This window comes from Zootoca vivipara, chromosome 5, assembly GCF_963506605.1.
Source record: "Zootoca vivipara chromosome 5, rZooViv1.1, whole genome shotgun sequence".
NCBI lineage: Eukaryota > Metazoa > Chordata > Lepidosauria > Squamata > Lacertidae > Zootoca > Zootoca vivipara.
In genome coordinates, this window is record NC_083280.1 from 50,543,222 (window position 1) to 50,788,306 (window position 245,085).

At 42.7% G+C, this 245,085-nt stretch overlaps 4 protein-coding genes across 12 annotated transcripts; 2 read left to right on the plus strand and 2 right to left on the minus strand.

The window, feature by feature from the left end:
- Positions 1-42,325: 42,325 nt before the first annotated feature.
- Positions 42,326-86,540, minus strand: CCDC186 (coiled-coil domain containing 186). Of its 5 annotated transcripts, XM_035132455.2 has the most exons (17): positions 86,354-86,540; positions 85,940-86,033; positions 73,554-74,227; positions 66,684-66,810; positions 65,843-65,971; positions 64,536-64,748; positions 62,883-63,002; positions 61,911-62,015; positions 60,677-60,775; positions 60,415-60,501; positions 56,239-56,381; positions 52,378-52,633; positions 51,065-51,254; positions 50,899-50,979; positions 49,256-49,466; positions 47,626-47,845; positions 42,326-47,292 (listed from the first exon to the last, which is right to left on the minus strand). In XM_035132455.2, the coding sequence occupies exons 3-17, from the start codon at positions 74,210-74,212 to the stop codon at positions 47,209-47,211; spliced, it is 2,724 nt and encodes a 907-aa protein (XP_034988346.1). In that variant the 5' UTR covers positions 74,213-74,227; positions 85,940-86,033; positions 86,354-86,540; the 3' UTR covers positions 42,326-47,208. The 5 variants fall into 5 exon arrangements, with proteins under 5 accessions (XP_034988346.1, XP_034988344.1, XP_060130738.1 ...); XM_035132453.2 differs by lacking the exon at positions 85,940-86,033 and having other exon boundaries at positions 86,354-86,539; XM_060274755.1 differs by lacking the exons at positions 85,940-86,033; positions 86,354-86,540 and adding an exon at positions 85,166-85,924.
- A 5,086-nt stretch (positions 86,541-91,626) lies between these two features.
- TDRD1 (tudor domain containing 1) lies at positions 91,627-121,884 on the plus strand. Its single transcript, XM_035132521.2, has 23 exons — positions 91,627-91,686; positions 91,909-92,029; positions 92,659-92,764; positions 95,217-95,268; positions 96,629-96,730; positions 97,372-97,548; positions 99,366-99,509; positions 99,801-99,972; positions 104,741-104,827; positions 105,870-106,046; positions 106,385-106,492; positions 109,588-109,758; positions 110,954-111,208; positions 111,515-111,637; positions 112,460-112,570; positions 113,504-113,674; positions 114,286-114,528; positions 115,947-116,057; positions 117,048-117,161; positions 118,129-118,296; positions 119,006-119,215; positions 119,755-119,801; positions 120,986-121,884. Exons 1-23 carry the CDS (start codon positions 91,636-91,638, stop codon positions 121,088-121,090), a joined length of 3,126 nt encoding a protein of 1,041 aa, XP_034988412.2. The 5' UTR covers positions 91,627-91,635; the 3' UTR covers positions 121,091-121,884.
- Positions 121,885-123,182: 1,298 nt separating this feature from the next.
- On the plus strand, positions 123,183-163,015 carry VWA2 (von Willebrand factor A domain containing 2). Of its 3 annotated transcripts, none has more exons than XR_004693638.2 (16): positions 123,183-123,696; positions 124,671-124,801; positions 133,941-134,002; positions 136,088-136,162; positions 142,481-142,614; positions 142,868-142,977; positions 147,982-148,176; positions 148,989-149,122; positions 150,543-150,675; positions 152,863-152,918; positions 153,634-153,741; positions 155,442-156,020; positions 157,393-157,944; positions 159,279-159,401; positions 160,536-160,774; positions 162,094-163,015. XR_004693638.2 is itself a non-coding variant. In XM_035132526.2 (15 exons), exons 3-15 carry the CDS (start codon positions 133,951-133,953, stop codon positions 160,661-160,663), a joined length of 2,379 nt encoding a protein of 792 aa, XP_034988417.2. In that variant the 5' UTR covers positions 123,183-123,696; positions 124,671-124,801; positions 133,941-133,950; the 3' UTR covers positions 160,664-160,793. The 3 variants fall into 3 exon arrangements, 1 of the variants encoding a protein (XP_034988417.2); XR_009557600.1 differs by having other exon boundaries at positions 123,183-123,512; XM_035132526.2 differs by lacking the exon at positions 162,094-163,015 and having other exon boundaries at positions 160,536-160,793.
- A 356-nt stretch (positions 163,016-163,371) lies between these two features.
- AFAP1L2 (actin filament associated protein 1 like 2) lies at positions 163,372-243,172 on the minus strand. Of its 3 annotated transcripts, XM_035132525.2 has the most exons (20): positions 242,936-243,172; positions 189,859-189,987; positions 188,609-188,686; positions 186,667-186,761; positions 182,849-182,939; positions 180,938-181,021; positions 177,965-178,170; positions 175,841-176,020; positions 174,439-174,528; positions 173,221-173,305; positions 172,574-172,678; positions 172,238-172,449; positions 170,571-170,716; positions 169,721-169,835; positions 169,225-169,467; positions 168,634-168,802; positions 168,303-168,467; positions 167,896-168,089; positions 166,816-166,938; positions 163,372-166,659 (listed from the first exon to the last, which is right to left on the minus strand). In XM_035132525.2, exons 1-20 carry the CDS (start codon positions 242,949-242,951, stop codon positions 166,633-166,635), a joined length of 2,553 nt encoding a protein of 850 aa, XP_034988416.2. In that variant the 5' UTR covers positions 242,952-243,172; the 3' UTR covers positions 163,372-166,632. The 3 variants fall into 3 exon arrangements, with proteins under 3 accessions (XP_034988416.2, XP_034988415.2, XP_034988414.2); XM_035132524.2 differs by lacking the exon at positions 180,938-181,021 and having other exon boundaries at positions 168,303-168,464; positions 242,936-243,170; XM_035132523.2 differs by lacking the exon at positions 180,938-181,021 and having other exon boundaries at positions 242,936-243,170.
- Between the last annotated feature and the right edge of the window lie 1,913 nt (positions 243,173-245,085).

Genomic DNA, 245,085 nt, shown 5'->3' on the forward strand with positions numbered 1-245,085 from the left:
AATATTTTGCAATTCTAGTAACCATTATTTCCAGGGCCACTCTAGGACTCGTGGCAGTGAGGCCTCGTGTGGCCTTCTGGGGGCCGCTCTTGGCCTTGTGTTGGTTCCGGAGGCCATGCCAGGGGTTTGTGAATTCTGGCAGCCGCCCGGCTTGGTGCAGCCTTGTGAAGCTGCTCTAGGCCTTGTGTTGTTTCTGGTGACTGTCAGACCTGGCACAACCTTCCTTGTCCCGCTCTAGGCTTTGTGTTATTTCCGGCGGCCACCAGGCCTGGCATGGCCTTTCTGGGACTGGTCAGCCTCACATTGTCTGGAAACACAGCGTCTTGTGAGCAGGAGGCCAAAGACAGCAAAGGTAAGAGAGGGGCGGGGAGGAAAGCTGGCGGGCAAGGAAGGGCTCAGCGCCAGGGAAGGGGCAAGCGATGGAAGCCCCGAATTTTCCTCACAAAATGTTAGAGGGTATATCATTTTCATTTATAATTACCATTATTAAATATTTCAATATACCTCCATACACACTATTACTGTGATTTTTCTTCCTCCCCACCTCTCCCTGGCCCACCTACAAATGTGTCTTCGAAATATGGCAACGCAACATTCAAAGCACCGACTTTCCCCAAAGGATCCCAAGAACTGTAGTTTGTTAAGAGTGCAGGAAATTGTAGGCTGGTGGTGCGGAACTAGCTCCCAGGATTCTTTGCCGTTTCTTAAGTATTTATTATTTTATATGAAAACTGCCTTCAAAATACCTATTTGGAGCACTGTATATATATATCTATATATAAAAGAAAATCAATAAATAACATTCTGAGCAGAGAGGAAAAATGATTTAGCCATGCCAGATTCAACCAGTGGCACTTGTCCTCAAATAAAGAATCCTCCAAAGGATTCTGTTAAAATATAAACAGAAGAAGCTAAGGAAGACCAGATGTGAACAAAGCTAGCACATTGTAGGTACTATACCTTTAAATCACATTATTTCCCTCAAAGAATTCTGGGTACTGTGGTTTGTTAAGAGTTGCTGGGATCTGTAGATCTGTGAGGGGTAAACTAGAAAAAAGAAAAACGGTATAGCTATATTATAAATGGACTGCTTCTGTCTGCATTATTTTGAGATACAAATGCCTGGATGGAATCAAATTAATAAATATTGGCAGACATGACAAAAATATGTTCTGCTCTAGTAAAATCAAATTCTGCAAATGTTTTGAAATATTCACATGCAGTTCCTCCGTTTTTGCTTTTGCTCAAACCTTGTCATGCATACATTGCTGTTTGGAGTAATGTTACATTCCCAAACTGAAATTAGATTCTATAGCTATTACAATATTCTACGCAGATCTAACCGCAGAAGCATACAAGATGCAGGAAAGATTAGAAAAAATGAAGTACACAGACCAAACAGAAATGCTTTTATTCCAAAAATTTGCTGAAGTCTAACTAGTTAAATAGTCTACCCATAATCTCCAGAATAACTTTATAAGTCATTCCCAACTTGGATACCTAAGAAAACAATACCAAATTTACTTTATTTTTGCTACAAATGCTTATACTGACTGAATCTATATGTAAACTGAAGCTTGTAAATCTGCTTTTAGCTACAGTAGATTTAAAGAGGTAAATAATTATACTGTAAGCAGCTCTCACTTTTTTTGCTTTACAGCGAGCCAGGAGAAGGGACCACCCCTCCTCCCAGCTCGCTGTAAAGCAAGCGGAGTGAGAGCCGGAAGCCATGGCTCTGGCGGCAGAGGCATCCCTCCGCTTGTGACTGCAGCGGCAGCCGAGGGACCCCGCTACCGTCCAGTGCCTTCGCTCCATAAGACGCACAGACATTTGCCCTTCCTTTTTAGGAGGGGGGAAAGTGTGTTTTATGGAGCAAAAAATATGGCAATTTATAACCATTGTATTTTTACTGCCAGTGAGAGGGGGAAACGCTGGGGAATTTTCTGCCAAAATAGCTTATCCAATATGATATGCCTTGGCTTGGGAAGGGGGAGGGGAGCTGTGTGTTGCTCCACCTTAGACAGCAAAATGTCCTGATTCCCATTTTGCAACAGGAAAAAATTGCCAAAGACTATAGAATAATCCCATTACAAACATAGGATTTGCACAGAGAGGCCTTCTTAAGCCAATCCTGATTTTTTACCAACTTGTTGTTGGCACCTGTCTGTCTCGAGAGACAATGGAAGAGGCGTAAAGTTGGAGAGTAACAGCGCCTGCTTACACTGGAAGTGGCAGACTTGCGTGAAGTGCTTCTTGTATTGTTTCACAATCCAGATTATTTACTAGAGAAATTAGGCACAGAATGATTATACGGCTGCTAATTCTCCCTAATTGCTAGGGACAATCAGGAAGTAGCAGGGAGGCAGGGTATAGAAGTGAAGCTTCCTGGACAGGGCTAATTTGTTTTCACATGATTGCAAAATTGGCAGCCTAGAATGGGAGGGCAGAAGGAAAGGGCATTGTCTAGGAGAGCTCGTTCTCTTCCCTTCAGGCTTCTTGTGCACTAGCTGATAAAGCATTTCCTAGAAACCTTCCCAATACTGAGGCAGCAGAATTGGCTTTTCCAGAGGTCAACAACCTTAATTGACAGCCTGGTCTTTAAATTGTCCCAACAGCACATGCTCTGTTCATGACTGTGGGGGCATTCACCAGATATATGGGTTGTCACCCACTATCCTGTTGCCCGAAACACGGATTTGGGGCTTGTCCACACCAGAGTTTACCATGTGTTTGTAGCTGTTTGCATTTTCATCTAATTTGTGTAGTCCACATGACAATACCCTCAAGCAACAACAATATCGATGCTTTGCCCCTGTTAGTTAGTTAGATATAGGATAATCCAACAAGGTAGAAGAAACTGGCCTCCAAATTGCTCCACTTGGAGTTGCAGACAATTTGTTTATGTGTTTTTGGGTGGGTAGACCAGTTGTCATTTCCTGCTACTCCTCTTTCCATGTCCAATGCTTTCATTTCTGACAGTGATGATGATATTCTTTTTGATCCCTCCTTGCTCTTCTGCAACCTGGCCGACCATGTCATCTGGATGCCTCAAAACCAGAAAGCTGCTGAAGCATGCCACATTAAAAAATGTCTACACCAAATACTGCAAAGCAATCTGTAAAGTGTATGCTGAAAATTTACATTTTCATTTTCATTTCATTTTCATTTCTTTTCCAGCTGGTGTGCTCCTGAAAGGCGGAACATAGCCGTATATATTTATATAATTATATATTTTGATTCTTCATATTTGCACAAAACCAGGAAATTGCAAAAGTGTGTGCTGAGTTTTCACAACTGTCTTTGTGCTTTGGGAACTTACTGGGTGGTGAAATAAATAAATACATAACAAGGTGTGCACGCAGGCTATCTGTGCACATGTCCCATCAGTATTTAATCAGCATCCTATATAATAATGTCCAAGCTGTCCCTGCGTCCAAGCTGTCCCGTGTGTCCCTGGGGTACTGCGCATGTGCCCCAGGGATACAGGGATTGGACAGCAGAGACTGCGCGCGCGCACTCTCCCCCCCCCTCTGCCTCCTCCAACCGCCGCTCCCGCCGGACACTGCCTCACTGCAGGGCACGTCAGGGAAGCGAGGGTGGAGGCCGGCGAAGGCCTCCTCACAACCCTCCCTGGCCCGTGAGAGGAGCGGCGGTTGGAGGTGGGGGGGGGAGAGAGTGCACGCGTCCTTCCTGTCGGCGGCTGGGGGAGAGGAAGGAAGGAGGAGAAAGCGCTCCTCCGTTCCTGTCCCCCTGCCGCCGACAGCAAGGACAGGTCCCAGGGTTCGGAGAAGCGCTGCGCAAGCGCTTCTCCGAACCCTGGGAGGTCTCCTTGCTGTCGGCGGCTGCGGGAGAGGAACGGAGGAGGAGAAAGCAGCGCTTTCTCCTCCTCCGTTCCTGTCCCCCTGCCGCCGACAGCAAGGACAGGTCCCAGGGTTCGGAGAAGCGCTGCGCAAGCGCTTCTCCGAACCCTGGGAGGTCTCCTTGCTGTCGGCGGCTGCGGGAGAGGAACGGAGGAGGAGAAAGCAGCGCTTTCTCCTCCTCCGTTCCTGTCCCCCTGCCGCCGACAGCAATGACAGGTCCCAGGGTTCGGAGAAGCGCTGCGCAAGCGCTTCTCCGAACCCTGGGAGGTCTCCTTGCTGTCGGCGGCTGCGGGAGAGGAACGGAGGAGGAGAAAGCAGCGCTTTCTCCTCCTCCGTTCCTGTCCCCCTGCCGCCAACAGCAATGACAGGTCCCAGGGTTCGGAGAAGCGCTGCGCAAGCGCTTCTCCGAACCCCAGAATTTTCTAGAGCCCGTTATTGAACGGGCTGAAATACACTAGTAATAGAATAAACAAATAAGAAAGTGGGGACAAACACAGAAAGTAATACCTATTGATATGCATGGGAAAGACTGCAGCTGCTCTTAATATATAAATATAAATATGAGCATGGGGAAAGTAGATTAACAGATTTATTATCAATAATATAATACAATTATTATTACCATGAGGAGGGAACAGATAAAAAATAAATATAAAACATTAAAATTTCATACAGCATATGAACATAAAAAGGCCTCCCCCATAACTAAGTAGAACTACCTGTATAAAATTACATGTGAGCCAGTCTCAACTACCCCAGCCAAATTTCTGGATTTTGGTTGCTGCTGCTTCTGTTGTTCTGCAGCCCTGAACAGAGACAAAACTGCCCGCCAATAGCCATCTATTCTAGAATGTCAATAATGCTAAAGGGCTGGAGTTACTTCAAAAAAATCAGGGGTCCTCCAATTTACATCTCCATTCTGCAACATTTCAATAGAGTATATAGAGAATAACATACTGATGGGAGTCATCATATAGGCCAAGTTAAGTCATTTATTGAGCTGGTTAGATTGGAAACAATTAAATAAAGGGACATCTTATGGATTCTCTCCCTGTTCTTTTTATCTAACTTTATAAAGTGAGTTTCAGAATCTGATTTGATTTTGAACTCTCATGGGAACTTCCTTCCCTCTTTCTTTGAGGATGTGGCAATTTGCTTCTAGAATTCTTCTCTACCTGCAGGGGATGGTGTGTCCTGTAATGACCACATGAGAACTCCCAATTGGAATGTTATTCGGGGAAAGTCAGTGGGCAATATCTCTTCTCCCTACCTCATGGGATTTTTGCTGGAAAATTCTAATATCCTCATCAAATTTCACAGCAGACCTTTGCTCTAAAATTAGTAATAGGTAACAGGTGTTTGGACCCAGGTGGCGCTGTGGTTAAACCACTGAGCCTAGGGCTTGCTGATCAGAAGGTCGGCAGTTCGAATCCCTGTGACGGGGTGAGCTCCCGTTGCTTGGTCCCAGCTCCTGCCAACCTAGCAGTTTGAAAGCACGTCAAAATGCAAGTAGATAAATAGGAACCGCTACAGCGGGAAGGTAAACGGCGTTTCCATGTGCTGCTCTGGTTTGCCAGAAGCGGCTTTGTCATGCTGGCCACATGACCTGGAAGCTATACGCCGGCTCCCTCGGCCAATAATGCGAGATGAGCGCGCAACCCCAGAGTCGGTCACGACTGGACCTAATGGTCAGGGGTCCCTTTACCTTTACCTTTACCTAACAGGTGTTTGGATTGAACACGCCCCCATTTCCAGCAACCGTTTGTGGCACTGAGAGTACTACAATTTGTTCCAGACTTCCATGCATGTATTAGAATTTCTGAAGTCCAATTCAAGTAGTATATATTAAGTATTTGTTATATTAAGTAGCTCAAAACAATGCTCAAATGCGGACCCCAAAGTTTTGAAACCCTGAATCTAAGTGCAAGTAGCTTCATATAAGAAAAGCAAAGGATTTCAGAGGCTGACTTAAGATTCTGAGAAGTTGGAGTCATTTTTCTTTCTTTTTGCAAAGCAAACATAAACACACCTGTGTTTTTCAAGTGTATTTTGTAACTCTGATGAAATTTAATCCTGCATTGGGAGGAACACTCTCCTTCATGTGGCTCAGAACTACTTGTGTTAAGAGTTTTCAGCCATGTGACCTGAGAGTATTTGTGGCGATGTTAATGCTGTCATATACATAGCAATGAGTCCGTTCACTGCTGGGCTTTTTGTTTCTAGCTCAGTTCATGTCAGGGCAAACTATATAAACAGAGTGGGCATTCAAGCCACGCACAGCCCTACTCACAGCAAAGACCAGCAATTGGACAGGTTCACATTATCATTCCAGAGCACCATCACCACTTCTCAGAGTTTAATGGTCACATAAAGTAAGCCGGCAACTTGTGCACATTTAACTTGTGCACATTCAGCTTTATGGACACGGCAAAACTTTTTAAAAGGGGGCAGGTTTCTGGGGGAAATGACCGACAATCCCAGCTGCCATTGAACCCAATACTGTATGTTTTGACCACACACAATTTTGGCTTTAGGCACAATCCCTGGAACGTAACAGTAAGTTGAGGGCTTACTGTTTATGTATACTGGGGCAGCCCCAGAAGGATTACCACTGCAATAATTCATTGACTAGTGCCATTCCAGGCTAGTCAAACACTAGTCCAGGGACGGGCAACCTGTGGCCAGGTATCAAAGACACTGCTATGTATCTGGACAGTGTGAGATCAGGGTATGTGAAAGTGCACCAACAGGAGCACAGGATTGGCTCTACCAGCCCTGATTTTGCAGCTGCTCTGTCCTTGCACCATCCTAGTATGCAGCAGTAACACCAGTGTCAGGAGGGTAGCTTGGTACTGGCTGCTCCTGCCTGTGGTCCAATGGATGCTATTAGGCTCCTGCTGCCATCAGTCCCAGCCAGCATGGCTGATAGACAGGGAGGATGAGCGCTGTGGTCCAACAACAACTTGAGGGTCACAGGTTCTGCACCCTTGACCCAGTCAGGACAGCAGCCCATATCAGAGGCTGGTTTTGAAGTGAGCTGCAACCTGGTTGCAGGAAATATCTTGGCATTTCATGTCTACTTCATTCAATTCCCTTTTATCTTTTTGATCTGCAAGTCAGGTACATTTTGCAAACGATTTTCTCATGATGAAACAGAGTTTTATTTATTTATTCTTAATCGATCAATAGCTGGAATTTTACAACTGGACTCTTATAACTCTTGAGTAGACTGTTAACAAGTTTACCCTGGTGTGCTTTTGTTTAGCTATAGTCCAGCTATGAAGTTATGACAACCAGTGAAGGATGTATTGAGATGTTTCCCAAGAGTGCCCACACCCATTCCTGTAATAGGATTCCATTTGTAGTTCTTGGGCACATATTTTAAACAAACTGGTGCTAGGAAGGCAACAGGTACATATATTACACACATAAAAGTGTGTTTTGGAAAGAGAGCATATGGATTCACAGACACAGCCTGCTTTTATGTTTAAAACCAGCAGTGTGGCCCTCAAGACAAAAAAAAAATGCCCTCTGTCCTCTTGCCGATCTCATTCTTAGTTCCCTGCATTGGAACAAACTGTACTGAACTCAGCCTAATGATAGCAAGGAACCATCCCATAATTCAAATAGTTCTCATCCACAGTTTATAATTATCCAAATCATTGTAATCCTATGTTTAAAAGTCACTTTTTATTGCAAATGTTTCCGTGGTCAGGATCCAGAACTGGTGCAAGTAGATGTTTGCTTATATGCAAGGGAGGGTTTTTGCAAGCTCAACCATCCAAGCAGCAGCTTCCTCCTCTTTATCTCCACTCATAAGGTCAGACCCTTCAAGAGCAGCACCTGATGAGACATGAGCGGCTATCATAGGAAGAATTTCCCAGTGAATGGATGGACCCATTTCTCTGTTGCAGACCATTCTATAACAAAGGAAAATGCACCCTGTTTAGGTAATGAAAATTATGGAGATTGTGAACATATATACTGTTTATATCATTTTGTCTGGAGGAGATGCCTTTCCTATAAATCTACGGCAGAATACCCCCAGAGGGTTAGAAATGTCTGTGGCAGCAAAGGGAGGGGTTCAGACTAGGAGATGGTAACATCAGTCCCAGTCGCACCTCTTTGAGGAGAACATTCCAGAAAAGGTCCTTTCCTCTTTACTTATATTATCACCAGTATCAGAGGCAGCATGCCTCTGAATACCTGACAAACATGACTGTGAAGGCTGCCATTGTGCTTATGTGCTGTAGGCAATGTTGGCTGACCATAGGCATGTGATTGGCAACGCTGGACGAAATGGACCTTTGGTCTGATGATCTAGCAGGGCCTTATGTTCTTAACAATTTGAATTTAATTATTGCTGTATAGGTATTACCACACAATAAAAAATAAATAGCCGTGGGTAGAATAATAACACTATCTACTATCATATCTCAAATAGGTGGTGAGGAAACTGTCAGTATAGAATACATTTTAATATAGTTTTCTAGTGATATGAAATCACTGTCCAAGCTCAAAAATAAACACTGTAATGAATACCTTATACTTGGTGTGTTCCTTAAACTAAACTAAACTAAACTAAACTGTTTCTGTTTCCCTTTGTTAATTTCATTATGTTTCTGTGGAGTGCCAAAATGACATCCTTCTCTCAAATTCTTCTTTTATTCTTACACTGTGAAGTCCTTTTCTTAGAAGTTAACATTTTTGGGAATTGCTGTAATTTAGTTTCATCCTTATAGCAGCTTCTAACTTTTGAGGTAACTTGAATTTAATAAATATAAATGGAAATGCATCATTAGAATTCTGAAAGATAAGATTTGGTCCATTTTTTAATCTTTGCATTAAAAAAAAGTCATCCAGTTATACTTTGAAGAAGATAAAGGACAAGGAGCCAGAAGAAAATAACCTTTGATGTCACTTGTAGCCACCACCTGAAGACGAATGGGAAGAAAACAACTCTAACAATCCCCTTTCTAGTCAGAGATGTCCAGGGACTTTCTGGTTTAGTTTTAGCAGATGCAGAACCTAAACAGAAGACAAACAAATCACTCATGTTCCATAGCAACATAGACAATTTACAATTACCATTTGACTAAGAAGAAATCCTAAGACTTTGTGTGAGATATATATGCCATATTTACATATTTACATATTCCTGTGTGTGAAACTGAACTTCTAAAGCTGTGTACTTTCAGCAAATTAAGTAGTAGTACTTCATAAAAGGTAAAGGTAAAGGACCCCTGACAGTTGCGGCGCTCACTTACAGGCCGACCTTCTGACCCCCCAAAACAAGGTTTCCCTTCCTAAAAAAAAGCTCAACAACTTTGACCTGAACCCCCAGTTTTTAATTCTGTGAATAGATCACAGAGGGAGTACGGTAGGTCTCTTGGGAGTTCACCATCCCTGTTATAGAGCATACCTCTGCTCAGAAAGACCACCAGAGAAGGGCACCAACCATAGAACTTGAGACATGGGTAGTCTGATACTGTAGTGTAGAAGAAAAGATGTTCCTTAGGCTATTTGTATCCCAAGCTGTATGGGGCTTTAAATGTAATAACAGCACCAAGTATCTAATACCAGGTCCCTTGATGAACCTGCTAACTCGCAACATGGGCTGCCCTGCATCCAGCTAATATCCTCACAAAGGCAATAGCTAAGGCAGCATACATGGTCCTCCTCCACGTGTTTATCCTCACAACAGCTCTGTGAGGTAGGTTAGGTTGAGGGGCGGCGACTAGCCTAAGGTCACCCAATTAGCTTCATGTCAGAGTGGACATCTGAACCGTGATCTCCCAGGTCCTCGTCTGACACTCTTATGATCCAGGCATGTCAAACCTGCGGCCCTCCAGATGTTTTGGCCTACAACTCCCATGATCCCTAGCTAGCAGGACCAGTGGTTGGGGAAGATGGGAATTGTAGTCCAAAACATCTGGAGGGCCGCAGGTTTGACATCATAGCAAGTGAGGCCTGCCTGAATTGCAAACAGCTTTAGCTTCCGTTGTCTGCTGTATTTGGTGAGTTTCTCTCTGAGAAAAGCCTATTTATTTGGCATGCAGCGGATTGGCAAATAATGCCCCAGGAGATAACATCATTATCCCTGCTGTGAAAGAAGTGGCAGAACTTTGTCCCAACCCACCCCTATTCCACTCATAGCTGGCAACCCTCCCTTTTTTTGCGTGAAACTCCCTTATTCCAAGCCACAGCTGTCAACCTTCCCTTTTTTTTGCTAGAAATTCCCTTATTCTAGCGCCGTTTCCCGCTGCTATCCTGGATTGTTAGATATACCGTAGACTGTCCCCGGGACAGGTGAGGCTGCTGATCCCTTATTTTCAAATCCGAAAGTTGACAGCTTTGATTCCACTACACCACCGGTAGTTACAAAAGCAGGTTGAATGGAAAAGATAAATTAGCAGGCCAGTGAGGTAAACATCTTATGTTTTGGAACTTAATTAAACAATACTTCGTTGATAAAATTGGACGCAAGCAGGTTTAAAAAATGAATGTAGCTGTTGACACTGCAGACTTGGAGACCGTGAAAACACTGCCATGGTCTGTTGTATCAACCCTTTTTCACCTGCAAGAGGGTGTCATTAGGAAACAAAAGCCAACTCACAAGTGAATGGATTACATTAGATAAAACAATTTTTTCTCAATGCTTTTCTCAGTTTCCGCCTTCCAAGTGGTGATCCTACATATTTCTTCACCAGCCCTTCCTGCCATTAGAAAGCCCAGCTATTGATAAACTGAGGAGAAAACTGATTCTTAGTTTATCCAATCATTTTCTATTTATTGTAAGAAATCTAGCCAACTTGTGTTAACAAAGCAAGCAGAGGACTGTATTCAGTGTGGTTTTAGTTTATTGCAGAGGTGGGGAAACCTGTGGGCCTCCAAATATGGCTGGATTCCTACCGTATCATCCCTGGCTGGGGCTGATGGGAGATGGTTCACCATCATAGCCGCCAAGTATCCCGTTATCCCGTTATTCTCCCTTAAATCCGCTCCTGCCGGCAGCCATTTTTCTGGTGCCGCTTTGCCCTTCTATGGGCACCAGAAAATGGCGGCGGCGGTGCCGGAAGTCGCTTCTAAGCGTGTCCAGAAATGCATAGATGCAACTTTCGGTGGCGCTTTGCCCTTCTATGGGCACCAGGAAATGGTGGTGCCGGTGGCGCAAGTTGCTTTTACGCATTTCCGGTCATGCGTAGAAGCGACTTCTGGCGCCAGCGCTGCCATTTTCTGGTGCCCATAGAAGGGCAAAGCACCACCAGAAGTTGCATTTACGCAACTTCTGGTCTCGCGTGGCTGCCGATCCCGGATTTTTCCGTTCAGGCCTTGGCAGGTATGTTCACCATGCCTGCCTTATGCAAGTGCTTCAATTTGTGCAAACTGGAGCACGCAGTTGGTACAGAAATGGTGCCCAGTCTTATCTGAGCAGTAGCACTTTCTGCTAAGGCAAAGCTGCCACTGGATATAGGCCAGTGGCATAGCGTGGATTGCTGGCGCCTGGAGCGTGCAAGCCGCTGATGCCACTGGAATGCTCCCCTGGAGCCAAGTGGGGCCGTGCTGTGCCACTGCCCTCCCGTGCAGGGGGAGCCTGGCTGGCCAACGTGGCCCTTTGGGGGGAGCCTGCGGAGAAGAGTGCCAGGCCGGACAGCACTGGGGTCACCCCTTGCCTGCCTCCCTCTGCCTGCCACCAATCACCTTAGGCCTGGGCTGCTCTGCTGCCTTCGCTGGGGCAGGGCAGGGATCCCTGCATGGAGGCGCGCCTTTAGAATTTTGCATCTGGGGTCATGGCCCCCCCTGGGCCCCCCACACTCTGCCACTGCAACAGACTATTGGTCCTTCTGGCCTGCGATGTCTATTCTGACTGACAGCGACTCAAAGGCCACAGGAATGGAGAGCTTACTTACCCAGCAGTAGCACTGAACTCATATGTGTTTCACACACTTTGAAGTATCTATCCACAGGCCCCAGGCATAGCTAGAGGGGGAGGTAATGGTTAATACCAGTCTCCTGTGTTCCCCAGGGATCCCAGACGATGGTTAATACCAACCACCTGTGTTCCCATGTGACCTAGCCTGCCTGGGCCTATAATGCTTGTGTGTATCCTTACTTGGGTGTGGAGAAGTCATCTCCTTCCTGTGGGCTGCTATGAGCAGGAGCAAGGAGAGCTGTTGGACCTCTGCTGTAAGTTTATACTCTTCTTTAATAGGCCTCCCAGGCTATCATTCACTGATATTGTAATATAACGCAAGAGACTAACAAAGTCAAGTCTCGTGAAGAACAATTGCATTCTGAACCTGTGGGGACCCCTTGCATTGGAAAAGTGAGGGTAAGCATATAATTCTGTATTAATAATAAATACGATGGTGCTGTTTATGGATCTATTTATACTGCTATTTACCTAAGGTTTTACTTGGAAAGTGCTCCTACGTTTATTTTAACTGCCTATATCCTGCAGTAAACTTTCCCACTGAGAGTTCTGAATTATTACAGGCATCTCCTGCGGTTGTTTAAAGTAGTCCTAGTCTTTTTTGTTGTGGAACATATTTTGTAGTACGTCTTCTGCCTTTGTCTGTTCTGGCCACCTGGAAAAGGCAGCCTGTTGCCTCATTCCTGAGGTCATTTGTCAGTTGGAACTGAGATTTCTCCAATGCATTGGCCATCCACCACTTGTTCAATGAGAAGGCTGGGGAAGTGAATGTGAGGAGAGAGAGAACCTAACCCTGCCTATGGTGTTTTCCGTCCATGGGAGACTAGAAGAAAGTAAAGTGGAGCAATGCCTAGTGGCAATTGCCTAGCGCCAATGACACAGCTAAGGCTGGGTGTCCAAGGCTTCATGACTTCCAGGTGCCATGCTATGACAACCCAGGAAACAAAATTAAACAGAATTAAACTCATTTTTTCATGGGGCCATGGTACTGCTATGATTTAAGTGAGTTTTAAATGTGAAACTGCACATGTTCAAAGTAGTTCTTTTAATCAGGGATGGTAAACTGGTTGGTTGTTTTTGTTTTTTGTTTTGCTCTAATGTATTGAAATAGCAGTTGCAAAAGCATTTGATGGAGGAGGGAGTGGAAAGAAAAGACGGCGATTATGCGCTTCACAGCTGAAGCCGCCTCTTTGGTGACCACTCGTAGCCGTGTAAAATTGTCTTCCATGAACAGAGTCTTTAATAGTGAGTCCGTAAGTGACTGTGGAGGCAAATTCTGGATCCACACGCCCTTCCACAGTGGGAGTTGATCACGGTGAGGGTTTGCCAAACATGCCTTCTTAGTTTGTTTATCCTTTTCACCCTGAGTGAGTGCATCCTTTTTCAAAGTCCATGACACCTTTGGTAAAGGCTGGTGTTCTCCATTTGGAGCGCTCGCAGGCCAGTGTTTCCCAGTTAACGGTGCTTATACTACATTTTTAAAGATTTGCCTCGAGAGCGTCTTTAAACCTCTTTTGTTGTCCAGTAGTATTTCACTTTTCATTCTTAAGTTGGGAATACTGTAGAGTAGTTGCTTTGGAAGATAATATGGCCATCAAAAGCCTCCCCCCGCACCTCTATTAAGTTCAGGGAGTAATAGGGAAGGGCCATAGCAAGATGGACCAATGTTCTGACTCAGTATAAGAGAACTTCCTCTGTTCCTAAAGTTACCAGGCTGCACCACTGCAGTTTAGAGATGGAGATTTAGACTATGATTTAGAGATTTAGACTATTCTGTCGATAGAAGGACAGAACCTGAGTTGCAGGCCAGAATTTGCTGTAATCTCACACTGCTCAGAGACTGGGGTGCTGCACAACATTATTATAAACAAGTTATACAGAGAACTGCAGAAAGGCAGAGGGCAGAAATACTTGAACATGGAGGGGTAAATGTTGTAACATCAATATTTCTTTAACACTTAATATTGAAAAATATTTGTGCATTCTTGACAACATACTGATTGTGATCTATAACAGAATAAAAAGCACCAATAATGATTTGATCCATAATAACACCTCTTTACATAAACAAAAACGAAGGACCAAAAGTTCTGCCAGGATTAAGCACTCCAAAATGTGTTTCTTTATGAACTGTTTGCAATAAGATGAAAGAGCACATGCAAATCATAAGCATAACCCTTAACACAACATAAAACATTATCAAACTAATCCCTTTTAAAAGATGCTGTTCTACCCTAGAGCTAATTTTGAAAGATGCACTGTAATAGAGAGACCAGACACAGTTTAAGTAATCAGCAAATCATTTAAACTATGCTTCACTGGGCAGTTCCACACTGTACATTTAAAGACACAACTTCCTGCAAAGAATCCTGGGAACTGTAGTTTCTGAAGGGTGCTGAGAAGTGTACCTTTGTCAGGGAGAAACTACAGTTCCCAGGATTCTTTAGAGGATGTAATATGCATTGAATGCGCTTTAATAGTATGGTGTAGAACTATCCATATATTTCAATCCATTTAATAATATGGAGCCTAATAATAATCATACATACATACATCAGTTCAAACTATTATTTTAACCATATCTGTCAACAAATCTCCATAAACTAAATGTTGCAAATTAAAGTCTGCAGAGTTTACTTATGTTTCCATTTTGGTTGGCTGTGTGTCCAACTTTACACAGGACAATCCTCAGCTTGAAGGCAGTCTTCTGTTTAAAGATGTCTTGTGTTAGAAGGGCTGTCTGGTCCAAGTCCAATGTTAAGATAAAAAGTGATAAGACAGGACACATGGGGCTTTGAAGTTGCCCATTATCAGTGAGCATCTGGGCAGACAGACAGACTTCCTGGACACAATCATCACTATGGCAATATATATTTCTATTTAAATTATAGTAATAGTTATTAAATTTGCAGATACAGTATTAAGAAGCCCATGCAAATTTTATAAAAGCTGCATCTTCTTTTGTCTTCTATTCTGGTGATGCATTTACTTGTTTGTGAGTGGTCACCCAATTTCCTTTTGCATCTCTTTACAGAGAGACCAGGGACATGGGCAGTATCCAGCAAACACATTCCACCCACACAAATGCATGTTTGCACAACAGAACTTGCCCCCACCTCCTCTCCCCACACCCTCCCCAAATCTTCTCCAGAGGGTTAGGGCAACCCTCAGAACAGATTCAGAGAGTGCATGGAGGGAGTTCAAGTTACTCTTGTGTGTAAATCTTTGCATCGATGAAACGAGTTACTTAGCACTATTTTGGATACATCTCCAGGGGGTCTTTTTTCGCTTACTTTGCCACTTCAAATTTACTACTTATTAAGACATTAAATTAGATCAAGTGACTCTGTTCACACAAAACAAATTGTATACATGCAGGGATCAGGATCACATCCACTGGCCGTGCCCCTGACCTCTGCACATGTATATAACCCTCTGTGCAGACATATATACTGTGCCAAGAATGTCATCTAAGCAGCTGTAATGGAGAATGGCCCAGTTCTCTCTAGTAAAGTGTAAACTTATATTGCCTGAAATGGACAGAGGCTGCAAAGCAAATCATGTATATGGCCAATGATGGTATTCTGGAAAAACATTTTTAATGTGCAAACATTGCATTTTAAAACTTCGTGCAATTATTTTTTTTAAAGTGCAAGGAAAAGCAAATCCATCAATAAAGCCTGGTTCCTATTAAAATTCTATTGGCTTGAGAAATGTTCTTTCCCATAAACAAGGTTATTTCTTTAGCTTCTGGCATGCAAACGATAGGCATCCTATCCAAAACTCAGAAACTTGTACAAGTCTTTTTTTGTTTCTTTATTCCTTCAGCTTTAAAAGATGACAGAACAAGTTGGTTTGTTTTTGTTGTTGAGATTCATTTTGAAGCCGATCCCTTGTAGTGCCAAGTTTTGACCCAGAGCAAATATTTATGGCGGAACGATAAATCCAGAAAGACAACAGCTTGACTTGAAATCCTAGCCAGCTCTCCCTGCTGCCTTAGAATCACTTCGCGCATTATGTGGCAAGTGTGTTCAGCCACCTGTGATGTTCAAAGGGGATAGGTTGGTTCATTAACTTGTAACGTGACTCTAATTTTTGTTGAAGGATTTGGCAATGGAGGGGAGGGGCAAAGAAGCACCTGTGCATCTGTATAATCAATCAATCAATCAATCTTTATTACGGTCCAGAAACCCAACAAACCATTACAAAGCAATACACAATTCAGAAAGCCTACCTCCAGGTTAAACAAGCATTTTGTTCAGACTTAAAGATAGGGATCATTGGTTCTTGCAACCACCGATAAAAACTTCGCCACTGTCAATGTTCTAGTGTTTGACCAGTCTTCCAATAGAAACCTGACATAGTGAGGCTCTGATTTTCCCGGGAAAGGTACCAGCAAGGATAGTACCAGTTCAACCCTGTCTTGCTCGTATTTCACACAGTACAGCAAAATGTTTTATAGAATCGATGTCTTGGGCACATGAGCAAAGCCTGTCCTGGTAGGGGACTCCTCTCAACCTGCCATCCAACACTGCAGAAGGAAAAACGTTTAGTCTGGCTTTGGTGAATAACCTTCGATAATTTGGTACTGTCAGGTTTCTAATGTAAGGTGTTAACTTAAAGACATGCCCATTTGGACTCCTACTGCCAACGGACTACAGACTGTGTGTAATCGGAATCGCAAGTCACTGTGTGTATTATCCCATAATCTTTGCTTTAACGTCTTAAGAGCGCCTTCATAACCCAGGGAATGAAGTTTGGGGGCGGGGGGGGGGGATAGACCAATAGAGGTGGCTTTTCTAGCCATGGTTTCTAGCCATTTGCTGATGAACTCCTCATTGGTCAGATGTTGATACAAACCCGTCCGTAGATCAAACCCTGAAATCCTGAGCCAATGTTTTAGGGCAGCCCACCATGCTTTAGTTGAGATTGGGCATTCACCAGATTCTAACAGAAGTATGGAGTTGGAAACACAGTTAGGGACCTGTAGCAGAGATCATAGAAATTTTGCCTGAAAGCCATCTAGCTTAGGCAAGTCGCCATTGTGCCAGACATTTGCAGCGTAAAGGAGTTGAGAAACGGATTTTGTGTTGAAAACCCTTAAGGGTGCTGGAACATACTTGCTGCCCTTTGTGAAAAAGAATCTGAGTATGGCTAACTTTGTGATCTCCGCCTTTTGCAGGGAGGTTTGCCAGTGGTGATGATGGAAAGTAAGCCCTAGATAGCTGAAGTATTTAATCTGTTCAAGGTTATGGCCACCCAACACCCATTTGAACCGGGAGAAGCTAGTCATCTCCATACTGTTTCATAGCTGTCCCTGCTGACCGCATCAGACCTGCAGTTTGGTTCCATTGTACAGGGCTTTTATAAGAAAGAGGAGTCGTTTGCCCTGCAATATCAGATTTAATTTAGACCATAGTTGGGATCTGGGGATGGAATCGAATGCTGATTTCAGATCCATGAAGGCCACGAAGAGTTTACCCTGTAGAGGCCTGGTGTACTTCTTGGCTAGGAGGGACAGCATTAGACAGTGGTCTGATGTTGAATGGTTCTCGTGGAAGGCTGCCTGGGCTTCAGATAGTATATTATATTCATTTAGAAAAGTTGTCAGTTTGCTACTGAGGAATCGGGCATACAACTTCCCTACAACTGAAAGCAGGGTGATTGGCCTATAATTGGATGGTACGTTTGGGTGGCCTCTCTTAAAGATTGGGACTACTATAGCATGTTTCCAGCTATATGGTACTTTGCCTGAGTTATTTACTACCGTGAAAAGTGCCGCCAGAAGCGGAGCCCACCAGTGCTGCTTTGATGTAATCAATTCCGCTGGGATAAAGTCTTTTCCCGGAACCTTTGAATTGCTAGCATGGACCCCTCGTCACCTGCTTGCCATTGGAATTTATGGTTTCTAAGCATGCCATTTCTTTTATAATGCTGGAAAAGAGTTTGAGGGGCCAGCGGCCAACATATAAGCCTTCTCCTCAGGAACCACAATGGGATAAAACCTCAGCAAACCTGAATGCGTGTTTGATTACCTTGGATCCATAGACAGTAAACCTTTATTTTATTTATTTTTAAAAAAGTTGTAATAGTCACTATCTACAGTGCCTTGGTGGGCTCCACCTCATGCATTTAAGCCTCATCCTGTGACTTTGCTTCTAAATTTGTGCAACTTACTGCCCAAGTGAAGTCCAAGCTATTCTCAGACTGTTGATACCTCGTTGCCTCCTCAGTGGTTGCTTTGCGCCTAAGAGAGGGTGAATGGATTTTTGGGAGGGCCAGTCCCTCCCACGCAGCAGGGAGAAAACGATGACAAGGGATAGATGAAGGCAGAAATTAATATCTGAATGGTGCAGCATTGAAGTCTTGGGAGGAGGCACCATTCGGGTTCTGCTTCCAGCAGCAAAATATCTTGAACCAGAATTGACTGGGAGTAGGAGAATGGAAACTGTAGCAAAGCCAGCTGAGAACTGAGGAAGGAAATTTGGGAATGACACTTGGGCAGCTACTCTGCTACATCTTTATCCCTGTAGTGGGCAGAGTGTTGGAGTAAGGAGTGGAGAGTCCAGGCTTCAAATCCTCAATCAGACACAAACCTCACTGGGTGAGCTTTGGCCTAGACTACATCACAGGGCTGTTGTGATGATAAATTTAATTACTCCATTTATATTCCGCCCTAAGGAGGAATTGGGGAGGGGGGAGGGCTATGTGCGCCTCCTGAGGTACTTGAAGGAAATGTGGGATATAATTGTAACAACTTCAATAAAAAGCAGACAATTTAGCAGAAAGATATTGTTGACCAAAGCTGGATTAAAACCTAGCGATTGAAAGTTTGTACTGAAAGTCAGTTACTCATACCTTGGACCACCCATTTCCTAGCTAACAGATCAGTTGGCCAGGGAGAAAAAGGTCTGCAGGCATAATGGAGGCATTAGCATTCAGTAGACATTTGACATGTTTCTCAACTAGAAGAATACAGTTCATGTCCAAACTGGACGTCAGCTTGGGCTGGCTGGGAAATACTACACAGAATCCTTTTGAAATGAAAATATAAATAAAAATGAAAGTATATAGGAAAAAAATACTTCATTTTAAGAAACACTGTTGAGTGGCTAAAGTTGCTTTTGTATCTAGACTCTGCGCAACACACTAAACCCCATCAACCATATGCTGAGAAAAAACTAAAATAAGATGTCTGTCAACCGTCCAAGTTCTGCTTTATTGAACTCAGAGTTTTGGAATAAGCTAACCAGATCAAACCAGGGAAAGTAATGATGTGTGAAAATTCACTCTAATTTTTTTTTAAAATTTTTTTTTGAGGTATGGGGTGTAGGACAGTGCAAGGTACTTTACTAACACCATATGAGGGAAAGAACTATTTTTAAAAGAGAGAGACATGAGGTGAGATTTGTAACACAATTTTTACTGTTGAATTTAGAGTAGGTTTCTAAGAAATGTAACAAGTGAAAAAGCAAAGCAAGTCTTTCTTGGTTCAGAAGAATAGAACATACTGCCAAGATACAAGTTTGGGGCAAGTACTCTTTGGTGAGAGAACCTTAGCAAAGATGTAGTCACAAAATATGCAGCAAGGTAAGGCATTGAAATCTAGGCTGTAAAACCTTTAAAATATGCCTTTTAAAGTGAGTTCCAAAATGCCCCTTTAAAAATTTCTTTCTGAAGTTTCCCTCTTTCCACAGCATAGGAGAAAACCACATGTTTGGTAAGTTTAAAAATGGTTTACTTACAAACTCTTCAAAGGTCAGATTCATGTGCTTTTCTGTACATTGGCCAGAATGCACAGGTAAAAAATAATTAAATAGTTTAGCTACATTTCCTCTTTACCTGTTTAGGGAAGCTTTTAATGTTTAATAGATTATTGTATTTTAATATTCTGTTGTAAGCCGCCCAGAGTGGCTGGGGAAACCCAGCCAGATGGGCGGGGTATAAATAAATATAATAATAATAATAAATAATAATTATACCTCCTATCCCCCTTCATGGATCACTTCCTTGTCGTGGCGAAGGGGCTTAAATAACTTGGAGAAGTTATGTTTTGACCAAACGTGATCCACCTGGAGAAGGAATTGGCAAGCCACTCCAGTATCCCTGCCAAGAAAACTCCATGGACAAAGACAACAGGTATATAAAAGATATGACGCTGGAAGATGAGCCCCTCAGGTCGGAAGGCGTCCAACATGCTACTAAGGAAGAGCGGAGGACAAGTACAAGTAGATTCAGAGCTGATGAAGCGGCTGGGCCAAAGCCGAAAGGTTGCGGATATGCCTGGAAGCGAAAGGAAAGTCCGATGCTGTAAAGAAAAATATTGCATAGGAACCTGGAATGTAAGAACCATGAATAATGGTAAGCTGGATGTGGTCAAAAATGAGATGGCAAGATGGAGAAAGCTAGAGAGTTCCAGAAAAATGTCTACTTCTGCTTCATTGACTATGCAAAAGCCTTTGACTGTGTCGATCACAGCAAACTATGGCAAGTTCTTAAAGAAATGGGAGTGCCTGATCACCTCATCTGTCTCCTGAGAAATCTCTATGTGGGACAAGAAGCTACAGTTAGAACTGGATATGGAACAACTGATTGGTTCAAAATTGGGAAAAGAGTACAACAAGGTTGTATATTGTCTCCCTGCTTATTTAACTTATATGCAGAATTCATCATGCAAAAGGCTGGACTAGATGAATCCCAAGCCGGAATTAAGATTGCCGGAAGAAATATCAATAACCTCAGGTATGCAGATGACACTACCTTGATGGCAGAAAGTGAGGAGGAATTAAAGAACCTTTTAATGAGGGTGAAAGAGGAGAGCGCAAAATATGGTCTGAAGCTCAACATCAAAAAAAACAAGATCATGGCCACTGGTCCCATCACCTCCTGGCAAATACCGGTAGAAGGGGAAGAAATGGAGGCAGTGAGAGATTTTACTTTCTTGGGCTCCTTGATCACTGCAGATGGTGACAGCAGTCAAGAAATTAAAAGACGCCTGCTTCTTGGGAGAAAAGCAATGACAAACCTAGACAGCATCTTAAAAAGCAGAGACATCACCTTGCCGACAAAGGTCCGTATAGTTAAAGCTATGGTTTTCCCAGTAGTGATGTATGGAAGTGAGAGCTGGACCATAAAGAAGGCTGATCGCCGAAGAATTGATGCTTTTGAATTATGGTGCTGGAGGAGACTCTTGAGAGTCCCATGGACTGCAAGAAGATCAAACCTATCAATTCTGAAGGAAATCAGCCCTGAGTGCTCACTGGAAGGACAGATCGTGAAGCTGAGGCTCCAATACTTTGGCCACATCATGAGAAGAGAAGACTCCCTGGAAAAGACACTGATGTTGGGAAAGATTGAGGGCACAAGGAGAAGGGGACGACAGAGGACGAGATGGTTGGACAGTGTTCTCGTAGCTACCAACATGAGTTTGACCAAACTGCGGGAGGCAGTGCAAGACAGGAGGAGTGCCTGGCGTGCTATGGTCCATGGGGTCACGAAGAGTCGGACACGACTAAACGACTAAACAACAACAACAATACCTCCTATCCCCTCAGGAGTGGAGGTGGTGTCAGGCCTGCCAAGAAGTACAGAGACATGCCTGTGGGGCAGCCAGATGATTTAATTATTGGGAGGAAAGAGATGGCAAAGGTGAACCAAGTGTGCATTGGGACCCAACAAATGGCCAGGAAGGGAGAGGCATCACTTGAGAGGATATAGACCTTCATGTCTCTCCTGGGTCTTTGCTAGGATAATGATTCTGTTACAGGAAGCTGGACAACTCTAGGCCAGGAGTTGCCAAGCTGGTGCACTCCAGATGTCAAATTCCAGTTTCCATCAGCCCCTGCTGGCACGATGGGAGTTGCATTCAAACAACATTTGAAGGACACCACACTGGCTGTCCCTGCTCTAGGCTCTCAACCCGCCCCCCTGGCCACCATTGTTTGGCTTATCCCTAACCCTCCCCCACCTCCCGGTAACAATCCTGTGGGGCAAGTCTGCATTCTAGGTGGAGTGTGCTATGCACATGTGGGGTTATCTAGCCCACCTGTGTTTCATTCACGTGCTTCTGGATGTTGCCACCCTCTGTGGGCATTTTTACTGCCACTGTGAGACATAGTGAATCAGCAAAAAGCTTTCTTGTCTTGAGATAATGCATACTGGTGTCTCTGTCATCCCATTCCCTCAGGAATGTGCAAGAATCAAACATTTTAAAGAGCATCTACCCAAGGCCCCAAGCAAAGGGACATCCAGATGTGAGCATTTGCTGACTCAGATGCATTTTCCATTCTGTAGCTGAAAGATGGTGACCAGCATATCACAGAGGTTACACTTCTTTGTGATCCCCACCACTGCCAAAGATTAATAAAACAAGGATTTCATTCCATTTTAAGTTTGTCCAGCAAGGTCATTGTTGACATGTTCTCTGCCATGTTCTATTTAATGGATTAGCCCCGTGTTCATTATCCCACAACATGTCCTTTAGGAATTTGGTGACTAAAGCAAAGGAAGGGCAACCTAGGGCTCATCCACACTTTTGCTGGACCCGCATTTTTATCCTACTGTGTACCAATTAATTATCCCAAGCCCAGAGCATGTCTCATTCTTCCGTCTCTGAACCTTACGAAAATCCATTTTTACCCACTGAATTAAAGCTCATTTAGCAAAATCTCTCTTCATATTTTTTCTCACATCTAATAAGATCTGACTCAATGAGGAAGACCGGATTTTTTCCAAGGCACAGTTCCAGAACTACGAAATCAACAATATGATCAAAATTTGGGGGTGGGTGAGCCCTTACAGGAGATCAGGCGAATGCAGTAGGGGTTGTAAAAAAGATACCCCTTTAGTAGCTTTTGGGAATAATTGCCTCTCCTCGCCCCCAATGGATCATTCAACAGAATTCATTCAAAATGGTTTACCTATCTAGATGAGTGTCCCATCCTTAAAGATGATGAGTGCTAAAAATGGCATGTGGGGAAGGGAAGTTTGTCATAAAAGGCGTACATTTACTAAAGCTCTTCTACACAACTATTAAAAGGATGAGAATCCTATCCTGATTTACATTGGAGATCAGTACTGCTAAACCAAAGTCTGGTGTGTTGATAGTTGTAATGAAAATACTGGTTTCTTTTCTGCACCCCCCCCCCCGAGAGATGACAATTCTGTTCCAGTAATTTTCTTATTCCTCCTATACCCCATCCTCTTGGCTATTAACCCAAGTGAATCCTCTGGCTCCCTGTCAGCCTATGGAGCCCATGTGCTGATGGTTAAATTCTGACAGTTCTGGTACCTGAATCTTCCTCTTTCCATTACAGAATAAACCTTTAGAACTGCAGCTATCTTTAGCCTAGAGGTGCACTGACTAATAACATGAGCATCCTCCAGGGCAATTCTGAGCCATCTGGGTGTGTTTTATTAAACTTGCTCTTCCGCATCATGCACCAGCCTGTAATACTTCCTGCTATCCGTTTGTGGCACATTGCTAAGGGGATATTCATCTGTTAGTCTGTTGTGGAGGTTTTAAAGTAGACGAAACGCTCACTCACTCGGATATCGGTGAGAAGAGAGAATCATCAAGGTGAAGGTGGGACCCAGGTGCTGCCAACAAGGCAAGGTATGGCACCTCAAGTAGGCATGACTCAGACATAAGAAAGCATTAAATCTGAAAAAACAATGAAACTGTCATAGTCTTTGGTATTTGGCCAAAGTTCACCTCCTGTGACATTGTAAACAAAGTGCAAATGCTCGCATTCCTGTTTACCTGAACTTCTGGTTAATTTGTATTAAGGCTCCAGTATGACCCAGGTGGCGCTGTGGGTTAAACCACTGAGCCTAGGGCTTGCTGATCAGAAGGTCGGCGGTTCGAATCCCTGTGACGGGGTGAGCTCCCGTTGCTTGGTCCCAGCTCCTGCCAACCTAGCAGTTCGAAAGCACGTCAAAATGCAAGTAGATAAATAGGAACCGCTACAGCGGGAAGGTAAACGGCGTTTCCATGTGCTGCTCTGGTTTGCCAGAAGCGGCTTTGTCATGCTGGCCACATGACCTGGAAGCTATACGCCAGCTCCCTCAGCCAATAATGTGAGATGAGCGCGCAACGGTCACGACTGGACCTAATGGTCAGGGGTCCCTTTACCTTTACCTTTTATGATCTGTAGGGTTCTATATTCAGAGATTCTGATCAAGGTCTTGTAACCAAAAACAATCTGCCATGAAATCCATGGTTTCCACTACAATCCTAGTTATTTTCCCCACCCCCTTTGGAAATTGTGTTTGAGTAAAGCCTGCAATTTTCTTGTACCCCTTGCAATGCCACAATTTTATGGACTGGTAAGGTGTAAGTTGTGATTCTGAGGCATAGCTGAAGATGAGGTGCCATTTTCTATACATCCAAATATACATTTCTCCATAAGGACAAAGTGTGCATTCAATGCATGTATGTGTTAAAATGAGAGTGGGTAAATGATGTTTTGTAAACGATGATGATAGAAGAATCTCAGGCTCCCAGGGTAGCTTACTTCCTCCTCCACCCCACCCTGCGGCGGTGCTCCCATGTAGAAATGACTTTAATAGTTTTTAGTGGGGTTTCTTTGGTATTCTCTTACACTGATTTGATGGCCCCAGGATGTGAAGTAGTTTATACATTTGTCAAATAAAAATAACTAAGGAGCAGAACTTTAGCAGGCAAAGCTTTTCCCTGCTATTCAGATAGACACAAGAGTCCTCACTACAAGCTATTAAGAGAGCAGAAGAGTTGCTCCCATGAGTTCAAAGAGGCTGCAAGTACATCTGCACGCCTTTAAACTTGCGGAGGGGGGATTTGATGCAGTGCCAAAGGTGAGCAAAGCTCCTGCGTCCCTTTGACAGAGGACATTTCAGCAGGTACACCTTTTCTCACCCCACTTGCCAACATTCATTTTCTACAGAGCTCCCTACAGTGGTTTTGTCCTCCTTTATATCCCACCGCCCTAATTTAAGTCTGGTTTAATTACCCTGGTTCCCAACAATGTCTGCAGGAGAACTTCAAGGTGTCTTGTTTGGGGATTTCTAAATGCCATCAAGGAAATTCATTCCCAGTGCTCTTTGGAGAAGCCCATGGCCAGTAAATAAGGTTGGGCTTCTGCTGCCAGAACGTTCTCCATTTTATCTAACTACTAGTGTATTTCAGCCCGTTCAATAACGGGCTCTAGAAAATTCTGGGGTTCGGAGAAGCGCTTGCGCAGCGCTTCTCCGAACCCTGGGACCTGTCATTGCTGTTGGCGGCAGGGGGACAGGAACGGAGGAGGAGAAAGCGCTGCTTTCTCCTCCTCCGTTCCTCTCCCGCAGCCGCCGACAGCAAGGAGACCTCCCAGGGTTCGGAGAAGCGCTTGCGCAGCGCTTCTCCGAACCCTGGGACCTGTCATTGCTGTCGGCGGCAGGGGGACAGGAACGGAGGAGGAGAAAGCGCTGCTTTCTCCTCCTCCGTTCCTCTCCCGCAGCCGCCGACAGCAAGGAGACCTCCCAGGGTTCGGAGAAGCGCTTGCGCAGCGCTTCTCCGAACCCTGGGACCTGTCATTGCTGTCGGCGGCAGGGGGACAGGAACGGAGGAGGAGAAAGCGCTGCTTTCTCCTCCTCCGTTCCTCTCCCGCAGCCGCCGACAGCAAGGAGACCTCCCAGGGTTCGGAGAAGCGCTTGCGCAGCGCTTCTCCGAACCCTGGGACCTGTCATTGCTGTCGGCGGCAGGGGGACAGGAACGGAGGAGGAGAAAGCGCTGCTTTCTCCTCCTCCGTTCCTCTCCTGCAGCCGCCGACAGCAAGGAGACCTCCCAGGGTTCGGAGAAGCGCTTGCGCAGCGCTTCTCCGAACCCTGGGACCTGTCATTGCTGTCGGCGGCAGGGGGACAGGAACGGAGGAGGAGAAAGCGCTGCTTTCTCCTCCTCCGTTCCTCTCCCGCAGCCGCCGACAGCAAGGAGACCTCCCAGGGTTCGGAGAAGCGCTTGCGCAGCGCTTCTCCGAACCCTGGGACCTGTCCTTGCTGTCGGCGGCAGGGGGACAGGAACGGAGGAGCGCTTTCTCCTCCTTCCTTCCTCTCCCCCAGCCGCCGACAGGAAGGACGCGTGCACTCTCTCCCCCCCCACCTCCAACCGCCGCTCCTCTCACGGGCCAGGGAGGGTTGTGAGGAGGCCTTCGCCGGCCTCCACCCTCGCTTCCCTGACGTGCCCTGCAGTGAGGCAGTGTCCGGCGGGAGCGGCGGTTGGAGGAGGCAGAGGGGGGGGGAGAGTGCGCGCGCGCAGTCTCTGCTGTCCAATCCCTGTATCCCTGGGGCACATGCGCAGTACCCCAGGGACACACGGGACAGCTTGGACGCAGGGACAGCTTGGACATTATTATATAGGATACTAGTGTATTTCAGCCCGTTCAATAACGGGCTCTAGAAAATTCTGGGGTTCGGAGAAGCGCTTGCGCAGCGCTTCTCCGAACCCTGGGACCTGTCATTGCTGTTGGCGGCAGGGGGACAGGAACGGAGGAGGAGAAAGCGCTGCTTTCTCCTCCTCCGTTCCTCTCCCGCAGCCGCCGACAGCAAGGAGACCTCCCAGGGTTCGGAGAAGCGCTTGCGCAGCGCTTCTCCGAACCCTGGGACCTGTCATTGCTGTCGGCGGCAGGGGGACAGGAACGGAGGAGGAGAAAGCGCTGCTTTCTCCTCCTCCGTTCCTCTCCCGCAGCCGCCGACAGCAAGGAGACCTCCCAGGGTTCGGAGAAGCGCTTGCGCAGCGCTTCTCCGAACCCTGGGACCTGTCATTGCTGTCGGCGGCAGGGGGACAGGAACGGAGGAGGAGAAAGCGCTGCTTTCTCCTCCTCCGTTCCTCTCCCGCAGCCGCCGACAGCAAGGAGACCTCCCAGGGTTCGGAGAAGCGCTTGCGCAGCGCTTCTCCGAACCCTGGGACCTGTCCTTGCTGTCGGCGGCAGGGGGACAGGAACGGAGGAGCGCTTTCTCCTCCTTCCTTCCTCTCCCCCAGCCGCCGACAGGAAGGACGCGTGCACTCTCTCCCCCCCCACCTCCAACCGCCGCTCCTCTCACGGGCCAGGGAGGGTTGTGAGGAGGCCTTCGCCGGCCTCCACCCTCGCTTCCCTGACGTGCCCTGCAGTGAGGCAGTGTCCGGCGGGAGCGGCGGTTGGAGGAGGCAGAGGGGGGGGGGAGAGTGCGCGCGCGCAGTCTCTGCTGTCCAATCCCTGTATCCCTGGGGCACATGCGCAGTACCCCAGGGACACACGGGACAGCTTGGACGCAGGGACAGCTTGGACATTATTATATAGGATGGTGGCTATGCTATCCCTCTACTGCTGGAGGCAGGATGCTATACCAGTTGCTGTAAAACGCAAGTGGGGAGAGTTCTGTGGTGATCAGGTCCTGCTTATGGGCATCTCATAGGGAACTGGTTGGCCACAATATCTGGGGAAAAGTAATGGGGGGAGAAATCTAGGAGAAAAAGTAGTTAAGCAGCTTATTTCCTGCTCTGTTCTTCTGCTTAAACTTACAGCTGGTGTGTGTTTGTGTGCAGAGAGTGTTTGTGGTTAGCGCGTTAGACTAGGGCCTGGGAGACCAGTGTTTGAATCCCCACTTGGCTGTGAAACTCATTGGGTGATCTTGGGCCAGTCAATGCCTCTCAGCCTTGCCTAAATCACAAGTTTGTTGGGATTAGATGAGGGGGAGTATCATGTACATAGCCTTGAGCTGCTGAGCATGGGTGGGAGGTGGGCTATAAATGCAAGAAATAAGTTACAGAAAGGGTGCATAAGGCTGATTGTTACAGTTAGAAGGCATGGTGGTCAGGGAGGAAGCTGAGGAGCAGGCAGATTCTTGTGTCCACCTGCACATTAGGGGGGGAAGGGAGCTCTGTGGGTGCTCTCAGTGTCACTTCACAGGTGGCAGAAGGGTGTTGGAAGCTGGGCTGTGGGGCAGCCTCCACCCAATCCAAGACACATAGCCTGGGTCAAAGGGAGGGTTGGATTCCTCTGACAGTCTGGCCATCAGAGAGAGAAAAAGCTGATGGGCTTCCAGTGTAGGGAGGGAGACCATGTATTGTATATACAGTAAATGCAAAATGAGGAAAGTCCCTATGCTTACCCATAGTTGTGATGAAATATCAGCTGTTATATGCATACGTACACAGAGCTGTGCCTGCTCAATTTCCTGTTTCTAAACAACTTACCCTGTCCATGTTTACCTGCTGGTCACCTTACTTCACACGACGTCCGGGCAAGGAAGAAGACCTATAAAAGGAAGTCAACTTGTGTCCCATTGCATTTTCAGGGAAGGCCCGCCCTTAGGCAAGTCTGAATGCTGTGGTTTCTGCCTACTCTTCAGACATGTCTAGTGGGTGTGTCACATTCCAAATAAATTTGTTTTCAGTCACAAATATTTGGCATAGAAGGTAATTCAGGGGAGTTTTCATGTTTGCAGGAATTAAGGAAGAAGTGCAGTGTCCTCAATTTAGTTTTAATATATCAGCTATGTACAACACTGAACTGAAGTCTAATCCTCAAGCTGCTGAAAGGTACCGCTTATACTTTTTTGCACTGTGTTCAGATACCTGAGTGCAAAGTGCATACATCTCGGCAATCCTACAGTTCTGTAGGGACTAGAGGGCAGCTCTTACGATATTTTATATTTATCTGGGTAGAAATGCAACTTGTGTAGGATCCTGCTTCCAGTTAGTTGTTATTTTTTGAGGAAGCAGAGAGCAAATATGTGCCTTCTGCATTTAAGTCATCTTCAATCGGTATCCCAGCTGTTGTACTTTACTAGTCCTTTACCACTGAGACCTACATCAATACACGATGCAAGGCCAACAGAGGTCATTCTTACACAATCCAGATTCCCAACAGGGTAACAAGCAATACGGAAAATGAAAAGAATTCATGCAGGTAAAACCAAAGTGACATGTACTTGCTGTATATTATTAAGGAATTAAGTATTTGAGACATTATAGAAAACATGTACCCATTTTATAAATGAGGAACAATGAGGCCAATAGTATTTTGAAAGGCAGTCAGTGAATCCATGGCAAAGAACTCAAAATCCATGCAGTGAGCCAAGATACAGACAGTAAAATCAAATGAATCCATGGAAGAACTCAAAATTGATGTAAAGTAGGCAACTCAATGAAATTGTACAAGTTAGCCACTATAAAACAAATCGGTAAAGGAATTAAGGATCTTGGAAACAATGCCCATGGCAAATTCCTTGTCTTATAAACACCCCTCTTCTCTCATCTATCCACACACACACACACACACACACACACACACACACACAGTCTCCACCAAACAGGCATGCTCTCCCTGAATTATCTTCAGTTGCTGCTGCAGGAAGATTCCAGTTCTTCACTGAGCTAAGCAGGAGACGCAGAGGGTAAAAATGTGTCGTATGAAAGCACAAGATCACCTGAAAAGGATGGCTTCAAAGGTCAAAAGAGGTGATATCATAACTACTGCTGTTCAGAAATAGTAACACCTGAGCACTATCCCTAACAGTGGAATTTGTATACAATGACCTTAAAGAACAATAAACTTTTAAGGAAAGAACACCACCACATTCCTGTGCATGCATGACAGTTGCTTGTAATTTGGTTCTGCTGACATCAGCTTGAGGTTTTGCTCTTATTGTGCAAAACAGAAATGAGTTGATAGATGGTGAAATCATTGCATTCAGGGAGTTCGCTGGAGATGAGTGAGCTCAATCAGCAGCTGCCTGAGTTTTATGGGTGGGGTGTGTGTGTTAGATGTTGAAATGGTCTCCTATCTGTACTTCATGTACTTGGGCAGCTTTCACATTATGGACAATGTCCATTACACAGTGCACAAGGAGGTGAAGCAGTCCATACTGCTTTTTCTAATGTTCCACTAAGGATGGACAAATCTGCCAACTTCTCATATTCCTAATCTTAAACTCATTTTTTTTTTTAAAAAAAAGTACTCGACATTAATCAGCACTTTAGTGCACACTTCTCCAAATACATACATTTATGTGTGCAGTTTTCTCTAAGCTAATGCATTTTTGTATGTTAATTTCAGTAATAAAGCCATTGTTATGAACACTTTCAATTTGCCCAATTTATTTTTTTTCATTTATTTCACAGGGTTTGTATACCACTTGCTCACCAAAGCCCCTAAGCAGTTTACATACAGATTTACATTAAAATATACACATCGTTTGGCTCAAGAACCAAAACATTCAGAAGTGTGCAGATTTTGAAGTGGAGCTGCATTATTATTATTATTGCATTTTGTTTCAAAGAATGCTTAATTATGTAGGTTCTTAAAATGCAAACCAAACCACCACCACCCCAAGAAAATCCCTATCTTCTATCTATCCTTGACTTCTATTTAGCACTACTTATTCAAGTGGCACAAACCTTCTTGTATTGGTTTGGGCAGACACATTCTCCTGTCATTCTTCCTGACAACCATCTGGGGAGGGAGGGAGGGAGGGCCCCATAGAGAGGCCTGGAGGGCTGCATTTGGCCTCCAGGTCTGATAGCCGCCATTTCTGGATTAAAAATATATAATAATGCAGTTGATCCACTCAAAATCCCCTTCCCCCTTTTTCTTCACCTGTGATTCAACAATTAAATAAGAAGTGCTTTTTATGGGTGCTAAAGGGAACCAAATGTTCTCAACAGCCTCATTGTCTTCCTGAAGATAGGAAGGCTATTGTTTACGAGTTCTGTTCTACAGTTCCCTAGCCTCTGATAGCTTGGATTTACCTGGGACAGGGGTCCCCAAACTAAGGCCTGGGGGCCGGATGTGGCCCAATTGCCTTCTAAATCCGGCCCGCGGACGGTCTGGGAATCAGCAGATTTTTACATGAGTAGAATGTGTCCTTTTATTTAAAATGCACCTCTGGGTTATTTGTGGGGCATAGGAATTCATTCATATTTGTTTCCCCAAAATATAGTCTGGCCCCCCACAAGGTCTGAGGGACAGTGGACCGGCCCCCTGCTGAAAATGTTTGCTGACCCCTGACCTTTTCTCTAGTACCTGTTGTGTAGATGGTTATGTAATTTACTTGCAGGTATTGGCAAGCTGCCAAATTTGAGGATTCTGCCCATGCTCTAAAGATTGTGACTCTCTGATCTGTGTCCCATACTTGGCAGATCTCAATCTGTTTGGGAAACTGCCATATATTTTTAACAAACCCATTAAAACTATCACAAAGTTGCCACTTACCCAGGAAGCCAACCTGTGGGGCAAAGCCAGTGGCGCTTGTCTAGGCAGAAGGAATTTCTACTGTTTATTCCTGTTCCTATCAGTATATTATGCAGTTCTTAAAATTCGTTTAGTGTGGCAACCTCCGTTCTTTGGAACTCCCTGCCAATTGACATCAGGCACATACCACCACTATAGTTTTTAAGGCATTTGCTGAAAACTTCTGTTTCAACAGGCCTATCTAAGGCATATTATTTTGTTACACCTGTTCTTAAATTTCTTTTAGTTTTCTGATTGTTTTTGTTTCAAATGCATTTGTTTTTCATTTCATTTTATTTTTGCCACAGGAGTGTTTGCCTAAACTCATTTTGAAGGAAGAGTGGGATAAAGTAAATAAATGAATTATTAAATAAATCACATGCCTTGGCTTGAATTTCAAACATTTCAAGAGCAGATTGAGAACCTCTGATACTTTTCTGTGAACATGATACAGTAAGCAGCTGTAACTTTCGAGAAAGGTTGGAGAGGCTGGGGTGGGACGTTTGAGGACAGAGTTTGCAAAGAAATAGGGTGTAGCTACCAAGATTGTGGCTTGCAAGGTGTGGGTGGGAAGAACCCTTCTTCCCTGAACAGGAAGGTGGGAAGTCCAGCCCATCTCATAAAAATAAAAAATAAAAATCCCCGTTGGCAGTAGAGGAAGAAATCTTTTGATTAGGAATCCCAACCCTCTGATGTTTGTCGAGTTGCTTTTTTTGTTGGGGAAGTGAATACCATTGCTGCTGTTTTTATATTGTTCTTCAGGTCATCCCTTGGGACAGGTCATTTGTATCTGATTCATGCAATAAAATGGGCTGTGGTCTCATGTGCTGGCATATTTACATAGAAACCAGCACTTCCAGTAACACACACACACACACACACACAGAGAGAGAGAGAGAGAGAGAGAGAGAGAGAGAGAGAGAGAGAGAGAGAGAGAGAGAGAGAGAGAGAGAATTGATTATATCTTGGCAGCACAATACCTGCCAACCATCCCAAGGTATGATAAACTGTTAGAAAGCTGTAACATGAAGTGTTTGATGAGCAAAAGCAGATGGGTCAATTGGCAGAATATGAGTGTTTAGAATAGAATAAAAGAATTGTAGGGTTGGAAAGGGACCCAAGGGTGATCTAGTCCAACCCACTGCAATGCAGGATTGGAATCTCATTTCCTGCAATTTGAATCCATTGGTTTGGGTCCTACCCTCTGAATCCAGGAGAATAGCCATCCTGGTCTTGGTGTGGAGAATAGTATCCACAAGTGCAAGGAAAACATTATATGGTACCTTAACGATGAAGAAATAAGCTTTTGAGGACTGAAATTCATTTCATTAGATTATGTATGAAGTGTTATCCTGAGTTACAGGTGGGGGCAGGAGTACACACACACACACACACACACAATATACGGGGTGAGGAAACAGTGAAGTCAGAAGGAAAGAATATGCAGAAAAAGTACATAATGCAGCGCTGGTTTCTACCACCAAAAACTATAGAAAAGACTGACAATAATAGCGCCTTTGTACTGTTAGAGTACAGAACAGTCAGAAAAGCAAATAAGAAGGGATGTTCTTCAGGAAGTTTCCTACAGGAGGAATTTGCATTTGAGCTTTGGACTCTGCTTTGGTCATATAGTACTGTAGTTCTAAGCGTAGAATGGAAACTATAACCCTACAAACAGAATCCACAACACAATGTTGCAATGCATCTTCCTTCTTCCCCTCTTTAAAGGAGTGCCCCTGTTCAGTCATTACTGTACTGTACATCCAAATGGGGCATTCCACTTTGTTGGCATAACCCTCTGTATTTCTTTTCATACTGTCATTCTGCATTTCATGACTACTACAAAGCACACTTAATCCTATTTGGACTGTTTAGGGGTTTTAAAAAACTTTTTTTTGTACTTCTGCAAACCTTGGGATTCTCCCCAAATATCCTGATACTTCTTATTTCTCAGTGGCCCCATCTTGGCTACAATCCTGGCAACATGCACCATATGAGTTAGCTCTCAGAAGGAATGATAGTTTATTGGGAAATTTTGCTTGTCAGGTGTTTTTCAGTATTTTAGCAATGTTTGTATTGATGTAAAACATGGATTTGAAGTCATTCTGCTTAGTTCACACAAAAGAGAATTATTACTGAGTGTGTGAGATTTCTTTCTTTTTTGTCCTTTGCTGGCTGTTGCTTTGTCTCCTTAACAATGGTAAAAGCATACCTTTGGTTGATAGGAAGGCAGATAAGAATGCATGCCACATTTATAAAAGCATAGAGATTAGGTAAGGTGCTCTCCCTGTTAAAACGGATAATGAAATGACACAGAATACATACAAATCTTACCAGCGGTCTTAGCAGCCAATAAACCTCATAAGAGCTGCAGTTTGAAGGGAGGGACCGGAATCTCTAATGGAGAATTATTATGGCCCCTCACCAAACTACAATCTCCAATAACTTTGAGAGAAAGCCTTGGCAGTTAAACCAAAATCATAGGGCTGTGCAGTGCTTTCCCCCCTAAAAATATATATGTTTAGGGTTACTCATTTTCCTACTCATATTGAAATACTGCACCTCAGTGAGGCCAAACTTAGATTCACAAAATGTTTAGGGGTATGCTAAAAGGGGGGGGAAAGCACTGGGACTGCATACACACAAAGTATTTAAAGCACCCCCACCAAATTGTAGTTTACTTCACACAGCTACAATTTCCAGCACCCTTGACAAAGCACAGTTCCCAGGATCATCTGCAGGTGGGTGAGTGTGCTTTAAATCTATGATGTGCTTGCTTGCAGCCAGGTAGATCCTTATTAGGCCACTTCCTGAGAGAGCCAGAGGGCTTGCTTTGCGTACCACCATACCTGCCAGACAGGCTATGCTGGTGAATGCTATGCCAACAGCCAGCTGAGCCAACCGAGGTTTACCGGTAATTGGATCATTGGAGTGGCAGAGTCTACGAAAGTAACTGTTGTGGAAAACCCACGCCTCTTCACAGTTATTTTTCCTTCCACTTTCTCTCAAATTCTAAATCAACTATAGGAATATCTGCCACCTCGATACAGCTAGATTTCAGAGGTGTAAAGACATACTCCGTCACCCAGGACCAGATCAGAATTCTCCCCATGACGACAAACTTCAGAAACAAGTCGACGAACCGGGCTCATAACAACACGCTGAATCCAGCAGTGACGCTGCTAATTTCTCTTCCCCGAAAACAAACTGTGGTGCAAAAGATAAGGCTGCCTTTCACGGTCCTATTATCAAACCACTTTTGCTGGCCCACAAACGGTTACAGCAACTGAACAGGTTTTTGGCACGTACACACGGTGTCTCATGCGAGGATCTGAAAAGGCAAGATGGAGGAAGGGGGTACACTATATGTGTGTGTATTGTCGCTCAGTATGGCTTCTTCTGCTCAGCAACTAACTCCAAGTAATTGTTCTCCTTCTCTTAAACCATTCTACTTTTATATTGGCCTAAAGGGGAGGGGAGGAATAAGTTGCTTGATAAAATCAAAGAGACCTGCACTTCAGTCACAAGATGCTGAATTTCTAGCACCATGTGGCTTTGGGTGAAGCAGTCTTATTGTTGAAGTGCAGAAGAAGTGTGGCATGCATGGGAATGGAGCATACTTTGCTTTGAGATCAATTTGAAGGTCAGAACATGCTTGGAATTCCAGGCTGGGTGATGGCGGATGATACTAATACTATATATAAACTACTATTGCCATTGTTTTGATAAACTGGCTTTAGAAGGAACCAATATAGCAATAACTGGTTTACAGACCACTTAGCACTCTTATGGGCAGAGATAATCAGATCTGGAGGAAGTAACAACTGTAACAGAGAAATGGATCAAATAAAGGCATATTACATATTCTAATTAAACCACAGGGGGGGAAACTAAATTTCTCTCTCGAATGACCATTCGGACCAATAAAGGCTTTCCTGTCAACACGTGGCAAGAATCAGGTTCAGAACCTGTGAGCTGAGGGAGACTCACCTTATGTGCCACCACTCACTTCTGGCCAAAGTATGCCTTTTAATCACAATACAGTAGGGCAGAGCTGATAAATGGATGTTCCCTGCCAGCTTATAAAGGATTGCGGGTTAGGCTCGCTGACTGCTCTGATCAAGCAGAGGACACTGCTGATCCTGCTTTGTCTTGTCTACATAGGGTTGCCATATATCTGGGAATTCCCGGACATGTCCTCTTTTGGGGGTCCTACATGCCCATTCAGGGGGATTTTAAATTTTAAAGCAAATGTCCTGGATTTTGGGTTTGTTTGTACTGTATGTGCATGCATGCATGCGTGCAGTTCTGGTTCAGGCTTGGGCTCTGGCGCGGGCAACCTGGGCTCTTGTTCACGGGCTTGGCAGTGGCGGAGGGGCTATCAGGCGATTGCCCTAAAAAAAGCTCAAAAGATTTTTACCTCTTGAAATATGGCAACCCTACAACCCATAATTCATGGGTATTTATTTATTTCTGAAATGTTTATTTCCAAAGAGTTCAGGGTAGTGTTAGGGTTTTCTGTCCACTCAATTTTATCGTTGCAACCACCCTATAAGGTTAGGTTAGGCTAGGAAGAGAGAGAGAGAGAGAGAGCGCAACTGCTCCAAGATCTCCTGGTGAACTTTGCAGTTGAGTGAGGCCTTAAACCTGGATCTCCCTGGCCTTCATTTGGTACTGTAACCACTACTCACACTAGCTCTCTAGGAATATGCATGTGTGGCAAAGAGGGGGAACCCATGAAGCTGTGTAGGCCTTCTTTGAATATCTAGGGACCCTCCTTGTTGCAGGGTCCAAGATGTTCCTCTTCCTCTGAGACATTAGTAAATGTTCAAGCTGGAGTTGGTGTATCAGCCTCCCTGATTTTATGAATATTTCCTCTCAAAAGCTGTGGTTGTTTTTTGTGATCAGTTGTTGCCGTCTGAAGCAGAAGGTGTCCATTGTCATGCCTTGTCAACACACAGAGAAACGGGGTAGGTATGAAGCCAATAGGAACTTTCCAGTGTGGCCTCTTAAAGAGATAGAAAAGAGACCAAATCTGCCTTCACTGATGAGACCCACCATTATTTGTCACGTTTGTTTATAAGATGCAGCAGGGGTATGGAAGCTGTAGTTGTTCTGATGTTGTTGGGAATGATGGGAGTTGACCTATGGAGGGCCACACCTCTGGAGATACAGAGCTGCTTCTGGGGAACAAGCAGAACAAAAAACAGCCCTGTGAATGTTTATATTGTACTTTTGCATAGAAATCACCCCAAAAGGAAATCCATTTCAACATATAAACACATCTGCCAAGTTTAATTGTGCCCTTTCTTGGTTTTGCTCCTATCTCACAAATAAGCAGATAGAAAGACAAGAGCCCGGCTTGATCTGACCAAAGTTCATGTAACCAGCATCCTGTTCTCATGGGGACAGCATCCAACTTTCTGTTCCCTCTCTCTGTCCTTATTACTACAGGTCAGGGGTAGGCAACCTAAGGCCCGTAGGCTGGATGTGGCCCAATCTCCTCCTCAATCCGGCCCGCGGAAGGTCCAGGAATCAGCGTGTAGAATGTGTCCTTTTATTTAAAATGCATCTCTGGGTTATTTGTGGGGCCTGCCTGGTGTTTTTTACATGAGTAGAATGTGTGCTTTTATTTAAAATGCATCTCTGGCTTATTTGTGGGGCATTGAGCCAGCTTATGTGCCATTGCATTTCTCATATCTGTTGTTAAAGGAAAAAAGGAGTCGTGGAGGGATCTGGGACCCTGCCTATCTGTGTTTCCTTTTCTGTTCTCTTTAGTCCTTCCATTCACCAAACATTAAGCTTATCAAACTTCCACCTCTCACGTGCACCATGTGCTCTGTCTTATCTCTCTGCTTCCTCTCTCACGGCTCCTTAAAATATTTTGCTGGCTGCCTCTGCAAATTTTAATTTCATGTGGCATCATGACCATTCAATCTGGGGGGATTCATTCAGGCAAGTGCTGCTGCATTGCTCCAGTGCTTGAACAAGGCGGTGTTTGCTATGATCCTGCGTGCCACCTCTGCCTTTTGCTTCTTTTTCTTTGTCGTCTCAAAGCTCAGAGATATGCATAGCTGCCAAGTTCTCCCTTTTTTAAAGGGAAATTCCCTTATCCTGAATAGGCTTCCTCGCGAGAAAAGGAAAAACTTGGCAGCTATGGAGATATGCTTTGAGAATGCAGAAGGCAATCCGAGGCCCCAACAGATCTTCTTTCACCCAGAATCCTCAGTGGGAATTCTGCACATTATTTTTTTGTCATGGATACTACTCACTGGCGCCTTCCCCTGGCCAAAGGGAAGTTTTGCAAACACTGAGAATTTCCAGTTGTAAAAATAAAAAGCTTAAGTACTGTAGGCTCGAGCCCTTTTGGTGTGAGCAGTGGAAAACTCATACATGTAGGCTAAGAAATTATTAAAAACTGTTTCTCATTTGCTTTACACACTTGATGGACTAACTTCTGTTTCTTCCTATTCCTGTGATAAGTAGCTTGTGCAACTTACCCTTTCTCCAAATTATCTTTTCTTTTGTTTCATGTTTGCAGATTGTGTGCTTTCAGTAAGCAACTTGTCATTTTTCTATTCTTATACAGTGCCTGGCATCTTATTTATGAACTAGTGCCATTCAGCCCGTTTAATAAACGGGCGCTAGAATGTTCGGCCTTTTTCGGTGGCAGCGGCGCGTGGGGGGCTTTTATTCCTTGTCTAATTGATTGTTCCTCCCCCCTCCCTTTGATCCTTAAGTTATCCCTAATTTTCTCCCCCCCCCCCCGTTCCCAAACCCCAAGCCAAAGTCCCCCCTTTTTTAACCTTTACAGCCCGGGCTCAGCTTGGGGGTGCGGGGGGTATTTCTTCCTTTACCCCCTCCGAAGCTTGTGTTTGGAGTGCGGATCCCTCCCCACCCTGTTTTCGCGCGCTTTTTGCACCTGCCTTTTGGTTCCTAATTTCCCCCCGTCAATAGCGCTGCTGCTGCCAGGGCCCAGTGGCCGAATTCTGGCTCCTGGACGGCCCGGGCGGCTGCTCCAGGGTGTACGCCCAGTTTTTCGGGGGTGGGGGTGGCTCCTGCTACTTTTGTTGGCCTCCGGAAGGGAGCTTTGCCGGAAGGGAGCTTTGCCGTCCGGGGGGCTTGGGCCTACCCCGGCGCTTTCTGAGGGTCCCGCGGTTGGCGCTGAGCATTTGGTGGCCTCCCTGCGCCTTTCCTGGCCGTTCCGGCCCAACGGGGGTCTCCCGGTTGCTTGTTTGGGCCTCAATTTCGGGCCTGTTAGTGAGGAGAAGCCGGGGCCTCGATTTTTTGGTCGTCCCGGCTTCCTCCTCAGGCCCTTGGGCACGTTGAGAGAGGGCCTGCCCTGCTTAGGGGCCTTGCTGCCTGCTCCTGCCTTCCACCTGGTGGCCTCTGTTCTAACTGCTTATTGAGCCAGTGCAGGGCAGAGGGGTGGGGTGGGGAGAGTGTGTGTGTGTGTTTGTACGTGCAGTCTCTGCGTCCAATCCCTGTGTCCCTGGGGCACATGCTCAGTAGCGCGGAAAATGGGACACAGGGAATCTGGACGCAGAGACACAGGGACTTTATTATATAGGATAGAAATTGCTCCCCAGTTATTCCCCATAACAAGCACTCTTCAAAAAAAAAGGTCAATGCAATGCTCAGTCATAGCAGAGGCTTTTAATCAAAGTAGTGGTAAAATGAGATGCTACTTAGAGCCCACCCTTCCAATACCTAGCAGATTAAGCAAATAAAATATTTTTGAATAACTTAAGTACTCAAGAGAAAGGCGATGTGCTGTTGGGATGCACAGATCTGCCAGTATCAGTTTCTCTTTTTTCCAGTCTTAAGTTTACGTTGCCCCATTTCCGCATCTTTTTTAAGTTGCAATGAAGTTTTGTGCACATGCCTCCCAATATACACAGTTTTACAAGCAACTGTCCTTAAATGTGATCATGGACATTATTTCACTACTACACATTTCTCTAAAACATACATTTCTGAATACATTTTCTTGAGTTGCAGAACCAAAACACAAAATTCAGATATGCGAGGATTTCAAGGTGATATCTGCATTTCAGTTCTGGAACTACAACTTCAGTAGGTTTGGGATTGGCACGTGAACTGAATTAATTTCTCACTCATCCCTCACCGTGGTGCAGTGCTTTGAGGGCTGCCCTAGGTTTAGGGACCAATGTTTGAACATACACTTGTAGCCACCCAGGTTATGCAATGTGGTTGGCATTCATCTGTCTCTAGAAACACTGGATTGTCACTCCGGGAGTGAAGTCAAACCGCTGTGTTAGCAGCACTGAAGAGATTATAGGCTAATTAAGATACTTAATAAATCTGTTAGGAAGATGGAGGGGGGACCACATTCTCTGTATTGGGCTTTGGAGGAAGGAAAGGTTTTTTTTTTAAAAAAAATGCAAATAAAATGTTAATGCAATTTACAGAAGAACTACCAGGATAAAAAAAAACCCAGAGATTGTTTAGTGCCAGCACACACACACCCTGAAAACAGCACCTCTGTTGTTGCCTGTATAGCGAATTAAGATTTAAGCTGAGCCCCAAGCTTTTGACAATTGGCAGTTGCCTTAGGTTAATTCAACATTGACAAGGTAATTTAATATTACCTGTTTTTCTGCTTTAGGGCATTGCATACAACATTTGAAAAAGAAATATAAATGGTGTGTCCCATTCTCACCTGCCTCCGAGATCAAGCTGGTGCTGTAAAAAGTTGAGAGCCTGCAACTGTGAACTCTAGACAGGAGGCAGGAGTCAAAATAGTTATCATTTCTTTCACACAGCACATGCACCAAGGGACTTGGAAAATACCATTATGACAAATCCCCAGAAATCTCTGAGATTCCTGCCCCAGCAGGGCTGCCCAATATGCTTCAGCTAGCCAAGTTTGGCACTATATTTGTTTGTGCGCTTTCGGTCTGTCTGTGTCTCTGGCAATACAAGTGTACGATGCATCCTGTTGAAACTCCTTGTGTCCGGCTTAAGAATTTGGTTTAGGCACACCTGGTGTACTCCAGCCTGCCTTCAGAGAAATGTGTTGTGATTACTCAGACAATCCAGGACATGTTTTCACATACAGGCCAATTTGTGTTTGGGGAAAATGGGGCAATAAACAGGACACTATTAAAAAGGTATGCCGGGAAGTGTAAATTATAGTTTTCAGCTAGGATCATAGAACCCCCTTTTTTAAGGCAAGTTTTTTAGCTTTCACACTATCAAGTGGAAAGTGGAACTGTGCTACTGTTCCCAATATTGTTCACTGTTCTGCCCCCACCTCCCTCCCCTTACAGTGTCTCTGCCATCTTCATTATATAATTTCCAGTGAATGTTGAATACGTTACCCTGGGCCTTTGCTTTTTCTGCCTCCCCACTTCCAGCTACTCTCTGAAGACTGGAGAAGAGACCCTCTTAAGAATATTAGGGGGGTGGATAGGGGAAGGACTACTAGACCATGTGAAAAATGTATATAATACTTCAGAAATATTTTAATATTTCTTCATTTTCAGCTTTGTATTCTTATTTAAAAAGCATGCCTAGACATTCCGTTGTTGCACCCACAACCTAGGTTTAAGGTGTCATTTAGCTCCTAGCTTTCATGTTTCTAACACTGAACTGAAATACATATTTATAGGATCCACCTTTCTGTGATTAAAACAGCTTTGTAAACTGTTTTAATGGTTGTATGCCACGCTAGGCCTTATGGTGAAGGACAGCTTACAAATCATCATCATCCACCATGCATATCCATTAATTTAAATAGGAAGTGGGTATGCAATGATGGTTTATATATGTACAATCATTAATGCCTCCTTTGCAGGATGAAGGTGTCTAAGTTAACAAGAACCAATTGTTAAAATATCTTTTTTTTTAAATCCATAAATTGTAGGTCATGTACAGAGTGTCAAAATTAAGTATTTTCCCAGACATGTTGCTGTCAGAAGTACTAAACAGAAGCAGCCACACATTTGTTTGTGGCATTTATTATTTCAAAGTCCAATATATACACAATGTATATCCATGTATGGGGAGCATCATTTATACAGAAATATCTACAGAATATGATTTAGTCAAGCCATTATTTTCTATATATTTGTTATAATACACATACATACAAATGGAAGATTGGACATAATGAAATTATCAGCACTCCAAGTAGATAAATAATATAATCATTTCTGGAGGAAAAAAAATCTATGTTCAACACCTGTAACGAACTGAGAGATCCACACAGATATGGCATCCTTTCCCCTTTCATTTGTTTTTGCTAGAGGATATGAAGTGTGTTTTCTAGCACCACCTACTGTTGTTTCAAAATATTAAACTATCTTGCTTTAAAATGATTATGAATAAAGTAACATTCATAGGGGCTTGTTTACTCTGAAATTATATTATGAACAGAAAGAACACTCCCAGCCCTTTATTTTTCAGGAACAAGGTGCACTTTTAAAGTAGAACACGTCTGCTGTCTTAGAAAACAGGTGGTTTTGGTCCTCATTACTAAGCCTTAGTACTATTTGCAAATAATTAACTTGAAGGAAATGAGTTGCAAACAAATTAATCATCAATAAGAGCATAGTATTTTTTGTTTTTGCTAAGGATGGCAGTCAATAGTAACTGGAACTAACCTCAGTGGGAACATCAAGTGATTGCTTGCATGTATGACTGAGCTGCCACAAATGTTAATTCCAAATTAGAACCATCACCCAACATCACCTGAAATACGACACTCTTCAATGTAGTCAAGTGATGTACATACTTGGGTACATCTTCTAATTTGTGCACTCTTTTAGAATTCCATGAACATTGTCTACATGCATATACAAGTCAGTGTTCTAGGTCTGTCAGCATTCCCTCTTGCATGAGAGATGTCCTCAGATGACAGTAACCTTACCTCTTAAGTATGCATATTTTCAGTTACAAAAATATCTGTGATTTACCACTTTCATGTATGTGCAGACAGCCGCCAAGAGGAATTACTGACATTTTTTCTAAACAAAGAATAACGTAGGTTGCCCCACAGATAGATGTCAACTTGTTAACAACCAACACTGTGATTTTGACACTGGGTAAAGGTTGTTGCTCTTCAGGAAATGGAATTAAAAACTTGCTGGGGCGTACCAAGATTTTGAACCCAAATCTGTGAGTAACCTCCTCATTTAGAACAGATATCAGGACTGGCTGCCAAGCTGACCTGTGTCTGAAAACCACTTAGCACTTAAATTTAAAAGCCTAGAAAGAGAAGAATAAGATACGAAACCCAAGTCATTCTGTTAACAGAAGATGGAATCTTAAATTCTGATGGAAGGAACAGCTTTGTCCTTTCAAGAATGCTGCTGATATCTTGGTCTCCAAATGAAGAGAGCTCGTTCTTTATCTCGTAACACTTTCTGTGAATTGTGCCATGGTCATTTCAGACTCTTGCTTTTTAAGAGGCTAGAAAGATTGTACAAACGACTTAGCAGCTCAGTCCTGGTTATGGCCCATCTACACTCCCAATGTATCATGCCACTTAACAGTCATGGTTTCCCCCAAATAATTCTGTGACCTGCAGTTTGTTAAGGGTGCTGAGGGTTATGAGACTCCTATTTTTCTCCCACGGTTACAACTGCCTGAGCTCCCTGGAAGAGGGACTGATTGTTAAACTACTCTGGGAATGAGCTCTGTGAGAACAGGGATTTCTTTTGAGCACCCTTAAAAAAACTAGTGTTTCCATGAGTCTTAAGGGGGTAAACCATGATGGTTAGTGATGAAGATGCTTTAAAGGTATGGTGCAGAAGGGGGCTCTGTCTATAAAGCTCCATGGGGTTCAAGGGGAGGTTAATACCAGAAAAGTGCAAAGGTTTGCAGCCGAAGGACCAGGCTACTCTTAAATATACTTTCTTGAACGGGCTTTGAAAAGGAATGTGCAGTTTATTTGGAACATCAGAAATGCATTAGATAGTGGTAACATCACTTCATTTTTTATAATTTCTTTATTTTCATATTGAAGCAGTTTCCTATATATTCCTATATATATATATTTCCCCTGTTCATAGCATGCACTAATCCTTGTATTACCATTGTCTGATGAAAACTCCCTTATTTATTTAATTAGTTTAAATTATCAGGAATTAAAGATCAATTAAGATGTCATGTTGCTTACTGGGGACATACAATGCTGCAAAACATATGCCATTCCTAGAGCAAGTTTTCTCCAGATACTGCTTGATAATATTCCATGCATATGACGTAGACTCAGGTCCATGAAAGCTTGTATGCCATAACGAATTTGTTAGCCTTTAAGGTGCTACAAAACTCTGGTTTTTTATTATTATTACTAACCCCTTCTGTAAATGGCTGAATCACCATTTTTATCATTTAGACGGTTTGCTGCAGGTAGCCCTGAAGAGGTCTCTAATTAAGCATTCTGAATATTAAAAAAGAAGGTGGCCTAATATGCTGACCTAAATACCTCTGACGGTAAAAGAATAGCATTAAGCATGCCTGCTTCCTCTGGGTGGTCTAAGCACACACATTTGCTACTTCTACTGCACAGAAAAGTAGGGAGGCAGAAAACTATGCCCTGAGATATTTGAAGGAAGAGCAGTATAAAATTTATTATTATTATATTATTATTATTATTATTAACATTTCCTTCCCATGCTAACCCTTTGCTCCCACAGCACTGCTATTTCTCATCTGAATCTTCCCTGGCTACTATGTCAATTACAGATCTCCCCTCATCTTGTCCAGTTGCCCTCACAGCATTTGCAAATTGCATCTATGAAAGAATGGCAAAGATACAATTGCTCTCCAATAATTCCACCTTCAAAGTGATCTTAAAATGCAAAGGGCTGATTCAAAATGATTGTCTGATCACTTCCTTCAGGAAATACCTAGACATACTCTAACAATTTGGGATGTGCAGTCTCCCGGTTGTACAAAGTACAGAAGTTGTTTATGCAGCAGTTACTACTATCCTGTTTGTTGGTTTTTTGTATTGAGCAAGTGCTCTGTGCAGAATATGCTGTTTTTCATTTTGCATGCCAATGGAAACAGATGGCTTTGTGGCAAACCTCTTCAGTGTTATAGCCATCTATGTTTTACTCAGTGTAGTCCCGCTGCAATTAATGGTGCTAAGTCATCCATTAATTTCAATGGGTCTACTCTGAATATAGCTCACACTAGATACAGCACCAAAAATCCAGTTCTGCATGTGCCGTCTACCATCACACAATTGGTTTACCACAAGCTCGGAGTTGCAGTCCAGGCATATAACACACACTCAAGAGTTTATTGATATCCTCCATTCAGAAAAGAATAAGCAATCAGGCCTATTAAAAGGCTTATCAAAATAATGGCTTCCGCCACATCACCCTTCTCTGAGCTCTTTTTTCATCTTAATAGTCTAAGTCAGAAATGCAAACTCTGTCCTGGACCAATTCACACAGGTGAAAAGGTTGTTCACCCCGGGCTGGAAGTATTTTAAACAAGACTCAGTGCAATTGCAAATATACAACTTTTCAAGCATACATAGTAGATAGGCTAAATTTGTGATGCTCAGTGATGCACTATTCTGAAAATAAATACACTTCTGCCATTAAAAGAATCAAGAAATTCTGGGTTGGTTGGTTGGTTTTGGGTGCACACACACTTTAATTTCTGATCCTTAAAAACAAGTAATTGGTGACTAACAATGACCCCCTTGAAGGAAAAAATGCAGACTTGTACAATTTCAGTTATTCCAGTCCTAATTTATACACAATGAAGTAACACTAAACAGGGGAAAATGTCTAATTTTGTATGTTCAAGACTGAGGACAGTTCTTTGTCCCCAACACCATAAAGGTTCCATTTGGAAGGCAAACGTGTTTTGCTAATGTGATGTTGCTACTGTACACAAGTATGAAATGCATGGATTTTTTAAAAATACAAACTCTAGCAGTATATACATATTTGTACAAATATATTTGTTTAGGGTTCCTTTTTGTTTTTAAAGAGCAGTTCTCTCAAAGTGAGGCTCAATCCACACACGTGAGAAGAGCCAATGGAACCTTCACATGCAACTATGTAAGAAGTTCAAGTTGAGTTTTGTATTTTAAACAAACAAATGAAAAGAAACATTGCAACTTGAAATAGAGGCTGCCTTCCTCTCAAGGCTCCATCCTTGGGGTGGGGAAGGGGGGATTAAAGGAAGAAAGTTAATTAAATTTGAATGGCATATGTCAATTTCTTTTCATTACCCTTAGTCACGTGGGCGTCAAGATTTTTGATGCAGTGTAGCTTTGGAAAGCTGCTATATTCTAATAAGGCAAAACAAAGCAATGATCTAGTTGGCATAATGCATTTACCGTACACCAATGACTTCCTGAAAGGGGAAGGCAAGCATCTGCTTCATCCTCCTCCTCCTATCAGGACAAGCTCAAGCCTGAACATGCACTGCCCTCTTCTCAAAAAGGAACATGAAAAACCACATATCACTTCAAGGTTTAAAGCATAAGAAACCAGAGCCTCCCTTTTATTGCTCTGTTCCTTGGAAATGCATGCTAGCGCTCGTCAAAGCAACAGAAAGAGAAGAGCCTCAAGTTCCCACCAGCTTCTTCTCTTCCCAAAGCAGCCTCGATATCTTAATTTTACTTGTCGATCTTAAGTTTTTACTAAGTACATGCTATCCACCAGCAAAATTACTGAAATGCCCAGTTATTTCCAATGCTTTGCAATTTGTATTTTAGGAATCGCATAGCTCACATACATATTTTTGGCAGAGATGCAGCTGTTCATTATTGTCTCCTGGTGCTGCCTATCATTTCAGCAACCAGTAGTAGGTAGCTTTTTCTGTTCATTATGTGCCAGGCTTGTGCAGGGCTGGCTCTACGGCCAGGCGACCGCGCTGCGCACTGAGCCCGCCCGCTGCGCTGGAAAACGGGGCGGCGGGGGGATCCGTCGCATCACGGCGCCAAGGCGCCAAAGGTGCTTAAGACGGCCCTGGGCTTGTGACCCTCCAGATTGCAGGGCAGATCCCATTGCCGCTGACCACGCTGGCTAGGGCTGATGGAAGTTAAGCGTCCAAAAAGACATGGAGGGCTGCAAGCTGTCACTCGCCATTCTTAAGAAAGCTTGTATGTAGTCATTTCTAGACCAGGCACCCCCAAATTTCGGCCCTCCAGATGTTTTGGACTACAATTCCCATCTTCCCCAACCACAAGTCCTGTTAGCTAGGGATCATGGGAGTTGTAGGCCAAAACATCTGGAGGGTGGCAGTTTGGGGATGCCTCGTATAGACAACTTAAGTTCCCTAGTAAATACCTCTTTTCCTTCTTCACCCACGTAAAAGTATGGCCGTGCCAGTACATGGGAAGGTATGAGACAGGCAATAAAGTAGCAAGAGTATATGTTTTTGCCACAGCGCACACATGCAACTGCTATTTCCATTTAAATTACAAAGCCTTCTAAGGATTCAAATAATAAATAGCTCTGTATTTTATTAGCAATCTCTGTAGGTGCAACCCTGGTCTCAACAGCTCACATCAATTAGCTGCAGAAGTTTCTCTTTCAATTATTCTCTTTAATTAAAAAAAAATCCAATTCATATCCAAAAAGTCAGCAGGGATTTAAATAAAATTCTCTCTTCTCCAATTGATAAAATATGCAGTACCATGTCCTCAGAGAACAGTCTACTATGAAAGTCTTTTCCAATGCATGTTATAAATAAAACCAACCAATTTAAATAAATCCAAGAGAGGAAGTGCATGTGTGTGAGTTTGGTTTTCTCCAAACATATATCCTCTAGAGGGCAATAAGTTTAATATGTCCAATGGACAACCCTCCCCATCACTACCCACCCCCAAGAACTGCAAAACCCAAGAGTCTTTCCTCCCACTAAGCTTCATTAACAGGGTACTGTAGTTGCACAGTTTTTTTTTGCACCCTCTCTAAATATAAGTGCATAAAATGGTGCATGTTGATAGCTTGTTTCAGTGAAAAGCAATATGGATGCAAATAGTGTTCAGAAAAGTTCACCAAGCGTTTTCCTTCACTTCAGGCAAAGCAAGCGCTGGGACTTAGGCCTTGTAAACATCGCTCATAAACATACTCCAGTTCACTTTATTAAAGCTTCATGGGATTGGCAGAAGACACTGGCGGATATCCAGGCTATATACCAACAGGGTACGGGGCACCTGTCTTTTCTGCCTCCTTGGTCTTGCTCTCAGCTATGTTTGCTTCAGTCTCTGTTCCAGTTCATGCTGCTGCTTAATTAGCCGTTCTATTTCTGTTCCTAGTGTTTGCAGATTTTCCTTTGAAGAAAATAGAGGGGGAAATTAGTGGACTCTATCGTACCCAATTAAACAAAAAACAAAAAAACAGTGCCTTGTCTTCAAGGTTGAATGAATTCAAGTCCACTGCAATTTGAAACCTGCACACATTAGTAAGAAAAAAGGATAGATTTACTCAAAATTATTTCACTTCAGGGTACACATGACAGTCTGCCCAGATATTTTAACTTTGTTCAGAGCATGTCTAAAAGGCTTTTTTCTATAATAGCTTGCAGTCATATACCACCACTTAAAAAACAACAACCAAGGTGCGATGAAAAGTATGATGTATTCTAATTTTCTATTTCAAATTACCTTCAGGGTAATATTCTTCAATAAAGTGTCCTCCAGGACTGCTTGGAGCTTCCTGTTTATCTCCAGAGAGAGTTCCAAAGTGAGCCCGCTGTCTGCTGGGTGAGATGTGTAGAGAGAGGCCATAATCCCACCACGCCTACTTAAATGCACTTTATTGAAATCAGAGGCCTCAGATGACAATGTGCCAGCTTCTTCCCTCAAAATGTAGCTCTGGATTATTCTGTAGAAAGTAAAACAGTATAAGATAGTGACATTATGAAAGAACATAGGAAACTAATTCGTACTGTCAGAAAATTAGTCCATCTAACTCAGCATTGTCCCTACACACAGAGTGTCGCAGAGTGAACTCAGTGGGAGAAATGCTATTATTGCTCTATAAAAATGTTACATTGGGAACACTACCTTATTAAGAATAGTTTCTAGGTAGAGCAAAAATACTTCAAAGCATGCTGTTTTATATATTTAAACATAAAGGCAACTTTCCTAGCCAAACTAGCTGTGGTCTTTTTCCAAAACACAATAGCAGCTCATAATTCCCCACGGCTAGTCTCGGCACCAGCAAAAACCTCAATATATTTAAATTGACAAAACTGCCTTCAGAGGCGGCATCATGTCCCAGCAGTTTCCAACTGGGCTTATAGTCCCCAGAATCGCCATCACCGTTAAAAGGAAACAAACTTGGTCAGACTTCAAGCAGTGGCCTGAAGTGCCAAACTCTTAGCTAGTGTTCCCAAACTTTGCCCTCATTGTTAACTACTGTGTAAGAGCCATCATATGTACATTTCTTAGGGAGTTTAGCTGAAGGAGTCTCCAACTGACTAGAGTTGGCTATATTGTTCTCATTGTGAAAAAGAAAGTGAGGAACTCACAAAAATTATTTGACTTTATGACACCAAGTGTAAGAATCTGGCCTTGGATTCAAATGGGTTCCAGCTTGTGTCTATAGCAATCATGTATTCTGAAAGTAGGTGCACAGTAGATTCGCTGCAGCGATGTGTGCTACACAACTACTTAGCAGCTTCAAACTGAAGCAGCTTGTGCAAATTAACTGTGCCGTGTGTGTTTTTCTTTCGCAAAGGTGAAGAGCTTAGTGTCTAACATCTGCCAGCATAAGAATTGTGAAGGAAACTTTCGGCTTAATGCTTCCCAGTCGGTAATTTGCTAAGATTCAATTTGCATGAAAGGTGGTAATTAAAGGGAACAGCAAATTGCTATGGAAGCACTTTCAGAATTCACTTTCAAATCAATTTTTTTAATAAAAAAAACACAGCAGAGACTACTTTACATATGTCAACACACATAATTAGCTTCGAATCACTACAGTTTAATTAACATTGCTATTTTAGTTTAATTCTATGGTAAGTTCTGCTTACTATTAAGATATTTCGTTTACCGAATTAGCGCCTATATATGAGAAATGGAGGAAACTTTCATTGCAGAAGCGTGCCCTCCGCCCTCACCCTGAAAAACATGGAAATACATTGGGGCTATATTGAGATGTCTGGCACCATTTCCATTCCCAATTAAGTTATCCAGCTACCATACAGAGTACCAGTGTTAACTTTAAACACAGCATCTTGCATTGTATTTTTTCAAACTGATTACCAAATGGACCAGATGTTGTACATACTTGGTTTTTTTCCTGATTTCTTCAACCAGCTGTTTGATATGATCCTCCATGAACTCCATCTTCTCATTCTTCCGAGCATGGGCTTTCTGTAACCTTACTATTCTCTCAATCAAGATGGTCTTGTCCACTTCAGGGAAATGATCCACAGCTACTGAAGAGCCACTGTTTTCTGGCGAGCGATCTTCATTACTGCTTCGAGCATTAAGCGATCCTGTCGAAACCAATGACATCTTAATTGTAATGCCTGGCTCTCAATAAAATAAAGAAAAGTTATGGATATCTTTATAAAGGATTTAAATCTGCATTTTGACATAATATTCCACAAAAATGGTTAACATATAAAAATATAAAATGCAGTATAAAAATCTAAAATACCCATTTCATAATAGTACTAAAACCTAAACTGCCCTGAGATTGTGAATTGCCTTGAGATCTTTTGATGAGAGGTGGTACGGTATATAAATCTAATAAATTAAAATAATCAAGACTAGTACATACAAACTACAGAACTTAGGCAAACCCCAGCAAAGCAACCCAAATTTATAATAACTATTAAAAATCACAGGGGGGTGGGTTCTGCCAAGAACACATAAAGGAATGGAGGCTACCCAATTGCAGAAGCTTTTGAGGTCCACAGTTGTGGGCTCACTGTAAAGGAAGGTTCTATTACAAGTGACTACCAGCCTGATTGTTAAACAAACATATCCAAAGCTTTACCATGTAAAGTGTTGTTCCAGTTTAGAATCTGGTCAAATTCAATAGTGCCTCACCTTTTTGACTACTAAAATGGAAATATGATGGGAGGTTGAAAAAACAAAACAAAACTTGAACATTTAGATTTGTGCAGAGCCTTTGACGTCACTTACAGACCATGTAAGATGATGGCAGGCCTCTACACAGACAGATAATTCTACTCCATGTTGAAAGTACTAGAGAAGCAATGGATTTTAAAGCAGCAGACTCACTGTTGTAAAACATGGATTTTTCATTTGTGCTCTGCCAGCTTCCAAGAAAGCAATACTAAAAAGGTAACTGATTTGTATTTGCCATTGAACACATAGTCAGAAAGATATAAGGAATCAGCAAGCTATAAATGCCAGGGTCAAACTCTCCAAGAACTATTCCATTATTTCATGGTAGCCTCACACAACTGCAATTGTATTCAAGATTCAGAACTCTCAGAGCAAATTAATGATTGGAACATTAGAGCAGAAATTCAAGCAGCTAAAGTTGCCCGATGAGTTTTCTTTTTCCAGTTGCCTGATAAAGTGAATACACAAGACCTGTTCTAGATAAATTATTTCTGTAATAAAGTATGACTGTCATTAACTACTGTAATTTATTAAGCATTGCAGTTATTGTAATCCATTCCTTGTATAAGTCAACGTGCTTTTTATCACTGAAAATAAGTTACAGTTAATTACTATTTACTATAAATAATATAGAACTGGTTGGATAAGAAATCTCAACAGATGTGGGTTCAGGTATATTATAATCTGGTGGGATAACTGTCAGTAACTGGCGTGGTTGGGGGAAATCATGCTGGTTAAAATATACTTTGAGAACTAAAATATGTTTTATTGGCATGATTTTGGTAGGTTTTTTTTTAAAAAAGAAATAATTGATGAGACTAATCAACCTACCCGACGAGCTAGAACGACTCCCCATACTGCTGACATCTTTATCATAGTTGCCGTTTTCAAGCTGATCTAATTTTCTTCGTGCTAAGAGAACAAACCATAAATTATTTGATGCAGTGCTAATGTTTGTGAAAAAAGCCATACAAACCAAGGTCTGAGAAATATTAACCTTGCTGAAGTTGCTTGGTGAGGTCTTTAAGATTTGCAGCATGCTTTCGCTTCTGAGTAACCAACTCATCTTTTAATTCATCTGCTTTAGTGTTGAGGTCTGCTAATGCTTTCTGCTGAGATGCTAATTCAGCCTGCAGCGCTTGAACATTGTTTCTGTGAAGTTCCTCTTCTTTCTGCAATTTACTTGCCTGAATTTATAAAATGAAACACATATTTATACAGTATAAATTATGATGTGTTATCATTTGCTTTCCGCGTTGTCCACTGAGTCTTTCATACAATTTTAAAACACATTGCAAAGGGGGGGGGGAGACCCAATATACCAACTGCTTATATTCCAATCCACTATATTGTTCCTGGGAACTTTGAAGAATATGGTTGTCATGGAATATAAGAATCTGTTGTGAGGAACGGAAAGATCAGATTAATTGTCCCCATGTGTTATGAAGTACAAGCATTCATACTTCCACGGGCTGTATTTCTTCCCACAGTTATGGAGAATTTGGAGCTTTGCTGACCATGTTATGCTATATGTGATTTCAGTTTCCAATTTCTGAAACATAAGCTTGTATATATTCATTTCACATACTACAAAGCATTTATTTAATGCTTCAAATGGGCTAGGACATTGCATAGAAGCTAACCTGCCAGAAAATTTGCAATCTACATTAGGTGGCCAACAAGATGCACAGCTCAAGGAAGTATCAGAGGACTCACAAGGCATACAAGACTTTCAGAACTCCCAGTAACCAGGCTAGAGAAACAGTCGCCACTTCCTTAAAGTGAGATCCATACCATTATGATTTACAGCGGGAGGCACAGCCTTCAGTTGTTAAACCATTTGTGGTGCAATACTTCTTACTGATCATCCCCAGCCACTTCTTAAGTCAATATAATGAGTGTTATGCATGTGTCTGGCTGTGTTTTTTTTCCTATTCAGACTGGCCCATGTTTATACAAAAAGCACCCCCCTCCCCAAGAAGAAATCTGCCAAATTTGGCTTCAGCAGTGGCGCACGGAAGCAGGGTTTCTCCTATTCACTATAAATATAGTAAAATGCATCTACCTTTGTGCAGAGTGGCTGACTGACTCAAAGACAGTGCCTGATGACATTTTCAAGGTTTTCTTCAGGTAGGCAGGGGTTATTTCATTGTGCTTTGGCCTAACTGTAATATCTCTATTTTAATTATGTCATTTATTAAGGAACAGCAGAAGCAGCAGGAATACATCCAGGCTTATTCCAGGGCTTAGGGTTTAATTAAAAACATTAATTACATAAGCCTTAACCAATTAATTGAAATTCTGATTTACCAGTTCATCTCTTGCTTGCTTCACTAGTTCCAGCTGATTCTGAGACTCTCTCTCGCTGTAGGTGATCTTATCTACTTGCATTTGTAGGGAGTTGGTTTCTGACTGCAGTTGGGCGTTCTTGGTACTCAGCTTTTCAGTGAAGACCAATAGCTCTGATTCTCTTTTCCGGCTGCCATCAATGTCCTTCTGGAAGTCAGTAAGCAGAGAGTTGAGACTGCCCACTTCTTCCTTCAAGGAGTTAATCTCTTGTTCATCTCTGAAATCAAGAGTGGACATCATTTTGAGATGTGAGAAGAGGAGTTCAAACTAGACAGGCAACTATCAGTTTCCTAGTTTATCAAGTCCACACAATTCATATACACTTTGCAATTAAAGCTATTGTGCTCATAGCTGCGTTAGTCCTGGTGTTGTCTAGGCCTGCTTTGCTATACAAGATATATATTGTTGAACATTGACTGTTTACTTGAGCAAATCATTATTGTAAAGTGAAATAAATGCTAGAAACCAGTGCTGTAGCTCACAGTCACGATAGCATACCATATATTTAAAGCTTTTAACTTCAAAATGAAGGAATGTTTCATTTTGGGATTCACTTTGATCATTAAGATGTTACTCATGAGTTGCAAACTGCAGGCACTGATTGCACATTTCCAAGAAAAAGCCAATGTTGCCCTGTTAATTGGAAGAAATGCAAATGCTCAGTTCTACAAATCCTAAGGGAGGTTGAGAATTGTTGAAACATTGCTACATCTCAGATAATTATTGCTTACAAGTGCCCTGGGCTGTGTGGGTGGTTCTCTATTTATATGATGCTCTCCTATATTCAGTATGCAACACATTTAACACGAAGAAAGCTGAAAATATACTCAGGGCCCTAGTTCACCCACACCATATGGAAACATGATTGTGTACAGATGTTTTTGTTCCGGTCGCCCGTAAGCTAGTTTGTTCTGTAATTTCCAAGTCTGAATTCTAGAAGTAAATCCACTGTAATTAAATGGAGTCTTGCTGATGTTAAACAAGAAGCAATTACACAGTTATTTTAATTGACTGTTCTTTTAAGGAAGACAAAAAATTGTGACTGGGACCCAGGTCAAAGTAAAAGACTGCATGGTATGAAAGCAAGGCACTTTTCAAGGAGATGAAGAGGATGAAGGGATGCAGATTAATTATTTAAGAAAAGTGCAGAGAAATGGAGGTTTTATTTTTTAAAATAGGGGAAATTTTTAATACGCCTATGCAAACAGTTAATAACAAGCCAAACAGAGAGAGACTCAAAATGGAGAGAAAGAGGTGGGGAAGTTCTTGAGAAAGTGGAGTCAATGTGATGGGCCTGGAGCTACAAATTCACGGAGATCAAGTGAGGAGTAACAAGGAAAAGGATGTTTTAAACTATTAACTATAGGATAATTTATTTTAAATCAGATCTGCAGTTATCATATTTTTATTGTCATAAGTAGTCTGCAAAGATTTAGACCAAGATAATGACCTGCACACTATCTGGGTTTCTGGGTTTACCATACCCTCCTACTACTCTGGCCAGCATGCCACGATTGGGGGGGGGGGGTTGAAAAATTAATGGTGTGTTAAAATGTATTTTGTAACAGTGACTCTTTATTGCAACTAAAAATGATAATATGCATAGGGCAGGTGTGGGAAACCTTGAGCCTCATGGATGACGCTGAACTACAACTCCCATCATCCCTCACCATTGCCCATACTTTCTGGGGCTGATGAGAGTTGTAGTTCAGCCACATGGGGTGGGCCAAAGCCCCCCACCAACCTGAACAAAGGATGTTTCAAGGTTTTATCAGAGGACTGATAAACCTGGTTAACCTTTCAGGCTGCCATGAGGGTGTGGGTACAACCACCCCAAGTTGTGTAACGTTTTCACTCACATTGTGTTTATTATTTATCAAGAGTGTAACATTTGTTGCCAGCACTGTAATGTGAATCAGTTATGCGGTAGGGTTGTTGGAGCACCATATTTGTTATAATTTTATTGATGGAGTTATCCAAAAGTTTTATGCTTCTTACTGCCCCTTCCAGGGTGAGAGCCTCCTGCTCTGGTTTAGAACTGCCCACCCATCCTACTCACCCAGGTGAGAGGCAGGAAGGAGTACCTGTTAGTTCAGTGAGGGTGAACTAGGTTTATTGAAGTTGTTGAAATGTGCAGAGTTTGGGCGCGGGGTGGATGTACAAATTTAAGATTGGAGCTGTTGAGTTCAATTTAGCTGATACATTTTTCAGGAGATTGGTCGCAGAAGAAAGTGGTGAAGAGTTTGAAGAGGGTGTTGAAGATATCGTGATGGGGACACATTACGATAGATTTCAGGGGAGAGCGTACATTCTTCAACATTCCAATTGGTATTCTGCTACTGCATTGATGAGAGCGCTGAGACAGGTGCGCACTATCGATTGGACAGTGAAGGAAGCTAGACAGCAGGCTTTGGAAATTGTGAACAGCTTGGACACTACTTGCCCTTACACAGCTGAGCAACGGTTCCCTGAACGTGGGTACTATGTTTGTGAAGAGTTAGGAGACTGGCACAGGAAGTTTCAACAACTACGGGATTCTTTGTCATTTGCTGACCATTCTAAAGATGGAAAGATGTGTGACATGCCGGCGTCAGTTTTCAGCGACGCAAATGATGCTCAAAACAGTTTTCACAATGTAACAAAAGCAATTCAAGATCAGATCGTGCAGATGCATGATGTGTACGATCGGCGTATCTTTGAGGCATGTTTTCGGCTACAGTGGGTGTAAAGGATATAATACTGTAGCGCTATTGAAGCTGTGTGTCTGGCTGTTGTATATTTTATTGGAGCTTGTTAATAAAGTCTACCAACAATTTGTGAGTTAAGTTGGTTTAGTTTAATTGAATTGAGGTTCTTGAGTTTTTAGATATTTTCTTAAGGTTAAATAAAAAAATGTGCAGAGTTTGATTGTTATTGGTTGCTGGCTGTTACTTTGATTATTAATAATTGGTGTACTGGATTATTACTGGCTGTTGAGTATATGGATCGATTAAATGATGAGTACTTAAAAAAATAAACCTCATTAAGCTGTACCTCATTAAGATGTATGTGGACGTGATTGATGAAAGTGAGAGATTATGAGAGCAGTTGTGTGAACAACACATTTTTGAGATTTAGGGTTAAAAAAATTATGCAGGTATTTCTGTTTTTTGAATTTCATATTGATATGATTGTTACATACATCAATATTGTGCTTTACTGCATATCTAGACACATTTTTTTAAAATGTTGAGCTTGTGTTTATTGTATACCTATATACTGTACTATGATTTTTTAATGTAAACATTTTTGAGATCTTTTGATAGTAAGTAATAAATGACTTTAAATGAATAAAATAGTTCAGGGTTGTTGTTTTTTAAGAACATGGACTACCCAGAGTCCACATACATCACCAGATGAAGACTTTCATATTTAAACTCAGTTACTATGAATCTGGATAATGGTCCAAATAGTTTTCTCTTATGCTTAAAATCCTAGGCTTTTAACACAACATTAAAACAAACATGTAGTATTGAATAATCAAATCAAACTACTTCTTTTTAAAAACTTTCTTCCCCTGACATAGTATTTAATACCCTGAAAATGACTAAGTTGGACTGAAGTTGGTGCTAACTCTAGAAATGTCAAACAGCAACAAAATATTATTTGCCACATCCAAAGTTAAATCATTCAGTAGGGTTTATACCACACAAAACTTTGCTTGGATTGTACACATGTTGGGTGGCAGCATAAATTATTTGTTTAAAGAACAGTACTCTTTAAGTATAATATGGTATATATACTGTATTAAATACTCTGCTCTGTAAAACCAAAATGTCTTACCTCTGGTGGTGCTCCTGGAGCTGATCAATGGTTTTCACTTTATCCAGCAGATTCTGAATTTCAGCCTTCTGGCGATTAATAATTTCTCTGTATTTTGATAATTCATCTTCTGTTCTCAATCGTTCATCCTCTAGACACTTGACCTAAAAACAACAGAACTAGTTAAAGTAAATGGTACATTTAATTCTTTCTGGTAGATTTTATTAGCTTTTTGAATCACAAACACTTTACACAGTGCTTCCCCTTGTATCTGAGAATCCAATGACCAGACTACTCACAGGAGCAGATTACTGGCAACATTTTACTGCTTTGCTCAGAGATCTGTACCAGTTGCCAATTTGCTACCAGGCTTAAGGACCACCTGATTCTTTATGTGCCACATCACTCACTGAGTTCTTCTGATGGGACACTTCAGTAGTGCCCCATGCCCCTTGACAAGGGACCAAGCCATCAACATGGCAGGCCTTGTCTGGTGGTACGCCTTGCCACTAGCTGGAATCATACCTGGTGCCTTCTTTTAGGTGCAGAGGTCTTTCAAATGTGATTTCTTTTTACCAGCCAAACTTTATTGATGATATTGTAGCATTTTGTATTTATTGTGTACATCCCCTTGTTATATATATATATATATATATATATATATATATATATATATATATATATATATAAACTGTGTTGTATAAACTAAGATTTCATTTCATTTAACTTGCACAGACACAAGGTACCTGAAACTTAACCTATTCCCTGCCCCCCAAAATCTTGCTTTTGTCAGTGACTTCTTCATTTAAAGAATTCTTTCCCTACCTATCTGTTTATTTTTTTATTTTTTATAATTATATTTATTGGAATTTTTACAATAAAAAAAAACCACACAAAAATACAAAAGCTTAAAAAATAGAAAAGAAATATTAAGAAAAAACAAAAGAAAAAGCACAAAAAGAAAAAAAGAGAAAAAAGAAAAGTAATATCTCTAACAATATCTTGTCCCCGACTTCCCCGTCCCTCCCCTCCCGGGTCTATTCCGTATCAAATTTCACAACTTCTTTTTTTTTTACCCCACACAACAATTTCTATTAAATTTTAAACTACATTACTTTTAACTATTTCTAATAATTTCCTTTAGCCTATAATTTCCCCCTAAAAAGATAAACTATTTCCTGATTCAAATTCTATCCAATCTTATAGCTAAACCTCAAATCCCACCCCCTCCCTCCCCAGGTAGCAGTTTCCCCTTTTCCCCGGCCAGCGTCTTCATACTGTCCAATTTCAAGCCTTTTGATCCATCCATTCATCTGCTTTATATTCCTTCTTTACCCCACACCCACTCTTAGCCATTCTAAACCACCCCATTCCTCCTTCTTCCCCTTCTGTTGTTTTAATTCTTCCACCAGCCTCCCACCCTCATCTTTATTTCCAGTATCCCCTATTTCCAATCCTCTGTCTGGTCTGCGTCCCCTCACTCTCACTGGGGGGGCAATGGCCAGACTCTTTCCTCCCTCCTCAGTTCCTTTGTTTCTATCTGGGATCTGGTCGCCCTCTCTCACTGGGCAGACCAGGTCCCAGAGTCCATCTTGGTCCTTAGCATCCAAAATCACGTAGGTGGTCAATGCTTCCTCTCTCACAGGTTGCATTGATTTCTCAGTCCATTGCTCCTTATTTTCAGTCCGTTGTTCAATGATTTCTTCTTCTTCTTCCATTTCTAAAATTTCCGTTGGGGATATCTGTTGTTGGTCTTCTTTTAAAGTCTGGATGTTAACTTTGCCATAACGTACTTCCTCTGTCATTTCTCTAATAAAGTCTAAAATATGTTGCAGCTCAACCTCCTCCATTTGCAAGCGTTGTTTTGGCTGGCAGCCTTCTTTGTCCTTCTATGTTCCCGTGGGAATTATAACCTGGTCCGCCAGAGATGGTGCTGTAGTGTCCAAACTAATTCCTTTGTTTGTTTCCAACCATATTTGTCATTTATAATTCAAACAATCAACTTAAATGTAGTCCAAAATGTAATCCAAAAAAGAGAGATCACAGAATCGCAACAATTACTCTTTATAAATCCTTATATTATCAACTGGTCGCGGCTTTAGGCTCCTGCCCCCGGTTTCCGGGAGGGGGGTTCTTGATCACAATATCAAATTAACCAACACAGTCTAAAGTGTATATATTCCCCCCCCTTAGTTCTGCCTTCTAAGGGGGGATACAAGTTCAATTTTCAGGGGGATCTGCGCCCCTTCTCTTCAATCGGCTGCAGGCAAGTTAGTTGTGGCACAGCCTTCCGGGTAGGGGGGGGAACGACCTCCGTTTTTTATTCCCCTCCCAAGTCCAAATTTTTCTTTTAAAAACCAAATTGAATTATCTTACTCACAGTCCAGATCTTAATTTGAAGGTATCTGCCGCTCCTCTGTCTCCGGCTCGGAGCTTCCCGCTACCGGGGTAGCAATGGACCCAAGGCTCCGCCATGTACAGCCTGCTCTCGGAGGCTCCGACGGGGGCTCTCCGGGCGGTTTCCATGGCTTTTTTTTTGGAGCACTGCTGGGTATCAGCCCCCAGAACGCTCAATCTGGGGATTCTCCGGGAGGTCGCGGCGCCCGCGCGACTCTCCCCCTCCCCGGTAGCGGCGGGTGTCTCGGAGACCGAAACGAACCCCGCCGGCGGCTGATGGCGGCAGACCGGAAGTCTCCCTACCTATCTGTTTATAAGAAGGGACACAATCTGTTTGGGAAAGTGCTCTGACAAAAGTATAATTACTTGTCATTTTCAGGGTTTGGGGTTTAAAACTTAAGAGAAAAAGCCACTCAATCTCTAGGCATTGTTAGTTACAGTTAATCGGATAGGCTGTTTTAACAGAAATTGTGTGGAAAGTATGGTAAGGAAAGACAAAAGAACCATCATCTGCTTGAACTCAGCAGAATCGTAACCAGCTTTTAATATAAAGCAGTAAGTTTTTTTCCTCCCCTAAACTTTGCAGAGAGAGGGGGAAACCAGATATAGCCCTGCATCCTAAATGCTTGGGAGATATAGTGAAATGCAAATGTATTACATTTTAACATCTTGTGAATTGGTGGCTCTCTAATGGAAATTAGCAACAGACAGGTTTCCTACCTGATTTTAGGGGAGTTTGAAGGCTCTACTGACAGATGATGCCATTTATTACATTTTTCAGTAGAAGAATTAAAAACTAAAGTTTTTACATTTTATCACGACATAAATCAGCAAATAATGCACATCATATATCTGTAGGGAATTAATCAAATGAGACTCCAAATATGATATCTATCTCCACTACCATTCTGCCTCCTGGCCCTATCTGCCTGTTGCACAAAAAATAAAATTTGTGGTAGCACTGGAGCCATTTCAATGACAGTACTTGAATTCAAGGTCGAAAGAGCTGAGCACGGCCCTGAAGCAGCTCTTGTATCCATTCAGGAACTCTTTCATTTGCTTGGGGAAATTAATCTTCTCACAGCTGCCATGTCAACTCCAGAAGGAAAACATCAAGGTCAGGAAAAGGATGGTTGCACCGGAGAAATGCCTGCTGCAATAATTTTTTTGAGAGACTATGTTTGGCCCAAATCCTCTGAACTTGTTGCCAAGTTCAATACTTCTTACTTTAGAACGGCACTTGAAAGACCTCTTTTCAACCACTGTAACAAGCAATGCAATGCAGGAAACGAGATGAAGTGGTTGTACCACATTATTTTAGTTCTTGGACTTACTGCTAGTACAATGCCATTATATATCGTACAGAACCATCAGGTCCCTGGCTGTGGGTTAAACTACAGAGCCTAGGGCTTGCCGATCAGAAGGTCGGTGGTTCGAATCCCCGCGACGGGGTGAGCTCCCATTGCTCGGTCCCAGCTCCTGCCAACCTAGCAGTTCGAAAGCACGTCAAAGTGCAAGTAGATAAATAGCGGGAAGGTAAACGGTGTTTCCGTGTGCGGTTCTGGTTCGCCAGAAGCGGCTTTGTCATGCTGGCCACATGACCTGGAAGCTGTACCCCGGCTCCCTCAGTCAATAACGCGAGATGAGCGCCACAACCCCAGAGTTGGTCACGACTGGACCTAATGGTCAGGGGTCCCTTTACCTTTACCTATCTGGTCAAACTATCCAGGTTACTAATACAGCTAGTTTTCCTTCCCTTTGCTTTCATTCTTTTGGCTACAAGGAATTCTTCTCTCTCACCTTTGTCCTTAGAGTTCGTAGCTCATCCATACCCTCTTTAAAAGTTCGCTTCACATCTTCAAGTTCTTTTATTTTGGCATGATGTACCTTCGAAAGAGAAAAATAACAATTATGAATACAACTTGGAGGAAAATGGGATCCAATCCTGTCCAGTTGAATCTACATAGCAATTATGATTTGGACCAATCACTATACTCTTTCCTCCCAGTACAAGCCTTAACCCTCATTAAATGCTGCCACTGAAGCAAGTAATATATTTTACCTCTAGATGGTTAGACTTCTCTTGCAAGTGTTTTTCCAGCTCTCCCTTTGTAAGTCGGAGTTTTACATCCAACTCATTTGATTTAATTTCTTCGGACTCCTAAGGAGAGGGAATGAGCAGTATTAAATCTTCACAAACCAATCCATAAACTGAAAATACCTTTTTTGTTGTACAAGTATTTATTGTTACAGTCATCTATCCCAGACTCACAGTCCAAACACTATGAGCTTATTTTCTTCTAAGTCAAACTTGGAAACAGATCACTGCTTTTAGAACTGTGGGTAACATGCAAAAGGGAGAGACAATCACTCTGAAACAACAAACATAAGATACCAGATGTGTGTGGACTATGTGAATTTGTCACGAGGGACATGCATATGCTCCCCCGTTCAGACACTACACTGGGAAAGCATATGCATGGTCAAGATACAGAATGGCTCTCTCCTGCAATCAATATCCCCAAGGATAAATAAGGAGACAGAGGAATGACATCAGATGTTATTGCCACTCAACACTCACTTTCTTTGTGTAATGTCTGATGTCAGCCCTCAGTCTCCCAAGAATAAGCAAGGACATGCTTATTGCAGGCAGGAGAGTTATGAGATCACCTGATCAGGACCTGTATTTTTGAATTCTAAATGTGTGTGTATATTTAAACCTGCACTTTCTGGATGTGAAAGCAAAAAGGTCATACTATTTCTAGATGTTGCATATGTTCTGTCATATAGAAAGATTAGAACCAGTGTCCTCCATTAGACTGGGACTGAAGATTTCTCACCTGAGAGGAGGAAACTCAGCCCTGAGAAAAGCTGGGTGGTGGCTATGGCATGCCACTTAAGGAGTCTTGGGCATAATTTAGTTAGTATCCTTGGTCCCTAGCCTTGCCACACACAGGTGTTCACTACACCTTAGGTCAGTACCTCTGGCTTGTATGATGGCTAAAAAATAACTATAATATTATGCACACTCAGCAGAACAGAAAGACCTTCCTATTGGATGCGATAGTGCAGAAGATCAGAACACATGGCCAGAGTAAGATGAACTAGCAAGCAACGTATCTGGATTTGCCTGTGCCAGGACAATAATTTAGAAATGACATTAGATCAGATAGGTTTTGGGAAAGAATTGTGTCATTTCAGCTATAGGGCTAGAGGCAAGTGTAGGACATGCAAGAAAAGAAAACCTATACATAAGTTCAACATCTTAATTTTGCTTCATGCAACATTATACCCACTTGATATGTTTTTATGATTTCTTGGCAGTTCTTTCGTATTTGCTCAGCTTCCTCTTTTGCTTGAGTGACTTTTGCTGTTGCCTCTTTAAGCCGATCTTTGGTGTCCTGGAAAACAGATAAACAATTGTTAGCTACAATTAAATGAATATGTAGAACAACGACAGTAAGTTCAGGACTGCATGGAAATGACAAAATTCCTGCTTAATGCCAGCAGCAGAGGACAAAATTAAAAATCCAATAGAAAAAAAAGCTAAATTCTTTGGGAACAAAGGAACGTAAAGGCTTAAATTGTAATCTCATTTATACCTACCGGTATGTAGAGAGTAAACTTCAGTGACATCAGAAGGACCAATGTCTGAACAAATGTGGACAGGATGGGGTGGCAGCCTTCGCTGCTTTCCTTAAACAACCAAGGATATATCTGAACATCACAACACCACCACCCCATACCTAAGATAGGGTTGCGGAACATTATATTTATTAACTGGCAGACACTGGCTGAAGATCCCATTACTATCCAAGAGCAGTCTGTGTGAAACTCTTTGATGTGTTAAATTCTTGACTATTGAGTCACTATGAATTTGAAACTTTTTTTTAGCCCCACAATACTAACAAATGCCTATTTGTCCACGCCCACCAAGTGAAGTGTTTAGTGCAACCCAAAAATCTTTCACTGGTAACTCCTCTGATTATCATTACAGCAGAACTACACTGCTAAGTTTGTAGGTTTTCATTTCATGCCAACTCTCAACCTTTTACCCATTTTCCAACTTCCATTGCTCAGATACATGAAGACACTGAACAGGACCATTAAAAAAAAACCAACCACTCTCATTCCAGTTACGCTCCCATTGTGTTAATCAACTTGTCCTACATCCACAGCAATAGCCAATCAAACCTTGCACCACATGCTTTATGAGGAGACACAGGAGCCGCCGTGAAAATGTCCCTCTATAATATTAGCACACCTACCTTGTGTAAATCTATTTCAGCCTTCAATTTGTTTTGGGCCCATTTTACTTTGATCACATGAGAGTTCATTTCTTCTTTTAATTTCTCTATTTCTCTTGACATTCTGGTGGCTTCAGCTTCCTTGAAAAGAATAATTTTAGATTATTAGGTTTGAAATGAAGCCTTTTAAATGGATAGGCCCAGAGCGGCAGAAATACAAGTGACCTTTCTGCAAGCAGTGAGGAGTTAAGCATGTACACAATGATTTCACTGAAGTGGAACAAAATGTATTTGTAGTCTTCTTGTCTTCAGGGAATTCTGCTTGCCTGTCACTGAACAATGACAGCCACGCCGAAAAGGTCTCATCTCTGGAAAAGTCTTTGAATTTCTGTTTTGCAATCTAATGTGACTACTGTATTGATAATGCAATGCTTCATGTCATATATTATGGCATATATATATATAATAAGGTATCACACGTCTGAATTCTTGAGAGCTCTTCAAATCCCGTGTTTGCCCTGCTCCAACTTCTCACTTCATCTTTTCCTCCTCCTACCTTCCTTCTCTTTCCCCTTATCCTTCCTCCTTCTCTTCCTTAATATCATCTAGCTTTAGAGGTCATGTTTGCTCATTTGGCATTGTAAACACATGTAATGCAGAAGAACAGAGAAAGAAAAAGCAACACAATATCTGTACTGGAAAAAAGCATTCTGCCGAATGTAGGTTTTGCATTCTTCAACTGCTTTATAATAAGACAGAAGCATTTTAAACTTAATGTACATAAATGCCTTAGACATGATTACTACACAGTTTCCAGGAAATCCAGTGTCAAGGAAAATATCAATATCACCATGTGGGGGCAGCAAAATCTTCATAGTATTGAAATCATTCTCTGAAGCCTCAAAGCAGTGCAAAAAAAATTCTCTCCAAACCTTCCAGGGCTCACTTGTCCAGTCCTGAACTCTAATGGGACTATATTTCCTGGAAAATTTATCGAGTAATGGAGGCAGATCAGCAGAGAAGTGCAGTGCACGAGATTTTCCATCCCCATTGTAGCACTTGGCTACACAGAGAGGGGGTTAAACCAGCTGCTGTCAACTGCAAGCAGCAGCCAACTGAGCCAAGGGCTGTGAAAGGCTAGTAAAGAAGGACTGGTGGACCAGATCACTTTCGGGAAAGCGCAATAGTCAGTATATGCAAGTAAAAAACATTTAGGAAAATAATTATTTGTGGGGTGGGGTGGGGGAAAAACCTACCGTACATTAAAAAATTGATGCTAGAAACCCAAAAGTGCAACCTTAATTTTTACATGCAACATATAAATACACATTGAGCATCTTCATTTTAGGTAGTTAAAAGTTTTCTAGGCAAGGAGACCTTCATCTCCCCCCTCCCAACCAAAAAAAGAAGAAACAAAGATGCCACATATTTATTTGATCATGCAGCATTCAACACCCCAATTTGGGATTAAGGTCTATAGAAGTGTAGCTTTTTGCCACTGTATTCAAATCAGCCCCCTTTCTACTAGAACTCTCAACTTCATCTGACTCAATATATTCTGTTTCCCATTCACTTGAAAGAAGATGCCAAGTCATTTCAGCATTTTAATCCCATTTCTGGAATTCAAGGTAAGCCGCAGGAATACAAAAGAAACTCAACATGAAGTGGATATACCTTGGTTTCAAAGAGCTGGTGCAAACGTCCTTTCTCCTGGGAAAGCTGCTTTATTTTGTTAGTTTGCTTTTCAATTTCTTTATTTGCATCTCTCAATTTTCTTTCAAGTATTTCTTTTTCCTTTCGTAGGTCTAGGGACTCCTTCTCTCCTCTAACGTATTTCATTACCATGGATTCTTTTTCTTGGCGGGCTTCTTCACATTTCTTGTTTGCCTTAGAATATCAAACACTACAAGTTTACTTTAGGTAATGAGAGTGAATATATGCCTCCCCCTCCCCATCCGTCAAGATAATATGAATACAAAACCACTGCAACTGAAGCAACGTGGTCTAAATTCATGACTGAAGAATGCCTAGCTTCCAATGGAATGTTGAAAAGGAGGCGGAAGAAGAAAATGAAAATATGACTCAGCCTAGGACTTTAATGTTTTTTAATCTGAACCTTTCAAAGTCAGAACAGATAAAATAAATGTGTTACTGGTCAAAGCAAATTGCCATCTAAAAATAAATTAAATAAATGGAATGGAGGGGGGAAAGGGGAAAATAACGGAACAAGAATATACAGATAAATAAGTAAATTGTATTTTGTAACCCTTATCACATTTGTGCCTTGCCCTTTCTTGAACATTTCAGAGCAATGGGGTTTTGCCATTTTAATAACCTTTAGAGCAGGGATGAGCTCCCTTTTTGTTGTGGGGAACATTCCCAGGAGTAATCTGTAGAAGACCAATGGGTAGGACCATCTGCTTTCTCATTCTGCCACTCCGCACACCCCACCATTTCTATCCATGTAAAATAGGTACAATGGATTCAGATTGCGCACAGCAAGTAAGAGTCGCTACTTTTTCTCCTCAACACCATGCTGTATTGGTAACTGTGAAAAGATAGTCACTCTGTCTGTCTGGGTAACAGTAATAGAACACCAATAGTAATGGAATGCTGAATACTGTCTCACCATATTAGTTTTAACAGAAGGTGTCATATGTACTATGCACACATGGGATGGGACTATACCTCACCTTGTCTTCAAGCCCCCCCCCTTTATCCTTATAACATTTATAACCTATGGCTGCAACAACCAAAGCTTGTCTCAGAGGGTGTGTTCCGGACACATCTTCAGCAACTGCAGAATCCAGAACGGAGATGATATGAGTGACTTGACATCCATCTACAGTCATCAGCACCAGTCAAAATATGTTTAGCTTTCGACTAAATACTTGAAGATATTTAATGCATACAGTGGCCTATATCATCCTTCATGTTCCTACAGAGAGCACAACAAGAACTTTTTTTTTAAAAAAAGTCACCTGATCTGTACGAAAAGCCATCTCTTTGTGCAGTTGTTGTATGGCATTTTTCGCAGCAGCGTCTTGGGATAGCAGTTTATCTTTAGCAGCTTTGACTTCTTTTTGGAGATCCTCTATTCTGGCCTCTAACTGCAAAGAAGAACATCATGGTTCCAGGTTCTGACAATAATTTCAGCATAGCTGTGGTCTTAAGTATTCATCTGGTATCCACAGGCAGTAAGGAGCTATCTGATATCTAAGGGACAAATCACCCCATCCCTCTTCCCAGTCAGGCCAAACACAGAAATCCTACGGGCTGCTGGAGGGATGGCCCCAGAGTCTAGCAATTAAAAAACACAAAACATTTGGCAGGGTAGTAATTTTGTAGCCTTGTTGGCTGAATTTAACACACTTTCACTTCTAGTAAGCATGGGCAACTAAACAGTCATATATAATGCAACATGATGCTCTATTAAAAAGAGAATCTAAATATTGCCCCAGGCGCTTCCATGTACATCTCAGTGCAAATAAAATATGTACTATTTCCCTTGGAAAACACTCTAAAACTAGAGATTTGCTGCCAAACACAATTTCAACAATAAGAAACAGACCAAGAACTCAGGCCAATATAAGATTATTGGTGCATTTATCAACGAAAACATAATTTCAAGGCAATTCAGGCAGCAACCCTCCTATACACAGCCAAGAGTTAAGACTCATTGAACTCAGTGGGACACTTCTGAGTCAACAGGGTATATGACGAAATACGAACACTGAACCAAGTATCTGAAAGTACAAATAGAAATACAAGTTTTATGTGAAATATCTTGAACAAGGCATGAATATGCATAAAACTCCATACCTGTTTAATAATGCCAAGGTGCTGTTTTTCAGTTTCTGTTCTTTTCTTCAATTTGTCTTTTAAGTTGTCCTTTTCTGAACAAATGCCCAAAATTAGTTCCTGGTGCTTTTTGTTTTCTTTAATCAATCTGTCCAATGAAATAATTAAAAGAATATCAGATGAAGCAGAGCCCAGAGCACGACGAAAAGATAACTACATTGCCAAACCCTGGATTGCCACAGAACAGACCCAACATTTTCTCAAGGGCTTCTTAACCCCCCTGCTCTCAGGCTGAGGCAGAGTCCACCTTCATGGTCCCCAGATCCCCCCTCACTGTTACACCCCTCCAAAAATTGACTAGACTTCTACCACTTCTGCCCCATCCATTTTACAACTGTTTCCACATTTCACCAGAAAGGTTTGGTTGCTCCTCCATGCAACAATCCTAACATGCTGGGTGGCTAGCCACATGAATCACCTATCACATGACACCACTAGAGGCGACCACAGGGGATGTGGAGACACTCCACACACTTGAGATGGCCACATGGCAAGGTGCTCTGAAACGTCACAGTAGCTGATGACCAGGGGTAGTTTTAAACTCCCTCCATGTGGCTTAAAGAAAGCATAAATAAAACCCGACATTTGCTTCAGAGAGAAACATAGAATCAAAGAATTGTGCAGTTGGAAGGGAACCCAAGGGTCATATAGTCGAATCCTCTGCAATGCAGTAAGAACATAACATTAGAGGACTCCCTGCTAAACTGGCCCGCAAACCTATTTAACCCCACATCCTGTTCTCAACAGTGACCAACCAGATCTCTATTGGGAAGCTTATAAGCGGGGGGGGGGGGGGGAATGTAACAAACTTCCCACTGCTTGTCTCCATTTAGCTAACAGTTACTGATAGACAAATTTAATGAAGGATAGTTCTTTTTAAAAGTACAAAATGCTTAGGTGTGCTGCTCATATATGAGTAGAGCACTTTGCGTGCACAACTGGACACGCACACAGACGCAAAATCTCCAGTAAGCTGGAGCCACAGGAACAATCCTCAAAATACAAGAATCTCATTTGTTTAACAAAACAAACCACAAAGACTCCTATGATACTTTGGTCTGAAAGTTTGAATTAAAAGAAAGAAACTGAGTAGTATTTCAGAGCAAACTGCACATTTAAAGCATACAAAGCACTTCACTGTTGTCTAGGTAATAAAGCTACAAAGAGAAAGAATAGGCATGTGTTTAATTTGCTGGCTCCGTGCCTTCGAACACTACAGCCAAATCAAAACCTCAAAAGATTTACAACCCTGGCAGCTTTAATAATACTCTGGCCAAAAGTTGCCCAAACTTATTCAACTCTGTTCAAGGTGCCCTTTAGAAAATTTGCAAATGGCCAACAGCAACTTCCCAACAAGACCTCAAACAGTGGCAGGCCAGGGTTTTTTTTTATAGTCTCATGGATGAAACAACATAATTAAATTAAAGATGTGGTCAGAAGGTCCAAGGCTGCCTAGGGAGAAAAAAGCTGGTTTGCCTGTAGCACATCACACAAATAATACTGAACTGGCACAACAAATTCAGCACTTGTTCAACAAAGGCAAGTGAAGCCCAGAATGTTCATGTGAAACAGTTGCCAGCTCCAAACTATTGCACAATTCACAGCACAATAGTTCTGAATCACAGCCAATTTGTACCCCAGAAGCACATAAGTCAGAGGTGGGAAACCTGTGGCCTCCAGATATTTTTGGTCGGAGATTCCCATCCATCTCAGACAATGTGGCCAATTGTCAGGGATGATGGTAGTTGGAAACCAACAAGAAGTATGGTAGGTGATTTATGCACGCAGGCTGATAAGGAATGATTCTTCAAAGGATCTAGTCAGAATAGTTTCTGGCAAGGTTCCCAGTTTTGTGAAACTCCCTCCCGGCCTGAGATCATAAGCCCCTTCCCCTGGTGCACTTTAGGCTCTTGGTGAAGGGCTTTAAAAAAGAAACATATTCAGCAGGCATTTTAAATAAGCTTTACTGATTTGATGGGTAATATTAACTGATTTTATCATCTCTACCTCTTTTGTAACCTCACTGTGTATAGTGGGACCTCTAGTTACGAACTTAATTTGTTCCGGAGGTCCATTCTTAAACTGAAACAGTTCTTAACTAGAGGCACGCTTTCGCTAATGGGGCCTCTTGCTGCTGCTGCGCCACCAGCACACGATTTCCGTTCTCATCCTGGGGCAAAGTTCTCAACTCGAGGTAACTCTTCCAGGTCAACCGAGTTTGTAACATGAAGCATTTGTAATCTGAGGCATTTGTAACTCGAGCTACCACTGTACTTAGGAACTATGGTGTTAAATGGTATAGACATTGCTGAACTAAAGAAATAAATAAAGGTTTCCTTAGTGGGACAGATCTAATGGTAGTGCTTGCTTAGTCATAATTTTGGAATTATAGTGGTACCTCTGGTTACGGACGAGATCCATTCCGGAGGCCCAGCCATAGCCTGAATAGTCCGTAACCGGAGGTGCCCTTCTGCGCATGCGCGTAAGATGAAACCCAGAAGTATACACTTCTGGGTTTGCCGCGTTCACAACCCAAAGATTAATACGTATCCAGAGGGATACGTAACCTAAGATACCACTGTATGACCTCCTCTCATTCTCCACTTACCTTACTGCCTTTTACCATCATTTGTTATTGTATGGACACCAACATAAATGCTGCAATCCTAGACTCACTTAACTGGGAGTAACCCCACTGAACACAAAGGAACTCATTTCTCAAGTAGGCATGTGTAGGATTGTCCATAGCACAGTAGCCACTAAACGACTAGGTAAAAAAGGATGGGTTAAGCAGCCCAAGAAGAAACATCAGTGCATGTATTACAACAAGGAACAGGGCCGGGGTACATCAAGATTGGTGGTAGAAGGACGAAGGAGGGAGCACAAAATCCTGTGGCCTGTTTCTAGTTCTTTAGCCATAGCTTTAAAAAACAACCCAAAGACTGCTGAACTCCAGCACCAGCCTACTGAAATTAGACCACCCAAAGGCCACCCTTGTTTCTCAGTGAAATTCTGTTTCTTTTGGAAACAGAAGTTTACCTCAGTTCAAAGTGGACCAAAGTAAAATTTAGCTAAAACATACAGTAAACATGGTTTCCTGCAAGATCAGGAAGAGGACATTTCCTGTAAGTGCAAGATCCAGTGATAGCTTACGTATAAAATCAATATTTTTAACAACTTAAAAAACACAGCTGTCTGGAAGTTTTTCACACACCATCCTGTCATGGCTGGAAAGTCTCTTTGTAATCAGACATGCTCTGGGAAAGTCTTTGCTGATAAACAATTCACAACCAGAGTATAGCTTACTCACTGGGGCAGGATACTCTACCTTGCCCCAGAAGCAGCTTTAAAAGAGAGACAGAGACACACACAGAGAGAGAGATTAAAAAGAGTATTGGGTTGCTATTTCTTGCCAAGAAAAACATTGAAGCTACTCCCCTTACTATTTTCCACATACGCAGTTACTTACTTATAAATAAGGTAAAGTGTTAGGATGGTGACACCAGCATATTTTTACATGTGTAAGTGAGCAAAATATGTATTTGGACAGACTGGCACAGCCATTATTACATTACAAAATACATGTCTTCATACAACAGGGCCATACATACGTCAGTGTAACATGGAAATCTGCCCTGCCAGCTGTCAGGCCACTGCAGAGGGATGAGAGACATGGACCAGAAAAGCAGAGGAGATAATTTATTTGATTTTGGCCTCCCTTTTAAGTCTTTGTGGCATCCATTTCTTCCTTCATCAGAAGATTCTAGTGACTTTTTATGTGTTCTAGTGCACTTTATTGTGCTTCTGATTATTTCATGTTATTAGATAACCTTGTTGAGTAGCAACACATTCAATTAATTGTTAATTCTCTCTTCTTGCTCTGTGATGTAAGGCTTCAAGCCTGGAAGAAGACCCAAAGGAAGGAGGGTCCTACACAGCTTGTCAAAGGCTGTTGGACAACACCTCAGGTTTCCAAGCTCTGACAAAATAATAATAATGTTGTCCTAGGCCAAAAGTTCGGATTATCCTCCTGATCTGCATATTAGTCACCATATTTGTCTTTTCTTTGGTAACTACATTAAAACATGCACAAATACTACAGATTTCAATGATGTCTGCATGCAAGTAGTTGTGCTACATCATATGCCTAGTCAATAAGTTCTAATAATTGCTGTACTAAGAAGCAACTGGTATGTTTAACCCTACATCACTGCAGGCCTGTTTTAAACCCTCGCTAAAAGTAATTCAAATGAGGTAACAAATAAGCTACAACGAATAACTGCAGTCTTCCTCTAATATTAAAGTACCAGCGGCTGTCTTCAATAGTGGCTTTGCCAGTAGTGGAACCCACTACCATTTGGGCAAAGCAGGGGCATCCCATTTTTGCCAAAACCCCTACCTACTGGAGCCCTCTGCACAATATCCCATAGTATTCCAGAGGGCCTCCCAGCCCCACGGAGCTGCTTTTCAGGGGGCATGCGAAACTGCAGTGGGTAGAGGGGTTTGGTACCTGATGTACCCTGCCTTGTCCAAGCAGCAAAGTGATTCTTGGATACAAGCTGGGGACAGAGGTAAACTGCAATGAGATCAATTTAGTTTAACCTGAATGAAACACAGTTAAAAGAAAACCAAGGAAAGAATAAAGTTCCTGCCAGGTTGGTTTTTTTCCTGCCCATCAATGTTCTAGATTTAAATGTACTACAAACATAGTTTTAGAATCCAATTGTGGTAGTGAGAATAAGGAAACACCTCACAGGGAAAGGGTTTAGCATTCTGTGTGTGTGCCCCCCCCCCAAATCCTCACTGCAAAGTACCCCTCTGTGGAGTGTATTGCAATGGTAAGGGGCTTTTGGACTAACATACAGTAACCAATAGTTATCAGGGGCGTATCCAGGATCAAAACTAGGGGGGGGGAGCCATGGTCGTTAGGTTGTAACATTTCAGCACGGAAAAGGCGAATGAAACCAAAATTTTATTATAAATAAGGAAAAACGGGAGGGGAAACAAAAATTAAAACTCAACCACCAATGCAGCAGAAAAGAAAAATAGGAAGAAGAGGGCTGGGGATGTAGATATTTGCTTAGATGTCAAAAATAAATTAAAATGAAGCACCAGGGGGAACAGGGCCGTCTTAAGCATATCCGGCGCCGTGGTGCAAAGCTCCCTTTCCCATAGTTGTCAACCTTTTTTGGGAGGGTTCCCCAGAGTTGTTGACTTTTTTTAGGGAGCTGACACCACGCTTACACTTTATTTCTGCTTGGGAAAAGAAAACAGGAAACATAAACAAACCTCAGTCAGTAAAGCATGAGACTCTTAATCTCAGGGTTGTGATTTCAAGCCCCATGTTGGGCAAAAGATTCCTGCATTGCAGGGGGTTGGACTAGATGACCATGGTGGTTCCCTTCCAACTCTGTGAATGGTTCTGTTGTATCTGAAGGGTTGTTCACAGGGAAGATGGAACAAACTTGTTTTGTGAGAGATGCTTGTGCTGTGATTCCTGCACTGGAGGGGGTTGGTCTAGAGGACCCTCGGGGTCCCTTCCAACCATCCAGTTCTTAAGAGAGTGGCTTGCAAAAGGCACCTTTTGTTTATTTGAAACCAAAGAATGTTACAGATTTGCAAGATGCAAATTTAATCCCTGCCCCCAGGCAAATCTACTGTACTTGGGGTGCAAATTGGATTTGAGCTCACAGCTCCTTCTTTTATGTGGCTGGGCACAGGAGGTGCTGCTAAAAAGATATATTAAAAAGCAAAACTTTTGAGCCCATTTATCGTAATATTTTTCACAACTTGCCAGACGGAAGTGAACTAAAGAGTGTCACAAGAGGAAGAGGGGGTTAGGATTAAATGCTCCTGGGGATAAAAGACAGGAGAGAGAGAGAGAGAGAGAGAGAGAGAGAGAGAGAGAGAGAGAGAGAGAGAGAGAGAGAGAGAGAGAGAGAGCTTGCAGCAGATCCCTCACCTTAATGGGGCAGCAGCAAGGATCACTCATCTTTTTTACACGCAGGAGCATTGCTGGCCAGCCGCTGGGGGAGGTGGTGTGTGTGTGTGTGTGTGTGTGTGTGTGTGTGTGTGTGAGAGAGAGAGAGAGAGAGAGAGAGAGAGGGGCAGAGAAACAGAAAGCGCGTCCTTCTGCAAGTTCTTTCCAGCCTGAGGACTCCCCGCGCCCCCAGGGGCAGCTTCGGGAACTGCAGCCCCCTTCTCTGGTCTGGAGCTGGGCGAGTCAGAGCGAGAGCCGAGCCCTTTCCCTTCTGGGCGGCTGTGTCGCCGGCGGGATGCCTGCCTTCCTTGCTCGGCTGCTGCCTTAACCATTTAATTTTTTGCTTCGGGGGGGGGGGGCAGCTGCCCCTTTCTGGCTCCCCCTGGCTACGCCTATGAATAGTTTGGTCCTCAAAGGCATTAGAATTTACTTTTATCCATTAAACAGAAGACCTGCATATCAAACCCCAAACTATTTTTGAAGCTACTCAGTTTCAAACACAGTTACCATGTCTGACTCCATCAACTGAAGGAGAGAGAGAGAGAGAGAGAGAGAGAGAGAGAGAGAAATCTAAAACCCCACAGAACACTTGACACACAGTTATTTGAATTTTGGCACATGATTGCCTTACCTAACGTCAGCTTTGGAAACCATATGGTCACTTTATGGACTGATACGAATTTACCTCTCCGCCTACTGAAAATGCTCCTGCAAGTAATGTTTGCCCAAGCTAACCATTTAGCCACAAAGACATCACTATAGTTACACAGCACAAAGCTGTAACTCCACAATACGTAACGAATAACATTCATGTTTAATGATCTACGTGCAGATGTTCCCCCAGTACTCACTTCCTTATTGTGTGCTCTTGCTGCAGATATTTATCTTGCATGCATTTTTCAAGTACAGCCAACGTAGCATCACTCTTGCACACCCCATTTGGAAGTTTATGGTCTTTCAGCAAATCCGTCGATAGTAGTTCAGACTCTATTTCTTCCAACAAAGCTTCCTGAGAAGAAGCATTCTGAATAGTTGAGATAAGGTTCTTAGTACAATCTGTGTCATAAGGGCTTTCTGAGCAGACCCCATGAGGCTCTTTCATATCATCATGCAATAGGTGTACCAGGGATCGATCTGTGTCATCAGTTTTAGAAACCTGTCCTTTACAGTCTCCCATAGGTAAACAGTCCTCTTTTGTCTGCATTCTGAATGGCTTAGCACAACAATCTCCACCTCCATCTCCATTATGGTCTGGTGTAAGCTGTGCATCAACAACATCCCCATTTCCACTTGCATCAAGAGCTGTTGAACTGGGATCCAGTGTCAATTGTTTATTTTCTATGCTCAAAGGGATTTTTTCACCTCCAGTGTCTGCAATCTGTAGACTATCCTGAATTCCCAGTGTTTTCTCTGCTTCTTCAACAGCTGATGAGCTGGAAGATACGTCATGAGTCTCTGAAATGTTGACTGGATGCAGAGGACTTTGCTCTTCTTGTAATTGCTCATCCATCTTTCCACCAAGAATCTGGGAAGAAAACACAAGAGTAAAATAGTTTTGAGTCATAAAACATTTTTTTTCTGTAATAACCCTGATCGGTTTCAACAACCACCGAAGATAAACAGATAAGTATCAGCATAGATTGAGTCATCAAACCTAAAAAAAAGGGCAAGTTAGATACTTCGGGATTTAACTCTTTAACCAAATATTTCTAATGCAGTGGTTTTCAACCAGGGTGCCGTGGCACCCTGGGGTGCCTTGACCCTGGGGTCAGGGGTGCCATGGGCAACACTGGCCTCTGTCCCTCTTTCCTTCCCTCCCTCCTTTGATGGCCTCTCACATCTCTGCCTCCCGAAGTCTTGCACAGCTGTAGACTTGTAGGTGAATGGTCCCTCTGGGGCTGGCCAGGGGGTGCTGGTTGCCAGGAGCTGAGATGGCCTCGGAGTAAGCAAGCAAGCGGGCAAGGGATGGAGGCCAGCCAGTCCGTCTGCCAGTCCTTGGTGTCAGGAATGGACAGACAAGTCCCAGATTTCTGTGGGGCAGTGTGAGGAGGCACTTCTCTATGAGGGTGGGGGTGGGGGCAGCAGCAGTGGCTGCCCAGAGGACTTCCAAGGAGAGGAGAGGAGGCTGAGGGAACACTCCACAAAAAAGCGTGTTCGAAAAAGGGCAAGAGACTGCCAGCTCTGCAGGCAAGGGGTAATAACGGCTCCTGAGCCTCACAGGGTGCTGCAGAAAGAATATAGTTGGTCAAGGGCGCTGTGGGCTCAAAAAGGTTGAAAACCCATGTTCTAATGAGCTATGTCTGTACAAACACACAAGGCAGTAACACTTTGCCCTACCACTCCCAGAGGTAAGGTTTATGCTGCATGCCGCATCCATTCCCCACTCATCAGAACTGTTTCACAGTCCTATATTCATGCTGGGAAATGTAAAGTATAAGAGTATTTTGCTTCCAGTACTTGGGAAGTCAGTGGGCAGCTGGGTTCCTCAAGTGGCATATTGAAAGCCAAATGACCAAGCTGCAGCATTCAACTGATTAATCAACAAAAGGCTTAACTGCACACTGAAAACTTGGCCCGCCCTTTGCCGTGACTAGTCAGTGGGGTTTACTACAAGCAAAATGTCTTGATTTGGGACTCCTGAAAGACCTGCTACTGGGCAGGTCATATAGCTGCGCCAACTCCACCCACCCTCCTGTTACCAGATAGGATGGTGAAAAAATGTAAAAAGCTTTTCCTGTTTTCTACCCTATGAAGGGACAAAGTCCATGGCTTTTCTTCAGACAGTATGACTTCTAGGCGATAGAAGCAGATTGTACTCATTGCAATTAATTGATCTTTCACAGAACTGATGGACATTGTACTTGTTTACATTTAAAGGCTCTTCTGGTGTGTTACTAGATAACAGGGGTTACTGCATATATGTTTAAGGCATTGCCTTACATGTGATATGTGACTCTCTCCCAGAAAACCTATGTGATACTACCTCTTTCTTCTTCCTTCAAATGCCAGCTTAAAACATATTGCCTATTAAAACCTGTTATCTCTCTGCCTATCTGAAACACATTTATGATAGGTGTTGTGATTTAACATTTATCTCACAGAAACTGATTAAAATATAAACGTATCGGACACACTGATTATTTAGATCCTCTCCAATCTGGGTGCAGACCACAGTATGGGATTGAAATCAGCCTTAGTTACCTTTATGGATGACCTTTATTGAGAAAAAGACAGGAGGGATATGTCCAATGGTATCTAACCATATACCAAAACCTAGTCCTTGATCTTGGGAGCTGTCATGTAAAACTGGAATGACAGTATCTTTAGAGGCATCCAAATCAATGCAGTTTGAAACTGTCCTGCCAAATTGGGCAAAGTTACATTTTGGAAAACCATCTTGACTCAAAATGTCACCTGGCATACAATTGTGGACTTTAGACTGCCTGTTCCACCTCAGGAACCCTGGTGCCAAATTGGGGTATGTATAAATCTATATATATCTATAAAGCATTAGTAGAATTTATTTGGACTCTCCTTCATTGGAGGTTTTTAACCAATGTTGGATGGCCATCTGTCTTGAATGCTTTAGTAGATATTCCTGCATTGTAGGAGTTGGACTTGGGGTCACTGCAATTCTGATTCTATGAATTAAAATATATACAGTACATATAAAATATCACATATAATAAAAACATTACAGCCTAAGTGGCTCTAATAAAGAACATTCCAAAGGGTTGAATTTGACAAGCTGATGATTAAACAGGTTCATCCTATCTGTACTTAAAAACAGGAAGAATAAATTTACAATAAAATAATAATCATAGAAAGCTTAAAAAGAATGAATGGCATAAAATATATTCCATGGTGCAATGCAAGGTTCATATTTCTACCAACCATACCAAATGTTCATGAATGTTGCCAAAGAAACTTATTTAGTGGGAATATGCCAACTATGAGATTGTTTGGTCATATAAATCACAAACGGCTCCCAAGCAGAAGCAAAGTATTTTTTTTGAGTCAGTTTTTCAGAAATGGCAATGAATATGACTTTTTTAAACCACAGAATAACAAGATGCTGCCATATCTGCAGCAACCAACAGATATAGAATTAATTGTTGAGAAGTAAGGTTGGCATTGTCACCATCAAAAATAGATAAGAGACATAGCTTAGCATCCAAGGTGACTTGTTTGCCAACAATACTACCTATCTCAATTGGAACCTGCTTATGGAATTTGTGTACATAATTACAATTCCACCACATATGCAAATATGTTCCTCGTACCTTACAACCCCACCAGCATAACGGGGAACCAGATCTTACAGTATGAGCTAGTCAGACCAGAGTTAAAAACCAGCACTGAACCTCTCCCTAATGTTAGCAGACATGGACCTAAAGGGATAAGTGGACCAGATCTTAAGCCACTGAGAATCTTTCAGTTCACCTATAGGGTTCATCTCTCACACCGATTTCAAAGCAGTAAGTGGAAAGACCCTGCCTTTTTGGGTGCTTTCCACAGCTAGATGTTCATAAGGTTCGAGGGCTCTAGTGGCTGCACCATGTAACATAGGATCTTTCAAGATGATGCCAGTCTGATTTGATATGTAGCTGATCTACTCCTGAATCTTTCAAGTGTTCCGAGAGTTGTGATTCTGTAACTGGCATGTTGTTCTCATAACAGTCTTGCAGGTTGTTGGAAAGAATATTAGATACTGTTAATTTATATTGAGCCTGAAATTGTGGTATATAAGGAAGGGGTATGGGTATGGATGAGGGTAAGGATGGGTAAGGATGAGGGTATGGAGGCTAGTTTCTTACACCTTCTGTTCCACATATCTATAGTGTAATAAAGACTTCCATATTGACCTCTTTGGGAGCAAAAAGGGGGTCACAATTAGAGGGAGAGAAGGAGAATCTTGTACATCCAGTGCAACCCAAGATGTTGCTCAATCTGCTAAAATCATCAGAACATTTGCCATAGCTGAAAGGCATCAAAATATGTTGGTAAATGAAGGACTCCCCAGCCTCCCAGGCTGGATTTAATTTTGCAGCAATAAATAAGAAGTTGCCAAGAGCTCCTCCACACGCAGCTGCTGGGTGACCTTGGGCTATTCACACTTCTTTGAAGTCTCTCAGCCCCACTCACCTCACAGAGTGTTTGTTGTGGGGGAGGAAAGGAAAGGAGAATGTTAGCCGCTTTGAGACTCCTTAGGGCAGTGATAAAGCAGGATATCAAATCCAAACTCTTCTTATGTGAAATCGACAGGACTTGAAATAGAAACAAGATTCTGGTCTGTGCTACCATTTTTACAGCAGCCACCATCCCCAGAATAGAAAAAAATCAAAGCCTGCCCAGCCTTCAAATCCTCTACAATATGTTGCGGGGTGGAAGTAGGGTACTTTAAATGAAGCAATTTGTTTAGATTCCTAGGAATCAGAACCCCAAAACATTGCAAGGAGGTAGAACACGTTTGGTGGATCATCTAATATCAGGTTGAGTCTGGTTGAGTCTGCAAGTTCACATTCTGATTTGTCATAGTTTATAAAGAAACCCAACACCACCCAACAATAATTTATAGTTTCAATTACCTCTGGAAGAGCAGCTTTTGGGTCTTGATGATGGCAATGTCATCAGCAAATAAGCAGGTAAGGTGTTGCCAGCTACCCACTGTGAACCCCTGGATTAATGGATTGTTACGATGATAACTTGAGATGTCTCCAAACCCATAGAGGCCAGAAAGATAGACAAAGCACTTTTCAAGACATATAGTAAGAAGCTTCCTTATGTACACCTGCATATTATTTTTATTTGTTGCTAGTAGAATAGTTTTCTCATTAAATATATATAATTAAGACTTTCCTACAATCCAAATATAAAATCTCTTAAGACAGAACATTAAGCAACTGAGCATAAAACAAATAGCTCATTTCCTCTCTTTCTTAGATGTCTTAAAGTCAAAAAAGCAAAGTAAACAGGATGCTCTATAGCCAGCACTTTATTTTATAGTTGGTATCTTCTAATTCTTGGCAAACAACAAATATTGCTTTGCCGTCACAGAAAGTGATAAAGAAGTGTACAAATAAAATGTTTTTATTCCAGTTAGAAGCCCAAGATCTGTATTATTTTTAGTTTAATAGTATTTGAAGTGTCACCACACAATACTAAAAGAAATAACATTACGCTGTTTAAGTGTAACCTTTGTGTGGACTATTCCTGCTCCCAACAGATAAGTGGGAGCTGCGCCTTGTTAGAAAGGAACAAAGCTTCTATAGCTTATTGTGAAAGTAAAGTTCAAGAGACTGTGCTATAAGGCCTGTTTTAGAAATTTGTTTAAGCTGTCCCTTTAAATGCAATGTTTTCTTTCAAATCAGTTAGTAAAATCAGAAGTCCTTGTAGATATTTAAAAATACAGTATAACTACACTTCAAAAGGACAAGCACATAAACATAATAAATGAAATCAGTGTTATTTCCTTGCCTATTACAGTAGCATGTTAATAGCACTGATCACTCTCTAAACATCTGGTAAAAGATGTATGGGGAAAAACCTTAGAACAAACAGGAACAAGATCTAAAGAAGAAAAAAATTAACATATTTTATAGGGTGGTACTGACAAAATAAAATTTACTGCTAACAAAAGGGGGAGGGGAGGTGTGAAGCTGAGGCAGTACCACACCATTTTATTCAACGTTGCTTACTTTCATCAGTATCTGTTGGTCCCAATTTTGAAAAAAACGCATCAAAGCAAGATAAACAAGCCAGATCACCAATGCAACTTGATAAAGATGAACCCTGATGTACAGAATAAAAAATAGGAGTGGGAATTTTCAATGTCCTTTAGAATTTCTTGGGGCAGAAAAGCAAACACTATAAAGAATTGCCCTTCACACAAATAACTGCCCTTCACAGCACAAATACTGTATGAAAGCTCACGGGCAATCAGCAACTGACTTCTTTTCCTGGCTGAACCTTTCCATTCTCTTTTTAGAAACCTTAATAATTATGCATTCTTAATGGTTGTTTGGGATCTCAATGTCTTTCCTAAAGACTGATCAATTTTCCATAGAGATGTTAACATTTTCCCAGTACTCTAGCCACATTCAGATGTCACATGTACCAAGCTGCCCCCTCCTTACATACTGAAATTATCTCCGGGCCTATCTGGCAAACTAGCCATAACATGGCTCTTAACTGGAGTCGGAGTCATGGTTTGAAGTGGACTTGAAGCTAAACTATGCCTAGTGGTAACCAATTCAGGCATCACACACACACACACACAAAACCCTATGGTTACTACAAACTAGGAAGTGAAGGAGGAGGATGGGCAGGCAAGGAAGATGCTCCCAATATTCAAATCCTGGTCTAAACAGAGCACATGTATTAATAGGAAAATATGTTATTCCACACTGCTTGTTGAATGCCTGTGTCATCAGTAAATAAATAATTCTGGACAGACTACACTTGGCTGTATCTGCTGTCCCTTTGCTATTGCAGAACATGACCTTGCCCAAGTAAGTTCTCCAAGTTCATTCTTCCACCCGCATGCAACACAGCCCACAGACAGCAAACAAAATGCAATACTAAAAATTACCCAAGTTTTAAATTAATAGACAGCCTTTTCTTTACATTCTTATTTTGTTTCATTAAAAAAAAAGGACTAAGGTTGCAAATACTCCATTTTGGTTTTAAGATGAAATGCCTGAAACTATCTAGTGACTGATGCTAAACATCAACAGCAGCTATACACCCTCAGCTCACCTGTAGATTTCTTCGCTTCCAGTATCTCACTACTTTTTCAATATTTAATATTGCTTTCTTAATTTTATTTCCTCCATGAGTCATCCCATAAGACTTTTCCTAGAATGACCTGATCTGCATTCTGTTCTGGATTTGCTTATAGACGATTTCCAAGGTAAAGTTCACTACAGTATACTGCTTAACTACATGGGCTGTATTTTTACCAATCCAATGTTAGGTAATAGTTAACGAAATGGATTAACACCAGGAACAAGTCAACTGAGCATTATATAAAATAGCTGGGAAGGAAAATCTTTGGTAAACTAAAGTTATGCGACCACACAGATCTGTGAATATTTAAGGGTTTGCAATCAGAAATACAGTATGAAATATAACATACAAAGCTGAAAGTCACATTCTTGTTACAAACCAATAATGCATTTTTAAAAAAGTCAGTAGTGGTGTTAGAACATTGCTCATTCTCTATGAAATTTCTCTCTCTTTCCCACTTTCTCTGTCAATCTCTTTCTCTATTGACTGACATAGGGGAAGGCATGAGATCCATGAGAACAGCAAACACAATTATTAGTAGTTACTTTAGCATCCATCTCCTAAATCAATGTGATTGGAGTGCCTTGGAAAACTAATTCACTGTGGTTAGAAAACCTAGACTAGAGGGTCAAAACAATACCCCACCATCTTCACTCAGGTACAGAGCAGTCCCTTTGTCATTTAGGCTGTTGCTGGCTTTTAAACTTATTTTGGCTAGAAATACATATGATGTATCAAGAAAAGTTTTGACCAACGGTCAGCATCCAGTTCTGCTGTCAGTAGTACCTAAGAAGAGGCTGTATCCTTGTGTGTGCAGTATAATGACACCTTTCACCAATGACCTTTGAGATAACACGTTCTTTCACCTACCCAGGTCTTCTTTTCCCCATGAATTTACCCACCACAAAACAGTGAGTTTGTTATTTGCAGAGCCACTGTAGCAATCATTCTGAAATTTAGCAAGCTTTCTCTCCCTCAGAATGGGCAATCGTGTCTGTAAATTGCATCCAATTCTGGCATAAGCTAATTTTCTTTTAAAAGAACAAAAACAAACAAACCTTGGTGCTCTGCACAAAAGCTACTATTTGACAGGCTCAATCCACTCTGGAGGGGCTCCTATGCCTGAAAATTCTATCCATTTCTGGCGAGAGGAAATAAGTTAGTCATGTTTAGATTCCCCATTATAGTACATTGGACAGCCAGAGTGGGGTGGAGGGGTAGGAAGAGCACAGCTTCATTTTTCACATGTCTAATTTGGTCCTGAGTAACTAGTCGAAATAGAAATACACAAAGCAGCTGCAAAATAGATTGGGCTGCTTCCCCAAGGTACAAATAACAAGTCAGATTTTGTGGCTGGTGTACACCTCTAGCAGCTGGGACATTGCCCATTCTGCAGAACACAACTCTCTTATTATGCAGTTTAGGCTCCATGATCCAATACTTTTCAGATTTGCAAGACTGGAAAGAACTGGTTCCCTCCCCCTTCCCTTTTTGCAGGGCTACAAAGGTTAAAGCTTGTTTCTCATCACTGCCCAAGAGCCAACATCAGAAAAGATAGCTAAACCTGCACACCCTTACATGGAAGTAAGTGGCATTGAAGTCTGTGCAACTTCTGAATAGACATGTGTAAGATTGCATTGCACAGCAGGTGTTCAACCCTCTGCTTACTAATAAAGGACAGCACCTCAAAACAAAGGCAGAGTGACTTTTCCTCACCACTCCGTAGCCATAGCCAGTCCTCCACAAAATTGAGAATTAAGGGTCAGGGCTTTCATGGCAGAAGACATCACTTCCTGGCAGGCTTAAGTTCTTGCACCTCTCTTTTTGTATACATAGCCATATTATCAGCTACACCAAGATATTGAAATAACTGGTATCCATTGCTAAATCACATGATAACAAGTAAATCGCCTTCAGTTATTCTACTGACTGTTTGTGGACACAGCATTTCTACTGTTTGTGGACCCAGTAAGTGTTTTGTCAACAAGCATTCCCTTGCAAATGAACAACAAAACCTGCAGTCATCCTCCTTTGCCATGTTCATAAAGCACACTGTAGTATGGTCATTGCTACCAGGTAATCTGCTTCTGAGTATTCTAACTTTGCACATATGGACACCAAGACTGCAATCCTATATGCATTTACTTGGGAGTAAGTACCATTTTCAAAAAAATACACAAGGACATATCAATACATGATACCAAAGTTCCAGTGTTGTAGAAGTACCCAACTGTGTGCTCACAAAGGGGTTGGGCCTTTCTGAAAATTCTAAACAACCAAGTCACAAAGATTTTAAAGAGCTCACAAAGCATCCACTGCCTTCCCCGGTTTCCTAAAGTTCAGGAACTCAGTTTGGGGCAGGGGAAAAGATGTAGGTGCAGGCAGTAGATACTCCGACGTAGACCCTGGCGGAATGTCATTTCTGATCAGGGACTCCTGCAGGAAAATTACAATCTCCACATTATTTCCACAAGGGAAAGCCCTTTGGGGTGTTCTCCTTAGAAGAAATGGTGAATATAGCATTTATTTCCTGCCAAGGATTCTGGGAGCGGAGCATCTGCCAGCATTTCCTCTGCCCCAAAGTAAGTTTCTGGACCTTTGGGAAGGAGATGCCCATAGGATTGATGAGAGTAGCGTTTTGTTTGTTTGGGGTTTCAAGCAAGGATGTTCTTGCCTGATCGTGCTTGAGTCTTTGCTTGAAAACTCATGACACCACTACTTCAATGCTTAGTTCAGGGCACTGATAATGACCGAGAAAGCCCTACATGGCCCATCTCTGTATTTCATTTAAGCTTAAGAGCATCTAGTAACACAATCTTATATTTACCACCCATGCAATAAATCAGAACTAGCATACACAGGCGTTTTCCCTGAACTTTAGAACTTCATTTCCCAGGAAAATCAAAGTCAAAGCATCTTCCAGAAACTGGATTTGTTATTCATGTTTATTTTTGGTAGTTTGGGATAGGCAACATCAGGATTTACAAACTGCAGTCGGGATTTAACTAAAATACGTATCAATGTAGAACATAAATCTAATAAAGGTGGTATTTCTACTGAAAGTATTCTTTACATGGTTATTATCATAAATGATATTTAAGTCTCTACACAGAGCCAAATAATAGCTAGATAGGAAGCAAGGGTGTGGTAGCCTAGTAGAAAAACTCAGAAGCATGTTTCTGATCAGAAACCACTGATTTCTGAGAGGTAACTCTCTTCCATTATTTTTCGCTCCTTTCTGTCAACAGGAGATTTACAGCTCAACATTTAATCCCCATTCATTTCTCATGTTGGGTTATAGCACAGTAAGGGGGTAGCAACCAATCAATCAAGTTCCAAAAGGAACAGGCATTAAAATAGTTTATTGACAAAATAAATTACTATATCCAATCTGCTCCTTTTTTCAATCTAAAAATGGTTGCTTAAAACTGAGAATGTATTTTTAATGTAACAGACATTATGCAGAGATATATTTATTATTCAGACACTTGCCAAAATGCAGTTAACCTGTCAACCTGATCCTATATACATATACATGCATAGCTGCAACAGCTTGAAATAACTACAGCTGTCAGAGGCAAATTAAAAAGAGCTGAGGGCCCTTACACTAAATCCATTTTGAACCCTCAACTGTTTGAGTCCAAGACTCAGCACTGGCCCTCCACTTCCAGCTGGATAAAGCGTGATAAGCAGTAGCGCACAGCTCTTTCTGCAAATACCTACACTATGAGTACTTGGCAGCAACACCTAAAACTTTGTAAATAATAAGTTCTGATCAGTTATGCTCTGGGCACACTGAACCATAGAAAGGCAAAGAATATAGAGAAACAGGCCTGAAATGGCAACAGAGTATTACAGATCACGGCACTGGAATGGTGCAGTAGGTGCTATGAAACATCTTATACACTCATTCCAGATGTTTAAGACCAATCCTAAATACCTTTGTTCTGCCAAGTTTTTGAGGTGAGATTATTATGCTATTTCAGCTATCAATATTGTTGGCTTACTTTTCAGTATTTCTTCTTTACATATCCTTTAATGTTAATAAATGTTGGACTATTTTTGCTATTTTGGGAACCTGCCTTGAATCTCTCTTTTGCCTAGAAAGATGGGAAATAAATATTTTTAAAATAAACAGATCTAGTAGCAGCAGCTCATACCAGCTGGCCTTAGAATCACATCACAGCAAGGCTTTCAAATAACAGTTCTTTTGTTTGCATGGCTCACAACAATTAACAAGTGTACAGATCAAATTTGAAATACAAGACAACCCTAACCTTTACCTAAGCTATGTGGATATTATACATCAATAACCAAGCTCTATATTATATATATATAATGTTATTAACAAAGGGAAAGGCACCCACCCCAAAATGAGAAAAGGCACTTTACTGAAACAAATGCTTCAGTACATAGGATTTTATCTGTCACAAAGTCAGCCCAGGAAGACACTTGTAGCAGCATTAAAATATACAGTGGAAAAACTGTGTGGAATGGTTTTGTGAATGAACTGCTTTCTGGGACCAGGGCCATAATGTAAGTGATCATTCATAATATTGTATGGTTTTACAGGCAATAAGGCCTTCTGGTTTTCCAACATGGAAGCCATAGAGCCCATTGTTAATAGCTCAAAATCAAAGACAATAACAAAGGCTGCAGTCCTATGCACACTTACCTGGCAGTAAATGCCTGTGAATTCAGTAGCATTACTCCTAAACAAACAGGGATATAGAATCAGGCTCTAAATCTCAGGAGGATGATTAGCAAAAACACTTGCTGTGCAATATCTAAAGGCTACTAACTGATAACAGAAGAAAGAAAAAGCAGAAACCAAGATAGAAAAACAGCTTTTCTAGTCTCAATGCTTTGAAGCAGGTACAAACAGCAAGAAACATTTTCCATTGAGAAAAAGGCCCTCAAAAAAGGAGAGAGAAAGCCTCAGATGCAAGCAAATTATGCAGAACAGAAGAGCACAGCAGATGAACCAAGAAGAGCTACGAAGCTTAACTGAATGAAAGTATTGCATTGTTTGCTCCTATACTAACGGTACATTTAGACCAATTCCACATCTCACAATAAACTGACATCAATAAAGCTGAAACCAGTAAATACAATCCCTCCCAAGCTTTGCATGGGACAGAACAATACTTTATTCAGCATCTCTTGTTAATACTGATGTTGTGTACAGTATTCATAAAAGGTGTTACGTTCAGAGAAGAACCACAAGTATTTGAGATCAGAATGTTAAAGGTCCTGAGCAATTTGGCCACCTGACAACTTTTGATGTATAAACAAAAAGCCTACTAGACAGACAAGCTTTCTAATGACAGCTGACACCCACACACCTGTACAAAGGCATCTCTGAAATGTGAACCAGCAGGGGAATTCAGACAGTATGATACACTGATGTGTATGTGTGTGTGTGTGACCTTGAGGGCAAGGTACTCACCTATTATTTCACTTCCTGGTAAAGCATGTACTGTACACCAGTTTTTATTCCAATTTCTAGAGGGGGAACTTCAGTCCATCTTTTAGCTAAAAATCTGGTTAAAAGAAATGAAAAAAAAAAACCTAACACGGACAGGCAGCCTAGTTTTACTATGCTAAGAAATGTTTCGCAGGGGGGGAGGGAGGAAACATGCCGGGAAGCACCTTAGATTAAGGTTCAGCATCGGGGGCATCGAAACCATTCCAAACTCTAAATAAGCAATTGGGAAACAAAACACATCAAACAAGATCTACTATCCCCACCCCACTCCTCCTGCCTAGTAACAGGTGCTCTCACAAGCTATATCAATCCACATTGCTTGTGTTTCCAAAAAAAATCACGTCTAAACACCCGCCCTGCCAGGATAGCTCTTACCAGTTTGCTAGGAAGCTGGAAACCAGAAGATCTTTGGCGACCGTAGCTGCCCTCCCATTGCTAATAGTAACGAGGGGTCGTCCTTCCCTCCTCCCCTTGTTCCTGCTGCAAGCTCCTAAGAGGAACTGAAAGCTGACACATCAACAAAGATGGCTGCCGCAGACACCAGAGTGGTTTCAGCTGAGAGAGGAGGAGCGGAGGCGGGGCGAGACTTGGTTTATCCGCCTGCAAGGAGGAGGAGAGAGGAGGAAAGAGTGCTCCGGCTCGCGCACCTTGCCTCGCGTTGCCTAACAGCTTGAGTCACAAGAAAGCTGTGCAGCTTTTATTATCTGCCACGGGCGTGCCATTAACAAGAGCAATAGGGAACCGGGAAGGGAAGGGATGGCTCTCCCTGGTACCTGCGCTGAATGCGTCCGTTCAGGTTCCCCCCGCACGGGGTTCAGGGGATTAGAGCTGCTGTTTACTGAGTCAGGCTGCAAAAACTTTCACAGCCCCACCGCAAGAACCGATTGCCTGTTAAATTAAAAAACGATTTTATAGTATAAAAGAGGAGGACGACGATGAGGATGTGTAGCACTGGAGCCTAGTACAAAATCACTGTCATATAATATTCCCCTCGGGTGCGCGCAGTTTGCAACGTGCAAAAGGCGGTCCATAAAACCACCAGGAAACCTAAATGATGACCCTTTGGAAACCTAAATGATGCAGAAAACAGCAGGACAGGACGTGTCGAAGATCCACGACATAAAATGTTTTTAGAACTTCCAATGTGGCGCTTTTTTTTTTTATTAGCCCCTTCGCACCCAGAACAGACGGCCGGATTTGGTCGGTTTGGAAAGCTGCAAAAGATGTGATGCGGCCATGCATGCGTCTGCAAAGCAGAAACGGCGCGAACTGCCTTCCTTCCTAACTTCTCTTAACCCCCCACTTCTGGCTTCTCTCCCCCCCGCCGCCGCCCCCCAAGTCCTTCCCCCTCAGGTTAACCAGAGCGCATTGTCGCCCGCGAGGCAAGCGCATGCGCCCTTGAGATTACGCGGCAGTTTTCGCGAGGGAGGGGAGTGGTGCGAAGCTAGGCATAAAACTTCGGAGGTCGGCGCACGAGGCGCCCGGAGCGGATAGAGAGAGTCGGGGAGGCGTCGTTGGGGGCGCCTCGTCGTGCGCGTTGTTTCTTTACGTGGCGGCAGCGAGCTGAAGCGCGTTTCTAGGCTTCTGGCGGGGTTTTTCATCGAGGAGAAAGGGCTGGGTTTAAAAGACCTCCTCGTGGCCTCCAGCAGCTGTCCTCGTCGCTCCGTCTCCGGGAGCGCGGGGCTGGGAGTAGGTAGGCCTCTCAGGTAACGCGCGCAGATGGGGCCCCGCGTGGGTGGGCATCGCTAGGCCCCCTTCAGGGCAGGGTCCGCGGCGGGGTGGGATGGGGAACCTGTAGGTTTCCAGGTACTTCTGGACTCCCAACTCCTGGGCAGCATTGCCCAATGGCAGTGCCGGATTGACGTATAATCTAAACAAGCTATAGATTAGGGCCCCACTCTCTTGGGGGCCCCCAAAAAATTTAAAGGAAAATAACCTGGATGTCCTTTTCCAAAATAGATTTAAAACAAATAAAATAAAACCTACATACAGCAACAGTGTTTGTGTTGTGAAGGCTGCTATGATGTAAGTAATAGGCCCATAAATTACCATAAAGCATATATTCAACACAAAAAACAGCCCAAGGACAGCTGGACATGTAAAGGGCCCCATTACCTTCAGTAGCTTAAAAGGTAAAGTGGTAAAGGGACCCCTGACAGTTAAGTCCAGTCGTGAACGACTCGGGGGTTGTGGCGCTCATCTCGCTTTACAGGCCGAGGGAGCCGGCGTTGACTAATACGCTTCTGGCCAGCATGACTAATCTGCTTCTGGCCCAACGGAACACCGAAACCAGAGCAGCGCATGGAAATGCCGTTTACCTTTCCGCTGGAGCTGTACCTGTTAATCTACTTGCACTTTTTAGCGTGCTTTCGAACTGCTAGGTTGGCAGGAGCTGGGACTGAGCTACGGGAGCTCACCCCGTCTTGGGGATTCGAACCGCCGACCTTCTGATTGGCAAGTCCAAGGCTCAGTGGTTTAGACCACACCACCACCCGTGTCAGTAGCTTAGGGCCTCATTAAACCCAAATCCTGCCCTGTCCAATGGTCAGGGGTCACGGGGAGCTGGGAGTCCAGACGTGGGGAGAGTGCCGGGTTTGTTGTCCCTGGTTTTAACAGTGAACCCACATATGCCTTGCCATTGTTGTTCGCCTCCATGTGTGGCTTGTTTAGTAGTTGATATTATGCCACGATTTTGGTTCACATTTATCTGATTTCACTAAGTCCTGGTGAAATCAGGTAGCTTGCTTCTGAGTTAAAGTGCTTTGGGTCAGTGAGGTGGTATTCAGGTTTTACTCAGGGTAGAACCGCTGAAATTAATGGGCCTGACTTAAGGCACGCTACCCTTACCTGTCGTCCTTGTGAAAAGAGTACTGAGTGATCGAAGTTCACTAAGTTCTACGGCATGCACAAATCCGACTCGCCAGTGTGCATTCTGCACGATGTAAAATGATCAGGTGGTGTTTGGTTAAGGTTAATTTGGAGTGGGCTCATGGAAGTTAATGAACACTACCAAATTAGGTTCATTAATCTCAATGCTCTATGCTGAGTAAGACTTAGTTGCATGCCAGCCAGTTGTTTTAAGACACGTAGAATGAATGGACATTGGAGGGCGATATCTACGGTATGCATTCAGTAGAAGAGTGTTGAGGTGATACATAAGGTTTTCTTTTAAGGGCTTCTATACTGTAAAGGAAAAGAGGGGGGGGGAGATATATTTTCCTGCAGGTAGAAAATAAGAACAGCATGGAAAGGACTCTATTAGCATCGCTCTATAAGTTGCCATTTTTTCTTGCACAGTTTTCTCTTATTTTAAATGAGAAGGGGATTATCCAAAAGCTGTATCTAGTGGGAGGCATTCAAGAACTATATATTGAAATGAAATTATAGTCCCTGCTATCTCGGCTTTTAATGCATTTTCCCACTTGTGTGCAGACCTAGCCGTATACAAGAGGTGGATCGGTGGGGAGTTAGGAGTACATGTACAGCTCATGTAACAGCCAAGCTCTGCTGATGCAATCCATCCTTTCCAGTTAAAGATTAAACTTTTTATTTTTTTGTAAAGTTGATTTGCAGTATCCAGTCACATTGTGGAAGCATCACCTGCATTTCTGCCTATCTGCTGATGACTTTTGTCCAAACTTAGATGAACTGGATTGGTTCATATAAGTCATTTGACAGCTATGGTGTTCATTGTCTTCTCCTTATTAGAAAACAACAGGATAACTGGCTTTATATGCAAGATAGTTTACTGGGAATTGCTGCTAAATGCCACTTTCTCAGCTTCTGCTTTCACTTGTTTCAGCAAGGACATTAACACAGCAATGCATACCTCCTTTGTTCTGGGCTGGTTGGATTGAACTGACTTCCCTGTTCCTCCAGCTGGAACATTGGATCCCAAACCGGTTCCACTGCTGTCACATGACTGCATTAGGCCTGATCCAAGATTGATATGTGCCCCAGTTCCATACTGGTGCAACAATTTGCCTCCCCACCCCTTTTACATCCTTCTGGAATGAGTGGCAGGGTTGCAGTTGTGGCACACTGCTCCATTGAGCCGTCGTGCTACCTGGCTGAGTTCTGGATTGTACCATGAAATATGAGGACATGCCCCAAGGCTTCAGGAGTTCCAGCAGTTTTGTTAAATCCCTAATGTGCTTGTTTGAAGCTAGTGGGAAGACATTAATGCTAAAACTGTTTTTTGTATTTTCTGTAGAATAACTTATTTTATTCCACTTTTATATTTAATTTAAAAAGAATACAGAAAATTGAATGAAAATTTGCTTAGGACATCTTGGTCTTGAATATTTAAAAATTCAATGCATTTTCTTTTAGATGCTAATTGCTTTTTATTCTTTTAATCTTCCTCATTGCTAAACAATAACTTTACAGCTGTCAGGGAATTGTTCTGATATGGATGCACACAGGATGGCACAAAATCGTTCTATAAGGAATGAAGAGCTCAAAATTCAAAATGAATCACTGAAAAGTCCCAGCACAGGTCCCAACTTCAAAAGCTCTTTACATGAAGAAGATAAAACTTCAAAATTCCTCAACAATTTCTCGATTTGTGAGCAGGCTAACATGTTTTTTGAAACTCGTAGCAGTAATTCAAGTGAAAACAGCTATGATGGCTGCCATGGTAGCTTTAACAGACAGAGAACCACATCAGAAATGAATGGAGGGGAACTGAGAGGTAGGAAAATACCTCGTTTTAAAATAGTTTTAATACCTTTAATCTTGTGTGTTGCTTTTGCAATTTCACTTATAGTACTTAAATTGTTTTATTGCTTTCTTTTTGAAACCTTTGGAAATGGAAATGGCTAGTAGTTGTTCCAATTGTGCACTTCCTCAGTTTTAAAATGTATTATATAATAAATGCTTTTCTTCAATAAACATTTTTGTGCTGTGTTTTTACAGTTTTTGTATCGTATGAGCAGTCTCAAGTCATTCCTCGGTCGTTTACCACCCACCACCCACCCACCCAGGCTCCAGTGTTGAAGCTCAGCTGTGCAGAAGGTTAGGTTTTCTTTGATTAGAAAATCAACCATTACTTGCTGATTAACTGCAACAAGTTAGTAAATATTAAAGGAAGTATGAAGAAGAAGGGAAGTTAGATGTATATGCAAGAAGATTTATTGTCAGAACTTAGGAGGTTACTTTTTGTTAATTTTGTATTTTTGTAACAAATGATGTAAACACATAGTTTTGTTTTGTTGGTGTCTAAGCAAAATAAGGGGGGGGGAATCAACCATTACTATAAATGAAAATTTGGAAGCTTATCAAATCACTTCTCTGCAAGTGTTAAGAACAATGAGTAGCTAATACTTAACCATAATCTTGCAGTTGCCTTCTTGAGTTCTGCTTACATATGGGCAGCTTTAAATTATCGCATTATGAGCTTGCTTAGGAATAGTCTACCAACCTTAGGTGGTGGTTAATGTAAATGTTTCATGATTAAGCATTGATTTCATGCTGTGCAATATTGTACTTTGTAAGTCCATCTGAATTCAGCGTAACTTCTAATTCTGCATCGCATGCAACTCCACCTGGTTGTCAAGAACCATCCAACTGGGTTAATTGTATATCCCCTTCTACTACTGGAAACACTAGGTCATATCTAAACATTTCTATTCTATATTGTAGGGAAATCAGAAGCCATGAATGGCGCCAGTACCTTCCTACCATCCTCAGCAAATGAAATAAATCCTGTGAGTTTGCAAGATTTGAGTCTGAATTTTCCTCTGCATGTGTCCTTTAATGCCAATGTTATTTTCAGCTTCCTTTGTTAACCCTGATAGTACTTGTGTTTTCCCTTGTTGATGTGACAATAGGATTTGGTGGGGCCGGTTCCATTTCTGCTATTTATGTGGCAGTATTTTACTATTTTAAGGCATATAAGTTGCTCAAACAATTCTAAATGTATATTACAGGTGCATGCTTCAGCCTTACAACATGCAAAGCAGAGAAGACTACAAAGCTCTCCTGACAATACTTTATCCACAGGCTGTGAACAATTACATCGGTCCACATGCCATTTTTGTAGAATGTTTGGTAGGTTTTTGTTATCTAATCTGTGATAGAGCAGTGCAAACTCTTACCTTGCAAACTTTTTAAAAAATAATTGAAGTTATGATTTTTTTTTATTATAAATTGGAAAGTGAACTCAAGTGTCAGTTGAAGCCTGTGTCCTTCATCTACCATAAACTTACTTAGTGATCTTAGACAAGCCATCATTTCTCAACCACAACTGAAACATCTGAACAAAAATTGTGAATTATGTATGAATGATTACTTGGCAACTGTGTGTAGAGTGCTTTGGATACTGTAAGTAAGATGCTTGAATGAACTTAATTTGCGTACAAATAAAAATTAACCATACTTATATTTAATATTTTACCTCAGAAATATCTAAATGTAAGGGTACCTTATCCATGTTGATTAACATCTTACATTTTTCCATGTCAAAGGAGGGGGGAATTGATGTTTTCAAAATGATGCCAATGGATAATAAAGATTTTCAAACCTAGAGGCTTAGTATTACATAATTTTACTATGTGCAGTTGACTTTAAAGACCACCAGTTTAATGGGAACACAGAAGAAAATCTTGGATACTGAATCAGAAATTGCTGATTACATACTGTAATGTCAACACTTTGTGTTGCTGTTTTAATCTCTTTAGGGTCCTTGAGATGCACACGGTGTAAGCAGATATATTACTGTTCGGTGGAGTGTCAAAGGAAAGACTGGCAAATGCATAGTGCTGTCTGTAAGCTAGTTCAACATAAGTAAGTTTATAGGTTAAATGAATCTTCCCTCTGATAACTGGATTTGTATCTATTTCCCTATAGACATCTGATTGGCTACTAGACAGGCTGGACTAGATGGGCATTTGGTCTGATCCAGCAGGGCTGCTCTTGTTTATATAGCTCCCGTTAGTGGTCATTTGTATATTTAAGCAGACCTCTGCTCATATTTTAGATGAATACATAGGTTCACATTCAGATCATGATGCTCAAGCACTTTGTGTGCATTAGCATGTACATTTAGGGCCACCACGGATTTTATGTGACTAAATGCAAGGGACTACAGCATGATCTTGCAACTTAAGCTATCTCACAGGTTTGTTTTGGTGATAAAATGGGAAATAACTCATGTTATTTGCAGCATCTTGAGGTCCTTGGAAGAAAGCCCAGGTCTCAATTCGATATTATTTAGTTATTTATGTTATGTTTTTTATTCTGTTTATACACCACCCTTTATCAAAAGTTCCCAGGGCAGTGTATAACATTAAGAACACATTTTATGGAGCACCAATAATAATAAAAATAATAAAAAGCATAATAGCAGACACCATAATAATAGAAATCATAATAATAAAATGTTCATAATAGCAGTACTCCCCACCTCACCACCATGGCTTTAATAGGCCATAGATTATTTAATGGCTAAAGGCCTGGGTAAGGTGAATGTTTTTGCTTGGTGCCTAAAGACATGTAATGATGGCGCCAGGCAAGCCTCTCTTAGGAGCATTCCACAGTCGGGGAGCCACCACTTAAGATATACAGTATACTGCAAAGGGCTGTAGAATTACAAGTGAGATCTGCAGCAAAATGTTGGGGTGGTTATGTTTGGGTTTTAGTTACTCTACTCGCTTTTCTTCCCCACCCACAGCAGTCCACATTCAACACATACTCAGTCTTCATTGGACTAGTTTCTAGGGTAGTCTCCCTTTTAGGGTCCTCCCCTCTTTTGTACTTCTCCCCCCTGCAGAATTTACCCTCTCTTCTGATACTTCCCGCATATGCATGGCTCTTTTGGCTGTGTCAATAATAGCACTCAGAAAATTGAATCAGATGTTATAGCAGGGGTCCCCAAACTTACCTGGCTTTGGGCCAGTGCCTGCAGAGCCGATTGCGCAGCGGGCCGAAGGGCGGGGAGCGCACAGGAATGCACGCTTTGTGTGCATGTGCATGGGCCTCCTCAGACAAGTGCACAAGCCATTTCCGGTGCTTTTTCAGGCCCAGAAGTGGGCAGCTGTGCTGGTAAGAGCAGGCAGTGGGGATCGTCACGGTTGTTGCGGGCCGGATAAAAGAGGCTTTCGGGCCGTATGTGGCCCCCGGGCCATAGTTTGGGGGCCCTGTGTTATAGGATGATTGTAATTCTGTAGTGATGAAGAGTTTTAGCAAGTATCCTCTAAATTCTGGTTACTGTTGTGTAGCTAAGTATGCAGTATTGCATTTCTGAATATGTAGTCATTTATTTATTTATTTATTTATTTTGGAATTTGAGGTTGTATGTTGTCCCCAAAGAATGGAAGTGAAAATTGCTACGACCGTGTTTGAATATAACATTCTTAGAATGAATGTTGAGCCATTCTCTTTCCTCACCTTGTATCACACCACCTTCAGCACTACCATCCCAGCCCATGTCCCATTAAGTCAAAAACAGTGTTAGAAACAGATATGAAAACTAGGAGCTAAATGGCACCTTAAACCTAGGTTATGGGCGCAACAACGGAATGTCTAGGCACACTTTTTAAATAAGAATACAAAGCTGAAAATGAAGAAATATTAAAATATTTCTGAAGTATTATATACATTTTTCACATGGTCTAGTCCTTCCCCTGCCCATCCCCCTAATATTCTTAAGAGAGTCTCTTCCCCAGTCTTCAGAGAGTAGCTGGAAGTGGGGAGGCAGAAAAAGGTCTTCCTTTCCTTCTACTCTGCTGTTTTAATCTGAAATCTTAGGCGCAGTATTGCACCCTGAACTCAGAAGCTGCTCGTGTTAATGAAATACCCTGTCACAAAGTGCGCCTAGAACAATGGGAGTTTTGAACACTGGTCACAAATGGAAAACCTAGTTTACAAACAGAGTCAAACTGTGTCTTAAGAAGGGTTAATAAACTAGAGTCCCCACTAAGCATAATGAGAAACTGGTTTAAACAGACCAGGATTGAGGCACCAAGCCAGCATGCAAATGGAGTGGGTAGTGTACAGTTAAAATGCTCATTCTACCTTAATAAAGAGTTACGGTAATTCAACCAGAGATATTAGGCCTAAAAAGGCCTTCAGTGTTTACTGATAAGTAAATCGTAAAGGGCTTTATAAACTGGCTCTACTTTATGTCTCTTCAGCAACATATAAATGCTTACTGCTTTAAGTGGGTTAATTTTGAGTGTATTCAGGACTGCTTGACCTTTACAGAACAATTATACTAATGAACAGAATTCATTTTTAGTGCAGATAAAGTTGAAGATAATACAAAATCTTTGGATGAAATCAAGAAAAAGGTATGACTAGAGTTGTTCGCTTGTGTGGTTGGAGAGAGGGCATTATTACCATGTGCGGGTACCATGTGTGTATCAAATAGTATATTTTGGTCAGCAGTACAGTGAATTATTGGCATTAGAGAACTTGAAGCTGCTTAAGCGATCTTCTGTCACCCTGCAGTGATAAACTGGAATCCAGAGAACCATGAGATTGCCTCCACATTGTGCAGTGAGCTTACAGTATTTTTGTTCCATTTCCGCTATAGTGCCTCCCCTTGTGTCTAAAAAACCTCTTTCTTATAAGGGTTATGGACCTCTGAACAGCATTCAAAGAGGCACAAACAACTCCTTTTGCAATTAAATTTATTCCAAGTTCTGTTAGAAGAAAGCATTTTAAGTGCAATCACTTGGTTGTTTTGAATCCTAACCAATAACACTCAGTTCAACCTTCACTTGGGAGCTGGTCACTCCACTCATTCTTGTGATACCTTCCCTACTTCTAGAGAAAATTGGAACACCCCACATCTTTATCAATATAGCAGTTACTGCACATTGCAAAATGATGTGGCTACAGTGAATAGGCACTGTGTCCTATGGAAGTGTGCAGGGAATGAATTTTAACTACACGACGGCTATCCAGCTAATGAGTGCCTAATTGCAAACATTTTCTTGGTTGTCTTTTCTGCTTTAGCTTCAACTCTCACTGCCTTTTCTCTATTGATAAGAATTTTAAATACGATAAATTCCTTTCTTTCCCACTTTATGCAAACTCCTTATTGTTTTCTGAGCAGCCTCTCAATTCTTGTCATTTTAAAATGACAAGAAGTATATTCTGCTGTTCTTGCTGAAGCTGTTGCCTCTTATAACAGGTGAATAGTACTACATTTGTGGTATCTCAAAATACCATTTATTCTGTTCTGTAAAAGTACTGTGTGGGTGACATGACCATCAAGACACGTAATGACTTTAATATTTCTACTATAGTCTTCAATATTACCCTTGACTTCGGTCCTTCTTACACTGCAGTCCAAACTTCCCTTGCCAGTGGGGTTTCAGTGTCAGTGGGCCACTCCCTGAAAATTTATTTAGGGGACTATATCATGGAGAGCTGATTGATATAAAGTGGAACTTCCTGAAATTCAGCTGAAGTCTGTCTGACTGGTAGAGCTCTGCATGCGATCTAATACTCAGGAGGGTTCTCCAACTTCTGGATATAGATTGCAAGGGGGGGAAGGAGCGAACAGGAATCATTACTTCCATTAACTTTCATTAAGTTACCTTCTTCTTTACATGATTTAAGTATTTTAGATCACTGAAACAGGTTAATACAGTATTTGCATATTCTGCTTAGTAAGCAAGCAAAATAATTTGTTTACAATAGGAAAATTTATCTATGAATACCAGCAAAACAGAAGAGCAGGGCAAGAAAACTGTGTATTCTGATCTGACTACACTGGAGCTGAAGAAAAATATGAAAATAGTGGTAAGTTCTGCTTTCAACCCGCTGTTTTGTTCTGTGTCTATTCTGCCCTCCCTATCCTGCCCACCCCTACACCACAAGCTGGCAAACAACAAAGTGTGTGTGTGTGTGAGAGAGAGAGTGTGTGCATGTGTGTGTGTGAGAGAGAGAATATATTGCTTAAATAACACAGTTGGACTTGTTTATTGTTTTGATTGCTGAAGTTTTCTGATTAGAAAGCGAATGCTTTCATTTTCTTCCCTGTATAACCTAAATCAAGGGTGGGGAACTTGATCCAGCAGGTGGGATCCTTCCTTTCTGCAGTCCAGCTTTGACAGAAGGAAAGCAACAAGCACCTGTCAATCACCTGACATCATTGCTGTCATCGGCAACCATCCGATCAAAAGGGAGCAGATGGGTGCAGAGAGCAATCCCCTTTGAACTATGTAAGCCAATAGGATCAAAACTGCTCCACTAACTGTTCTAGGGAATTCCTGGGAGCTGATCCCATTTTTACCTGTCCCACACCTGGTAGCTGCAGTCAGGATAAATCATTGTGTGCACCCACCCAGCCTAGGCACCAGCAGGTAAACGGCAGTGATGCTGACTGATGACATGTAGCATTGTAGACAATCTTCTTGCTATATGGCTTTCTTTCTATTTAGGGAACAGTAACACAGTTCATTAATCCAAGTGAATTCTACATTCAAGTCAAAACTCCAGAAGTTCTAAGTAATATTAATAAGCTTAGTGTGAAATTGAAAGATTACGATGGAATTAACCAGGATGAATATATTCCTGCCAAAGGTGAAGTCAGTGTTGGACAATATACCCTGGATCAGGTAACTTAATCGTCAAACGGACTCAAGGACCAGTTGGTTTGTGGTTGGCTGTCCAAGAGAACCTGCAGCCAGCAACTTACCATTGTTGATTTATAGAAAGTATAGGTGTTCATAAAATGAGATATGTACTTAAGTCTTGTTTGTGTATGTGTAACTGAAATGAGCAGCGCCATATAACTTTGCCAAAGTGAGAGAGGGTTGGCAATACAGTATAATTCTATGCCAATTATTTGCTTCAGATTTTCCTTTGCTAGATAAAGGTGATGAAAGGTGTTGGGGCACTTGAATAAATTATGCCTGGGTATTTTCATCAGGGCAAGATGGTTTTCCTGAAGTAACATTTTAAATTTTATAATGGGTTATGTCACTTGAGATCTGTCACTTAGGTCAAATGTTTTTGAATACCATAAACTAAAGTAAAATGGTAATAAAAGTGCAGTTTAAATGCAGTAGGATTGTTCAATAGCTTCAAATGACACTCCCACAAGCATATAATAAAGTACAAGTAGAGGGATGAAGCCAAGCACTGTTTTTTTTTAAAAAAAAAATATCTTCCTCTCAGTTGTTATCTGTTAAGTATGACAGTTCACAACAAACACAAAATAGGTGTTTTTCCTGTGATGTCACAAGTACTAATATTTAGAACAATAAAGGAGATAAACTGGTACAACCTTCCCAGTAATCTTAAAAACCTCACCTAATAGAGGAGAAAATCTATACATGCAAAGGTAGATGAAAAAACTCTGAACAGAATTACAGGAAACCTTTGGGGTGGGAGTTAATTTTTTAAAATTCTGTGACACCCTTGGATATGCTGTGAAAACAATACCTTTGACAAATCTGTGAGCTTTACTTTGAGTCCATCAACCATCTGCCTGCAGGTAACTGCTAGTAACTGTTGGAAAATAAATGTATACAGTAAGTGAGGCAGAGGGGCTGTTGGAATCTGAAGACATGATAAAGGCTTGGGTTAAAACTAGCATTTGTGAAGCAGCATTAGAAAGATAAAAACTACACACATGTGGGAGTAAGATCAGTTTAGGCGACTCTAGGGTGACAATAAAATGTGGGGTGTGCTGCAACCATTGTGTTTCCCATCTCTGTGCAGTTCTAATGGTTGTATCATTATTGACAGTTGCCATATTTCAAAAAGTAAAAATCTGGATACAAATATTGTTGAGCTTTCCCCCCCAAAAAATATCAAAAAAGAGTTTTTAAAGCTTTTTTAAAAAAATGAAAGTCGCCAAAAACTACAATGTCAACATGGGCTTCCCATATGTCTGGATTTCCCCAGACATTTCATTGTTTTCCGCAGACTATGAGAGCTGAATACCGGCTGTGTCCAGGGAATTCTGGACATATGGCAACCCTAACTTCACACACACAGCTGTGATAGCCTAGTGCAAATGTAGGGTAAATCTAATTCTGTAGCAGTAAGATAAAAACACCTGTATTTTGGATTACTAGTAAGATGTAAACTGTAATATATAAAGTATTAATGAATTAACAGTTTATGGTAGAATTGTTTGACTAACTAGTATGGTATCTCAGTTAAACTGAACATTTTCAGTTCAGCACAATTACAGTCTCCTCCATCCCCTGCAGAAAATGAACTAAACATAGAAAGTTCAGCGTATTATTCTGTTTTCTAAATTACATCTGATACTAGCTTAAAAGCACAAAAATGTATTGAAGGTTCTTGTATTAAAATTGCCATTGTAGTTGTTCAGCTGTTATGTTGAAAAAGAAACATTTTTCTCCTTTTATTGTAAAAAAGAATAATAAATCATAATGTAAAATAACTTGTTCATGTTCAGACCTGGTACAGAGTGCTTATAAAAGAGGTGGATATCCTTAAGAAGAGTGCTCTGGTTTTATATATTGACTATGGAAATGGAGAGAATATACCGCTAAATAGAATTAAACGATTGCACCAAGATATTGCGCACATTCCACCCTGTGTAAGTATAAGTTTACACAATGCACCTTCACCAACAGATACTTAGAGTGCCAAGAATACAGACCCGTGTATGCAAATGCTAAAGTGTGTTGAGACAAATAATACACCAGAATGTTGTTATTACTAACTACTAGAGACTCCAAAACTTGCATCTTGACTAAGACACAAACAAAAATCTTAAATTGGCCAACATGCAAATGTTTGAAGGACATGTGCACACATGGCCATAAAGACCAGCAGTAAGCCAGACATCCTTATAGTGTGTTTTGTTTTTGCTTTGCTTTGCTTTCAGGCCATTAAATGTTGTGTTGCTGATGTCCTCTCAACTGAAGAAAAATGGAATGCAAACTGCAGCAAAGCTATTGCTCCATTTCTTACAGGAAAGTGTTGCTCATTCACTATTGTTGATGTTTTCGTGGATGAGATGCCCTATTTTGCTGTAGATGTTGTTTTGGCAGATTCTGGTAAGTTTCATTAGCAGTAATATTCTTTGTTGAATGAATTGTTAATTAAGCAGTGATTGTTAACATCAGTTTTTGTAGAAGGATGCTCACTGGATACTTCAGTTGTGATAAAATCATATCTTGGGGTGGATGAGTCATTGTACAGTGATCATATGTTATTCCCTACATACCGTGTTTCCCCTTTTTTAAGACGTAGTCATTATATAAGCCATAGCAGGATTTCTAAGCAATTGCGCGATACAAGCCATACCCCGAAAATAAGACATACTGATAGACCCTTCACCCACTAGCAATAACCCCCCTCCTGCCAGCCAACTCCCCCCTTAAAAATCTCTCCCCATTTTGCTGTCGCTCCACAGACACGTATTTCCTTTAAAAGCTTGTAAAAATGCACCGAACAGCCGTAGCTGCTGGCTGCCGAAGCCTTGTGATTTCTCTTCCCCGTTTCTGAGAGCATTTTTTTAAATAAAAAGATCCAAAAATAATTTTTTTAGCCAAGCTGTGTAAGCTCTACTTGGTGAAGGGGAGAAAAGTGGGGTGGGGAGGAGATGAAGGCACGAGGAAGAAAAGAGGGGCGATTGAAGAATGCAAAGGCTGTTTTCCCTTTTAGGGAGAGACCTCCGTGCGCGCGTCTGTCTCTCTCCCCCCCCCCCTGCGTCTCTCTCTCTCTCTCTCTCTCTCTCTCTCTCTCTCTCTCACACACACACACACACACACAGCCCACCTCTCGCTTCCCCCCACCTTTCCCTAAATTCCCTTCCATTCAATGCACGTTGATTTCCTCTTAACGGGAATCTCCCGTGTCTGATTGTTGTCTCATTGCTTTTACCGGGCATAAAGCAGCCTTTTAAAAATCCTGCTGCAGTTTTCTTTCTACCTTATGCTGCTTGGTTGTCTGTGGAGCTGCCCCTTTAAGGATTTGTAAGTAGTCTGGATCGCAGTCCTTGCCTTGGGGACTTTTATTTATTTATTAAGGACTTTTTCCTTCGCTGTTTGCGAGCTGCTAAAAGGAGCTGCTAAACGCTGCTTTACACAAAAGTTAAACTGCCGGTCCTAACAACACGTGCTTCCTCACCTCGCTGGCTCAATTGCTTCTCAATTGCTACCATTTACCAAGTCAGCAATCTTAATTGCTGCTTAGCTGGCTTCTTTGTTCTCAGCAGGTAGCTTCTTTGCTATCAGTGATAGCACTGCAAAGTGCTATGTTGTTGGAACTTCAGACAGTCTTGCAGTCTTGGGCAGCTGGCTGGTAGAGATCCTTACTTGCTTTAGGTATAGGCTACTGCTAGGACTGTATCACACAGATAGATTCCATTATACTGGTTTAGATTTAAGAAGCTCCAGTGTAGCAGATTGCTATTAAGTGAGTCCCCACCTTGGAGGAGAGAGAGAGCAGCCCTTCGCGAACATCCCAGGGCCGGGGAGAGAGGGCTGCACCAGGGACGCACACACCTCCCTTCCCTCAGACTCATAATAAAAATACCGGTACCAGTAAGACATCCCACCAAAAATAAGCCACCCTGTGGTTTTTTGAGAAAAAAAAGTAATAAGACGGTGTCTTAAAAAGGGGGAAACACGGTATTAGGGAAGACTTGGTTCCATCATGGACTGACCAATAACTAATTGCTCGGTCATGCTTGCCTCAGATCCTCGGTGGGCCTGGTGATACCAGGCAGTACCAAGAATTAGTACCAAAAAGTGCTGCGTGAAAAGCCTGGCACCATGTTTCTGTTTATATGTGCAGATTTTTTTGTAAGCTACTTTAGGACCTATTGGGACTATAAAGTGGGATACAAGTATCTATATACCCTGTTTCCCCTTTTTTAAGGCGTAGTCATAAAGTAAGCCATGGCAGGATTTTTAACCTTTTGCAGAATGTAAGACATACCCCGAAAATAAGACATACCTCCATGCCATGTGGAGTGAGACCGTCGAGCGCCCCAGCCAGCCAGTGTTATCCTGTATGCCAGCTGTGGCAACAGCAGGAGGAGGAGGAGGCCTGCCGTCCCGCTGCCCGGAACCGGATGCTGGAGCGCGCGCAGCGCCCAGCAGAGCACCAGAGCCAGCGGCCTCGCCTCCGCCTAGCCTAGGAGGCCTGCCATCCGGCCGCCTGGAAATGGCTGCTGGAGCGCGCACCGCGCCCAGCAGTGCCCCGAGCCAGTGACCCGGCCCGGCCAAGGAGACCATAAGGTACCGTAAAAACCGTAATAAAAAAATAAGACATCCCACTGTAAAAAAGCCACCCTGTGGTTTTTTGAGGAAAAAAAGTAATAAGATGGTGTCTTTAAAAAGGGGAAACACAGTATATATAAATGTAGGCATTGTGCGCGCGGAGGTCACAGCCTTTCTCTGTAACTGCTGAACCGTAATGTAACAAATTTGGCCACAACATTACATGCCCATCAGGGAGGGATCTGGCATAATTTCCCCCCAAAAAAACCACACCTTTCACACCTAAAATAATGATTAAACACAAAAGTGGTGCACAAATTAGACATCACCACCAGAAGCTCTGAAGACTCCAGCAGCATCCAATAGAAAGGCAGATCACACGCTGCCACCTGCAAAGCCTCTCCGACATTGGCACACACCTCCCGAGGCGACAACTTACAGTCGTCACCTCAAACGCCTGCTCGCCATTTTAAGCTGCTGCCTGAAACCGCCGCCTCCAACGACCTGCAGCCACCCGCTGCCTCCCACCACTGGTGCCTCACGTTGCAGCCTCAAACGGCTGCTCGCAAACTCCGCCTTCCCCACCCCCCAAAAAACCTCCCCAAAGAGGGGGGGAACTCTGCACCCTCCATCCCCACTGCAATAAGCCCGATCCTGCTGCCTCAAAAAAAACAACCAGAGACACAGTCCAGACTCCGCCTCCTCCCCCCACGCTACTGCCGCCTCAAGGGCCCCAATCCCCACCACCAGCGAAAACACACAATACACCTCAGCCCCCCCCCCCGGTCCTACCTGAACCCACAAACTCCACCTTCTTCTCCATAATAAAGACCTCGCCAAAACTTAAAAAAAAATACAGAGCCACCGTTGACAACACAATAACCCCGACCCCACCAACGCACAAAAAACAAAGAGACAGTCAGGACTCCCCCAATGCGCCCCCGCCCCAAGGACCCAATCCTAACCAACACCACAGCCACCTCACGAGGCAGCTCAATCCCCACTGTCCTCCCCGACCCTGCCAAAAAAATAAAGACCACCCCAACCCCACAAACACATCCCTCCCGAGACCCACCCCATCCCCTATGCAGCCTCCCCCCACCTCCTCCTAAATCTCAATCCGAAAAAGAAAAAAACACACACACACCACCACTAAACCAAATAAAATATTTAAAAAACCCGCAACGGGACCAACTACCACCATCAGAAACCCAAAGGACAAAAATACCCAACACTCTTCCCCCCAAAAAATACCACCCCCCACCCCCCAAAAAACCACATCCAATCCAAATAAGAATACCCAAGTAAAACAAAACATCAAAAAATCTAAATTTAAAAACACCACACCATACCAAATTCCCCCCACCCCCCACTAAAAACACCAACAAATGAACCCCAAACTACATCTATGTAACACTAACTCAACCCCCACAACTTCTAAACATACCAAATAAAAACACTCACCTCTACTCTTTTCCTACAATCATCAACAGACTCACAAATCCCAAAGGAAAAAAACAAAACCCAACCCTCCAAACTCAACACCAGCCACCCCCACCAACCCCCAACACCAACAAAATCACCTCCACTACACAGAGGACTACCCAAACACAACACAACATAAAACACATTAAAAATCGTGACATTCAAACGACATCCCCCCCCCCAAAAAACCCACCACACACACAAAACACCCACATTCCAACCAAAATCCACCACAATGGCTTATTCATTACATTCACATGTAATCCAATTTGGGATGATATAAAAAAACCAAATGCTTCCTCCTCAATCTTCACTTGACAGACATGACATTACAACGCATGTTTTCAGACAAAAACAACCCACTAAAGGATATGGACCTTTTACAACCCCCTGCATTTGGGTAGGATGAATGTGTCGGGACGGGGTGGGGAGATTTAACAAAACATGTGTGGGTAGGGGAGTCAGGGTTGGAACAGGTCATAATTTCACAGAACACGCGTATTGGGGGGAATGAGTGTGTACAAAATGAAGGGGGACTCTGAACCAGAGAGGACTCTCCACGGAGACTCTGAAGGTCCATTTAACAGGAAAAGGTCCACTTAGCACAAAAATCCACAGCAACACATAGCCGGGCCAGCTAGTAAGTAAATAAAATTGAAGTGCATCTGACCCTGTATATAACTTGGAGAGGTGCTGTTAGTCAGTCACTAATTGGGTTAAATGAGCTAGTGGCCAGACTTGGAAACAGCTTCATAAGTTTGGAGTGCTGTATTTTTTTCCTGTTTGACCAAACCCCTGGATAATATGTCGGTGCCCAGAACCAAAGCATTGGAGACAAAAAAATGTTTTGAGAAGTAGCTGTTCATATTGACTTGGCATAATTTACAAGAGATGAGTGTAGTGGGCTCTGTTTTTTTGGCAGAATGTTTGTGTGCATGGCAGATTCTTTTTTACTAGTCTTTGTGAAGCTGTCATTCATCAATTTATCTGTATGTGTCGTAGGCCTATTTACAGTAGTACTTTAGAGATAAATTTGGTAGATCTGATGTACAGTATTTCAGTTGGCAATGATTTGTTTTTGAATGGATATTAACAAATGTGTGTGTTTCAGGTAAACACTTACATGAAATACTCTTGGAAATTGGATGTAGTTTGAATTCAAAGAGTAGGAGTAGCAACAAGGAAAACTCTGTTACTGGTGAGTCCTTATCATTTTATTTAATTCATCTTGATTAATATCTTTATGAAAGCAAGGCACCTTTAAGAATGCTAAAGATATTAAAATAGGTTTACAGGTGAAACTCGGAAAATTAGAATATCGTCGAAAAGTGCATTTATTTCAGTAATGCAACTTATATATTTTTTTATTTTTTATTTTTACAAATGCTTTCCTTTGGAAATTCCACGGTAATAAAACAAATAGTTACAAAAATAAACATCGCTATTACATTTCATTAATTACATTCCAGTTATAATTGACCCGCCTAACGACAAATAATTACAATTACAACAAATAAAGGCTTGACATATCTTGCTTTGCATGTCATGCATCTATCTCATATATTGGTTTCACCTTTTAAGTTGCATTAATGAAATAAATGCACTTTTAGACTATATTCTAATTTTCTGAGTTTCACCTGTATGCTTATTGGTGAAAAATTTGTGTCATCTTTATGAGGCTTTGGAGTGTAGCCATAAGTTAACAGGTGCATTACAGCTGGGTTATCCAGGTCCAAAGGGCTGTTTTTGCTTTAATTTGGAGGGTTGAGTTGCCAGAATCTTGGACTAGAACATTTGAGGTTATGGAAGATGCAGTGCCTCACACTAGAGGTCATCCTAATGGGCGCTGGAGGAAACGGAGTTGGCTCTATTTGCGCTATACAGTATTGAACTTGCCTTTCTGGTAATAGCTCCAAATGGGATAATATTTAATATAAAGCTGTACCTGAGGGTTGCTGTCTTGGTCCTTAGCCTTTGAGCAGAGATACAGCTTCAAGAGGAGCTGGTGGTTCTGTGGCTCCTTCAAGCTGTGCTTGTGGTGTCCTAGTTCACATGAGAGGTAGTGCATTATTGAGAGTCTTCTGAGTCTCATTTTGTTTATTACTATTATAGATAGATGAATGTGTCTATGAATGATATTCTGAATTCTCTTAAGGATGATAGGGTTTTCTATTTAAATTGCTATTTAATACCAGTAATACCTGCAACTCAGGTTTTGATAATAGATTCTTTTTTCTTAGGTTCTACTGCGGAAAAGATTTCTATTCAGGAAAAGAAGCTTGAGCATAAAGGACTGGATCATAGTAGCTGTCAAACTCGCAAGGTTATCTTGCCATCTGTAGGAGATACATTTTTGGGTATGGTTGCCCACATACAGACTCCAGGAGATTTCTTTTGTCAGCAGATGGGAAATGGCTGTAAGTCCTTGTTTTTAGTTAAATTAAAATGTAAACATGTGTGGGAGTAGCATTTGAATATGTAACAGAACTTTAAAAGTGGTGAGGTGTTGAGTTTTTTGCATTGAAGTGGGAGGAGATTAATACTTAACATCACTCTTAATTTATAGCTTCTAGTTTGTACTATATAATCCACAACATGCCTAGACTTTCTGTGTAACCTCCAAACAACCAACAATATTCAAATGACAGCATTTGCTGGCAAAGGAAAGTACAACACTTTTATATTGCTTACTTGTGGTTTGGGGACATTTTGGTTTTTTATTTAATGATTTTCACATAAATACCTATTTTGTCAGGCAAACTTACTGAGCTTCAGGCATCCCTGGGTGAATACTGCAACACAATCTCTGCTCCCCCAGATTTCTGCCCAGCAGTAGGAGACTTGTGCTGTGCCCAGTTTACAGGTAAAAATTACTTGTTGATGATGGTGATTCACTGTTGTTGGCCTATATCTAACAGAGTTCACTTGTTCAAGCCCATGGAAATCTGTGGGCTTAAGTATGCCTCTAGTGAGTGGTGCTTTACAGAATGCCAAGAGAACAAGTCCCTGTCATAGGAGTTTGCAACCCACATGGCGAAACTTTATGGGCAAAATGAGAACATAAAAGGTGCCTTATGCCAAATTAGACCATCAGTCCCACTATCTCAGCATTGTCTCAGTGATTGACAGCAGCTGTTCAGGATTTCAGACACAAGTCTTTTTCAGTTGTAGCTAGAGATGCCAGGGATTGAACCTGTATGCTTTGCCACTGAGCTACAACCCTTCCCTTAAGTTTTGAAGACATTTTTGTAGGAAGTAAGAGTGCTGGTACAAGCATAAGGGGCAGCAGGGGGGAAAGAACGGTCATTTGAGGAAGCCGGATGTCTTCAGGCAGCTGAGAGTGGTAGAACTGGCAGAGTAATGGCCGTGGGTGAAGATATATTGGTATAAGAAAAGAGCTATAATGGAACAAGGCTATGGAGGGCTTTGAAGATAAAGGTGAGGAACTTGTGCTAGATCTGTGAGTGGACAAGAAAAAACTGTAGAGCACTGATGAATGATGTTCTGTGTCAGAGTAACAAGAGGTCACTTTTTTTTGGAGCGAGATGAGACAACAGAAGACCATAAATAAAGGTTGAAGAAGTCGAGGAAAGATATTACTAGAATGTGAACCAGAATTCTTGTCAAAGACGCTGTTGTGTGGCAATGTCCCTCCCCAGTGGAAATAAAACGCAAGACACAAAAGATAGATTTTAATGGGCAAAAATGCCACAACTTTATTGGTTACAGATGTTGAGTGGTATTGGCTTAGGCATTGGATCCTAACCGACTATGTCCGACTCCAACCCGTGTGTTGGAGTCTGGGAGAAGTTAACCACCAGTAAGGAGCTCAGTGATGTACATCAACTGAAACTCCTCCTGTGATCACCGTTAGGGGCGTGCCTTACGGCCCTGGCCTCACCAGGCTCTGGACCAAGCCCCGCCCCGGAAACCTTTAACGGAATACCCCTCCATTTCCTGGGCAGGTGATGGCGCTACCTGCCCCCCCCGTTCATCTTTTACTGTAATATCCAATGCCTAACCACAAAACCAATAGTTGTGACGGATTGGTACGAGGTAGGCGAAAAAACCACCTTGGCTAGCCCAATTGGGGAAAATCCTACCAGGCTCCCGGCCAACCAGGCGACCAACCGAAGTCCATAGCAGCGTCAGCCTAGCCTAAAGGGTGGGCGGGCGGGTGAACCGATGCAGCTGGGAGCCGGGGTGAAAGAGACCGGGTTCCTGCCAGCGGTCTGCTTTTGAACCGCTGGCCACGCCCCTGGCCGACCAGATTGGTCGGCTCTGGGGTGACGCAGGCGGGAACCCTCCCAATTGCGAAGGGGCTGAGCTCTCAGCCCCAATGCGAGAGTACAGTTGGGACGCCCACAACACCACCTCCGACGCAGGTGCGGAAGTGGCTTATCTTCACAATGTTGTAAAGCGACATGGCTTCGACAGAAAAAGTAACGTGGTAGGAGAGTGGTTGAACATAAAGCCAAGGCTTTGTGCCTGTTCAGCAGGTTGGATGTTGCAACTTGGGTAAAGAGAGTATTCAAGGAAAGAAGAGCTTTGGATGAAATATGAGTTTAGTCTTCAGCATGCTGGGAGAAATTCCGTGTAGGGCTAAAGAGATTGTTCAATCTGGCAAGCTGAAATACTTCTGCTGATGGAACAATCTTCCCTCTTCTCCTTTGTGCTGTTCTGTGCATTCTCTGGACCTACCCACTCACTGTGCCAATTTGGGTGGGAGCGAAAAGCTCTGTTTCACTAGTGGAAGACCTTGTGCTGTCTTCCACTAGTGAGATTCATTAGTTGAATCCAACCCACTAAGTTTCAGGCAGTGTTAAAACACCAGATTAGAAATAACAAAAGAGACAGTTAGAGATGTGAATTTGGGTAGAGGGAGAAAATTCTAAAGTACATGGTAGAGCTGGGTGAAATCGGCGTTGAATGTTATAGGATTGGAAGAAGTTGCCCAGGGACAATTTAGAACAGTATTCTTCAGCCTTGGGTTCCCAGATGTTTGAGCAGATTGAAAAGCAGTGGTATAGGGCAGGCTTCTCAAATCCGGAGCCCTCCAGATATTTTGGAGTGCAGCTGCATCCAACCCTGAACAATTGTCATGGGAGTTGTAGTCCAAAACATCTGGAGGGATTGTGGGGAAGGCTGGCATGGAGAGAGACAAGCTATGAGACAACAACAGGTCTATGAAAAATGCCAGCACAGAAGGGGAAACCAGAATAAGAGTTTCCACTTTATGGAGCCACTGAAGGAACAATCTGATAGGAAGAAAAACATCTAAAGTAAGAATCATGGAGACCTAGGTCATGGTGAGTTGAGCAGGAGTGAATGGTCAATGGTGTCAAAGGCAGCAGGTGGGTCAAGAAGCAAGAGAACTGGAGAGTAGTTTAAGGATAGCTTGCAAGTGTAGTAGATAAGCCTGTACTAATTTAAAGGACCGTTGAGGTATTTATTGAAGATGAGGTCTTGGTTCTTTCTTTTGATTTACATAGGTAGTTTTGGGGCTTTTCCAGCATTTTTACCCATATGCAGAGAAGGCTCAGTTCTTCAATAGTTTTTTTGTTTTGTATTCACACTTTGTTGGCCTAATGGCCAGTGTCTGGCATTTTGTATAAAACCAGAGGATATCAGAGCACTTTTCACTTGATCTTGGACTTTTAAGTCATTAAAAGTATTACATGGTCGTTGGCACTTTTGCTCTTTCTACAGAAGATGCCTATTGCCCTAAATTGCAACATCCTTTGAGACTGGAGACCTCTGCAAATCTGTGCCCCTGATGTTTTCTAAAGTAGCATACTGCTGTGCATGAAAGAACTAGTTTGGCTAGTATTGGCTCAAACTTCTACTGCCACAATGAAAGCCACCGCTTGTGTACAATAGCTGCAGTAAAAATGAGTATGTAGCATGGGGTTGTTAGTCTTATAATTTTTACTTGACAAATGTATTTTTATCTTCCAGAAGACAAACAATGGTACCGTGCATCGGTTTTGTCCTACATCTCAGAGAAAACTGCTCTAGTGGGCTATGTAGATTATGGTAACATAGAAGTCCTTCCATTAAATAAACTTCGGCCAATCATCCCAAAATTAATGGAGTTACCAGTACAGGCTATAAAGTGCACCCTAGCAGGTATGAAACAGAATGACTAAATACATCTTGAGAATAGCAGACACAATTAATTTTTGTAACCTAGTGAGGGAAACAAAGAGATTAACCTGGGGAGACAAAGTGGAAATTGAAGCTGTGCCATAAAATTTGTATTCAGATTCTATATCTGAATTTAGATATAAAATCATCCCAATTATGCATCACTATGATGCAGCCTACACCAGGCAGATCGGAGATTCCTTTTGGAAGTGTTGTGATAGGAAATAAAGTTGTGTGTATATTAATTACTGTGGTGACTCCTTTTATTTAAAGCCTACCATTAAAAGCTTGCCATGCCTGAGGCTCATACTAAAAGGTAAAGGGACCCCTGACCATTAGGTCCAGTCGTGACCGACTCTGGGGTTGTGGCGCTCATCTCGCTCTATTGGCCGAGGGAGCTGGTGTACAGCTTCCGGGTCATGTAGCCAGCATGACTAAGCCGCTTCTGGCGAACCAGAGCAGCGCACAGAAACGCTGTTTACCTTCCCGCTGGAGCGGTACCTATTTATCTATTTGCACTTCGTGCTTTCGAACTGCTAGGTTGGCAGGAGCAGGGACCGAACAACGGGAGCTCACCCTGTCATGGGGTTCGAACCGCCGACCTTCTGATCAGCAAGCCCCAGGCTCTGTGGTTTAACCCACAGCGCTACCCGTGTCCCTAGTATGAAATACTTAACATAGTTCAAATTATTTTTTTTCCTAGAGTTGGCAGCTTTGTGATATTCTCTAGCCCCACCTTGTTCATCTTGGGTTTTGGATTGTCACTGACCTTGGTAGTCCTAACTATGCCAGGCAATGGCCCAGAGCTGTGTTCTCTCTGAGCAGACTTGCCTGACACTTCTTGCAAACACTGTAGGAGGCACAGCAGCAGAAAGCCATTTGGTGCTTTCCCAGGTGCAACAAAAATTCTTGGGTCAACACTGCATAGATATTAGTAAAACCTCTTCTGATAACAAGGGAACATTTTTGTGTCATTTTGTTGTTTCGGGAATATGAAATAGAGAATTATGTGCTGGGTATGCAGGTAATTGGTTGCCTGATCGAAAATGTTAGAAATATACTTTTATTGCTGGTGGACTTTTATCATTACAAAGATAATTCTGTTACAAAGAAAAATAACTAACTTGTAAAGGAGTATTTTTTTTAAAAAAAACAAAACACCATCTCTTATTTCAAGGTGTAAAGCCAGTATCTGGAACCTGGTCCATAGAAGCGACTTCTGTTATGAAGAAGCTGGTGCAAAATAAAGCACTCACTATAAGAGTAATAAATGAGAAGGACAAAACTTTTGTGGTCAAACTTACAGATGAATCCAGGACTCCAACAATAAATGTGTCTAAATACCTTTTAGAGTTGGGATGTGCAGTGGAAGAAGCCGCCACTGTCCCAGCAGTGCTTGAAACAAGCATTGGAACATTGCAAAAAACGAGTGGTGAGTATGTGAAAACTTAGAAGCTTGAGGACTTGACCTGTATTAATAATTTACTGTGAATATTAAAACACTGAATAAGACTCAGATTTAGGAACAGCATTCATTATTTTTGCTGCTCCACTGTTACTAATCACATATATGTTGTACCTAATCTATAATACTCAGACATCTACCCAAATCTCCCTGTGAAACTAAAAATGGGGAAATATATTAAAGTTTGCTGATGAGGATCTGTTAAATTTCCACCAGTAGAATGAACATTGAAAAAACATAACTCATAATGGTTATCTTTATATTTATCTATAGGTCAACAGCTGGACAAAATTGATTGGTCGAGGGTCACATTAACAGCCAAACAGGTGGTAAATGTGTTTGTTTGCGTGCTATACAACCCCAGCAAATTCTATTGCCAATTGTTAGACAATAACGGTACATCTTTCTTTTTTCCTTTGAGTGTTCTGTTCCTTGTGTATCGATTTTTATATTTCAGCCATCTATAGCTCTCTTTCAGTCACATGCCCCAACACTCAGCCTGTCATTTACATATCTGTCCAGTGTCCTCAAACAAGTATGATTCAGAAACCTGGCAGGTGTGTCATTGCTTTTTTCACTCACATAGTTGTTTGTGCAAACAACTTTACTTGGACAGCGTTCATCTTGTGGAGCAACCTCTTCCATTTTGCACAGCAAATATTAAGAGGGCATAATTCTGTCACTCTCCTCCATGCATCTTGTTTGGTTCTCTCTCTCTCTCCACCCCCCTCAGTTAGTCCAATAAAGGAGGGGAATTCAAACAGTAACTCTAGCTACATTTTGTCCTATAGCTCAATAGCAATAGTAAGTGTTCCGGTTTCCGAACGTTTTTTGGAAGCTGAATGTCCAACGTGGCTTCCACTTGGGTGCAGGAAGCTCCTGCAACCAATCAGAAGCCGTGCCTCGGTTGTCGAACATTTCAGAAGCTGAACGGGCTTCTGGAATGGATTAAGTTTGACATTCAAGGTTTGACTGTACATTATAAACTGTTTTCAAACTCAACACCGTCATTGGTACACTTATTCAAACTTCCTATCATATGGTTATGTAGCAATTCTGTAGCAGCAGTATTGCTTGATATTCTTCCATATTAGCTGTTTTAGAAAAGGTTGAGTTGTTAGCTGACTTAAGCCATAAATTGGAAGGAAGGGCTACTAGACTTTTCTGATTAAACTTTTGACAGTGGTTAGTGTTGCAATTTCAATCTTAATTTTGCAGGCTTGAATGCTTTGGAAGAACTCAATATATCTTTAGCAGCATACTGCCAGAAAACAGCCCCAAACATTTCCAAAGTTTCAAAGGGAGATGTGTGCTGTGCTTATTTCTCTGGTGAGTAAGTTTACTTGTTGCTCATTCTCTTCTGTATTGCATTGATATTTTATAGAAATCACATTTCTCCGTTTGCTGTGGAAAGTATCCAACTGAGTACTTACAACACCTAGCGCATTTAGACATACACTGAGCAATTGTAATATCATGCAGTTCATGGGCTTGGCTCCTTTCACCCCAATTCCCTAGAGGGAAAGGCATCCAGTAGAGCAATGGAGCGAGAACTGCATTGTCGTGATTTACGAAACAGCAGATTACATTCCATGCTAACATTGTTAATATGAATATTGCTCAAGGCAGTTTGCAAAAAATAAACAGTAAAAATGCAATAGTATAATGATGGTAATGCATAATGTAGTGATAATTCTTAAGAATTAACAGTTCCTATAAAAATGTTTCAAAAATGAAGTAAGCACACCACTTACCAATAGGTCAGTTAATAATATCCCAAAGAAGCCCCAAAGCTCCTACCATTTGTACCTAGACAGCACCCCAGGCACCCAGAGTTTATGCCTAAACACAAAAGGCCACAAATACCCCCTCAGTTCTCCTAGCAGCTACTCCCTTAAAAATGTTCCTGGGGCATGGCAGAGGGAAGCTGTCATCTTCTGATGGCAAAGAAGAGTCTCCTCACTAAGCTGTTGCCAGGGCTGAAGATAGGTCTTGATATGTATATTAATTTTTATTATTATCCATTATCCTTGAATAGGATACAGTATTAGTACTTTTTCTTGCAATATGACAGAGTAACTTTAATGTCTGAATAAAAATGGCATCACTTTGAAATAGGGGTAGCATGAATATGCTATATCTGTCTACGCTCAAGTAAGACATGAAGCAAAAGATCAGACAACTGTTTTTAATAACAGAGTAAATTATTTGTATGCTTATTGGATATTACAAGATCTTTGTTCCTGTCTTATTTTAATTTAGGTGATGGTAGATGGTATCGGGCTTTGGTGAAAGAGGCCAGTTCATTTGAAGCTTTTAAAGTTCTGTTTGTAGATTATGGAAACTGCGAAGAGGTAACTCTGGACAAAATCAGACAGATTACATCTACATTTATGAAACTCCCATTTCAAGCAATTGAATGTTCGCTGTCAGGTACAGTTACCTTACTTCAGTAGAAATTTCTTGAACTGCAAATAAGATACAAAGCTACACTGTTTTAAACAATATTTCTGTTTAAGGTGTATTACTGAATCTAAGATCCAAAATGTTAATCTGTTTGGCACTTGAAGCCTGTATCTCAGGCTAAATTATCCTAAGGGAATAGGAGTAAGAAAACAGTTAAGCCTGAAACTGTCTTTATTCTCGGGATATTCCTAAGTTTTGCATATGTAAATCTTTTACATATTTATGTACATATTTTACATATTTATGTAAAAGATTTTAAATTTATGGTAACAGGTCCCTAAGGTTTTCATAATCCTCTAATACATTTATAGTACAATTTATTCATTTTTACTGAGATACAAGTCTAGTAACGATAAGGGATTTGCAGCCTTCATAACGTCAAGAGCATTGTCTAAAGCAGGCATCCCCAAAGTGCGGCCCTCCAGATGTTTTGGCCTACAACTCCCATGATCCCTAGCTAACAGGACCAGTGGTCAGGGAAGATGGTAATTGTAGTCCAAAACATCTGGAGGGCTGAAGTTTGGGGGTGCCTGGTCTAAAGAGTACCTAATGGCTGCTTAAATATTTTCCCCCCTCAGGTGTAAGACCCATAAATAAGGAATGGACAGCAGACGCTACAACAACACTTCAGATGTTCACAGCTGGGAAGAAAACTCAGGCCAGAGTAGTTTCTTTAACGACAAATGGTGCTGAAGTAGAGCTTATTGACAATTCTGAGAGCGGTCCCATAGTGATCAGCGAATATTTAATTAAGAATAATTTAGCTTTGAGAAAGGAAATAGTGTTGGATCTGAATGTGCAGCCAGGTGAATTGACAGACAGTAATTCCCAAGGTAATGTACTAACTTTTTAAAATGAAGAAGCTGCATAAAGTTTGTCTGTTTTGTTTAGGTATAGGGAATAAGTGCTGTGATGTTAAGCATGTCAGTCAACAAATGTCATAAATCATTAAGTCACCAGGTACGTTTTGAACTTTCTGTTGATGAATGTTATCACATTGATGGAAATGGGCATAAAACTTGGTGGTTCTCCATAGATGAGCTGAAAGAACTAAAGCAATAGTACACTTCTATAACAGTATAGATTTCAAAATAAAACATCACGAAATTCATTGCCTGTGTAGAGTTGCTTCCTTCACAACAGGCTACGTAACATACCTATTTCTGCAAACTATGTTCTAATTCACACATCGTTGTAAACCACAGGTGGACAACCAATGGGCTGCATGCAGCCCGTGGCTATTCTCTCTGAGGCCTCTCAAAGCCCATGGAGCCATGGCAACCTTTCCACCAGCTGGGTGATGGGGGAAATGGATTAGCAGCAGGAGAAATGTACACATTGCACATGCTTAGAGGAGCCTTTAACTTCCTCCTCAAAAGCTTCTGATCCAGACAAGATTGGTGTCCCCACATGGCATCAAGAGCACAAGGGGCAGGGATTAACATCCCTTGCCCCAGTACTTTCTGTGCAGATCAGCTAGTGGGGAGATAGTGTGTACATGTGAATTATGCATTGAAGGGGTGTGTGTGTGTAGTGTATGTGTATCCAGTGCTGACTGTGCCCATCCACTGGCTTCACATCTTTTATAAATGGCAGCATATAATTGTCAGAACAATTAGCACATAAATAATCTTTTTTGTAAATCTTCAAAGGCATTGTCTGGTAATATATGTCGGTACATATACGCTACTACTATTTCCATGGCTTTTTTTGTTATATCTTCAGCAATATGGATATTTAATTGATGCCTACTAAGGATCACAATCTAGAATTACTGATACAGTAATTGCAAAGTCATTCTAAGAAAAGAAAAAAAGAAAACTGGTGAGGGGAAAGGAAACTTACCAAACATTGCATCCCTTGGGCCCAACACTCTGGATTTTTGCCTTTATGTGGAGGATTCCTCCAGCTGTTTCCTCTGTCCTGCTTGCATGCAGGTAATGCAAAGGGCGATTGCAGGGAGTGGAAGATCCATGCATGCCTTCCATAACTCTGTCCACTTCTTCTGTGTGCCATGTGGCTCCTCATGCTATTTGCATGCATGCATGCAAAGGTGATGGGGAACAGGGATTTGGGCTCCACCAGTATGCATCCTCTGTGTCCATACTCAGGTGAGATCAGGTCCCACTTTTCTGTAATGTAAACTCCATCCTGAAACTAATGGCAGGTAATTTTCATAACCAAGGTCAGCCACTTTAAAGTACTTAGCAAAAAATTTCACTTGTGTGTAATATTGCAGGATGCATACAGTGGACAACAACAGAATTTCCGGTTGGTGAAACTCTGCCTGTTCATGTATTAGATGTGACAAACCCTGGTTTATTCTATGCTGTACCCACAAAAATGAAAGGTAAGGACTACAGAATGCTATAAGTTGACATATATTTTCTTTATGTGGGCCCAGTTCAGTCATAATAGAAAACAATGTTTTTCACTATGTAAATGACCATGACAAAATTTGGTCGCAAATGATCATTATTCCCTTCCCTTTTTAGTGCCTGTAAGAAGACTAGAAGCTTCTATGTCTTAATTTTAAACTAACCACAGTTCCCCATGTGACGTTTAGATTTGGAGAGTTATGGTTTATTTATGAATCATTCTAAAACCATTATTTCTAACCCCATGGTGTGTTAAACTTCAATTTGAAGAAGCCTACTGTTATGTATTCTGCACCAGAAGTGTGCAAGGACTTAAAAAAACCCTGCACTAGTTGAAAGTTTTATAATTTGGTAACTTGAGTTATTGAAGAAGAAAAAGCAGTACTGATTGTTGTTGTTGTTTAGTCGTGTCCGACTCTTCGTGACCCCATGGACCATAGCACGCCAGGCACTCCTGTCTTCCACTGCCTCCTGCAGCTTGGTCAAACTCATGTTCATAGCTTCGAGATCACTGTCCAACCATCTTGTCCTCTGTCGTCCCCTTCTCCTTGTGCCCTCAATCTTTCCCAGCATCAGGGTCTTTTCCAGGGAGTCTTCTCTTCTCATGAGGTGGCCAAAATATTGGAGCCTCAGCTTCAGGATCTGTCCTTCCAGTGAGCACTCAGGGCTGATTTCCTTAAGAATGGATAGGTTTGATCTTCTTGCAGTCCATGGGACTCTCAAGAGTCTCCTCCAGCACCATAGTGCTGGTGATGAGCAGTACTGATTACCATACTTTAATCAAACTAAAAGGAAATACTTTAGGTTTGCAAATTCGCTGCTTTATTATTCATATGTTATCCAAGGAAATTTAGCTTAAATAGCATGCTTCCAGATGGTATAAATAATGTATTTGCTCATAGATTTATCAGGATAGGTGAGTGGTAGAAGATACAAAACATTACACTTCTTTTCTGTTTTAGTGGATCAGCAGAGGCTCCATAAGCTAAAGACTGGACTTGCAGATTACTGCACTTCTCAGAATGATTCCAGTTTCAAACCAAAAGTTGGTGAACCCTGCTGTGCCAGATTCACAGGTGAAAAAATGAAAACGTGTGTGTTTGTGTATTAGAAAAAGGGAAATATTTTAATTACTTTCTTAAAATATCTAAAATAAGCCCATAGAGCTTGTAGCCTACAAGAGGGAGATGATGGCTTGGGCGAATTTCACACTACTGTATCATGTTTTAAATAGGTAACTCCCAGTTCTTGCATGACAGCTTAGTTGGATGAAATGGTATCACAGAAAAGAACCATTTTCTTGGGTAGCATACTTAACATGATTGTAGTAACTCCTGGTGAAGACCATATTATCAGTAACTGAGTGACCACCCAAATGGATTATACATACAGCAGTAACCTGAAGCATCGAACTCTTTTTGGGGGCCGCGGAATTTGACAGCATACATCCTCGCTGCTTACTCTGGGTTCAATGAATCAGTTGCCTTCTTAGGAGAAAGATAGTCCAGAGTTTGGTTGCTAAACAAATAACAGCATCTTTAATTGCTGTGACTGTCTCTAAATGTGTAGAGATCTCTTCTGCCCTGGTGGGAATAACATAAGGAGTAGCGGCCATACAACCAAGACTTGAAAATCCCTATTGCTGTTTTTATCTATGTACTGATAGAACAATAGACAAATGTCCAGAACTACAGTGATAGTATTTCAGCATTTGTCTAGGTTCAAACTAGGGAGGCATGCTATTCACTCTGCAGTCTTTTTTAATCTTTTCTGGCCAAGTAGTGTGAACTTGTAATGTAAATTCCTCACAAGTGAACTGACTTTTCTGGTTGCTAAATAATGTGAATCAAGTGGCATCACATCATCTAATGGCAGTCCAGTGAATCATAATTTCCAAATCTACTTAATTTGTGAAAATCTAGCTTTTAGGGAAATGCTTACTGGTTTCAGGTTTAAGAGAAATCTCTTTTAAGCAGGATATACAGTTGCACATAATGGTAAGCTTCTTCAAAGATAAGTCTTAAATTTTGTTCACTTTTTCAGGTGATGACAATTGGTACCGTGCTGTTGTTCTGGAAGTTTGTGTATCAGAAGTCAAAGTGGCATATGCAGACTATGGAAATGTGGAAATGTTGCCATTATCTAGGCTTCTACCTATAACTGCCCCCTACTTGGAACTACCTTTTCAAATACTCAAGTGTTCCATTGCAGGTAGCAAACCAGCTAGAACAATTTGTCAAAAAAACAAATGCCTTAATATGCATATATATTCACATGTATACAGAGCCTTGAATTTTAATGTGTTAATAAGCAGTGCTAATGTTATCTTGTAATTTTCTTGTGGAAATCCCTTGGAGAATAAAAGTGGAATGTAAATATAAAATTACAGTTTTCAAATGTTCCATAGGGCACATGCCAGAGGTAAAAGCAGGTGCAAACATAAATGTTTTCTTTGTACTGTACTGTTTTGCACACATTCACACACCCCTCTATCCTCCAATCAGGTAAGCAGGAGGCATTATCAAAGTTTCAAGGGCACATTCCAGCTAGGCAGAAACACTCAAGGAGAGTATGGGACAGGTGAGGGTGTAGCCTGGGAAGAGGGTCTGTGGCCGAGGAAGAGGTGGAGCCTGGATACATCCTAAGCGCCAGACAGAGAGGACTAGAGGGGCCACAGTTGGCCTTGAGGTCTGAGGTTCATCACCCCTGTCTTAAAAACATTGCAAAAACTATTCTTGTGGTGGCAGAGTTCATGTGCAAGGAGGATTGCAAATGTATTTAAATATGAACAGAGTAGTTTTCATTATTTTAATGGCACTGGTTTTAAGAAAAGCAATGTAAACTGTCAGATTTGTAAACACTGTAGCGTTGTAAACTGTCAGTAGCGTAGATTTGAATCTAAGGTTTATTTGTATTCTAGGAATTATGGAACTGGATGGAAAGTGCTCCGTCTTAGCAGCAGAGAATCTGAAAAGTTTTTTACTGAATGAGTGTGTGACAATTACAGTGAAAGGAGTTAATAAAAATATTCATATAGTAACTGTCAAAAAAAAATCTGGAACTGATACTATGAATGTAGCTGATGAACGAGTAATTGAAAACTCGGCAAAAGATAGCAACATTGAGAATCGTAAGTAATTTACCCTGAGGTAATTTCTTGTGGATTTGCTAGCTGTGGGTTAAACCACTGAGCCTAGGGCTTGCCGATCAGAAGGTTGGCAGTTTGAATCCCCGCGACAGGGTGAGCCTCCTGTTGCTCGGTCCCAGCTCCTGCCAACCTAGCAGTTCAAAAGCACGTCAAAGTGCAAGTAGATAAATAGGTACCGCTACAGCGGGAAGGTAAATGGCGTTTCCATGCGCTGCTCTGGTTCGCCAGAAGTGGCTTTGTCATGCTGGCCACATGACCTGGAAGCTATGCGCTGGATCTCGGCCAATAATGCGAGATGAGCGCCGCAACCCCAGAGTCGGTCATGACTGGACCTAATGGTCAGGGGTCCCTTTACCTTTAATCCACATATTTACTATAAAGATTTGAAAAGTTTGTTGCCACATAACACAAATATTTTAGTCAGTACTTTATTTTACAAAATTGGAAATGCCTTGCTATGAGCAGCCTTATTGCTGTTCAGTGATGTAACAAGAAGCTGTATATATTTGTTTTTCTTTTAGGATGTGTAAAAAACACTAAGTGCTGTTGTATGGAGCTGAGAAAGCAAGTAAGTTTCAATTTGGAGTTGAAGTTCTGTTTGTTTCCAAATACTGATTGCTTGCGGAGCCAATGCAAGTTTGTTTTAGTTTGGTTTTTCATATCCACCTTCAGACCAGAGCTGGTCTGCCCCTGACGCAGGGTGAAGCGCTTGCCTCAGGCAGCAGAAGTGCCAGAGGCGGCGCTCCACCCACCCCACCACTTCTGAGGGAGGTGTTCTGGCTCACAGTGTTGCTGCTGTCAGCCAGAGAAGTCAAGTGCGCAGCAACCTGGATCTCGCTGAGTTTGGCAAAAGCCAGGGAATTCCTGCATGCCATTTGCTGCTTGGCAACACTTAGATGAGCGTCTTGGATCCTGCCAAGTTCAGCAAGAGCCAGGGCACGGCAGTGGCAGAAGTGGGGTGCCATGGGCAGGAGCAGGAAGTAGCAATTCCCATTTTGCCTCAGGTGGTGAAACAAGACAGGCTGCCCCTGCTTCAGACTGCATCATAGATGTTGAAAAGGTAGCAAGACTGTCAGTTACGGAAACAAGACACTGGTATAAAACATGATTTTTTTAGAGGTTGCTGTCCAGCTCACTTTATTCTCCTAAGTAAAACTTAAGCATTTGTTTTCTAGCTGAAATTTGGATGGCAAACAATATTGACTTCAAAATTTTAGTTTATTTCATCAGCTTCCCAACTAATTTTCAGTATATTTCAGTTGATTTTGAGAGATGAGTTTGGAACCAAAGGCTCCCTTCTGGCAGAAGGTGTATTTGCATTCAACCTGAGATCATGAAGTAGACAAGTTTGGGTATTACAAGGTTTTGCTAAGTGTGCTTTTGCCTGCTTTTTAGTATGTGTGTTGCGTGCTTGCTTATTTCCCCCATTTTTTGTTAGGAGTGTTTTAATTATTATTGTTGTTGTTGTTGTTGTTTATTTATACCCCACCCATCTGGGAAGCTGCCCATGTTTGGTTTTGTTGATGTGTGCATTTTGCTGGCTTTGCCTGTTTGTGGGGAGGGTGTTACCTACTCTTTTTTGTTCTAATTTATTTTTTTGACTACGTGTGTAGCAGGAATACCTCTTTTTTGTTTTTGGTGGGGTCCTTTCACTGAGCATTACCAGTTTTACCTGATGTGAAATGCACCCCCCCCCCAGGCCTAAGACAAAATTGTTCCATTTTAATGGCTGTTTTTTCAACCCTTTTATAGGTTACAAAGCTTGAACAGATTATTTATTTTCTCCTAAAAGATCGCTTTGGTGAAGAAAAAGTTCCTGAAATGATAAAGCTCTTTGAAGAAGCTGTGCTGGAATGAACAGCATAGTGTAGTTGTTGAGTACTGTTGAAATCCATACTGTTCACTGTAACCTAAACCTGTAATCTTAAGCTATTTAGTTGAAAATACATTCTGTTGACATGTCAGAATGTAACTACTTAAGTACATAAATCAAGGTTTATTTCCTGTCTTGCATTTTGGATTGCATGCTTGCCTTCAAAAGATGGTCTGTGCAATGTTTGTTTTCTCTCTCTCATCCCTTATCAGTGTAACCAATTGCATCTTTATTATTACTCAAGTTGCAAAGATCAGCTTCCTCTGTGTTGATCTGATCAGAAGTTTAAAGGCATGATGCCTTCTGGATAGAAGGAATTTTACTTCAATCTCTTAAGAAATTACTCAATCCAGACACAACAAATCATTTAAATCTTCGTCCCCATTAAGTAGCCCATAAAGGCCTCCATTATTTTAATTTAAAACCTGTAAGTTTCTTACGTGTCTAATTTTAAAATGGCTTTTCAGAAGTATTTAGGACTTCACATAAATAAATAGATTTGTTTAGTTATTGTAGCTAGTAGAATAGTAGGGTGGTTTTTTTTGTTTTGTTTTTCAATTTCTGAACCCTTTTTCCTTTTGGGGGGAAATGTAAGTTGATTCTCCTTGTTGAGTCAACTTGGTGCAGCAAAAAGCAGGAGAAACTCTGTTCTTCCCACGCCCCCTGGCTGGCAGGTTTTCATATGCAGCTGCAGGTTAGAATTGCTCAGTTAGTAGGAACTAAGTCCTATTGGTCAAAGTGAGATTTACTTCTGAATAAACATTCATAAGATTGTGCTGTGAATCTTCTTTACATCAAAACATTTTACTCTTGAGCCTGTTTGTGCACGGCCTTCGGTCACAGAGAAGTGCAGATGAACTTCTGCAGATGAACAAGGTCCATGATCACTTGCATTAATTTATTTAGTCTTCAGGATAAGATTACACTGAAGCCTGCTACAACGGGATCTGCATGCAGGTGGTAATAGCCTACTCATATAGTTAGAGTGTTACTGTTCTCTGGTCCCTCAGCTGGTGGGCCCCTGTCACAAGGCAGCTGTGCTGCATCTAGGTCAGTGGTTCCAAACATTTTGCCACATATACCTGAGTCTTTGTGCACCAATTAATAATTTTTCAGCCTGTTGTAGCAGTTGTGATGTGCTGTACTAGATGCAGTCAAATCTTTAATTGTAGTTTATTTGCTGTGGCTGTTTCTCACTTATTGACTGTTACTGTATTGCAATTCGAATTCCATAGAATTCAAACTATAATAGAATATAAGAAAGAAAAGCAATTGAAATGCAATCAAGAAGCAGCATGAATACTTAATTTGATTATGTCCTATCTCAGGCACAGGCAACCTTGGCTCTCCAGATGTTTTGGAACTACAACTCCCATGATCCCTGACCACTGGCCCTGTTAGCTAGGGATCATGGGAGTTGTAGTTCCAAAACATCTGGAGAGCCAAGGCTGCCTATGCCTGTCCTATCTCCTGTCTTCAGCCACCCCATCCACTGCAAACCACCATTTGTGAATCCCTGATCAAAATGGATGCAAGCCTAACAATTTAAGAACCCCTTTGGTTTATTCTTTCCACAGCAATGAAGGAGCTTTATAGGAGTAAATGTGTAAAGGTTCAATAAGCATCTTTGGAGACTATACATGCATTTATGTATGAGCCATGGGGTGATTTATACACGGGGATTTGAGAATTGTGGCTGTAGTTCATGATAACATACTTGTGGAGACATGAGACTGGGATAGCTCCATCAAACATTAGCCAGTGTTTGGTGAATGGAAAACAAGTCAGTTTCCTTAGAATCAACTCCAACATTAGTCGAGATAGAGCCAACAACACAGGCAATGAATGAGGGGAAGCACTTTAAATCCACCTTGTCTGTGAGGAAGAAAGGGCTACTCATGCTTTGCCCCAGCAGCCTGAAAGGGAAAAAGGGTGGGTCTGCCCCCAGTCTTCTCTGGCTTTTACGCTGACCCCAGGTTGTAATTGCTTGTTGACATTCCTGGCCGGCATTCCTCACCTTAAAGGTACATTCCTCTAGGTCAGGAAGCCACCCGCCCCGCCGCTCCTTTGGGAAGCGCCTCCCTCCCACTCGACGTTCAAATGGGCAGCAGCTGGAGTTCCGCCCGAAGTCTCGAGGTTGGCTTGGTTTGGCGGGCGAAGGGGACGTCGAGCAGCGCGTCGTTCGCATCTCCTCCGCGGGCACCCGGTCAAAAGTGCGCATAGGGCGGGAGGCGGAGGTTAGGAGGGGAAGAAGGGGTTTCCTGGGATCGCCTGGCTGCCCGCTCCTAGTCCAGGATTGGTGCAAGCGCAACAGTCGTCGGAAGGCGTTAAGGCGCTTCGGAGATCGCAACAGCTGTGTCTGCGCCTCGCCGGAGGAGAGAATCTGCCCCACGGCCACTATTTGGGGTGAGCGGTCGATGCAAGATCTGCCTGCGCTACAGCGGAGTCCGTGGCATAGAAAGGGGAGGCGGGGAAAGACGGCTAGGTGTAGAGAGCACCTGGGGGAATAAAACTTGCCCTCGCCTTCCGTCTTGCAAAGATTGCTCTCTGCACTTCCATTGCTTCCGTCTGGGGATCCGCAAGGAAAGCGGTAAGTCCCACGAGCGCCTCGTTCGCGATTTGCAAAGGGAGCCGCGAGTTTGTAGTAGGAAGGCTACAAACCCCAAGCAAAAGTAAAATGAAAGCTGCGTGCAGGGTCCAAGCAAGGGTCCGCCTTGCATGGTTTGGCCCTGCGCTCAGCAGCTTGGAGATCTGTGGCGCAGAGCAAGCGGCGGTTCGGGGACAGAAATCCGGTAGACCCATCCGATAAAGAGAAAAGGAGAGAAGTGAATGCCCCGGACGGTCCAGGCATTGGGAAAGCAAGCGCAGAAGTAGCAGAGGGCGAGCCTGGCGGCGGGGCTTGAATTTCAGCATCCTTTCCCTTTCAGCCCGCAGCAATGCATTTGGGCGCTGGGACTCAAGGAATTGCTCTTTGAAATGAGGGCGCCTCTCGCACCAGCGCCTGAAGACGCGCAACGGTCCGACTCCGAGTGCAGCCGGTGGCAGGGTTTTGCAACTTTTAGGGGGGGGGACTGCGCAACGTAGGGCGGGATGGGGACTTCGGGAGTCTTGCACCATCCCTCCGCCCCCTCAATATTTATAACAGCTGTAGATTTTCACGGAACTAAAATACTGTATCATGAAACAGTTCTCAAACTTCTCCAGAACTCTTCTGCAAGACTTGGGTATGAAGCATGGGCGTAGCCAGGATTTATGTTGAGGTGGTGGGGGCACGATACTCACCTGCCATCTTCCTCTGTCTCTTTTAGTTAAGTATTATTATTTTTTATTTGATTGGGGGGCAGCAGTCCTGCCTTCTCCTCCCATGGTATGAAGCAAAATGGACAAAACCCCAAGAGTTTGCAGTCCCATCTTCCTTACCATGCAGGCTTAAAGAGAGTTCTGGAGAACTTGGAAGCTTGATCACTATATTGTATTTGTCCCCAGAAAGGTATTACTGTACTCTGTTGTGACTTTTAGGTACTCTCGAATAAGCTGACATGGCTTTCTCTATTTTTTCCACAGAACCTTGTGCGCAGTTCCTCCCAGTCCTGGACTAGCTGCCTGTGATGGTATGTTAATAGCCACAAGCAGTTTCCTAATTTCGCAGTTACCAAAAGGGGGCAGCTGTTGCCTGCAGTGCAAAAAATCAAAAGGTGATTTATTTCTACATTCATTTTTTTCTTTTCTTGGGTTGGGAGCAGTGTCTTGTTTCTACTCCATGCAGTTAGATGGGGAGATATGTATCTCCATTGTCTATCTCTGTGCCTCAGGAACCGCGCCAGCTTCCTGGAAGCATACCTGTAAATAAAATGGACCCCTTTCTGCAAATGCAGCCACAGCGTGATCTTATCACTGACATGTGCTCATCTGCTTTGCTGAGGGCCTCTCAGGGGCAGGTTTCTGGGAGCAGCTGCGAAAAATGTAGCTGCTGGTCTAACTGAATCAGAACAATGAGTCAATATGGTGAAGTAAGGCAGAAAAGTGGCCCCCAGAACAAGGAAAGGGATGTAGTGTTAGAGCAGTGTTTCCCAACCTTGTGCCTCCAGCTGTTTTCGGACTACAATTCCCATCATTCCTGACCACTGGTCTTGCTAGCTAGGGATGATGGGAGTTGTAGTCCCAAAACATCTGGAGGCACAAGGTTGGGAAACACTGTGTTAGAGTATAGGCATTGTAAGCCCAAGTTTCCAGATTCAACCAGGGCACTGCCAATTAGAAGTCTGGAACAGGTAACATGCCTGGAACAGACATGAAGCCTGAGACATTGGAGTGGCATGGGGGACTTTAGGAAGAACAACCTATTTGCCAGTCCCACCAAATGGTCCTATATAAGATGTGCAAAGGGAAAACAAAATTTATTCCTTTCCCTTTAATGTAAGCCTAGTCTATTCTTTATCTTTATATTCCCTACCAGTTCATCAGTTTCTCTTTTCTCGTGACCTAATCAATCAAAAATTGCATTGATGCCTTAAGGATATTTATATATTTTTCATGGGTCTTGGTAGGGCGATTCTGTGGCAGAATGCGTTGGGGAGTGAGTGGCCCATTGTAAGATTTTTAGCTGGACCAATGCCAACAAACTTACTATCCACAAATAATTGACCAGCTTGTATGCACAGTAAAACAAGGGCCATGTCTTGACTACTATGGGTTGGATGGTTTAGTGGGGGTGTGCATGACAGTAGTCTACTGGGGTAGGATCTCGTTTATTTTTCCTGAAGGGCTTTCAAGGCCTTGTTATGATCAAAAGGTAGCAAATATAGGCCAGATTGCTATCAGCTGATCGATGATTATGACTCACCAAACAAGATGTGCACCTGCTCACCATTTTGCTCTTTAATTGCTCTTCTGTTAGCCCTGGATGATTCCAGTTTCATTAAGTGTGTAAGTATCTGTAGCCATGAATTCTGCATCTTTTGTCTCAATAGGCATTTTAAATGTGATATACAGTACATTTAAACTCGCATTCGTGAGTTGTTATCAGGCTAGTTCTTGTATAAGGAAAGAAAGAGCACAGCCCTAAACATGTTTACAGTGGAACCTCTGTTTATGAACACCTCGGTTTACGAATTTTCGGTTTACGAACGCCGCAGACCCATCTGGAACGGATTAATTCACTTTCCATTACTTTCAATGGGAAAGTTCGCTTCAGTTTATGAATGCTTCAGTTTAAGTACTCTGCGGACCGTCTGGAACAGATTAATCCACTTTCCATTACTTTCAATGGGAAAGTTCGCTTCAGTTTATGAACAGACTTCCGGAACCAATTGTGTTCATAAACCGAGGTATCACTGTATTCAGAAGTAAGCCCAACATGGGAGTGCATAAGATCCCAACATAAGTCTCCAGCATAAGTATCAATAAGCTTCTTTCTTCATTTTGCTTGCCTGCTTCATTGTGAAGATTATGAATCTTTGGACCTACTCCACCCATTTTACAGCCACAAATATGAGCTTACCAGTACTTCTACATGCAGTAGTAAGTAGCATCAATCTTTGTGTGATATACACAGTAAAATATTTGTGCGCATGTGGATAAAACACCATGTGAAGCTGTCATACAATAGCAGACTATTATCGGAATAAGCAGCACATGCTCGCAGTTTGGCTACCTCGTGATGCTGAATGTGTTTACCTCAACACAAAAAATGAACAAAAAATACATTTCAACATCCCACCAGGACCACAATTTTGGCTTCATTCAAAGTTTGATTAATGAGCAAAGCAATATATAAGATCCAAGCTGAGTTGTGATTAAATAGCTGTGGAATAGCATATACATGTGTAAAACTAGACCTTCCAGGGATAATATGGGGATTCCAAATTGTTTATGCATATTTTGGTTGTGACAGGAGCTTGCAATAAAGGCCTGTTTCTTGAGTGGTTCTTTCTATCTGAACCAAATGAACTCTTTGCTCAAGAGTTTTAGAACTTGTCAAGCAGAGCAAATGTAAGCCTCCCTGACTCACCTGTTCCACCTCAGCTTTCATGGTTTGTAATAGCAGATGTATCTAATTCAATTAGAAGGCTTAAAATAAGTTGGTCTCTTGCTTCAGCTAAAATGGTAATACTGTACCAGTAAATGTAAATAGGAATCAGCAGTTAGTCGGCCGGTCTAAAATTAAGACTAACCAATTTGCATTACAAAAATGTAGCTTTTCTCAGTTCAGAATTGTTCATGCTCATCCTCAGCATGGTGTTTTCAGTCTATATTGACTCTCGATCCTGCCGTCTACAAAGTTTGGTGTGGTTACTTGATACATGTTTGAAACCTGTCCCCTTGACTAGGCTGTCTGTGCCTTTTCCTACTTGCATATGCCCAAAGTGAATGTAGAAGGCAGTGGTGATTGCAGTCTTGGCATACGCCCACCCACAGTGTCACATCCTTCCCCACTGCCTGGACAATCTACTTCTGTTTTCAATTGGACACACTGTGGGGTAATCAAACTCTGCAGAATCAGTCTGCAATTAACTTTGACTTTCAGAATGTCTTAAGAAGCACTTTTCACGGGGCAAATGAATATGCAGTACATCAATAATAATAATAATAAATTTATTATTTAAACCCCGCCCATCTGGCTGGGTTTCCCCAGCCACTCTGGTCGTCTTCCAACAAAATATTAAAATACAGTATTCCGTCAAACATTAAAAGCTTCCCTAAACAGGGCTGCCTTCAGATGTATTCTAAAAGTCTGGTACCGTGTTTCCCCTTTTTTAATACATAGTCAAAAAGTAAGCCAGGGCAGGGTTTTTAAGCATTTGAGACATATAAGGCATACCCTGAAAATAAGCCATACTTCAGTGCCACGCGGAGCAAGACCACCAAGTGCCCCAGCCAGCTAGTGGGACCCAGCACGGTGGCCGCTACAGGAGGTGGAAGCCTGCCCGGTCGGGTCAGTGCCCGGAAGCGGCTGCGCAGCAGCCGATAAAGCGTGCAGCAGCCGCACGGAGCACCGAGGGCACAAGCCAGCAGGATCCAGCTCCTGCAATGCCGGCTGCGGCAGGAGGAGGAAGCCTGCCGGGTCAGGTCGGCGCCCGGAAGCGGCGGCGACTGCAGCGCTAACAAAGCGCGAAGCAGCGCCGCACGGAGCACCAAGGGCACGAGCGGCAGGAGGAAAGAGAGAGAGGCTCTTTACTTGCGGCACTTTAAGAGAAACGATCTCCACATTCCGAGCCTCCCTTTTGCGCGTGCGGGCGTGTTAAAGCCCCATTCGGTTCACTCCCCGCTTCCTCCTCACCATCCGTCCCTTTCACACATTGCCTCGGCTCCGCAGACCCCTCCTTTGGCATCTTCCCCTAAGTGCGGTGCTGCTTCGTGCTTTGTCAACGCTGCAGCCACCGCCGCTTCCGACAAAGCGCAAAGCAGCGCCGCACTCTGTGTGTGTGTGTGCACGTCCGTCTCTGTGCGCGCGCACGTCTCTCTCTCCCCTTGCGTCTCTCTCTGTCTCTCTCTGTGTGCGTGCGCGTCTCTCTCTCTCTGTGTGAGTTTGCGCGCGCGTCTCTCCCCCCCGTGTGCACGTCTGTTTCTCTGTGTTTGCGCGCGCGTCTCTCTCTCTCCCCCCCCCCCCCGTGTGCACATCTCTCTCTCTCTCTCTCTCTCTCTCTCTCTCTCTCTCTCTCTCTCTCTCATGCTTTTGGAAGCATAAAGTGGCTCCAGTTGGGTGTACATTTGCCCAATGGGGAAGGTAATGGTATCTTCCTGGGCAATGCTGCTTACAGATGTTCTATGGCCATAGGGTGGTTCAGAATGGCTTCACCTTCTGGCTTTTTAAAAAACTGACATCCCCTCCCCGTCTCGTTTTGCCAACAGACCCACTGCAAATCTGGAGGAGGAGTGGCTCTGGTGGGCTCTGAATAATCTCTCTCTCTCTCTCCTTTTCTCCTGGAGGAGGATCTGGTATGTAGGACTTACAAACCTTCAGAGACCCAGCTCTTGGGGGGGGGGCTTTTGGACACCACGCTTTGCCTCCCCTCTGATTGGGAACATTCTGGCATCGCAGGAGGTGGCCAAGCCGGTGGTGTCACTTCCGCGCCGCCCCCCGCAAGACTTGGCAATAAGATATAGTGATAGGCGCAGTTCTGGAGGGCACCAAGGAAGAGGCGAGGCTGGACACTGCACCTCTGAGCAACAGCTCCAGCCCCGCCGGCAGCACCCTTAAGACAGCCCTGGATAAATGTACTGTAGATTGCTTTACCATACCGGTACTTATGTGGTAATAAAAAAAAAATAGACACCACCTGAAAATAAGCCACCGTGTGTTTTTTTGAGGAAAAAAAGTTATAAGACGGTGTCTTAAAAAAGGGGAAACACGGTAGTTGTTGTTCTCTTTGACATCTGGTAGGAGGGCGTTCCACAGGGCAGGTGCCACTAGATATTGTGTAGACTCCTTTAGAAAAAAACAACTAACTCAATCTCCACTGATTCTAGAATAAATGCAGCCATAATCTGCATCTGCAAAAAGAGCACGAAAGCTTGTATTACTTGTTGCACCGGCTCTTTATAATGCTGACATAGGTCCCTTTAAAACCACCAGATTCTTTTTAAAAGTCTGATTTATTTCTAAGATTCCATTATTATATGAGTGTTCTTTCAGGCTCTTGCTGCAAGGAGAAGTAGGAGGGCTTGAAGTCCAAGCCTAATGAGCCAGCTTGTTTTATGTTGGATCCATATCAAAAGGGAGGCAGTAATTAATTAAAGCTGTACCTACTGCTTGACACTTTCTAATGATTTATTCCCACCCCTTTTTTTGGCAACACTTGTTGAAGGGCCTGTTGTTCTAGGCAAGTATACAGTTCAACTATTTTGATGATTATGTCTTCTGGGGAGAAGAGTTAAGCAAAATCGCTAGAATTATATGTAGTCACCTACATGCCTGCCCTCTTGGCAAATGTAGGATCAGTTCACCCAGCTACGGTAAGAATGTGAGTTGAATTTAGGCATATGATGCTCAGACTTTTAGGTGCTTTGGATTTGTTTTAGTGTGTATAACTGCCTGCCTGTCATTCTTAGGTAATAATAAACATACACAGAAACTACCAAAAGCAGAAAGGAGGAGTTGTTTGTTTTATTTGACATTAGTTGCTTCCTACAAAATAGTCTTTATTAAGCGGCATACAATAAGATTGAATACTGTATCAACTTAAGGAGCCATTCTGCACGACTTTTTGAAATCTGGTTGCATGGGCTGAGTTTGGGCATGGAGTGAAGCAGATCTATGGTTATATATTTCATTGCCTCATCATTTTTGGAAACATTTGCGTTAGGAAAGTTATAATGTGTGTTCTAAACAGCAAGAACTTGTGACATGGTGAAACATTTGCATGGGCACTTTGTCTGCTCATACTTTATTCCACATCATCTCTTAGGGTTGTGTGAGCTGGCTTGAAACCCCCTCTCCTTCACACACTTTGATAATTGTCCTAATCCTTCTCAGTGCTCTTTTTTTTTTTAAGAATCAAAAATCTATACCAAAGTTGCAGCTCTTGAACACTAAACTACCGACAGACATTAATGTCCAATCTTCTGTGTCAACATATGAAGAAGGTAGTATCAAAAAGTATATACTGGTGCTTTTGGTTTTACATCTCAGAGGCTACATTTTCAAACTCCACTTACCACAAACTGATCAACCCTTCTTTGTACAGTGATGCATATTTTGCCCAGTTGACTTGCAGCACATTTTTCCATCAGTGTTATGATTTGGAAGCCACAAGTTTTAGTAAAACACCAGAGCTCCATTTTTTCCCTGTTTCTTTGAATGGGTCTTATTCCAGGTTCTCTGCGGAAAGGGGAAGAAGGACTATAGCTCAGAGCATCTCTGTTCTTGGTTGTTCCCCTTCAGCTGCATTCTTGGTGACTACCCCTCAAAGACAAGTTATGGATAAGGCCAGACTAGACACATGAGGCAGTTATGTCTCAGAGAGATGTGGTGCCCTATTTACATATAACTCAGAGGTGGAATCTACTTTTTGCACGAATATAGAGTGCATTGAGGAGGGGAGCAAAACCTGCTCTTCTCTTGCCTTGTTTTGCCACTGTCTGTAGGTTTAAGCCAAGGGGGCGGGTGAGGGTGTCATCTTTTCCAGCCCAGGGGCCATGTTTCCTTTTGGGCAACCTTCCAGGGAGGCACATGTTAGGAGTGGGCAGGGCCAAAGACAAAAGTGTGTGGAGAAATGAATATAAATGTTACATTTGTATGTAGTTTCCACATACGCTCATTTACACCTCTCTAACCATCATCCAAACAAGTAGAAGTTTGAGGCCACATTTCACCCAGGAAAATGTACTTGGGAGTGCAAAGTAGGACAAGTAAGAGGTGTGGCAGGGGGAGACTTCTGAGGGCCAGAAAGAGGCCCAGAGGGCCACAAAGTTATGAGCCCCTTTCTGGCTTAAGCATTTATTTTTATGCCCATATCAGAGCTGGGCTTGGGGGTAGACTGCTTAAAAGAAATGGAGCACAGCAGTAGTGGTTACAGGTAGGTAGCCGTGTTGGTCTGCCATAGTTGAAACAAAATTTAAAAAAATCTCCCAGTAGCACCTTGGAGACCATTGGTATGAGAAAGCTCATAGCAAAATAAAAGCTTAGTTGGTCTCTAAGGTGCTACTGGAAGGAATTTTTTTATTTTGTTTCGAGCAGTAGCAGTGTTAGGCATTCTTCTTACCTGCCCGCTACTTGGTGGTTGTTTTGGTTAGATGCAGACACTCCCATCCCTGATTTATATAGAAATAGGGAAAACACACACTTAAGGTATCATATCTAGTTTGGCCATGTGTGTTTATAATAATATAATATATATATGCAATATTAATACGTATTATAAATGCACTTCAGGCTCCTTTAAAACTTTTGCACAGCTGTTGTTCCATTCACAGCTGTGAACATTCAGACCCTTTTAGTGATACATATATTTGTAAGTACTTCCTAATAAGTTTATTCATAAGTGCATGCTATGTTTGCTGCTTTCAGTTTTTCTTTTGAAAGAGTAAAGCGGGGCAGCTGGGTGAAATAATTTCCCTTGAGAAACCTGAGATCTAAAGTTGAGATGAAAACACCCTTATCTCCCAAAACTTTGTGCTATAGCGTCATGGTCGACTCACCTGCCAGGGCAAGTGGGAACTTGTTCATGTGTTTCTGGGAATTTACAGTCAAGCAGTTCTGGAGTTATTTGAGTGTGCATTTGTGGGGAGTGGAGAAATATATCATTATCTTACTGGCATGTACCAGGAGATAGACTGGAGAAAGAGGGAACCAGAGCTATTTGAGGAACTTGTTGTTGTTGTTGTTGTCACCTTCATTTGGTTAAACAAGTAATGGGGAACCTGAGGCCCTCCAGTTGTTGTTGGACTACAACACCTGTGCTCCTTGGCCGTTGGCCATGGGAACTGGAGTCCAACATCATCTGAAGGGCCACAGCTTCTCCATCCCTGGGTTAAAAACAGAAAGACCTGTCCTGTAGAGAATCAGCCCTTTGAGCATTAATTATGTTTCTAAAATATAAGAAACTAGGTATACAAGTGTCAGGCAAATCTCCAGTATTCAACTAGTAAAATAAGAGGTGGTGGGATTTGAGTCTCCCTAGAAAGCATATGACCTCTGACATAGGGACATGGACTGTAGTTGGCAAGGAAAGGCGATTGTGCCTTTTCAAACGTGCTCTGCTTGAACAACCAGTCTGTAGATGCAAAGAACCACCTTGGTTCATATATGGCAGGCATCCCCAAACTGCGGCCCTCCAGATGTTTTGGCCTACAACTCCCATGATCCCTAGCTAACAGGACCAGTGGTCGGGGAAGATGGGAATTGTAGTCCAAAACATCTGGAGGGCCGAAGTTTGGGGATGCCTGATATATGGCATAGGAAAATGAGGCTCCAGGGCAGGCATCCCCAGACTGCGGCCCTCCAGATGTTTTGGCCTACAACTCCCATGATCCCTAGCTAACAGGACCAGTGGTCGGGGAAGATGGGAATTGTAGTCCAAAACATCTGGAGTCTAGGGATGCCTGCTCCAGGGCATCCCAAAAGCCTCTGGAAAGATTTAGGGGCCAAACACCAGCAGTCCTATGTTTCTACTGCTTAAAATTACCTTTGGCCAAATACCTGAAAGAATATTAATCACTATCTCAGGCTGTATCCAAGGAGCTCGATGTAGCAAATGCTGAGTTCTCAGCTGGCCTTCCATTAGGTATTAGCCAGGCTCAGATATACTTGCCTCCGTTGATAGACCTATACAGTACTGTGTGACATCATTCTTTATATATCTAGTCTATCTTCAGCAAGTGATGCTGATCCGTAGGCATTAATATGCTGCTTCCCAGGATTCTAGAGTAAAGCTTGCTATGGAAAAACAGTGCTGAACCCGAGGAGCTCCAATTAAGCTTTGTGAGTTGGTAGATGGGGCATATATATATAGCATAGCACATGATTCACAAACAATAGATCAAGACTTACCAATGAGTCATGGCAGCCTTACGTCACCAAACTATAGTTTCCATGTACAGTTTAAATGGAAAATTTTAGCTACAGTAAACTTGGGCACTGGCCAGCTAGATAGAGGCCAGATCTTTGTTTATGCAAAAATGTCATTGCTGTTTAGAGCAGCATAAGGAGGTTTATAAGTAGCTCATAAAGTTAAATGGCGCTGGTGTGTGATGTACAATCAGAAAATGGATCTGTTTGCAGTTGTGTAGTGTGCACCAGATGCCATTAATACCCTTTGATAGTCAGGTTCTTAAAAGTCAGATAATATGTTTAGCACCTTTCCTAGAAATAATACATGCCTTTTTACCCCACAGTGCTGTCATCATGAGCCTCTTGATGTGGCTTACCTCCACTTGCATTTTCCTGTTTTCCCAAGGTGAGTTTACAAGGCAAATGGGCGTGGGTGGAACGTGATGTCCTGCAAAATCTGGAGAATGTTGGTGATGGTTGTAGAATAAGGAAGAAGGCTGCATTCACTTAGGCACAAATTTGTATGATACTTGTGCATCAGCTCCACACAGATGTGTGACCAAATCATACACTGTGCTGGACATGAACAGAAAATGAGCAATATCATTGGTACAAATCTTATAACAGCATTTGTGTGGTGTCCAGAATGGTGTAAAACCAGGTCACTCTCTTCATTCTTTAAGTTACAACATGCCACACAATCCTTTCTGATCATGTTGTCTCAAAGCAACAGGAATCAAGCTGACTCACCTAGCCAAACTGTTGCTAGCCAAACCGTTGCTTACTGCAACACACAGGAGGGTGAGAGTTCCCTGAGAGGAGATGACACACTTGCTTCACACCTCCTCTGGTTCTCCTGTTGCTGTGCTGCTGCGAGCTTACTCATGGTTTGGTTTAGGGTGTCATCCTGGGCTTGTGATTTGTTTTGCTGGAGACAAACTACAAGCCCAGGTTTGGATGACTAAACTTAACTTGGAAGCATCTCAACAGGAGTAGGAACAGCAAAAACTAGCTGCTATCTTATTTTTGGGACCCTGTATGCTAGGACATTCATATGCCATAGTTTGGCTTGGCATTATGTCCAAACCATCTCAAAGTTCTAGTTCAGGCATCCCCAAACTTCGGCCCTCCAGATGTTTTGTACTACAATTCCCATTATCCCTGACCACTGGTCCTGTTAGTTAGGGATCATGGAAGTTGTAGGCCAAAACATCTGGAGGGCCGCAGTTTGGGGGTGCCTGTTGTAGTTTATCAAGATCTGTCTGGAGGGCCCAAGCAAGACCTACCAATATGTGAGCCACAAAACTCCAGTGAACCCCATCAAACAAACTTTATGCTGTGACCTAGTAAAGTTTTAAAATGATTAAAAAATATTTGCAACTGTAAGGAAATTACTCAATTTATACACTCATACCAGTCTAAACCACAGAGCCTAGGGCTTGCTGATCAGAAGGTTGGCAGTTCGAATCCCCGCGACGGGCTGAGCTCCCGTTGCTCTGTCCCAGCTCCTGCCAACCTAGCAGTTCAAAAGCACGTCAAAGTGCAAGTAGATAAATAGGTACAGCTCCGGCGGGAAGGTAAGTGGCGTTTCTGTGCACTGCTCTGGTTTCGCCAGAAGCGTCTTAGTCATGCTGGCCACATGACCCGGAAGCTGTACGCCAGCTCCCTTGGCCAGTAAAGAGAGATGAGCGCCGCAACTCCAGAGTTGTTCGCGACTGGACCTAACGGTCAGGGGTCCCTTTACCTTTACCTTACCAGTCAGATTTAAGTCAGCTCCGTCAATTCCATAACATTTTGTTCAGTGTTGAAGCAACGTGGGTGGTATTTAACCCAGAGTAGACCCATTTAAACTAATGATCATGACTACTATTAATTTCAGTGGGTCTACTCAAGAGTAAAATTTAGTTGAATACTGCCTAGTATTCTTTTGTGTCTTGCGTACCTTTGGTAGCCTTTCTACAGCTGAAAAAGCTAGATTATTGTGCTTATCGTATGACCATTTGCATTTTTTTAAGGGGTGCCAAAGAGACAGCACACAAGCTATCCTGTCCTCAGGGGCGGAGGAAGGGGAGTGCAGTGGGGCAATGTGCCCTGGGTGTCACCACTGAGGGGGGTGACAAAGTGGCGGGCGGTACTCACTGCGAGGCCTGAAGTGTGCCCGAGCCATGCATCTCTCCTGGGAGTTACGTGGTGGCTTGGGTGCCTGCAGGCTCCGCTCTGCCCCAAACTGTCTCCCCCCCAGCTGTAGGGCGGCTAAGTGGGAGGAGGGAGTCAGAGTCCTCAGAGGCCCCGCAGAGCATCCTGGCCCGGCTGGCCCTGCCCTTGGGCGCAGGGCATGTGCGCTGCCTGGGTGCCCAATGGGCATGTTCCGCCGCTGCCTGTCCCTATGCTGATATATAATGGAAATCATCTGAAAGTTATGCTTTAAAGAGGTTCTGTTATAATATTTTGGTACTAGCTGGTTAACTGTGTTGACAACTTGATTTTACAGCACGTGTGTCATGGAGCATCCAAGAACTGCACGTCAGCCAGGAAACCATTGAGAAAATTTCAGCAGCTGGCCAGCGTGAGTGTTTTTTGTTTGTTCCACAAAAAGCTATTGCAATGCCTAGTTCTCCCGCCTGCAGATTTGTACCCTTCCTTACGTGATCAACATATTTTTATTCACCCAGGTATTTAAAAGAATTTCTGATCTTCGACTATGATCTCCTAATGTCGGTTGTTCAATTCATTCTACATTTATGCTGCCAAGCTGGCTTGATCTGCAGGCTGAAAAGTTTTAAATGTTGCCCTTTATCTGTTTTGTTCCGGGATTTTAATATTGTATTTTATTTATTTTCTTGCGGATTGCAGAGAGAATATGGTCTAAAATATGGGAAATAAATTGAACGATAAGTAAACCAATCAATAAAGAAAGCCAGAAGACCAGTTGCTGTAGTGGGGAGGTGAACTTGGGGAGAAGAGCACCTGTGGAAACAGTATGTTTTATACCCAGTAATAGTGTGTTTCTCTGTTAGTAGGGATCTGTGCTTGACACCTTTGGCTGTGCATTCTGAGTATATCTCTTTTTTCCTAGCAGATTAATTTCAGCTACAGTATTATCCTCTGTTGCTGAAACATCTCAGTGTTCCAGCAACCGTTTAATGAGGGATGCAGTGGACTATTGCCAGATAGGAATTAACAAGGTTACTGTATAACATGACACAGTGGCTTTCAGTGGAATGCTTTAAAACTTTCAATCCCTTTTAATCTGTTTTTAGGGTGGGGGGGCTGATTTCAAATCTTTTTAACTAGGCAGAAATCGAAGCCAAAGGGGATAATGATGTGCTGTCCTGGAAGAGAAAGTAAAAGAGAGAGGAAATCAAGAATAAATACAAGGCTGCCTTATTTAAAAATGCAAATTTCTCATTCCTTGCTGCATGAACTGGTCCTACTTTTTTAAAAAAAAATTAGTTGTTTTTGAAAATCAGAGGCGTTAGGATGGGTAACAATGGTTTAAGGGGGGCAGCTATGAAAACAAATACAGTACACCATAATATGTATGTTACGTAGGATTTAAATTGACCCACTATGCCTGTTGAATGTCAAAATCTTTTATCAATTAAATGCTTCTTGTAGTCCCCCTAATGCATTTTATCTGCAGGGGGGTTTCCCCTGCATTGAGGGGCAGCTGGGCCATACCGCTGGTCCACGGGGCAAGTTAGGGCAGCTGCCCTACTCTAGAAGCTACAAAGGGGGGGGGGAGAAGGCATATAAAAAACTGGTATAAAACAGCCTCTGAGCGCGCGCTTTTTTCCACTGTAAAAAGAGCAGAGGCCGGTGGGGAGGAGTTGCGTGGCCTCCCCTCCCCCTCCCCTCCTTTCAGCCCCCTGCTCCAGCCTATCCCTGCTGGCCAATAGGGCCGGCTGGGGGGTGGGGTTTGACTACATTTTGGCCTGCGCGGCAGCATTCAAACCCTATTTGCTGCACCTCATCGGATCTGCATCGTCTCCTCTCTGCGGCTGTGGCTGGGGGGAGAAGCCTGGGTGAGCACAGCTGAGCGTGGGGGAGGGGGGGCTAACTGTTTGACTGTTCACGCTTCTTTCTGTGAAGGTCTTTTGGGCTCGCATTAATTGCTCTGTGCTGCTGATTGCTGCCTCCCCGCCTCTTTTATCTCAAGGGATCTCTGCAGTTCCCCTCCTTCAATCCAGCTGCCCCCCCTCCCTAAGTCTGCTACTTTCGTGTTTAGTGGGTTTCCCCTGCTTTGCCCATTGTTTTAAAATCGGCTGTTTGAGTATGGGGGATTCCCTGCTTTGGGGGATTCCTTGCCAGGAGCTGCTCTCTCCTCTGCGTCATTGATGGGGGGGGGTGTTGATGCTAGTATTTCAGCCTCCTTTAATTTTTGGATTCCTACAACTTTTAATCAACTGTGCACATATTCAGAACTGGCGATTCATTTTTAAGTTGCTATTAGAGTTTAAGTTGATTTTGGTTTTTCCCTAACCTTGAAGCATCTTTATTGGGAATTAAAACAGCGACTTTAAATCTGATTGGCGTAATGCAAGTTGACAAAACTATTTTGTTTTGGTTTTAAGCCGATTCAAGGTTCCAAGCATCCCAGTACTGCTTGATTGCCCTGCATATCTTAATTACTCCTTGGTTACCTGTAGTTCTTGGCTGGGAATTGTTTTTTTTTCTGCGGGGTACTTAGCTGGCCACATTGTTATCTCTTTGCTGGGTACTTAAGGTCTATCAGGGCCACATTGTTACTTTATCCCCTGAAGATCCTGTGTCTGCAACAATAATAGCTTCTCATTTGCTTCTCATTTGGTACTGCTGAGTTCCTCTATTTATTTATTTATTTATTTATTTATCTATCTATCTATCTTAGTTCCCATGCTTGCAATAATTGCTTTTCGAAGCTTGCTTTATCCTTGATCTGAGTGGCTTGTTTTACATTTGACAACATTGTTGTGTTTTAAAATTTAATTTTGCTTTAACTTAAATACTTATTATTTTGACGTTTTGCTTTGGTTTAAAGGAGAATTGGCCAGTGGCCTGGCTGTTTTTCTAGAACTCTTTCACAGGACAGTTTCACAGTACAATAGTAAATTTATGTGTTTAGTTTCCAAAATAACATATATTAGTATTAAATATATAGAAATTTATTATACAAATTATAATAATATCACAAGTGCAGCAACTGCTAGTGAAAACCTCATGCATTTTCCTTTCTATAGATAATTTAAAAATTTTAACCAATATTTTTAGTATTATTACCACTTTATTTCCCATCCCTCCTCATCTCTTTCTTCTCCCCTTTAGCTATACTTTTTACCGTTTAAATTTTTTCTTCCCACATTTTTTCTTACCGTTATTATTATTACTTTTACTTTTTAACTTCATTTTTAAAAAAATCCCCCTTCCCCCTCCCCCAATATCAACATTTCTACAACACTATTATCACCCCATCTCCCACTTTTAATACATAGACTCCCCTCTTCATTTTATACACCAAATCCCCCCCTTTACTCATCTCCTCCTTATCATCCTCACCTACCCCACTTCTCACCCCCCCCACTCCCACTTTTGTCACTGTTGTTTGACTGCTGGAATGGGCTGCCTTTAAATTGAAACCTGCTTGTCTGACTGTTTTTGAGAGGGGAGCCTTTTCCCTCACCTTCCCCCCCCCTTTGTCTTTTTTTTTTTAAAAAAATTAAAATACTGCGGTGGTAGAAGGCTGGGTGGAACAAAGCCAGGAAGCTGTTAAAAATCTGGGAGACTGAAGCAGGAGACCACGGTGGGTGGGTGGGGGGAAAACGCAAGGGGAAGAGGGGGTCAACCCCAATGCATTTTAATCCTCTGCTATAATTATATATAATTTTCTTAAAATTTTGGTTTCATTCGCCTTTTCCATGCTGAAATGTCACAACCTGAATGACCATGGCTTGCCCCCCCCCTGGCTTTGATCCTGGGTACGCCCCTGCGCTGGTCCCATTCACAGATGGTGCAGTTCCAGCCTCTTACTGTTCACAAGTTGAATCTGGAAGTCTGAGCAAGGGATCCTATGCATGCAGACCTCCATGCAGTGTGTTTTTTCCTAAAAAACTATTTTTAGGGGTACTCTCATTTTCCTACTCATATGGAAATACTGCCCCTCACTTTAGATACACAAAATGTTTGGGGGTATGCCTACCCCTGTGTCCCCCCAGAAAAAGCACTGTCTCTATGCAAAGTACAATCCTATATGATGGGTAGTCCAGGTCAATAAAACCCTACATGCATAGAAATCATAGGGTACAGGGAGCTGGGGACAGGGTTTGGGCCATCATGTGAAGGGGTCTCTTGGAATCGGTCAAACAGAAATATACAGTGGTGCCTCGACTGTAGGCGGAAGGCGATCCGTTCCGCGGCACTCTTTGTAAGTCAAAGTCTTCGGTTGTCGAAGTGCGATTTTGCGCTTCTGCGCATGTGCAGACCGTGTACGCCGCTTCTGCGCAGGCGCAGAACGTGCGGCGGCGAAAAGACTTCCGGGTTTGCCGACTTCGGAAGTAAAAACCTTCGGAAGTCGAGTCATTCTGATGTCAAGGTAACCACTGTAGGATGTAGGGAGTTCATAACTGGCTTCCCCAATGTTTGCTTTTACTTAAAAGCAGATGATAGTGGAACTCTGAATTTGACTGGAGCAGTATGGAGCAAGGCGATTTAACTCTTTCCTTAAATATGGCATTTTTTGTTACTTTATTAGAATAATGTGTGCCCCACCTTTTACATCTACCAGAGTAGGACTCTGAGAAGCTAAGAACATTCAAGAAACAACAAAGCAATCATTAAAAATTAAAATGGGGAGGGGGAGAAACAAGACACAAGAGGGCAGATAACTGAGAACATCATCATCTGCTTTAAGTAAACAAGGCTAATAAAAAGCTGTGTTCCTCTACTGCACACAGCAGCTTCAGAGATGTAGATTGAACACTGGGCAGGGTGGAAATGCTGGCAGGACCAGCATCTTGGTGTCACTGTTGTAATCAAAATTAAGACAACATGGCTGCTGTTCAGGGCCGTCTTAAGTGCCCCTGGCGCCATGGTGTGACGAATCCCTCCGGCGCCCCCCGCCCCGTTTCCCAGCGTGGTGGGCGAGCACAGCTCGCGGTGCCCCCTGGTGGGCCGGCGCCGTGGTGCCCTGCACCACCCAGCCTGGCCGTAGGGCCGGCCCTGCTGCTGTTAAAAAACATAGCAATAAAAACTCTAGGAAAGCTGATCTTAGATTTCTCCCACATTTAATGGAATTTGGCCCGTATAGCCTGGGGGAATATGATTTGTAAGATTCCATTTCTGATTTTGCCTATTGTCTCTGCTGTAGTTGGGCTTTTAGTAACTGAATCTCATAGCTTTTCTGTGCACTGTTTTGAGTGCTGTGGCATGGAAGCAGCCTTTACTTGCTGACATTCTTTTTCCCTATTTATCAGCGTTGTCCTTTTTCTTTCCTTTTAAAAAAAGACTAATTTCAGGGATGCAGAATTTTTACAGTGACTGAAACAAATGTTTTCCAAATTTCCAAGGGCATGCTTGTGCTTTGCGCATTTTCACAGGCCCCTCCCTGTAAAATGAAAGGACAACCTTGGCTTAATTCAACTCTCTGACAACTTGAAGCTTCTACCTTGGCACACAAACACTCCCAGCAACTGTAGTAATTGCCTCGCAGGCAAGTTTGTGCATGCTCAGGTAACACCAGGACATGGTCTCAGGAAAACCTGATGCTAGTATGAAACTGACTCTGTGAAACTTGTTTCAAGCAAACCACAAGTGTTTAAACTTATGGATTTAATAGAATCTTAGAGCCGCAAGAGACTGTAAGGATCATTAATGCCAAGTCCCTCAGGCAGAATGCAATGTACCTAAATCATCCTTAACAAAGCTGTAAAGCCAAAAGAAGCTCCACGACATCTCATTTGTGTCTTTAAATAATAAGAGAGAGAGAAAATTCCTTTTGGCGCATAGGCAGTCATGATTAATCAGTAATTTATGGCAGCTAGTATTGCAGATATAACTTCTGCTCCTCTCAGACTGCAGTTTCTATGATGCTATGACACACACACACACCCAATGAGGTTAGTTGAACATAGAGGAGTGATCCATCTTTGGGGAATATTAAGGCTTGACCCTGAAAGTTGTTGACCCTACTAGGGATGTGCTTCAAGGATCAATACAGAATCTGTGGTTCTGCAAAAGCTGCTGGCCCATAATTCCCATAATCCTTGGGCATCGGTCATCCTGGCTGAGGCTGATGGGAATCAGAGTCCAACAGTATCTGGAGAGTTGCAGGTTCCTCATCCCTGGCTTTAAAGGCTTTCTTGGGTTGGCGTTTGGAACCGCAGGGCAAGACAGTTGCTTGCAACATGTCACCATATGGCTACATCCAATATTATCATCTCTCCCACTTCCTGGATTTTGGAATGGCTGGAGTGATGATGGTTAGATCCTGATCGCTTGTGATTATAGACACCACACAGAGGACAGGGGAGGTGTGTGAGTGTGATAAAACCAGCCTAAAGTACAGAGATTAATTTCAGGTATTGTTCTGCCTATTTTTGCCTGTGCCCCTTGTACTGAAAAGCGTTCCCCACTCGTGATCTAGACTGAGGCTGAAAACTTTAGCAACTGGGAACAAAACAAAGAAGCGTAATGTAGTGAGTTTTTGTTTAATGAATGGTGATTTGTGTTTGAATTCTTATTCCCTTCTGGACCCTCACTTGCTAATGTATTATAGGGAATGTTATCCTTGGTTTCTTTTCAGCATGTATACTTCACCCCACCCCCCGCCAGTCCTCTTCTCCTGCTTCTGTCCTCCCAGCCAACCTGACTTCTTAACACTATTACTGTGTGTACCTCTCTCTTCTGCCAGTAATGAATTGCTCTGCCCCAGTTGATGTCTTGTTTCTGTTCGATGGATCCTACAGCATTGGCAAAGGGAGCTTTGAAAGGTCAAAATACTTAGCAATCAAGCTTTGTGATGCTCTGGACATCAATCCAGGAAAGGTGAGCACCCTCCACCCCCAGTTTATTCCACTCACTGGGTGCCGTGTAGAATCTGGGAGATGCATGTTGTGTAGGGTTGTGCATGTTGTGTATGTCTGTAGAAGAATATAGGCAACTTGGGGAATTCTTGTTTATGGGGTTTGCTAGTTCACTTTCCATGTCTGTTCTTGCTGTAGCCATTTTGAGCATTCCTGGAGTGGTAGCAACTGCATAAAAATAAATCCGCCTTGTTGACCTTTTCCTCCCCTTTCAGGTCAGAGTGGGAGCAATACAGTTCAGCAACACTCCTCATTTGGAGTTCCCGTTGGATGCATATTTCACCAAGCAGGAGATAAAAGACAAACTCAGGAAGATTGTGTTCAAGTAAGAGTTATTATATGTGCGAGTTCTTATTAAGGAAGTTAAAATAAGTAGTTGGCAAGTAATACCGTAGCTTCATTCTGATAGTTGCATGTTCATGTTGTATTTGGAACATTTTACTTTCAATGTTGTGAATGAAATATTTAATGATTTATTCATTAATTTATATCCTGACTTCATTATTTTATGGAATCCAGGGGGGGGGCATCCATTTGGTTCCCAGCTGGTTTCCTGTCAACCAGACCACCTGCTTAGCTTCAGCAATATGATAGCCTCATGTACCTCCAGATCATTTCCTGGGACCTAACTTAATTGGTATATTTATATTTAAGCTGATTTTCCAAATCCAGGCATATTTGGTGTCCCATGGTGCAAATAGTTTAAATGCCAGTCTAACATTCCAGTCTTAACAAAAACGCTGGCATGGGAGTAAGTTACGTTTAATCCAATAGGTCTTATTTCCAAGGGGGTGTATTAAGAATCAGAGTGTGGGTCACCAACTACAAAAGTTCTGCTAGAACAGGCCAAGGGCATGGATCCAGCTTCCTATTCTCACAGTAGCCAACCAGATGCTTATGGGAAGCCAATAAGTGGGACCTGAGTGTGACAGCACTTTCCCTATATGTGATTCCAAGCAAAATAGTATTCAAAGGCACACAGCCAGCCACCCCCTAAGTGTGCTTAAGACCATGAGATTACAAACATTACAGTGAATCAGAGATGGCCTCTTGGTGACAACCTTCATATACAGTGGTGCCTCGGTTTAAGTACACAATTGGTTCCAGAAGTCTGTACTTAACCTGAAGCGTACTTAGCCTGAAGCGAACTTTCCCATTGAAAGTAATGCAAAGTGGATTAACCCGTTCCAGACGGTCCGCAGAGTACTTAAACTGAAGCGTACTTAACCTGAAGTATGAGTGTAATTGGTTCTAGAAGTCCGTACTTAACCTGAAGCGTACTTAACCTGAAGCGACCTTTCCCATTGAAAGTAATGGAAAGTGGATTAATCCATTCCAGACGGGTCCGCGGAGTACTTAAACTGAAAGTACTCAAACTGAAGCGTACTTAAACCGAGGTATGACTGTACAGCAAGGACTTATAAGGAACTGTTCTGGGTGGCCATTCCTTAGCTTTGGAATTCCTTCTAGTGTACAGGCAGCAACTGGTTTGTGTGGCGGTTACATTCTGGACCTCCATGTGCATTGGCGAGGCCACCTTCCTCTGTTCCACACCCCATTTTGTGATGTCATGCACATATCAGACACACCTAAGACAGTCGCTGCTTGTATTCCAGAAATGAATGATGTAGATGTGTGTTGAGGATATTATTATTATTATTATTATTATTATTATTTGTCCTCCAGGGATAGACATGAGGTCTCTAAGTGGCTAATTTGTGCTGTTTTTGCATATATATTTCCCCATAACATGGTGTAGCCTAATACAGGTGAAACTCGGATAATTAGAATATCGTCGAAAAGTGCATTTATTTCAGTAATGCAACTTATTATTTTTTATTTTTCTTTTAATTTTTACAAATGCTTTCTTTTGGAAATTCCACAGTAATAAAACAAATAGTTACAATAATACAAAAATAAAAATAAACATCACTATTACATTTTATTAATTACATTCCATTTATAATTGACCCGCCTAACGACAAATAATTACGATTACAACAAATAAAGGCTTGACATATCTTGCATCTATCTCATATATTGGTTTCACCTTTTAAGTTGCATTACTGAAATAAATGCACTTTTCGACGATATTCTAATTTTCCGAGTTTCACCTGTATTTAGATACAGTTTTCCAGTTTTCCTCATTTTTACTTACTTTGAAGCTTAGTTTCCCCCTTCTCCCTCAAACCCCAACATGTGCACACAGACACTCTATGCGCCAGGAAGACCTTCACACCTCCAGTGCTCCCATGCAGTCCTCCCTCTGCATGATCATTTTGGACACCAAGTATGCACCTACACCTGCCACTGTTGTGCTAAGGGGGGATTCCTCTCTGGCTGTTGTGGGACTGGATTGAGCTTGTTAATGTTTCAAGAGAAGACAGGGTATGAAAAGCATACCCCCGATTCCTCTTTGACCACTTCTGAAGTGCAACTGAAAGCAGAGGCTGTGAAATGGTATTGAATATCTGGAATCTAGACATGTGCTGACATTCTTTTAATGCTGAGAAGAGAACGTTGACAGCTCCAGCAGAGATAACGTCCTTCAGTTTGCCGGTAAATCCTGGTTTTAGCTTAAAAGACATCACTGGCGAAAATAGCTAGGATGGCAGCAACCACTTCAGAGGGCAGAATTGGAAAATATGAAGGTCTTCATTCATGGCCACTTGGTTCTCCCCCTCCCTCTCCACAATCTTTTGTCTGTGGCTCTTAATGCCAAGTTAGGCTTTAAGCAGTTTAGAAGTACATGTATAACAACCAATGTGTGCCAGATTCAGCTACCTCATTCCGCTAGTAGAAGCCAATTCAAGGATTCCCGCTAGTACAATGAGGCTGTGAGTCAATATCTATAGAGTGATTCTGGTTCTCATAGTGTCCTCCTTCATGGCCAAGCCCATTGTGCTTCACAAATATCACTCTCTTGATTATAAGATGCATGAAAAATATAAGCAACCTGCCACATTGTTTTTAATCCCTTGCATGCAAATTCAACATCACTTATGGGGTATACCATTCCTTTCTCTGGGTGTTAGTGCCAAGAAAACACAGTTCCAGAAAACAAAGATTAGGCTGTTTTCTGCTGACAAACTGACAGCACCTCACAGGCAGGTATTCATATGAATGTGAGGTATGCGTGTGTCAATTTTGTCCTAACAAACAATGTGGAAAGGACATTCCTGGCTTGGTTGGTAAACTAAAATCCAAGAGCCTGCCAACTCATTGACTGAAAGGAACTTCCATCTTCTCAATTGAAAAACAGCCCTGGTTGCACAGGATCTAAGAAATTGTTTTGTTTTGTTTTTTTAAAAAACCTCTGCAGCATTTAAAATCAAAGCCATCAAGAGTTTAGAGTCATTTGAAGATGGAAGCAAAGCAATGACAAAATGCAGCTGGCTAAGGAAGATTTGACTTCTACTGCAGTGTTGCTGATGCGTTCTTGACATGTGGCTCAAGAGAGAGAACGTTTAAGGAAGGGAATAAAGGAGAGAGCTAGAAAAGATCAAAGCCAGCCCTGGCAGGAGTTTAGAGAACTGAGAATTATAGGGTGGTACAAAGAGAAGTGTGCAGATAAAAGAACTAGGCAGGACAAAGTATGATTATGATCAAATATTGAATACACAAGGAAATACAGAAATCACAATAAGGGTCATTTTTAGGGGGGAAAACTAAACTGGAAATGGTCAAACTCCCACAACAGGCATAGAAAACAGATGGAGATAATCAAGGCAGTTTTGTTACAGAGTTAGTTGGAGGTGGAGACTGGAAATATGCAAGAAAGTATAATACTGAATATGACCATTCTGGAATTCTCACCTTAGATGGCCTCTTCAGTTATGTGAAGTGTTAGCATTGTGGTATTGCTGCCACCAGCACACTTCTTTTACCACACTGTATATCATTTCCAGTCTTTCCTTGTGTTTGTTGCAGTCTAGATTCTTTGTATGTCAAGCATGATTTCTCACAGCAGAAGACAAAAAACCCTGTGACAGCCAAAATACTTGGCTAATAGATCCAGTGACCAGCTAGTAAAATCCGAGGGGGCTTCCCAGAACTGCACTTAATGTCTTGGACATCTGCAACTTAACATTTAACAGATGTTGGAGTGCAAGTGTGGGGGCAGAGAGGAAACTGCACCTGCAGTGGCTCTTTAGAAATCTTTGTAGCACAGCAACCCCCTCAAGCAGGACAATATGAATCATGGCATACAACTTGGTATCCGATGACTCTGCATGTGTGAGCTGCCTCCGTTGGGTGCGGTGACTGTTCCTTGTGTGCGAGTCATTACTTTCTCTTATGACTGCCAAGAGATGAACATGCATCATACATGCACTCACCCTGAGTGCCAGGTTCAGATCTATCTCTATGAGAAGTAGCTTGTTTTGTGTTAAAACAAACCAGAAGATAATAAGATTGCCCCACCCAGGCTGGAGATTCCCCTTGTGCCTTTCAGTTGGCCATTGTTTTGGAAACCAAGGCACCTGCAAGCCTTCCTGACTTCCCTTTTATCTTGATCTTTTTATGTGTTCCCTCTCCTCTCTGCTTTGCAGCCTCGAGTTTGTTATTACAATAGGGAGGGAAGTGAAGCAGACAAAAGAATTGGGGGGAACTGAGCCGAGGGATGGGGAGCCCGTGGCCCTTCAGGTGTTATTGGACTCCGACTCCCATCAGCCCTGGGGATGATCAGTGGTCAGGGATTATGGGAATTGATGTCCAACAGTATCTGGAGGGCCACAGGCTCCCCATCCCTGATTAGAAAATACCACAGGACAAGTGTTTGTTTTGAACCCCCTGACGGGGCAATTTAGACCAGAGAAGTGGCGTGTGGAGAGTATTAATGTTCCTCTCTAGAAGCTTGTGAGGTTTTCTCATGTGGGAGAAGGGCCATTGGATTTCATTGTACATATGTAATGTGTAGTAATCACCCACTTGATAATTACCCACTTGATAGTAATGGGTTATTGGATAAGACTTACTGTAGGGAAAGAGGAGAAGAATGAAGTAGAGATTACATTTAAGAGGAACATGCACCATCTCAAAACATTTTTTGCTCCTCTTTGCTGTCCTGCCTGCTGGAAAGGTAGAATGCATTCTCTTTTTGCTGTCAAACAGCGTATTTGTGTGTGTTGCACCTGTTTTATCAATATTGTATTTACTTTTGTGATACAGCCCTGCTTTATTCCAGTAATAGTTTCCATCACCTGTTGACTTTCCAAACAAACCATATTCTGTATTCTAGCATTTTCCCTGAGCAAATGGCAGGTATTCTATTGGAAACGAAGCAGAGAGCAGTGTTAAGTTATCCCCATTCTTCTTCTGTTTAACTCAGAGGTGGGAGAACAGAAACAGGACTTGCTCTGAAATACATTCTTCGGAAAGGATTTTCTGGGGGCAGAAACTCATCCATACCTCAAATCCTTATCATCCTAACTGATGGGAGATCTCAGGGCAATGTGGCAGTGCCAGCCAAGCAGTTAAAAGAAAGGGGGATTGCTGTGTTTGCTGTGGGAGTCAGCTTCCCAAGGTAAGTTTATCTTCTAGTCTAGAGTGGGAAGAAGCCAGGGGTGCTCCATTACGTATTGACTACAGTACCAGTGACTGAAGAAAAGGCTTGCAGTGGAAGTGAGATTTATCAGGCTAGAGAGTTGAAGAGAAAGCGGTGGTCCACACTCTAGAAATCCATCGCTAGGGAGAGTTTTAGGCACTTGCTTAAGAGTTTTGTATCCCAGAGTTTTGTAGGCCCCAGAGAGGTTTACATCAATAAATGAAGAAAAGAAAACAATATAATAAATATAACAATATACCAAACCAATTCCATAACCCCACACACACACACACAAAACATTAAATTATCCACCAGTCTATAAGAAAATTTGACTTTTTTTTAAAAAAAAACTGGACTCCTATGCCGCCTCCAAAAGCCTGGACTTGCTTTCTAAAAGAGCATTATGAAGAGGCCAGGCACACCTTAGTGGGGAGCCAACTCCACAGGAGCCACTATCAAAAAGGTCCTTCCCTTTCCTTGCATTGAGCATGCATATAAAGCTCAAAGGTGTAAGTTTGCATGCATCCATTTGCTATTGGTATAGTGGCAAGGATGTGTGTCAGAAAATCTTTTGTTAAAGCAAATGTGGCAAGAACAGAAAAAGAATGTGTTTGGAAAATGTAGTAACTACAGCAGAGCAATGGGTGCTATTGGGCTTCAGTTTCACACACATCTATACATGTACCATGCTCTTTTAAATAGCCCTTCCCTGTTCATTATGACACCCATTGTCATTACGTTGTTGCCATACTGCAGTGCTTTATTGGTTGTGCTGAATGATTTCTGTGCAGATGGGAAGAACTGCAGGCACTAGCCAGTGAGCCGGCCGAATGGCACATCCTCTTTGCCGAAGATGCTGATGACGCCTCCAATGGTCTATATACCACCCTTACAGAGTCTGCCGTCTGCAGTGCTGCATTTCCTGGTAAAAAAAAGGTTTTTAGTCATGTACACACGGATTAAACAAGTCTTGCCATCTATTTTGTTTAGGCACTAGCTGTCACATTAGGCCTTTTTTTTGTGCTCCTGTGCCCAAAGCCTCATTTGTCCTTTCTCCCTCCAGGCTGCTTTTCTAATCTAGGGCATTCTTTCTGTTTATCAGAAGGCAGGAAGGAAGAGAAATTCCAGACAGAGAGGGAGAAAGAGAAGCTTCAAAGTCTGGTGAATAAGGGTAGAGCCGTTTTTTGGCTTGTAGGGTTGCCTGTGCCTGAGAGCTTGAAGGCAGCAAGGGAGACTCCAGGAGTGGTGCCTCAAACACTGCCAAGCCATCCCTGCACATGCCTAAGAGAATGAAGCTGCATGTTACATTTAATGTAGAGTGTGTAGCAATGTCTTCAGTTTTTGATAATTAAAGCATTAGGGTGGTGGGATGCTGGTCCTGCTGCAAATGTCGTGGGTGGTATCTAACACTGTGCAGGCGGAGTTCCATTTGAGCAATGGGACTCGCCCCCCACCCCCAATCTGTTTTCCAACCTTCTGGAGAAGATTTTAAGGAAGTGAGCGGGGGGATGCCAAGTAGAGGAAGGGAAGTTACATTCTGGAAGCGGAATAGTAGCATTGGATGCAACACAGACAGTGAAGGGAAGTCGCCCCCCCCCCCCCCGGCGATACTTTTAATCTGAAGCCCTAGCCATGGGAGAGGGGCAGTTTCCTTTTAGATTGGAGTTGGGAAGGCAAGCCTCCCCTCAATGCGCACTGTATTTATGGTAGGGATTGTACTTCTGCCCCACCCTACACCTCTTAATTTAATTAACAACAACAGCAAAAACCCAGAGTTTGTTCCATGCTATGCAATGCCTATTAGGTGTAGTTTGACCCTTTATAATTGTATATCACAGTAGGCAATACAGAAGGCTGGGCAACACCTTGGGTTGGCTTCAAGTTAGAGAGGGGGTGCTACCTAGCCAAGTGTCCTGTGTTTCCCTTCCCTCCACTGCCCACCTTGTTGATTCCCTAGTTTTATCCCATGGCAGTAGCTACATCAAGTATTGGGGTGTATTGTTGGAAATTCAAAATGGTGCTTGGCTTCCCTGCCACTGCTGTCGGAAAAGCAAGTGTCCAGGAAAGACAGAAAGCTGCCTCATATCAGCTCAAGTGGTTTGTCCATCTAGCCCAGTATTTTCTACTCTGACTGGCAGTGGCTTCCTAGGGTCTTGGGCAAAGGGCTTTCCTGTCGCCTGCTATCTGATCTTTTCAGCGGGAGATGCCAGGGATGAAAACTGAAGCCTTCTCATGCAAATAATGTGCTCTTAATGTTTTACTGTGCTCCCTTTTTTGGGGTGCATAAAGTTTTCGATCTCAGGCAATGAATGCCAGCTCTTAAGACCATTTTCTCCTTGCCCCAGGCTGCGGAGCTGAATCTCACTCTTGCGAACGCAAAACACTCGAGAGAGTCAAAGAGTTTGTTGGAAACTACTTTTGCTGGAAGGGGTCGAAGAGCAATAATGCCGTGCGCACATCGCTCTGCCCATTTTACAAGTGAGTCAGCAGCTGTGTGCTGTCCCTTTAAACCCCAGTGGGGATCAATGTAATCTATATGTATAGGTGCCCTAGCCTAGGGAAATTAAGGTGATGGCTGGGCAGGACCTCAGCACTGTCCTGTCCTGCTGGCCTCTAAGCAAAGTTTTTAAAAATAAAGTTTTAAAAAGTGGGGGAGAGGCAGGAGAAATGGAGCCCATCACAAAAAATGGGTTTCAAACACTCCAAGGCTACACCCACAAGAGTACCTGGAAACGAGTGTCTCTAGTAGTTTAGTGATTTTTGCATTTGAATAAAGAAGAGAGATAGAGGCAGAGAGATTTGGCTGAGTCCAATTATAGTTGGAAATCAACACAGTAGCTCTTGATTCAGATGCAGGGCACATCTTTGTATTTCTGAATTCCCTCCAGTGTCACAATGGATTACTTTCCTCAAGGTAGAAAAAGAGCCAGGCCCAGAGCTCTCACAGCTGGCCCTAGTATGCAATCGAGGCCTCTCTGGATGTTTTTCATGCCTCTTGGTTGGAAGAAACACTTCTTCTCTTGTCTTGCTCCTTTGACGGTGCTATAAGATCATCCCTGATATGGGGCGAAGGCTCAATCACTGGCAGGAAATAGCCTCTGCTCATATTGCAGCCAATGTTAAGCCCAAAGTCTGCAAACACAGGGCTATATTGTCAACTTGGGGGCAGCAAGTCCAACAGGAAAATTCCCCTCATGCTGAGTAGAGGATATATCCTAAAATTATGCAAGATAAGTAATGTCAAATGCCTGTAAAAGGAAGTACTTGCATGCTCAAATCTTTGTAAGAAGGGCTTGTACCCCTAAGTGAAATGTTTGAGAAAGGACTTGGAAAGGAAAACAGATCTTTGTGCCTTCTGTAGTTTTGTTTTGTTTCTGTATATAAAGAAGTTTTTAAAAGTGTAGTATTTCCTTTCAGCTCGCTCCCCCCCCCCGATCCCCCGCTTGTTTTCTCTATGAGAAATCTACCTTGGGGACTAGCTAGGGATGGTGGGAGGAAACAGGCTTGTGATAGCGCGCGCGCGCACACACACACACACACATATCTTGATTGACGCAGCGTGGGAAGTAAAGAAATAAAATAGTTTTGAAAAAAGCAAATTTTTATGAGCAGGCCAACAGAATTCTGACGTTGGAATATATTATGTAGTACGTAGATTTATGTAAATGAAGAGCATACTTTAAAAATGTACTTCTCGGGGGTTGCAGCAAGTGTGTGTGTGTATGGGGGGGCGGAGCCAGCAATTATGCTAGACATTGTTGGACTCCAGATCCCATCATCCCTGTCTACTGTGTTGTCTGGGGCAAAGACGGCACGACTCGAGGCAGGTTGAACTCAATGGGAAGGCGACCAAGAGCAGAGCTCGAGGGCTTCCTTTTATTGAAAGCTCAGGATGACAGTTAATCATTACAACGACAGTGTAACTTCTAGCCAATTACAGCAGTGCAGTCCCATACAAGGTGATGTTTCCTGTAACGTCACACCCGGTCACTCCCTAAGACATCCTCCATAGCCCACGTGTTGTTTTGCCATGCCCTCTGTCCATGCTCCAAGCACATGTCACTCTGTAAACACCCCCTCCTAGTTCCCATTGTGTTACCCTCCTTGGCTTGACCCATCTGGTTTGTCCTGATTCATCCAGTTCCATCCAGATCATCCTAGATCCTTCTAGCTCTGTTGTGACCTGTTGCCCTGCTGACCTGAGCCTCTGACCTGTCCTTCTTCACGTGTCTCCCATTCTGACATTAGCCGGCTTGCCGTGCTAATGCCCACACTCTCAAAGATCGGTGTGGCTTGCCAGCACCAGATCTCAGTCATTCCCACACATGCAAGCACAATTTCCTCGTGTAATCCCCACACTACTGGCCTTGCTGACCGGGATGGATGGGAGTTGGAGTCCAGCATCTCAAGGGCACCACATTGGTTACCTCCTGGTGTAAGTAAACATAAGAGGGTGGCATGGAGTTTAGAGACATCAGTGGTGAAATCTCTGCTGCCTTGTTTTTTTGCTTTTCCATGGGCTTTATTTTTGCAAAGCTTTCTGACTAGGCATGTATAAGATTGTGTATTTAATATATTAACCAAAGTGAAAGTTGTCAACTTCTATTTCATAGACTAAAGTTTATCCCAATCTCACTTTTTTATATACTGGCTTTTCTAATTAAGCTGGAGGAACACCTTCATCACGTATCCTTCTAGATGCTACCGTACCACATGCCCAGGTAAGATACAGTCTTTTGAAATGTTTCAAAATGAAAATTAATAAGGTATTAATTTAATACCTGGACTTGTCTTGACCAATTTCCACAAAACATATTATGGTGTAAGAATGTAAGATAAAGAGAAAAATAGAGAAGAGGAACTGAGAAAGAAACAGTTGACTAAGTAATATACAACTGGACCTGCACTGAGGATGAAGGAAGTCAAATAGAAATGAATAAGAACTGAATTAGGGATGTATCTGTAACATCCGCTTTGCATTTGTAGTTGTAGTATCATTTTGTTAGTTTGTTTTGTGAGTGTTGTCTGTGTTGGTGTCAGTATAATAAATCAATAAAAAGAAGAAGAAGAAAAGGAAAAAATGGGTAAAATAAGGTGGTGCCTCAATTAATAGACATTCTGTTTGCCAACAAAGGGAAACAGGAGAAGCCTAGTTTATAAGAAGAGTGTCGAATGAAGACCCTTTTACTGTGTTCCAGAGTCTATTTTGCTTTTCTAAAAGGCAAGATAGGTTCTCGCTGGACACAAAAAAGGGATCTTGGGGTTAAATACTCTGCTTAGATGCTGTGTGAACTGTGCCTGTTTTCTCCTAGAGCTCAGTCCTGTTTACAACTTAACAACAAGAAGAAAGGCTCTGTGATCATTGATTAAAAAATTAAATGGGTACCCTTGTCTTTCTCCTTCCTGGTTGTTGTTGGGTTTTTTTGTTTTTTTTAGATCCTTGTGGTTCTCAGCCTTGCCAGAATGGAGGCACATGCATTCAGCAGGGATTAGAAGGATACCACTGTGTCTGCCCAGTTGGCTTTGGAGGAGATGCTAATTGCGGTATGCCTTTTCATCTTAGGCACCAGTGCTTTGAGGTTGTTGTTTTTTTAATGTGTCATGAACATCACTCAGTTTCCTGTAACAGTTCTGGTTGTTGTTATTTTTGTTTTATAACAGGGAAGAGGAGAAAAGGATAGAGGTTAAGAGACTCGATTTACAAAACAAAACATTAAATGTTTCAGAGGAAGGGTTTTGTTTGGTACTGCTTGTTTCTGGTGACTGAGACATGGGGCTCATCCAGATTTCATTTTGTGCCATATTTCTAGGCACAGGTCTGGGCTTTAAAGCTCTGGATCTGAGCGATTTTATTTTTGCCCCTGCGCTTTCCCCCAGGGAAACATGTGTTTTACCGCTGAATCGGAGCAAACAGCAAATGGGTTTTGTGTAGATTGCCATTTGCTCCAATTGAGCAGTAAAATGCGGGTTTTCCTGGCAAAAGCAACGGGACAGAAAAATAACTGCATGGACACAGAGCTTTAAAGTTCAGACCTGTGCCTAGAAATGTGGCACAAAAAGAAGTCTATATGAGCCCACAGTGAAAGCTGTAGTCTTAATCACATTCGCTGGGAAATACGGTAGGTCCCATTGGGGTTAATGGGAATTACGTCCATGTTAGTATATTTAGGAAAAGGATCTGAAGATTCTTGATGACAATTTCAGGACATTCAGGGTGCAATTAATTATTTGTTTTTATTTGCACACACACACACACACACTCATTTGCTTGCAAGAAAACCTCAAAGTGGTTTGCAAAAACATTAAAATGATCAGTTAAAAACAATTATTTAAATTGTTAAAAAAAATAATTAAAATCAATGCTATGCTAAAAACCAGATTAAAACATGTTTATATGTCTAGATTGGCTTGCCTAAACAAAAATGTTTTTATCAGTCACCGAAAAGAGTGCCGTGAAGGCGCCTGCCTGCTGTCAATTATAAGCCAGTCTTCCTGGAAACAAGCCCAATTACACTCGCTGGAACGTATTTCTGAGCAGACATGTATAAGATAGTGCTGTTAGCTTTGCTTTATGTCTTTGCAGCCAACTTGTCGTTGCTGCTTATTTCTCCACACCCAAAGAGTTGGCATGTCAGAAAAAAGGCAGGAAACATAAACTCATTGGGGAGGCTGTTAAAAGGAAGTGCAGCATTCAAAATCGCAGGTTGCTCTTGAATTGGCTCTATACGTAGAATCTTGTTACGGAGAGCAAGTGTTATTTTTGCTAGGAATTTCTATGAAGACATGGATCAAGCCATTCATTTCTGGTTGCATATCTTAGGCTGGATCTAAGACACTTCAAAGAAAAGTTCCAGGAAAACGCATTGTGAACCTCGTAATGGGAAATCACGTTGGCGAAAGACGGGACTCTACAGTGCCATCTGCTGTCACAACACATTTAAAACACTCTTTAAAAAAACTAATGTAGCTGAGTCCTATTTGTTAATTGGTTCTGCAGATTTTGCTCATACTGAGATTGGGAGCAAGGCTCAGGATTCTGTACTCTCTCCACTGTGAATAGATCCTACCCTGGACTGGGCCCTTTGCTAGGGGTGAATGTTATTGTAATTAAAAGTTGACAAGCCTAAATTATCATAGCTTACTGATTTCAACAGACTACTCTAGAATCTCCATTAGAGACTTCTTGTTATGTTTTTATTTGGGCTTCTTAACACTTTCTTAATGCTTTTAAACAAAATTTTCAGCACCCAAGCTGAGTCTCGAATGCAGCGTAGACCTTCTTTTCCTGGTGGACAGTTCATCCAGTACCACCCTCGAAGGCTTCTTGCGCTATAAAGCTTTCCTGAAAAGGTTTCTCCAAGCCGTGTGGAGTAGAGAGAGCCCAGGGAATGTGGGTGTGGCCCAGTACAGCAACGATGTCAAAATGGCCGTCGGCATCGGAGACCACCAAGATGCTCTCAGTCTGGTGAAGGCTGTTGATTCCATGCAGTTCAGAGGAGGAAGCACCTTGACCGGCAAAGCTTTGCGGTACGTGACACAGCATGGCTTTAAGAGCGGCCCAGTCTTTGCTGATACACCCGATGACCTCCCACGTGTGGTCGTCTTGCTCACGGATTCAAATGCTCAGGATTCGGTGGCAGAGGCAGCTAGGTACAGCAGAGGCCAAGGTGTCTTCCTCATTGGGATTGGCAGTGAATCTTTGAAAGCAGAGCTGGATAATATTACAGGGAATCCAAAGTGGACACTGATCTACTCATCCCCACAAGATCTCTTCAACAAGATTACTGAACTACAAAGGAAAATATGCAGCATAGACAGCCAAGGTAAGAAAGCATATCATTTGGCATCTCAGCGTCTACTTTTGGCTGTCAGGTCCTGCTATCCACATACTTGCTATCCAGAAATTCACTTATCTGCACTTAAAGAATTATGCCTAAACCTCACTATATGCTCCACAGATTCACTTATTCGAACAGCCCAAAACCATACTTGGTTGGGTTTTTGTGTGTGTGTGTGTGATTTGCTGGTCATCATCCCAGCAGCCATTTTCAGGCAGAAGCCATGGAGTGAGGGAAGGGGAAGCAAGATCAGATGAATCGGAGGCCAAGAAAAAAAAATTGACAGAACTATTAAAACAGTGGACAAATTGCGCATTAGAAGTGTTCCCATAGGAAAGAATGGAAATGGTGGACTTGTTATGCGACTGCTTGCCTAACAAACGATTTCCTGTGAACACATTGTGTCCATAAATCGGTACATAAATCAGTATTCTGATACATACTTGAAGATGTATGATGGAAAATGGGAACAAAGGCATCACTTCTCAACAGTTAATCAAGTATAGTTGCCTGCAATCAAAATGGATCTGCTATTTGCTAAGCCATCTCGGAGGCTTAGCTGAGCTTTCCTTCAGAACAAATTCTGAGAAGGTGGTGCTAGCGAATGCCTCCATGGCCTCTTGTTGATCAGAGGGAATTCATTCAGATCTTTATCTATACCTGCTAAGATGATGAAACGTCTAGTTTTTCTAAGCAAATTATGAGTTAACTATTTAGAACAGGCATCTCCAAACTCGGCCCTCCAGATGTTTGGGGACTACAGTTCCCATCGTCCTTGACCAAGTTGGTCCTGTTAGCTAGGGGTGCTGGGAGTTGTAGTCCCAAAACATCTGGAGGGCCGAGTTGGGGGGTTCCTGATTTAGAAGATTGTTTTAGTTTGACTGAGCTATTTAGAAATGAACTAAATGTTGGGTTTATTTTATTTAATTTGTTACATTTTTCTCCCTCCCTCCCTTCAGTGGCTTCAGGCTGGCATACATTGTGCATGGCATACATTTTAATTCTAACAACAGCCCTGTGAATTAGGTTAGACTGAGAGGTGGTAGCTGGCCCAAGCTCACCTTGGTGAGCCTCAGAACCAAACAGGAACTTGAATGTGATCCAATACTCTAGCACTGGCTTTGCCTCACCTTACTGCTTACTCAGTGCAGTTTAATTTTTACACTTCAAAAGAAACCTGCTGTTCTGAGACTCCTGCCTTTCTAAATTTACCACCTCTAGCCCAAAGTAATATCAATATGACCTTATCCAAATACCATTCCCTTTCATTTGACTGTGTTTTAGATGCCTTCCAGCTATTCAGACTATTGAGCCATTTTCTCAGAAGCTTAATGCTGCTCCTTCCTTCCTTCCTTAGGCTGCCCATCTCAGTCTATGGACTTGGTATTTGCTTTGGACTCTTCGGCTTCTGTTGGAAGGAATAACTTTGTGCAGCTGAAAACCTTTGTCAGCAGCCTCTCTCTCCAATTTGGCATCAATCGGGATGTGACTCAGGTAGGCCTCGTTGTTTTTGGGAAAAGGCCTCACACCACATTTGGGCTGGACACACACGTGACCAGCTCAGATCTCCATGAAGCCATCAGTCAAGCTCCCTTTGTAGGTGGCTCTGCCTCGGTTGGCAGCGCCTTGCTCCATATTTATGACGATCTCATGACTGTCCAAAAAGGAGCAAGGCCTGGTGTGAAGAAGATTGTGGTGGTGGTCACAAGTGGAGCTGGAGTGGAAGATGCCGTTGTCCCAGCTCAACAGCTACGCAATAATGACGTATCACTACTGGTTATTGGGATGGAACAAGTTCAAGTGAGCTCATTGCTGAAGATTGCAGGTTCTCACAATAATCTCTTAAGGATTCCTTCCTATGAAGAGCTAAAAAATAATGAAGAACTTATCCTTGAAAGAATATGTGATGGTAAGTTGATTATTTTGACTTTTTACTTTTTATTTTGACTGTTTACAATGAATAGAATTAAACCACATTTCTTTATTAATACCTTCATTTTGTTATATATTTCAGATAACTTTGCCCAGTGTAACCTGGAGCCAGCCCTTCTTTCCCTGCTTCTGCCCATAAACCAGGGGTTGCTAACCTGAAAGCTTCCAGAATGTTATTGGACTACAGCTCCCAGTATTCAATTTGTGATGGTTGAGGGTGATGGGAGTTGGAGTCTTAACATCTGGAAGGACTACAGGCTTGCCACTTCTATCATAATAAATCATATATTATTATTTTTAGAATTCACATTTTTTTCTTGGCTTATCGCCAATATCAAGTATCCAAAGGGGCTGGCTAAATATCAATTTAGCGCGAATTAGAGGTGCATTGTAAATATCAAGTACCAGTAAAGTACATTACTTGAAACATCAGTGCAATAAAATTGCAGTGCTAGTTTGGACATTTCCAAACTTGAACCATATTTAGTTCTTGAATTTGAAATGCCAATTGATTTCATGGCTACCTTTTCTGATGTAAGCATACTTATGGGAAAAAGAAGAAGAAAAATAAGATCTATACTTCAGCACTACCAAACAACCACATATGTCTAACGCCCCCTTCTTTGAAGTTGAAAAGAAGCCACATTAAACACTTCTTCCCCTTCGTGTTTAGTTTAAACCATCTTCAAATCAGTATTTGCCATGTGTCTGATTATCTGTTTCACCTTTTAAGCCATTGTTCAAACAAGATTAGTGCGTATTCTTAACACATCAAACGGGGATTGCTTGTGGTAAATGGCAAAAGGACTAGCTGGTCTTTCACGGGCTACTGTGCTTTGTTTACAAAACAGAACTCAAGATGAGACTGAACTTGCAGCCTTTGAACGGCTGCAGCTTAGCCATTTTTTTAATGATTGGTAAGGCGATGTACTGTCAGATCCTGTGTGTGAAGGAAGGGCATGTGATGGCACAAATGGGGACCAGGAACAGTAATTATGAGTTGAGGAGGGTCTATGTAAAGTTCTGGAGCAGGACACCGAAATCCCTAATTCCAACATCAAAAAAGTTTCAGCTGTGATTTTGGCTGTGTAAAATTTAATTAATGCACTCAATGTATACCTTTGTCCTAGGTATGAGACTTACCCTCTTCTAAGGCTGTAAGGAGTTTCTGCAATACCAGGAGATGTGTTCAATGATTTCCATCTCCACAGAATAACTGGAATTCTGCAGCATTAAGAAACCTTTGATTTCTTTCTTTCTTCTTGCGCCTGCCAGTCAACATGGCCTATTGTTTTCTTTTGTCTTTTGCAGAGGCCAAGAAGCCAGCAAACCTCTGCAAACCCAACCCCTGCATGAATGATGGAGTTTGTGTTTCTGGAAATGGCAGCTACTGGTGTCGTTGCCAAGGCTGGGTAGGACCTCACTGCGAAAACAGTAAGCATCAAAGTGCAGTAGCCAAAAGGCATTTAGGCCTCCTCCCTCATTTAGATTTATTGTCCCCATCTGAAATGAATGATCCCTGAAGAATGTAGTTGCTCTGTACCTTTGCCCCAAATAAAGTCAATTCGTTTCCATTTAGATCACATTCCTAAAAGTATGCTGAAAAAGGGAGGGTGGGGAAATTAAATAAGCTTCATAGCATCAAATTTTACGGTTGACTGGTAAATGTACTTTTGGCTTGTTCTCTTCACAAATACTAATCTTAAATGACTCATTGCAATCTTCTTAAACCCATATATTTCTTGGGTTTAATTGGCACACTCTTTCACTAAGATCTTGTTGGATCTCATTCCAAAAGAATAAGCTTATTACAGCAAAAGCAGAACCACCTAGCATGCAGTGCGCACAGTATTTGTTTTGCTGAACAAGAGGCGCTCTGCATGTGCAATGCCTCTTTTCTGCATTGACCTATTTGGAAGGATCAGAAAGCATAGGAGGAGGCCCACAATTGTCTTCCTATGAGGTTGGCTCTTTGAGCGTGTGCTTGTTGCTGCACAGATGACACCAGCCTCACAAAGCAGATTGCATCCACCAGTCAAGTACAGATGCTCGAGACCAAATACCAAAAGAGAAGAATGCTCACACATTTGCTTGCACCCCCACATATCTTCATCTGCAAAACACCATCGTTTTCTGGGATTCCTTTTTGATCTCATAACTTACCCCTTGCAATATTCCCTGTGTTGTATTACTAATTTGCCAGAAGCATGGTAAATGGAACTCGATTGCTGAAGAAACCTTAATAATCAGTAGTGCAAACAAGAGCCATCCTCATTGGAAAATATACTTGTGAAGTCTTCAGGTGTTGGGAGTAGCCATAATATGGATAGTCTTAATGATGAAAAAGTTAACTGATATATAGCTGAAGTTGACCTTTTCAGTCCCTGCGAGGTTGTCAATGGACTAAGTGAAGCAACTTCACTACATACCTACAGACTCATTTGTAGGCCTCATTTCAACATGTTGGAAAAATGAAAAGGCTTCATTTAAAATTCAAGTTTCATTATTGTATGTAGGAAAACCATATTTGACTGTTTGGGAAACAATCATTCTTTATTTTTAATATAGGAATTCAGAGGGGTGACACGTCACAGATGCATCCAGCAATGGTCCGAGCTCCACAAAACCGACATGGCTGGCGACAGCTGTATCGATCTCGCCAGCATTCCAAAAGGCAAATTCGAGAGACTCACTGACTATCTTCAGCTACTGAAAACATTGTACGAAAGAACTGAAACACAGTCAACGTTTGCAAGCAATAATGCTGTTCCCCAAAGCACAAGACTTTTGCACAGAATCACTTCCTGGTATGCCAAATGAGGTGACCGATATTAATTATTACTGCTGTACTTTCACCATTTAAGGTCAGCATCTCTTCTATATGTTGAGTTCCATAGCTCCGAAGATTTTGGTTTCTGTACTGGATTGGATATTCTTGGGAAAGTTGGTACCATTTCAAAGTTCAGATCAAACCAGCAAAATGACTAAGGTTTGATTTATATTGTTGAAACATGCCTGAATTTCCCTAACCATTGAGAAGTTCCAGGCATGTAGTGTTTACTTGGTTTTGGTTTCCATGGGAAGGAGGTCACTAGAGGCTTATGCCTTCTTTTAATTATTTGAATTTATTTACAAATATGCAGGTTAAAAAAAAGTGATAGCTTTAAGTTTAAGCCTTTAACTCTTATAGCCAAAATCCACTGCTCCCCATTGGATTGCACAGTGGATCTCCCCACTGGATCTCCCCAGTGATGCCCCCTCCAAAGGCACTTGCCTTCTGTGTCTGACATCCCAACTCAGAATGCAGTCCACTCACAGCTAAATTGCCGTCTGCCCCTGCAATTAATTTTTGTAATCAATTTTCAAGCTTCCCCATCCACTGGCTGTAAGAATCCTTTTGCAATAAATTCTATCAGTTTGACTATGCAATGTGCAACAATGTAGAAGGCAAAGAGGCACCACCTCATCACTTTATTAGGAATGGCTTCCTTAGCAGAATGCGACCTGTGCTTGCAAAAGCAATCTGTTGGCTAGCTCTGGGTATTGGTTGTACGTCACTTGTGGTACAACCAACACCCAGAACATGTGCCATTCACGGTTATTTTCTGTGTTGTATGTTTTTTGTGGGTTTTTTTGCTTTCTGCATCTTCTGTCTGGGGGAAGAAAACTTGTTAAATTGGGCCTGACAAGCATTTTTGCAGTTCCAAAGCGCCACACCAGCAGCTCACCTGTTGCAATATTTAATAAGCGTTTGACTTTCTGCACCAGCTTCATGCCATTCCGTCGTGCAGTAACATAATGTGAAAAATAACTTGTTGGGAAAATGCTGATGTGTAATAACAGGAATTGGGTACAAGGTTAAGGTGGGTATAAAGCTGTTTTGAACTGTTGAGTCTATTGGACTGAGGATTTATTTTTATTTTTGGTAATAACACCAAATCCATACCAGTTTTCTATTTATCTCACTGAAGCAGTGCTCTTAGTTTTGCTGGTTGCAGCCCTGTCACATTTTATCTGTGTTAAGGATATGAACATGTAAAGTTTCTGAAGTAACCTGAAGGTGGTTTTTCGTTCTCTAGTGCAGGGGTATTTTCAGTTCTTGGAATGTATTTTTGTTTATCTGCAGATATTGGGACAGCTGAACAGAGGGAATATAGACACAGCTGAGCTATTCAAACAAGGTATGAAGACAAGTTTCACCACTTTGCTCCTAGTGCCCCTGTATACGCCACTTCCTGCACTGAAGTGTTGTTATTATACCTTTTTTTAAAAAAAGTTTATGCAGTATGAGTAGACCCACTAAAATCAATTTATTTCATTGGCTCTCCTATTGAGGCAGATAGGAAAGTCAAAATGGTTGAGAAGAAAGAGTATAAATTTCAGGGTGCCAAGATTGCATCCATCATTAGCAAACCTATCTAAAATTATGAAACAGTAGGCACCCAAAAATATTTAGAACAAGGTGAAAATCTGAGGCAGCATCTGCATCCAGTTTTGCCCATCTTGGAAGTCGCAAGACATTCCAGCACTCAGCCTTTACTTGCAACAGTTCCTTTTTCCCAGCATGTACAGCATCCAACACTGATTGCAAGTAGGCTTGATGTGTGTTCATAGCCGCAAATAGACACTAAAGTTTGCTTCTCTGCTGGAGTTTTGTAATCAGAAGTGTTTGTGCAATTTTCTCTTAACCCAAGGTCTCCAGTAGGCTGCTCCCTCCCTGGGCTGCTTAATGAAGCCTTCAGTGCAAGCTGGATGGGAAGTGTTTTTTATTAGGGGAGAATTTCTGTAAAAGATAAGACTGGTCTTGCTACACAAAACAGCAGCAGTTTCTACTTACTTTGCCTTCTAAGAGCCCCCCCCCCCAAACAAAAGGGCGTTATTCTGCTCTCCTTTTTGAACTCCTAGAGAATATTTATTTGCATCAAAGAGAGTTTTGGATTATGTTAATATACCCTCCTTGCCCACACAGCAAAGAGGTTTGGCTGTATCTGGGCCTGCAAAGTTAAAAGTTATAGACACTGCTTGGTTTTCTCTCTCGTTTTTTGGACTATGTACAGTGGAACCTCGGTTTATGAACACCTCGGTTTATGAATTTTCGGTTTATGAACGCCGCTGACCCATCTGGAACGGATTAATTCATTTTCCATTACTTTCAATAGAAAAGTTCGCTTCAGTTTATGAACGCTTCAGTTTATGAACAGACTTCCGGAACCAATTACACCCATGCTTCAGTTTATGAACGCTTCAGTTTAAGTTCTCCGCGGACCCGTCTGGAACGGATTAATCCACTTTCCATTACTTATAATGGGAAAGTTCGCTTCAGTTTATGAACAGACTTCCGGAACCAATTGTGTTCATAAACCGAGGTACCACTGTAATGATTTTTACACGCACGCTTAAAATATAGCCAACCTTTTTCTTTATTTTAAAAAAAAGTTTTCTAAAATAGCAACGGATTGAAAAAGACACATGTACAACAAATAGAAAGTATTTTTAGCTAGGAACACAGTAACAACTTCATTCTATGGTTAGTTAAATGAATGCTTTGGGTCTGAAACTGCCTGCTTTACATATTGAATTTCTGTGTCCCTGACCCCCCCACCACTATCAGCTATAGTGTTGAGGTGGAGGAGACACAGCACTGTGTGTCAGGAAGAGATCTGTGGCGAAAGAGACAATGCATAGACCTCTGGCACCTTCCCCATTGATGCTTCCAGTTTGTCAGGGCATCTGAGGACCAAAACTTTATTGGCCCCTCTGCCTCTTTCCCTGCCCTTATTCCCCCATCTTAACTTGCAACAGCACCGAGAGACAAATGCAGTACAGACACCACAGGACATGTACAATGGCAGTGATAGTGCACACACTGGCACAATTAATTCCTAGGGTCAATGTCGACCCATTACTTCAAGAACTGTGGATGCTCTTTGTAAGACAAATGATGGCAATACCTGTTGCTTTCAGAATGGTGGCACACATGGTGTAGCTCTTTCAGACAGACCTGTGCAATGTTGCTGGATAGTGGATATGCTTATACTGTGGTTTTAAAAAGCCTGGTTTTTTAAAAAAATACACGGTGATTACATTACACAGTTGGCTTTTTAGCTTAAATGATATATTGTCTGCAAACTTAAAAAACTGTTGATATGAAGAAACCCTCTGGAGATTGCTTCCCCCTCAAAAGAAGAAAGGAGAAACTCTCAAAAGAAGAAGGGAGAAAATGTACACTCAGATCTAGGGGTTTGTGCCCTTCTTGTGAGTTTCTGGCCTTTCCAATTGATGCCCTGCTCCCCAATGATCCAGCCAGCATTAAGTACTTCTAAGACTACAATCCTATGCATGCTGACCAGGTACAAGTCAATGGGGTATATACTAAGAAAGTAAATGTGGTTAAACAGCAAATTCTTATTGTCGGGGTACCTGCTTAGGTACATACTTGACTCGATGAAATCAAGGAAACTTGGAGCTAAAGGGGTGGGGTGGGGGGAGAGAGATGGTTTACAAATGGCAGAGGGCTGGTGTGGGATGAAAAATCCTGTGTGAATATTCCTTTCCACCCCACCACCTATTTCTGGAGCGATAAGAGAACTCCCAGTGAAATAGTAGAGCAGAAATCACTCGATGCCTAGAAGTCACAGCAGTTAATTAAATCAAAGTACACCAACTGCTCTACACTGCCCTATGTTATCAGTATTTCTCCAGGGGCAAATATTGTTTCTACTGCTGAGGGGGGGGGGGAGCTGCTTTGCCATAATAAACTTGGTAGTTTGGGGAAAGATGTTGGGAGAGCCTGCAGCGACTGGCCACCAGGAGTGCACATTTATTGCACAAGAAAATGTTCATCTGAAAAGGCCCTTGGATGGCAAGACTACTGAGCTCAAGCACCTGTGGTCTTTACAGCATTTAGTACTGTGTTAACACAAACAATTTAAAAAAAAATTTCTTTCCTTTGTATACAGCTAGCTTTGAAAAATTATTCATATTCAAGGTTAAAATTCAGGACCCTGACATTTTTGGCACAGAGCCCACACCTAACTCTGCCACATATACATAATTTAATCTCCTTGCGTTTGGGGAACTCAGTCAAGTTCTACCTTGGTCTAATTATACTTTTGTTTACAGAAAACAGAATGATAAGAATATGTTCAAGGGTAAGGGGGGAATTCCCCACTCTTCCAAATGTTTGGGTGATTAAATTCACCATACTTGGGTAAACAAATTCTCTTTCGTTTTTTGTGCACTTAACTTCCATCCAGTATGCCAACTATTGTGCAGAATATAATAATGTGGCATCTGTTCCTACACACTACTATTACATGTGTATTATTAACCTGAAGCATTCCAGAGTCACTAAAGTGCATTCAAATCACCCCACATTTCGGAAGCTAGGACAGAAGGTTCCACCCCTTTATTCCTCAAATGACATATGCAGCGACTTAAGAATTACGTTAAATGACTTTCTGGTCCCCAGTCCACAAAGACTTAACTTCCCAGCCTCTAATCTATAGCATTTAGTGTAGATCCTTAGTCATAATGAGATATCTCTGCTACTGATGCCCACTGGAAAGCCCTTCTTAATCATAGGAGTTGTCTGTCGGTATTAGAATGTCTAGTCACCTATGAACCCAGTGTATTGCTCTTGTGCCAACAACTGATAAAGTTCTTCTCAGTGCTATTTTTCTAGAAAAAGTGATGCTGGAACTCACCAAGAACACCTCCCTTGTTCTCTTGGAATGGCACCCACCTGAGAGGTGCTGGAACTGAGTTCCAGCTGAAAAAAGCCCAGGCTCTCCTTGTACAAGCATTAAACATTGAAAATTAAGAAGCTGTAGCAGTGGTTGTCACCCACTGGGACTAGTTGGATGGGAGGCCAACAGTAGGTGGCGCCAGAGCCAATGAAAGACATAGCCAACTAATTTTAAGTTGTGTCCCCATCCTCCTGAGTTCTACAAGGCCAGAACTGAGGCTAAGGAGGAGAACGTTCACAGCCAGTAAGTAAGAAGGCAGGCAGGTGAGAACTGGCTACCCCATTTGCCCTAACAAATGAGCCTCCACTGAACTGTACTCGTTTTTTGGTCAGGATTTTTTGTGGAAAGTCAGGCTGCATTGTGTTCAACAATAATAATACATTTTAGCTGTGTCTCTTGGTCTCCCTGGCCAAAATTTTCCCCATTGGTTGCAACAGCTCTTCTCCAACAGAAAAGTCTGACACAGATCCTTGGATTTACTTAACCAGCTTTCAAGATTTTAGCTGAGGAAACTGAATTTACCTTCGCGATCCCCAGGCCCTGGTGTATCAAAAGAACATTAAACAGGTCTGGCAAGAATTCAGCCCTTGCTGTTCTATTGCTAACAACAAATCCTGGATTGGACAACAGTAAAACACCAAAGTAGAAATACACAAAGGCATCATTATGTACATTGGCCGGGTTAGAAGCAAGGTTTCCACTTGGGTTAACTCTCTCAGCTGCACAGCACTCCTCTGCTAAAAAAGGAGAAAATTCCTTAGTCTGATGAAGGCCATGTTGGGTTCTGACCCTGGGCCACCCATTATTTCTTGGTGTACAGCTGGCCATGTTTTACCTCATTCTCTACTTGCAAGAGAATCCTGTAGTCCATGAATGGCCACTTCTAATATTGAGTCCATTATTGGTGCTAGGATTTCCTAACTAGCACCTTTCTTCTCCCATTCCTGCAAAACAAAAATGGAATAAAAGGCCCCACTTGAGGGCTTATCTTTATATATTTCTTTCCAAAACCCCAATAGTTTTAAATATGCCATGGGGCCATGGGCAAATTACTATTGCCATAACAAGCACTATACAGGCATTCTTGCTACATGTCTTACCTTAGCTTTCTGTAGAACTGTTCCTTTCCCTGTGACCATGACAGATAAAGGCCGGTTTTTTAGTGCCATTGCTGAATTGACAGGCGAGTTTTCTGTGCCATTCATAGGGTTGGCAACCTTCATCTGTGTTTAAGGGGGAAAGATAATAGCTGTGGTCATACACAACTGTCTAAAATAGTTCATCAGGCACAGGTCCAAGAGCCCTTCATGCCGAACATTAAAGATCTCATATTCCATCATCACAAAGCATCAGCAATAAAAGTGCTTATTAGATCTACCTCTGGGCGCTATTTGTTGACTTTATGCTTTTGGTTTTAATTATGTTGCTTTATCTGTTGTTACCAGGAATGGCCAATGAGGTGCTATATTTATAAGCCACCCTCCCAACTCCAGCACTGCTGCGTACCAGGACAAGGTGGCGCAGAGCAGTGCCAAGGTCAGAGCTCCATGAGGTGCTCTGGCAAAGGCAATTGGCACACCCACTAAGGGGAACCCACACAGCCCTGATTGCGCTGACCATTGGCTCCACCCAAAGACTGTCCCAGGATGTGACAGGGACACGAGTGGCAAGAGAGGGGCTCGGCAGCCGCTCCCGATGGCAATGCATAAAACTCATAGCTGTGTGACAGTCTGTAAGTCTAGGTGTATTCCTCAAACCGAACAACGTTCCTCATACGTGCTGTAATTGGATCTATGGCTCCGTGACAATATGGGGTATCATGACAGAGGTATCAGACAACAAAAAAACTGCACCCCACATGCTATTTAGGCCTAGCTGTTGGGAGAGACAGGCATCCATATTGCTATTGCTATTGCCAGCCTCCAAGGGTGGTCGTGGACAATTTTGGCTAGGAAAATAGTGTGGGAGAAAAGCATTAAGTCCCCCCTTCCTCAGTGCTGCTATTTTGATCCCCCTGCCCACCCACCAAATTGCCTTTTGAGCTTTACTAAAGACATCAGAAATGCAATCATGGATCTTCTGCATCGTGCATAGTTTGAACCAGCTGCTGGCTTCAGCTGCTTGCCTTTGTTGAAAAGGACCCTGCTAATGATGCCGATTATAAACAGCCCACTACGTACTTTAGGGCTTGCGTTCTCTAGGTGTGTGGTGTCCACCGCGGTGCCAAGTGTAACAGGCCCAGATTCCGCTTTCCGGAGATTCTCCTTCACCTCCATGAGGCTCAGCTCCAAGTCCACGCGCTGATCTTCTTTCCTTTTGCACTCCTCCTCTATTTCCTTCAGTTTTTGCTCCATTGTGGGCAAAAGGCTCTTGTCTGCCAAGGGAAGAAGCACATGCAAGTGGAAATCTAGCAGCAGATGGGCAGGGTGCACCCTTCCCCATTCTCAGATGAGGGTGGCTGCTGAACTAGCCCTCTCCCAGGCTTTTCAGAGCAGATTACATGTCAATGGAGCACATGAGACCAAAACAATATGCCCCGTTCCTCTGATCTCCAAAATTGAAGTGGAAATGAGAGGCATTTGTTTACCTGTGCAGCTTATCAGCATCTCTTTCAGCTCCCTTCTGTCTTTCCGTAGCTGTGCCAGCTGAGAGCGGATTTCTTCTTTTTCCCTCTCCAAGCGATCTCTTTCTTCTGAGTATCGCTTCACTTCAGCCTCAGTCCTGTTCTTGCCAAGTTTGGTTTCTACAGCTGCTACAAATAAGAGATGAAGAAATTAGGCTCAGGTACAGAGACTGGATTTCCAAGAACCTTCCCTTAAAACCAGCAGATAAATTCACTGGCACCATGTTTTCAACATGGGCTGGAAAGCTAATGATAACAGGCACTGCCTCTACCATGAGTCTCTGTCATGAAGCACCTGAATTCACCGCCTTGGGGCGTTCCATTTTCTCTTTGGATGCAATCATAATTGTTGTGGTATCCTTAATCTCAGGGCCACTCTGAGGAAAGGCGATTTGCTGCTGTTGTGCCTGAATTTTGATGGTTGTTGTTCGTGGTGGGAGCGGCTCATCAATGTATTGAGTCCTCTGTTAGGGAAGTCGGATGAGAGAGAATGTTTTAGAAGTTAAGCGACACAAGGCTAGCAGAAGCTGGCTGTCCATTTAAGATCCCAGCAGGCTGCTCAATGCTAAATTTTGTCTAGTTATAGAATAAATGATAAAAATTATATGCCACCAATCTGATTGCGCTGTCCCACCTACTTTGTCCCACCTACGTTGGGCAGTTTCCAACAAAGTAAAACATCAAACAGTAAAACATCAAACATTAAAAACTTCCCTAGATCTGGTCTGACTGGCAGTGCCTCTCCAGGAATTCAGCCATGGGTCTTTCACAACACCTGAGGCTTTTAACTAGAGATGGTGGGGATTGAACCTGTGGTCATTTGCATGTGATGCTCTGCCACTGAGCTACCCCTTCTTGATATCTCGGATTTGTTTTTGAGCATTACCGGGTCTGGAATCTCCAGTGATCTTCTACTCAAATCTGCTTCTTTATGCAACAGGGAGGAGTCTCTCTCTGAGTCCGTTGAGCTCTTACTGGAAGCTCTTTGCAACGATGGAGAAACGGATGGGGAAAACTGGTCCTGCTTCTTGGTAGTAGTAGAATGAAGGAAGGATTTGACTGGCGTGAGGTCTAGATAGACTCTGTCCTGATCCCCCTCATCTTTGCCTTCATTTGGGGGCACTTCCTCCTGTCAAAGATAAAAAGCATCTTCTTAGAAGAGCGGCCGAAAAATGCCACTCTCTTTAGAACAAGAGATGCCAGCATTAAATTCTTTAAACATTACCTACAGTTAAAGAACAGTACAGACCTGAAACAAGGCAAATTGCAGACCCTTTGCAATTGGGATCACTTGTATCAATATAAACTGCAGCCAATGGAAAACAAAAGGGTCCCCCAGCAACGTAAGCTCTAATCGCAACACAACAAAACCAAACCCTCACCATTGCTGTTGCCTCTGGAACATCTACATCATCATAGAGCTCCTCTAGTCCCTCCTTCCCCTTTGGCAAGTTGTCAATGTAAGTGTTCGGCTCAGAGTACTTCCTCTGCATTAAGCTGGAAAAGATAGAAGCAGATGTGCTATCAAAAGAGGTAAAAGCTACACGAGACGATGATGTGATATTAGTCTGTACTCCCATAAAACTTCCTAATATGCCAGTTACTTTGGGTAGTAGTCAACTAACATTTACTCAGATCAAATCCCATTAATTTCAATGGGTCTGCTATGAGTAAAAGTTAGTTGATTGCCATCCACTGGATGTTGCAAGGCACCTGTTGCTTCTGCCTACTATCTTGTCTCCAGCACCCACAGGTCTGCAATGTGAAGAAGCCACTAACCACAGTGAAACCTCCCCTTTTGTTAGGGACTGAATATGTTAAAACGCCTGGAATATACTCATTCTCTAACACAGGACAAGGCATAGGTTTCATCGACCCATAAGCAATATTGTGTGTGTGCTGCATGTCTTAAACATTCAGCTAGGAGTTCAAAGAAAAATAGAGATTTGCTAGACTGCACACAATTGCCACATCAGAAAATAAGGAGAGCTAGTCACCATCAATGCAATATTTCACAACAAGTAGATGAGTAGATACTTCATTTGAATGCAAACATGGTGGGTATTTACATTTCAGAACCCTTTCCTGCTTCTTTTCGCTAGCAATTGTAACCCCATCAAAATTGTTAATTGCATACTTTTCAGATAAAAGCTACTTGTTTGGTAGGGACTACTTGAAATCATCCATCAGAAGACAGGTCAGAATGTCAAATATGCTACCGCAGAAACTTACAGTAATGAGTTCTTTGCTGCACTGACGATGCAGGAGACCCTGTCAGCGTCCACATAATCATAGGTCAGCTCTTCAGGGTCTGTTTTTGAGCCAGATTCTGACAAAAGGAGACCAAGCCAGTGGCCCATTTCGTCACAAGACCTGGCCTGTTAAACAACCAAAGGGGAAAAAACAATCATTAAGCATACAGGCCAAACTTACTACAGGAAGCCTAAGTTGCTTTCATCAGAATAAGCAGAAATAATGGGAAGAAAAATCAATTTAGGATGTGCCACCCTAGGCTCCTTGAGGAAGAGGAGCAGGAGAGAAATGTGAGTAAATAAATAAAATTCTATGCATCATAATATCTAAAAACATATTCAACTGCCTTAAAAAATTGTTTGCGTGTGTTTATGCATATATGCACACACACACACACACACACACACGTAGATATATAGAGATACAGATATAGATATATGAATAAAAAATTATAAACACACAGCCAGAAGAGGGCACCAGTTTACCTTCCTAAAGTTCCTCTACCAAATTGTCTCAGAAGCAATTATGATTAAAACTTTCATCGTGAATGGTGAAAGCACCCTGCAATCACCCTGAAAGACCTACGAAAAATTATTTATAACCTCCAGCTGGCCTTAACTAAAATGCTGAGTCTAACATGTACCTTAGCTTCACAAATGAAGATAATCTGAGTAACTTTTTGAAGCCTTCCTTATTTTGTTCCATCAACCTCAGCAATACATCTTAAGTGCTAAACAAAACAACATCCAGAGCCTCTGGCAGTCACTGGCAAGTGAGCCTGTTGTTGGTAGCAAGTATTCCTCCCACTACAAAATGCAGGAAATGTGTCACATTTCCCTTCTCCCACTCTAATGGTGCTGATGTCAGAGAATCTAAGATTAGAGGTAAACAGAGAAGGCAAAGAACTCTGGTCCAAGCCAAGTGAAAGTTACGGATAGGAGTGGCTTGCTCTTTTTCCCCCAAGGCAGCTTGTCGGCTGAGGTGACTGGAGGTAGCTCCAAGGAAGCTACGCTGCGTGTGTTTTTCTTCCCCAGTCTTAAACTTATCTTTCTTTTTCAGTGGTGAAAACTTATCAACCCATACTGAATCCAGCTGGCTGCTTATTTCAGAAAACATTTCAGGTGTACAATATTCCAATTAGTGGGGTGGGTGTGTCAGTATTCCCTTACTATTCTGACTGGGTGGAAAAGCAGGACAGACGTCTATTCATTTAATAAAAATAAGCTGTTTAACATCTTTTTGCATAACATTTTGTTCAGACTGGCTGCATTCAGGTGTCACACTGAACCATGGTTTATGACTACATGTACAAGTACAAGCAGGCTGCAGTGAGCCTTGGTTTAGCATGACATGTGAGGTGGGTTATAATGCTGTAAGGAGAAGTGTTGGATGAAGTCTACAAGCAATTTTCATGTGGTTTTTTTTTAAATACCGGTAGAAGTGAAAAAAATCAATACATTTACTTATTGGGAGCAGGAAGGTCTCTCTGTTATATTTCCACACTACTCAATAAAATCAGCTTCAGGAATGTGGCAGATTACCCCAAACAGGCTACAATTGTGTGCACTATAGCAAGTTGCAATGAGTAGCTGTATTGCTCATAAACAAATTTCACTCCTACTTCTAGAGAAAGTGGCAACCCGTACCTCTAACATGGCCCGCTCCTCTCCATTATGCAGGATACGGAATGAGTAGAGATGATCAGGAGTTGGGTCTGGGATAATTTCACAGCCCGTCAGGTTGAGAGGCTGCTGAGCAGTTTTATTTCTGTTCTTGTCCTGGTAGAAATGGAGCTGCCCATCTTTCACATGACACCACCGAGATCTCCACTGGCTGTTCACGAGGACATTCAGGTACGCTGCAAAGAAGGAGATGCTCCCTTAGTGACATCTAGGTCACCCTCTACGCTGGTCTTTCCTGCTAGTCGCAGAGACCCAAATGAAATGTAAATGTTTCACAAGGCTTCATTTTGGGTTCCTTACTACACGTATCCAAAGACCTTTCCGGACTGTCCAGCGTGGCAGATTTCTTCCTCCCAAGGTTCATCAGGTTGCTCAGCTTTAAACCAGACGTGCCCTTCTTCTTAACTAAAAATAAATAAATAAGAAGGAATAAACAAGCCATGTACAAAACTGTACTTTTGAATATCTAATGCAATGGCCAGGAGACATATTACACACAATTTGCATCTGATGTTTGTGTGCAGAATCTCGCTTGGTGCAATTTAAGAAGAGACTCATATAAGCGGCAGCATTAATAATGTACACTTACATGGCCCACATCAGTTATGAATAAATGTGTTACTTTAATGAGCCAGGCATTAACTCCCTTCAACTACTGGTGGAAACAAAAAAGGGGCAGAGTAATGTTCTCATCTCAGTCCCTGGAGATTCCTGGCTCTCCATGAATAGAGGTACCAACGCAGCCGGCTATTAAGCTACAACCATATAGTATGTCATTTATGGATGGGACAAATGGGGGCCATTCATATGTCATGTGTAGGGGGCCTCTAGTCAATTCAGTAACAACCAGGCAACCGGCAAGCTCAGTTTGACTTATTAGAGGCAAGTGCACTATTCCATCTTCTTTTCACTCGACAACCACATTATCTTTTTTGAACTGCTATTACCGTCTTTGGTTTCTGTCAGTTCTGTGTGACCATCAGTGCTGCTTCCACTTTCTGATGCCGCTGAGTATCTCTCAGACGTCTCCACCTGGAGACAAGAAGCAGGGATGAGATCCACAGCACCAGTGATAGAGCAGCAGCATAACAATAGCTGAAATGCTGCTCTCTCTGATGAGAAAACCCCCTTTGCATTCTTGAAAATTAGGGGTTGCCTAAATAATATCAGAAACTAGGGATGCTACAAAAGAGAACATGAATGTAGGCACATATCCATAGCTGAGGGAACGGAGACTCATTCACAAACTAAAATTATTCCACGGGGACAACATTTGGCCCATAAAGATGGTTGCTATAGAGGCTCTTCTAGCTCTAGGGAGAAACCCTTTGTTTTTGCTGCGTGTAGTTGCTCTGGTTGGACACAGTCTTCCTTACTTATAATGGCTCCTGGTGTTTTCTTTCAAGCTTTTTGAAATAAATTCAGGCAACCATATTTGTGCCAACTCAAAAAATAAAATTATGCACAAGGGTTTTATTTTCAGTCCTCATTGCCATATGCTGTGAAGCTTTCTAGCTGTGAATGTTTCTTTGTGGTTTACATTCGTATATATAGCACCTGCCTCAGTTGTACATCATCAGCACATGTTCATTTACATTGGGGCAAGTTGTGAGAAACAGATGAGCCATTGGCCTGTTCCAGCAGGCTCTTCTTATATCACAATTTCCCCACTCCTAATTTATCTGGATCAGGCCCAGTGCTTAATGACTTTAATGACTTGCGCTCAGTAAATCATTAGAGCTTGAAACTCTGGAACAGTCAGTCTACAAAGAAGTTCTCGTTTCACTTGATGCTTTGGGGATATCTAAAATTCTAGCCTTGTTTAAGTAATACTTTCATTTGGATTTGGCCAGGATTAAGTCTATAAGCTTCCTAGAAATAGATTTATGCTTGAAAGTAGCTATAAAAGAATTGCTGATGTTAAAAGAATGCAAAAATGGCTCGACACTGAGCCAGTTGTGTTTCAATCAGCAAACAAGAGGTTTGTTGGGTTTTCTTCAAGTGGTTTCAACCACATCCCTGTTTTGATGGTGCAAGTGACTTCCTGTATATTAATCAGAAGTGTTTTTTTTAAAAAAAAAAAAAACATTAAAAAAATTTGATGCAACAGGGGCGGAAATTAAGCTGCTCTTTGAACATCACTTTTGTTAAGAGATAAAACATACCTTGGGATAGCTAAGTCTCTGGGAGTCTGGGACATACTGGTTGCCTTCCCCCTGCCCATCTGGATAGAGACCGCTTGTCTCCTGGATCACCTATGGTGGGAGAGAGAGAAGCTGTGAGCAAGGCCTCATCCTGCGGCCATTTATATCTTTCTGTTCTGCAATATACATTCTGCATTTAGCTGACACGCAGCTCAGTTCATAGAAAGCCTCTCTCGTTAACATGCAGAGAAGCAGAGGTCCCTCAAAAGCTCTGGTTGAGAGAGGAGCCTCAAATGGCCATATAAACCAGGGTGGGAGAACCTCTGGCCCTTCACAGGTTGTTGGATTCCCTGCTCCCATCTGGCCCAGCCAACATGACCAATGGTCAGGGATGATGGAAGCTGCAGTCCAGCAACATCTGCTGAAGCACAGGTTCCCCATCCTTGGTATAAAGAAGGCACAAAAGTAAATGACACGCATGCCCAGATCAAACACTATTCCAAACAAATTCAGGCTGGATTCTTGGCAACTTTTAAAAACCATTTCCTCTCCATGTTACTTTTAACAGCAACTTTATCTGCAATATACTAGCGGATGATAATGCTTGAAACGTCCATGCTAGAAAATTCTGCACGGACCCTAGCTGATTTCTGCGGATCAAAGAGCTGTTAGCGTATCAGGCCACTATTCCATCTGAGTGTAATTCAGGTGTAGTAGAGGAAGAACAAAGGGGAGTGAATCGCAGGGACTTTTTCAATGCAGTAAAGATTATATTATCTAGAAATAATGACAGACCCTTCTTGTAAGTGAAGGAGTTGGCAAGTGCGTGAGTTGACAAGGAAGCTTTCGCATTTTACGATTGTAAAATTTGGTAAGCACAGAGGAAGTCCAAGAAAATAATCAAAGGGAAGTCGGGCACTTCTTCTCTTTTCTATAATGGAGTTCCATCTGAGGAAGGAGCTGAGCTCTTACTGAAGAAAGACTCCCTTCATTCCTGCTGGAAAGGGTTGGGTTAGAAAGTTCCCCTTCCCCCTCCTACATGCAAAGGGCAAAAGGGATTTTCTCAGTTGTGCTCAAATGGAAAGGATCCTTCTCAGAATAAAGGCTTCCTTGCACTTGTGGAAGAGCTGCATTTGGATGTAACCTAAAGATGGCATCAACACCATGACATCCTTTAGCATAACCCTGTGTAGACAGGAACCTAGGAAGCTGCCTTGTACCAGGTCAGTCAGACTCTTTGTCCATTGAGTTCAATACTCTCTGCTCTGAACAGCAGCAGCTCTGCAGGGTCTCGAAATCTCAAGTAGTTAAATTCTGGGCCAGATCTTGAATTCTGTGCTAGCGTGGTAGGACTATGGGCGCATTAAACCCACACAGCCTGGGGACAATGGCAGAAGTTGTCAAGAGAGATCGGTCCACTCACCCTGAGCCACTGCTCTGCCTGGTCTTTACTCTGCAAGCCCAGCACAATGACATCTGAGTTCATGGGGATGATCTTCAGCTTATGTTCCTGCTTCCTCACGTTCTTTTCCTTGTGGATGACACTGCACCCCAACAAATTAACATCCAGCTGGGGATTTTGGTCCTTGGAAGACTTGTAGCACTGGGAATAGGAGGAATCAGGTGGTTTAATGGAGAGTAAACGGGAGTCGTTGCCTACTGGTAAAATATGTAAGAAAGGACAGAAACCTTGGCATTGAAATAATAGATTGGAATAGTTCATAGTAGTAAATCCTAAGGTTTCTGAATAGATACATAATTATATATATTTCAGCCTTCACCAACCAGACAATTGCTAGACTCCAGCATAACCAGCAGTGCTGTGTTAGCTGGAGCCTGGCAAAATCAGGAGGATGTCAAGTTGGTGAAGGCTAAGAATATATAAGGAAGAATTTAGAATGGATGGGGACTACTGAGAAGAAATCTAAGCCATCCATCCAGCACAGAGAGGAAGACTTCTACCCATTTTCATAGTTAATGCCCAGATGTTTCATGTGGGTCAACAAACAGCAGTCAGTAGCAGTGGTACAGAGAAGATTTAAAAAATTAGTGAAGGAATTACTAGGTGAAATTTCCTGAATCCCACGAAACGGGAATAGAGGGGACATTCCCATACTTTAAGACCTGTTATATAGCCATAATACCAACAGCAGAAAGGAAACAGCACTGGGTTTTCCCTTACTTACACTCTGAAACATTCATAGAGTAGGTACTTTCTGCAGTGCAGATGTTAATAGCAGGCATTCGAGGTGGGCACCTGAGCTCCTGGAAATGGCAAACCTATAGTTCCAGCAGATTTTCATACCAGTCAATACACTTCTTCCATCCAGGCACACCTTCACTCACCCATATCCTAAGGCAACCTAAGGCCAGGGAGCCGGATGCGGCCCAATCGCCTTCTCAATCTGGCCGGGAATCAGCGTGTTTTTACATGAGTAGAATGTGTGCTTTTATTTAAAATGCATCTCTGGGGTATTTGTGGGGCATAGGAATTCATTCACTTTCCCCAAAAAATATAGTCCGGCCCACCACATGGTCTGAGGGACGGTGGACGTCCCACCGCTGAAAAAGGTTGCTGACCCCTGTCCTAAGGGAATAGTCCAAGGTTGCATCTACTCTGCCCCTTGTGGCAGCTTCCCATTACCTGTTATGAACCTCTCCAACTGGCAGAGCTCCAGGACGCTCCCTCCTGTGTTGTTCCCTTTTTCCAAATGCCTGCCCCTCAGGGGCCGCCAGTCACAGACCATCTCCCACACTGCCGCCAATAATAGCGACTTGATCACGTTAACACTGAATCAGCAGCAACAATGGTGAATATTGATCCTAGTCCTTTGGGAGCACGGGAGCAATGCAAATACAGTGGTACCTCGGTTTATGAACACAATTGGTTCTGGAAGTCTGTTCATAAACTGAAGCGTTCATAAACTGAAGCGAATTTTTCCATTGAAAGTAATGGAAAGTGGATTAATCCGTTCCAGGCGGTCCGCAGAGTACTTAAACTGAAGTGTTCATAAACTGAAGCGAACTTTCCCATTGAAAGTAATGGAAAGTGGATTAATCCGTTCCAGACGAGTCCGCGGAGTACTTAAACTGAAGCGTTCATAAACTGAAGCATGGGTGTAATTGGTTCCGGAAGTCTGTTCATAAACTGAAGCGTTCATAAACTGAAGCGAACTTTCCCATTGAAAGTAATGGAAAATGAATCCGTTCCAGATGGGTCTGCGGCGTTCGTAAACCGAAAATTCGTAAACCGAGGTGTTCATAAACCGAGGTTCCACTGTATAACAAACTAAGCAACTAGCACCATGCGTGTGAGACAAGTCTTAATTCATCAACTGAAATTAAATAGGGGAGCAGACAGTACAACCTAAAGTCATGTCCTGCTTGTGGGCTTCCTATAAGGATCTGGGATTTTGAATAAGATAGACCTTTGGTCTTACCCAGCAGGGTTCTTCTTGGGCTTTGAGGAACATCTAGGTAGAGCTCTTAGGAATTGCTCTGGCTTTGAGAAAAGGTATATTAGACACCCTGTTCCCCGCTTGCTTACCAACAATCTGCTGTCCTTAATGACGCAGAGCTGCTTGGCCCACTGGCCCAGCCATTTTTTTCTCCAAAGAAAAGCACAGATCCGGGCATCTTTCATGAGTTCAATGGAAGCTTCAGGGGAAGGCCATTGGTGAGGGGCTGACTTGCCTTTGCTGCTCTCTTCTTCATCATAGGATTCATAGGAGCTGCTGACTGCTTCCCCATCATCTGCATCCATGGGGGTAAAAAAAATCACACACATCATTATAAGCACTTCCAGGTGACAAAGTGATGTGTTTCTTCCATGTTCCATTAGGCAAGCTGGAGAACAATTGCAGCATGCACGAAAGAGACACAAAAGTAAAAGGCAAGGAGGTCTAAAGGCCTGCAAAGTTTAAACAATAAGACCTGCTCCATTGAAAAGGCCATTTTCCTTCATCTTCTGTCTGTCTCCCACACACTAAGATTAGCATATACAAGCCAGAATCAGATCTCAAACAAGCCATCCAGAGCCAGCCCCAAACACTTTGCTGCCTGGGGTAGAAGGCACAAGATGGTGCCTTCCTGCCATTCCATGAACAGGAGCCAACTTGACAGACAGTTTAACTTTTCTTCACTAGGGTGGATTGGATAGCATCCTATATGCCCTGGAGAACAGCAGGTTAGTCTGAGGGTGCAGGACAGGCCTTGTGGCACACACAGCTCTGTACTCCAAAGATGGGAACAGCCAAGGGACGGCTCCCCATGGCTCCCCAGCATCTGCCACCTGAGGCAGCTGCTTCACTTTGCCTAATGGGAGGGCTGGCCCTGCAGTAGTCATATCAAATGATGCAGGAATCATATAAAATTTTGATTTGAATATGTGAAGCTGCAATGATTGACCTTCTCCTGAAAAGTGAAATGCTTGAATGGTATTCCCAGGAAAAGGTTAAATGCATTGGATGGAATGTATATTTACAAATGTAAATGTAAATATTTGTACATTCTGCACATTTTGCTGGGAATATTTTGCCTGGCTAATTAATAAAAGCCAAGCAGTAGTGCTGCAAGGTAATCTCACAATCATACAAATTGTTTGAGGTTGCAAGGATGTGGGCCACCAAAGACTTTCATTTCACAACTTTGGTAAAGACACACCCAGCTCGGTCTCCTACTACAGACACATTCCTCAAGTGCTATCAAATGTTTTCTATAGGTTTTATACACCCAGCTGAAAAAGCATAGGACTGTGGAGGGTGTGCAAGCTGTTATCTGCCAAATATAGTTGCTGTTCCCTAAATATCAGGCAGATTACAGCTTGCAGCAACAGTCTGAAAAACAGGTCCAAAATTCATACGTATGCTCACTCCAGTCAGCATATGGAGAAGGACCAATGAGCAGAACCACGCCAAAAGAAACTTAATTTGAAATTTAATTTAAACAACTGACAAATGGCAAAAAATGTAAATATTTGTTTAAAAGAGTGGAAACAAAATAAATAGCAAATTAAAAATGATATAGAAGTTATAAAGCTGTAAATTATATAAAATTGAGTACACAAATGTAGCTGAAACAGCTACAATGAGTCTACTCAGCAGAAGTTATATAAAGCTGTTTGCATAAGCTGCTTAAGGCATCTAAATCTAGCACCCTCTCTCCTATCCAGCAAATAAGAAAGTTTCAGTACATTATAAAGGCATTCCAAAGCACTATAGGGGAAGTTATATGAGATATAGGATATTCCACAGTATTGAAATAACCTGATCACAGAATGGAAACGATTCATAATATAAAGGCACAGAGAACAGAGCAGTTTCTAAGATCCCTGCAGATCATTGACAAATCCCAGACTTCTCTCCATCTCCCCAAAGCACCATGTCTTCAGCACTCAGGAGAAATGTGATTAGGACAAGGGAAAGGAAACAATATTGGCCAAAAGAAGATCAGATTAGAAAGCAGAGAGACTTTGAGTGAGAAACATCAAAAAGGTACCCCAAAATAGAAATGTATTAAAGTAGTAAGATGTTCCATTCCCAATTAGGTCAAAAATCTGTGTTGTTCCAGCACAGGCTTGAATGGGTCACAGAGGTAATTATCTGTTTCCCCCCCTTGTTTTTTAACTGGAATATGGAGTAACCTGAATTTTCTCATTCAGGTGATGCTATCAGAGAACTAGCAACTGAGTCACCTATCTCCAAAGCAAGATACAGGGCTCGTTGCTGTGTTTAATCTCATTTGTATGGTAGGAAGAATGATCCAGGTAATCAAGGATGCTTAGCCAGCATCTTTTGTGCTCTGGCCTAGGCACAAGATAATCACGGCTTCCTGAAACCAAACTTTGGCTCATTCAATATGTGGATCTGCTCCTTCTGTACCAGAATCCAGAAATAAATTCCAAAAAAGAACCTAATTAACACATTTCAATCCCCTTTTCTTTCTCTGCAGTAAACTGTTTACATCATTGTAAAACAGTGATCTGTCTGTATGTCTGTCTGTTTTTGTGTCCCTGTATTCAGCATTTAATTCTGGTGGGCTGGGGTGTCTCATCAGCCTATAGCTCCAGCAGCATTCCACTCGCTTCATTTTTTTTATGAAAAAAAAACGGTCCCATTGGTTCTCTAAATTAATACCACTCATTGCATCCCTGGCTTCTGTGATGCTTATTACCAAGCAAGAATATTTTTCTGCTTATGTCCTGCCCTGAAGCCCACCGAAGTTGAAGTGCACAGAAATGACAAGCGCATTTTGGGATAAGACTTCTGCTTCCACAGGTAAGGTTGGCTATCAACATCTACAATTCTGTAGATGCCTACTGAGAGATCATGCCTGGGCTAAGAGATCGCAAAAGAATAGACAGCAACTTCCCAATCCTTTATCACCCCTTGCCACACATATGCATTTAGGATGAGAATGTGATCATGCGGTGATCCTTTAATCATGTGTCAATAGTGAAAGACCACCTTTGTTCATATGACAAGTCAATGCATGAGTGGTAAGTTTTGAAAACATGCCATACCCATAGTTATTGTGGCATATATTACTCCCTCAGCGACCTGCAACCCTGGTCTGGATCCAGTAGCTGCAAGCCTACCATAAAGACCTGCACAAGCACACATGGAAAAGAGAGAGAGAGAGAGGGAGGAAGAAAGAGACCCGCAAATGAACCTCACTGATCATTGAATTCTTATAGAAGGAGAAAGCATAATTTATATGATGAACTATGGAATAATTTGAAACAGTCTGCTAAAACTTTAGAACTGTCTCTTTTGCCCAAAACTATGGTGATAAACACCATAAATAAAAACACTTGCAAATTCAGTTTGAATAATTACATTTCAGTGTTCAGCCTTTGTGGTACCACTCAGTTCCATACTATTATTATTTTTTAAAAATAAACTACTCAATTGTTTTACAGTTCATGACAATGCAAAAGGTAGTAAATACCAGTTGCTGGAAACCACAGGAGGGGGGAGGGCTCTACAATATGCAGTCAACAAGGAAACAAAGGGCCCATACTGAGGAAGATGGAAGTCTTAACGTGTGGGAGAACTTTATTTTATATGTAACAGTTTCTTTGTATTTGTTATGATTTGTTTTTTCTTTTGTTCTTTTTGCGGTGAATGGATTCAATAGTTAAAATCAATAAAGATTAAATTGCACACAAAAAAAGGAAGGGAGATTGCTCTTGCGAAGGGTTTCCCAGAGGCATTGGGGGTGGCCACTATGAGGGCAGACTAGATGGGCCATTGGCATGCTCCAGCAAACTCTTCTTATATATGGGCCACCATTGCATTGTTGCACTGATGTAGAAATGCTCTCCATTTACTCCAGGGATGTCATAAATGGTTCCTTATTACATCACATACCACAGTTGGAATTCACTATTATTCCACACATATTATAAGAGCGCTATGTGCATGAAGAGATTCTGTGTCTGAAATGAATAAGCACAGAAACTGGTACTGTAATGGTCACAGCCTAAGCATATCCGGGTTTACTCCAAAATAAAACCCACTAGTTTCAAGAGATATGCCTAGGATTGCAGTGTGAGAACCTCAACCACCCTCTTACGTCCTCTTTGGTGTGGTAACACATGATTAATCATGATGTCCATACTAGGTGCTATAGAGCAGGCACGTCCAACAAGTAGATCGTGATCTACCGGTAGATCACTGGACGTCTGTGGTAGATCACTGGTATATCACTGGCTTCCCCCAAAGAAGCTCAACAACTTTGGCTCCCCTAAAAATGCTCAACATTTTAGCACTTCACCCCCCAAAACAGGGCTTTCTTCCTGCCTCAGAAAAGCTCAACAACTCTGACCTGAACCCCTAAAAAATGGGCCTTCCTCCTTCCTAGAAAATCTCAACAACTTTGACCTGAACCCCTAAAAAACAGGGCTTTCCTCCTCCCTAAACGACTTTGACCTGAACACCCCAAAAGGGGGTAGATCACCGCCAGTTTTTAACTCTGTGAGTAGATCACAGTCTCTTCGGAGTTGGCCACCCCTGCTATAGAGTAATGTACATGCAAATAAAAAAAGGGGGGGGGGAAGCTGGCCAAATAAATTCAGTCTGCTCTTCCAGAGACTGGAGCCTTGCACCTTCTCTAGAACATGCTTGTTCATATCAGCAACAGAAAGCAAGACGGTTGCTATTCACTTTTAGAAAGACACATTCAGTCAGTAAACCTTATTCAGCCATACTCAACATCTTCACTTGTCAGCAATCTCTTAAACATCTTTGGATACAAGAATACCCCTTTAAATTCTCTGGTATTAAATTGACAATGTGACAAACACTAAGCATATGGATTATAGATCACATTTCCAGTATTTGTATCTGAGTGTTTTATTTATTTATTTTCCAACACAGTTGCATTGCCTATTTCTAGAAGTAATGAAATACTTGGGAGCACACCTACGTACCGATCAGTGAGGCACCAAAGGGCTCAGCTTCTTCATAGTATCCTTCTGGAGACTCAGTTTTGGATCCTGAAAGTTGCTTTGCTTCTGAAATCTGTGGAATGCAAACAATATCTAGAAAATGTGTAGCTAAAGACCCAGAGTTCTGAAATAAATTTTCATGATGGTATCTGTAATTCAGAATAAGGAAGAATTCTTTTATAGTGGTAAGACACTGAAAAACCTCTGACATAAGAACAGATACTGAATTATCAAAAGGACCTGTCAGTTTAAGATGAGGTTTAAAATGAGAGCAAGGTTCAAATTCCACAAAGCTAATGCAGAGGCCTTAACAGTTGTGCCCAGTGAACAGTGTCACAAATTGTGCTTGCTTACAACATACTCTCCATGCACTCACACATTCCCTTGGTCCTTCAGGCTCAAATCCAGATGGGGAAGACGAAGTGCCTGGGTCTAGCAAAGGCACCCCACATGATTCTAGTCCTCTGTGTGTGTGTGACATCCATGGTTATATGGTGTGCCGAAGGAATATGTGGTGCAGGGTGTGCATGCATGGTTATGGTGTGTGTGGTTGTGGGTTGTGCTGGGCAGTCCCCAGAACAGTTTCTCAGGTTTCCCAAGGTGCCCACAAGCCCCCAAAAGTTTGGCAATCCAAGGTCTACCGTAATCACTGCTTCACACTGTCACGTTCCACAGCTAGTGAAATAGACACTTCTCATAGCATCCTCTAAATGGCTTCCATTAAAAATACTGTATTATACTGGCAAAATCCCTGCTTCAAAATTTAATCTGTTTGTGTACCATATTATTTTGCCTATAGTTAAGAAATGCCTTGCTGAATCAGACCAAACATTATTAAATTGTTGTGGCCCTCTTAAGTTTTGCTGAAACCACAATAAGCCACACCTAAGGAAACCAAGCTGAGACCTAACCATGGAACACTAAATGGATAGCATACAGTAAGTAGGCAGAATAGAGCCATCCCTTATTTCTTATTTAAAGCTGATCTTATAACTGGAGAATTTTATTTGAGTTTTCCCTTTGCAAGAGTAATTTCGATGATGGTGGTGATGGGAGTCAAGTTTAGAAATACACCAGACATTTTCAAAGCCAGTATAAGTGAAAAAGGAAATAGATAAATAATATTGGAGTTAACCGACACTTTCAAAAGATTCTAAGCACTGGAAAGTCCCTGGATGGCTGCCAAATCTATGCTAATGTGCAGCCCAAAGCTGAGGGAAGAAATCAAGAGACAAAATACTTTGGAAAGCATCCAAAAGGAGAAGCTAAAAGTCAATATTCTCAGGATAAACTGCCTAGAGAGGGAAACTGCCATGAACTTTTTAGGGGTCCCAACTCCAGGTTCCTGAATGCACCACATTTTCTGCTCCTCCACAGGAAGAGTTGTGTATGTGCTCCTACCTAGACAAGTTGTGTAAGAATTGCACTAGCATTGCCAATTTACTGTGCATATTCCTTTCGAAACAGGCAGCTGGAGAGTAAGGACCCCAGAACCTTGCATGTGCCACCCTGCCTACAGCTGCAGCTTCGTCTAGCCTGCAAGGCTAGGTATTACCCATCCCTAGTTACCACCAGGAACAAAGGTGTAACTGGCAGCTTTTCTGTGGCATGTAATCGCTAGTAGCGATAATATAAATACCGTGTTTCTCATATTATAAGACATGTCTTATATTTATTTTTTCCTCAAAAAAACACACTATGGCTTATTTTCAAGGGATGTCTTATTTTTTTCCTCCTCCTCCTGCCGCGGCCGGCATTGCTGCTGCGCCTATCACTATGTCTTATTTTCGGGGTATGGCTTATATTCCTTGAATGCTTAAAAATCCTGCTATGGCTTATTTTATGGGTATGTCTTAAAATATGAGAAACAGGGTACTATGAATTTGGTGCAGATGGAATTTGTCCTCACATCTACAGAGAGAACCATGACTGATGATATGACGAGTATGTATTTGAGGGTATCCATCAGCATCTTCTAGTGATCTGTCCTTTTCCCAGTCCGTGATGGCTTCATAGCATGAGATAGATGCACTTTACTTTGGAAGAAAATCCCCACTTAAAGAAGATCTGATGCTTTTGAAACAGAGTTCACTACACTTGGTTCCACCAGTGTTGGGACAGCTTTTAATATTTTAAATCTTAAATGATTCAAACCATTCTTTGCCAGTTAATCTCATTTGTTGCTGACGTTTCATCATACAACACCATTTCAAAGATGATGCAGCTCAAGATAACCACAAGATTCTCCAAGTAGACAAACACACACACCTCTTCCAATTGCCAGCAGATAGAAGTATATAGTAAACATGCTCATTTGAGTATACAGAATGGCAGATACAGTGGTACCTCACAAGACGAATGCCCTGCAAGACGAATTTTTCGTTTTTGTGAAAAATTCGTCCTGCAAATCGGGGTTTCCTATGGGCAAAAAAAGAAATTTCAATGCATTCCGATGGGAAACCGCGATTCGCAAAATGAATTTTTCGCAAAAAGAATTGACTTGTGGAACAAATTAAATTCATCTTGCAAGGCACCACTGTAGATGATTTTATATAACCACAGCACTCTCGAGTGACTTGTCTCCATTGGTCCCTTGGCAAAATATCTACTCACCTTTGCAAAATGGTAAAATGGGAAGTAATACCCAATAGCATAAAGGTCAGCTCTCTCTCTCTTTGGCAATAATGGTAAACATTTTGGAACCTGGTTAAAGATTTAAGTCCTTAAAATCCAAACTGGAAAATAAAGTCAATTTCTCGATGGGGGCCAGGTGGGAAACATGTCCCTGAGTTGCAGCTATTGTATGCAGGCACTGAAACCAAGTAACATCATACTTTGTAGAAAGATTAAAACATCAAGTTCTGCCTATGCTTATGAAATAAACTGCAGTATTTTCCTATACAGCAAAATGAAGTTTTGGATGAGGGGAGAAGTGACTACAGGTCATTGTTTCTTTCTAACAATGGACTAGGTGGTGTGATAGATGCATCTGGCCATGCAGCCTTTTCCAACCTGGTGCCCTTTGGATGTTTGGGATTACAACTCCCACCAGATCCAGTCAGCACAACCATGCTCATGGGAGTTGCAATCCAACCTATGGAGAAGACTGCTTTAATGAGTTAAAAGTGTCATTCATTATTTTCTTCCCACAGAAGGTTGCATCCAATGTGAGTTCTATTCAGAGCTGAACCACTGAAGTTAATAGACCTGAATTAGTTACAGGTAGGTAGCCGTGTTGGTCTGAGTCGAAGCAAAATAAAAAAATTCCTTCAGTAGCACCTTAAAGACCAACTAAGTTTATATTTTGGTATGAGCTTTCGTGTGCATGCACACTTCTTCAGATACACGACCTGAATTAGAAATGTCTATTCATTTTAGGGTTGTTAAACTACAGTTTCCTGTTGTGTCTGAACTGCAAAACTGGTTTAATCCTACTACAAACCAGGCTCTGATTCTGGGTTGACATTTTGGTCTGTAGTCTGACATTAAACTACATCATCATGCAATTTTTGAAGATGAAGCAAGACAAATGGAGGAAAACGTATTGCAGAGATGTTGACACATGTGTTTGTGTGAGTTGCCAGTGCTTATAGTGCTGTAAGTGCTCTATAAATGTTTAATAAATATTGATGTATCATTTGAGAGAGAAAAGGCAGCTCTATAATTTTTTCAGACCTCTGTATCTTACATTACAACTCACTCCAAAGGGTACGAAATTCTATCCCAGAAGATGAATGGTACTTGCATTATTGTTATGCAGAGTAAGTTGAAAGGAAGTAAATGAACAAATAAGAACTTACTATTTTTGAAGGTGGGAGGTCTGGCAAACTCTTCTGAGGTGGAGACAAATGCTGTTCCACTTCCCCATTGGTCAAGGAGTCTCTGTGACCCAACACTACGGCCCAAACAGAAATAACAACATGTAAATAGACCAAGCTCAGAAACATTCTTGGATGCTCTGCTTTTGTTTTGGAGGAAGCATTGCGTTAAATTAGAGAGCATATTACAGACCACAAAAATGGCATTTGATACCACCTCCCAGAATATGGCAAAAAAGTGGCTAGGGACACGCTCTCTTGCTAGTTGTGGGTTTGCTGGCACATATTTGCTCGACACAGCAAAGACCAAGATGTCTTAAAAATAATCTGTCTACTTGCAGGGCAAGGCTGACATCTATATTGAGCAGTCCTAAGTATTCACCCTGTCATTACTGTTGGTTTTAACTTGCAGGGACAATTCAGTCTTCTCCTAAATCCAAGCAAACAGAACTCACACTGAGAAAGAGCTACAATCTCAGCAGGTGGGGAAATACTTCCAGCCAATTTTCAGCTAGTTGGCAGGTGAAGTGCTGCCTCCATAATCCTGGGATCCATGGAGTATTAACTAACAACCTAGGGAGGTGTGGAAAGGTAGTACAGGGCTCTGGCTATATTGGCACTGAAGGGAAGAAGCTCACTTCCCCTCTGCAGGGCCTGACTACAAGTGGAAACAGACGGCTGCTAATCACACAGTAGCTGCTTAAAACCACATGACTCTTGCTTAAAGATTTCACACAGAAGCACATATGGAAAGGCAGTGACCTACAGACTTCAGAATGGCTGCAGGGGGCTTTTGAACATAGGTAACCCTAGGCAACATAAACAGTCCTGCCATTCAGGGGCAGCTGGTGGCGAGGGCACTGTCATGCAGCAGGGCTCCCCCTAAGTGGCGTCACTGTGCCTACTGGGAGGGAGAAGAGGGATCACTGCTGTGCTGGAGCAGTGGCTGGAGTGCCCTACTGGTTCTGCCACTGCACCTGTGCACAATGCTGAACTCCCTGCCACCTCACCTCTGCCTGTAAGCACAGTGGCGCCTTTCCGCACCAGCCATTCCCCCTCCTCCCCGCCACTGCCATCTTCAAATATGGTGGTGGAGATAGATGCACATTCTCATCCAGATTGCTTCATAGAAGAAGCAATTCCATGTCTGAAGTGGCCCCATGTTTCCCACAAACAGCCCCAGCAAACCTGCCACTGAAAATGGAAGCACAGGAACCGGCCTTGGAAAGACGGGCATGAATTTTGCTGCATAAAGCTCTGTTCTTTTCAGACTAGCTGGGAAGCCACAGTAACAGCTGTGCAGCCATATCCTGTAATGGGGGGTAATAGGGTTCTGGTGTAAGGCTGCGAGCAGCAAAGCAAAATCCAGAGCACCCAGTGATGTTATTAGCCAAGTAAATTGGACATCTGCCTCCCTTCCCTTGGCTTCTCAGATTTCCTGATCTCTGTTTCTACACATCTTAATTAAGAGGCACCTGAAAGCAGCTCTGCGTCCTGCATTTCTCCATCTATAACTGCATGTCAAACCCAGGGAGGGTTGCCACAAAAGTTAAATCAGATCCGTGAACATGGGCAGAGTTTACCATGTCTGTTTGGAAGATGGGCAGAAGAAGCACAGACTTAACAGTGAATTGGTACTGTGAGTTGGAGGGTGTTTTTTTTTTAAAAAAAAAACTGTACATGGGATCCTTTCATGCATAAGAAGCACATTCAGCAGCGAAATGGGGAAGGGCCATAGCTCAGAGGTAGATGATGTGCCTTACATGCAGCAGGCCCCTGTTCGATTCCCAGCATGTCCAGGTAGGGCTTTGATAAACCCCTCTCTGGAATCTTGGAGGGCCAATGCCAGGCTGTGTAGGCAATACTACACTGACCTAGACGGACCAATGGTCTGACTCTGTATAAGGCAATCTTTCATTCCTACCTTCGTCTGGTTTCTCTGGTTCACCGTGTTGCTTATTGATGGTGACTTTGTTCATGTAAATGTATTCCTCATCACCACCTATGAAGCGGAGAATGTAAGCCCATTATTCTCTTGCATATACTTGCATTGCATAGCAAATCATGCATTGTACTTACAGGTAGGTAGCCGTGTTGGTCTGACGTAGTCGAAACAAATTAAAAATTTTCCTTCCAGTAGCACCTTAGAGACCAACTAAGTTTGTCATTGGTATTCGTGTGCATGTTATCTGAAAGCTCACGAAAGCTCATATCAATGACAAACTTGGTCTCTAAGGTGCTACTGGAATGATTTATTTTTATTTTTTCCCCACATGCATTGTAGAGCAGAGCATCTCGAGCAAAGCATCTCCTGGAGAAATTTTTAAACCATTTGCTTGGTCAAAAAGTATATCTTTCCATCTATTTTTGTTTTTTAAAAAAACTATAATTATCAGGAGGCTTCTTCTAATGACTTAGCTCAGTGGCGCCTTAACTGACTTTGCTCTTGCACAGTTTATCTTGCTTGCAGCTAAGAAGCTGTGCACTTGCCACCCCCAGCGGTGGAAGTGTATTGGAGAGACTCAGCCCCTTTCAAAGTTTATCTTCTTATCATTATTGCAAATTACATGATTCGGGAAATCTTGAATGAATTAAAAAATACGTTGTGGCGCTTGAGATTAAGAGCAAACGGAACAATAGCTCAGTTGGTTAGAGCATCATGCTGATAACACCAAGGTCACGGGTTCGATCCCCATAAGAGACAGCTGCATATTCCTACATTGCAGGGGGTGGACTAGATGGTCCTCAGGGTCCCTACCACCTGTACAATTATATAATTATATGAAATGAGATTAGCTTGATTCAAGGGCTTTTATATTCACTTCTTCTCTCATGTACATTTGGGTACTGCATAGCAATTTGACAGAACAATCAGCACACATTGAACGTATTGGACTTTTGGAACACATTTTCTGTGTACCATTTGTGTGCGTGCGCACACAAATGCATGCACTGCACACATATCTTTGCTACCCAGGGCTAACTGTGCAAAAAGTTGAGTTCAGTCTGGGGGAGTTTGTGACACAATAAGTAACTTTCCCTTTAACAAAATATTGTTGGCTGTTTCTACGTGCAATTGGGGAGGCCGTAGTTTAGATGCAAAAGTAGACCAATCTTGGTATCAACAAACAATAGCTCCTAGAAGCTCTTCTGGAATTACACAACTGTGCTTACCACTTGATTTCGTGCACAGCCTAAGGAGGTCAGCGAGGAAGCTCTTTTTCACAACGGCAGTGCTGCTGAGGTTCTCCTTGTCCAGTATCTTCAGAAAATCTTCAAGTTCTGTAAGCAGTTGCTCCAGAGCTGAAGTAGACATAAAACAGATTTGCAAATGCTATTATGCCCTGTACAGTGGTTAAATATATAAAAGGGATTTATAGCGATCCTTCAAGAACCCAACATTTCTTGAATCAATTTGTATTTTAAACCAAAACCTATACTTTTAGAATCAACCCATTTTCCACTGTCCATTTTACCTTACATCTCATGCATTAAATGCAAAATATAACAGCTTGGGACCAGTTTATCTGCAAGATCACCTTACCCCTTATATGTCTACTTGACTGCTTTGATGAATGGAAAGGAGACTGTTAAAGGAGACTCGTGATATCCCATCCACACTTACGAGAAATGGATCTTTTAGTGTGGCAACACTTTTCCTTTGGAACTCCCTGCCTCCTGACATCAGTGCCTTCACTGTATTCTTTGCAGTGCCTGCTTAAAACATTTTTATTGAGGCAAAAGTATCTTCCAGACACATAGAAGTTACATGTGTTTTACCTCTTTTTTACTACTGTTGATTTCAATCCCCCTTTGAACATTTTTAAATACCTGCTTTAAACTTTTTATTCAGAAATTTAATGTTTCATTTTATGTTTTCATAAACCACTTAAGAGGTTTACTCACAATAAAGCAGTATATACATTTTGTTAAATAAATACATGCAAAAGATACTTTTGGACCAAATTTTTGACACTCTACCAAGTGTTGCTGGACTATCTGAATCTTGCAGGAGATGGTTCAGACTTTTCTTTTTGAACGCTGGAATCTCAGCCAACATTAACAACTTTTTCAGTATGCGCACACATAAAAATGACATACGTATTACAAAATATGTGAAATGTAAGATGTGAAATTTCTCTTGTTCAACACTTGGTGCAAACCTTTTCTATTCTTACTCCCGTTGGATATGCTAATAACAACAACAGAGATTGAATTGAACATAACTCAATTCAAAATGCTACACTATAATCCACAAGCCAGTCCTTTGCTATTTGTATTCCGTTTCATCACCCTTATAACGATGCTCAAGCCCTAACACAGGGAAGATGACAAGGCTCTAATACTATTAGCTGGGACAATTTAGACAGCTGCGAGTGAAACACATCTCTGGAACGCTTGCATGATTTAACAAATTTGATTCCCACAAAGCACCGTCCTTTCCCACAAAACAATGCAACATTTATTTGTAAGGAGAGATGAACACCTTATGGAAAGAATGACTTCTAATAGTTGACCCAGGTCAGTGTTCTTCAAACGGAGCTGTGAAGGAGCAAGAACATTTCTCTGCATCCACAAATCTAGCCCAACGAACCTGAAGGGGAGATTTTCCCAGACCCTCCTTTCCATCTCTTCCTCCCCTCCTCTTCCAAACATCTGTCTAAAACTTTCTGAGCTGGCACCATTCATTTCCCTAGCAGACTGCCTTGGCAGAAGGCACTTGACTTGCAACGGCGGCTCCATTCTTTGTCTGCTACAGAAAAATCAACAGACCAGCTGATCATTCGGTGCCGGTTTAGAGTAAGCATTCAAGTTGCTGAATGGTGGGTGCTGCTGGCTTTTTGTGGATTTTCCAGCCCATCCTGCCAGGCACATTCCAAGGCTTACAGGGGTCGGCTGCTGCTGGAGGGAAAGGGAAAGTAGATTTGTGATGACAGAAGGAGAAAGCTATTCTCTCCAACTGTGAAAAGAAACAGATGTGTTGGTAGGGGCTGCCGAAGCAGCTGGATGACTTTTAGGAGGACAACGGATCTTCCAAAGGGAACAAAACACGCACTGATTCAGAAAAGCAGGCCCTCTGGTGCTACCCACTCGCCTGAGACCCCAGAAAAGAATTAAGACAATGGTGAGTTATCCACAGCAGAAGGAGAAGGATCGTTATGCTCCTTGGTCTGCACTAGTCGCCAGTGAATTAAACTTAAGCAAAATCAGAGGTGTATTTCACAAGATGCGTTGAATTTTTGGGGTGGGGAAGGAGCACTGATCTTGAACTTGTTTGATCTTTTTAATTTGTGAAATACAGTAGGTCGCAATTAGGTGGAAACAGCCATTTCCCATTTTGTTTCTAATTTCTGGCCATGTGGCTATTAAATAAGAATGATCTGGAAAATGAATATTATGCTGTTCCTGTGGTCTTTTTAAAAATGCACACTATTAGTCACCAACTGACGTTTAAGCACAAAATTATCTTTTAAAGAAACCATGCGGCAAATGAACTCTACTCTACCTCTGTGGATGCGGTCTTAAAAGGATGTGCACTTTTAGTCACCAGTTACAATTTTTATCACAGAGAAACAACATCTAGGCTTTTCCCCAAGTATATGTGTCTACTATGGCATGAGGTTGTGAGATCTTGCACCACTAATTATATAAACTCAACACTGACAATATATACCAGGAAGCACAGACAGACCGAGAAAGACTCAATAAAACATGGTTAACTGGAACTTTGGATAATCAGTTTTGTTTAATTTGTATACCACCCTTCATCCAAAGATTTCAAGGCAGTTCATAGAAGACTAGAATGGATAAGGAAGACAGTATCTATTGTTCTCAGGACATCTGCAGGAGAGCACACAGAAATCCTTCCTCCCCCTCTACCCTCACAAGGGACTTTCCAATTTCAAAGAATCCATCAAAAAAAATTAGCCTTGTCAGTTTCAACAGCCAAGAATCTGTGGAAAGCATAGCATTTGTCCAAGGTACAGAATTCTGCAGTTTAGGTGCTTTGGGGAAAATGTGACAAAATTGCAACAAAGGGGGAAAACTTGGAGGTGAGTAGTGCAAATGCTTTGCAACACATCACAAAGCAACAAACGAACATCTAATATGCATTTATTGTGCAAGAATGAGAGTGAAAGCAATTCCAGCAACTCTAATCATACCTCAGAAAGATTTAATGTCTGCTTTTGGCAACTCCTATTTGAACAGTTTGGCCTTGTCTTCCTATACAACATGAAACATGGCGAGGGAGACAATGGGCCTTGTTGCTTGTGGGCAGAGTGCCCAACTGCTGAACCCAACCAGCACAATATGGGCCATTCTGGAAGTCTGGACAATCATCTTATTGATGAACTGTCATCTCTAAACCAGGAACTCTGAACTTTAAGTAAGAGACAGCAGAAAAGGCAGACAAGGCTTTCCAGTTTGCTGAACAAATGACAGACTGGCTCCCCTCCTCCTTCACAGGGTGGTGGGAGGACTCAAGAAGCAGAAAAGAGAAAGAGAAAAATAAGAGAGAAAGTGCTTGAAAAATGCCCAGAAGGCTCAATGAAGGAACGGCTCTCCTGTCCCCTGCTCCCACACTATGAACAATCACATTCTTCCAAGTGCCTTATTGCAATGCTCAAAATTAATATAGTGAGACCCTTCATAAAATAAGTGACTTCCAGTTTTCCATTCTGAGGCTTTGCTTCTAGTTTTGCTCTAGATTCAGATCACAGCACAGGGAGGGCTCCCCGGATTAACATCCTTAGCCTGAGGTTTGAATTTTTGACTGGAAGCACACTTCCCCTTCTGAACAATGCTTCCTTTTTTGCTAGAAAGCTTGACATCCAAAAGTTGACTCAAAGCCTTTGGCTGTCCAAGTGCTGTCTCAGCTTCCGACAACTTTTTCCTCCAGCAAAATCAACCCAGCGTATTGTGGCAGGTTTGCCAGCTCCAAAAAACACTACATGGAGAAGACGACATCAACTTGATGGTGGCCTCAGTTGCTTCCTCGCCAAGGTTGAGAAAGTACATGCACTGGGTACCAAACATTCTCCCTTTGGCTAGATTGTCATATGGAGAGATATATGGCAGAGACATCACCTTGCCTACAAAGGTCCGTATAGTTAAAGCTATGGTTTTCCCAGTAGTGATGTATGGAAGTGAGAGCTGGACCATAAAGAAGGCTGATCGCCGGAGAATTAATGCTTTTGAATTATGGTGCTGGAGGAGACACTTGAGAGTCCCATGGACTGCAAGAAGATCAAACCTATCCATTCTTAAGGAAATCAGCCCTGAGTGCTCACTGGAAGGACAGATCGTGAAGCTGAGGCTCCAATATTTTGGCCACCTCATGAGTGTTGAATGATTGTGTAAAAGTGTCATTATTGTTTCACTGTACCTTTAAGAGTCAGGAAAGATTTAATGACTGGGGCTCTGCAGCTGTGGAGCAGCTCTACAGGTGTTGCTGTGAAGCTGATGATGCAGGGTATATCAGGGGTGTTGTGTGTTGCCTCTGTGCTGGGCGTTTTCCCAGTGTGCTCTTGGTGGGTGGTTTGGTTGTGTGGGTATTTTGTATAAGCCTGATTTAATTTTTGTTAAATTTACTTTCTCCATTAAACCAAGCATTTGTTTAAGTCTTGGTCTCTATGTGTAAGTTCCTCAACCAGTTTCTGCTGATTTTGCTTTTAACCCCAACATCTTGGTTATGGGCCCAGTGGTTGAGCGTGGAACTGCACATGTTAGTTTTTGGAGAAAGGTTTAGAAAGGTGTTTTCCTTCTTTTTGCTGCAACGGTTTTGTGGGCTGGTGGTTGAAAAGTTCCAGCATGGCAGACCGTGTTGCTGAGGCTGAGAAGGCTTTAACATTCCCGCAACTAACGGCCGAGAACTATAGCTTATGGTCCTTTCGCATGGAAGCACTTCTAACTACCTGTGATGTGTGGAAGTACGTGACCGAAGACCCTCCTGCTCCTGTGACCGATGCCTGGTCGAAAGGTGATGCTAAAGCAAGGGCATTAATTAACTTGTCTGTTAGTGATCAGCAAGTTGTGTATATAAGAAATAAGAAGACTGCCAAAGAAATGTGGGACAGTCTTGCGGCAGTGCACGTTAGAAAGGAGTCAGCGTCTGCCATAGCTAGCCAGATATCTGCTGTACCTCCAGCACAATTAACTGTGGAAGGGGTAACAGGAAGATTGATGGGCGAGCTGGACAGAAGGGAGGCTTGTGGGATTAGCACTCCTATTTCTAAAAATGAGGAACGCCGTATGCAAGTCTGTGGTGATTCATCTGCTTTCAAAACTTCCAAGCATTGCTGGTTTTGTAAAAAGCAGGGGCACCTTGCGAGGGACTGCAAATTTAAAAAGCAAAATGCTTCAGAGTCCGTTCCAGTTCGTAAATCACAGACAGCAACCCAGCAGTCGGCAGCACATCGTAAAGATGGACATGAGCCGCGAGCGTTCCATGCTCGTGAATTAGGTCGTAAAGTAATTAAAGATGACACGTGGAAATCATTTGTAGTAGATTCCGGAGCGTCAATTCATCTTTGTAACGACCGAAGTCTGTTTGTTTCTTTCGAAGAGGAAATTGGCACCATTCATCTGGCCAACTCCGACGTTCTACAGTCGCTTGGCAGAGGTACTGTGAAACTTGACTCCTTAAACATCACAATAGCAAATTGCACTTACTGCCCATCAGTGGACAATTTATTATCAGTAAGTTGCTTTGCACGCCAAGGAGTAACTGTGTGCTTCACAAAATCACTATGTGAGTTCTACAAAGGGGGAAAACGTGTATTGTATGCCAGAGAGTCTGAAGGTTTATATAGACTATATTTTAAAACGCATTCACAGCCACCTGTGAACTGTAGAGTAACCCAGCCAAGTCAAGGGTTGAGAAAAAGTCAGGGGCTGAGAAATGTAAAACCTCACTCCGGATGTATTCATGAGGCGCATAGACTTTTGGGACATTTAAATTTCACAGATGTGATAAAGACAGAGAAGATTGTTGATGGACTAAACTTGAAGCCATGTAAATACTATATGCAATGTGTATCTTGTTGTAAGAATAAGATTAAAGTTGCAAGAAAGGGTAAATGCTCAGGCAGGAAAGTAACAGAGCCATTTGAACGTGTGCATTGTGATTTAGTAGGGCCACTCCCTCCTTCTTTAGGAAATTCAAAATATTGGCTTACTCTTATTGATCAGTACAGCGGATATTGTTTTGTTTACACCATTGCTGAAAAGTCACAAGCACTTGAGAAGTACAAGATTTTTTGCAACTGGGTAAAAACCCACTTTAACAAACCTATAATGCATTTGTTTTCTGACAGGGGGGGAGAATTTGTTTCTGAGGAATTTTCACATTTCCTGGAAGCGCAGGGGACTGTTCACGAGTTGTCCTGCCCTAGAAGTCCTTGGCAGAATGGGATTGTAGAAGTAGTGCAACGTGATTTGCAGGCAGGTGTTAAAACTTACTTGCATGATGCTAATTTGGGGAAAGAATATTGGGCGGAATCTCTTCATGCCTATCTTTTTGTTAAAAACAGATCCTATCATTCTAGTTTAAATGTTACACCCTATGAAATGTTGTTTAAAAAACGCCCTAATTTGAAATACCTGCGAATTTGGGGTTCAGACGTTATTATTCACTACCCTGCTAGACACAAGTTGGATGAGCGTAGTGTTCAAGGAAAGTTTATGGGCTACCAGCAGGGGGCGTACAGAGTTTATGTACCAGCAACTGGTAAATTTCATATTACCAGAAGCATGATTGAAACTGTAAATTGGAATAGAGTTGCTATTTTTCAAGATAGTGATGGTTTAGATAATGCTGATGAGGAGGAAGAGGAAGTAGAAGAGGGAGAAGCTGGAGCAGGGGATACTAGTGGATCTGAAGACGAAAAGCCTGTTGTGTCTGGTGATTTGTTTGAAAATTTAAAGACACAGACACCTAAAGAAAGGTTAAGTTCTTCTGAGTTTTCTGAAAGTAAGAAAAGCCCACAAGAGTCTCATCAGTCTGATGATAGCAATTTACAGTCTGAAGCTAGAAGTCCAAATAGTTCTACTGATTCTGAAGGGCCTAGCTCTTCGTCAGGACTAAGACGTTCAGACAGAAAGAGACAGGAACCAAGACGGTTTTCAAAAGAGCAGTTATATACTGTGTATGCCAATAAAGCAGTTTTTGAGCCAAAATGCTACAGCGATGTTCAAAAATTACCTTTGCATGAAGCTGTAAATTGGTACAAAGCTATGGATGCTGAAATAGCTTCTTTAAAAGAGCATAACACTTGGTCTCTTGTACCACAAACCCCAGACATGAGAGTTATTGATTCAAAATGGGTTTATAAAGTGAAAATGAATGATAAAAACGAAGTTGTAAGGTACAAGGCTAGGTTAGTAGCCAGAGGTTTCCAGCAAATCCCAGGTGAAGACTATGATTTGTGTTACTCACCGAGCGTAAAATATGAATCTGTTAAGCTTTTGTTAAAAGATGCATCCCAGCGTGGACATTCTGTCTATCATGTAGATATAAAAACTGCCTATTTGTTTGCAGATTTAGAAGAACAAATTTTTATGCGTGTCCCTGATGGCGTAATCGCCACTAAAGGAGTAGTGTGCAAACTAAATAAATCTCTTTATGGTTTGCATCAGAGTGGTAAAAACTGGCATCAGACTTTAGTGAAGGAATTGCTGAATTTTGGTTTCACACAAGGCAAGGCAGATAACTGTGTATTTACAAAAGAAAATGGAAATTCTGTGACCAAATTATGTGTGTTTGTAGATGATTTACTAATTTCTACAAGAACTAAACATGAATATACACAGATAGTGTCACTGTTACAAGAAAAATTTGATGTGGTAGAATTAGGCAAAGCTAAAAACTATATATCCATGCAAATTGAAGAAGGCAAAAATGGTTCTTATCTGATTCATCAAAATGCAAAAATAGATGATCTTGTTGAAATGTTATGTTTAAAGAATGCAAATGGGAAAGAAACGCCTATGGTATGTGGTTTTACTTTTACAGATGGCAATAACATGTTCTCTGACAAAACTTTGTATCGCTCTGCCATAGGCAAGCTCAATTTTATTCAAAGAGTTTCAAGGCCAGATGTAACTTATGCTTTTCATTTTCTGGCAAAATTTGTAGAAAAACCCACTACCCAATGCTTCAAAGCTCTTAAGAGAGTGGTGATGTACCTCAAACACACAAAACATTACAGATTGGAATTTACACCATCTATTGACAAAGGTTTTGAAATATATTGTGATGCATCTCATGCTGTAGAGCAAAATAATTACAAAGGTACATCTGGTATGGTTTATTTTTATAATGGGTGTCCTTTTGAATGGAAAGCACAGAATCAAATGATTAATTGTCTTTCTTCAACTGAAAGTGAGTTATATGCCTGTACTCAGGCCATTCGTGATATAGAGTGGTATTTACAAATATTTGAAGACTTAAAGATGCCAGTATCACTCCCAGTAAAAGTTTATCTCGATTCCCAGAGTGGACTTGCTATCCTGTGCTCAGAAACCAACACACAGCGCACTAGAGTGTTGAGATTACGTTTACAATTTGTAAAGAATTTGATTGCTGACAAAACAATTGTTTTTGAATATGTTCCAGGTGACAGACAAGTTGCAGACATCTTTACTAAAGCACTTCCAAAAGTTGCGCATGAAAGACATGTACAAAGTTTGTCTCTGTTTCACAATAATGAACTGCAGGGGATATGTTGAATGATTGTGTAAAAGTGTCATTATTGTTTCACTGTACCTTTAAGAGTCAGGAAAGATTTAATGACTGGGGCTCTGCAGCTGTGGAGCAGCTCTACAGGTGTTGCTGTGAAGCTGATGATGCAGGGTATATCAGGGGTGTTGTGTGTTGCCTCTGTGCTGGGCGTTTTCCCAGTGTGCTCTTGGTGGGTGGTTTGGTTGTGTGGGTATTTTGTATAAGCCTGATTTAATTTTTGTTAAATTTACTTTCTCCATTAAACCAAGCATTTGTTTAAGTCTTGGTCTCTATGTGTAAGTTCCTCAACCAGTTTCTGCTGATTTTGCTTTTAACCCCAACAATGAGAAGAGAAGACTCCTTGGAAAAGACCCTGATGTTGGGAAAGATTGAGGGCACAAGGAGAAGGGGACGACAGAGGACGAGAAGGTTGGACAGTGTTCTCAAAGCTATGAACATGAGTTTGACCAAACTGCGGGAGGCAGTGCAAGACAGGAGTGCCTGGCGTGCTCTGGTCCATGGGGTCACGAAGAGTCGGACATGACTAAACGACTAAACAAAAACAACAAGGGGACTCTACCTTATTGTATTCATTTATTAATTCAATTTATATCCTCCCCTTCCTCCCAAAGGAGCCCAATGCAGTTTAGAATTTTCCTACTTCTATCAGAAGAAATATTGTGCAGACAGTGGGGATGGGGGAGAAATTTGGGTTGTTTATCATGAAACTACTTACCGGTAACTCTTTCCAACATAGTACAGAAACTGAAATGCCTGGTGTGCTATGGTCCATAGGGTCACGAAGAGTCGGACACGACTAAACGACAACATGGCTCTTCTATGACATCATTAAAAGTAGGGTTAGTGTCTTGCCATCAATGCAGATAGGCTACTTGTGGAGCAGTGGGGAGTGGTGAACATCAGCTTTCTTTACCCTAACTACTGCAGTGTGGGGGCTAAAGACTTGACATGTTGTTGGCATCCACCTGTCTCAAGAGAGAATGGAGTGTGCCTCCGGGGGTCAAGTCAAACTGCTGTGTTAGCAGCACTGAAGTGACCTCTCTGGGGCACAAGCCCGGGTAGTGTCTATGGGCTGCTCAGACAAGACCTCCCTCTTGGCCTCGCTGCTGTGGCCCACAGGAAAGCAGAGCAATACGTTTGGCACCAGCTTGGCTGCAGGAGTTGCTGAAAGGAGGCATACAAGGTGCTGTCCAAATCCCCTCTGGATTTGTGTAGGGTTTACTTCCTTAGCCTTTTCTTCTCCCAAATATATCCTGCAAGGCACTGGAGGTTTAGCATCAGAGTTTTCCTTCTCCCAGAGTCCCAGGTTGACAGGCCCCATCTGCCCCTCACTTCCCTCCACAGCATGTGCACAAACTGCGTTCTTGACTGTTGGAACCACTATTGATCATGTTCGCTCAATCCACGGTAGCCTGTCTTTGCATGCAAGGGAACTTCTTAACTCACCGAGGTTTCAGACCCATCCTCACCTGGTTTATCCAGCCAATCGAAGCTGCATCTTGATGCAGCAGCTTCAAAAGCCAATGCAATTCTGGGCTGCATCAATAAGAGTATAGCATCTAGATCAAGGGAAGTAATAGTACCACTGTATTCTGCTCTGGTCAGACCTCACCTGGAGTACTGTGTCCAGTTCTGGGCACCACAGTTCAAGAAGGATACTGACAAGCTGGAACGTGTCCAGAAGAGGGCAACCAAAATGGTCAAAGGCCTGGAAACGATGCCTTATGAGGAACGGCTTAGGGAGCTGGGTATGTTTAGCCTGGAGAAGAGAAGGTTAAGGGGTGATATGATAGCCATGTTCAAATATATAAAAGGATGTCATATAGAGAAGGGAGAAAGGCTGTTTTCTGCTGCTCCAGAGAAGCGGACACGGAGCAATGGATTCAAACTACTGTACAAGAAAGAAGATTCCACCTAAACTTTAGGAAGAACTTCCTGATAGTAAGAGCTGTTCGGCAGTGGGATTTGCTCCCAAGGAGTGTGGTGGAGTCTCCTTCTTTGAAGAAGAAGAAGAGTTTGGATTTGATATCCCGCTTTATCACTACCCGAAGGAGTCTCGAAGCGGCTAACATTCTCCTTTCCCTTCCTTCCCCACAACAGACACCCTGTGAGGTAGGTGGGGCTGAGAGACTTCAGAGAAGTGTGACTAGCCCAAGGTCACCCAGCAGCTGCATGTGGAGGAGTGGAGATGCGAACCCGGCTCCCCAGATTAGGAGTCTACCACTCTTAACCACTACACCACACTGGCTCTCTTTAAGCAGAGGCTTGACAGCCTCTTTGGAGGTCTTTAAGCAGAGGCTTGACAGGCATATGTCAAGAATGCTTTGATGGTGTTTCCTGCTTAGCAGGGGGTTGGACTGGATGGCCCTTGTGGCCTCTTCCAACTCTATGATTCTATGCTTCCCAGGGTGTAGCCACTGTTGCATGAAGACAGCTTCTAGGACAGGCATCCCCAAACTTCGGCCCTCCAGATGTTTTGGACTACAATTCCCATCTTCCCCGACCACTGGTCCTGTTAGCTAGGGATCATGGGAGTTGTAGGCCAAAACATCTAGAGGGCCGCAGATTGGGGGTGCCTGTTCTAGGAGCTACAGGCTTGACATGCCTTATCGCATATTACAGGCACAGAAACTAGGTGACAGATAGGAAAAGGGGGGAGTAGATGGATCAAGCAGGTATAAATATCGGAAATTAGAAGAGAAAGGCATATTGCAAGAGGAGAAAGAACTTGCCAGTGAAAAATTTATTTCATATTCTATCTAGGAAAATAAGGCAACTTTTGTGATTGCATATTCTTTCCCCTTGTCCTACAATGAACTATGGCTTGTAATTCTATGTTAAAAAGGTAAAGGTAAAGGGACCCCTGACCATTAGGTCCAGTCGTGACCAACTCTGGGGTTGCGCGCTCATCTCGCATTATTGGCCGAGGGAGCCGGCGTATAGCTTCCAGGTGATGTGGCCAGCATGACAAAGCCGCTTCTGGCAAACCAGAGCAGCACATGGAAACGCCGTTTACCTTCCCGCTGTAGCGGTTCCTATTTATCTACTTGCATTTTGACGTGCTTTTGAACTGCTAGGTTGGCAAAAATTCTATGTTAAACAACAACAAACAGCTTGATGGGCTTCTAGTCAGGGTCATAACTAATTAGTTCTTTGCCACACAAATGGCAATTATGGACATTAAAGAAAAAATGGTTGCCCGGTCGGGGGAAATAAACATTTTACAAGTGATAGTAACTGCTCCTAAATATATTTCCTCACAGTACAACTCACTCTGTAAGCCTGCCTTTCTGTTAAATCAAACACCATCATATTCTCCATCACTGCAAACTCTTGTAAATGAAAATCCTTGTAGATTAAAAAAAAGAATTGGGGAAAGAATTGCAGTACAGTTTTCTTTATCAATTTATTCACTGGCAAATGACCAGCTATTTTAAAATCCAGCATACCAATTAATAATTCAGAAACATAATTTTCCCACCATCAAATCTGACCTAGTAGCACACCAATTAAAAATGTCTGAATAGTTTGAATTTACGTAATTATGGATTTGGGGCGGATTGTGTTTGCCTTATGACCATAGGGGTGTGCGTATGTTACATGCAATGAGTGTACATAGAACATAGCAAGTTTTTACTAGCTCAGTAATGTAGACTGCCAGATAGCAGCTCTCCAGTGTTTCAGACAGGCTTCTCTCCCAGTTCTACCTGAAGATGCAGGGGATTAAACCTGGACCTTCTGCATGCAAAACAAATGCTCTGCCACTGAGATATGGCACTTCCCTATGCAATCTCTATACTTGTCTATGTGAATAGTTGAGCTGTACCGTACAAGCTTTCAAACCCTTAACTTCCCCACATACACTATGCAATGCACTGGCAGTAGGATGTGGCTGAGTGCATAAAACAGTCTATTATTTGTTAATGTTCTTCAAAGACTTAAACCATTTTCTTGTGCTTTGTTAAGGGCTGCTTCTGATCACTGAGACACAAGTGTGACTGTGCTTACATAGCAAGAGGTGAGAAAACATCTTGGGTCGGATCCAGATTTAGCCATGCTTAGAGAAAACACACTGAAATAAATGGCACACATTATCCATCACCAAGTTAAGTCCTACCGATTTCAATGCACCCCTCCAGGGATGGGGAATGTACGGTCCTCCAGATGTTTTGGAGCTCAAAACTCCCATAATGTCCAGGCAGCACAATCAGTGGTCACGGAGGATGGAAGTTATAGTCTTACAATATCTGGAAGGTCACAGGTTCCCCATGTGCAGTCTACTCTAATCAGGACTGTCTGGCTCCAGCCCAGGAGGTAGCAAATATAGCACAAACCTGCTTCTCAACAAGGAAAGTATCCAGAGTCTGACAAATGTACATGTATGTATTTTAAGGCACAGATGTTTGCATCTGCATCTTTAAAAAGTAACACTGAAGGTGGCCTTTAACTGCCCTGAAGTCCCAGACTTGGCAAAACAGCCATTTATCGGATAAAAGGGATTTTGTTACTTAGCCTAGCCCAGACTTTGTTTTATATAAACAGAAGCCTATTATCTAGAGAGAGAATGAGAAGTTGCATTAAACCTCTAAAAGGCCATTAGATAAAACACTCTGAAGGTATCACTAATCTTGCCCTGGATTTAAGAGTTAGGTTATTGTTTTGATGCAGTGTTTCAGCATAAAAATCATTGGCAAAAAAAAAACTGCTGATGAACGTGTTTGTGCTCTGTCAGTAACTCTCATTAACTCAAGTCTTCTTGAAAGATTTGATGCTTATGTTTTACTCTTTAATCTCTATTTTGCACTAACAAACCTCCAAGAGATTATTGCAGCTCAACTGTAATTTAGTGATTTCTTTTTTCTCAGCATCGCTGTTTGATTATTGCTTACATTGTACACTGTAATTTAAGGACTGCCTCTAGAGACAGTTTCTGAAGCTCTTCTCACTTTCCAAATTCAAAATTGGCAGAAGTCAGCAGAGTTCAGTTCTACAGCTTGGTCTGAACTTTACCCAAAGGTCAGAGAGAGAAATTTGGAGGTGCTTGGCTGGAAGATGCATCTCACATGACTTAAGATCTTCCATTCAGATAGGTGAATCAATGTAAGAATTAGTCCTTTAATAAGAAGCCTGACGTGATCATAGCTGCTGGGAAGTCTATAAATTACTATGTAGTAAAACCACCATGTTGATAATAAGTAAAAATTAATGGTTCAGCTATTCAAACATCAGAATTTGAGACATTATTTATGGGAGTTGTAGTCCAACAGCATCTACAGCAGGGATTTCCAAATTGTAGTCTGTGGATCAGCAATCGTTCACGAGCTTCATTCAGGTGGTCCACAGAATGTAAAAATAGGCAGAAAAATCTGCCAAGGCCCTCAGCAGTTTTCAAGTGGTCTGTGGAGGACTATTGATCTAGAGCAGGCATCCCCAAACTTCGGCCCTCCAGATGTTTTGGACTACAATTCCCATCATCCCTGACCACTGGTCCTGTTAGCTAGTGATCATGGGATTTGTAGGTCAAAACATCTGGAGGGCCGCAGTTTGGGGGTGCCTGATCTAGAGGAACAAAGGTTAGCCACACCTGTCCTATGATGCTAATGGGTTACAAAGGAAGACAAAACATAAAGCCATGAAAATAGCACCTAGCCTATAACTTAACTTTCCAAACAAACTTAATGGTTTACTGTATGTTCACTTTTGTGCCCAATACGGAGAAGCTATCCCTAAACTCTAGTGGCGTTAGGATGTAACAGACTCACAGGTTTTCTGTAAAGGGAGACACCTCAATTCAGTTTTAATAAACCCCATTCTGAATATCTTAGTCTAGTGAAGGATCACATTCTAGGTATGAACTCATGGCTGTTTCTTGGTGGGTCACTGCTATCTAGAACCAGTACAAACAGATTCTACTTTTGCAGGAAGCAGACAAAACTGATATCTCCGAAGGGTCACACACATTGCTTTAAAACAATTCAGCTGCAGGGGGGGAAACACAAGTAACTGGAGATTACTTCTGCTTAGAGTCTTAATAATGATCTGGAACAACTCCTTTCAGTTTCAGGCTTAATTCAACCCAGGATGTAGTTATTATCTTACAAAACAGGAAACACCCTTAAATAATCATTACATATTGGGGAACAAAAATATATTGTTTCTTCAATCTTCAGAGGACTTGAAAGCCAATATCTAAATTAAAACTTGGAAGCTGGGTAATGTCACTATCCTATTTTAGGAGCAGGGCAGATAGGATTTCTTTTTTCTTTTTTTATTGTCTCATGAAAATCTCAAAGCAAATTGACAGTACAATTGAAGTGCAAAAATTACTGAGCCTTGAGATCTTGCTCAAAACACACATTTTGACCTGAACAAAAGACACCAGGAAAGAAGAAGCGGGAGTCTCAGCTATCGCCCTCTCCTGCCCTAAATAAACCAGGACTGTGCCAAGAAAATGCACATGGCAAAAAGGAGCGCTAGACCCTGGTGGGCTGCCCCCTTACCCGATTGTGATTGGCCAAGAGGATAACCAGCCAATCAGGATTTTAGTGTATATTTTTTACTTTCCCCCCTTCACTTCTCACTTTCCTCTGTGGCCCCGTAGCCTCATGTTATGGCCCCCCATTTACACATTTTCCACCTGGGGGCCCCTAGGGGGCCATATGGTCCCCGATTGGGAAACACTGGCCTAGCCAGATGTAGTCTGTTTGTAGCTGGGCACATCAAAGAGGATATTAATTCAAGACACCAGAAGTACTCAGTGGAGCAAATGCTTGTACAATAAGAACTATGGGTGGTATACAACTAAGTTCCATTGAAATTAATGGACCTAACTTAGTCATGTTCCTCTGTTTCAGTGGGTCTACTCTGAGTAAAAGTTAGTTGAAAACACTCTGTATATTTAAATATAAGCCGATGTCCAACCATCGTAAAACCAAAACATGGTACATACGGCAAATAGCTCCTGAGAAGAGCACACTTGTAGTCATAGCTGTTTATTTTCTGTTTGTACTTAAGGTAAACCACACAGTCCATTTTTAGTCCACATGCAGACACAGAAGCAGACACAACTCAGCTTAGAACTATGAAGATCGGAGGAGCATTGGTTGATTACATGTGAACAGAGGATGTGTATCCCCCCCCCCACTGCAAGCATATTCCAGAATGTATAAAATGGGCCAACAAAAATAGTAGTCAGAACATGAACAAGTGGGGTAGAAGATCCCCCTAAATAACCTGAAAGCAAACAAAAAGAATGCAAGGAAATACAAAGTAGCTTCAGAAGGGGGACTAACTTTACCAGTGTCATGTTGTTCTGGCATACATAGAAAATGGCTTTTTACCAAGGTAGAGAATTGCTTCTTCTAACTCAGGGGTTCCCAACAAAATTTTCTCGAGGACCCCTCATCGAGCCGCTATTGTGACAAGCACCCCCATTAATTCCTAATCCTAAAATTAAAAAGTGAGAGCCAAATTAAGAGTCTTTTTATATTTTATATTTATACTTTTTTTACAGTTCTTCCTCTTCATCTGTAGGCCTTTGTCATTTTAACGAACCACTTTTTAACCAACGGTCCATTTTTAACTACGCGAACTGTAGCTTCCGTGAAAAACAACGCTTTGTTTACAAACACTACTGTTTTGCAAAGAGGCAGTGCGCGCCAGGGAGGGAGGGGAATGGAGAAGACAGGGTATCTGCGCAGTAGCGCACAAATGAAGCCGACACGCGCAAAGCATCTTGGGGAGGTGAGCGTTAGTAGAATGTGCGCGCTGCCTCTTTGCAAAACAGTAGTGTTTGTAAAGCGCCACCTAACGGCATACAGCAGAACTACTCCCTCTATCTAATTCTAGTTTTGCGCTAGACTCTGCTCATGCAAGAAGCGGCCAAAACAAAAAATCTGTTATCATACGAAATATATTTAATATATTTTTTATTCTAATAGCATCTTGCGGACCCCTCTGGCATAGCTCGCGGACCCCTGGGGGTCCGCGGACCACCTGTTGGGAACCACTGTTCTAACTCAATGCCATCTATACCAGGGCTGCGGTTCCTGTAACCATCAAGATATCTTGGACTCCAACTCCCACCCACCTCAGCTAGCATGTTCCATGGTCAGGGGTGAGGGAAGCTGTAGCCCAACAATATCTGGAAGGCACAGGCTTCCCACTTCTGACCCACGCTGAGTGGCAGCAGGGATTAAGATAGCGGTCTTTCCCATCCCCGACTTGGAGATGCAAGGACTGTATCTGCATTTAAAATACAGTAGTAGCTCTGACACTGCGTTACCCCACTCCCAATTACATCTTTGTAGCAAACTTTAATTAATCATAACAAGATTTTCTGTATCAAAAGGAGTCTCAGTTGTTTATTCCCAGCTTTACAACCCATGGTTTATCAAGTCTAGAATGACTGAACCAGGTCATGAGCTTAATTTGATTCCATTACTGCAAACTCAACCTAGATTAAAAGACCTCTTTGCTTTTACATATGCATGCATGCATGCATGAAATGTGTGTCAAAGCTTCCATGATTAAAAACTGAACTTTTCCTCATCCTTTTCAACTCCCCGCACCCCCAAGATATAAGTGATCAAGAGCACACAAAAATATTTCCACCTTTCTTTTTATTTGTATAACTCTTCTTTGATAATACTCAGACAGAATATTACTGAGCTGACACATTTGGTTTCCAGAAAGCCCCCATTGTCTAAGCTGCATTCAAAAGAGATTTATGTAACATCAATGATGAAAACAGGAGGAAGATGGAAAGCCTGAACAAAAGTAACTGGCAACTGGGAAAGGAGCAGAAAATGAATATTAAACATGGACTATATTCAACCTCCAGTTATTAAGGTTCCCACCTTTTTCATGTAGAGGCAGGAATTAATCTTTCCCAATCACTAGAGTTTTAAGTTGCGGAGATACTTCACAGGTTCATTTTCATCTGACATGCAACTAGTGAGAGCACCCATGACTTCAGAAGATGTTTCAGAAGATGTTTCAGATGTTCCTACTTGAACTGTACATTTTGAAAGCTTGGCCCAGAAATCTCAGGTGCTAGCTGGGGTACATTAGGGCCAATTCAGATAATCAGCAACCAACTTGTATCCACTTGGCATGTGCCCCACATATTGTGGAGGCTGTCACTGCTAGCCTCCTTCCATACAATGAGCTCAGCATCCCTGCCTCTCAGTATCTTTCTGCTTCTGTGAATTTCCATGTAATTGTGAAGGGATACTAAATGCTAGACTTAACCACATGGCTGGAAAGTAAGCTACACTTAGGAGCAGACTACAAACAATGGGCTGGTTTGGGTACAACTCTAAGACATAGTTTAGCATTATGAGAATTATTATTATTATTCAAATTGTTATACCACCCTTCATCCGAGGGTGGTTTACAATATAAAAACACACAGATACATAACACAGTAACAAACAAAAACAGTTACCCCCACTCGTTTTAAAAGCCTGGTGCCTAAAGACATGTAACAGAGGAATCGGTGAGCCTCCCTGGGGAGAGCATTCCACAAATGGGGAGCCACCACAGAAAAGGCCCATTTTAATGGTGCAGGCACACAAAGAATGAGCCTAGCCTCCATTGGGCTTTTACTCCACCATCCTTTGACAGTGACCATGAAGAGTCTGAATGGTTTTGCTTCCATTTTTGATGCATTGCAATTTGCCATGTTGTTCGAATCCAGGCAATCTGTGGTTAATCTCAACTATGGTTAATGGAAACAAGCCAGCTTCACACCACAGTTTACGGGCTTATTTTCGTTCACAGCTCAGGGTTTGGTTAATCTTACTGGAAACAAAAACTTCTAATCTCCTCACAATCACACCAGAGAAGTGGGGGTTTGGGGGTGGAGGGACCATGCAAGCCTGGGTTGGAGAAGACTGGAGCTCACTCTGATAAAGCTAAATCATGGTTTACCATTACATCAAAATAGATCCAATAAATTGCCACTCTGCTCTTGGTTGTCTGAATCTACCCACAGTGGTGACAAAGGCATATTGCCCTTTCTCACTGGCACTCTCCTTTCCAGCCAGCCTGCATGTGATTTTTCAAAAAGTATCCCTAGTTCATAGCTCATAGATGCATAGTATAGAAGAATGCTTCTCAGTTTGTTGCAACAGGCCATTGCTCAATGGTGGAGCCTATGCTTTGCATGCAGAAGGTCCAAGAATCAACCCCCGTCATCTCTAGTTATACTGCCTTAGTTGGGCAATAAAAACCATAGAGTAGGGGTTGATTACCTGTGGCGCTCTAGATGTTACTGGACTATGCATCCCATCATCCCTGGACCCTGACCATTGGCCATGCTGCCTGGAGTTGATGGGGGCCGGGAGGACAACTCATTCCCCATCCCTGTTCTAGAGTCACTGGAAGTTAAAATAATGGACAAGTTGCACTTGTTATACTGCATCTTCATATGGTCATAGTATGCAACATATGGAAAATTAAACGTTTTACCTAAGTTCTTCTAGTGGTGAAAATGACAGTTACATAATATGCTAGGCTATGTACTATTGCTGCCCATCGATATAATGCAGATGTTTAAACAGCGGTCTGCTAAAGGGATGCCCTTGCCTTTAAAATGTCACCCTTTACACAACCTGGAAGACTTAGCCTGGTACTGAAATCCCATTACTGCTCCCATAAAACTAAAGCGCATGATTGCCCTTGAGAGGAGCTGTCCTAAGCTAAAACAGGCGTTAATTTGGAGGACGAGGCAGGTGATGGATCTAAGTAGGAAGTGGAGAAATGCAGCCAGATATATACATCACAAATATATTTGCTGGAGGGACGGCAGGAACCCATTCATTTTAGGTTAAAGGCACTTAAAATCAAAACAACAACAATAAGGTTCTGACACACATCCAAGAGCTTCCCATAATCCAAGCACATTAGACGAAGGCGAGAAGGCAAAACAGAGAAAGCTCAGGGGACGTGGAAACACCCAGCCGTTCCCAAAATAGGAATAGATCAGATAATCACAGCTGGAACATGCATGGGATTGTACTCCCTTTGCATACCGTGGCCTAACAATGCCGAGCTCTCACACGCAGCAGTGCAAACAACGGGGTCAGGAAGTCTATTCCTTCACTAAAAAATACTATGAGAAAGAAGGCCGAAAGCAGACTCAGACTCATGCCACTCACCACCCATTTTCCAGTGGCATAAGACTGAAAAAAAACTGGCAGGGGAAAGGCTGTTTCTTTGGAACAAAAAACTCTGTTTAAGAGGATATGGAATCTAGGTATACCCATGGGAAATGAGACCTGGGCCGTGGCAAGCTAAAGGAGAGGGAGTCTCCAGTTTGGGTGAGGGGGATGGACCTGTGGCCCTCCAGATGTTGAGAGTTGGGAGTCAGACAACATCTGGGAGGAACTCTGGTTCCCTATCCCTGATCTAATGGAAAGTCCTTCAAATAACCTTTCAATTTGATTAATTATACAGTGCGTGTATGAGAGTCATATGTGATGATAGACCAGGGATCTGCTAAAGGAAATTGTCGAGAAAAGCAGTGAACAGGAATGAAATAATGTAAAGAAGCTTTTTTTTTGAGGTCGGGGGTATGTTTGTGGCCCATCCCAAACTCCCTTTTCTTATCAAAACTGCTAAACTCTTAAAATCTGACTCACTCCTGGATGCCTTTTGGTCTTTTCCAAGTGAGTCTGTTACTGCAACACAGAAAGGGGAATGGATTTCTTAATATATGGTTCCTTATCTGACAATTTGCCAAGAACCAGAACCTCTCTCTGTGGTCTGCATGCAAATAAAGTACCCTTTGCACACAGAGAACCCAAGACATGACCTGGCAGCAGGACCATGCAGAAAAATAAAACAATACAACATTATCGTAAAACCAAACCCTGCCTTACAATGCCTGGCAAGTGTAGCCATGCACCTGGAGTTCAGATAGGAGGGTTCCTGTCTAATCTCATTTGGTAGGGATTTACCTAAGCTTGGACCCACTACACTGAATGCAAGCAAATGCAAATCTTCAGGTCTATCTTAACCACACAAACGATGGGTAGGGCCAGTGATACTGCTGTACACCCAGCCCAGCAGTGGGGCTCTACTTCCCAGTCACTGTGGCAATTGACTTCATGCACATACAGCATGGGTGGCTAAACCTGTGACCCTCCAGGTGTGGTCAAATTAACTCCCATCAGCATGGAGGGAGCCATGTTTTTTTTTAGTGTTGTCGTCTGAAAGCCAATTCTCTACTATTTTTCCCCAGCAGCTCTTCCATGTACCTGCTTAGAGCATAAAATGGAGGAGGAAGTGGGGGTCCAGGTAGGCTGTCCTGTGCTCCTTGCAGGAAAGATGACATGACGATGCTGCTCACATGAAATGGAAAGCTGGAGACAAAAGTCCCCAAAGTTAGTATCCCAGTTCCTCCTCAGGCTTAGGAACTAATTCTCCACTCACTTCTCACACATAAAAAAAGATGAAACAAATGGCATTCTAATCTTTAAATTACATGAAACACAATGACTTCAGCAACTAGAAGTCTCCCGCACCACTCAATCGCCCAGGAGTTTTGATCCTGCAGAAAAGGGGGAAATAGGTTTCTGAACCATTTTGATAGGCTTCTGAAAAAAAGAATATTTAAAAGGTACTTTATTATTTGATCCTGGTCTTGAATTAGTTCCATGATGGGAAAACAAGTCAATTAGTGTAGGTTTCTGAATTGTGGGTTTATCTGGTGTGTGTGTGTGTGTGTGTGTGTGTGTGTGTGTGTGTGTGTGTGTGTGTGATGAACTGCTTAGCATTTTATAAATGCTTTTGGTTAGATAGGAGTTGAAAACACTTCATCTACTGTTCTTCTAGCTTCCGACATTCTTATGCAGAGGAATCCCACTTCCCCACGTGCCCTTTTGAAGGGTTTTCCAGCTTTCCTCTTGAGTAAGCAGTGTAAGTCAGAATGCTTCTTTCTGGATTGACTCAGCCTATTTTCCCCATTGAAGCTTAAAGCTGTGTTATCTACTGCAACTGTGGGGTACAAGGGAGTGCATAGTCTTACTACAGAGGGAAGTCTTGTTTTATCAGCTTAGATGGACATTCTTTTGCTATGCAGAGTCCCATCCCCTATCAAAGACAATTGCAAAGTACAAATGGAGAGGCTGAACCAGAACTAGTCATTTATACAGGCAAGAAAATCTTCTTCCAAGGTGCATGATTCCTAAACCGACTGCCTTGGAGACAAACAGGACTCTGCCCAAAACAATTCTCCACCCCAGTCTTTCAAATGCAGCTGCCGATGTAGACTTTGAAATGTTGCCCATTACAACAGTGTATATCAATTTCATCTTGAGTTAAAAAAAAACCCCAACTCCCATACTCCAGCTCAAACATCTGAGGTGTTGGGGCCTTTGGCACAACCCCACTGTGCTAGAGGGATGGAAATGATGATAGTGGCAACACTTAAAGAGGAGCAGATGTTGCACTTATGCTGGGGATCCAATCTGGCCAGCTGACTTTTGCATTATTTGTACGAGACCTTCCATTGCCAGGTCATCTGGGCAGGAAGATCCCAATGAAAAAAAAACAGTGAACATCCACACATTCAGAAAGTCACATCATCTTCCTACAGTCTTTACCAAGATGAACTTTGACAGCCTGCCCAGAATGCAAACCCCAAATCTACTCATCATAATTTACATGAGAAAGGCATCAAAAAGGCAGCAGACCTGAGGCTTTCAATGTGTTAGGACAGGGGTTGGGAAACTTTTTCAGCAGGGGTCCCTCAGACCTTGTGGGGGGCCGGACTCTATTTTGGACGGGGGGGGGGGGGGGAATGAATGAATTCCTATGCACCACAAATAACCCAGAGATGCATTTTAAATAAAAGCACACATTCTACTCACGTAAAAACACCAGGCAGGCCCTACAAATAACCCAGAGATGCATTTTAAATAAAAGCACACACTCTACTCATGTAAAAACACGCTGATTCCTGGACCATCCACAGGCCAGATTTAGTAGCTGATTGGGCTGGATCCGGCCCCCAGGCCTTAGTTTGCCTACCCATGTGTTAGGCAGACATATTTATGGACATGAAGAAGCTGCTAGGGAAGTACGAATTCCTTCCTGAGCCACCATATCAGTTGACCTAGATTTTGGATAAATCTTAACTGGAAAAGTTGGAGTATGGACCACTAGCACCACATAGACACAAAATAATATAAACACCCTAGCACTTTAACACTGATTTGAAGCAAATGCTGTGTAAGGTAAAGGTAAAGAGACCCCTGACCATTAGGTCCAGTCGCAAACGACTCTGGGGTTGCGGTGCTCATCTCGCTTTACTGGCTGAGGGAGCCAGTGTACAGCTTCCGGGTCATGTGGCCATGTGCTTCTGGCAAACCAGAGCAGCGCACGGAAACACCGTTTACCTTCTCGCTGGAGCGGTACCTATTTATCTACTTGCACTTTGATGTGCTTTCGAACGGCTAGGTTGACAGGAGCTGGGACTGAACAACATCTGAAGGGCCACAAGTTCCCCATCTCTGTCATAGGGGATTCAACTGACCATCAAACACACTTATGATTTTGCCTGTTTTACTACAAGGTCATTGTTGAGGCACAGCTGCTAAGCAGCTGTGGAGAATTGCAGGAAGTTATCACTTCGGATCACGCTCATTCTCATCCCACAAAGTCATTTCCCCCTTATCATGCACTTTCACTTGAGCCACTGAGTTAGAGGAAGTTAAAGACGGATACAAACATAAAAGCTTGATGTATCAAGCTCTTCCCAAACAGCCATGGGGGATCACTTCCAGCAACCCCTATGTGTGAGCCAGCGAGTTAGAGCTACCTATTGCCATTTTTTTCATTTCAGCCACCAACTACACAGGCCACACCTATCACTGTATTTGATACAAACAAAAATGAAAGACATGGCATTACACCCAGGCCTGCAATCTACTAAACTAAGGGCTATTCCCTTTGGATTTGTTCTGAGAACAGCATACACTAACGCCTCAGTATTCAAAGTCACTCAGACTGAAACACTGGAAGTTCCTTGGCTTCTGGGTTGTGACCTGCTGTTACTGTACATTTTGACCATCCAATTAAAAATTGGCAAATCTCTGCAAACAGCTGGGTGGTGGGTTGTTGTGTGTGTGTGTGTGTGTGATAGAATGAGAAAAAATAACAAGCACCCTTCTAGATTTCTCAGCAGCTGCTTTTCAGGGATGCAGAGTTAAACTTCCAGCAGAGGAACTTAGAGAAAACAAGACCCTCTTCCCAATACACACCTCTAGGGGCTGTTTAATATGTTATGATCTACTTCCATGGGTATAATATCCAGTTTGCCACAATGTGTGACTTCTATGCTACATGTGACAATGAAGGCAGCACCTGCCCAGTACATGAACTTCCAGAACGAACAATGGAGGTTGTTTCTGAGCAGGAAATTAAGGGGTCTGCATAAGCCTCCACTTGCAGAGTGTTCTGTGACTTCAAAGCAAATAATGAAGCTGTTTCGAAGAAGTAACCGAGTACAAGTATATAGTTCAGTCAGTTCAGGTCAGGAAGGAATTTTTTTATTTTGTTTCGACTACGTCAGACCAACACGGCTACCTACCTGTAAATAGTTCAGTCAGTTCAGGTCAGAACATACTTTTGCCACAGGAGATTCTGCTGAAATGCCATCCTTCACAATAAGTTCCTACCCAAAGCACACGGTTACATTCCTCAAGTCCTTTGAGACTTTGTCACAAAACTTTGCAGTGTTATGTTCATACTCTGACATGTTTTTTTTAAAATAAGGCAAGAAAACCTCCGCATATGTAATTTGAAATGTAAATACATTTTGCAACTCCCTTTATCTTCTGGGATCCTGGAACCTTGGATTAATGGGAAGTTCAGAATAAGGGAAGCAGTAAGGTAAAGGTAAAGGGACCCCTGACCATTGGGTCCAGTCGTGACCGACTCTGGGGTTGCGCACTCATCTCGCGTTATTGGCCGAGGGAGCCGGCGTATAGCTTCCAGGTCATGTGGCCAGCATGACAAAGCCGCTTCTGGCGAACCAGAGCAGCACATGGAAACGCCGTTTACCTTCCCGCTGTAGCGGTTCCTATTTATCTATTTGCATTTTGACGTGCTTTCGAACTGCTAGGTTGGCAGGAGCTGGGACCAAGCAACGGGAGCTCACCCCGTCACAGGGATTCGAACCGCCGACCTTCTGATCAGCAAGCCCTAGGCTCAGTGGTTTAACCACAGCGCAACCTGGGTCCCTAAGGGAAGCAGTATTTGGGTATAATTAAACTGCCATGAAACCACAGGGGAGCTGTCTAAGGAAACAATGGTCCTGAATCCTTTGACATCCATCTCAAACAGGGCAAAGGCTCTGCTGACACCATTGTTCACTACATATCGATATACAGTAGTTGATCTCCAAGGAAAACAGATGCAAAACAGATAAGGCAGTATTTTTGACCAGGACAACTTTTTGTACCTGTAGGATATTCCAAGCCTTTGACTTCTACTTTGTGAGGCAAATTATAAAGTTGATATACCTCACCACAATAGACAAATCAATCCCCAGAGAGCAGGACAGAGAATATGAGGAGAAAGTAACGTTGATTCGCCAGGCATCTTATTTATCCCTTCAATTATTTGTGCCATCTGTCTTCAGCATTTGACTCCCACTAACCCACTCCCACATTCTCTCTTACAATGCGACTGCTCCTTCCAATTACGTTTAAAGACTGGTATTTATTCATGCGCAGTTTTCAGAATCAATGGCATCCTTTCTTACTTGCAAACTGGCAGGCACCAATTTCAGAAGGACCATTGTTTTCTCCCGATGAGGAACTCTTTACACAACTTCTGCAGAATAGATAGCTAGCCCTCTTTGTTTAGAGTGCCAGTGGATCCCTTACAGCAACCCGGTTGTTCTCAGACTGTCAAAGGGTGAGGATTTCTCTCCAGTATAATTATTCGTTCAGTTCTTCCTCCATTCTAATTTACATCAAACACGTCCATCATTTTAAAAAACCAAATTGCCAACACGAATTTGAAGTTAGATCTTCAGGACTGGCAGGCCAGATGTTGCATACCTTAAAAGCACCCTTATTGAAGAGACAAACTTCTGATTAAATAACTCCCCAATACCTTACATAATTTGGTTTCAGCTAAAAGCCTTTGAGGATTTTAACCAGAAACTATTTCCATTAGTGGGAAATCCCTAGGCAATGTCCACCAGAGGTACCTTCAGCACTCTCTGAAAGAATATTTATATAAAATAAGCTTGAATTAATTTGCCGCTTGTTTTGAACACATCTCTTTCAAGGATGCCTTCATGAAATTCCCCCATGACCAGGTCAGAACTAACTTCAGCTACTTCCATTGATCCTGATCTCACCAACATGAATAATCTACCTACGAAATTAAATTTCCCTCAACTACAAATTCATTTTCATATTCACATTATCACCCTACCAATTCTTTATTAAAATCTTTATACCTGGCATCAAAAGCCAGAATGTACAGGCACCAGACTTGTGGAAAACATTGATCTTTGAATATCCAGTAGATATCCTCTTAATTAAACTGGGAGAAGGGTGTTATTCTTTTATCAGTTATAAAGTCCACAGTGAGGGGTTCACTTCACCACTTCAAAACAAGGGTACAGAATTATTCCACACCACTTTGGTGGCATCTTAAAAAGCCACATTAGTAACATCAGTATTTCTTATTGACAGATTCTTGAAACTCAAGGTATGTGTTGCTGACATCAGTTGCATATATGGAGTCATTTGCTGCCAATAACAATTAGCTGCTTGTTACACAGAGGGGGAGGGGAGAGGCGGCAGGGAGGGTGCAGGCATGGGAACATCAGCAATGAGCCTGGCACTGGGAAGCCAGGTGAGGAGCAGTCCCACCCTGCCCTGCCCCACTGAATAGTGCTCACACACTCAGGGGCGTACCCAGGATCAAAACTGGGGGGGGGGGCAAGAGAGGGGAAGAGAGAGGGAAGGAAGGAGGGAGGGGGGAAGAGATAGAAGGAAGGAAGGAAGGAAGGAAGGAAGGAAGGAAGGAAGGAAGGAAGGAAGGAAGGAAGGAAGGGGTGAGAGAGAGAGAGAAGGGAGGGAGGGAGGGAGAAAAAGGAAGGAAGGAAGAGGGGGGAAGGAAGGATGGAAGGAAGGATGGAACTCCTGTCCGCCGCCCCCCCCCCCCCCGAGCTCAGGCTGCTCCTCACCCCTCCCACGTTCCTGTCGCTGGCTGCAGCCGCGGAGGGGGCAAAAACAGCTCGATTTCAGGCTGCTTCTCGCCCTCTCCACGTTTCTGTTGCTGGCTGCAGCCACGGAGGGGGCGGAAACAGCCCGATTTCGGACTGCTTCTTCCCCCCCCCCAACGTTCCTGTCGCTGGCTGTAGCCGCGGAGGGGGTGGAAACAGCCCAATTTCCATAACCCGCAGCGACTTTTCCCCTTCAATTTTTGGAAGGAAAAGGTGTGGGTTATGGTCTGTAAAATACGGTCTTTTTTATTTTATTTTTTGCTTCTGTGGGGGTGCAGCCCCCCTGCCCCTTGCTGGGTACGCCCATGCACACACTGAGAGCCACAGTTGCTTGGGAGCACACAGTGGAGGCACATAGTGAGTGGGGCCAGAAGCTTAGAGGAAGGGATTCCTAACATGACAGCTAGAAGGGGACTTGGGGGCTTTGCATTCCAAAGACACAATTCTGGGGGTCTCTCTGCACAGCATACCTGCAGTGCTGACCATTTCAGCTATGAGGAAGCGACCTGTGACCCATCCATCCAGAACAAAACTGATCAGGAAAATCTCTATTGTCAGTGGATGAATGGGGAACTGTCCCACCAATCTCAGCCTACCCCACCTTCCTGCCTTACAAGTATGGCCCTAGACCAGGCATCCCCAAACTGTGGCCCTCCAGATGTTTTGGCCTACAACTCCCATGACCCCTAGCTAACAGGACCAGTAGTCGGGGAAGATGGGAATTGTAGTCCAAAACATCTGGAGGGCCGAAGTTTGGGGATGCCTGCCCTAGACATTAGCTTCCTCCTCTTGACCCTGTTGCCCCTGTAGAACTCAGCGAGGAGGAGAATGGGGGAAAACATTTGGCTCCACCTGCCATTGGTTCTGGCCCTGGCTCCTATTGGCCTCCCTGCCTTAAGCTCTTCCAGTCCCAATGGACACCAGCCACCACTGCCTAGGTCATGTGGCTTCAGAGGAAGGCTGGCCCTGTATCAGAGGCACAGTTTCTCACTTGTGGAAAGTGAAGTGGAGCAGATCAGCACACCCATTACATTCTGAAACTTGAGGCTTTCACAGTAAAATGCAGCAAGCTAAACTTGTGTGAGTTCCACTGGAATGAATGCAGGTTTTTAAGCAGCGCTTGGATGGCCATCTGTCATGGATGCTTTAGTTGAGATTCCTGCATTGGGGTTGGACTAGATGACCCTTGGGGTCCCTTCCAACTCTACAATTCTATGATCCTATGAATGGGAGCAGTGGAGCAGCTCTTGGGGACTTCTTTGCTTTCTTATATGGTCTTAGGATGTCGTATTCTGACCATAGTAACAGTTCAGTATGCATTTATTTATTTATGAGACAACATTTTCCCTCTCCCTGCTTGTATTAATAGGGCTCTGCTACAGAAGCCCAGTAACCACAGGTAACCACAAGCCCATGGTGCAATCAGCATGGGTTTAATTAACTGCCTCCATACTACTGAAGATAACTATATTTTCCAGCAAAGTTTTGGGTTGCTGAATTCTCTCAATAGGGTGCTTTCTGTCCATTGGCTCTGGAGGATGTGGTGGCTGCTTTGATCTGAAAATGGGATTTTCCAACCCTGCTAAGAAAGCAGATTATTTTAATCTTTTGCGCTGCGCAGATACATGCCTTGTACTGTCAATTGCCAAGACTTTAAAAGGGTTGTTTTTTTCAAAGGGAACAAATAGTGTTTAGGAGTCATAAACAGTTATTGCGTTGCATAGGCCCCCAACTGTCATCGGAACACTTGAAAGCCAACTACTATATGTGGAAGACGGATGAGACGCTAAAATGCTGCAGATTAATCTTCTAAGGAAAAAGGTAGAACCTGTTAGGATCTCTTACTCTCGAGTAGGACCCTGGTAGAGACACATGCCTGACTGGCATTTTCCCTCCCTCCTGGTCGATCGTTTGGGAGCTTCAAAAGCTTTCTCCAGCCCGAACATCAAAGCGACTGATGCCAACTGACATCAGCACACTTATGGATCAGCACACTTATGGAGTTTGTACAGTTGCGTAACAGACCTCATCAACTCAGCATTTGGCTAATCTATTGTATTTACATATAAACACACACGGAGCACTGCAACATGGCTCCTTCTCTCTCTAGCATCAGGAAGCAAAGAGAAAGAACAAAGGACAATAGTCCCACTTCAGGAAACACAGTAACACAAACATCCTGTTTCCATCACATCCGACTCTGTGGAATGAAAACATACACCATCATGTGATAGACAACAATCGCATGAAGGCAAACACGGGGAATGAATCTCCAACAGAACCAACATGTGACTTGGAGCATTCAGAACTGCACTGAAAAAAGTGAGAAAATACACTTCAGGGAATAAAGTAGTCCAGGCAATAAAAGTCACAGATCAGGGTCCTCTAGCTTCTTTTACTCCAAATAAAAGGCTATTGATTTAGGTGCAAACTCTAACTCCCAATTCACTGTGTGAGTCACATGCCCCTGCTCCTGACATTACATTGGAAATGGGAATGATTCATGTGTCTGCTATTCCCTTTTCTGTGCAAGGTCCAAATTGGCTTTAATTTCCTGCCTGGAGATTAATAGGCACCCTGAGCAGACATGTGCATTATTTGATTATCCTATCAAAGATCCAAGGATGAGTATATGGTCTGTGCACTTGTTTCAACTTTCTGGAGGAGTTGGGCCACTATTGGCCTTCATGATATCCCATGGCAACCATTGGCAAAGTTCCTGTGCTTTCCTGGAAATGACAGCTTCTGCACTTAAACACAAGGTGGATTCAGGTGAAGTGACACACCATATGCTGGCAAATTGCACCCAAGCAAGAGGACCAGATACATGAACCATTGTTCACTACTTATCGGCTGCCCAACCATAGATCATTGATCACATGTGCATCAGGTAATCCACCTGTTGCAGAATAAACAGGGTCCCATGCTACATGAAGTTGTGTGATCCTAACCGAGAGCAGGACTGTGTACAGAATCATCAGACTGGCAGCAATAGCTTGCTCAATATGCATGTGGGTGCAGTAGGCAAAATCAATAATGTCCTATCCTATATCAGTGGCTTAAAATCCAGTGTCATCATGAAAATTGTAACAGCAAGATATAGGTGGTGGTGACCAGATTCTGACCATCTTTCCATGCTCTACTTTAAACTGAAGCTTGACTGTTGATTCACAGAACACTGGGTCCATATTTGACTGTCACTGCTTAGATCTAAATGGTGCTACCTCCAAGAGAGAACTAAGACAGACACGCCTCATCACAGAAACATAACAATTCACCTCACACAGCAAAATGAATCAGAGTGTTAGGAATTTACCTGCTCCACAAGTCATGTGGCTACACATCTTTTATGAGAGCGCACCAGCTAGCTAGCATGTGTGTGACTCAGTGAATGCAGCAGACTGACTGGCTTTGACCCAGGCTAGGAAGTGCCCAGGATGTTAGCCATTACAGAGCTCGGGGGGGGGGGGTATTCTTTTATTAAAACTGTCTGGTGAGTAAAAGGGAGAAGTTAGATTATATTGTTTATAATAGCAACTGTGACTGCATTCTATATCCTGCCTAATCAAAATCCCCTCTTAGTAGCTACATCCTGTCTAATCTAAATATCCTCTCTGATTTCAAATAGATAGGGCTTTGTTCTTTTGATTTCAAAAAAAGAAGAAGCTATGAGCAGTGGGCTTGGTCTATCTATAGTAATAGATTCCTCTTCTTCCTCATGAAATATGTGTTACATTGCCAACTCCTAGGAACCAGAGGTCCCTTCCAATAAAATATTTAAGGAGGCCACACACACCCCCGCCCAATTTGATGGGCATTGCCATTCAAATGGTTTGCATGCACCACTATCTGTGATCAATTATGCAGGCTGGGGGTTACCTGCCCCCCCCAATACTGGCACCCCTGTAACTAATAGACCAATGGTGGAAGCAACACTTTCCTTGATTTCTTATATAAGAGAGAAAAAGACACAGGAAGGAAACCAGTGGCATTGCACCAAGTAGCAATCATGCTAAAGCATTTAATAAATAAAAAATACTGTATATAGGAAGCTGTCCATACAGAAATACAGGAGGATTCCCTATATGGACCCAGGCCATTGCTCCACCCATCTTGTTTAGTACTGTCTCCATTGACTCTCTGTCTCTGTTTCAGACAGAAGTTTTTCCCGGCACCAACTGAAGATGGCAGGGATTGAACTTGGAACCTCCTGCATATAATGAAGCTATAACTTGAAAGGTATGTATCATTTCAAGTACCAGACACCATGTCCCATAGTAAATGGATGGTTCCATGCCAGCAATGTCCAGTCCATACAACGTTGGGTGTGTATCTTGGAAACCGAGGTTGAAATCCAAATCTACTAGGGCAGGCATCCCCAAACTGTGGCCCTCCAAACGTTTTGACCTACAACTCCCATGATCCCTAGCTAACAGGACCAGTGCTCAGGGAAGATGGGAATTATAGTCCAAAACATCTGGAGGGCCGAAGTTTGGGGATGCCTGTACTAGAGTCACATGTAATGGTACTGAGCAAACCTCACTCCATTTATTTTTCAGTTTTGTTTTTGTTTTCCTGGGAGTGAATGGAGTAAAGAATTGCCGTTACCTCATCTGCCTTGTGAACCTTTGTGAGCAGGCTGTAGCTCTGCCTCGCATAACAGCCTGGCATCTACACAATATCATCCTAATGAAGACCATATGGTTTCCATATTACAGATTAAAAAGAGTCAAAGGCATAATTTGGGATCAACTCTTACATAATATCCATTCTCTTCAAGGAAGTTAACAGTGCAATGTTCATTAATAACAAAGGCTGACTAAAGACATTTTGGATGTGCCCGAGGCAAAGGAAAAAGGGTGGCATCCCTCCCCCCCCCTCCATTCCACATCCAGAAGCTGGCTGAACAACAGGTGGCTCTCACTTCAACTCTGGTGATGGAACGGCATCTCCACCATGCCTTAAGGCAGCAGGGAGGGCAGGTCATGCCCAACGCCAAGACTGGCCCTGTCAATAATTCTCTTCAGAGATATTGATCTAAGGTCCTCAGATGATGTATCAAGCCATTTTAAGGGCTTCTGAAAAACACCTTCCACATGATATTTGGCAAGTGATTTAAGGCAGTTGGTGGGGGAACTTGGGGCTCTGCAGATCCTGTTGGTTTCCGTCAGCCACAGCTAACAGAGCCAAAGGTCAGAGGTGACTGGAGCTCAGAGTCCAACAACATATTCAGGGCCACAGGTTCCCACCCCTGGCAACTAGCCAGAGAATAGATGAGCCTCCACAGCACAATTTGTTTCCTTGCCACTACATGGTGAATTAAAACGCACAGAACAGTTTGCAGCATGGGCCACAGTGGACGGCTGAAGCATCTCTATGGAGCAGCTGTGCTGTAAGATGTGGGGGCAATAAAAGCTTTGCCCAATAAATGGATTTCTATGAATCTGACCCGAAAGAAATAACTTACCTCTTATTCAAATTATTCAAAATCAAATGTTTGCCACCACTGTGATTTCATGTCAGTATAAATCTATGCAAATGGACCCTATGATTTATCTCACCATATCTGTTCTTTCTGAACGAGGTTGTGCACTTTTAAAAAACTGATTACCAAAAGAAAATCTTACTGGACTACTTAATCTTTTTCTGCATAACACAAATAACAAGCTTGACAACAAATTAGTAAAAAAAACATGGTCTACCTGATTACACAATACAGGCTTTACTTTTCCAGTTTTCTTAACAATCCTGGGTTGGATCCAGAATTAGCTGCAATTGTATTTCCTAATTTATTCAACAGCATGTATCAAAGACAAACATGGATTTCTCAAAGTTAATATAACTATAAGATTCTTTCTGGACCACAGTGAGTCCTGAAATCATTCTCTTGGTTTTGCTGGAGGGACATCAGGACAAAAGTTGGCCTTGCTGGTGTTTCCCCTAGATTCTGGCCAACAAGACAGTTATGTTTATTGAGAGAAACAAGAACATATGTTGCAAAGAGTCAGATTCCAACAAAAACTCAGACTAGCATGGGAATGAAATTTCATGGCAAAATCTGTATGGTTAGCTAAAGGCCTGCTCAGAACACTTTTTATATTTTATTTTAAAGTCTATCTGCTATTCTATCAGCCCTTCAGCAGATAACCTTAGATTGGATCCATATTTAGTTAGCTGAACTTAGGTCCCATTGAAATCAATGGGACAAGTTAGTCATACCTGAAGTCTCTCCAATTGCAGTGGGAACTAGCTAACCCAGGCTGCATACAAACCATACATTTAAAGCACCCCCTCCCAAGAATCCTGGGAACTGTAGTTTGTTAAGGGTGCTGAGAATTTTTACGATGATGGATGAACTACAGTTCCCAGGATTCTGGGGGTGGGGGAAATGTGCTTTAAATGTATGGTGCACATGGGTCTCAAGTCAAGATGCAATTCAACATGTGTGAGGAGTGTAGGAGAAACTAGTTTGATTTTGAAGGGCAGTATAATAAATATATTCGTGTAATATAGACAAGCAATTCATGAATTAATATTTTATTGGATCAAACAGTAATTTAGAGATGCTATGCCAAGTATCAGATTTCATTTCAGTCAAAATGAGCACCCGATTAACTTTAAAAAGTAAAACAATATGTTTTATCCTCATTTTGGTGCAGGTTTATGCTGCATCTGTACTCAAAACACACATAATGGCTCCATAATTATTGTGAAATTTGCAAAATGGATGAAAGCTATACAAATTTGTACTCATCGGTTTCCATTTTCTGCCAAACGTTGCTTTGGGCTATGGGGGGGGGGAGAGAGAGAGAGAGAGAATATCATTTGTACTTTGATTTGTACAATAGTGCATAGATCAACTATAAAAGCTGGGAAAGAACAAAGGGAAAGCACATCTGGGAAAACAGAGTAATTTAAAACAGCATCAAAGCACGAAAGATATACAGGTTAGGAATTCAGGAAAGTAAATACCAAAATTACATGTTCTTTTTATTGGAAACCTTAAATGAAATTAATAAGTTTATGCCAAGATGCGGTCTGTCCAAAAGTTAGTCACCTAACAATAGATTTATTTGTGCAGCCCTAACATAATCTAGGCATGTAACTAAAACAAATTGCTCACTTAAACTGCTACTGTCAGCTACACCTACAGTTCTAAGAATTCCCTGCAATATTGTTGCTTTTAATAAAATGTCACCTGCAGGACATTGATATTAAGCACCAGGTTGGACATTTATACATGTGACAGACTCACTCTGGGGATCTGCAGCCACATGTCAACTGAATGTTAAGGGGTGCAGCAGGTATGTATTCAAAGTTTTACTCATTTACAGCATGGGACATTGGAATAGCTGCAACTAACAGGACTGATGCATTGGCTGTGAAATAGGTGCCAATGGACCTTCAATGGTAGTTGCCTGCAAACTCAGAACTGATGCATGAAGTATTTGTGGGTACATGCCAGGTTCTGCTCCACATCTCACTAGCCCCTGGGCATAGGCAAAGTGACTGGAGCACCTTCAGCATCACCCGAAAGCCTGGACTCATAACTGCGATTGTGAGCACCAATTCAGCAGCAGCGCAATAATGCGGAAAGCTTGTTGGAGGTTAGAAGCATACCTCAGTTTATTTACAAAAGCTAAACTACATACTATACAATAGGCTTGCTCGCATGAGTGTTACAGCTCTCATGCAGCCATCTTATCAGAACAAGATGAAACGGAAAAGGTCCACACAGTCAGAGACGGAAGAAGAGAAGAGCAATTTCCTCCCTCCTTTCTCTAAACATCAATCACCAGATTCTCACAATGGGAGGGGTGAAAATACTAACAGTACCTTCTAACTTCAGGTGTCTGCATGCCAGTAACCCCCAAAGTGCCACATTCACTGGAAGTGCCTTTACAGTGAGTTTAAATTGGGAAGTACTCACTTTAAACCTACGTTCTAGGAGACCAACCCCATGGAATTCAGTCTGAGTAAACAGTTGAGTTGCTGTATAATCTGGTACTGTAACTACCTAGTCATGTGATCACAAGAATCTGCAATCATGCCCATTTTGCATTCTTCCACCCTCTTACTTAAGTATTTTCTAAAGTCAGAAGCCAACTCTTGAAGATGACAGGATTAACACTTGAAACTTGGGCATTCCACAATCAGTTGCTTTCTTGGAGCAGAATCTACCCAAGGAATACTGAAGGTAGAATGTGAGCTTCTCATCTCTTAATCAAAAGTAGAAACCTCCCAAAATCCTCTCCCAATGGATGATGCTAGGTTACCGTATATGAGGGTGTTTGAAAGCCAATGTTTTCTATTGCCTTATAGAGAAGCAATACCTTCCTTTGCTTCTTGCTCCCAAACGCAATTGGAGACCTGGCATACCACAAGGAAGAGAGTATCTGCCTTATTCAGATGTTGTCTGCCTCTACAGGGTGGTATTCTGGGATGGTGCCATCTTGGCCTTTGTCCATGCACTGGACATCACATTCAAACTGGGTCTAGGTGTGTAAAGAACAGGAGGTTGTCGTTTAATTACATTAGTGTAGTAATGTCAAATTTTGATTTGCACCAGGCACACAAAACTAGTGAATGCTAAAGTTCAGCAATGTCTTGGTATACTCTGGGAGAGGTTCAAAAACAAGGAGGAGTGGAAAGAAGTGTCTCAAATAATCAGGGGTCTTTGGGGCTCAGATATTTACTTTTTCCTGTCTATGTCGCCTGCCTGCTGTCAAGCTATATGTCTTTCCTTTAACTCTGAGCTCTCTGCCATCCAAATATATGCCCCATAATCAAAACTATTTGAAATAGCTTCCCTGAAGCTTGGCAGTAGAATAAATTATGCAAAGTAATTAAGAAAATGCAAATGTGCTCAGTTCACAAACCCAAAAAGCTTCTTGGCAAGAAACTCACAGTACTCTGACAAAGGCTGCACACAGCCATGATTACTTATTTGTCCATAGATATGGCGAGGTGGAGCAGAGCATACGGAATTACCAATGTAGTGAAAAGGTCATTGTCTGGGTTACACGCAACTAAAATAGAACTCTTAACTACATTACCAGTCTATACAAAAATAGCTTGACTGGATGTCTAGCAACCCTAACTCACATTCTGCATATTTTAGACACCTCCCAATTAATCAGTTAGTATTATTATGCATGCTGTTTAGAAAAAACAACCGCAAAAAGATTATCGCTTGTTGCTCTTGTTGCTATTTTAGCTTGTTGTGAATTAGTGCTTTCTGCTTATATTTGCTTCAGAGATACATTGCAACAACTTTCTAATTAGTTTTTCACTTTGGAAGTAGCATTCTTAATTGCGCTGTAGAGAGCAGGGTGTTGAACCTGGACTGGAGAGGTCTGGGTTCAAATTCATGTTTCACTACTGGGTGGCCTTGGCAGGTCCCAGCCTATCAGCTTAACCTAATGTACAGGATATACTTCCTCAAGTCCCTTGCAGGATGCATAGGACTTAATAGTGCTCTTATGTTACTAGTTAATAGTGCTCATATGTTACTGATGTTTAGGAGGCAAGCTGACCAGGGTTCTCAATCATACTATACAGGCAGCCTCCATACACAAAGAAAGCTCCCTGCTGCAGGCATTATCCTCAACACAAGGACCTCAAAAGTGGATGAAGGAGAAGCAATCTGACTCTAGTCATTGGGCTAAACAAATGGTCCAAGTCACTTTTCAACACACGTGAGCTCTGCCCGCAAGTTATGCATAATGAGGGCTTGTTCATCTAGTATCAGTGGCCATGAGTTAAGAATAAGAGCACTTTTACAGCATTCAAAGCACTCCACATATATGTTCTCAGCAACTGTAATATGAGCCCTTCAAAGGAGGCTATCATTGCTATCTTTGTATCCAGGAGTCCACAGATTCATGCGCCACCTTGCTAAGAATGTATAAGATCACAAGAAGCAGCCTGCTGGATCGGGCCACTGGCCAATCTAGTCCAGCATCCTGCTCTCACAGTGGTTACCCAGAGGCCTGTGGGAAACCCACAAGCAAGATTTTAGCACAAGAGCACCTCTCCTGTGGTTTCCACCAACTGGTATTCAGGCGCATTACTGCCTCCATGAGGGGGAGTCCCTGTCTTTTCAAACAACCAAATGCCTCTGCAACTGGAGGACCACAGATGGATAAATGAGGGGGGGGGGGACTACAGGCCACACTGTCCTGTAGTGTCCTTGTGGGAGGGGGGGAGTGAACACCTTAATTTAATTTAGTGTGTGGCCCATGGGTTCTGTGTTGAAGTATTTTTGCAGCCCACTTGGTCCAAGAGGTTGGATTGCTGTGTTATAGTAAGACAAGACCCACCCTTATCCGAAGCCTGGGTGTTTTGGAAAGGCTCAGAAACCACCCTAGAACAGGGAATCCCCCTAATCTTGCAAGGAATCTCCAAGAAGCTGTGGAAGTGCAAGACATCTGGCTGCCATTTAAGCCCTTCCAAAGTCAGTGTGAGGCCAAGGGATTTCCCCATCCTTGCCCTCAGCCTGAAGGAGGGGCAGGGACTCTCCCAGACTATGAAAGCAGCAAGTTGCCTCACTGCTTTCCAAGCCTCTTTGAAGTTCAGCTTGGTATCACAGCCATTATCATGCCATGCTCCCCCCACATTTTGTAGTAAATAAGCCATTGAAGCTATGCAATTTCTACCCATATGACAAATGAAATGGACTGAGGCCAAGAATAGCATATTGCTCATGGTTCCCATCTGCCCTGACCACTGACCATACGGTCAAGGACAGATGGGAATTGCAGTCCAGCCACATCTGGAGGGCAGCACGTTCCCCATTCCTGACCTAGGCAAGCGTGGTTATGGCAGCAGCAAGATTTGCATTTGGGACTTCCTGGCTCACAGCTTTTTTAATCGTTATACTGCATTGCTGAAAATAGTACGTTCTGCTTGGAACAGACTAGTGCAGGCATCCCCAAACTGCGGCCCTCCAGATGTTTTGGCCTACAACTCCCATGATCCCTAGCTAACAGGACCAGTGGTCAGGGATGATGGGAATTGTAGTCCAAAACATCTGGAGGGCCAAAGTTTGGGGCTGCCTGGACTAGAGCCTGTGGGTCATAATCAGATCATGCTTGCGGCCACCTGGGCAAAAGCGGAGCAATTCTGGCAAAAAGTATAATATTGGTTCTTATGAGCACATTAGCTGGAGGCTTTGAAGCCTCATGTTAAACCAGAAGGCAAAAGAATATCTTAAATGTGACCTTTTAAAAATATATCATGTGATTTGATTTGAAATATTTACATTTAAACACTGGTGTTGACGACGACGAAGCAAATACAGTGGTGCCTCAACTTACAAATTTAATCCGTTCTGAAGGCACCTTCATAGGTCGAAAAATTCGTAAGTCGGAAAACGCCATTGGAAACGCGATTTCCCATAGGAATGCATTGGAAACGGAAAAATTCGTAAGTTGAAGCAACCCTATCTAAAAATTCGTAAGTCGAAAAATCCCTATCTAAAACCACCGTGGTTTCCTTTCGGATGTCGAGACATTCGTAAGCGCGCGGCCATTAGCCCCATTCATAAGTTGAAAAATTTGGTTGTCGAGTCGTTCGTAAGTCGAGGTACCACTGTATATGGTATTACAGGATCAAACTGAGCTCCATATGTTTATTAAATGTGTGTTTGCTGGTTCAGTTATAAAACAGGAACTTTTAACACTATGCAGACTATTAACATTAATCAAAACAATTGAGATGTGAATAACACCTGGGGTCACACACACCCCAATGCTTTAAGACACCCCACCCCCCACCCCTTTGCTGGACCATGCTCACTTTTGATTTTTGACCAAGCTGAGGGGGAAACCATCTTAAAAGCAGAGGTGTGTGGGAGGGGAAAGATTTCATCCCATCCCTAGTATGCTTGTTGTTTTGACAGATGAGCAATTGCATGCTTAATAAGCACACATGCCTCTCATTTATCTCCAAGTGATCTGTAGTTTGTGAAGTTCACTGTAGATGTAGAAAATGAAGGGTATATTCATTCCTGCCCATGATGTCTAGTTAGTTACTGGTCATCACACTACTGGTATTTATTACATTTATATTTTGCCTTTTCTCCAAGGATTTCAAAATGATCCACATGGCTGTTATCACCCTGAGTTGCTTTTTATCTTCACAAGAACTCTGTGATGCCGGTTTGACAGAGAGATTGTGCCATGCTAATACAAATATCTTCAGCAAGGTGAATTCTGTTCACTTCTTCCTTCCAATTGTTGTAAAATTTAAGCTGGTTCCTATGAACCCAGAGAAATGGATCTTGACCCAGGGAGAGCTCAAGGATCCAGGCAAGCAGACGAATTTAAGCGTCTCCTGCCCACCAAATAACAGAGACCAAACCAGGACGTACGAAGCAAGGCACTTTTATTTTTGCTGTTGCAACAGGGTCCTTCCTCTCACACAGGAGAACAAGGAAGGAACCCCAAACAAAGATGTCTTGCCCTTAAAAAGAGATTTGAAATTGGTTTCAGCCCACCCCCCAGAAGCATCATCCATATGTCACAGAAGGGGTGTAGCCCAAGACCCCCCCTCCCTAGATTCATCATAGGTACATCATGAAAGGGGAGGTCTGGTGGCAGTAATCTGAGCACCCTGGACCCTGCCCCCTGCCCCCAAAACCTAATCAACAAAATTGAGAGATATTTACATTTCCCTGTTTCCCAGCCAAGTTAATCACACCCTTTTGTCTGGCAGTCAGGTATCAGGATGCCAGGGATTATCACTTTAATTCCTGAGACAATGAGAAGGTTCCCCCCACCCCACTTCTTCCTTGCAGAGGAACACCTGGTCAGAGAGAGTCAAAATGGTGTCAGTCAGGCCTGTTTTCCTGTGCTGCTTCAGACATGTTTCTGTACATTCATGTACATGTTTTATGAACAATTATTATATATATATATATATATATGACCTCAAAATTCTTATAACACAATTATATAGCACATTATACCCCAGCAACTAGAGTCTAGTTGATATGGGAAAACCCTTAAGATATTATTGTCTATGGAGTAAGTCAGGATTCTTCAAAGCGTTGGACTGAATAAAAGATCTCGAGTTACTTCCCAGCCCTTCCGTCCAAAGATTTTATAATGCAGGAAATTATGAAAAAAAAGATACAGCTAAAAATTAGATGGTTATCGGGATCTCTCTCCCCCCCCCTTCTCATATTAAAAAGAACACTTTCTGGAATTCTATTAATTGTTCTCTCAAAATTACTTCTGGGGTCTTTTAGAAGTCTCAAGAGGGCATGTGAAAAAACTGGAGGAAGGCGTAAATAACAGCACTCAAAACCGAAGAAAGCAAATCAGCACATCAGAGAAATGCCAATGTTGTGGAAACACTTCCTCTCATAAGAACAATGTCCTGAATACACACAGTTTGGTAGGAAATGAGGAAGCAGGGCAGTGCAACATACAAAGGGCAACACAGTCTCCAATTGTGATCCACACAATGCAGTTTTTGGCCTGTCACACAAGACCTTCAGCCATGTTCATCTTAATATTCTTCTCAGGCTACAGATCTCTCATAACCTATTAGCTTCAAGAGATACCCTTGTAAAACAAGCCTTCCCAGACTGGTGCCCACCAGTGGCAAAGGATAATGAGAGTTATAGTCTAAAACAGCTCTAGGGCACCAAGTAGGGGAAGGCTGCCGCCTCTAGTGGCTTGATAATCTGTATATTTTGAGACCCATCATTCCCAAGACATATGATCCATCCAATTTGAAACTTCAAACTCCACTGCTGCAGTGGAGAAGAATAGGGCAATATCTGGTCATTGTGCTCAGAACATCTCATAATGGTAAGTAACTAAGAGACAATGGAAAATCAATAGACCAAAATAGCACATTGGAGCCGGCTAGCCAACTGATGGATGATTGTTAGATGCTTCCCCGTGTGTAAAAAGACACCCTTTAGCATGTAGAATAACACAAGCATATCAGAGAGAAGGGCTTTAAATTACCCTTCTTCCTGGCATGCTAGCAGTTCATGTGAAGTAGGTTTTTATATGCAACAAAACCAAGGGAAGGTGGACAAGAAATCCACTAGTGAATAGAATATTGGCTGTAATGCAGAAACACTGAGCCGGTCCAAGTTGTGACTCATTTCTTTCTTCTTTACATCTATTTACCACAGGACCTGGTATCTTTGTTACTGCCTCTGCCACTTCCTCATCGATCCACAACATAGCTGGGAGGGCAGAAGGGCTTGCCTCAACAGGCTGGTGAGCAGCCTTTCAGAGACACAGACTTCCATGAGCGGCCAGACACATTCCAACCCAAGAACTGGTCAGAGCCAAGAGGAGAAAGCACAAGTCATTAAATCTCCCTGTTTGCAAAGCCATTTCTTCAGCTTCTGCTTCTGTGCTAGAGCAGCATTTGCCAACCTGCTCCCCTAATGGTTGTCAGTTCTGGCTACAAGTGTGCTGGCTGAGGCTGATGGCAGTTGTAGTCAAAAACATCTGGAAGAAAGTGTGCTAGAGGGTGGCAAAGAATCAGTATGTTGCAAACTGATTACACCTTACAGAAGCAGGCCAGCAAAACTTCCATCATTGCAACCTAACAATATCATTATGACATACAAAGTGCATACTACAGGATCTTTGTCTTTTAATAGGGTGGTGGAGGGAGGGAGGGCGAAGGGAATCGGCTACTGTATATATAGATTATACTCATTAACTAAAAATGTCACATCCACAAAAGTTTCAGAACACACACAAAAAATAATCCAATAATTCCCATGCACTCAAATCCCTTGCTGTTCGAAAACACCTGGTGAATGCAAAGAAGATAGAGTAGACATGCCCTACACATAATTAAAAAATCAATAAGCTGCCGGGTCCATGAAAACAAGCATATCGATTCTGCAGACAAGGCTGTAACAGGACATTTTGCTACCTGAGGCAAAGGTCAAGACAGTACTCCCCCTCCCATTCCATGTGCAGATGACAACCAGGATGGCAGCTGAAACTTGTTTTCAAAACCAGGGGCAGAACAGCATCCTTCACCACACCTGAGGGCAGCAGGATGTCACACAGGGCACAGCAAAGATTGCGTGGCACCCACAGATTTCATCCTCCAACACTTCCCTGCCACTCAGCACCTGCTGCCTGAGGCAGCCGCTCCACTCTGCCATATGGTAGGCAGGCCCAGTCCACACGCAACAGTCATTCAAGAAGTGGCCTGATACTTCTCCAAGCATTTGTTTGAAGACAGTTAAAACGCATGCTCTTTGAGAACATAGTAAGAACCTCATAAATCTACTCATCTGTCCGTTCCATTAATACTATCAAGATTTAAAGTTAGGGTCTCTAGGACAAGTGGTTTCACTACAAGTCCTTAAGTCCTGGATAGAGAAGGGAAGCTTCAAGCTTACTTGCAAGATACAGCAATAGCCAGTGTTCAAGAGCTGCTTGGTATGACTAAGGGTGCATTCAGACATGGGAATTGTTGAGCTGATTCTCCTAACTATAGGGCTAGGGCTTCTATCCAGGATTCCAATGTTCCTTTTACACTGCATTGCCTGTTGTGCTGTGGAGCTGTGGCTGTTTGACTGATACACCACCGCGTTGTGCTAAATTTTAAATGGTGGGAAAGAACAGTATGCTGAAAGGTCATCAGGTGAAATTCCAAGGCAAAGCCCCAATGACTTTCAAAGTTAATGGGGTTTGGATTTGGATTTGGATTTGATATCCCGCTTTATCACTACCCGAAGGAGTCTCAAAGCGGCTAACAATCTCCTTTCCCCTCCTCCCCCACAACAGACACCCTGTGAGGTGGGTGGGGCTGAGAGACTTCAAAGAAGTGTGACTAGCCCAAGGTCACCCAGCAGCTGCATGTGGAGGAGCGGAGACGCGAACCCGGTTCCCCAGATTACGAGTCTACCGCTCTTAACCACTACACCAAACTGGTTGCGAACAAATTTCTTCTGGAAGCAAATTAACACAGACATGAGTGCTTAACTTCCACTAGACTCTGTTTGAAAGATCACATCAGACATGGAAATGATCAGCTAAGGAAGCATTGTGAAAATGGAATAAATTGTTGTGTGAATGCAGCCTCCAATGCACCTATCATTAATTTACATGTTGCAGAATTTCAAAACACATTCTAAGGCTGAATCCAAGTGAGCCTCAGTCCAAATTAAGCTTTGCCTGTTACAGTTACATCATGAGTTGCTCCCTCCCCTCACAGTGCTCCCTTGTTCAACACTGCAGAAGAAGCCCCTCCAAAAGGAAGTGTAGCTTCCTGCTTCAGAGTTTGTTGAAATCTCCCCCAATAACCTGGGAGTTTTTCAGTGTTTCCCATGAAGTACAGTAATAAATGCTTGCACTATGGTGGGTGGGAGCGGGGGGTGGAGAGAGAGAGAGATTTGCTGCTAGTTCCTTTAAGCTACAAGTTAAATGACTCTAATGTTGCCCTACACTAAATTTTAAGACCACAAAGCCTACACTAGTCTTCTTCTGAAGGAAGAACACATATAAGACACAATTGGTAGAAGGCCTCTGGTAAGCATCCATTTTTAAAAGTCTGACCTAGATAAATTAACTTTATGCAGCATAAGTAGCCTGATATGTTTGCTTCATGGGAATCACAGCCCAATCCCATTAGACTGGGATATTTGCCTTTAGGCAGAATTGTTTGTAATTGGATACTGTAGTACTATTATGCTGTTATACACCAAACCATCATCAGATGTGCTTTCAGTGGAATCCTGCCTACAAAGGCAAGAGGTCGGGGGTGGGGGGAGGGAATCTATTTCTGTAGACACTGACCCTTCATGTTTAGAATATTAGATCAAACACTCACAGTTTTCCCATGATGCGGATACTCAGCAGACCTTTTCTTTCCACTGCTAAACTTTCATTGTTGTATTTATAGCCTGCTGCTCCTTAGAAGACATGCAACCCAATCCTATGCATATTTACTTGGAAGCAAGTCCTATAAGTATTCAGTGGGGCTTACTCTCTGGTAAGTGTGCATAGAATTGCTGCCTCAAGGCAGTTTACATGGGCCACCTAAGCACTGACCAGACTTGCACCCGCTTAGCCTCAACAGGTGTTCCCAATTCAGAAATATTATTTGACATATTCAAAACCTGACTCTCCACCTTGCAAGGCCCTTAAGGATGCTTACAATCCAAAAACAGCACCTCCTGGATTTCTGCATGAGTTGGATCATGGTTTTCTTTGGAATCCAAGACCCATAATGAATACTACAAGGTGGTCTAAGGGCTTTGTTTAAAATCCCCCTCTTTAAAAACAGCTACAGGGTTCGGCTCCTGCTGTGAAGTTAGAAAACAAGGGCTAAGAATGCCTTAAGAACAATGTCATGTGCTGCTGCTCTCAGGGAGATTGTACAGGGTGGGGTGGAATATAGCTGTCGCTGTGGATCCAAGGGCAGAAAAGCATGGCTTCCCCCCAATACAATATCCCAGAGAGAAACAACACATCATCACACACAGAAGTGCCACAGGGTGATTTGGAAGGGATCCAAGCCTAGTCCCCAGTCATCAGCTTCATAACTATTTTAATCAGACAGGTTTAGAGGGAAGAAGGCATTCCTTCATTTTAGCCGTGTACACACTGTAAATTTTGTGAAAGTAATTCAGGATGCCTGAATCAGCAGGTCATCTGGAGCAGCCCTGTTTTGTGGGTGGTAATGGGATCCACTGGACAAATTGTTCCCTTTAATCCTGCTCCTCTACAAGAGTTATTATGTGGACAAACAGACCCAAACAGTTGAATACACATTCAATAACCAAAGAGCACTTCAATGTCTCTAGGAAGTCACACACAAGCAGCCAACAAACTTAATTGCAACAAATAACTAGCCATATTGTGCACAGAAGGCTAAATGGACTGGACCAGTGTTTTGTGCATGAATTAAAAGCCCAAGGAGCAGTTACTCAAGTAATTTGCACACAAAATGATTATAATGCCATTACAGCTCCTTAGTCTGACAGCTTTACTTAACTGACTGGTCTCGTCTGTATACCCATTGTATGGCAGATGATAATTCAGCATTCCAAAACTAGGCAAATAAAATGCCAGTTGCATGAGCAATTTTTAGATGCTTGATATGAATCACCTTGCTTCCTCCTTAGGGAAGAGCACGCCCTTGTTTTGCCTTCTTTTCCAGCACACTTACTTCCAAGATCCCAGGTGTTCCCCCAACTCCTCCCCTTCTCCACAAGGCACATTTTTGTTTCATTTTTTCAACCTAGACATTTTCACAAGTAGAATTTACATACTCTCCAACAGAGGCTGGCTCAGTGAAATGGCATTTACTGACTTCTGTGGAGAACAGGCTGTTCTTAGCTGAAGGAGACTCAGATTCAGATCCCTGATCCAGGGGCAAGCTGAGAGCAGTAGGACAAAGAGGTGTGGCTTTCTTCATGCCATGATGGATACCCCTCCTCTACTGCCAGGAAGCCTGGATTCTGGGAATGTGGTTTCTGCCATGCCTAGGGCTGACATGAAGAGGATCAGCCCTAAAGCACACTCTTGATGGCACACCTGTGCTTAAAGCCATCTAAATTGGGGTCATCACTACATCTTGTGGGAGTGAATTCTATAGTTTAACTGTGTACACTGCATGAAGAATCTTCCAGCATTCATTCAAAGAGAGATGAGGACAAAAGAAAGCTCAGGCACAACTTAATGCTTTACCCCCCCCCCCCATCTGATGCTATTGCTAAGGTAGTACTGGTACAGGGCAGGTGTAGTGTCCCTGCCAGTCACATTTATCATGCCAAATCCTATGTAGATAAACCTTAGATCTTGTCTAGTCAATGATTAGTTGTTCTGTCTTGTTATGAAGTTGGTTGCAAGTCAGCTAACCTGTTTACAGACATCCAGTCTAGCAAGCTATAATAAGCATTCTTTTTCATGAAACAAATGTTGGTTGAATGTCTAGACTCACCTTGAGATTGTCAGTTAATTCATTTTAATTGGGATATCATAATCCAGCAAGTGAAGTCTGCATTGGGTCATCCATACACAGAGTCAAGAACTTTGCATTCAGCATCTGGGGTTGCACAAACACCTGGGGGGATCATTTAAGTCCACAGATGCAACTTTGAACAGGTAATCAGCAGCATCAGGTGTGAGAGTACTGTAGTTATATCTTATTTAAAGAGCTACAAATCCAGTTTCCTTTCCCCTCCTCCCTTTAAAAGGTAGTAAATACTGTCAAAGCTGGTTGTGTCAATGATATATTTAGTATGCACATGCAGATTCCTGAAAGAGGCCTGTAGCGATATAGCAAAAGTAAGCCTTTGAGTCTGGAAATCCTGGGGATCTCTCTGCATGGAGGAGTGAGGGAAAGATCACTGTCTTTTGCTTTCCCTGGCCTGACCTTCACATCATCTTCATGGGGGGTGGGGAGGGAATTGGTTGCTGCATTGTGCCTGCCCACCAAAATACCCCACATAGAAATGTGGCTGTCCTACCTAACAAGGCTGGCTGCACAAAGTGTCACTTACGACTTTTTCCCCCAGCCAGAACTCATAGGAATTCAGTTCTGGCACCTCTCAGGTGGGTGCTATTGCCATTATAAAAGAACAAGAGGTGTTCATGGTGAGTTCCGGGACCTTTTTCTATCAAAATAGCACTGGGGACTTAATGACACCAGTTGGCAACAAGCTCAGAGCACCATCAACTGGTTGCCACTGTAACATTCTGAATAGCACACTTTTTAGACTTGTTGTGGTGCATGCATACTTGTGGGCAAACTTTACCAGCATGGGTCAGCCAACAGACTAGATCAATTCCGGCACTTATCTTGAGAATTCAGCCTCACATCACAGATTTCCCTCTGAGAAAGTTGCATGAAGAATTCTGATGATTCCATGGGAATCATCCCTAAAAGTCATCATGTGCAGGCTAAACATTACATCACTCTTAAAACAGTTGGAAATTATACACCAATTTAGCTGAATTCACAGCATGCCCCATCCCAACATGGCAGAGCGAATAACAACAGATTAAAACACAAAGACAAAAACGCCTCTCTAAAATCCTGTTGCGATCCAAGTAAAACAGCCAAAGAACAAAACAGCAGCTGAGTGTCCCAATCACCAACCAGCTTCTCTTTAGCCCACCACAAACCAACCTCAACAGAAATGCAAGTGTGCTGAAAGTCATACTGGAGCTATTCCCCACCCTTAAGTAATTTAAATCCTCAAATATACTGTCTTTGAAGAGTTAAAGCTTCTCAATTAGAGACACTTACTGGTTTGATTCCTTAGGGAAGTTAACAGAGCAATCCTAGTCATGTCTACTCAGAAGTAAGTCTCTATTCTGCCCAATAGATCTTACCCCCCAGACAAGGGGGCATAGGACTGCAGCCAAAAAATGTTTATGGACATATTTATTTAAATTTCTATGCCGCTTGCTTTATATTTTTTAATAAAAACCTCAAAGCATATGGTGTCCTCTCTTTATCATATGGGATTATTTCTTAATACTTCATGTAAAAAGATTCCCAGGCCCTGGCAAGACTCCATGGGGAAGAAGTCCTTAGCTAAGCTATCAATGGTGCCTTTCTGTGTGTACTTGGCCAACCCCAGAGAACACTATCAAACATCAAAGAGGAAGTGGTCTCCCCTAAACCCCTTTTCCCCTGCCTGTAAACTTGTCAGCCGCCTCCCCACATTCCCCTCCTGACTCTTTGCCAGTGCTTGCTCCTCCTGGTGGGCTGCCTTGCCAGCTGCTGCTGCTACTGCAACAGTTCCTGCGCTTTCTGCAGACACAACCCTCGCATAACACGAGAAGAATGGTGCTCTCTGTTCCCACAGCACAGCCCGTGCCTCTGCACCAAAGGCAAAAGGAACCACACCCCCAATGTAATCGGGCAGCCTCATGCTTCAGGCCTTACGTACACAAATCCTTAATCGAAGAGCATTTGGGGCTTTCATTTTCACCTCACTTTTCGTGTGAACATTTGCTGCTCTTCAAGTTTAGTTATTTCAGCAAACCACTCCTCAACTTTACCAGACTTTCTTCAATGGTTGCTTTTGCACTAAACACACATCTGGGATATTTCCAGCTCTCTGTATCCATTAGGGATAACCAATATGGCACCCTACAGATGCTACTGAGCTCCCATCAGGCCTAGATAGCATGGTGAGAGATAATGACAGTTGTAGTCCAGCAATGTCTGAAGAGCACCATGTTGACTATCTCTGGTGTGCATCCTTGTTACACACAGAGCCACCTGCAAGACACACCTTGTCAACATAAGGAAAACAGCAAGATGCAATTCTTAGACACTTCAAATTCTTAGACACTTCAACACTATGGCTTGGGGAATGTGGTTGAGGCAGAAGCAGCGGTGGTTGTTTCTTACCCATGAGAGCTGCACTAAAGTAGCTCCCACTTCAGAAACTATCCGCAGTTATTAGAGCTTTCCATTATTTCTTTTCTTTGCGCTGGCTAGTTTCATCCCAAGGGACTGGGCTGGTGGGATACAAAGCTGCATCATACTAGGCCAGACTACTTGTCAATCTTCAGGGACAATCTCAAGACACTGTCCACTGTTGGAACAGCAAATTGCTGCCCCCCAGATTAGGTACCCACTCCCTTCTCCCCAGTTCAAGTTGCATATTGACCAAGGTTGGTCAAGTTATTTTGGCACCTGGTCCCATTCCCAACAGAGCAAAAACACAATGATAAATTAAATAAGGGGGGTTTGCCTTTTCATGTTCGCCTGATACAATTGCCTCACTGGTCATGATTTTCTGTTGACCAGTAAAAATTTCAAGAACATTTTTCTAGGTTGATTTGAAAATGGGTGGGTAGAGAATGGTCTAGTTCACATGTTTATTTTACTTGCATTTAGTAAACCAAACTTTTAAAAAGGACCCAATTTTTGACCACAGATGTCTGACCTGAAATATATGCATCCTCTCACATACTAGCAATAATCGCCCGGAAAAACATTAATTGCAACTTTGGAACACCCAAGCTTGCCTCATGGCGTATTTGCAGTAGGTAACCATTTGTGGTTACTAATGAAATGGGAAATTTTCCACAGTAAAATGAAGCACTGGGGGAAATAATTCCAGAATTACTTCCACTCCACATCACTACTTAATGCAGGCTTCCTCAAACTCGGCCCTCCAGATGTTTTGAGACTACAATTCCCATCATCCCCGAGCACTGATCCTGCTAGCTAGGGATCATGGGAGTTGTAGGCCAAAAACATCTGGAGTGCCAAGTGTGAGGAATCCTGGCCTAATGGTATGGCCAGCCCTTCCATCTTGCCTAGGACTAATGTTGAATGGTAGGCAGTAGCTCTACAGTGTCTCAGGTGGAGAGAGTAGTGTAGTTCAACTCTAGATATGAATGGGTCAGGTTCATATTGCTGGCTAATGGAAGCCAGCAGAAGTCCCACTAGCACAACAGGGCTTCCCCCTCACGTGTGACCCGCACAAGTCCCCCCTCCCAAAGAAAACCCAGAACAGGACACGAGGCAGGTGGAGAGAGGAGATCATTCCATCTCGCAAGCAGAAACACTTGTACTGAGTGAATGATCACCATAGTGAGACCTTGAATCCCACCCAATGGTCTTATACCTTAACCCCAACACCTTTAGGTGTACTGCTAAATTTGGGGCCTCTCCTGCCTTGCCCACTTTGCTGAGTGGGGCTCTGGGCACCTGCCCCCAAATCCTGTACTGTTGGCCCTACTAGGCAGTTCCTCACCTGCTGCTTGACCCTTTCAATTGGCATGTGCTCTTCCCCTGAGCAATGATGGTCACTTTTGAAAGCCAATCACTACCTCCAAGGTGCAAGGAGAAGGCAAAGAACTCTCATCTCAGGACTCTGTCTCGCTCAGATATATTCAGACAAACTACAGTAATAACTATAATGGACTATTACCATTGTGAATGACTATTCCCATAGTGAATGAACACTGTTACTATTATCCAACAGCAAATCTGATACCTGCACACACAAAATGGACATATACAGTGCCATAAAGGTGTAAAAGGAGGTTACATTAGAGACCTAGGCCCACATATCTCTGCGGGGGTTACTTCTGAGTAGACATGAGTAGGATTGCACTATACTGTATATCCCATGATTCCTGCAAACTGCAGATTCATGAAGTGCTGGACAATTGTCAACTATTATCTTCTATTCAGATTACATATAAATAAATGACTCTCTGTAGACTGGTCAGTTACCATTGGAATAAGGCAAACCTATGAGAGCAGTCCTGTTGAGCTCCGGAGAATGAAAAGTTTGTTTTAAAGGTTTGCATTATAAATGCAGAAAGCCAGATCCCCAGCTACTGATGCAAACTGGCCTCACCAGACTACACTGTCAGCTGCTCCAACCACCTCCTAAACTGGTAAAGTGAGTAGACATTTATTATATTTAGATTCCTTTCCTGCCCTGGCCCTAGGGCAGCATGCTGGTTGCAATGCATCCAGGGATGTGTGGTGGTGGAAAAGTTTCCAGTGCTTTTCCAGTGAATTTTTCCCTTGTCATATGGTCATTATCTACAATAAATGAATGCAGGTTGCAAATACAATGTTAGGTAATCTTGGCAGTTTTAGTTTTGTTTACTAAAGACATATAGAGAGATATACCTCAGTTTAAGTACGCTTCGGTTTGAATACTTTCAGTTTAAGTACTCCGCGGACCCGTCTGGAACGGATTAATCCACTTTCCCTTACTTTCAATGGGAAAGTTCGCTCCAGGTTAAGTACAGACTTCCGGAACCAATAGTGTACTTAAACTGAGGTACCACTGTATAGATATATAAACAAGCATTCAGAACACCCTGTAGGGAATCAGAAAATTTTCTCAGCATAAAAGGAAAATTTTCCCAGTGCAAATTGTGCAGAAGTAAAATTTCCCAGAAAAATTCCCAGTTCAACATTTTCTGGAAATCCCACACTACTGAAGGCTGCCTTTCCTTGCTGCATCTTCTCAACATCCCTGCAGAGTAAGACAGACTGAATGACAGCCATTTAGTAAACTGCATAACTGAGCAAATATGGAACATTCGGACCCACCATATTGGCCTGTATTGTATGCGAACAAGAAAAAAGATAAAATTGCAGTACAATCCTGTGCAAGCTTACTCAGCAGTAAACCTCAATGTGTGCAATGCAACTTACTCCCACCAGGTAAGAAAGGGGATTTTAGGAATAACTTTCTGACAGCATGGGCAGTTCTATGGTGGACCAGACTACCTAGTGGGCTCGCCTAATCTTTGGTTTTTAAGCAGAAGTTGAAGAGATGCTCATTTGGGATGATGAAGAGGTAGTTTTCCTGTACCTGCAAGGGCATGGACTAGGTTAGCTTTGTGTTCCCTTCCACCTCTTGACTTTAAGCATAAGTGCATAAGAACCTAATATCAGCCCTGCTGGATCAGGAAAGCGGCCCCTCTAGTCTAGCAGCCTTTTCTCACCCTGCAGTAACGCTCTCCCCTCCTGTGGTTTCCAGGAGCTGGTATTCAGACACATCATGGATTCATCATGGATTTGTCTAAGCCTCTTTTAAAGTCACCCTAAATTGGTGGCCATCACTGTTGCTTGTGGGTGCTCATTCACATTGCATAAAAGGTGTGTAAGGCTGCAACCTTAATGTACAGTATTTACAGACAGGCAAAGACAGGCTTGCCTGTTACTACGGAATACTTTCAGTTTGGTGTAAGAACACTCGCAGAGCTTAGCATGTGTCTACACTCAGCTGGTTTACAACACTGGGGTTCACTCCTGAGCCATTCAAAGAAAAAAAAACTTTCTGAGAAAGTGCAGAGTACCATTCCCTCACCACTGAGTAACCCTATCCATCCCCATTGCTGCCATACACTCAGGATAAGGAGTGATTCTGCCATAACACACCTGTGTTGTTAGAATCGTAACACTAGGCCTTGCTTTCCTTAATACTTAAAGGTAAAGGTAAAGGGACCCCTAACCATAAGGGTCCAGTCGTGGACACTCTGGAGTTGTGGCGCTCATCTCGCTCTATAGGCCGAGGAGCTGGCATTTGTCCGCAGACAGCTTCCGGGTCATGTGGCCAGCATGACAAAGCTCTGAACCAGAGCAGAGCAAGAAAACGCTGTTTACCTTCCTGCCAGAGCGGTACCTATTTATCTACTTGCACTTTGACGTGCTTTCAAACTGCTACCGGTAGGTTGGCAGGAGCTAGGACCGAGCAACGGGCGCTCACCCCATCGCAGGGATTCGAAGTGGCGACCTTCTGATCAGCAAGCCCAAGGCTGTGGTTTAAAAGGGCTTTAAAACAATTCGTTAAAAACACAAGGGACACTCCGCTCTCCACCCACCTCCAGATACCATCCGGCAGCCACGCCTTCCTCTTCCTTATCTTCCCCCGCACAATCTTGCAGACTAAACTTAGAAAGTCTGCGAATATTTATTACACGGGGGAATTAAATACACCCCCCTTACATTTCTGTTTTGGAGGAACCGAAAGACCGGAAGCGAAAGAAGGGGCGAGAAAGGGGGGGATTCAGCCCTTTGATCTCTCTCTCTCTCTCTCTCTCTCTCTCTCTCTCTCACACACACACACACACACACACACAGGTGCGGATACTGAAATCCTCCCCAGCTTCGCGCCAGCCCGACTCCAAGTCTCGTGTTCACCTTTTCATCTCCTACAGTTTAACTGGACCTCATCTAAAGGGTTTTTGGAACACCAGATGTATGCCAAGGAGGTTCAAATTCTCTCTCACACACACAGTATTTCTCTTAATCCTTTCAAAAAGAAGCCGGCTGTGTCACAATTTCACACACCCGATTTGCTGTTTCACGAGCATCAGAACCAAAATCCTCCCCAAAGCGGCACCCTCGACTCCTTCTCCGTCGGCGGAATGGGGCTCCGTGGAACCCCTTCTCTCTAGGGGTGGGTCCTGGAGGGAGACGGACCCGGCTGCGATTAGGGACTCTTTGCTCGCCACTTTCCCCCAGTCTCACAATCCCACCCCCGGCGTCCTGGCCAGTCTCGGTCCCGAGGCAACGCCTGGGGGCAAAGATCCGCAACCCACCCGCCCATTCATTAAACGCTATAGAGAAACCCCCGTTTTAAGGGACTTAAGCCTCCCACTACAAACAACCACAAGTGACATTCGGCTCCTTAGGCAGGACCATCCATAGAGGACAAACTAACTACGGTAGCAATCCTTTCCGAAGTACCGATACTGCCCCTTTCCCACGCTAAGGGTGGGGGAAGCAAACGAACCATTCCCCCTTACCTTTATATTTATCCATCTTGGATCCTTCCTTTCTTTTTATTTAGTTTTCAATTCTGGCTGCGTGGGGCAGGGAGACCTTGCATAGGGCGGCGGCGGCGGCGGAAGACTCGGGCTTCCCACGCTCGCCCCTGAGTTAAAGGGATGCGCCGGCTCGCTCCTTTCTCGCCCGCGCCAGGCTGCATTGGCGTCCCAAGCAGCTCTGCTTCTGCTTCTCCCTCTCCAATTCTCCTCGCTCCGGCTGGCTCCCTTCGCGCGGAGCGCCGCCCCTTCCGTGACGTCACGGCAGCGGGATCTACTGGGGCTAAGAAACTGGCTTGCCCGAGGTGTTGGGGGAGTGGTGGGGACTGTGAGGTGGTTGCCCCTCGAAAGTTGCATCATCATTATCATCATCATCACACGACGCCCATCCTCCCTTCTTGGTCAAGTACTTATCCAAACGTGGCAGAAGCACGCGTGTATTAATTTAAAGTTAACAAGGGAACAAAAAGCGGCTGCTTTCACCTCGCAGTGCCTGGGAGAAGCCAACGCCTTGGAAACGGAGAGATCGGCTTCAAAGAGAATGATCAAATTCGGAAGGTGGTGGACTCTCCTTCCTGGGAGTTATTTAAGCCCAGGTTGGGCGGCCACCTGTCGTGAATTATTAGCTGTGATTCCTGCATTGCAGGGATGACCCTCGGAATCCCTTCCAACAACTACGATTCCTCCGTGCTAGATAAGGTGTAATAGCAAACTGCAGGAAGAAGAGGGCGAGGGCGTTTAATACCGGTAGGCATGGGTGCTGCCTCCATCGCTGGAAACTGGCTTTGCAAAGCGAGAGAAACAAATCAGAAGAGTTTGCCAGCGGGGATGCAAGTTGCAGCGCGGCGCTGGGGAGAGCTGCTGCAAGGGTTAGAAAGTTAGCCAGCGGAATCGGAGAGGACGAAGGCTGCAATCCCACAGCACTGTTGAAGGTGCTTCCCTGTCCTTCCGGACACCCCCACCCCCACCCTCTGAATATACATAAGGGTCTGGTTACTTCTGTTTGTCCAGCAGGGTCGGCCTTATTGTTAGACAGAATGAGGGGACTGCCTCAGGCAACTTATACTGTAGGACAGCAGCCAACCCCTTGGCTCATCCTCTTGAGTCCTGAGCTTTGTGTACTAGAGGGGCATGACCTACACTTCCTGAACAAGCCTACCTCCCTCAGGTGCGAGGGCCATTGCTAGGGCCAATTTGCATGTAATGCACGAATGAGCAAATGTTCAGGTTCCTAGAGAGATGATTGTGGTCACCATAGACCTCCTACTGCCAAGCTGCCTGGACCTAAGCCATGGTTTGGCCTACTGTTGCATCCCAACGGAGGCTTGCTGTTTGTCTCCCCCAGATAAACCACATACGGCAAACCAAGAACAATACTTGGTTACAGCTCATTGTTTGCCTGAGGGGATAAACTTAAGAAAACTTTGTGATTCACCTGTGTATCGAGCATACTCTCTCTGTCTATTCAGTATTCCAAAAGATTGCATAAGGACATGGGTTTGGGACATCATTCTGAACACTAGAAACCCTAAGCCTTGGTTTGCAAGTAAATACATTTAAGAACTGGGACTCGGGGGGGGGGGGGGGATATGGAAAATGCATGGTAAGCAGTAACCCTAGCCATAATTATCTCAGCAGGACAGCACCACACATTTACTGTTTTAATTGGTCCTACTGAGTTTACTAGGATGACTCTAAAGTAAATTTTCTAAGCGGTGTAGTTTTAATTTTAACATCCTGGTAAATAAAGGGAAATCCTTGTTTCAGATGTGGATTAAGTCCTTTGAAGACAATTGCATTCTGTGAAACGTTCAGATATTCCACAAAGAATTGGCAGCTGGTTATCTGGGTGGGATGATAGGCAATTTAAAGCCAGAGGCTCCTGAGGAATTGATTCCTGCTGTATTTTAACTGAAATGTAAATTACAAGGTACTGGTTACATAATAATCAGCAGCATAACTTTTGCACCAAAAAGTCTTTCCTTTGCCTAAAGTGGAAAAGCTTAATGAAAGCTTCTTTGCTAGGGAGCCTAAAGGAAGGATATTGTTTCTCAGATCTGTGAGGTTATCATTCGTTTACTAATGGAGGGAAAGGCCATCCATTAGAAAGACATATTTAACGTTTTCACTCG

Excerpts from the sequence above, each read along its gene's own strand:
- TDRD1 (XM_035132521.2), top strand. The coding sequence starts at position 91,636 with ATGAATGGCGCCAGTACCTTCCTACCATCCTCAGCAAATGAAATAAAT. Across the intron at positions 97,549-99,365 it reads GACAATATACCCTGGATCAG|ACCTGGTACAGAGTGCTTAT; the intron begins GTAACTTAATCG and ends GTTCATGTTCAG. Across the intron at positions 99,510-99,800 it reads TTGCGCACATTCCACCCTGT|GCCATTAAATGTTGTGTTGC; the intron begins GTAAGTATAAGT and ends CTTTGCTTTCAG.
- AFAP1L2 (XM_035132525.2), bottom strand. Across the intron at positions 170,717-172,237 it reads AGGAGCGGGCCATGTTAGAG|GCCAGGTCTTGTGACGAAAT; the intron begins GTACGGGTTGCC and ends GTTGTTTAACAG. Across the intron at positions 168,090-168,302 it reads GATGCTGATAAGCTGCACAG|ACAAGAGCCTTTTGCCCACA; the intron begins GTAAACAAATGC and ends TTCCCTTGGCAG.
- VWA2 (XM_035132526.2), top strand. The coding sequence starts at position 133,951 with ATGAGCCTCTTGATGTGGCTTACCTCCACTTGCATTTTCCTGTTTTCC. Across the intron at positions 148,177-148,988 it reads GTGGGAGTCAGCTTCCCAAG|ATGGGAAGAACTGCAGGCAC; the intron begins GTAAGTTTATCT and ends ATTTCTGTGCAG. Across the intron at positions 149,123-150,542 it reads CTGCAGTGCTGCATTTCCTG|GCTGCGGAGCTGAATCTCAC; the intron begins GTAAAAAAAAGG and ends TCCTTGCCCCAG.
- CCDC186 (XM_035132455.2), bottom strand. The coding sequence starts at position 74,212 with ATGGATGAGCAATTACAAGAAGAGCAAAGTCCTCTGCATCCAGTCAAC. Across the intron at positions 66,811-73,553 it reads CAAGAGCACACAATAAGGAA|ATTGATTAAAGAAAACAAAA; the intron begins GTGAGTACTGGG and ends TTCATTGGACAG. Across the intron at positions 50,980-51,064 it reads CACCAAGCAACTTCAGCAAG|CACGAAGAAAATTAGATCAG; the intron begins GTTAATATTTCT and ends TTGTTCTCTTAG.